At 34.8% G+C, this 235,458-nt stretch overlaps 8 protein-coding genes across 10 annotated transcripts; 7 read left to right on the top strand and 1 right to left on the bottom strand.

Annotated features, from left to right (window-relative positions):
- The first annotated feature begins 10,521 nt into the window (after nucleotides 1-10,521).
- On the top strand, nucleotides 10,522-92,550 carry LOC137393335 (solute carrier family 49 member 4 homolog). Of its 3 annotated transcripts, none has more exons than XM_068079840.1 (11): nucleotides 10,522-10,570; nucleotides 28,460-28,791; nucleotides 31,928-32,015; nucleotides 32,778-32,941; nucleotides 33,962-34,027; nucleotides 77,601-77,648; nucleotides 77,809-77,938; nucleotides 81,748-81,856; nucleotides 86,850-87,054; nucleotides 89,718-89,906; nucleotides 92,401-92,550. In XM_068079840.1, exons 2-11 carry the CDS (start codon nucleotides 28,461-28,463, stop codon nucleotides 92,544-92,546), a joined length of 1,476 nt encoding a protein of 491 aa, XP_067935941.1. In that variant the 5' UTR covers nucleotides 10,522-10,570; nucleotide 28,460; the 3' UTR covers nucleotides 92,547-92,550. The 3 variants fall into 3 exon arrangements, with proteins under 3 accessions (XP_067935941.1, XP_067935942.1, XP_067935943.1); XM_068079841.1 differs by lacking the exon at nucleotides 92,401-92,550 and adding an exon at nucleotides 90,910-91,016; XM_068079842.1 differs by lacking the exons at nucleotides 10,522-10,570; nucleotides 28,460-28,791; nucleotides 31,928-32,015; nucleotides 32,778-32,941; nucleotides 33,962-34,027 and adding exons at nucleotides 75,127-75,216; nucleotides 75,983-76,146; nucleotides 77,167-77,232.
- LOC137394294 (uncharacterized) lies at nucleotides 18,378-19,001 on the top strand. Its single transcript, XM_068081011.1, has one exon. It carries the CDS (start codon nucleotides 18,378-18,380, stop codon nucleotides 18,999-19,001), a length of 624 nt encoding a protein of 207 aa, XP_067937112.1.
- LOC137392995 (solute carrier family 49 member 4-like) lies at nucleotides 34,415-49,540 on the top strand. The gene is made up of 6 exons (XM_068079377.1): nucleotides 34,415-34,475; nucleotides 34,590-34,719; nucleotides 38,556-38,664; nucleotides 43,662-43,866; nucleotides 46,530-46,718; nucleotides 49,213-49,540. Exons 1-6 carry the CDS (start codon nucleotides 34,415-34,417, stop codon nucleotides 49,356-49,358), a joined length of 840 nt encoding a protein of 279 aa, XP_067935478.1. The 3' UTR covers nucleotides 49,359-49,540.
- A 10,427-nt stretch (nucleotides 92,551-102,977) lies between the features above and the next one.
- Nucleotides 102,978-140,157, top strand: LOC137393334 (solute carrier family 49 member 4-like). The gene is made up of 11 exons (XM_068079839.1): nucleotides 102,978-103,001; nucleotides 114,567-114,922; nucleotides 118,266-118,353; nucleotides 119,178-119,341; nucleotides 120,350-120,415; nucleotides 120,772-120,819; nucleotides 120,973-121,102; nucleotides 123,958-124,066; nucleotides 131,053-131,257; nucleotides 136,998-137,186; nucleotides 139,839-140,157. The coding sequence occupies exons 2-11, from the start codon at nucleotides 114,568-114,570 to the stop codon at nucleotides 139,964-139,966; spliced, it is 1,482 nt and encodes a 493-aa protein (XP_067935940.1). The 5' UTR covers nucleotides 102,978-103,001; nucleotide 114,567; the 3' UTR covers nucleotides 139,967-140,157.
- Nucleotides 111,193-111,669, top strand: LOC137394293 (uncharacterized). Its single transcript, XM_068081010.1, has one exon. The coding sequence runs from the start codon at nucleotides 111,193-111,195 to the stop codon at nucleotides 111,667-111,669; it is 477 nt and encodes a 158-aa protein (XP_067937111.1).
- Nucleotides 140,158-152,388: 12,231 nt separating the features above from the next.
- LOC137394292 (uncharacterized) lies at nucleotides 152,389-153,438 on the top strand. Its single transcript, XM_068081008.1, has 2 exons — nucleotides 152,389-152,538; nucleotides 152,860-153,438. Exons 1-2 carry the CDS (start codon nucleotides 152,389-152,391, stop codon nucleotides 153,436-153,438), a joined length of 729 nt encoding a protein of 242 aa, XP_067937109.1.
- Nucleotides 153,439-158,290: 4,852 nt separating this feature from the next.
- Nucleotides 158,291-200,973, top strand: LOC137393340 (solute carrier family 49 member 4-like). The gene is made up of 11 exons (XM_068079845.1): nucleotides 158,291-158,351; nucleotides 171,413-171,744; nucleotides 174,734-174,821; nucleotides 176,280-176,443; nucleotides 186,964-187,029; nucleotides 187,390-187,437; nucleotides 187,591-187,720; nucleotides 189,942-190,050; nucleotides 193,239-193,443; nucleotides 197,169-197,357; nucleotides 200,372-200,973. Exons 2-11 carry the CDS (start codon nucleotides 171,414-171,416, stop codon nucleotides 200,497-200,499), a joined length of 1,458 nt encoding a protein of 485 aa, XP_067935946.1. The 5' UTR covers nucleotides 158,291-158,351; nucleotide 171,413; the 3' UTR covers nucleotides 200,500-200,973.
- Nucleotides 200,974-201,630: 657 nt separating this feature from the next.
- Nucleotides 201,631-231,445, bottom strand: LOC137393332 (solute carrier family 49 member 4-like). Its single transcript, XM_068079837.1, has 11 exons — nucleotides 231,307-231,445; nucleotides 221,369-221,782; nucleotides 220,341-220,428; nucleotides 217,215-217,378; nucleotides 215,638-215,703; nucleotides 215,024-215,071; nucleotides 208,383-208,512; nucleotides 205,587-205,698; nucleotides 203,862-204,063; nucleotides 202,659-202,847; nucleotides 201,631-202,083 (listed from the first exon to the last, which is right to left on the bottom strand). The coding sequence occupies exons 2-11, from the start codon at nucleotides 221,739-221,741 to the stop codon at nucleotides 201,935-201,937; spliced, it is 1,521 nt and encodes a 506-aa protein (XP_067935938.1). The 5' UTR covers nucleotides 221,742-221,782; nucleotides 231,307-231,445; the 3' UTR covers nucleotides 201,631-201,934.
- Between the last annotated feature and the right edge of the window lie 4,013 nt (nucleotides 231,446-235,458).

Genomic DNA, 235,458 nt, shown 5'->3' with positions numbered 1-235,458 from the left:
CTGGTGTTCACTAACACTGGCAATCACTAACACTGGCAGTCACTAACACTGACAGTAACTAATGCTGGCAGTCACTAACACTGGCAGTCACTAACGCTGGCAGTTGCTAACACTGGCAGTCACTAACAGTGGCAGTCACTAACGCTGGCAGTCACTAACGCTGGCAGTCACTAACATTGGCAGCCGCCATCCAACCATTTGAAAAAATGGTAAGATGGCTATATATGTATGTGGGAATGATGCATGGGAACCTAGATGCTGTATGCTTGCAAAAGCTTTTGATGTTTACTCTTGCATAATATTTCTGGTGCATGTGTGATTATACATTTATACACCCATTACATAGAGTGAGGTATGGAAAAATAAGAAGGGGCTCTATTATAGATGTGTGTACTCCTGTATGTATACTATGCTGACATAGCATATATGTGAAAGTTTACCTACTCAAACCGCTAAGCAACTTTTTTCCAAGACGTAACCAAAAAGTCATGCTCCCAGTAAAAATACTTCACAAAGTCATAAAAATGTAACACCCACATCAATACGCATGCTAAACATGCTAAGTTGCAATCTGTTATAATGGCATTTTGCAGCTCTATTGTGTGGAACCCTGATCTGTATCGGCATAACAACGCAGACAATATTTTCTATCTGCACAGAGCTAGCCTGTGAATATGCGTATCCGGTGCATGAGGGTCTCACCTGCACTGTTATATTTATGCTCAACTGGGGAATATCTATCGTCTTGTTGGGACTTTTGCTAGTTTTATAGCTCTTTCTGAAGGTAAGCCCGAGCAGATCTTTTCAATAAGCAACTGAAGGTTTTCTATCTGTTTTTATTTGCTTGAAAATTTAGGTGTTTACCATCACAGAATGGTCTATGGGAGTTTTATGGTTTTATACTGAAAAGTGCTCTGTGTTTTGAACACCAGTTTGTTTAAACTATTATCGATTCACACTCACTACAGAATCATGTAGGTTTAGGGTGTCTAAAAGGTTTCACTGATTGGAAAGAACATATTACTGCTTTATACAAGAAACTAACACTACTTTCAGTGTAAACCACATTTTACCAACTTCAAATTTTTACTATAATAAGAGCCGTGTCTGTCCATCCATCTGTCTGGATAAAGCCCCGCGTAAAGGTTTGGAAAAAAATGCATCAAACGGGAATTGAACTTGCATATCCAGCTCTGCAGCAAAGCATGTTACAATTGCACTGATGAACCACCTCAAAGAATCATAGAATAATTGTGTGCATAATGGTTATACATGATGATCTCTCACGATGCACTGAGCTGCAAGTGTACTAGTAGTGATAAATATTTATGCTTGGATTTATACCTAAAAGTATTTATAGGTTGGCCTTCCTCGATCTGCCTTTGGTGAAATGAGTTGAAAAGTCATCAAACCAAAATTCATTTGTAATTTTTACTTTGTTTCATTCAGTTATTAATACAGTCAAACATGGATAACTCGAACTTCACGGGACTGAGCATAAGTGTTCGAATTATCAGAGCGTTCAAGTTATCAGAGCACTGTCACAAGTCCATGTATTTACCTATTTATTAGTAGATACATGTACATATACAAACTATAATATAAATAAAAAGCACAAATGGCTTGTTTCAAATTAAATGCTTCTAATGTAAAGTTTAAAACGATTTCATGAAAAAGCATAGAGATTTTTCTGTCACTTGAGATTGGTTTGTTGTTTGAGGTGATGTTATTGCCAGGACGCTTTTTTAGATTGACATTGGAAAAACTTGATTGTTGTTGAAATGCTCAAAAGAAAAGACATCTTTTTCTTTTGAGCGTTTTACCCACGATCAATTTTGCCAATTTTTCTTGAAGTTTATGCAACTTCAAGAAAAAGTTACCAAAGAAAAATCCCTTACTTTACCTGGGATTCGTTAAGAGCAACACTCCGAGGCAGTTCAATTAAAAGTTTTACGAGGTTTAACGGTACATTGTATATCACTCACGCTTTTTGAATGGATACTTATTGAATGTACACACGTATTCTGTGTTTAGGTCAAATGATGAATAGTTTTTTTTAGCTAAGACAACGTATACGTTTAATAAAAAGAATTTTTAAGACGTTTTAAACATTCAACATTCCGACGTTGATTCAACACGGAATCAACGTCGGAAAACTATTCGCCACGGGCTAGCCGGATCACGCACTCAAGGATTTTTGCCAAGCACATACAAAACAACATGCTGTTTTTGTTTTGTATGTGCGTGGCAAAAATCCTTGCGCGCGTGACCCGGCAAGCTCGTGCTATTAATCGTATAGCAGAATAAATCAAATTTGACCAAACCTTTAGAAAAGTCGTTGACAAAATTATTTTGCCGATGGTGGTAATAACAACGCTTATGAATTACGAAAAGATGAGGTTTACCTCTATGGCTTTGAATAAAGTGATTTTCTAAAGCGATAACAACCGTTTCGGTAGCCGTTGGGCAAAAAAACTTATTTATTAAATTGGATTATCCGAAGAGTAATTAGATACGACCCGGTATCTGTTTTAAGGACACAGAACCGAACTAAAAAATAACAGGGCCGTTGTCTGGACTACATGATTAGACTCAGTGGCCAACATAATCAATAGCAACAGGTAGTTACGGACCGGGTATAACTTTAAAGGCAGTTGCCCGCAATCCATTACAATATATGGAGTTGTTGCTACCGCAAGAAGCAAGAAGTTTTAACAACCGTGCGCAGGTGCTTTAGTTCTATTTCCTGTCTCGAGTTTGGCAATAGTCAAGTCGAGACGAGACCGATACGAGACGAGACAGGTCAATACTCGAGACGTCTCGTGTCTCGTTCCACCTCTACGTTACATAAAATGAACTTCCCAATGTATGACTAAATTAACCTCAAATTAGCGTAAATTAACCTCCTGGATCTTTTGACTTATTGAAGTTTTGAAACAGCAAATTATTATGTCCCTTTGCTAGCTGCATACTTGTTATAAAGATAAGTACTTTTGGGTTACATTTCAGATACTGCATGGATGACATGGGTGTGCTTGGTTGGCTGCTCCATTTCTCTCTCTCTCTTAATATCTTGCTTAAGGATGACTTCCGTCGACTTGAATTAGACGGCAAACCAAGAGGGCTCAAAGAGTCACTAGCATAAAATAATGAGTAATTTAGGCAAAGAAGAAATAGTAAGCTATTTTAGCTCAGCAACTCCATACATTGTCACACACTAAACATGTTCTACAAGAGATATAGAGATATTTTTGTTGCCAACTAATTTTGGATTTCAATTTTGATTTAATATACTTATGCATTATTTTTAAAACAATATTATTAATTTATGATTTGATATAATATACCAGCATACTGTTATTTTTGGCTAGTATATCCTTGCTGGATTGTATATAGCAACAAGTAGCATTTTTGCTACAAAAATTCATATATGCTGGAAAAATACATGTAAAATATAATTTTTTGCAAAAAAATGGTTGAATGATATTTAATATTTTATACGCATACTGCTTCACTGCATCTATATAATGTGATGCCTGGGTTCTTGATAGAAAACATAAACAAAATTTACAACCTCCCACTGAATAATGATATATAAAGAATGAGATTACAACTCTAATCTAAGTAGCTGCTGGATAATCATTTGTTATGCTAATAATATCTGCAGTTGTTGACAAAACTGCATAGTAGTAGTGTACTAATTACAACACCAGTCAAGTAGAGGTCTTTAAAGATGAAATTGTTTTCTACCACACTTTGTTGTACGTGAGTAATTTATTTTTTTCAAAATTTTATTTATTTATCATTCAGTACAAGATTCTCAGTTCAGGATGTCAAAAATATTTGATGGGATAAAACAAAACTACATTTCCTTCTTATCTAATATGGCAAATGTTTACATCAGTGTTGAAAACCTTAGACACACACAGCTATGAAATTTTCTGACTTTATCTAAGTGACATGTATAGCCGCATGCTACAATAGTGTGCAAGCATCGTTTGTTTATATAATTAGTTGTAATTGTTTACTTTGTATGGCTTTGCTTCTGTAAGTAGGTGGTCTTATGTTCTTGTATTATGTTCGCTCTTGTTAGTTACTAGTGTCTAGTGTGACTCATGTTTCATTTTACCTGCAGTCACTCAATTGTCAAGTGATGTTTAGCCGGGTCATGCAACAATGTACTCTGCTAATTCAACAGGAAGTTTAGTGGAAATCCAAACATATTGTAGTGATTTTACTTTTAAAATATCTAAACAAGCACAAAAATACTGAAAACATGCGAAGCTATTAAAATATAATAATTTTTTTAAGTTGAAGTTCTGCCATGTTTTTCCAATAATAAGGCTATACCATTAATAAGACCTCAAGCAACTTTAAGGATGATTGTAATATGAGCCTCACCCTAAAAATAAGCACTTGTTGAGAGTGATAAAATAACAAAAAAAAGTTGTTTTTATAAATATTATGACTTTATGTTATGAGAACACGTGCGTCATGTAAAAAGTTTCAACTCCAAAAAGTAAAGCTCTTTACGCATTAGCTTTAAAGCACATAAATTACATAATTTTTTATTGTATATTTCAATACATCAGAGTCTTGGCTTTCAAATGAGCTATTGTTTGCTATGGTGAGACAGACATTAGTTGGTGTTTATAGGATTTCCCCAGAGCTCTACCACGAAAAAGTTTACTTCCATAGTCTCAAAAATTGTGACATCACAATTCTCACATTCGTTGTTGTGTGCTCTTACCGCTTATTTATCAACTACGAAAGTGACGCTAGTGGCAGGCGGAGGTAAGACAACTCTAGAGATTGAATGAAGATGACAAAGGAATCAGTGTCATTAGATCTCCATGTACATATTATTTCTATGATAAGTACCTCAGACTCCAAGAACCATACTATATTTTCCCCGATGATACTATGCACTAGCTCTTTATTTTTAATGCGATGTTAAGGGTGACAACTGAGACTAATTAATTTCAAGCATGGCGTGATCTCGCGAAAGTGCGATTGACATTTAGTCCTAGGGCCACGCAACCGCAGGTCATAATTTAATCGATTTGATTTCATTACCTTTATCAACGACAGTACATTTATTGAAGCATAATTAATTAACCCAGAACGTGTGTTTGTATTGATCGGGCATTAGCACGATCGCTGGCATTGTTGATTATCTAGAATCTTAGTTTATTATTAGCGCTCTCTGGGTTTAACAGCACCGAGTGTCAGAGAAAAATGCAGCCTCAATGGCAGTGAAAGGGATCGACGACCTAAGGCTAACTGAGAATTATGACGCCACATTTTGAGTACCTGAACCAAGTGATTTTTTGCAGAACGTACTTTTTGATACCCCGTTTTTCATAGTTCTATTATTCTTTGTGTATTGAATATAGGCTCGTTCGAAGTCCAAGACTCTGATGTATTAAAATATATAATAAAAAAATTATTTAATCTATCTGCTTTAAATAATTTTGTGTCATGATCACAGAAACCATGGTTAAGTCGAGATTATAAGATCTAGAGTTATCTGCATTAACAGAAGGAAAAAATTCTCACAATTATTTTGCAAAAAAAATTTTGATTCTAGCTTAATTACAACAGATTTTATGGTCAATAAACTGAATGCATGTTTACCATCAGTGCGAAAACCTAGTTCCGAGAAAACTGGTATTAAAGTCTGAGAAACGAAAACCGATGCACAGTTTTGTTTGCATTTCAAAACGTCATAGCAGCCAATATTAAGAGTTTGTGATATTTATCTAAGTTTCTGTATTTATATCAAAAAAATTATGCTGAATTTAAAAATCTAAACAGATTTTGGCTGGTTGTCATAGAAATGGCTGTATATCTATAAGAAAATGTATTACCTAATTTTGCAGATATTAAAAACGGCTTGGCAGTGCCGCGATATTGAGCACAACCGTAGTATGATCAACAAAATGTTAAAAAATAATAATAGCAGTAACATTGAAGTAAATTCTACTCGACAAGGATAGACAACTCCCAACTCAAGAGCGAGTTCACACAACTTGATGAGTCAATAAACAGACTTGTGGGTGAGCCGATAAACAGACTCGAGAGTGAGCCGATAAGCAGACTCGAGAGTGAGCCGATAAACAGACTCGAGAGTGAGCCGATAAACAGACTCGATGGTGAGCCGATAAGCAGACTCGAGAGTGAGCCGATAAACAGACTCGCGGGTGAGCCGATAAACAGACTCGCGGGTGAGCCGATAAACAGACTCGATGGTGAGCCGATAAACAGACTCGATGGTGAGCCGATAAACAGACTCGATGGTGAGCCGATAAACAGACTCGATGGTGAGCCGATAAACAGACTCGATGGTGAGCCGATAAACAGACTCGATGGTGAGCCGATAAACAGACTCGATGGTGAGCCGATAAACAGACTCGATGGTGAGCCGATAAACAGACTCGATGGTGAGCCGATAAACAGACTCGATGGTGAGCCGATAAACAAACTCGATGGTGACTTTTCTCAACTATTACACCCTAGCAAGCCAAGCGCAATAATTCTTGATGTTCGGTCAATAGCACTTATAGTGAATGCAGCTATGATACGCTGGCTAATATCACAATGCTAAAGTCAGAAACAGTGACAAGAATGTTATACCTATTTGCTTTTCAACTCAAGCAGAGCTTGTTTGTAAAGAACGCAGTATCTTTATTGGTGTTATATCTCTCAGTACCAAGCAGTAACACACCAACAATGATCAAACCGGCAGGTTATATAGCAATCCCAAGAAAAATCCACAAATTGATTGGCTGCACAGTAATCAGGTCAACCAATTCCACAATAACATATTTCGAATACAAAAACGATAACATTTGTCACTAACTAATCACGCAATACGAGTATTAATAATTTTTTTGTGTTTGTATAGTAACATGCAAATCTTAGAACAATATGGTAATAAATGGCTAACATAAAAAAAAATTGCTAGTATCACACATACATACACTCTACATTGAACAAGTGTTAAGCGTGCGCCTTATAAATGACTATTCAAATTTGTCTGAATTGCGATGAACGTAATATAGATCCGTTGAGTTAGCAATTTGAAGCTGCCGGATTATAGGCTTAGAAAAGACGTCATCAACTCTTGCGCATTCTGACGTCTACAATTACGGGTACACACTGATTGACAGCTCATTCGCTTTTACAAGCATGAAGTGGGGTCCAAGACCATTCGCCCATCGGTAGATCCTATCGGGGACGACAGTGACCCTCTCGGGCTACCAGTCAAAATCGATTTTTGAGTGCCAGTAGTCTCACCAACCACCTCAGCCCTTTTTAGGGCTATCATTTCCGTTTCAAGGGTTTTGTTCTGCGACGACAATGGTGGAAACTCGGTGTCGTAATTGTCGTCCACTTTTTTTATTACAACATATTGCACATCATTGGTCACTCTATACTTTGATCTTGCAAATTCGAATAATTTTTCTTATAATCAAATCTTATAAAATCGAATAATTATTCTTATAATTAAATATTGTAAAAATCTTATATGAATGGTTAAGAATATATCATGGTCATTCCCTTTACTTACACTGCTTTTGGCATCAGTTGGAATACCAAAGTACTCATTATAAGTGTCAAAAATGTCAGAATTATCCCTCAAATCGGCAAAAAAGAGACGATTACGTTTTTCGGACGCCATTTATCAGTACTTCCTGTTTAGCATAGCAACGGTTTTAAGGGGTTTTTCTGAGGTTTTAAGAAATTTATTATCTAAACTGACTTCAGATTCAGAAAGATCACTCTTTGATTAGTCCAGAAGCATGTGTTATCAAAATCCTTACCAAAATTATAAATTCAGTTAGTGGAACTTTAAAGTCGAATAACTCAACTTCGTGATTTGCGACTTAACCATGGTTTCTGTGACCGCGACCCAAATGACTGCCTGATTGGTAGGGAAATTTCTCTTCTGGGAAATTATTTGTTTGAAGAAATCATTGCGTATTTCACCCCAAATAAAGCTGAGTATGATTAAAGTTACTTGATCAAGTTACTTTATGTGAAAAAACATTTCAGATCATAAAATGGTTCACAAATATTGAGGAGTCTAAAATAGATTTAGTAAAATAGTTTCTGATGATAATGACATGATTGTCTATAAATATATTTTTATTATGAGTTTCTGAACGAAACCCTGTCATGCATAACTGAATTTAAATCGTTTGCATTCATTTCTGTATATTTATTAAACTTATAACTTATACTTGGTAAATTTAGCTTTTTGAATAAGGAATTAAGAACTCTCTAGAAAATAATTCGTAAGGTCATAGGTAAATGTTAAATGTTAGACTTCAGGCACAGTCCAGCTGCTGACTATTGTGTAAATAATACCAGAAGAATGTTAGTGGTTGGTAAGAATCATAGACCTGCATAGCCAATCGATAACTTTGCTCTAAATGCATGGTAAATTTCTATCGGGGCCCAACTCAAGCTTTAGATAATTGTTATCAATAGTGTTGTACTATAAAGGCCAATCTTTCGGAAACAAATAGGTGACACAGCAATTACTATCATTGAAGTATCCTGGAGACACCTAAGTATAATGCTCACTTAAGTATAATACACTGCCCTCAATTTTAACTCATAAAACTGGTTTTTGTTTGACATATGTGCACAACTATAACTCTTTCCTAAGTCTTCAGATTTTTCTGTCCAAACAAATTTGGTTGGTTCTCATATGAAAACTATTTTATATCCAACAAAAAATTAAATTTTCTCTATTCAGTATTATTATTTTAATGCTCATATTTTGCTTAGCACACATGTGCTGCAAACACTAATACATGTACAAAATTTCTCTTTCGGTACAAAGTGAAAAGTATAGGTACATAAAAAGTTTGTGCTTTGTCAAAAGAATTTGTTTGGACACTGATATAGACTAGTTCAACAGTGAAGAAAACAACTTTAAGCCAGAAGATAAGGAAGAATTCCAAAAACTAGAAGAAGCTCAGGGGAGTCGAAGTGAAAGCATCAGTCTGATCACGACTGGCAGCTAAAACTAAAAAGCTAACAATGATTATAAATAAATTGTTTTAAATGCTTTTATTTTGGCTTCTGCAAGTATTTTGAACATTTCTAGTGTATATCACTTGTTTCGAAGACATATTTGTAAAATTTGATGGATAATTATCACATAGCTTATAAATCTGCAACTTTCCTACTATAGTACACTGATATATAAACTACAACAAACGTAGTAATAAAATTTAGTACATAATGTGATTTCTTCTTACATTTAAGTGGATCTTGTAAATTTGAATTTCTGACATATGCAAGTATAATCCTGATGATAAAATCTTTGACGAAGAATGGAGCATTTTATTTTGATGACTACACTACAACTAAATGCATACGAAATGCAAGACTGATTCCTAAAGAGATTTTCTATCCAATATAACCTAGACCGTTTTAGCAATCACTTTCTCACCTTTATGAAATGTAGCGACTGCAACACTACAGAGGCCATACTCATGCCTTTTATGGCGTTTTCGGATTCTCTTCAAGTAGGGAATTCATGGTTGAGTAAACCTTGAGGTGTTTCCTTACAAGGTTGGGTATGCTTGAGGCGCCCCCTTCCAAAGTTAGGAGAATAAAGTAGCTTCTTCATTATTGAGGTGCACCAAGATACGGGGTGAACAAGTTGGGTAGAGTCCATTGACAACAAATAAGTGCTTGTGTGATGATGCGTTGCAAAAAGCCGTAGCCTGAGATCTTTATAAATATTTTAGGCTTTTAGGCTATGCTAATCAAACATTTGCCTTATGGCAGAGACAATCTGTGTATGGTAAACATGTTTTGTTGAATTTGATCCTGAATCATTGAGAAGGTAATCACTGAAAGTGGCATGTAGCAGACAACTACGAATTCATGAATACTAACAGCGCTAAATGAATGCTTATCACTTGTCCTATTCTACCATAAAAAGCTTTTTGCAACATTTTGCCAAGAGTATTCATCTAGGACGTATGCAAGGGATTCGAAACACTCCTAGTTGGTCATCTTCTACTGCTTTCATGTATCAAGCATATTTATCCTTCCTTAGCATGCGATGATCTATTGTAACATACAAATGTGCACTGCTTCTCCATTTATCTGCACAGTGAGATCTACTGGCTATGATTATTTGGTTTTAGAGCTCTGATTATTTTGTTTTAGAGCTCAGGAGATCTAAGACTTTTGAACCTTTGCTTCAGAACTTGTCACTACTTTCAAACTTAATATTGAAGATCATTACAGCAGTCTTACTTTGCGACTAAGGCAAAACCCTTTACACAAAATGCTTGTAATAAATCCTAGATATTAGCACAAGCATGCATCTATATTTGTTAGGCTCATCTATGCACATTCAGGTAAAGAGGCAAGCATAGGTTTTGTGATACAAAAACAGGTGTACTGAGGCATTACTCGCTCCGCATAAGTTGAGCAACATGTGCCAACAGTATTAATATCATTCGCTATATTTACTGAAGCCAAGGACGTGAGGCTTGACTGTTTTATCATAGAACAACAGGCAAGCGCAGGCCTTCAGGTGAGTTGGTAATTTTTAATAGATTTGGTTGAAGCATTCTAGTAACTGAGGAGGCACTTACTATGTCCTGCAGTTAGTTATTGAATGACAAGTGCTAAAAGTTCGCAAGTCACATTCTTTCTAAGTTTGAGTTATAAAATATGGAGGCCGGTTTTGACATGACCAAATAAGTCTTTTACATAATTGGTCTTTGCTAATTGTCCTTAATAGATCTCCTTATTACTAGCATAACAATTTTTATGTAAAAAATTATCTAGATCTTGTCACATTTTGGAGTGAAGTGTTTGTGAAACCTGACTGCAATCTAGCGGTGCTTGAAACGATGGAGGAGTTTTATTTAGGATATTCTAGAAAACAACATTTCCAAATGTCTCGAGTGAAATGCTGCTGCCAATTACAGTGAGGCATAGTTATGAAAGAGCTTACAGTAAAGTGACAGAAATCTCTGACTAGAACAAAGAAATTAGTGTATGTATAATAAAAAGAATGCTTACAAAAATGTGTGCGTATGACTTACAGAGATTGCAAGGAATATGTGGGTCATACATGTGGATACTTTCTAAACCTTTTGCTGACGTTAATCTAGTATGACAACAACAGCATCTTCCTATAACAATAATGGAGACCGCTCTACATTATAACTAGACCCAATCGCTGCTCTAGCCTTGACATGAGCTTAAACTTAAAAAGTTTTCAGCTTTACTTTACTATAAGAATTTTTGTTATAATAAGATCCGTGTTCATATACATTTGACTGTTTGATGCCATGGTTGATAGTTAGAAAAAATGATTGCATCGTACAAAACTCAAATTTGCATTTTTCAGCATGGTAGAGCAACTCTCTAACAACTGCATCAATCGACACATCAGGGTATTCCAGAATAGTTGTATGTATAGGTATAACACCTGATAGACTTTCACAGCTCACCAGGCTATCAGAGTACCAATGAAATTTAATTTGGATTATTACCAACCTGCCTATGGCCCGTGTGCCTGCAAGTTAATCCATAATTTACATATATGCTGTTTTGTAGTCATTTTATCCTTTGGTATATGAATGGTAGAGATTTTATGCAAAGTTTAACTTGGTGGAACCAAACCAAGGTTGCTGTAATCATCTTTTCTAGCAAAGCTCGATACATGAGTATATAAACTTGTGGTATTCTCACTACGCAGTCTCAGCCAGTAGTATAGATGAAGGATGCAGTGTGCCAAAAAAAACTATGATTTCTCCAGTCTCGTTAGTTACACATAACATGATTGATGTGAACTCAGGTTTTGCCTCCAAATTAGTCTGTAATCTTCAATCCATGCTTAAAAATAAAAGTTTGAGGTCAACGCACATCATAGCAATAACTTTGGTTGACATTGGTATTTGACAATAACGAAAACCACTTCTGTAATTTCTATGGATCTCCGTGCATTTCAGCTGCTTAGCTATGCCATATTTATGACAAGCAGATGTGCAGAAGTGTTTATAGAGACCTCCATAGAGATAGAATCTCAAAGCTGAAAACTCAATGCCAGCCTGACCTATGAGATTGTAAAAACAAGGACATGTCATTCTATTTATTCCGTCCATATATAGCAAGTGCTTTGGAAAGTTAATTATTTTATTTCTGCCTGTGTATAAGAATTTTTTCGTGATGGCCTTGAATAGATTCTAGAATAAACTAGACCATCACTTAATAATAAGTACTACTTATCGGAAAATTAACCTCTTTCTACTTGACTGCATTCATTTAAGAACATTAAAACGTGACATATCAGCTTTAGTGTCAACTTAGTTGTTCTAAATAAGCACTGGACCACTAAACAATGTTATTTTAATGGTTGGGAAAAAAAATTCCTAGGTAAATGCATAAATACATCTACAGCGCACTTGGCAGAGTTTGGTGCACTGTTTTGCCTTTGCTATAATTTTGATTTATGTTTTAACATCTATCCTATAATAGGGTAAGTCTTATATAGAGGTTAAGTACAGAAATATACCACAAAATTGAGCCTGCACCCTATAATATGATGTACACAACGGCGCAGAAGATATAGTAAAGTAATGCTATTCATCTACTTGAGTTTTGGCTTCAAATCCGTACACCTATAGTAATGCAATATACATTATAAAAAGATTTAAACTAAAGAAGAAGCAGAAAAAAACACCAACTAGCTATGATGACCTTGACTTAATTCCTAGAAGTTTACTGCAACGCATGTGACAACCTCTTTTTACATAGTGATCGATCACTATGTAAAAAGAGGGTGTCACATGATCGAGTCTTTGCTTATCACACATGGAAATACAATATTAAAGGAAGCACAATAAAAACAGGCCTGAAAAGCATGTGAATCTAATCAAGGCCATTTTTTCAATACCACTTTCTTTAAACTTTGTGATGTAAATACAAGCTATAAAGATGAGTTTTTGGATATCCATAAACCACACTGGTTTGATTTTAAACTTTTAGTTTCTAAATGGCTTCATGACAAGAAACTGGTTAGATTTGAAGAGCTATTTCGTTATAGTTTTTTTTCTCTGAACTATTGGAGTGTATGATCAGAAAGTTCCTTTCTGATCATACACTCCAATAGAATGGTAAGTCTGAGATTTCACAATACTCTAACAACTGAGGCACACTGAGAGTAAATTAACAGGTGTTGCCAATCACTAGAATTTGCTTCAGCAAAGTGGAGGCATCGAACATGATCAGAATCATTTGCTTTCAATATATACAGAAGTTTTTTCATGTTGCTTGTAATAAAATTAGCATAGTTTTTCAGCATTCGTTTTTATATTGCTTTAGAATGCCAGCTTTTTATTATGCGTTAAACTGCTTTCATTTGTTGCATTTCTAGTTTTGCTTTAAAGCATACTCCTTGTTGATCAGTATAATCAGCAAATTATCACATATGACTTAACACACAATTACACTAGTACTTGAACGAAGTCATGCCCTTGTGATCTAGAACACCTGACCTGACAACAACAGGTTTAAGTTCCTTTCCAAAATGGTCAACTGGTAGTGACAGGATTTATAGCCAACCTTACAATACTCTCTGCGACTAGGCATGTCTTCAGTCACCAAGGTTTCGTAGTTACTGGATTTGGACATGTCTAGGAAAATCACAGAGCCAATTTTGGTGTAAGAATGAGTAAGGGTGTGTGAAGATGAGTCGGGATGTCTGGTGGTTTATAATAATCTGTAGCGGTGTAAAAAGTGTGTAGAGGTGTAAAAGGCGTGTAAAAATTAGCGGGGATGTCTGGTGGTTTATAAAAATGTGTATCAGTGTGAATAGTATGTAGGAGTGTGTAGAGATTTGCGTAGGGGTGTGCAGAAGTGTTTAGGGGCGCAGGGGTATGTAAGGATATTTAGGGGTGTGCGGAAATGTGCAAGGGTGTGGAGGAGTGTATAGGGATGTGTAAGGGTGTGTAGAAATTGCATCAGTGTATAATGGGAGTGTAATGGTGTGTGTAGGGGTATTTAGGGGTGTTTTAGGTGTGTAGGGGTGTACAGGGCTATTTAGTGGTGTGTAGTAGTATGTAGGAATGTGCAAGGGTGCTTAATGGGTGTACAGGGATGAGTAGGGGCATGTAAAGTGTGCAGGGGTGTATTAGGGATGTGCTGAGGTGTATAGGGGTGCACAGGGATGTGTAAGGGTGTGTAGGAGTGTGGAGAAACGTTAGTTAGGTATTTCCTTGATCTGTGTAAGCAAGACTTGGGAGATCGGTAGTCAGGCCACATGTTTTTGTAAAGGTTATGTAGTATGAGAGCCATAAATGTTAGTCTAGCACTGTAGCATGAAATATATTACATTGCAAAATAAATAGAGTTCTTAGCTGAAGTCTTAGAGTATGCACTTAAACAATTTTGTTTTTAAATTTACCAGTTTTGCAATAACAAATGCTTTCTCGTTGTTTGAGAATAGCTAAGCTCCTTCTAAAGACAAGCTTATGCAATGTTCATAGTCATTGTCACTGCATTCTGATTGAGCTGAAGGATGTTGTGTGGTCTCCCATGGTCGTTTGGCCATTACCTCTGATAACATGCCCTTAATTGTTGACAAGCAGCTGAAGTGATAAAGAAATTTTACTAACTCTATTTAGTTTTGTCAACTAAAATTGCACATTAAATGAATCTCATCAGGTAGACCAATGAAAACAAACTTTTGTATAGCAAAGGCTTTAACAATGAATTACGGCACAAAGTTTAAAATTTGTTACAAAGTATGCCGGCAACTGCAGCAACTAATACTTTTAGAAAAAAACTACAAGCAAAGTAAATTTAAAACATACTAGCCACTGTTAAATTTTAAGTCACTTTTCTGATTGACATGGAAATATTGTCATTATTAATGTTAGGCGTCGTGAGCTGATGTCTTTTTAGCTTGTTTCCTGTTGCAGCAAAGTATCATTATTTGAAATTTGGTCTTTTCAAAAGGATTGCAAGCAAAAATAGCATGCGGTCATCAGTGACCAATGAAAACAAACTCTTTTAGAGAGAAGGCTTTAACAATCAGTTATGGAAAACAGTTTAAAGTTTGTTACAAAGCATGCTTGCAACTGCAGCAACTAATACTTCTGGCGAAACTACGGCAGAAGTAAATTTAAAGCATACTATAGCCACTTTTAAACTTCAAGTAATCTTTCTGATTGATATGAAACTATTGTCATTATAAATATCGTTTTCTATTGGAGAAAAGTATCATTTTTATCATATAATATTTGAAGTTCCATCTTTTAAAAGAGATTACAAGCAAAAGTACATGCAGCCATCAAAAAGTTGCCTCCTTCTGCAAGTTCTATGCAGAATTGATTATTTTTATCAGTCTAAAATATGTGTTAAATATTCCATAATTAAATCAGAATAATTAGCGGTTTATATATTGTCACTAAAAATACAAGTTTAATTTTTTAATAAAATGGACTCAAAGTTTTATCTGATCGAATTAACTTTTTCCGAAAAAAGAAATATGTCACTTTAAATGATTTGTCATTTACTCAGCATTCCTATTAAACATGTCAAGGCCACAGTTTGTGGAGGTTTCAGAAGTTATGTACACAGCATAATCAGTATGTCAGAGGGAAATTTTAATACGCTCGTAGCTTTGCTGCTGATACCACTTCATTCTAGACACACGTATAAAGGAAGTCAGCGCATTTAAAGTGGAGTGCCAAAAGGATCATCAAGCGAAAGTTGAAGCTAGTTTGTCTGATTGAGTATAAGCTAGTCAGTATATGGCTCATCAATGTCTCCATTGACCAGTACAATGTTCACAATTGAACAAGCTGTGGGCGCACTGTACCCAATCCTAGCCATCAATCAGGATCTACTTGTATGAATCGCATAACTGAGTGATGACAAGTCAGGTTGTGATGGGTTTATCAACTTAGCGGTTAACAAAGCTATGATTAGTACTAATTAATATATTTATAGTGTCAGTGTCTTAGATGAGTTATTTTACAAATTCATTAGAAGAACGTATAGCTGTGTAGAAGTCTTACTGAAGAAATATTCTGACAGTTACTATTTCATCTGGGCTGCTCAACAACAAACCAGTTTGAAACCAGTCATTGAGTATAAAAGATTTAAAAAGAAAACATTATAGACCAACCCAAACATCTGAGCACCTTAGATCAATCTCCAGAAAAGAATGGAAAAGTTGTACAACAGTATAACAGTTGTTAACAATGATATAACAATTGTTAACAATGGTATAACAGTTGTTAACAATGGTATAACAGTTGTTAACAACGGTATAACAGTTGTTAACAACGGTATAACAGTTGTTAACAATGGTATAACAGTTTTGTTTGTACAAATGGTCAAAAGATTGGATTTCTAATAACTTGAAGACAAAGTTGCACCAAACTTTAATATATTTTATCAAAAAGAATCAGTATTTTTTATCATTTGCGATTGTTTTTAATATTTAAGGTGATTTGACTGCCAAGATGTTTCAAGATTAAAATAAATAAAACTTGGTCGCTGTTAAAACCCCTCAGATCAAGTGAAAACGTGGTTATGACGTCTATAATAGTAAAGAAAATGACAGAATAAAGAGTAGCAGCGCTGCAATTTCAGCGAGTTAGTTAATATTAATAACAAGAGAGTCCGGCAGTTGAGCAACTAGTGACCTCGTTTCAGCATTAATTTGCTTATAAAACTTCAAACCACAATCAAGTTTTATCAATTTTAACTTTGAAACATCTTGACAGGCAAATCACCTCAAACATCACAAATGATAAAGAAATGCAAATACTTTTTGATGAAATCAAATAAAACTTTGGGTAAGCTATCTTTGAAAATTACAAAAAATTATGTGATTGTCAAAAAACCAAGCTTAAGCATATTAAACCAGAATGCATCAGAATGCATCACCTTTTTAGTAAAATACTCTTGTGATCCGAGTATAATCTATGAGTGGCTGTTGAACCATCTGAACTGTGCCTGTTTAGTGCTGTGGCTAGAGACCTGCTAGTTGTTAGTTGGTAATGCTAGGATTAGCCAGATCTGTCTTCTACAGCCATGTGTTGGAGACAGCTAGCCAGTCACCACAGAGTGATAAATGAGGGTGCTTAGCAAGTAAACCGGAGGTACAAACTTGAAAGCTTACAAATCGAGTCACAGAATGGGTGGTGTTAACTTGTATAGTTTTGTTTTCAAGTGTTAAAACAGAATCATTGCATTCTAGTATAACCTGGTCAATCTGTTTTGAAACAGCTCATCTACAGAAAAAAATTGTGTGTGCGCTAGACCAACTTTTTAAACATGATTTAAGGATTGTGTCATGAAATTGGACCAACATTAAAATATTACTAAAAAAGTAGCGTCTACCAGCTACATGCATCATAAATAACATTTAATCTGTTGCTCTTGATTAGTTTCCGGATATAAGCAAAAAAAACACTTAAACAGAAAAAAACAATTGATCTAAACCATTTTTTAAATATGAAAAAAGTTTTCGAAATTTTTTAAGTAGATAGTGCTATATTTAGAGCACTAGTATAAAAGCAAGTCATTAAACATAGCAAATATATTAACTATATTAAATATATAGAGCAAATAGTATTACCAATTATGGTACGGTTTGAAGTATCTAGCTTATAAGCATTGCTTAAAATAGTGTTTATTTGTGTAGCAAGTTAAATTCTTTACTGATTACTATATATTTTCTTAGTAGATGAGATAGGTCAAACTTTTTTTACTGATGGTAAACACAAAATGGGGTGTTGCTCCACCGTGCTGAAAGTCACGAGTTTAAATTCAAGGCAATAGATGTAATCCTTTTTCTCAACCTTCAACCGTGGCTTTGGATGGACAGACATGATTCTAATTTTATTAAAATTCAAATAAAAAATGTCGGGATGCTTAGAGCCACAGCGCATTTCTTTTCTGCAATTGTTGAACTTTTGCTTATCAGTTTCAGTCTTGACAGTTATGGTTGTTTCTGAAAAGGGTATATAATAGAATAAATAATAATCAGTGAATATTAACATTATCTCTCCTAATCCAGTGACCTTCAACCTATATATGACCTATAATCCTGTTTTTGTAAAGGCAGGCGTACTAAATGGTCACTTACTTTAGCTTCTCAAATATTGTTCTGTACGGCAATGAGTGTTGCGAATTGCAGAAATCCAAAATTCCACTTCAGTCAGTTTAGTATTAAGGATTTGTAGATAAAATGCCAAGTCTGCAGTCACACGTTTTATTTTTGGGGGCTTGTCCTCTTCTACATATTAATCATATTCAACCTGGCTAAATTCAAAGCTAGCTCCAAAACCAAAAAGTACATCATCCATAAATTAATGCATGCAGATGGTGCTGCTCTCTGTGCCGCCTCCCAAGATGACCTCCAGTTATTGCTCAACCATTTCTCAGAAGCGTGCAGTCATTTGGGATTACACATCAGTTTGAAGAAGACTGTGACTTTGTCTCAATCTAATGAAGCCAACATATTTTCAATTGATGAAACTGTCCTTCAAGATGTTGATAAATTCACATATCTTGGATCCTCTCTCACACAGAACACCACTTTAGACCATGAAATTCCAAGAAGACTGGGTTTCTCATCATCGACTTTTGGCAAGCTCACCGGGCTGGTCAAAGCCAAAACTTGTGTGTACGAAGCCTGCGTTTTCAGTGTTCTTCTTTGTGATTCAGAGACATGGGCAACTTACAGACCACAAAAATCCAAGTTCAGTGCATTTCACATCAGAAGCCTCAGGTGTATCCTTGAAAAAACCTGGAAAGATAAACTCACTAATAGTGATCTCTTCAGGCTAACTGGATCCTCTCCTCTTTTTACGAGACTGAAGTTCATCAGACTCTGTAAGGCTGGTCATTTCAATCACTTGCCAGCTGACGGAATCCCTCGTCAGCTTCTTCATAGAGAGCTTCTTACTAGAGCTTCTTACTTAGCTTCTTACTAGATAGCGAGACCCGCCTAATTGGCAGACCACGTCTGCGATTCAAAGACGTACTTAAACGAGATCTCAAGGATTTTAACATTGACCTTAACACCTGGACGTCGGTATCAAAAAACTAAGTGCAATGGAGGACTAAACTTTACTCAGGCAGTGAGGCGGACACACAAAAAGTCTTTAGGAAACTCCTGCTAAAGAAACAGGGTACATGAGAAAACACTACCAAGCATTGTCATCATATGACAGAAGCATGCCACTACTACATATTGATCATTAGCACGATTAAGTGATAACACAATATCACTTAAGGATCACTTATATCTGTTATTAGACATTTGTACAGAAGAAATCAGCAGGACCATGATCAACTAGATGACAGATTCAACTTTTGCAGTGGGAGGTTCCATTGTGAAATTTTTACTATAATAAGAACCGAAGCCATGCTAAGAACTTTAAGAAAATTTTTTGCACTGCCTGGGTATCAAACCTCGATATTCAGCTTTCCAACCAAGCGCACTACCACTTGCACCACTCTACCACTACTGCCATATCGAAGAATAATTGCACACTTATTTATTACACCTGATGATCTGTCACATTATATACTTAGAAAAATGTCAAAGGGAGACTCAGCTGTGTTTCACTTGAATGCCGTAATGCTCAATTAATTTTTAATTTACTGTTCACAAAAACGACTTCCAAGTCACCAGTTTTTAATTACTGCAAGTTGAAGGCTGTTAGCAAAAGAACTTAACCTGACCATCTGAGATCTTAATTTGCTAGCTGTTTATTCTACTTCATATTAATACAAAGTAAGCCATACGTCAATAACAAAGGTCAGATTCCGATTGAACTAAACCTAAAGACACAAATTTCTTGAAATACAAATTTAGATAAGCCTGGTACAGTACGCTCTCTCATCTGAAAATTATTTGTTAAATAGCTTATCTAAATTTCAGAAAAGACTGAGATTATTTTGAAGGATGAATTTAGATAATAATGAGTTTTAAGACATCCATCTCTATCATTCTAAATCAAGCTAAACATTCCCGAACTTCCATTCCTAAAAAGCTAGCGTACGTACATCACATATTTATGGGTAGAGCTTGTTGTGCCGATCATGTTGTTTTTGAGACCGATATTAAAAGGCTGTAAAAAAGCCTTCATTACTTTGAAAGTTAGTGGATCAATCTTTATTTTGAGTACAAAAGTAGAATCAGCAAGTCAGATTTACCTAACAAATGCAAAAAGGTTGTAAGTGGCAGCTATGGTTTAACTGGCTATAAGGTTAATAAAATTAACCTGCGGTAATTCTTTCAGACTTTTTCTATATCAACTTACATGGTTATTAGTACTTCCACAACCTTCACTGTATTTTTGTAATGCATTTATATTATAGATATTAGTATTCCACGCAACATCACAGTCACAAACTTGAATAGAAGTAGAATGTCTGAATTTAGTGCAGCTAGAAGGAGGCCACTGTGAGCCCAGTGTTCTAAGGAATCATTTTATAACATTTTGTTGCTCCTAAAAAGATTACAACAGTGATTCCATTATCATTGTATTTTGCCTATTGTATATATCACTGTAGTGTTTGTATTTTGCTTTGCAACAATGTAAACCTTTGGTCTTAGCTGATAGTTCAGGATCAGTAGAATTCCACTATGAACAACCTAAGAAATGTTGGCATATGATAAATTTTATTTTCATTGAACGTGAGTGGAGTACGTCACAAGTAAGTAATTATTCATGCATTTGTGTTTATAAAAGGAATTTATGGAAATGGAACTTAATGCTAAGCAGGTTTGTCATAATTAATTTTATGGTGGTTTTTCCTGTGAACTTCATAATGCAAGGGAACTCAAATTAAGAGGTACCGGCTTTCGAAAACAAGTTAAAAGATAACTCACATAAAATCTTTAAAGATTTAATTAGAAAAAAAGATATTTTTCTGCCATTTGAGAATTTTTGTTGTTTTAAGTGATCTAACTGTCATGATATTTTAGGAATAATACCAAAAAAAACTTTATCATGATTAAAAGGCTAAAAAAAAGATTTTCAAAAAATGATGTTAGTAGTGTAATCGTGCATATTGGTTATAAGCAATAAATATGCTGAATCAATCCCATCGGCTTTTGCATGTTTAACAGCATTTAGAGGGAAAAAATGGGAAAATTTTAACAAATTATTTTAGACATGGTAAGATCTTTTTTCTACTGAGCATATTAACGGCTGTCAGGTTTTGAGAGGCATTTTATTTTCTACTGAGCATATTAACTGCTGTCAAGTTTTGAGAGGCATGTTATTTTCTACTGAGCATATTAACTGCAATCAAGTTTTGAGAGGCATGTTATTTTCTACTGAGCATATTAACTGCAATCAAGTTTTAAGAGGCATGTTATTATCTACCGAGCATATTAACTGCTGTCAAGTTTTGAGAGGCATGTTATTTTCTACTGAGCATATTAACTGCAATCAAGTTTTGAGAGGCATTTTATTTTCTACTGAGCATATTAACTGCAATCAAGTTTTGGGAGGCATGTTATTTTCTACTGAGCATATTAACTGCAATCAAGTTTTAAGAGGCATGTTATTATCTACTGAGCATATTAACTGCAATCGAGTTTTGAGAGGCATGTTATTTTCTACTGAGCATATTAACTGCTGTCAAGTTTTGAGAGGCATGTTATTTTCTACTGAGCATATTAACTGCAATCAAGTTTTAAGAGGCATGTTATTATCTACTGAGCATATTAACTGCAATCGACTTTTGAGAGGTATATTATTTTCTACTGAGCATATTAACTGCAATCAAGTTTTGAGAGGCATGTTATTTTCTACTGAGCATATTAACTGTAATCAATTTTTGAGAGGCATGTTACTTTCTACTGAGCATATTAACTGCTGTCAAGTTTTAAGAGGCATGTTATTTTCTACTGAGCATATTAACTGCAATCAAGTTTTGAGAGGCATGTTATTTTCTACTGAGCATATTAACTGCAATCAAGTTTTGAGAGGCATGTTATTTTCTACTGAGCATATTAACTGCTGTCAAATTTTAAGAGGCATGTTATTTTCTACTGAGCGTATTAACTGCAATCAAGTTTTGAGAGGCATGTTATTTTCTACTGAGCATATTAACTGCAATCAAGTTTTAAGAGGCATGTTATTATCTACTGAGCATATTAACTGCAATCAAGTTTTGAGAGGCATGTTATTTTCTACTGAGCATATTAACTGCAATCAAGTTTTGAGAGGCATTTTATTTTCTACTGAGCATATTAACTGCAATCAAGTTTTAAGAGGCAAGTTATTATCTACTGAGCATATTAACTGCAATCGAGTTTTGAGAGGCATGTTATTTTCTACTGAGCATATTAACTGCTGTCAAGTTTTGAGAGGCATGTTATTTTCTACTGAGCATATTAACTGCAATCAAGTTTTAAGAGGCATGTTATTATCTACTGAGCATATTAACTGCTGTCAAGTTAGGAGAGGCATGTTATTTTCTACTGAGCATATTAACTGCAATCAAGTTTTGAGAGGCATGTTATTTTCTACTGAGCATATTAACTGCAATCAAGTTTTAAGAGGCATGGTATTTTTTTACTGAGCATATTAACTGCAATCAAGTTAGGAGAAGCATGTTATTTTCCACTGAGCATATTAACTGCAATCAAGTTTTGAGAGGCATGTTATTTTCTACTGAGCATATTAACTGCTGTCAAGTTAGGAGAGGCATGTTATTTCCTACTGAGCATATTAACTGCAATCAAGTTTTGAGAGTCATGTTATTTTCTACTGAGCATATTAACTGCAATCAAGTTTTGAGAGGCATTTTATTTTCTACTTAGCATATTAACTGCTGTCAAGTTTTGAGAGGCATGTGATTTTCTACTGAGCATATTAACTGCAATCAAGTTAGGAGATGCACGCTATTTTCTACTGAGCATATTAACTGCAATCAAGTTTTGAGAGGCATTTTATTTTCTACTGAGCATATTAACTGCAATCAAGTTTTGAGAGGCATGTGATTTTCTACTGAGCATATTATCTGCAATCAAGTTAGGAGATGCACGCTATTTTTTACTGAGCATATCAACTGCAATCAAGTTTTGAGAGGCGTGTTATTTTCTACTGAGCGTATTAACTGCAATCAAGTTTTGAGAGGCATTTTATTTTCTACTGAGCATATTAACTGCAATCAAGTTAGGAGAGGTATTTTATTTTCTACTGAGCATATTAACTGCAATCAAGTTAGGAGAGGCATTTTATTTTCTACTGAGCATATTTACTGCAATCAAGTTAGGAGATGCACGCTATTTTCTACTGAGCATATTAACTGCAATCAAGTTTTGAGAGACATGGTATTTTTTTACTGAGCATATTAACTGCAATCAAGTTAGGAGAAGCATGTTATTTTCTACTGAGCATATTAACTGCAATCAAGTTTTGAGAGGCATGTTATTTTCTACTGAGCATATTAACTGCAATCAAGTTTTGAGAGGCATGTGATTTTCTACTGAGCATATTAACTGCTGTCAAGTTAGGAGAGGCATGTTATTTTCTACTGAGCATATTAACTGCAACCAAGTTTTGAGAGGCATGTTATTTTCTACTGAGCATATTAACTGCAATCAAGTTTTAAGAGGCATGGTATTTTTTTACTGAGCATATTAACTGCAATCAAGTTAGGAGAAGCATGTTATTTTCCACTGAGCATATTAACTGCAATCAAGTTTTGAGAGGCATGTTATTTTCTACTGAGCATATTAACTGCTGTCAAGTTCGGAGAGGCATGTTATTTTCTTCTGAGCATATTAACTGCTGTCAAGTTAGGAGAGGCATGTTATTTCCTACTGAGCATATTAACTGCAATCAAGTTTTGAGAGTCATGTTATTTTCTACTGAGCATATTAACTGCAATCAAGTTTTGAGAGGCATTTTATTTTCTACTTAGCATATTAACTGCTGTCAAGTTTTGAGAGGCATGTGATTTTCTACTGAGCATATTAACTGCAATCAAGTTTTGAGAGGCATTTTATTTTCTACTGAGCATATTAACTGCAATCATGTTTTGGGAGGCATGTTATTTTCTACTGAGCATATTAACTGCAATCAAGTTTTAAGAGGCATGTTATTATCTACTGAGCATATTAACTGCAATCGAGTTTTGAGAGGCATGTTATTTTCTACTGGGCATATTAACTGCTGTCAAGTTTTGAGAGGCATGTTATTTTCTACTGAGCATATTAACTGCAATCAAGTTTTAAGAGGCATGTTATTATCTACTGAGCATATTAACTGCAATCGAGTTTTGAGAGGTATATTATTTTCTACTGAGCATATTAACTGCAATCAAGTTTTGAGAGGCATGTTATTTTCTACTGAGCATATTAACTGTAATCAATTTTTGAGAGGCATGTTACTTTCTACTGAGCATATTAACTGCTGGCAAGTTTTAAGAGGCATGTTATTTTCTACTGAGCATATTAACTGCAATCAAGTTTTGAGAGGCATGTTATTTTCTACTGAGCATATTAACTGCAATCAAGTTTTGAGAGGCATTTTATTTTCTACTTAGCATATTAACTGCTGTCAAGTTTTGAGAGGCATGTGATTTTCTACTGAGCATATTAACTGCAATCAAGTTAGGAGATGCACGCTATTTTCTACTGAGCATATTAACTGCAATCAAGTTTTGAGAGGCATTTTATTTTCTACTGAGCATATTAACTGCAATCAAGTTTTGAGAGGCATGTGATTTTCTACTGAGCATATTATCTGCAATCAAGTTAGGAGATGCACGCTATTTTTTACTGAGCATATCAACTGCAATCAAGTTTTGAGAGGCGTGTTATTTTCTACTGAGCGTATTAACTGCAATCAAGTTTTGAGAGGCATTTTATTTTCTACTGAGCATATTAACTGCAATCAAGTTAGGAGAGGTATTTTATTTTCTACTGAGCATATTAACTGCAATCAAGTTTTGAGAGGCATGTTATTTTCTACTGAGCATATTAACTGCAATCAAGTTTTGAGAGGCATTTTATTTTCTACTGAGCATATTAACTGCAATCAAGTTAGGAGAAGCATGTTATTTTCTACTGAGCATATTAACTGCAATCAAGTTTTGAGAGGCATTTTATTTTCTACTGAGCATATTAACTGCAATCAAGTTAGGAGAGGTATTTTATTTTCTACTGAGCATATTAACTGCAATCAAGTTAGGAGAGGCATTTTATTTTCTACTGAGCATATTTACTGCAATCAAGTTAGGAGATGCACGCTATTTTCTACTGAGCATATTAACTGCAATCAAGTTTTGAGAGACATGGTATTTTTTTACTGAGCATATTAACTGCAATCAAGTTAGGAGAAGCATGTTATTTTCTACTGAGCATATTAACTGCAATCAAGTTTTGAGAGGCATGTTATTTTCTACTGAGCATATTAACTGCAATCAAGTTTTGAGAGGCATGTGATTTTCTACTGAGCATATTAACTGCTGTCAAGTTAGGAGAGGCATGTTATTTTCTACTGAGCATATTAACTGCAATCAAGTTTTGAGAGGCATGTTATTTTCTACTGAGCATATTAACTGCAATCAAGTTTTAAGAGGCATGGTATTTTTTTACTGAGCATATTAACTGCAATCAAGTTAGGAGAAGCATGTTATTTTCCACTGAGCATATTAACTGCAATCAAGTTTTGAGAGGCATGTTATTTTCTACTGAGCATATTAACTGCTGTCAGATTCGGAGAGGCATGTTATTTTCTTCTGAGCATATTAACTGCTGTCAAGTTAGGAGAGGCATGTTATTTCCTACTGAGCATATTAACTGCAATCAAGTTTTGAGAGTCATGTTATTTTCTACTGAGCATATTAACTGCAATCAAGTTTTGAGAGGCATTTTATTTTCTACTTAGCATATTAACTGCTGTCAAGTTTTGAGAGGCATGTGATTTTCCACTGAGCATATTTACTGCAATCAAGTTTTGAGAGGCATTTTATTTTCTACTGAGCATATTAACTGCAATCAAGTTTTGGGAGGCATGTTATTTTCTACTGAGCATATTAACTGCAATCAAGTTTTAAGAGGCATGTTATTATCTACTGAGCATATTAACTGCAATCGAGTTTTGAGAGGCATGTTATTTTCTACTGGGCATATTAACTGCTGTCAAGTTTTGAGAGGCATGTTATTTTCTACTGAGCATATTAACTGCAATCAAGTTTTAAGAGGCATGTTATTATCTACTGAGCATATTAACTGCAATCGAGTTTTGAGAGGTATATTATTTTCTACTGAGCATATTAACTGCAATCAAGTTTTGAGAGGCATGTTATTTTCTACTGAGCATATTAACTGTAATCAATTTTTGAGAGGCATGTTACTTTCTACTGAGCATATTAACTGCTGGCAAGTTTTAAGAGGCATGTTATTTTCTACTGAGCATATTAACTGCAATCAAGTTTTGAGAGGCATGTTATTTTCTACTGAGCATATTAACTGCAATCAAGTTTTGAGAGGCATGTTATTTTCTACTGAGCATATTAACTGCTGTCAAATTTTAAGAGGCATGTTATTTTCTACTGAGCATATTAACTGCAATCAAGTTTTGAGAGGCGTGTTATTTTCTACTGAGCATATTAACTGCAATCAAGTTTTAAGAGGCATGTTATTATCTACTGAGCATATTAACTGCTGTCAAGTTTTGAGAGGCATGTTATTTTCTACTGAGCATATTAACTGCAATCAAGTTTTGAGAGGCATTTTATTTTCTACTGAGCATATTAACTGCAATCAAGTTTTGGGAGGCATGTTATTTTCTACTGAGCATATTAACTGCAATCAAGTTTTGAGAGGCATTTTATTTTCTACTGAGCATATTAACTGCAATCAAGTTAGGAGAGGTATTTTATTTTCTACTGAGCATATTAACTGCAATCAAGTTAGGAGAGGCATTTTATTTTCTACTGAGCATATTTACTGCAATCAAGTTAGGAGATGCACGCTATTTTCTACTGAGCATATTAACTGCAATCAAGTTTTGAGAGACATGGTATTTTTTTACTGAGCATATTAACTGCAATCAAGTTAGGAGAAGCATGTTATTTTCTACTGAGCATATTAACTGCAATCAAGTTTTGAGAGGCATGTTATTTTCTACTGAGCATATTAACTGCAATCAAGTTTTGAGATGCATGTGATTTTCTACTGAGCATATTAACTGCTGTCAAGTTAGGAGAGGCATGTTATTTTCTACTGAGCATATTAACTGCAATCAAGTTTTGAGAGGCATGTTATTTTCTACTGAGCATATTAACTGCAATCAAGTTTTAAGAGGCATGGTATTTTTTTACTGAGCATATTAACTGCAATCAAGTTAGGAGAAGCATGTTATTTTCCACTGAGCATATTAACTGCAATCAAGTTTTGAGAGGCATGTTATTTTCTACTGAGCATATTAACTGCTGTCAAGTTTGGAGAGGCATGTTATTTTCTTCTGAGCATATTAACTGCTGTCAAGTTAGGAGAGGCATGTTATTTCCTACTGAGCATATTAACTGCAATCAAGTTTTGAGAGTCATGTTATTTTCTACTGAGCATATTAACTGCAATCAAGTTTTGAGAGGCATTTTATTTTCTACTTAGCATATTAACTGCTGTCAAGTTTTGAGAGGCATGTGATTTTCTACTGAGCATATTAACTGCAATCAAGTTTTGAGAGGCATTTTATTTTCTACTTAGCACATTAACTGCTGTCAAGTTTTGAGAGGCATGTTATTTTCTACTGAGCATATTAACTGCAATCAAGTTTTGAGAGGCATGTTATTTGGTTAGGTCACCTAAAACAACAAGCAGAGTCTCAAACAATAGAAAACGATAGAAAAATATCTGTAACTCCCTAAAAAATATTTTAAGTTTTGATGTGAGTGACTTTTTAAACACCTGATGACTCAACTTATCTTCATACCCACAATTCTCTTAAAAGGCTGGTTAGTTTACACTTGGTCTTTTTAATTTTAGAGGCTAGTCGTTAAAATATCCTATAAAACCAGAAAAACAGTGAAGAACTGCAGTCTAGAAGACTCATTTTAAACATTAATGACAAATAAGTTAAAACAATTGCAGTTATTACTTGCAGGTAGAAATAACTGAGAAATGTGCATTTGCCAAAAAACCCAGGGAAATCTGTTATGAATCTCTTACACAGTTATTTTAATAAACTTCCAGTTGAGTTCTGACAAATAGTTGGTTTAGCTCCGCAAACAGAAATGTTTTTCATGGCATTGGAATAAAGGTACACTAAAGCTAGGTTTAATCTAAGCATATTGTATGTAACTTTTATAGAATGCTATTTTACTTGCTCATTTTACTAACCATGTATTTGATTTTCTTAAACATTCAAGTTTTTCTATCATAGCCTTAGTAAAATATGCACACCTATTTTAGCATGAGTTTTAATGGTACAGAAAAGACAGCGCTGTTGGACTCTACACAAGACAAGATCAAATTATATGCTAGCGATGAATCTCCTTGTAGAGATGATTCTGCTACCGAAAGGCTACAGCCCCAGGTCTATCCTGTACGATGGTGGACTTTATTTATTTTCTCTTTCTGCATAGCCACTCAGAGCCTTTGTTGGGCAATATGGCCGCCTCTAAGCAATGCTCTTCTCATAGCGCATGGATGGGATGTCTCGGCTATTGGAATGGCCAATGCTGCCACCAGTGTCACGTTTCTAATTCTATCTCTTCCAATCATGTACATCGTAGAAACTAAAGGTTTGTAAGAAATTTGCTAAGAAATGCAATTTCAGATAGTAATATTTGATTATTCGTATAATATTTTGATTTACAATTGATGAAGAAGGTGTGACAGCGGCAACGAGAGCATAATTTTTAAATCCGTTGCGGTACAGCAGTTGCACTTTTATGTAAAAAAGAAAAACTTCAGTTTGGAAAGAAAACGCAAGAGTTATGAGATATGTATATAATCTCAGTTTGTCTGTTTCCTGTCTTTTTTCTGTCCAGTTATAGCGATAAAGAATAAGCAACAAAAATTCACCTTCGTCGAGGATTTGAACTCGCGACATTCAAACCACAATTCAACAAACAAGCGTATAACCACAAGGCTATGCCTTTCTTGTCACACCCAATGCTTTTACCATGGACTGTAGTGCCTTTTTGCGATGGCACACTCTAAATCATTAATTAATACAGTGCGCCCCCATGGGTTATGATGCCCTCTTATAAGATTTTTTTCCTTACTCTATGGAAAACAATATTTTTTCATCCTCGCCATACTAAATAAAAAATTTTTCTGCCACACAATATCAACAACAATTTTTCTCGAAATTAAATATTGGCAGTCAGTTTGATTACAACGAAATAATGGAAACCCTGTTATAGTATTTGCCAAAATCTCTCCCACAATATCTGAACGAGGTGTACGATGTTTGCTTAGTTTAGCGTTATTTGTTCTAAAGTAGTACAAACTAATTCGAAAACAGATAAGTAATAAAATTTTAGCCTATCACAAAAGTTAAAGTTTAGTTTGCTAAAATACACGCTAAAACTTAGCTTTAGGTATGTGTTTAGAAAACAAAATTCATTTAAGTTGAATTCAACAATTATGTTACACGCCTGTTTCAAAGGTAACAACTCGCCACTGTACATACTGTGCATAGTTATTGTAATGTTACATTTTCTTGCAGATCATAACCACTAAATACACTAAAATTACTATAGGTAACTATAGTTACTAGGGTTAACATAATGTTTTGTTACTAATTTTTATTATGTACAGTACATAAAAAGCGTTTTTATGATTTTTACCAAGGGGTGTTTGCATTAGATAATTACTATGGGTTTCTATACCACTCTATACAGAATTTTCACCTTACCATGCCAACACTGAAACGAATTAAAATCATATAATTGTATACCAAATCATTTTTCAGTGTTTTCGTAGCAAACCAAATTTTAATTAGCCATTGATTGCTAATTACTTCACATTTACATACATTTAAATATGTGGTTGCGTCAAAAAGGTCAATTTGATGAAATTCAGACCAATAAAAGGCTAAAACTTCAGGTACAATTTGATGTTGTTTTTGTCTTTGTAGACTAATCCTGTTCAGAGATATAAGCGTTTGAATGAGGCCATCTTTTAAAACTCTCAGATTCGAGCAGGTGTTTCATTCGTGACGTAACGAGTGATACATGTGAAAAGAGTCCACAAGCGATAAATATCTTACAGGATGAAAATATTCAATGGATATAAAAATTCGCGATTTCGCGAACAGTCAATTTCGCTAATTATTAAATTCCGCGAATAATTAGTTCTATTTTTAATCACAAGAGAGAATAACTACTGCCTTCAATTAAAAACTAACCACTAGGCAGAAGTACTAAACGTAGCCGAGTTCCAAAACTTTTTTAAAATCATCGCCGGGGCTCTGAGTTAACCCCATTGCCAATGCATCAAACTTCTTTACAAAATTATTCAAGCTTTTCACAAGTTATTTGGCATAGCGTCGTCATCGCAAAAATCTCTCCTACAGTCTTTTTACATTGAATTCAACTCCTTCAACCTCTAATACCGAAGTTGAGGACGATAATGAATCTGATCTGGACATTATGGTATGTATTTTATTTGCAGTGCAGATACGCTTTTCCATAATTAACTGTGTTAGTTAATTCTTTTGTTTAAAACTGATCGCTTTCATTAAATACTTCAGCTATTGTTTTTGTACATTTACACTTATTTAATTTTTTTTTCTTTCTTGTGTTTACAGCAAATTGAAAATGAAACAGAACCTATTCTGATTATGAAAACTAGAGACAAGTAGTAATATTCACCAAGGCAGTAATATTGGCAGAGAAGCAACCAGTCAACCTAGACCCCCTTCATCAACAACAACTCCTTGATATCGCTGCAGCAAACATGATTATATTATACATTCTATTTTATGTATAGATATAATATAATTTATTACAAACTTGAGTGTACAAATAAAATATTTCAAATACAAATAAAATCTTACAAACGATGAATGGAGTAAATAAAAACAGTTTAGTCCATATGGCGGTTGTCTGGCAATAAAATTATACTGATACTCTTCGTAAGTAAATACTAGCATGTGATGGTGCTTTCTGACTAGTTATTTTGGTAATAGTAGCTCTATATCGCTGTCACTGTATTGGGTAGATGTTAAAAGTGATTCTCTCGCTACTACATGGCTGGTAAGGGAGTTATCATCATAACTCTCCCCGTAGCTTATTATTGCAAAGTTCTGCCGGTTGGCCAAAAATTTGTGCTTGTAAAGGCGTTTTTGTTCCTTTTTTAAAACAGATATATTCTCCTCGTTAGTAGTTGCCGTCACTTCTACCTCAATTTTAAGACTTCCCTGAATGATTGGTGATCTTCTAGGAATGACATCTACCACCCTTGCAGTCATTGTGCTTCCGGGTATAATGAAAAATCTCTCTCTCACACTAAAACAAAGTAGGGATGGAAAATATATATATATTGCGTTTTACCGAAGAACCAAGTAAAAATCAATTATTAATTTAGTAAATGGTTTTGAAAAAAACTCATTTCTTATCACAAGTTGTAGTTTCATCAAAGGCCTCCGAATCGATGATTATTCGTAAAAACATCTGAACGTAGCAAGAAATTTATAGCTTAGCATGATTGACTCGTAGGTGTAAGCTAAATAGAAACCGAAACGCTCGATGTGCGCATGGGAAGGGTTAACTCTATTGCTAGCCGCAATAGATTTAACTATAGCCGACGACGTTGATTAATCCAATGCTTATCACTATTTTCTTTTGTTTATTTTAAGCATAAACACCAAAGTCAGCAATAGCAAGTCAGCATCTGTACAGGTTGTCTTTAGAGTCAGTGTAATTACAGGTATACGAGTGGGAGTTCTGATGGCCTATTCTGCGCTAGTGGTAGCGTGCATCTTGTGGAATATCTCACTCTTTACAGAGATTCTTTGGTGAGTATTAAAAAACACACTGATTTTCCTAAAAATGTGTAATGATAGAGAAAAAAAGGAACAAAATCATAAAAAGGAATAAATAAAACAAAGTGATTACAATGAGAGCTGGTCGGCAAAATATTGAAACTAAAAATTGAATAAGGATTAAAAATTATTTTTACGCTTGTGGGACATGAAAGAATTGCATGAGTTACATTCTGCACTGAAGGCATGCCAAGAAAAAATTCAAAGAGGGAAGAACAATAAAAAATAATTTAAATTTGTTTGGTTTAAAAAAAATTCATATAATTTATTTGATAGAAAAATACAAAAAGCGAAAATGAGTACAAAAATCAAAATGTTGTACATAAATGTTTATAAAATTAACTTACTAAAAAAAAGAACAGGTTTAATAGGATAGAGATGAAACCGGCTGAAAAGAATATAGGCGGATCAAGCTGGAGAATAATAGTGTAAACAAAGAAAGTTGATATATAATAAACAGCAAACAAAGCCAATTGGAGATTAGCGAATATTAGCGAATACTCATTCCCTAACTAAAAATTGATAGAATATAGCTGGCAGATAGTGGTTTTGAGACTAGAGTATATAGTTGAGAACAGATCCGTCACTATACCCAGGTCAAGTTTTTACCATTTTCAGCGCAGCAGAATTGTTGCAAATCGATTAAGGGCAAAAAGCAACATTGCCAAATGGATAGTCAGAAAGGAATATAAGAAACTAGGATTTTGATACCAACAGATATGTTGCTACTTGCAGGGTGTTTGCAGTCGGATCATTCGTAAATGGTATCCCTCCTTGCATTACTATGGTTGTACCATCACTATTCTCTGTAACATGGTTTCCTGTATATCAACGAACCACCGCTACATCAATTTGCATACTCAGCATTTCAGTAGGCTCAGTGGTTGCATACACAGCAGGTAAGTGACTGTTAATGCTTCTACATTGCTAAGTAACTATACAACCAACATTTAACAAATTCATCTTTCCGCATCGTAAGCAAAGCTAAAACACAAACAGGCCAATTATGTCAAGAGTAGTCGTAGTGTTATTGTATTGTGTCTGAATTTTAATCAAATTTAGGTTTAAAAGTATTTTCATGTTGTATTTTAAAACACTAGGATTGTGTAACTAAATAGTGAAATATAAAATATTGATGTAGTTCCATTTATTCAGATTAGTAAGTTTGATAAATTACTGTTAAAAGGTCAGAAAACAATTGCTTTACAGTCTCCAAAGCTTATGGACAGACTTTGTCATGAGTAATAATGTTGTAAGGGAGCATTTTAGTTTTCCAAGAAAGGGGTTCAACTTATTTCACTCGCCATATTATTGACAAAAATTGAGTATTAAAAAGATAAGAACAATAAAATTATAACTTTTTAAAATCATGGAATAAGTTTAAACAGTATTTTTAAAGGAGATTATAAGATATAGAGTGTAATATAATGACAAACTACTAAACATAAAAGAACTAGGATTGTTCAAGAGTCTGCCATTTGAACTATGTATATGTAGCTTATAGTTGTATCTTAGAGATAATTAAACGTTAGCATGACTTTATTTCTGAAGCCTTGATTAACTGATACTTATTGTGAATGACTGTCTTATGAGAGAGAGAGAGTTGTTCTCAATTAGATGTAAATAATAAGGTTACCTTTAATCTCATTATGCAATTTATAACTGAAGTGTTTTCTTAGTTTGTGTGTGCTACAATTGTCAACTTACTTTAAAGTTACTACAATGTTTTACAGTTCATCCTAATTTCTATTAGCCATAGTTCAGTAGCCAATTGTTTACAATTTTTCATATTCTCACACTTTAGAATTTTAGATGACACTAACAATCACAGCTATAATATCACTTACCTTTTAGTATTTTATTTGTTGTGAAGGCGTTGGCACATTTTTATAAAATAGTTGTTTATGTTCTGTTTTCAGGTCCATTAATCATAGGATGTAGGATAACGTCTGAAGCTGTTCTCTTTAGGGATAACTTAACCGATAGTAAGTTCGGCAGCATACATATATTCTAAGTCTCTGATGTGGTGTTGCGATTTTTGAACTAATAGTTTCAATTCAGTCAAAGATTTGTTGAGACTTCAATTATTTTGAAATGTTGGTTGCTTTAGCGCATAACTTTTTAATAGTTCAGTGGTTATTGTAGGTCATAGAGTTTCCTAAAATCAGAAACTCAGAAAACGCAGACACCAGAAAATCTGACCCTTCTCTCTACATTAGTTTTCCTTCTGTTGGTTCACTGCTTTCTTTCGGGTTGAGATTCATTATAACAGTTACAATTTTGGTTTCAAATCATAAAACTACATGGAAATGTATTATATGTGCTTTTTATAAGCTAGAATTATTTTTTAGCTTATGTTGATGAAATAGTGGATGGAATACAAACTGTTGGATATTTCGGTAAGTGCCACTACACTTATAGTTTCTCTTCATTGTTACATTAACCTGCTAGTACTTGCTGAAATATCAAATATTTAATTTGGTTTTATCTTGTCTCAATGAAGTCAATTAACTGCACGGCACCAATCATTCTTTTTACTTGTTTCAGTACTCGGAGCCTCTGTACTTGGTCTCATACTCACCATTGCACACTTTCCTGCTGCTCCTCCGACTCCCCCGAGTATCGCTCAAACCGTGAAGCGTGAAGATTTTATAGTTGGACTGAGGAAGTTGAAAAAGTGGGTGTTATGTTATAACATATAAGAAATGAGTGTTGTGTTATAGTGAACAAGAAGTAAGTGTTATGTTATGACAAACAGAAAGAGGTTCTATGTTATATCATACAGAAAACATCATGTGAAAACATCTATTCAAATCGTGACCACTCACATAATTGCAGCTCGTGTAATAGGACAAATTGATCGCCTGCAGCAAACTCAAACAAAACATATCATGATTTGTGCAGCACACATTCATGTCTTTCTTTTCCGTGTATGGCAGTTTCTACACTGCCAAAACTGTTCCACTGGTGACACAGTGTTGAGCCAGTAAGGACTTATCCGCTTTTACCGACACCGAGTGATTAACGGTATCCAGAAAACCAATCATTTTCGGTGACAGCTAGCTATCCGCGGCCGGTTTGATATGATCGGTATTTATTCGTGAAAGCCTATCGGTAATTGGTTATTTGGAAAAAATTTGTATTTGACAGGCTACACCATTACCAGCGACGTGTTCGCGGGAGAATCTCCTGCACTATGAGCTGCTTATGAAAAAGCTTATTTGACGTCTCGCCCACAATCGCTATGTAACGGAATAAGAAAGAAATGAGAAAAACGAAAAAAAAAACGCTCGTCAATTGATGTTTAAAGATGCAAAAACGCGTCTTTGAGGAACACGCTAATCAAAAAGAGTCGCTCAGCGCACTTGGCAATTACAACTATTTTCTCAGACCTTCTGGAAATACAACGCATGCGAATTATATTATAATAACTCTATTTTCAATGAACATTACCATGCTTACCTATAGGTATCTAGTATTATATTACCCTTACATTGATAAAATGTAATGTATATTTAAAATTTTATATAAACGTATATTACGTTTTATATTTGATAAAACCCCCGTTTGATATTTGATACGCTTGATATATTTATACGTTTTATATTTGATTTATCCCCCACCAGCGTTATATAAAAATGGGCAGTAGGTAAGCTGAAGTTAAACACACACTGAAAACCATTTACCGAACTACAATACCGACAATACCGAACTTTCTTAGTTGGCAAAGGATACTGAAGATGGTAAATATCGAGGACACCGACACCGGAAAAACCGATAATAAAGTGCACGGATATCCTATCCGGCACAAAATTATATACCGGCCAAACACTATGGTGACATTGCATAAACATCCTGTAATTCATAAAAAAATGTAATAAATATATATCATTCATAGATATGTCGTTCTAACGTGTATCTGGTAAAATCTTTCATTTTGGGAGTAAGAAAGATTGAGGAGTGTAAAATTCTAAGATTAACAATTGTTTAACAAAAGTATAAGTACGCCAAGCAAACAATTTGAAGCTTTGTTTCTGGGAGCTAAAGATGAAGATTGATCAATTGATTTTCTTCGCTTTCTACGAGTGAGAAATGAAATCAAATTCTCATCATAAATCTAATTTACCAGCTAAAACTGCCAAAGAAAAATTGAAGCAAATATTATAGCTAGGTGAAAAGATAAAAAAGTTGTGAAACGATGATTGGTGATAGCAAAAATTTATAATTTTATTAATAAGTAAAGGTATTCACGAGTACTCAAATTATTGCCTTTAGTATATTTAACACTTGTTTATCAATCTAAGCCATTATATTGCTAGATGCTATAGATTAATTAAGAAGCTGTCAGTTCAACAATCAACATCATTTAATTTGTAGCAAGAACTCACTGTGCATCCGTATCACACACACGCACACACACACACACGCACGTGTGTGTGCGTGTGTGCGTGTGTGCGTGTGTGCGTGTGTGCGTGTGTGCACGCACACACGCACACACGCACACACGCACACACACACGCACCCAAGCACACACGCGCATGAAGTTACATTATAGTCTCAAATGAGAAAATATAATCTTAATGTAAACACAACAGTATATATATAGGCGACTCAAAGTTGAATATAAATTTACCTTCATTCTCCTATTTTCCTCTGCAGCATAACACTGCTGACACCTGTCAGCTCTAACCATAAGCTGTCTGCCCCAAGCTTTAATCACCTGATGCTCAGAAAAATCTGAGTCACTTTTGCAGGAGCTCGAAGCATTGTTAAGATTATGTTATGTGTCAATAAAACATGCCTGCCGATTTAGTAATTCAGTAAATTAACGATGTCTATGCGCGATCTAGTAATTGAGTGAAATTCCTTACCTCGAGATCACAGACAACACGTTTTACTAGCAAGAGCATTTATTATGACCTATATAAAAATTTTGTGATGATTGGCTAAAGAAGAGATCTTATATTTATTGCTCGTGGACTCTTTTTATATGTATCACTATATACCTCACAAATGAAGCACCCGGCTCGAATCTGAGCATTTTAAAAAATGACCTCATTCAAACGCTTATATCGCTGGACAGGGTTAGTCTACAAAGACAAAAATGACATCAAATTTTAGCTGATGTTTTAGCCTTTTATTAATCTTAATTTTTATTAATTTTTTTGACACAATCACGTATTTAAATGCTAGTTATTAATCAAATGTCAGGTCACAGAGGTTGTTTGTGATAATTAATGTAACCACAAGTTATTAGCCACCAGACACTAACTGGTTACTAGCACTGAAACAACTCTGGTTTTCAGTCAGCCCTTGTGTCTTACGGAATGTCCGCCACTATTTTAATGTGTTCACCATTAACAACTCTGATATAAGAATTTTACATAAAGTTTTAGAGAAAGGAAAGTTTTCGTCTTCTAAAATTTGAAATGTGTGCTAAGAAAGTAGTTATTTTTGTACCAATTGCTGCTTAATCCAGCGTAACAAACAACCTAACCAAGCCTAACCAATTTTGTTATTTATAATTACAGATGCCATAGTTACATGTACATATATCAAACTTCAATGAGCCAACTAATGGCTTCCAAACATGTTGCATAACCCACAAAACTTTTAATTGATTGTTTTCTTTTTACATAAATAAATTCTTGCTATTCACAAATGTTAAATGCTTTCAGGAATTGATGATAATCGAACAAAAACGCTTATTATAATTGGCTATTCAACGGAAAGGTTTATTCTGATTGGCTATCAAACAGAAATCTTTATTCTGATTGGCTATCAGACAGAAATGTTTATTTTGGTTGGCTATCAGACAGAAATGTTCATTCTGGTTCATTTTTGTTCATTCATTCAGACAAAATTTTTTATTCTGGTTGACTATACTGCTCGTAAACACATGTTTGAATAACGTAAGCAATCAGTTTGAATACGTACTTACAAAATTAGTTTCTTCATATAACTGAAATGATGAAATTTAAAATGATTGCAATTTGCTGGTGAGTGAGCTGTATACAAACCTGTTTAAGATTTTTATAAATTTTGTTATGGTATCATGAAATATCATAAAAAGTGAGTTGGGTTTTGTTTTAATGCTGTGTTAATACTAAGCAATCAATCAAAAAGTCAAAAAGGAAATGAGCAAAAATATTTTCAACAAGTTTTATGGAATTGGTTGGCTTCTATGATTGGTTCAAAAAATTTCAACAAAATAAAACATGGGTTTACACAAAAATAGTTGCTAAGATAATATATATTACTTAAGACGTTGATAAAAAAAACCTTGTGTACCACCTTATTCTGATATAGAGGTTAAAGTGGACTGTATAAGTTAGTTATACAGTGATTTACAACATAAACATGCGTGCAAGTAAATTTTTCCATGGTTTGATTTATGCACAAAAACCATACTGAGTACACATATTTTTGCTGGATTTTCTTGAAGAATTTGCATTATTTATGTGAAAGAGTATTAACTGTAATCAGCGTGTAATGATTCTGTCTAACTTGTAGCAACTACCAGTACTGGATCCTGTTTGTTCTCTTCAATCTCAAAGATGCAACAGTCTGTGCTTGGTTTCCTCTTATTGCAGTGCATTTCAGAGGCCTTGGGCTGGATGAGGTAAGACAATTCCAAGATTATGCCTTGTGCTCCGGAGAGTAAATCTATATAGCTATAGTAGTATGCAATATTATGAAAATCTTTGATGGTAAAATGAAACGTTGGCTCTTCATCAGTTTCAATATTGTATATTTAAGAAACATGTGAGGAGCTCCACGGTTTATTAAAAATAAAATTGTAACAATAAAACTTTACTTCTATATTAGGCCTGTTTTATATTATGTTAGATTTTAGTGAAATCACATTAAAAATTACAAATTTTGCAAAAATAAACTGATGTAACATTTGGGTTTAATTTGTTTGTTTGAAAATATATTTTAGAATAAATTTTTAGGAGGTACAACATTGAAGCAACTGTTCTAATTTTATATCAATAAAAGAAGTGGTGATTAATTATTCCCCTAGTTGCTGTGACTAAAAACTAAAATGAAACAATGACTCTAGTTTATAGCAAACACCCAAATGTTTAAAAGGTATGTGTTTTAACTTGATGAATTATTTTGTGGCTTACAAAAATTTATTCCGTCATCGTAAAAAATGTTAATAGTTATATTAAATATGGCAAGGATTATGAACATTTACAAGTAAACAGAACCACACGTTGAGAATTTAAAAGTCAAGAACAGAGAAGGCAAAATATCTGTTCACAAAATGTTGCTCTTTTTGGAATTGACAGCAAAAGGGAATTTGCAGTAGTCACTATGTAACAACAGCATTCTCACACTGCTCTGGGAGCTCCTGTCAGCTAATGTTAGCCAACCTATGACTCGCAGTCTCACCAGTAGATTTTTGGAAATTGCTAAAATAATTTTTAATAAACTATTTATCATTTTGGTGAACAGTTTTGTAAAGATTATTTTTTGAAATGCATATAAAATTTAATAACGCTTTACATCAAATTCACAGCAGCTTTAGGGAGTTATTACTTACACAAGCAGTTTGTTATTAATATTAGAGAAACAAAAAGATTTATAGATTTAAATCCATATTTGACCATAGTGAAGCTCCAGTTACCTGTGAATACCAGAAATATACAATAGACGCTCCTATAACGTATACCTATTATAGCAATGAATTCTAGATAATGTAGAAACTATATGTAAAGTTTTTGATTCCTACTACGTAAAAAAATTCATATAATGTAGTGCCATATTGGGTGAGTTCACATCATCGATTCGAACATTCATTCATTACACTGCAATTGCAAAAGATAAACCGACATGCGTATACCATAATACTTATTATATATGCTACTTTTGCTACTATCTAGTTTGTTGTGATAGACCATCAGATGTGTCGACAAAACAGAGAATAGAGTAGCTGCGCAATTGTTCATAAATATTGTAAGGCAATCGATTGATACAGGTGTTACAGCATCGGTCTATCAATCTGTGTGTCACGAGTTGGTATATCGCTGAAAGTTCTTTTTTATTCTAACCTTGACCCCTGGATGCAGATAAGCGACGAGCAGGTTGTACCGCATTTTTGTAAAATATTTTGTTGTTTTTTTGCTGAAAACATATAAAATATATTTTTAGTAGTTTTACTTTGCAGAGTACATGTTGCTGTTTAGAAAAAATAAGCAAATCGTTGTAAATAAACGTCAAAGATGTGCTCCCTATCAACTTATTGTAGAAATTTTCTCCTTTTTGTAAGCCCAAAGGGAGAATTTAGAAAGATATTGGAATGGATTAGGAAATTTACATGTATTTTGCTGTTCTTATAACGTAAAGTCCCTATAATGTAAACATTCCTGGAACGAATTATTTGCGTGTTAGTAGCGTGCACTGTATATGACATTGCTGATATATATGACATATATATGACAGCAATGTCATCATAATATATAAAATGTATATATATATATATATCTTATATCAATATATAAATATTTTTCAGTGGTGGTGTGTAGGTGTGTCCAGCTACAGCTATTAAAACTCATGAATTAAAATTTTACATTACACTGGATTTGAACTCACGAAGATTGTGATCCCCGTTTTGCAATCCAATTCTCTAATCACGAGACCACAAAAGCTCATGCGATACATGGCCCATACTACATAACGTTTACATCTTCTGTCATTTTCACACTCACAATGAAGTAGTACTTGAAACTATATGAACTCTATTAGCTCTATGAAACACAATACTTTTCTTGCATTTTTGTGAATTTCTATGTTCGGTTTTTTAAAGGTTCAATTGCTAAATCGTAGTGTCGGTCAATACTTTTTACGCGGACAATTGTATTTTCTTACGTAAGAATGGCCTCCACATTCTCTCATTGTTCGGTCAGACAAAAACAGCTCGATAACCCATTTTTACATTTGTAACAGTGTTGAGAGGTACCAGTATTGTCGTATTCAAAGTTTTGATGGATAACTTATGCTGGAACATTAACCTTTTTGTATACACACACACACACGCACACACGCATGCACGCACACACACACACACACACTTCTATGCACGAATTGTTATTACTTCAACATATTCAGAATTTTTATTTTGCTTTCTCAGTTTGTATTAATTGCATCATTACCAAATCGGCTTTTATGGTAATTGTAGCAAAACAGACTTAATTTACCTATTACTTGCTAAGTATTTCACATTTACATTGAAACTCTTTTATAGTTGTTATATTGATTTTTTAATTTGTTTAATTTGCTTAAAACATTTTCCTCATGATATGAAGTTTAAAAGTTACAGCCATTTGACAAAGTTTGAAAACCTTGACAGTTGTTGGTATTTTATCTCTTAATTTATTTCAACTTCACCAAACACTTTTTTTATGATATGTAGTTTGAAAGTTAGAATGGCAAATGTTGTCATATGCCAAATACAAACCAATTTCCTATTCAAAGACTTTTTTTACTACCCAGCATTGCCGGGTAGTAAAAAAAGTCTATGAAAAAGTATACGACTAGCTGTACTACCCGGCAATGCCGGGTAGTACAGCTAGTTGTATATAAATCTCAAAGTTTGTGTGCCTGTTATTCTGTACTTCGGTGTGTACAGCTATAGCTATTAAAATCTTGGAATGAAAAACTTGCGTCAAGCTGGATTTGAACTCATGAAGATTGAACCCACCAAGATTGAACCCACTTGTTATCTAGCCACGAGTCTACGAAGGCTCTTACAGCTCTATTCTTCTTACTGCATGTAATGTAGCTACTGTATAACCGTTTGCTAATTTCAAATGCTAAATGACGTATTAATTGATGCATTGCACCTGCGGGTTACGATGCCCCTGTTACAAAATATTTTTCACTCAACTCTATAAAAAAATGCTTTTTCATCTTTACCATACTAGGGCAAATTTGCTTTCTCGCCATCTGATATTAACCAAATTTCTCTCAAAATTATAATTTGGCAATTTGTGAGCTGATTATATACGTTATTAAAAATATACGTTGCTCGCCATGGCGAGTTCAGCGTTATCCATTATGGTGAAAACAGATTCGCAAACAGATGAGTGATAAAATTTTACTTAAAATTTTGAAGTTTACTAAAATACATACTAGAACTTTTTTTAAATATGTGTTTAGTAAGCTAAATTTATTTAAGTTAGATTCAGCATTTATGTTACCTGTCTGCCTCAAAGGTAAGAACTCTCCACATCTTGCGTGTAGTACAATATGATGTTACATTTTCTTGCAGATCATAACCACAAAATGCACTAAAGTTATTGTAGGTACTTATAGTTATCAAGGTTATCATATTGCTTTGTTACTATATTTTAAGAATGATGATTTTTTGATTATTTTTTACCAGGTGTTTGCATTAGACAATTACTCAGGGTTTCTATACCTCTCTATAGAATATTTTTGCCTTATGATGCCACCACTGAAACAAACTAAAATCATATTCATGTAAGTGTATACCAAATAGCTTTTTGTTGTAATCGTAGCAAAACAAACTATATTTATTCATTACTTGCTAATGATTTTACATTTAAACACCTTCACAGTTTTACTTTTCCTCCTCATTTATTTCAACAAAACACTTCTTTCATGATATGAAATATAAAAGTTACAGTCATTTTAACAATTTTTTAACAATTTTGAAAAGCTTTACAGTTGTTTTATTTTTTATCTTCATTTGAACTACGAAAACACTTTTCTCATGATGTGAAGTTTAAAAATTAGAATGGTAAATTTTGTTATATGTTAAATAAAAATAAAGTTTCTGTGCAAAGACTTTTTTCAGTAATATATATATATAATTATATATATATATATGGCCGTCATATATGATATGACATATACATACATGCTCGACATATATGATAAGCTATTAATCGTAGCTCTAACAGACATTGCTGTGTTATACACTTATTTTATTCAAAGACAAGGTTTTAACCGCTAGTATACACTAAAATTAATTGCCTGAAAATCTGTCATGTCTGTGTCGTCTCACGCAGTATAATTTATTAAAACTAGCCAAGCCAAATTTGTGATACTGTATATATACAATTTTATAAATGGCCCAGTTTCTACCCATTACAATAGCTTAGTATACATGTACATGTACATGACAATGTAAAAACTGGTGTTTGCTTGTATAACTCAATTTTTTAAAGAATGCGCTTTTATCGCCAGACTCGCCAACCTAATCGTGTTTTAATTAGTTTGTTTCAACTTAATTTGGCCAAAAAAGCCTATTCAAAAACTTAAATGTTTTTTATAAAAACATTCCTGATAAATTTTAAAAATTGTTTTATCCTAATTACTGTCTTATGACTGAAGCATTATTTTTAGCAACTTTGAGCTATTGATTGAAATGTATCAGGACTGTAGCCTTTTTTCAAAATTCATGAAAGGAACTTGGTTGAAATTCAATTTACTATAATATATGATACTAGCTCAGAAGTTGGACACTTTGAGCTAAAAATTTGTAAGCGCAGAAAAACTTTTTCTTAGCAAAACTAATAACTAATGCTTAAATATTAATCTTATTCGACAACTCTTTATGCTATTGTCTGGTTTCCAATTTTGCAGACTACAGCATCGTGGATATGCACAGTGGCTACGATAGCTGCTGCCATCGGTGTATTCATTGTAGCCGTACTAGCTGATCATCATTATTTTAAAAGGAAGACAAAGCTCATACTGAAATGGTTCACAGTTGTATCAATAGCTCTGTTCCTTATCCTGGCCCTCATTCAAGAGAAGTACATTCTTCTATCAGAAGGAGCCCTGGTTCGTAAGTGGCTAACAAATAACAGTCATTCTATGGGATGGTCAAGAGAAAGACAAATGGCAAATATATAACTGTTGTTAAAAGGTGCCCATATAGCAAGAAATGCTTCAATACGTTCCACTTGAATCTAAACTAAGAATCTGTTTTAAACTGAGGGTGGCCTCTGCCTTCAATAAATTATCTGATAAAACAAAGAAAATAAAAGTAAAACATTTATTTGAACGCCACCTCTATTTGAACGCCCCCTCTATTTGAACATCACCCTGAGAAAAGGCTAAAAATTTGAGAACTACTTTCTAAGTAAACGGCACCTATATTGCTTGCCACTTGGACAATATTTGATCTTTACAAACTCATCATATTATTTGTTCATTAAAAAATTCCACAAAATCGTATTACTAATAAATCATTTACATCAATAACAATTAATTTTTTCGTCGTCCAACTACAAAACTTATTTTATTTTTTGTTAAAACTTTGAAAGCAACACCATGAAAATAATTGATAGCTGTTTCAGGCTAGTATGTAGTAGTTCCTTGTTTAACGCAGTCTTGATACTCCGAAGTACATGTACAATGTATATAAAAAAACGGTTTACATTTACAATGGTACTAAGGTTACATTTAGTGAGCAAAACTTTTACGTTTTGCATTTCTGCTAAATGCAACGTTTGAAAGTATCACGCTGCCAAAAATCTGTTTGGTTGTATTATCAACTAGTTCAGTGGTGCAGAAAAAGAGTTGAGGTCAGAAGACATTGTGGAAGCTATTGGGCAACCAAAGGATGTTTATTCCATCGCAAGCAACAATCAGAACGGAGCTGTTCAAGTAGACGATGCAAAGTGTCTTGTTTTAAAAACGTTAATTTTGTTTCTGCATGTTATGGTTCATTTATGTCACTCGTTCATGAATATATATATTTGTAGCATTTGATAGATTGTCATTTTATAACTTATAAGTTTGCACATTTTTAGCATATTATTTAATCGTATATTCACAGTTGCCTTAACATGGCTTACAATGGATCAACGCTCATAACTCATCTTCTATTGCACATAGAAAGCCAGTTCTGGCTGCAAACTATAGCAAACATATTAATGAGTGATATGAACTTTTATTCAACATTGTTAAATACAAATGTAAAAGAGAAATATCTTCAAATTTAGAAAGAAATAAATATTGAAAGCTTCAGCAAATAGCAAAGCAGTACACATGCTATAATATCATTGCATGCTAATTGTAAGCAATAGATATCAACTGGTAGAGATATTTTTCGGTTTCTCAATGCATATTTATTAAGAGATTTTTGACAAATTGGAGTTATGCTAGCAGATTTATTGCGTCTAAAATGTTTAAATCGCTCCATCAGAAAAAGAAAGCAAAATATGGGCAACATTAGCTTCACCCGTAAAAGGGCTAAACTTATTTTCTCGAAATTCTGACGAGCCATTTGAAAAATTTAACTCCAGCCTTTATTTAAAAGCTACCTCCAATTGACCGCACTATAGAGAAAGGGTTGAAAAATAGAGCGCCATTTCATTCAGCTAGAGGTTTCATGGTACATATCATTTAGTTAAACTAATAAAAGTGCCATAATCTTAAGGTTGAAACTTTAGAGCTTTCAGCCATTCATCTTCAACTTTGAATTAATGGCATTTGAATTCAAACCGGCTATGCATATGAATTATGCCAGGCCGTTTTCCCTTCACAGCACAAATCAAAGTTAACAAGAGATGCTTTTAAATTACCAAAAATAATAATATAAATTCCTAAAATATCAAAAAGTCTATTATTACCTGGGTATGCAGCAAGTATCCGTTTAGTTCTAGACAAATCCATAAACTTAGAGTTATCCTCTAAATGGCAGTGATTTATGACTGATACAGTAATTACTTTATTGATGGCCAGTGAATGAATCCAATAATATATTTTTAATGTATCCCTAATGTGTCTGATACAAAAAATTGCTTGGTTGTTGCACCTCAAAAACTTTGCCACTTACAAAGATTTCTGGGTCCAACCTTAACTAATGCATCAACAAGCATTTTTACTGTCAGTGAAAATTACTTAGCTCAATTATATTTTGCTAAAATTAAAGAAAGCTATCATAGTTTTGCTGCAATTGTATAGAGTACATAAGTTAAATTTGAACTTAGCAAAGGCAGCCAATCACTAACCACTACAGTTCTAATAAATTTAATATTCTCATGAAACCGACACTGTACGTGATTTTCAGAGCCATTACTGCACAAAAAATGACTCCGCGATCTTAGCTGGCCATGTTCGAGTCCAGTGGCAAGGTATTTCAAAAATTGAAAACACGACTGGCTGCAGAAAGCAAATTAAGTTTGGGTGTCATTATTTCCACCAACGATGGCCTTTTGTGAGAATTGAACTTTAGTAGACTCGTCGGTTGACTCGTCGGTTGACTCGTCGGTTGAATCGTCAGTTGACTTGTTGTTTGCAAGTGAGGCACTCTAAACCCCTAGACCGCTGCTGCTCTCTAATTTAACATATACAATATAATTCAACTCACAAAATTTATCAGACAGGTTTTTTGTGGTGTTCTTTTAACACTTAGTTCTCACATTTGAGTATTATATTTCTACTTTATCATCATTCAAGTTTGCAACAGAGAGTTAATAAATTTCTTTTTTGTTCTTCCAGCTGTGCTATATATTCTGCTTATTGGAATTGATGTGTCAACACAGTCAATATTTCCCATCTGTGCGGAGCTAGCCTGTGAGTACGCATATCCTGTGTACGAGGGGCTGACGTGCACCATCCTACTTATTGGCAACTACATGATAGGAATCGTCTTCTACTGCCTTTTGTTGGTGCCAAGCTTGGCTGATGGTGAGTTTTAGATATTATATTAATGTTTCATATTAATATATTATATAAATATTAATGTAATAAGTTTATAAGATATTATGATTCAAAAATGCCAGAAATATTTTTAGTGCTATCTTTAACCCTTTGGCTGGGTTAAAACCCGGCAAAAACACCCGAAAGTAGTGTAATTTATTTTTCAAAATTCAATAAAATTGGCTTTTTATGAACACGCATAACTCAAATCTTAAATTTATTTTTATGAACAAAATCTCTTGTACATAAACATGCATTTATATATCTTCTACTACAACAAAAATACAACCATGTGCAATTGTCCCTGTATGAAATGCTCGAAAGCATTTCTTTCGGTAGAGTCAAACGCTATAACGTAGCCGTGCGAGCTACCATAACGATCGTTTTTCTTTGTATATTCCAAGTATATTAAAAGTCAAAAAGGTTTACATCACTTCTATCATCTAAATCATTTTTATTCCAATCAGACAAGAAATCACTAACGATCACAGGATCAAATAATCTTTTATTTTACCATTTTGAAAGTCGAGCCAATGTTGACTGGTTTTTCCAACTTTTATTCTTTTCTAAGGAGGCGCGACTTCTTTAGCTTTTAGCACAAAGCATCGCCTCTCAGATAATCGTTTTATGTTGTAAATAATTGACAAATATCTTGTTGATGATATCTTAAACTTACTATGTTCATATCCTTTGTTTAACGTTACTAGGCAACAGCTTTATAAACGTCTACCGAAAGCGATATAAATGTTGTTTCCCCACGCAACCGATAAACGACATTTTGGTTGTTTCCCCAGCCAAAGTGTTAATTGGCAAGTCATCTCGCTTGTTTTGGCAAGTTGCTTTGTTTGCATTAGCAAGTTCTCCTGCATGCATTGCCGAGTTGTCTTCCTTGCATTTTTTATGTGACACAATATTTTGAACTCGGTGGTACAATTCGAAAAATCACTCATTGCCAAAAATAGAAAATTTACTTTACACTAAATACTTGTAGCATCGCCACATTGTGCTCAAATGGTTATGAAGCAGAAAATGTTATTTTAACTGCAAGCGTTTTACTTGTGAAGCAGATGTTTGTAGTTTGGTATGCTTGCTCATCGTTAGTAAACCAGGTTGATTGTAAGTTGAAAGTTGTGTCATTCTCATATACTTAGTTTACTAAAAAAACCTAATGCTTTCGGCAAAGCATTACTGTGTGTCATGTTCGTTCGTCTAAAGATTTTTGCATAGGAGCGTCTAATAGATCATTGTGACAAGAAATTTTACCGCCATGATAATTATGGGCATGTGGTTATAGCCCTTAAGCTTATGTATATAAATATCTAATAATTATGGGCATGTGGTTATAGTCCTTAAGCACATGGATAGAGATATCTAATAATTATGGGCATGTGGTTATAGCCCTTAAGCTTATGTATATAAATATCTAATAATTATGGGCATGTGGTTATAGCCCTTAAGCACATGGATAGAGATATCTAATAATTATGGGCATGTGGTTATAGCCCTTAAGCTTATGTATATAAATATCTAATGATTATGGTCATGTGGTTATAGCCCTAAAGCTTATGGATATAAGTATCTAATAATTATGGTCATGTGGTTATAGCCCTTAAGCACATGGATAGAGATATCTAATAATTATGGGCATGTGGTTATAGCCCTTAAGCTTATGAATATATTTAATGAATTAAAGGCTTTTGCTTGCTGCTGTCTTTTAACATTAACAAAATTTTATTGCTTATGCAATAATATATAATAGTGCACAATTCAACACAATTCAGTATTATTTGCAAATACTCTGTTGCTTGAAGGCAGAAAGAAATAAATCTAAAATTAATTTTAGAACTCAATCAACTTTGTGAAAACTTTGTAAGTTCTCAAGTGAAATCTTATGGTATTCCGATGTAAAATGCATAGTGATCTCAGCATTACTTACTTGTAGTTTTGCATTTTAGTGTGACGCCTAATCTACTTTCATGTTATGCATTAGTAGATATTAGCGGATAGTCTCTTTAGAATATGGTTTTTGTGACAGCTGGTGAAAAATAGGAAATAGAATATTGTTTGACGGCAGGTTTTGCTTTTTCACAGAGCGCAAGGTGTCCTGAAATGGTTTTTTCTGCTTTAGTGCTCAACCAGTGTGTATGGAATTAGAGTCAAAGTCTCAATGGAACCTTGGAAAACAAGCATAAGAGCTCAACACTGAGTTATTGTTGACTCAGAAATAGGGTACTACAAATTTGACAAAACCAAAGAAACCAACAGCTTCCTAAAATGTGATAAAGCAGAGAGAGAAAGGGTTTTGAAAGTTGAATGATTAGTAGAAGTAGTAGCAGTCTGAGCTGGTAGGCTAAATTTTGCAAGTTCAAACTATGTATGTTGCAATCTCTTTTCCAATATCTCTCCGTGGCTTCAGGCTGAAGGATAGAGCTTATACTACAGCAAAAATTAAAATATGTACCAATGAGTTCAACTTTTTCAGACACCGGATGGATGACGTGGCAATGCCTCTTTGGAAGTATCATTGCAATGCCTCTGCTTTTTCTCCTCAAAGACGACTTCCGTCGGCTCAACTTGGACGACAGACCTGATACTCTAAGCAAGTCGTTAAGTGTAGCTGGACATTAAAAGTTAAAAGCTTCAATTCTCTGTAGTAGCCAGTTTGAGTAATGGCTAAAGCCAAAGATTTTTTACATTCATTACACTTGATAAGCCATTTATTATAAAGCCTCCATATTATTTGTATATGTGTTTAACCTTTGACCTTCACCTCAACCAATTGATGTTTAGCACTTCTCTGGTTACAAGTAATGACTGATGGAAACACAATAAATGTTTTGCTATCTCAATTCGTAATTCTTTATCTCTTCAAAATTCTAAATGCAGCTGAGCTAGTTACTCTCTTGTATATAATTTGCATCATAAAAAGTGATGTTTGCTCAATAATTGACAATAGATTGTATTTGTATGCATATAGCAACAAACATACAGAATACATAGAACCAAGTACAAAACTAAATTCAAAACTTACTTTAGATGAATGTAACTAGATATGTAGATTTGACAGTGCTTAGGTTTGATGGTAGAGTCATAAAAATATACACACAATGTATTAAAGCTAGAACAAATGTACCTTAAACCAACTTCCTGGAAAGAGGATGCAAGTTTTATAAGCTCCTGTTTTTTCTGCACTAATGCTCGCAGTTACTAGTGCTGGCAATCCCTAACACTGGTGTTCACCAACACTGGCAATCACTAACGGTGGCAGTCGATAACACTGGCAGTCGCTAGCATTGGCAGTCACTAATACTGGTAGCCACTAACGCTGGCGGTCACTAACGCTGGCAGGCGCTAACACTGGCAGTCACTAACACTGGCAGTCACTAACACTGGCAGTCACTAACGCTGGCAGTCGCTAACACTGGTGTTCCCTAACACTGGCAGTCACTAACACTGGCAGTCACTAACACTGGCAGTCACTAACACTGGCAGTCACTAACACTGACAGTAACTAATGCTGGCAGTCACTAACACTGGCAGTCACTAACAGTGGCAGTCACTAACGCTGGCAGTCACTAACGCTGGCAGTCACTAACATTGGCAGTCGCCATCCAACCATTTGAAAAAATGGTAAGATGGCTATATATGTATGTGGGAATGATGCATGGAAACCTAGATGCTGTATTCTTGCAAAAGCTTTTGAAGTTTACTCTTGCATAATATTTCTGGGGCATGTGTGATTATACATTTATACACACATTACATAGAGTGAGGTATGGAAAAATAAGAAGGGGCTCTATTATAGATGTGTGTACTCCTGTATGTATACTATGCTGACATAGCATGTATGTGAAAGTTTACCTACTCAAACCGCTAAGCAACTTTTTTCCAAGATGTAACCAAAAAGTCATGCTCCCAGTAAAGATACTTCACAAAGTCATAAAAATGTAACACCCACATCAATACACATGCTAAACATGCTAAGTTGCAATCTGTTATAATGGCATTTTGCAGCTCTATTGTGTAGAACCCTGATCTGTATCGGCATAACAACGCAGTCAATATTTCCTATCTGCACAGAGCTAGCCTGTGAATATGCGTATCCGGTGCATGAGGGTCTCACCTGCACTGTCGTATTTATGCTCAACTGGGGAATATCTATCCGCTTGTTTAAGACCTTTGCTAGATCCAGCTCTTTCTGACGGTAAGCCCGAGCAGATCTTTTCAATCAGCAACTGAAGGTTTTCTATCTGTTTTTATTTGCTCGAAAATTTATGTGTTTACCATCACAGAATGGTCTATGTGAGTTTTATGGTTTTATACTGAAAAGTGCTCTGTGTTTTGAACACCAGGTTGTTTAAACTATTATCGATTCACACTCACTACAGAATCATGTAGGTTTAGGGTGTCTAAAAAGTTTCACTGATTGGAAAGAACATATTACTGCTTCATACAAGAAACTAACACTACTTTCAGTGTAAACCACATTTTACCAACTTCAAATTTGTACTATAATAAGAGCCGTGTTTGTCCATCCATCTGTCTGTATAAAGCCCCGCGTAAAGGTTTGGAAAAAAATGCATCATACGGGAATTGAACTTGCATATCCAGCTCTGCAGCAAAGCATGTTACAATTGCACTGATGAACCACCTCGAAGAATCATGGAATAATTGTGTGCATAATGGTTATACATGATGATCTCTCACGATGCACTGAGCTGCAAGTGTACTAGTAGTGATAAATATTTATGCTTGGATTTATACCTAAAAGTATTTATAGGTTGGCCTTCCTCGATCTGCCTTTGGGGAAATGAGTTGAAAAGTCATCAAACCAAAATTCATTTGTAATTTTTACTTTGTTTCATTCAGTTATTAATACAGTCAAACATGGATAGCTCGAACTTCACGGGACCGAGCAAAAGTGTTCGAATTATCAGAGCGTTCAAGTTATCAGAGCACTGTCACAAGTCCATGTATTTACTTATTTATTAGTAGATACATGTACATATGCAAACTATAATATAAATCAAAAGCACAAATGGCTTGTTTCAAATTAAATGCTTCTAATGTAAAGTTTAAAACGTTTTTATGAAAAAGTATAGAGATTTTTCTATCACTTGTGATTGGTTTGTTGTTTGAGGTGATGTTATTGCCAGGACGTTTTTTTAGATTGACATTGGAAAAACTTGATCGTTGTTGAAATGCTCAAAAGAAAAGACATCTTTTTCTTTTGAGCGTTTTACCCACAATCAATTTTGCCAATTTTTCTTGAAGTTTATGCAACTTCAAGAAAAGTTAACAAAGAAAAATCCCTTACTTTACCTGGGATTCGTTAAGAGCAACACTCCGAGGCAGTTCAATTAAAAGTTTTACGAGGTTTAACGGTACATTGTATATCACTCACGCTTTTTGAATGGATACTTATTGAATGTACACACGTATTCTGTGTTTAGGTCAAACGATGAATAGTTTTTTTAGCTAAGACAACGTATACGTTTAATAAAAACAATTTTTAAGACGTTTTAAACATTCAACATTCCGACGTTGATTCAACACGGAATCAACGTCGGAAAACTATTCGTCACGGGCTAGCCGGGTCACGCACTCAAGGATTTTCGCCAAGCACATACAAAACAACATGCTGTTTTTGTTTTGTATGTTCGTGGCAAAAATCCTTGCGCGCGTGACCCGGCAAGCCCGTGCTATTAATCGTATAGCAGTATAAATCAAATTTGAACAAACCTTTAGAAAAGTCGTTGACAAAATTATTTTGCCGATGGTGGTAATAACAATGCTTATGAATTACGAAAAGATGAGGTTTACCTCTATGGCTTTGAATAAAGTGATTTTCTAAAGCGATAACAACCGTTTCGGTAGCCGTTGGGCAAAAAACAGTTCGAATTAACAGTGTTGAGTTCGAGTTATCTATAGCAATTTATCATTACGTGGGAACGGACCAAAGAAACCGTTCGAATTAACCATGTGTTTGAGCTATCTGTGGATGAGTTATCCATGTTTGACTGTATTAATAAGTAAAAACCTGTTAACAATATGTTGTTAAGCAAAATACTTTATGTCAAGTCACCAAGTTTCAGATCATTTGAGGCATTACCAAACGACTGACGGAACTGATAGCTGAGTTTCTCAGTTACTCTATAGATTAAAGTCAACTCACTATGGTTGACTTGAATATGAGGTAAAACCTAAGATTTTTCCAATGAAGAGAAAGTTTCTCCATGTATATAACCAACATCGTAACTCACTGAGCAGATAACCAAAGAATACACAAAATTTTCAGTACAACGGAACATGTTTTTTAGCAAACTCTCTAAAGTTTTAAACTGATAATAGTTATTAATGTTAGTAATTATATAAACAGAATCTACTACTTAAAAACACAATCAGTACTGCTGTACTTGTTAGTATAGTTCTGTAACCTTTTTTGCTGTCAAATTATTCCAACATTACAAACGAGTAAAGCAAATTACGCTCTTTAGGCCGACTAACTCTGTAAAGCTTCTGTAAAATAATATCTTTGCAAATATTTACAGTGAAACTCGGATGACTCAAACCTCAAAGGACCAAGAAAAAGTGTTCGAGTTATTAGAGCGTTCAAGTTATCAGGACAGTCATAAGTGCACGTATTTATCAGTAGATACATGTACATGTACAAACTATATATAAATCAAAAGCATAGATTGCTTGTTGCAAGTTAAAGGGTCTCCCGTGTGAAGTTTCAAATAATTTTAATCAGAAAGTATAGATATTTTTCTATAACTTGAGATTTATTTGTTGTTTTAGGTGGTGTGACTGCCAGGACGTTCTCAGATTAAAATTGGCAGAACTTGATCGCGGTTGAAACGCTCAGAAAAAATACATACGTATTTTCTATCGATCGTTTTAACCAAGATCAATTTTGCAGTGAGTCAGTTATTACAAAACTGCTTTACTATTAAAAACCCACTATCAATTTTGCCGATTTTACTTTAAATTTATCTGAATTTTACCTCGCTTTTCTTGCTTTCGTAGGGTTATCGCTACGTGGATGTTTGGTAAAATTTGATTTTTGCAAACCTTTAGAAAAGTCGTTAATGAAAATATTTTGCCGATGTTGGTAATAACGAGGCCTAAGAACTACTAAAAGTCGATGTTTATCTCTATGGCTTGGAATAAAGGGATATTCTAAAGCGATAGTAACAACCATCTTGGTAGCCGTTTGGCAAAAAACTGTTCGAGTTAGCGGAGTTCCGGTCAAGTTATCTAAAGCCATTTATCATTGCGTGGGAATGGACCAAACAAATACGTTGAGTTAACCGTGTTTTCAAGTTATCCGAGGGCGAGTTTTTCGAGTTTCACTGTATTTTGAAAATTGGCTACAACTTCCTCCTTTTGCTGTACTCCAAACTATTGTCAAAAGGCAATTACAGAGAATTTGGAAATGTTACCACTGCCGTTATCGAAGGAAAATGTTGTAACACATGTTACATAAAATGAACTTCCCAATGTATGACTAAACGTAAGTTTATATCCTGGATCTTTTGACTTATTGAAGTTTTGAAACAGCAAATTATTATGTCCGTTTGCTAGCTGCATACTTGTTATAAAGATAAGTATTTTTGGGTTATGTTTCAGATACTGCATGGATGACATGGGTGTGCTCGGTTGGCTGCTCCATTTCTCTCTCTCTCTCTTAATATCTTGCTTAAGGATGACTTCCGTCGACTTGAATTAGACAGCAAACCAAGAGGGCTCAAAGAGTCACTAGCATAAAATAATGAGTAATTTAGGCAAAGAAGAAATAGTAAGCTATTTTAGCTCAGCAACTCCATACATTGTCACACACTAAACATGTTCTACAAGAGATATAGAGATATTTTTGTTGCCAACTAATTTTGGATTTCAATTTTGATTTAATATACTTATGCATTATTTTTAAAACAATATTATTAATTTATAATTTGATATAATATATCAGCATACTGTTATTTTTGGCTAGTATATCCTTGCTGGGTTGTATATAGCAACAAGTAACATTTTTGCTACAAACATTCATATATGCTGGAAAAAATACATGTAAAATATAATTTTTTGCAAAAGAATGGTTGAATGATATTTAATATTTTATACGCGTACTGCTTCACTGCATCTATATAATGTGATGCCTGGGTTCTTGATACAAAACATAAACGAAATTCACAACCTCCCACTGAATAATGATATATAAAGAATGAGATTACAACTCTAATCTAAGTAGCTGCTAGATAATCATTTGTTAATAATTACATAATTTTTTATTGTATATTTCAATACATCAGAGTCTTGGCTTTCAAATGAGCTATTGTTTGCCATGGTGAGACAGCCATTGGTTGGTGTTTATAGGATTTCCCCAGAGCTCTACCACAAAAAAGTTTACTGGCATGGTCTCAAAAATTGTGACATCACAATTTTCACATTCGTTGTTGTGTGCTCTTACCGCTTATTTATCAACTACGAAAGTGACGCTAGTGGCAGGCGAAGGTAGGACAACTCCAGAGATTGAATGAAGATGACAAAGAAATCAGTGTCATTAGATCTCCATGTACATATTATTTCTATGATAAGTACCTCAGACTCCAAGAACCATACTATATTTTCCCGATGATACTATGCACTAGCTCTTTATTTTTAATGCGATGTTAAGGGTGACAACTGAGACTAATTAATTTCAAGCATTGCGTGATCTCGCAAAAGTGCGATTGACATTTAGTCCTAGGGCCACGCAACCGCAGGTCATAATTTAATCGATGTGATTTCATTACCTTTATCAACGTCAGTACATTTATTGAAGCATAATTAATTAACCCAGAACATGTGTTTGTATTGGTCGGCGTTAGCACGATCGCTGGCATTGTTGATTATCTAGAATCTTAGTTTATTATTAGCGCTCTCTGGGTTTAACAGCACCGAGTGTCACAGAAAAACGCAGCCTCAATGGCAGCAAAAGGGATCGACAACCTAAGGCTAACTGAAAATTATGACGCCACATTTTGAGTACCTGAACTAAGTGTTTTTTTTGCAGAACGTACTTTTGACACCCCGTTTTTCATAGTTCTATTATTCTTTGTTTATTGAATATATGCTCGTTCGAAAGCCAAGACTCTGATGTATTGAAATATATAATAAAAAAATTATGTAATCTATGTGCTTTAAATAAAATGACTGCCTGATTGGTAGGGAAATTTCTCTTCTGGGAAATTATTTGTTTGAAGAAATCATTGCGTATTTCATTCCAAATAAAGCTGAGTATGATTAAAGTTACTTGATCAAGTTACTTTATGTGAAAAAAACATTTCAGATCATAAAATGGTTCACAAATATTGAAGAGTCTAAAATAGATTTAGTAAAATAGTTTCTGATGATAATGACATGATTGTCTATGAATATATTTTTATTATGAGTTTCTGAACGAAACACTGTCATGCATAACTGAATTTAAATTGCTTCTATTCATTTCTGTATATTTATTAAACTTATAACTTATACTTGGTAAATTTAGCTTTTCGTATAAGAAATTAAGAACTCTCTAGAAAATAATTCGTAAGGTCACAATTTAATAAAAAATAATATAAGCCCTGCCTTACTGTCAGGGAAACTCGGTATGTATGCAACCCTTCAAGAAAACTAAAACAAAAAATATTTTCGTGAGCTTGATATAAGAGTTGTTTAGTTTATTTAACAGTGATTTCTTGTGATTGTTTATAAGTATATTCACTTTTGTACATTTAGTAAGTTCAGGCCTCTACTCTACTTCAACACTGTTTAGTCTATTGAGCTGCTGTTCCAACATATAGCATTTTGGTATACAGCAGAGAACACTAGTGTTTACATTTTAAAGACTAAATAGTTATGGATACTGATGTTTCTATCAGAAGGTTCATGTTTACTTACTGTTTTGATATTGCATTTGATATTAAAGCCTGGTTTCCATATGACAGCGCAATGATCGCGCGAGGCCCAGTGATCGTGCGCAATGCATTTCTTGGGCCGCGAGGCAGTGTTTCCATATCGCGCGTAAGCTCTATGCTTGCTTTAGACAGGGTGGATATTTTTCTTACTTTTTCGTAGAAGAGACATATTTCTTCGGAAAAACAGACCTCCATTGCGAAAATACGCTGTCATATAAAAAACAGGCTTACTCTTTCGTACGGGAGACCAATTTCTTTGGAACAAAGCCCTTCGCTAGAACTGTGGGATAGGTTGAAAAGGTCTGGCGGTGTATTGTGGGATACATAATCGCACGCACCCATCGCAAGGATCCATTCTGTTGGATACTTGCGATCAGCGTACGCACGTCGCGCGACCGCCGTGCGTCGACGTTTCCATATCACAACTGGCCTACGCACGACGTCGTGCGCCTTGTTGCGCGCCTTGCGCTGTCATATGGAAACCAGGCTTTAGATACATTTGATATTGCATTGTCATTTTGGATATACATGGTATATACATTTTGGATATATATGTAATATACATTTCAGATATATATGGCATATACAGTTCGGATATATATGGTATATACATTTCGGATATATATGGTATATACATTTTAGATATATATGGTATATACATTTCGGATATATATGGTATATACATTTTGGATATATATGGTATATACATTTGGAATATATATGGTATATACATTTCGGATATATATGGTATATACATTTCGGATATATATGGTATATACATTTCGGATATATATGTTATATACATTTTGAATGTATATGGTATATACATTTTGGATATATATGGTATATAGCTACACTAATGTTTTTGTTATTGTCACGCAATTTTTGCAAAAAGGTTATCAGAAACAAAAAGTGTGTTATTTTTTCTCTAACAGTCTTAGCCAATGAGATGCTAATGTTGTAAACAGACTTCAGGCATAGTTCAGCTGCTGACTATTGTGAAAATAACATCAGAAGAATTTTAGTGGTTGGTTAGAACCATAGACCTGCATAGTCAATCATTAACTTTGCCCTAAATGCATGGTAAATTTCTATCGGGGCTCAACTCAAGCTTCAGATAATTTTTATCAATAATGTCGCTACTATAAAGGCCACTCTTTCTGAAACGAATAGGTGACACAGCAATTACTATCATTGAAGTATCCTGGAGACACCTAAGTATAATGCTCACTTACATGTAAGTATTATATACTGCCCTCAATTTTAATCATTGAACTGGTTTTTGTTTGACATATGTGCACAACTATAACTCTTTCCTAAGTCTTCAGATTTTTCTGTCCAAACAAATTTGTTGGTTATGTGAAAATTATTTTATATTCATTAAAAAAATTATGTTTTCTTTATTCAGTATTATTATTTTAATGCTTATATTTTGCTTAGCACACATGTGCTGCAAACACTAATACAAAATTTCTCTTTCGGTACAAAGTGAAAAGTATGGGTACATATAAAAGTTTGTGTTTTATCAAAAGAATTTGTTTGGACATTGATATAGACTAGTTCAACAGTGAAGAAAACAACTTTAAGCCAGAAGATAAGGAATAATTCAAAAAACTAGAAGAAGCTCAGGTGAGTCAAAGTGAAAGCATCAGTCTGATTCCAACTGACAGCTGAAACTACAAAGCTAACAATGGTTATAAATAAATTGTTTTACATGCTCTTATTTTGGCTTCTGCAAGTATTTTGAACATTTCTAGTGTATATCAATTGCTTCGAAGACATATTTGTAAAATTTGATGGATAATTATCACATAGCTTATAAATCTGCAACTTTCCTACTATAGTACACCAATGATATACAGCCCAAAAAGGATAGCCGACGGCTATCATATGGGCGAGGTTTAATGATGGAGCTCTATTAGGATTGTGCTAGCCTGGGTTTCAAAGCAAACACAACTCTTGCGGGGCGGTCGCGTTGCTTGTTAGGTTTTAGAAAACACGAATCGCTGTTATCGTTTCATTAGCTTATTCAGCCAGTAGACCCCGCGGGTCACAATAGCAAACATTGAATTTCTGCAATGTAGGGGTAATACCTAACCAAAATAATGTATCTATTCAAAATAAAACATTTCAAATTACCTACTTTTAGTAATTTTAAAATTAGTAAAGGTCGTAGTATATGCCTAAAGTTGAATATAATTACCCGAACAACGGCATTTTTTTTCTAGTTTTTGATTAATATTTTGCCACCCCTAATATAAAATGACAAAGTCTTTCATCGGTTTCACATTGTTTTACCTTGCCAATAAGATGGGACAGCAGGCAAAGGTGTGCAGTGTAGTTTTCATACTCAAAATCTAAATGCAAAACCGAATTTGAGCTATTTTACGATTGTGACTATTAATATCACGAATGCTTGTGAATGGCAACTGACTGATCATAACGGTGACAATATTGGGATACTATATTTATTTGACAACGAAATGAATTCAACAGATAAGTAAAATAACCATTATAGTTCATAATATTCGTAAATTTACAAGGTGCTTTATTCAGCATATTTGTTTGTTCGGGTGCCGTGTTCGGGTTCATCCCAACAGAGCTTCATCATTAAACCCCGCCCATATGAGCGCCGTCGGCTATCCTTTGGGGCTGTATATCATTGAGTACACTGATATATAAACTACAACAAACGTAATAATAAAATTTAGTACATAATGTGATTTCTTCTTACACTTAAGTGGATCTTGTAAATTTGAATTTCTCACATACGCAAGTATAATCCTGATGATAAAATTTTTGACGAAGAATGGAGCATTTTGTTTTGATGACTACACTACAACTAAATGCATACGAAATGCAAGACTGATTCCTAGAGAGATTTTCTATCCGATATAACCTAGACCACTTTAGCAATCACTTTCTCACCTTTATGAAACGTAGCGACTGCAACACTACAGAGGCCATACTCATGCTTTGTATGGCATTTTCGGATTCTCTTCAAGTAGGGAATTCATGGTTGAGTAAACCTTGAGGTGTTTCCTTACAAGGTTGGGTATGCTTGAGGCGCCCCCTTCCAAAGTTAGGAGAATAAAGTAGCTTCTTCGTTATTGAGGTGCACCAAGATACGGGGTGAACAAGTTGGGTAGAGTCCATTGACAACAAATAAGTGCTTGTGTGATGATGCGTTGCAAAAAGCCGTAGCCTGAGATCTTTATAAATATTTTAGGCTTTTAGGCTATGCTAATCAAACATTTGCCTTATGGCAGAGACAATCTGTGTATGGTAAACATGTTTTGTTGAATTTGATCCTGAATCATTGAGAAGGTAATCACTGAAAGTGGCATGTAGCAGACAACTACGAATTCATGAATACTAACAGCGCTAAATGAATGCTTATCACTTGTCCTATTCTACCATAAAAAGCTTTTTGCAACATTTTGCCAAGAGTATTCATCTAGGACGTATGCAAGGGATTCGAAACACTCCTAGTTGGTCATCTTCTACTGCTTTCATGTATCAAGCATATTTATCCTTCCTTAGCATGCGATGATCTATTGTAACATTCAAATGTGCACTGCTTCTCCATTTATCTGCACAGTGAGATCTACTGGCTATGATTATTTGGTTTTAGAGCTCTGATTATTTTGTTTTAGAGCTCAGGAGATCTAAGACTTCTGAACCTTTTCTTCAGAACTTGTCACTACTTTCAAACTTAATATTGAAGATCATTACAGCAGTCTTACTTTGCGACTAAGGCAAAACCCTTTACACAAAATGCTTGTAATAAATCCTAGATATTAGCACAAGCATGCATCTATATTTGTTAGACTCATCTATGCACATTCAGGTAAAGAGGCAAGCATAGGTTTTGTGATACAAAAACAGGTGTACTGAGGCATTACTCGCTCCGCATAAGTTGAGCAACATGTGCCAACAGTATTAATATCATTCGCTATATTTACTGGAGCCAATGATGTGAGGCTTGACTGTTTTATCATAGAACAACAGGCAAGCGCAGGCCTTCAGGTGAGTTGGTAATTTTTAATAGATTTGGTTGAAGCATTCTAGTAACTGAGGAGGCACTTACTATGTCCTGCAGTTAGTTATTGAATGACAAGTGCTAAAAGTTCGCAAGTCACATTCTTTCTAAATTTGAGTTATAAAATATGGAGGCCGGTTTTGACATGACCAAATAAGTCTTTTACATAATTGGTCTTTGCTAATTGTCCTTAATAGATCTCCTTATTACTAGCATAACAATTTTTATGTAAAAATTTATCTAGATCTTGTCACATTTTGGAGTGAAGTGTTTGTAAAACCTGACTGCAATCTAGCGGTGCTTGAAATGATGGAGGAGTTTTATTTAGGATATTCTAGAAAACAACATTTCCAAATGTCTCGAGTGAAATGCTGCTGCCAATTACAGTGAGGCATAGTTATGAAAGAGCTTACAGTAAAGTGACAGAAATCTCTGACTAGAACAAAGAAATTAGTGTATGTATAATAAAAAGAATGCTTACAAAAATGTGTGCGTATGACTTACAGAGATTGCAAGGAATATGTGGGTCATACATGTGGATACTTTCTAAACCTTTTGCTGACGTTAATCTAGTATGACAACAACAGCATCTTCCTATAACAATAATGGAGACCGCTCTACATTATAACTAGACCCAATCGCTGCTCTAGCCTTGACATGAGCTTAAACTTAAAAAGTTTTCAGCTTTACTTTACTATAAGAATTTTTGTTATAATAAGATCCGTGTTCATATACATTTGACTGTTTGATGCCATGGTTGATAGTTAGAAAAAATGATTGCATCGTACAAAACTCAAATTTGCATTTTTCAGCATGGTAGAGCAACTCTCTAACAACTGCATCAATCGACACATCAGGGTATTCCAGAATAGTTGTATGTATAGGTATAACACCTGATAGACTTTCACAGCTCACCAGGCTATCAGAGTACCAATGAAATTTAATTTGGATTATTACCAACCTGTCTATGGCATGTGTGCCTGCAAGTTAATCCATAATTTACATATATACTGTTTTGTAGTCATTTTATCCTTTGATATATGAATGGTAAAGATTTTATGCAAAGTTTAACTTGGTGGAACCAAACCGAGGTTGCTGTAATCATCTTGTCTAGCAAAGCTCGTTACATGAGTCTATAAACTTGTGGTATTCTCACTACACAGTCTCAGCCAGTAGTATAGATGAAGGATGCAGTGTGCAAAAAAAACTATGATTTCTCCAGTCTCGTTAGTTACACATAACTTGATTGACGTGAACTCAGGTTTTGCCTCCAAATTAGTCTGTAATCTTCAATCCATGCTTAAAAGCAGGGTTTGAGGTCAATGCACATCATAGCAGTAACTTTGGTTGGCATTGGTATTTGACAATAATAAAAACCACTTTTGTGATTTCTATGGATCTTCCAGCATTTCAGCTGCTTAGCTATGCCATATTTATGCCAAGCAGATGTACAGAAGTGTTTATAGAGACCTCCATAAGGATAGAATCTCAAAGATGAAAACTCAATGTCAGCCTGACCTATGAGGTGGTGAAAAACAAGGTCATGTCATTCTATCTATTCCGTCAATATATAGCAAGGGCTTTGGAAAGTTAATTATTTTATTTCTGCCTGTGTATAAGAATTTTTTCATGATGGCCTTGAATAGATTCTAGAATAAACTAGACCATCACTTAATAATAAGTACTACTTATGGGAAAATTAACCTCTTTCCACTTGACTGCATTCGTTTAAGAACATTAAAATGTGATATATCAGCTCTCGTGTAAACTTAGTTGTTCCAAATAAGCACTGGACTACTAAACAATGTTATTTTAATGGTTGGGAAAAATAAAATTCACAGGTAAATGCATAAGTACATCTACAGCGCACTTGGCAGAGTTTGGTGCACTGTTTTGCCTTTGCTATAATTTTGATTTATATTTTAATATTTATCCTATAATAAGGTAAGTCTTATATAGTGGTTAAGTACCGAAATATACCACAAAATTGAGCCTGCACCCTATAATATGATGTGCACAACGGAGCAGAAGATATAGTAAAGTACAGTATGTTACACAATTTACTTTGGATCAATGATTGTCTTTTTTAGATGCTATTCATCTACTTGAGGTTTGGCTTCAAATCCAAATCTATAGTAATTCAATATACATTATAAAAAGATTTTAACTAAAGAAGAAGCAGAAAAAAACACCAACTAGCTGTGATGACCTTGACTTAATTCCTAGAAGTTTACTGCAACGCATGTGACAACCTCTTTTTACGTAATGAATCTTAGCTTATCACACATGGAAATACAATATTAAAGAAAACATACAATAAGAACAGGCCTGAAAATCATGTGAATCTAATCAGTGCCATTTTTTCAATACCACCTTTAGGTACACTTTGTGGTGTAAATAAAAGGTAAAGATGAGTATTTTCGATATTCATAAACCACACTGGTTTAATTTTAAACTTATAGTTTCTAAATGGTTTCATGACAAGAAACTTGTTAGATTTGAAGAGCTATTTCATTATAGTTTTTTTTTCTCCGACCACACACTCCAATAGAATGGTAAGTCTGAGATTTCACAATATTCTAAAGACTGAGGCACATTGAGAGTAAATTAACAGGTGTTGCCAATCACTAGAATTTGCTTCAGCAAAATGGAGGCATTGAACATGACCAGAATCATTTGCTTCCAATATATACCGAAATTTTTTCATGTTGCTTGTAATAAAATTAGCATATTTTTTCAGCATTCATTTTTATATCGCTTTAAAATGCCAACTGTTTCTTATGAGTCAAACTGATTTCATTTGTTGCATTTCTAGTTATGCTTTAAAGCATACTCCTTGTTGATCAGTATAATCAGCAAAATATCGCATATGACTTAACGCACAATTACACTAGTATTTGAAAGAAGTCATGGCTTTGTGATCTAGAACACCTGACCTGACAATAACAGGTTTAAGTTCCTTTCCAAAAAGGTCCACTGGTAGTGGCAGGATTTATAGCCAACCTTAAAATACTCTCTGCGACTAGGCATGTCTGCAGTCACCAAAGTTTCGTAGTAACTCGATTTGGACGTGTCCAGCAAAATCACAGAGCCAATGTAGGTGCAAGAATGAGTAAGGGTGTGTAAAGATGAGTAGGGATGTCTGTTGGTTTGTAATAATTTGTAGTAGTGTGAAGAGTATGTGTGTAGAGATTTGTGTAGGGGTGTGCAGAAGTGTTTAGGAGCGCAGGGGTATGTAAGAGTGTGTAAGGGTGTGTGAAAATGTGCAAGGGTGTGGAGGAGTGTATAGGGATGTGTAAGGGTGTGTAGAAATTGCAGGGGTATAATGGGGTGTAATGGTGTGTATGGGTGTTTAGGGGTGTTTTTAGGTGTGTAGGGGTGTACAGGGCTATTTAGCTGTGTGTAAGAGTATGTAGGAATGTGCATGGGTGCTTAATGTGTGTACAGGGTTGAGTAGAGATATGTAAGGTGTGCAGGGGTGTATTAGGGCGTGCAGGAGTTAGGGTGTATTAGGGCGTGTTATGCAACTGTTTTTCATATAAATGGTATAAACTAAATAGACTGTTATGACAGCTTTTATTAAACGCTTTTGCTTATGTGATAGCAAAACATGAGGGTTTCTTGGGCCACGATTAAGCGTATAGGCTACCACTTGGTTGATCTATGTGCATGAGTCACTTGGCCCGAGTTGAAACAATTGCAAACGAATGGATGTAACCATGTTCTCCTAAGCTGTCGGCTATTCATTTTAACCAAATCAATAATGACTGAGAATAACAGTTTTCTTTATCTGAAAACTTGAAATGAGATTCTGTCGATGGTTCATTTTGATGATCATCTATTCATCAGGAAAATAATTTAGTCAAGTTGTCTATAATCAAATGGCCAAGATACTTGAAAGCAATTTAGGTTTTATCTTTGTGCTGTTGACACCATCTATTGTTATTTTAAATGAGTCTTCAAAAGATTTACCCAAGCCTTATAATTTTAGAGTTTTGCTATACATGTACTTGTAACAGTGCCTATTGACAGAATACATAGCAAAAGCTGAGTGTATCATCTGATGTTGCTAGGAAAAATGGTGCACGGGAATAATGCATGGTGTTGAAAAGCTGATCGACCAATGAAAACAAACTTTTGTATAGCGAAGGCCTTAACAATGAATTACGGCACAAAGTTTAAAATTTGTTACAAAGTATGTCGGCAACTGCAGCAACTAATACTTCTGGAAAAAACTACAAACAAAGTAAATTTAAAACATACTAGCCGCTATTAAACTTTAAGTCATTTTTCTGATTGACATGGAAATATTGTCATTATTAATGTTAGGCGTCGTGAGTTGATGTCTTTTTAGCTTGTTTCCTGTTGTAGCAAAGTATCATTATTTGAAGTTTGGTTTTTTTAACGGGATTGCGAGCAAAAATAGCATGTGGTCATTAGTGACCAATGAAAACAAACTCCTTTAGAGAGAAGGCTTTAACAATCAGTTATGGAAAACAGTTTAACGTTTGTTACAAAGCATGCTTGCAACTGCAGCAACTAATCCTTCTGGCAAAACTATGAAAAAAGTAAACTTAAAGCATACTATAGCCACTTTTAAATTTCAAGTAATCTTCCTGATTGATATGAAACTATTGTCATTATAAATATCGTTTTCTGTTGGAGAAAAGTATCATTTTTATCATATAATATTTGAAGTTCCATCTTTTAAAAGAGATTACAAGCAAAAGTACATGCAGCCATCAAAAAGTTGCCTCCTTCTGCAAGTTCTATGCAGAATTGATTATTTTTATCAGTCTAAAATATGTGTTAAATATTCCATAATTAAATCAGAATAATTAGCGGTTTATATATGGTCACTAAAAATACAAGTGTAATTTTTTAATAAAATGGACTCAAAGTTTTATCTGATCGAATTAACTTTTTCCGAAAAAAGAAATATGTCACTTTAAATGATTTGTCATTTACTCAGCATTCCTATTAAACATGTCAAGGCCACAGTTTTTGGAGGTTTCAGAAGTTATGTACACAGCATAATCAGTATGTCAGAGGTAAATTTTAATACGGTCGTAGCTTTGCTGCCAATACCACTTCATTCTAGACATAAAGGAAGCCAGTGCATTTAAAGTGGAGTGCCAAAAGGATCATCAAGCGAAAGTTGAAGCTAGTTTGTCTGATTGACTATAAGCTAGTCAGTATATGGCTCACCAATGTCTCCGTTGACCAGTCCAATGTTCACACTTGAACAAGCTGTGGGCGCACTGTACCCAATCCTAACCATTAATCAGGATCTACTAGTATGAATCGCATAACTGAGTGATGACAGGTCAGGTTGTGATAGGTTTATCAACTCACAGGTTAACAAAGCTATGATTAATACTAATTAATATATTTATAGTGTCAGTGTCTTAGATGAGTTATTTTACAAATTCATTAGAAGAAAGTATAGCTGTGTAGAAGTCTTACTGAAGAAATATCCTGACAGTTACCATTTCATCTGGGCTGCTCAACAACAAACCAGTTTGAGACCAGTCACTGAGTATAAAAGATTTAAAAAGAAAACATTATAGACCAACCCAAACATCTGGGCACCTTAGATCAACCTCCATAAGAGAATGGAAAAGTTGTTGGTCTTTGCTTTTAAGCTTATAAAACAGTGTTGTTAACAACGGTATAACAGTTGTTAACAATAATATAACAGTTGTTAACAATGGTATAACAGTTGTTAACAATGGTATAACAGTTGTTAACAATAGTATAACAGTTTTGTTTGTACAGTTTTGTTGATACCACTTCATTCTAGACATGTGTATAAAGGAAGACAAGCGCATTTAAAGTGGAGTGCCAAAAGGATCATCAAGCAAAAGTTGAAGCTAGTTTGTCTGATTGACTATAAGCTAGTCAGTATATGGCTCACCAATGTCTCTGTTGACCAGTGCAATGTTCACACTTGAACAAGCCGTGGGCGCACTGTATCCAATCCTAGCCATCAATCAGGATTTACTAGTATGAATCGCATAACTGAGTGATGACAGGTCAGGTTGTGATGGGTTTATCAACTCACAGGTTAACAAAGCTATGATTAATACTAATTAATATATTTATAGTGTCAGTGTCTTAAATAAGTTATTTTACAAATTCATTAGAAGAAAGTATAGCTGTGTAGAAGTCTCACTGAAGAAATATCCTGACAGTTACCATTTCATCTGGGCTGCTCAACAACAAACCAGTTTGAGACCAGTCACTGAGTATAAAATATTTAAAAAGAAAACATTATAGACCAACCCAAACATCTGGGCACCTTAGATCAACCTCTATAAGAGAATGGAAAAGTTGTTGGTCTTTGCTTTTAAGCTTATAAAACGGTGTTGTTAACAACGGTATAACAGTTGTTAACAATAATATAACAGTTGTTAACAGCGGTATAACAGTTGTTAACAATAATATAACAGTTGTTAACAATGATATAACAATTGTTAACAATAATATAACAGTTGTTAACAACGATATAACAATTGTTAACAATGGTATAACAGTTGTTAACAATGGTATAACAGTTGTTAACAATAGTATAACAGTTTTGTTTGCACAGATGGTAAAAAGATTGGATTTCTAATAACTTGAAGACAAAGTTACACCAAATTATAATAGATTTTATCAAAAGGAATCAGTATTTTTTATCATTTGCGTTTTTAATATTTGAGGTGATTTAACTGCCAAAATGTTTCAAGATAAAAATAGATAATAGTTGGTCGCTGTTAAAACCCCTCAGATCAAGTGAAAGTGTGGTTATGACGTCTATAATAGTAAAGAAAATGACAGAATAAAGAGTAGCAGCGCTGCAATTTCAGCGAATTAGTCAATATTAATAACAAAAGAGTTCGGCAGCTGAGTAACTAGTGACCTCGTTTCAGCATTAATTTGCTTATAAAACTTCAAACCACAATCAAGTTTTATCAATTTTAACTTTGAAACATCTTGACAGGCAAATCACCTCAAACATCACAAATGATAAAGAAATGCAAATACTTTTTGATGAAATCAAATAAAACTTTGGGTAAGCTATCTTTGAAAATTACAAAAAATTATGTGATTGTCAAAAAACCAAGCTTAAGCATATTAAACCAGAATGCATCAGAATGCATCACCTTTTTAGTAAAATACTCTTGTGATCCGAGTATAATCTATGAGTGGCTGTTGAACCATCTGAACTGTGCCTGTTTAGTGCTGTGACGATAGACCTGCTAGTTGTTAGCTGGTAAATGATCATTACTAAGATTGGTTATCTGTCTACTACAGCCATATTTTGGAGATAGCTAGCCAGTCGTACAGAGTGATAAATGAGGGTGTTTAGCAAGTAAACCGGAGGTACAAACTTAAAAGCTTACAAAATGAATCACAGAATGGGTGGTGTTAACTTGTATAGTTTTGTTTTCAAGTGTTAAAACAGAATCATTGCATTCTAGTATAACCTGGTCAATCTGTTTTGAAACAGCTCATCTACAGAAAAAAATTGTGTGTGCGCTAGACCATTTTTTTAAACATGATTTAAGGATTGTGTCATAAAATTGGACCAACATTAAAATATTACAAAAATGTAGCGTCTACCAGCTACATGCATCATAAATAACATCTAATCTGTTGCTCTTGATTAGTTTTTAGATATAAGCCAAGAAAATAACAATTAAACCAAAAAAAAACAATTGATCTAAACCATTTTTTAAATATGAAAAAGGTTTTCACAATTTTTTAAGTAGATAGTGCTATATATAGAGCACTAGTATAAAAGCAAGTCATTAAACATAGTGAATATATTAACTATATTAAATACATAGAGCAAATAGTATTACCAATTATGGTACGGTTTGAAGTATCTAGCATATAAGCATTGCTTGAAATAGTGTTTATTTGTGTAGCATGTTAAATTCTTTATTGATTACTATATATTTTCTTAGTAGCTGAGATAGGTCAAACTTTGTTTACTGATGGTAAACACAAGATGGGGTGTTGCTCCACCGTGCCGAAAGTCATGAGTTTGAATTCAAGGCAATGGATGTAATCATTTTTCTCGGCCTTCAACTGTGGCTTTGGATGGACAGACATGATTCTAATTTTATTAAAAATCAAATAAAAAATGTCGGGATGCTTAGAGCCACAGCGCATTTCTTTTCTGCAATTGTTGAACTTTTGCTTATCAGTTTCAGTATTGACAGTTATGGTTGTTTCTGAAAAGAGTATATAATAAAATAAATAATAATCAGTGAAGATTAACATTATCTCTCCTAATCCAGTGACCTTCAACCTATATGACCTATAATCCTGTTTTGTAAAGGCAGGCGTATTGAATGGTCACTTACTTTTGCTTCTCAACAAAATATTCTCAGTTGACGAAACAGTCCTTCAAGATGTTGATAAATTTACATATCTTAGATCCTCTCTCACACAGAATACCACATTAGACCAGGAAGTTTCAAAAAGACTGGGTCTAGCATCATTGACTTTTGGTAGGCTCATCGGGCGGCGTGTTTGGAAAAACAAGCACCTCAGTGTCAAAACGAAAGCTTGTGTGTATGAAGCCTGCGTTCTCAGTGTTCTTCTTTATGGTGCAGAGACATGGGCAGCTTACAGACCACAAAAATCCAAGCTCAGTGCATTTCACATCAGAAGCCTCAGGTTTATCCTTGGAAAAACCTGGAAAGATAAACTCACTAGTAGTGACCTCTTTAAGCTGACTGAATCCGCTCTTCTTTCTACCAGACTGAAGTTCATCAGACTCTGTTGAACTGGTCATTTCAATTGTATGCCAGCTGATGGAATCTCTCCTCAGCTTCTTCATAGTGTACTAGAGAGTGGTCCCGCCTAATTGGTAGACCACGTCTGCTATTCAAAGACGTACTTAAACGAGATCTCAAAGATTTAACCTTGATCCTAACACTAGGACGTTTGTATTTAAAACGGCATGCAATAGAGGACTAAACTTTACTCAAGAAGTAAGGCTGACACGCAGAAAGTCTTTAGGAAACTCCTGATAAGGGAACAGGGAACATGAGAAAACACTACCAAGCATTGTCATCATATGACAGAAGCATGCCACTACTACATATTAATCATTAGCACAATTAAGTGATAACACAATATCACTTAAGGATCACTTATATCTGTTATTAGACATTTGTACAAAACAAATCAGCAGGACCATGTTCAACTAGATGACAGATTCAACTTTTGTAGTAGGAGGTTCCATTGTGAAATTTTTACTATAATAAGAACCGAAGCCATGCTAAGAACTGTAAGAAAAACTTTTGCACTGCCTGGGTATCAAACCTCGATATTCAGCTTTCCAACCAAACGCACTACCACTTGCACCACTTTACCACTACTGCCATATGGAAGAATAATTGCGCACTTATTTATTCCACCTGATGATCTGTCACATTATATACTTAGAAAAATGTCAAAGGGACACTCAGCTGTGTTTCACTTGAATGCCGTTATGCTCGATTAATTTTTAATTTACTGTTCACAAAAACGACTTCCAAGTCACCAGTTTTCAATTACTGCAAGTTGAAGGCTGTTAGCAAAAGAACTCAAACTGACCATCTGAGATCTTAATTTGCTAGCTGTTTATTCTACTTCATATTAATACAAAGCAAGCCATACGTCAATAACAAAGGTCAGATTCCGATTGAACTAAACCTAAAGACACAAATTCCTTTAAATACAAATTTATATAAGCCTGGTACAGTGCGCTCTCTCATCTGAAAATTATTTGTTAAATAGCTTATCTACATTTCAGAAAAGACTGAGATTATTTTGAAGGCTGAATTTAGATAATAATGGGTTTTAAGACATCCATCTATATCATTTTAAATCGGGCTAAACATCCCGAACTTTCATTCCTAAAAAGCTAGCGTACGTACATCACATATTTATGGGTAGAGCTTGTTGTGCCGATCTGGTTGTTTTTGAGACCGATATTAAAAGGCTGTAAAAAAACCTTCATTACTTTGAAATTTAGTAGATCAATCTTTATTTTGAGTACAAAATCAGAATCGGCAAGTCGGATTTACCTAACAAATGCAAAAAGGTTGTACGTGGCAGCTATGGTTTAACTGGCTATAAGGTTAATAAAATTAACCTGTGGTAATTCTTTCAGACTTTTTCTATAACAACTTACATGGTTATTAGTACTTCCACAACCTTCACTGTATTTTTTTAATGCATTTATATTATAGATATTAGTATTTCACACAAGATCACAGTCACAAACTTGAATAGAAGTAGAATGCCTGAATTTAGTGCAGCTAGCATGAGGCCACTGTAAGCACAGTATTCTAAGGATTCATTTTATAACATTTTGTCGCTCTTAAAAAGATTACAACAGTGATTCCATTATCATTGTATTTTGCCTAATGTATATATCCCTGTAGTGTTTGTATTTTGCTTTGCAACAATGTAAACTTTTGGTCTTAGCTGATAGTTCAGGATCAGTAGAATTGAACTATGAACAACCTAAGAAATGTTGGCATATGATAAATTTTGTTTTCCTTGAACATGAATGAAGTATGTCACAAGTAAGTAATTAATCATGCATTTGTGTTTATAAAAGGAATTTATGGAAATGGAGCCTAATGCTAAGCAGGGGTGTCATAATAAATTTTATGGTGGCTTTTCCTATGAACTTAATTCACAATGCAAGTGAACTCATTTTAAGAAGTACCGGCTTTTGAGAACAAGTTCAAAGTTAACTCGCATAAAACCTTTTAAGATTTAATTAGAAAAAAGATATTTTCCTGTCATTTGAGATTTTTTTGTCGTTTAAAGTAATCTGACTGTCATGATATTTTTGGAACAATATCGAAAAACACTTATCGTGATTAAAATGCTAAAGATATTTTTTTCAAAGAATGATGTTAGTCGTGTAATCATGCATAATGGTTATAAATAATAAATGAGCTGAATCATTCCCATCGGCTCTTGTATGTTTAACAGCATTTAGAGGGAAACAATAGGAAAATTTTAACAAAATTATTTTTAACTTGGTAAGGTCATTTTCTACTGAGCATGTTAACTGCAATCAAGTTTTGAGAGGCATGTTATTTTCTACTGAGCATATTAATTGCAATCAAGTTTTGATAGGCATGTTATTTTCTACTGAGCATATTAACTGCAATCAAGTTAGGAGAAGCATGTTATTTTCTACTGAGCATATTAACTGCAATCAAGTTTTGAGAGGCATGTTATTTTTTACTGAGCATATTAACTGCAAGTTAGGAGAAGCATGTTATTTTCTACTGAGCATATTAACTGCAATCAAGTTTTAAGAGGCATGTTATTTTCTACTGAGCATATTAACTGCAATCAAGTTTTAAGAGGCATGTTATTTTCTACTGAGCGTATTAACTGCAATCAAGTTTTGAGAGGCGTGTTATTTTCTACTGAGCATATTAACTGCAATCAAGTTTTGAGAGGCATGTTATTTTCTACTGAGCATATTAATTGCAATCAAGTTTTGAGAGGCATGTTATTTTCTACTGAGCATATTAACTGCAATCAAGTTTTGAGAGGCATGTTATTTTCTACTGAGCATATAACTGCTGTCAAGTTTTGAGAGGCATGTTATTTTTTACTGAGCATATTAACTGCAATCAAGTTTTGAGAGGCATGTTATTTTCTACTGAGCATATTAACTGCAATCAAGTTTTGAGAGGCATGTTATTTTCTACTGAGCATATTAACTGCAATCAAGTTTTGAGAGGCATGTTATTTTGTCAGGTCACCTAAAACAACAAGCAAAATCTCAAACAATAGAAAAATATCTGTAACTTCTGAAAAACTATTTTAAGTTTTGATGTGAGTGACTTTTTAAACACCTGATGACTCAACTTATGTGCATACCCATAATTCTCTTAAAAGGCTGGTTAGTTTACACATGGTTTTTTTATTTTAGAGGCTAATTGCTAAAATATCCTACAAAACCAGAAAGACAGCGAAGAACTGCAGTCTAGAAGACTCATTTTAATATTAATGACAAATAAGGTCAAACAATTGCAGGTATTACTTGCAGGTAGAAATAACTGAGAAATGTGCATTTGCCAAAAAACCAGGGAAATCTGTTACACATCTCATACACAGTTATTTTAATAAACTTCCAGTTGAGTTCTGACAAATAGTTGGTTTAGCTCTGTAAACAGAAAAGTTTTTCATTGCATTGGAATAAAGGTACACTAAAGATAGGTTTAATCTAACCATATTGTATGTAACTTTTATAGCATGCCATTTTACTTGCTCGTTTTGCTAACCATGCATGTATTTGATTTTCTTAAACAGTCAAGTTTTTCTATCATAGCCTTAGTAAAATATGCACACCTATTTTAGCATGAGTTTTAATGATACAGAAAAGGAAGCGCTGCTAGACTCTGCACAAGACAAGCTCAAACTATATTCCAGCGATGAATCCCCTTGTAGTGATGATTCTCCTATCGAAAGGCTACAGCCCCAGGTCTATCCTGTACGATGGTGGACTTTATTTATTTTTTCTTTCTGCATAGCCACTCAGAGCCTTTGTTGGGCAATATGGCCGCCTCTAAGCAACGCTCTTCTCATAGCGCATGGATGGGATGTCTCGGCTATTGGAATGGCCAATGCTGCCACCAGTGTCACGTTTCTAATTCTATCTCTTCCAGTCATGTACATTGTGAAAACTAAAGGTTCGTAAGAAATGTGGTAAGAAATGCAATTTCAGATAGTAATATTTGATTATTCGTATAATATTTTGATTTACAACTGATGAAGAAGGTGTGACAGCAGCAAAGAGAACATAATTTTTAAATCCGTTGCGGTACAGCAGTTGCAATTTTATGTAAAAAAGAAACACTTTAGTTTGGAAAGAAAACGCATGAGTTATGAGATTAGCCGAGTTCCAAAACTTTTGTAAAATCATCGCCGGGGCTCCGAGTTAACCCCGTTGCCAATGCATCAAACTTCCTTACAAAATTATTCAAGGTTTTCACAAATTATTTGGCATAGCGTCGTCATCGCAAAAATCTCTCCCACAGTCTTTTTACATTGAATTCAACTCCTTCAACCTCTAATACCGAAGTTGAGGACGATAATGAATCTAATCTGGACAATATGGTATGTATTTTATTTGCAATGCAGATACATTTTTCCATAATTAACTGCGTTAGTTAATTTTTTTGTTTAAAACTGATCGCTTTCATTAAATACTTCAGCTATTGTTGTTGTACTTCCTTTACACTTATTAATATTTTTTTCTTTTTGTGTTTACTGCAGATTGAGAATGAAACAGAGCCTATTCTGATTACGAAAACTAGAGACAAGTAGTAATATTCACCAAGGCAGGAATATTGGCGGAGAAGCAACCAGTCAACCTAGACCCCTTCATCAACAGCAGTTACTCCTTGATATCGCTGCAGCAAACATGATTATATTATACATTCTATTTTATGTATAGATATATTATAATTTATTACAAACTTGAGTGTACAAATAAAATATTTCAAATACAATTAAAATTTCACAAATGATGAATGGAGTAAATGAAAACAGTCTAGTCCATTTGGCGGTTGCCTGGCAATAAAATTAAACTGATACACTTGATAAGTAAATACTAGCGTGTAATGGTGCTTTCTGACTAGTTATTTTGGTGATAGCAGCTCTATATCGCTGTCACTGTATTGGATAGATGTTAAAAGCGATTCTCTCGCTACTACATGGCTGGTAAGGGAGTTGTCATCAGAATTCTCCTCGTGACTCATGATTGCAAAGTTCTGCCAGTTGACAAAAAAATTTGTACTCGTAAAAGCGTCTTTGTTCCTTTTTTAAAACAGATATATTGTCCTCGTTAGCAGCTGCGGTCACTTCTACCTCAATTTCAAGACCTCCCTGAATGATTGGTGATCTTCTAGGAATGACATCTACCACCCTTGCAGTCATTGTGCCTCCGTGTATGATGAAAAATCTCTCTCACACTAAAACAAAGTAGTGATGGAAAAAATATATATTGCGTTTTACCGAAGAACCAAGTAAAAATCAATTATTAACTTAGTAAATGGTTTTGTAAAAAACTCATTACTTATCACAAGTTGTTGTTTCATCAAAGGCCTCCAAATCGATGATTATTTGTGAATACATCTGAACGCAGCAAGAAATTTATAGCTTAGCATGATCGACTCGTAGGTGTAAGCTAAATAGAAACCGAAACGCGCGATGTGCGCATGGGAAGGGTTGAATCTATTGCTAGCCGCACTAGATTTAACTATAGCCGACGATGTTGATTAATCCAATACTTACCACTATTATTGTTGTTTATTTTAAGCATAAACACCAAAGTCAGCAATAGCAAGTCAGCATCTGTACAGATTGTTTTTAGAGTCAGTGTAATTACAGGTATACGAGTGGGAGTTCTGATGGCCTATTCTGCGCTAGTGGTAGCGTGCATCTTGTGGAATATCTCACTCTTTACAGAGATTCTTTGGTGAGTATTAAAAAACGCACTGATTTTCTTACAAATGTGTAATGATAGAGAAAAAAAAGAAACAAAATCATAAAAAGGAATAAATAAAACAAGGTGATTACAATGAGAGCTGGTCGGCAAAATATTGAAACTAAAAATTGAATAATGATTAAAAATTATTTTTACGCTTGTGGGACATGAAAGAATTGCATGAGTTACATTCTGCACTGAAGGCATGCCAAGAAAAAATTCAAAGAGGGAAGAACAATAAAAAAATAATTTAAATTTGTTTGGTTTAAAAAAAAATTTCATATAATTTATTTGATAGAAAAATACAAAAAGCGAAAAGGAATACAAAAATCAAAATCATGTAAATACATGTTTATAAAATTAACTTACTACAAAAAAGAGCAGGTTTATTAGGATAGAGATGAAACCAGCTGAAAAGAATATAGGCAGAGCAAGCTGGAGAATAATAGTGTAAACAATGAGAGTTGATAAATAATAAACAGCAAACAAAGCCAATTGGAGATTAGCGAATATTAGCGAATACTCGTTCCCTAACTAAAAATGGATAGAGTATAGCTGGCAGATAGCGGCTTTGAGACTTGAGTATATAGTTGAGAACATATCCGTCACTATACCCAGGTCAAGTTTTTACCATTTTCAGCGCAGCAGAATTGTTGCAAATCGAATAAGGGCAAAAAGCAGCATTGCCGAATGGATAGTCAGAAAGGAATATAAGAAACTAGGATTTTGATACCAACAGATATGTTGCTACTTGCAGGGTGTTTGCAGTCGGATCATTCATAAATGGTATCCCTCCTTGCATTACTATGGTTGTACCATCACTATTCTCTGTAACATGGTTTCCTGTATATCAACGAACCACTGCTACATCAATTTGCATCCTCAGCATTTCAGTAGGCTCAGTGGTTGCATACACAGCAGGTAAGTGACTGTTAATGCTTCTACATTGCTAAGTAACTATACAACCAACATTTAACAAATTCATCTTTCCGCATCGTAAGCAAAGCTAAAACACAAACAGGCCAATTATGTCAAGAGTAGTCGTAGTGTTATTGTATTGTGTCTGAATTTTAATCAAATTTAGGTTTAAAAGTATTTTCATGTTGTATTTTAAAACACTAGGATTGTGTAACTAAATAGTGAAATATAAAATATTGATGTAGTTCCATTTATTCAGGTTAGTAAGTTTGATAAATTACTGTTAAAAGGTCAGAAAACAATTGCTTTACAGTCTCCAAAGCTTATGGACAGACTTTGTTATGAGTAATAATGTTGTAAGGGAGCATTTTAGTTTTCCAACGAAGGCGTCCAATTCATTTTACTCGCTATTGCATGGACAAAAAAGGAGTATTAAAAAGATAAGAGCAATATGCTTATAACCTTTTAACATCATGGAATAAGTTTAAACAGTATTTTTAAAAGAGATTATAAGATACAGAGTGTAATATAATGACAAATTGCTAGACATAAAAGAGCTAGGATTGTTCAAGAATCTGCCAATTGTACTATGTATATGTAGCTTATAATTGTCTCTTAGAGATAATTAAACGTTAGCATGACTTTATTTCTGAAGCCTCAATCAACTGTTACCTACATAAAATGACTGTCTTATGAGAGAGAGAGTCGTTCTCTCTTTGATGTAAATAATAAGGTTGACTTTAATCTCATTATGCAATTTATAATTGAAGTGTTTTCTTACTTTGTGTGCGCGCTACAATTGTCAACGTACCTTAAAGTTACTACAATGTTTTACAGATCATCCTAACTTCTATTAGCCATAGTTCGGTAGCCAATTGTTTACAATTTTTCATATTCTCACACTTTAGAATTCTAGATGACACTAACAATCACAGCTATAATATCACTTACCTTTTAGTATTTTATTTGTTGTGAAGGCGTTGGCACATTTTCATAAAATAGTTGTTTATGTTCTGTTTGCAGGTCCATTAATCATAGGATGTAGGATAACATCTGAAGCTGTCCTCTTTAGGGATAACTTAACCGATAGTAAGTTCAGCAGCATACATATATATTCTAACTCTCTGATGTGGTGTTGCAATTTTTGAACTAATAGTTTCACTTCAATCAAAGATTTGTTGAAACTTCAATTATTTTGAAATGTTGGTTGCTTTAGCGCATAACTTTTTAATAGTTCAGTGGTTATTGTAGGCCATAGAGTTTCCTAAAATCAGAAACTCAGAAAACGCAGACACCAGAAAATCTGACCCTTCTCTCTACATTAGTTTTCCTTCTGTTGGTTCACTGCTTTCTTTCGGGTTGAGATTCATTATAACAGTTACAATTTTGGTTTCAAATCATAAAACTACATGGAAATGTATTATATGCGCTTTTTATAAACTAGAATTATTTTTTAGCTTATATCGATGAAATAGTGGATGGAATACAAAATGTTGGATATTTCGGTAAGTGCCACTACACTTACAGTTTCTCTTCATTGTTACATTAACCTGCTAGTACTTGCTGAAATATCAAATATTTAATTTGGTTTTATCTTGTCTCAATGAAGTCAATTAACTGCTTAGTGGATGGTTAGGCACCAATCATTCTTTTTACTTGTTTCAGTACTCGGAGCCTCTGTACTTGGTCTCATACTCACCATCGCACACTTTCCTGCTGCTCCTCCGACTCCCCCGAGTATCGCTCAAACCGTGAAGCGTGAAGATTTTATAGTTGGACTGAGGAAGCTGAAAAAGTGGGTGTTATGTTATAACATATAAGAAATGAGTGTTGTGTTATAGTGTACAAGAAGTAAGTGTTATGTTATGACAAACAGAAAGAGGTTCCATGTTATATCATACAGAAAATATCATGTAAAAACATCTATCCAAATCGTGACCACTCACATAATTTCAGCTCGTGTAGTAGGACAAATTAATCGACTGCAGCAAACTCAAACAAAACATATCATGATTTGTGCAGCACACATTCATGTCTTTCTTTTCCGTGTATGGCAGTTTCCACACTGCCAAAACTGTTCCACTGGTGACATAGTGTTGAGCCGATAAGGAGTTATCCGCTTTTACCGACACCGAGTGATTATTGGTATCCGGAAAACCAATCATTTTCGGTGACAGCTAGCTATCCACGGCCGGTTTGATATGATCGGTATTTATCCGTGAAAGCCTATCGGTAATTGGTTATTTAGAAAAAATTCGTATTTGACAGGCCACACCATTACCAGCGACGTGTTCGCGGGAGAATCTCCTGCACCATGAGCTGCTTATGAAAAGCTCATTTGACGTCTCGCCCACAATCGCTATGTAACGGAATAAGAAAGAAATGAGAAAAATGAAAAAGAAAAGCCGCTCGTCAATTGATGTTTAAAGATGCAAAAACGCGTCTTTGAGGAACACGCTAATCAAAAAGAGTTGCTCAGCGCACTTGGCAATCACAACTATTTTCTCAGACCTTTTGAAAATACAGCGCATACGAATTATATTATAATAACTCTTTTTTCAATGAACATTACTACGCTTACCTATAAGTATCTAGTATTATATTACACCTTACATTGATAAAATGTAATATACATTTTATATTTTATCAAATATAAAACGTATAAACGTATATTGCGTTTTATATTTGATAAAACCCCCGTTTGATATTTGATACGCTTGATATATTTATACGTTTTATATTTGATTTATACCCCACCAGCGTTATATAAAAATGGGCAGTAGGTAAGCTGAAGTTACACACACACTGAAAACCATTTATCGAACTACAATACCGACAATACCGAACTTTCTTAGTTGGCAAAGGATACCGAAGATGGTAAATATCGAGGATACCGACACCGGAAAAACCGATAATAAAGTGCACGAATATCCTATCCGGCACAAAATTATATACCGGCCAAACACTATGGTGACATTGCATAAACATCCTGTAATTCATAAAAAAATGTAATAAATATATATCATTCATAAATGTGTCGTTCTAACGTGTATCTGGTAAAATCTTTCATTTTGGGAGTAAAAAAGATTGAGGAGCGTAAAATTCTAAGATTAACAATTGTTTAACAAAAGTATAAGTACGCCAAGCAAACAATTTGAAGCTTTGTTTCTGGGAGCTAAAGATGAAGATTGATCAATTGATTTTCTTCGCTTTCTACGAGTGAGAAATGAACATAAATTCTCATCATAAATCTAATTTACCAGCTAAAACTGCCAAAGAAAAATTGAAGCAAATATTATAACTAGGTGAAAAGATAAAAAAGTTGTGAAACGATGATTGGTGATAGCAAAAATTTATAATTTTATTAATAAGTAAATGTATTCACGAGTACTCAAATTATTGCCTTTAGTATATTTAACACTTGTGTATCAATCTAAGCCATTATATTGCTAGATGCTATAGATAAATTAAGAAGCTGTCAGTTTAACAATCAACATCATTTAATTTGTAGCAAGAACTCACTGTGCATCTGTATCACACACACGCACACACGCACGCACACACGCACACACGCGCACACTCGCACCCACGCACACACGCGCACACACGCACCCATGCACACACGCACATGAAGTTACATTATAGTCTCAAATGAGAAAATATAATCTTAATGTAAACACAACAGTATATATATAGGCGACTCAAAGTTGAATATAAATTTACCTTCATTCTCCTGTTTTCCTCTGCAGCATAACACTGCTGACACCTGTCAGCTCTAACCATAAGCTGTCTGCCCCAAGCTTTAATCACCTGATGCTCAGAAAAATCTGAGTCACTTTTGCAGGAGCTCGAAGCATTGTTAAGATTATGTTATGTGTCAATAAAACATGCCTGCCGATTTAGTAATTCAGTAAATTAACGATGTCTATGCGCGATCTAGTAATTGAGTGAAATTCCTTACCTCGAGATCACAGACAACACGTTTTACTAGCAAGAGCATTTATTATGACCTATATAAAAATTTTGTGATGATTGGCTAAAGAAGAGATCTTATATTTATTGCTCGTGGACTCTTTTTATATGTATCACTATATACCTCACAAATGAAGCACCCGGCTCGAATCTGAGCATTTTAAAAAATGACCTCATTCAAACGCTTATATCGCTGGACAGGGTTAGTCTACAAAGACAAAAATGACATCAAATTTTAGCTGATGTTTTAGCCTTTTATTAATCTTAATTTTTATTAATTTTTTTGACACAATAACGTATTTAAATGCTAGTTATTAATTAAATGTCAGGTCACAGAGGTTGTTTGTGATAATTAATGTAACCACAAGTTATTAGCCACCAGACACTAACTGGTTACTAGCACGGAAACAACTCTGGTTTTCAGTCAGCCCTTGTGTCTTATGGAATGTCCGCCACTATTTTAATGTGTTCACCATTAACAACTCTGATATAAGAATTTTACATGAAGTTTTAGAGAAAGGAAAGTTTTCGTCTTCTAAAATTTGAAATGTGTGCTAAGAAAGTAGTTATTTTTGTACCAATTGCTGCTTAATCCAGCGTAACAAACAACCTAACCAAGCCTAACCAATTTTGTTATTTATAATTACAGATGCCATAGTTACATGTACATATATCAAACTTCAATGAGCCAACTAATGGCTTCCAAACATGTTGCATAACCCACAAAACTTTTAATTGATTGTTTTCTTTTTACATAAATAAATTCTTGCTATTCACAAATGTTAAATGCTTTCAGGAATTGATGATAATCGAACAAAAACGCTTATTATAATTGGCTATTCAACGGAAAGGTTTATTCTGATTGGCTATCAAACAGAAATCTTTATTCTGATTGGCTATCAGACAGAAATGTTTATTTTGGTTGGCTATCAGACAGAAATGTTCATTCTGGTTCATTTTTGTTCATTCATTCAGACAAAATTTTTTATTCTGGTTGACTATACTGCTCGTAAACACATGTTTGAATAACGTAAGCAATCAGTTTGAATACGTACTTACAAAATTAGTTTCTTCATATAACTGAAATGATGAAATTTAAAATGATTGCAATTTGCTGGTGAGTGAGCTGTATACAAACCTGTTTAAGATTTTTATAAATTTTGTTATGGTATCATGAAATATCATAAAAAGTGAGTTGGGTTTTGTTTTAATGCTGTGTTAATACTAAGCAATCAATCAAAAAGTCAAAAAGGAAATGAGCAAAAATATTTTCAACAAGTTTTATGGAATTGGTTGGCTTCTATGGTTGGTTCAAAAAATTTCACCAAAATAAAACATGGGTTTACACAAAAATAGTTGCTAAGATAATATATATTACTTAAGACGTTGATAAAAAAAACCTTGTGTACCACCTTATTCTGATATAGAGGTTAAAGTGGACTGTATAAGTTAGTTATACAGTGATTTACAACATAAACATGCGTGCAAGTAAATTTTTTCATGGTTTGATTTATGCACAAAAACCATACTGAGTACACAGATTTTTGCTGGATTTTCTTGAAGAATTTGGATTATTTATGTGAAAGAGCTTTAGCTGTGAATCAGAGTCTAATGATTCTGTCTAACTTGTAGCAACTACCAGTACTGGATCCTGCTGGTTCTCTTCAATCTCAAAGATGCAACAGTCTGTGCTTGGTTTCCTCTTATTGCAGTGCATTTCAGAGGCCTTGGGCTGGATGAGGTAAGACAATTCCAAGATTATGCCTTGTGCTCCGGAGAGTAAATCTATATAGCTATTAATAGTAGTATGCAATATTATGAAAATCTTTGATGGTAAAATGAAATGTTGGCTCTTCATCAGTTTCAATATTGTATATTTAAGAAACATGTGAGGAGCTCCACGGTTTATTAAAAATAAAATTGTAACAATAAAACTTTACTTCTATATTAGGCCTGTTTTATATTACCCTAGATTTTAGTGAAATCACATTAAAAATTAAAAATTTTGCAAAAATAAACTGATGTAACATTTGGGTTTAATTTGTTTGTTTGAAAATATATTTTAGAATAAATTTTTAGGAGGTACAACATTGAAGCAACTGCTCTAAGTTTATATCAATAAAAGAAGTGGTGATTAATTATTCTCCTAGTTGCTGTGACTAAAAACTAAAATGAAACAATGACTCTAGTTTATAGCAAACACCCAAATGTTTGAAAGGTATGTGTTTTAACTTGATGAATTATTTTGTGGCTTACAAAAATTTATTCCGTCATCGTAAAAAATGTTAATAGTTATATTAAATATGGCAAGGATTATGAACATTTACAAGTAAACAGAACCACACGTTGAGAATTTAAAAGTCAAGAACAGAGAAGGCAAAATATCTGTTCACAAAATGTTGCTCTTTTTGGAATTGACAGCAAAAGGGAATTTGCAGTAGTCACTATGTAACAACAGCATTCTCACACTGCTCTGGGAGCTCCTGTCAGCTAATGTTAGCCAACCTATGACTCGCAGTCTCACCAGTAGATTTTTGGAAATTGCTAAAATAATTTTTAATAAACTATTTATCATTTTGGTGAACAGTTTTGTAAAGATTATTTTTTGAAATGCATATAAAATTTAATAACGCTTTACATCAAATTCACAGCAGCTTTAGGGAGTTATTACTTACACAAGCAGTTTGTTATTAATATTAGAGAAACAAAAAGATTTATAGATTTAAATCCATATTTGACCATAGTGAAGCTCCAGTTACCTGTGAATACCAGAAATATACAATAGACGCTCCTATAACGTATACCTATTATAGCAATGAATTCTAGATAATGTAGAAACTATATGTAAAGTTTTTGATTCCTACTACGTAAAAAAATTCATATAATGTAGTGCCATATTGGGTGAGTTCACATCATCGATTCGAACATTCATTCATTACACTGCAATTGCAAAAGATAAACCGACATGCGTATACCATAATACTTATTATATATGCTACTTTTGCTACTATCTAGTTTGTTGTGATAGACCATCAGATGTGTCGACAAAACAGAGAATAGAGTAGCTGCGCAATTGTTCATAAATATTGTAAGGCAATCGATTGATACAGGTGTTACAGCATCGGTCTATCAATCTGTGTGTCACGAGTTGGTATATCGCTGAAAGTTCTTTTTTATTCTAACCTTGACCCCTGGATGCAGATAAGCGACGAGCAGGTTGTACCGCATTTTTGTAAAATATTTTGTTGTTTTTTTGCTGAAAACATATAAAATATATTTTTAGTAGTTTTACTTTGCAGAGTACATGTTGCTGTTTAGAAAAAATAAGCAAATCGTTGTAAATAAACGTCAAAGATGTGCTCCCTATCAACTTATTGTAGAAATTTTCTCCTTTTTGTAAGCCCAAAGGGAGAATTTAGAAAGATATTGGAATGGATTAGGAAATTTACATGTATTTTGCTGTTCTTATAACGTAAAGTCCCTATAATGTAAACATTCCTGGAACGAATTATTTGCGTGTTAGTAGCGTGCACTGTATATGACATTGCTGATATATATGACATATATATGACAGCAATGTCATCATAATATATAAAATGTATATATATATATATCTTATATCAATATATAAATATTTTTCAGTGGTGGTGTGTAGGTGTGTCCAGCTACAGCTATTAAAACTCATGAATTAAAATTTTACATTACACTGGATTTGAACTCACGAAGATTGTGATCCCCGTTTTGCAATCCAATTCTCTAATCACGAGACCACAAAAGCTCATGCGATACATGGCCCATACTACATAACGTTTACATCTTCTGTCATTTTCACACTCACAATGAAGTAGTACTTGAAACTATATGAACTCTATTAGCTCTATGAAACACAATACTTTTCTTGCATTTTTGTGAATTTCTATGTTCGGTTTTTTAAAGGTTCAATTGCTAAATCGTAGTGTCGGTCAATACTTTTTACGCGGACAATTGTATTTTCTTACGTAAGAATGGCCTCCACATTCTCTCATTGTTCGGTCAGACAAAAACAGCTCGATAACCCATTTTTACATTTGTAACAGTGTTGAGAGGTACCAGTATTGTCGTATTCAAAGTTTTGATGGATAACTTATGCTGGAACATTAACCTTTTTGTATACACACACACACGCACACACGCATGCACGCACACACACACACACTTCTATGCACGAATTGTTATTACTTCAACATATTCAGAATTTTTATTTTGCTTTCTCAGTTTGTATTAATTGCATCATTACCAAATCGGCTTTTATGGTAATTGTAGCAAAACAGACTTAATTTACCTATTACTTGCTAAGTATTTCACATTTACATTGAAACTCTTTTATAGTTGTTATATTGATTTTTTAATTTGTTTAATTTGCTTAAAACATTTTCCTCATGATATGAAGTTTAAAAGTTACAGCCATTTGACAAAGTTTGAAAACCTTGACAGTTGTTGGTATTTTATCTCTTAATTTATTTCAACTTCACCAAACACTTTTTTTATGATATGTAGTTTGAAAGTTAGAATGGCAAATGTTGTCATATGCCAAATACAAACCAATTTCCTATTCAAAGACTTTTTTTACTACCCAGCATTGCCGGGTAGTAAAAAAAGTCTATGAAAAAGTATACGACTAGCTGTACTACCCGGCAATGCCGGGTAGTACAGCTAGTTGTATATAAATCTCAAAGTTTGTGTGCCTGTTATTCTGTACTTCGGTGTGTACAGCTATAGCTATTAAAATCTTGGAATGAAAAACTTGCGTCAAGCTGGATTTGAACTCATGAAGATTGAACCCACCAAGATTGAACCCACTTGTTATCTAGCCACGAGTCTACGAAGGCTCTTACAGCTCTATTCTTCTTACTGCATGTAATGTAGCTACTGTATAACCGTTTGCTAATTTCAAATGCTAAATGACGTATTAATTGATGCATTGCACCTGCGGGTTACGATGCCCCTGTTACAAAATATTTTTCACTCAACTCTATAAAAAAATGCTTTTTCATCTTTACCATACTAGGGCAAATTTGCTTTCTCGCCATCTGATATTAACCAAATTTCTCTCAAAATTATAATTTGGCAATTTGTGAGCTGATTATATACGTTATTAAAAATATACGTTGCTCGCCATGGCGAGTTCAGCGTTATCCATTATGGTGAAAACAGATTCGCAAACAGATGAGTGATAAAATTTTACTTAAAATTTTGAAGTTTACTAAAATACATACTAGAACTTTTTTTAAATATGTGTTTAGTAAGCTAAATTTATTTAAGTTAGATTCAGCATTTATGTTACCTGTCTGCCTCAAAGGTAAGAACTCTCCACATCTTGCGTGTAGTACAATATGATGTTACATTTTCTTGCAGATCATAACCACAAAATGCACTAAAGTTATTGTAGGTACTTATAGTTATCAAGGTTATCATATTGCTTTGTTACTATTTTTTAAGAATGATGATTTTTTGATTATTTTTTACCAGGTGTTTGCATTAGACAATTACTCAGGGTTTCTATACCTCTCTATAGAATATTTTTGCCTTATGATGCCACCACTGAAACAAACTAAAATCATATTTATGTAAGTGTATACCAAATAGCTTTTTGTTGTAATCGTAGCAAAACAAACTATATTTATTCATTACTTGCTAATGATTTTACATTTAAACACCTTTACAGTTTTACTTTTCCTCCTCATTTATTTCAACAAAACACTTCTTTCATGATATGAAATATAAAAGTTACAGTCGTTTTAACAATTTTTTAACAATTTTGAAAAGCTTTACAGTTGTTTTATTTTTTATCTTCATTTGAACTACGAAAACACTTTTCTCATGATGTGAAGTTTAAAAATTAGAATGGTAAATTTTGTTATATGTTAAATAAAAATAAAGTTTCTGTGCAAAGACTTTTTTCAGTAATATATATATATAATTATATATATATATATGGCCGTCATATATGATATGACATATACATACATGCTCGACATATATGATAAGCTATTAATCGTAGCTCTAACAGACATTGCTGTGTTATACACTTATTTTATTCAAAGACAAGGTTTTAACCGCTAGTATACACTAAAATTAATTGCCTGAAAATCTGTCATGTCTGTGTCGTCTCACGCAGTATAATTTATTAAAACTAGCCAAGCCAAATTTGTGATACTGTATATATACAATTTTATAAATGGCCCAGTTTCTACCCATTACAATAGCTTAGTATACATGTACATGTACATGACAATGTAAAAACTGGTGTTTGCTTGTATAACTCAATTTTTTAAAGAATGCGCTTTTATCGCCAGACTCGCCAACCTAATCGTGTTTTAATTAGTTTGTTTCAACTTAATTTGGCCAAAAAAGCCTATTCAAAAACTTAAATGTTTTTTATAAAAACATTCCTGATAAATTTTAAAAATTGTTTTATCCTAATTACTGTCTTATGACTGAAGCATTATTTTTAGCAACTTTGAGCTATTGATTGAAATGTATCAGGACTGTAGCCTTTTTTCAAAATTCATGAAAGGAACTTGGTTGAAATTCAATTTACTATAATATATGATACTAGCTCAGAAGTTGGACACTTTGAGCTAAAAATTTGTAAGCGCAGAAAAACTTTTTCTTAGCAAAACTAATAACTAATGCTTAAATATTAATCTTATTCGACAACTCTTTATGCTATTGTCTGGTTTCCAATTTTGCAGACTACAGCATCATGGATATGCACAGTGGCTACGATAGCTGCTGCCATCGGTGTATTCATTGTAGCCGTACTAGCTGATCATCATTATTTTAAAAGGAAGACAAAGCTCATACTGAAATGGTTCACAGTTGTATCAATAGCTCTGTTCCTTATCCTGGCCCTCATTCAAGAGAAGTACATTCTTCTATCAGAAGGAGCCCTGGTTCGTAAGTGGCTAACAAATAACAGTCATTCTATGGGATGGTCAAGAGAAAGACAAATGGCAAATATATAACTGTTGTTAAAAGGTGCCCATATAGCAAGAAATGCTTCAATACGTTCCACTTGAATCTAAACTAAGAATCTGTTTTAAACTGAGGGTGGCCTCTGCCTTCAATAAATTATCTGATAAAACAAAGAAAATAAAAGTAAAACATTTATTTGAACGCCACCTCTATTTGAACGCCCCCTCTATTTGAACATCACCCTGAGAAAAGGCTAAAAATTTGAGAACTACTTTCTAAGTAAACGGCACCTATATTGCTTGCCACTTGGACAATATTTGATCTTTACAAACTCATCATATTATTTGTTCATTAAAAAATTCCACAAAATCGTATTACTAATAAATCATTTACATCAATAACAATTAATTTTTTCGTCGTCCAACTACAAAACTTATTTTATTTTTTGTTAAAACTTTGAAAGCAACACCATGAAAATAATTGATAGCTGTTTCAGGCTAGTATGTAGTAGTTCCTTGTTTAACGCAGTCTTGATACTCCGAAGTACATGTACAATGTATATAAAAAAACGGTTTACATTTACAATGGTACTAAGGTTACATTTAGTGAGCAAAACTTTTACGTTTTGCATTTCTGCTAAATGCAACGTTTGAAAGTATCACGCTGCCAAAAATCTGTTTGGTTGTATTATCAACTAGTTCAGTGGTGCAGAAAAAGAGTTGAGGTCAGAAGACATTGTGGAAGCTATTGGGCAACCAAAGGATGTTTATTCCATCGCAAGCAACAATCAGAACGGAGCTGTTCAAGTAGACGATGCAAAGTGTCTTGTTTTAAAAACGTTAATTTTGTTTCTGCATGTTATGGTTCATTTATGTCACTCGTTCATGAATATATATATTTGTAGCATTTGATAGATTGTCATTTTATAACTTATAAGTTTGCACATTTTTAGCATATTATTTAATCGTATATTCACAGTTGCCTTAACATGGCTTACAATGGATCAACGCTCATAACTCATCTTCTATTGCACATAGAAAGCCAGTTCTGGCTGCAAACTATAGCAAACATATTAATGAGTGATATGAACTTTTATTCAACATTGTTAAATACAAATGTAAAAGAGAAATATCTTCAAATTTAGAAAGAAATAAATATTGAAAGCTTCAGCAAATAGCAAAGCAGTACACATGCTATAATATCATTGCATGCTAATTGTAAGCAATAGATATCAACTGGTAGAGATATTTTTCGGTTTCTCAATGCATATTTATTAAGAGATTTTTGACAAATTGGAGTTATGCTAGCAGATTTATTGCGTCTAAAATGTTTAAATCGCTCCATCAGAAAAAGAAAGCAAAATATGGGCAACATTAGCTTCACCCGTAAAAGGGCTAAACTTATTTTCTCGAAATTCTGACGAGCCATTTGAAAAATTTAACTCCAGCCTTTATTTAAAAGCTACCTCCAATTGACCGCACTATAGAGAAAGGGTTGAAAAATAGAGCGCCATTTCATTCAGCTAGAGGTTTCATGGTACATATCATTTAGTTAAACTAATAAAAGTGCCATAATCTTAAGGTTGAAACTTTAGAGCTTTCAGCCATTCATCTTCAACTTTGAATTAATGGCATTTGAATTCAAACCGGCTATGCATATGAATTATGCCAGGCCGTTTTCCCTTCACAGCACAAATCAAAGTTAACAAGAGATGCTTTTAAATTACCAAAAATAATAATATAAATTCCTAAAATATCAAAAAGTCTATTATTACCTGGGTATGCAGCAAGTATCCGTTTAGTTCTAGACAAATCCATAAACTTAGAGTTATCCTCTAAATGGCAGTGATTTATGACTGATACAGTAATTACTTTATTGATGGCCAGTGAATGAATCCAATAATATATTTTTAATGTATCCCTAATGTGTCTGATACAAAAAATTGCTTGGTTGTTGCACCTCAAAAACTTTGCCACTTACAAAGATTTCTGGGTCCAACCTTAACTAATGCATCAACAAGCATTTTTACTGTCAGTGAAAATTACTTAGCTCAATTATATTTTGCTAAAATTAAAGAAAGCTATCATAGTTTTGCTGCAATTGTATAGAGTACATAAGTTAAATTTGAACTTAGCAAAGGCAGCCAATCACTAACCACTACAGTTCTAATAAATTTAATATTCTCATGAAACCGACACTGTACGTGATTTTCAGAGCCATTACTGCACAAAAAATGACTCCGCGATCTTAGCTGGCCATGTTCGAGTCCAGTGGCAAGGTATTTCAAAAATTGAAAACACGACTGGCTGCAGAAAGCAAATTAAGTTTGGGTGTCATTATTTCCACCAACGATGGCCTTTTGTGAGAATTGAACTTTAGTAGACTCGTCGGTTGACTCGTCGGTTGACTCGTCGGTTGAATCGTCAGTTGACTTGTTGTTTGCAAGTGAGGCACTCTAAACCCCTAGACCGCTGCTGCTCTCTAATTTAACATATACAATATAATTCAACTCACAAAATTTATCAGACAGGTTTTTTGTGGTGTTCTTTTAACACTTAGTTCTCACATTTGAGTATTATATTTCTACTTTATCATCATTCAAGTTTGCAACAGAGAGTTAATAAATTTCTTTTTTGTTCTTCCAGCTGTGCTATATATTCTGCTTATTGGAATTGATGTGTCAACACAGTCAATATTTCCCATCTGTGCGGAGCTAGCCTGTGAGTACGCATATCCTGTGTACGAGGGGCTGACGTGCACCATCCTACTTATTGGCAACTACATGATAGGAATCGTCTTCTACTGCCTTTTGTTGGTGCCAAGCTTGGCTGATGGTGAGTTTTAGACATTATATTAATGTTTCATATTAATATATTATATAAATATTAATGTAATAAGTTTATAAGATATTATGATTCAAAAATGCCAGAAATATTTTTAGTGCTATCTTTAACCCTTTGGCTGGGTTAAAACCCGGCAAAAACACCCGAAAGTAGTGTAATTTATTTTTCAAAATTCAATAAAATTGGCTTTTTATGAACACGCATAACTCAAATCTTAAATTTATTTTTATGAACAAAATCTCTTGTACATAAACATGCATTTATATATCTTCTACTACAACAAAAATACAACCATGTGCAATTGTCCCTGTATGAAATGCTCGAAAGCATTTCTTTCGGTAGAGTCAAACGCTATAACGTAGCCGTGCGAGCTACCATAACGATCGTTTTTCTTTGTATATTCCAAGTATATTAAAAGTCAAAAAGGTTTACATCACTTCTATCATCTAAATCATTTTTATTCCAATCAGACAAGAAATCACTAACGATCACAGGATCAAATAATCTTTTATTTTACCATTTTGAAAGTCGAGCCAATGTTGACTGGTTTTTCCAACTTTTATTCTTTTCTAAGGAGGCGCGACTTCTTTAGCTTTTAGCACAAAGCATTGCCTCTCAGATAATCGTTTTATGTTGTAAATAATTGACAAATATCTTGTTGATGATATCTTAAACTTACTATGTTCATATCCTTTGTTTAACGTTACTAGGCAACAGCTTTATAAACGTCTACCGAAAGCGATATAAATGTTGTTTCCCCACGCAACCGATAAACGACATTTTGGTTGTTTCCCCAGCCAAAGTGTTAATTGGCAAGTCATCTCGCTTGTTTTGGCAAGTTGCTTTGTTTGCATTAGCAAGTTCTCCTGCATGCATTGCCGAGTTGTCTTCCTTGCATTTTTTATGTGACACAATATTTTGAACTCGGTGGTACAATTCGAAAAATCACTCATTGCCAAAAATAGAAAATTTACTTTACACTAAATACTTGTAGCATCGCCACATTGTGCTCAAATGGTTATGAAGCAGAAAATGTTATTTTAACTGCAAGCGTTTTACTTGTGAAGCAGATGTTTGTAGTTTGGTATGCTTGCTCATCGTTAGTAAACCAGGTTGATTGTAAGTTGAAAGTTGTGTCATTCTCATATACTTAGTTTACTAAAAAAACCTAATGCTTTCGGCAAAGCATTACTGTGTGTCATGTTCGTTCGTCTAAAGATTTTTGCATAGGAGCGTCTAATAGATCATTGTGACAAGAAATTTTACCGCCATGATAATTATGGGCATGTGGTTATAGCCCTTAAGCTTATGTATATAAATATCTAATAATTATGGGCATGTGGTTATAGCCCTTAAGCACATGGATAGAGATATCTAATAATTATGGGCATGTGGTTATAGCCCTTAAGCTTATGTATATAAATATCTAATAATTATGGGCATGTGGTTATAGCCCTTAAGCACATGGATAGAGATATCTAATAATTATGGGCATGTGGTTATAGCCCTTAAGCTTATGTATATAAATATCTAATGATTATGGTCATGTGGTTATAGCCCTAAAGCTTATGGATATAAGTATCTAATAATTATGGTCATGTGGTTATAGCCCTTAAGCACATGGATAGAGATATCTAATAATTATGGGCATGTGGTTATAGCCCTTAAGCTTATGAATATATTTAATGAATTAAAGGCTTTTGCTTGCTGCTGTCTTTTAACATTAACAAAATTTTATTGCTTATGCAATAATATATAATAGTGCACAATTCAACACAATTCAGTATTATTTGCAAATACTCTGTTGCTTGAAGGCAGAAAGAAATAAATCTAAAATTAATTTTAGAACTCAATCAACTTTGTGAAAACTTTGTAAGTTCTCAAGTGAAATCTTATGGTATTCCGATGTAAAATGCATAGTGATCTCAGCATTACTTACTTGTAGTTTTGCATTTTAGTGTGACGCCTAATCTACTTTCATGTTATGCATTAGTAGATATTAGCGGATAGTCTCTTTAGAATATGGTTTTTGTGACAGCTGGTGAAAAATAGGAAATAGAATATTGTTTGACGACAGGTTTTGCTTTTTCACAGAGCGCAAGGTGTCCTGAAATGGTTTTTTCTGCTTTAGTGCTCAACCAGTGTGTATGGAATTAGAGTCAAAGTCTCAATGGAACCTTGGAAAACAAGCATAAGAGCTCAACACTGAGTTATTGTTGACTCAGAAATAGGGTACTACAAATTTGACAAAACCAAAGAAACCAACAGCTTCCTAAAATGTGATAAAGCAGAGAGAGAAAGGGTTTTGAAAGTTGAATGATTAGTAGAAGTAGTAGCAGTCTGAGCTGGTAGGCTAAATTTTGCAAGTTCAAACTATGTATGTTGCAATCTCTTTTCCAATATCTCTCCGTGGCTTCAGGCTGAAGGATAGAGCTTATACTACAGCAAAAATTAAAATATGTACCAATGAGTTCAACTTTTTCAGACACCGGATGGATGACGTGGCAATGCCTCTTTGGAAGTATCATTGCAATGCCTCTGCTTTTTCTCCTCAAAGACGACTTCCGTCGGCTCAACTTGGACGACAGACCTGATACTCTAAGCAAGTCGTTAAGTGTAGCTGGACATTAAAAGTTAAAAGCTTCAATTCTCTGTAGTAGCCAGTTTGAGTAATGGCTAAAGCCAAAGATTTTTTACATTCATTACACTTGATAAGCCATTTATTATAAAGCCTCCATATTATTTGTATATGTGTTTAACCTTTGACCTTCACCTCAACCAATTGATGTTTAGCACTTCTCTGGTTACAAGTAATGACTGATGGAAACACAATAAATGTTTTGCTATCTCAATTCGTAATTCTTTATCTCTTCAAAATTCTAAATGCAGCTGAGCTAGTTACTCTCTTGTATATAATTTGCATCATAAAAAGTGATGTTTGCTCAATAATTGACAATAGATTGTATTTGTATGCATATAGCAACAAACATACAGAATACATAGAACCAAGTACAAAACTAAATTTAAAACTTACTTTAGATGAATGTAACTAGATATGTAGATTTGACAGTGCTTAGGTTTGATGGTAGAGTCATAAAAATATACACACAATGTATTAAAGCTAGAACAAATGTACCTTAAACCAACTTCCTGGAAAGAGGATGCAAGTTTTATAAGCTCCTGTTTTTTCTGCACTAATGCTCGCAGTTACTAGTGCTGGCAATCCCTAACACTGGTGTTCACCAACACTGGCAATCACTAACGGTGGCAGTCGATAACGCTGGCAGTCGCTAGCATTGGCAGTCACTAATACTGGTAGCCACTAACGCTGGCGGTCACTAACGCTGGCAGGCGCTAACACTGGCAGTCACTAACACTGGCAGTCGCTAACACTGGCAGTCACTAACGCTGGCAGTCGCTAACACTGGTGTTCCCTAACACTGGCAGTCACTAACACTGGCAGTCACTAACACTGGCAGTCACTAACACTGGCAGTCACTAACACTGACAGTAACTAATGCTGGCAGTCACTAACACTGGCAGTCACTAACAGTGGCAGTCACTAACGCTGGCAGTCACTAACGCTGGCAGTCACTAACATTGGCAGTCGCCATCCAACCATTTGAAAAAATGGTAAGATGGCTATATATGTATGTGGGAATGATGCATGGGAACCTAGATGCTGTATGCTTGCAAAAGCTTTTGAAGTTTACTCTTGCATAATATTTCTGGGGCATGTGTGATTATACATTTATACACACATTACATAGAGTGAGGTATGGAAAAATAAGAAGGGGCTCTATTATAGATGTGTGTACTCCTGTATGTATACTATGCTGACATTGCATATATGTGAAAGTTTACCTACTCAAACCGCTAAGCAACTTTTTTCCAAGACGTAACCAAAAAGTCATGCTCCCAGTAAAGATACTTCACAAAGTCATAAAAATGTAACACCCACATCAATACGCATGCTAAACATGCTAAGTTGCAATCTGTTATAATGGCATTTGCAGCTCTATTGTGTAGAACCCTGATCTGTATCGGCATAACAACGCAGTCAATATTTCCTATCTGCACAGAGCTAGCCTGTGAATATGCGTATCCGGTGCATGAGGGTCTCACCTGCACTGTTATATTTATGCTCAACTGGGGAATATCTATCGTCTTGTTGGGACTTTTGCTAGTTTTATAGCTCTTTCTGAAGGTAAGCCCGAGCAGATCTTTTCAATAAGCAACTGAAGGTTTTCTATCTGTTTTTATTTGCTCGAAAATTTATGTGTTTACCATCACAGAATGGTCTATGTGAGTTTTATGGTTTTATACTGAAAAGTGCTCTGTGTTTTGAACACCAGGTTGTTTAAACTATTATCGATTCACACTCACTACAGAATCATGTAGGTTTAGGGTGTCTAAAAAGTTTCACTGATTGGAAAGAACATATTACTGCTTCATACAAGAAACTAACACTACTTTCAGTGTAAACCACATTTTACCAACTTCAAATTTTTACTATAATAAGAGCCGTGTTTGTCCATCCATCTGTCTGTATAAAGCCCCGCATAAAGGTTTGGAAAAAAATGCATCATACGGGAATTGAACTTGCATATCCAGCTCTGCAGCAAAGCATGTTACAATTGCACTGATGAACCACCTCGAAGAATCATGGAATAATTGTGTGAATAATGGTTATACATGATGATCTCTCACGATGCACTGAGCTGCAAGTGTACTAGTAGTGATAAATATTTATGCTTGGATTTATACCTAAAAGTATTTATAGGTTGGCCTTCCTCGATCTGCCTTTGGGGAAATGAGTTGAAAAGTCATCAAACCAAAATTCATTTGTAATTTTTACTTTGTTTCATTCAGTTATTAATACAGTCAAACATGGATAACTCGAACTTCACGGGACCGAGCAAAAGTGTTCGAATTATCAGAGCGCTCAAGTTATCAGAGCACTGTCACAAGTCCATGTATTTACTTATTTATTAGTAGATACATGTACATATACAAACTATAATATAAATCAAAAGCACAAATGGCTTGTTTCAAATTAAATGCTTCTAATGTAAAGTTTAAAACGTTTTTATCAAAAAGTATAGAGATTTTTCTATCACTTGAGATTGGTTTGTTGTTTGAGGTGATGTTATTGCCAGGACGTTTTTTTAGATTGATATTGGAAAAACTTGATCGTTGTTGAAATGCTCAAAAGAAAAGACATCTTTTTCTTTTGAGCGTTTTACCCACGATCAATTTTGCCAATTTTTCTTGAAGTTTATGCAACTTCAAGAAAAAGTTACCAAAGAAAAATCCCTTACTTTACCTGGGATTCGTTAAGAGCAACACTCCGAGGCAGTTCAATTAAAAGTTTTACGAGCTTTAACGGTACATTGTATATCACTCACGCTTTTTGAATGGATACTTATTGAATGTACACACGTATTCTGTGTTTAGGTCAAACGATGAATAGTTTTTTTAGCTAAGACAACGTATACGTTTAATAAAAACAATTTTTAAGACGTTTTAAACATTCAACATTCCGACGTTGATTCAACACGGAATCAACGTCGGAAAACTATTCGTCACGGGCTAGCCGGGTCACGCACTCAAGGATTTTCGCCAAGCACATACAAAACAACATGCTGTTTTTGTTTTGTATGTGCGTGGCGAAAATCCTTGCGCGCGTGACCCGGCAAGCCCGTGCTATTAATCGTATAGCAGTATAAATCAAATTTGACCAAACCTTTAGAAAAGTCATTGACAAAATTATTTTGCCGATGGTGGTAATAACAACGCTTATGAATTACGAAAAGATGAGGTTTACCTCTATGGCTTTGAATAAAGTGATTTTCTAAAGCGATAACAACCGTTTCGGTAGCCGTTGGGCAAAAAAACAGTTCGAATTAACAGTGTTGAGTTCGAGTTATCTATAGCAATTTATCATTACGTGGGAACGGACCAAAGAAACCGTTCGAATTAACCATGTGTTCGAGCTATCTGTGGATGAGTTATCCATGTTTGACTGTATTAATAAGTAAAAACCTGTTAACAATATGTTGTTAAGCAAAATACTTTATGTCAAGTCACCAAGTTTCAGATCATTTGAGGCATTACCAAACGACTGACGGAACTGATAGCTGAGTTTCTCAGTTACTCTATAGATTAAAGTCAACTCACTATGGTTGACTTGAATATGAGGTAAAACCTAAGATTTTTCCAATGAAGAGAAAGTTTCTCCATGTATATAACCAACATCGTAACTCACTGAGCAGATAACCAAAGAATACACAAAATTTTCAGTACAACGGAACATGTTTTTTAGCAAACTCTTTAAAGTTTTAAACTGATAATAGTTATTAATGTTAGTAATTATATAAACACAATCTACTACTTAAAAACACAATCAGTACTGCTGTACTTGTTAGTATAGTTTTGTAACCTTTTTTGCTGTCAAATTATTCCAACATTACAAACGAGTAAAGCAAATTACGCTCTTTAGGCCGACTAACTCTGTAAAGCTTCTGTAAAATAATATCTTTGCAAATATTTACAGTGAAACTCGGATGACTCAAACCTCAAAGGACCAAGCAAAAGTGTTCGAGTTATTAGAGCGTTCAAGTTATCAGGACAGTCATAAGTGCACGTATTTATCAATAGATACATGTACATGTACAAACTATATATAAATCAAAAGCATAGATTGCTTGTTGCAAGTTAAAGGGTCTCTCGTGTGAAGTTTCAAATAATTTTAATCAGAAAGTATAGATATTTTTCTATAACTTGAAATTTATTTGTTGTTTTAGGTGGTGTGACTGCCAGGACGTTCTCAGATTAAAATTGGCAGAACTTGATCGCGGTTGAAACGCTCAGAAAAAATACATACGTATTTTCTATCGATCGTTTTAACCAAGATCAATTTTGCAGTGAGTCAGCTATTACAAAACTGCTTTACTATTAAAAACCCACTATCAATTTTGCCGATTTTACTTTAAATTTATTCGAATTTTACCTCGCTTTTCTTGCTTTCGTAGGGTTATCGCTACGCGGATGTTTGGTAAAATTTGATTTTTGCAAACCTTTAGAAAAGTCGTTAATGAAATTATTTTGCCGATGTTGGTAATAACGAGGCCTAAGAACTACTAAAAGTCGATGTTTATCTCTATGGCTTGGAATAAAGGGATATTCTAAAGCGATAGTAACAACCATCTTGGTAGCCGTTTGGCAAAAAACTGTTCGAGTTAGCGGAGTTCCGGTCAAGTTATCTAAAGCCATTTATCATTGCGTGGGAATGGACCAAACAAATACGTTGAGTTAATCGTGTTTTCAAGTTATCCGAGGGCGAGTTTTTCGAGTTTCACTGTATTTTGAAAATTGGCTACAACTTCCTCCTTTTGCTGTACTCAAATTTATTGTCAAAAGGCTATTACAGAGAATTTTGTAATGTTAACACTGCCGTTATCGAAAGAAAATGTTGGAACAAATGTTACATAAAATGAACTTCCCAATGTATGACTAAACGTAAATTTACCTCCTGGATCTTTTGACTTATTGAAGTTTTGAAACAGCAAATTATTATGTCCCTTTGCTAGCTGCATACTTGTTATAAAGATAAGTATTTTTGGGTTATATTTCAGATACTGCATGGATGACATGGGTGTGCTCGGTTGGCTGCTCCATTTCTCTCTCTCTCTTAATATCTTGCTTAAGGATGACTTCCGTCGACTTGAATTAGACAGCAAACCAAGAGGGCTCAAAGAGTCACTAGCATAAAATAATGAGTAATTTAGGCAAAGAAGAAATAGTAAGCTATTTTAGCTCAGCAACTCCATACATTGTCACACACTAAACATGTTCTACAAGAGATATAGAGATATTTTTGTTGCCAACTAATTTTGGATTTCAATTTTGATTTAATATACTTATGCATTATTTTTAAAACAATATTATTAATTTATAATTTGATATAATATATCAGCATACTGTTATTTTTGGCTAGTATATCCTTGCTGGGTTGTATATAGCAACAAGTAACATTTTTGCTACAAACATTCATATATGCTGGAAAAAATACATGTAAAATATAATTTTTTGCAAAAGAATGGTTGAATGATATTTAATATTTTATACGCATACTGCTTCACTGCATCTATATAATGTGATGCCTGGGTTCTTGATACAAAACATAAACGAAATTCACAACCTCCCACTAAATAATGATATATAAAGAATGAGATTATAACTCTAATCTAAGTAGCTGCTGGATAATCATTTGTTAATAATTACATAATTTTTTATTGTATATTTCAATACATCAGAGTCTTGGCTTTCAAATGAGCTATTGTTTGCCATGGTGAGACAGCCATTGGTTGGTGTTTATAGGATTTCCCCAGAGCTCTACCACAAAAAAGTTTACTGGCATGGTCTCAAAAATTGTGACATCACAATTTTCACATTCGTTGTTGTGTGCTCTTACCGCTTATTTATCAACTACGAAAATGACGCTAGTGGCAGGCGAAGGTAGGACAACTCCAGAGATTGAATGAAGATGACAAAGGAATCAGTGTCATTAGATCTCCATGTACATATTATTTCTATGATAAGTACTTCAGACTCCAAGAACCATACTATATTTTCCCGATGATACTATGCACTAGCTCTTTATTTTTAATGCGATGTTTAGGGTGACAACTGAGACTAATTAATTTCAAGCATTGCGTGATCTCGCAAAAGTGCGATTGACATTTAGTCCTAGGTCCACGCAACCGCAGGTCATAATTTAATCGATGTGATTTCATTACCTTTATCAACGTCAGTACATTTATTGAAGCATAATTAATTAACCCAGAACATGTGTTTGTATTGGTCGGCGTTAGCATGATCGCTGGCATTGTTGATTATCTAGAATCTTAGTTTATTATTAGCGCTCTCTGGGTTTAACAGCACCGAGTGTCACAGAAAAACGCAGCCTCAATGGCAGCAAAAGGGATCGACAACCTAAGGCTAACTGAAAATTATGACGCCACATTTTGAGTACCTGAACTAAGTGTTTTTTTTGCAGAACGTACTTTTGACACCCCGTTTTTCATAGTTCTATTATTCTTTGTGTATTGAATATATGCTCGTTCGAAAGCCAAGACTCTGATGTATTGAAATATATAATAAAAAAATTATGTAATCTATGTGCTTTAAATAAAATGACTGCCTGATTGGTAGGGAAATTTCTCTTCTGGGAAATTATTTGTTTGAAGAAATCATTGCGTATTTCATTCCAAATAAAGCTGAGTATGATTAAAGTTACTTGATCAAGTTACTTTATGTGAAAAAAACATTTCAGATCATAAAATGGTTCACAAATATTGAAGAGTCTAAAATAGATTTAGTAAAATAGTTTCTGATGATAATGACATGTTTGTCTATGAATATATTTTTATTATGAGTTTCTGAACAAAACCCTGTCATGCATAACTGAATTTAAATCGCTTCTATTCATTTCTGTATATTTATTAAACTTATAACTTATACTTGGTAAATTTAGCTTTTCGTATAAGAAATTAAGAACTCTCTAGAAAATAATTCGTAAAGTCACAATTTAATAAAAAATAATATAAGCCCTGCCTTACTGTCAGGGAAACTCGGTATGTATGCAACCCTTCAAGAAAACTAAAACAAAAAATATTTTCGTGAGCTTGATATAAGAGTTGTTTAGTTTATTTAACAGTGATTTCTTGTGATTGTTTATAAGTATATTCACTTTTGTACATTTAGTAAGTTCAGGCCTCTACTCTACTTCAACACTGTTTAGTCTATTGAGCTGCTGTTCCAACATATAGCATTTTGGTATACAGCAGAGAACACTAGTGTTTACATTTTAAAGACTAAATAGTTATGGATACTGATGTTTCTATCAGAAGGTTCATGTTTACTTACTGTTTTGATATTGCATTTGATATTAAAGCCTGGTTTCCATATGACAGCGCAATGATCGCACGAGGCCCAGTGATCGTGCGCAATGCATTTCTTGGGCCGCGAGGCAGTGTTTCCATATCGCGCGTAAGCTCTATGCTTGCTTTAGACAGGGTGGATATTTTTCTTACTTTTTTGTAGAAGAGACATATTTCTTTGGAAAAGCAGACCTCCGTTGCGAAAATACGCTGTCATATAAAAATCAGGCTTACTCTTTCGTACGGGAGACCAATTTCTTCGGAACAAAGCCCTTCGCTAGAACTGTGGGATAGGTTGAAAAGGTCTGGCGGTGTATTGTGGGATACATAATCGCACGCACCCATCGCAAGGATCCATTCTGTTGGATACTTGCGATCAGCGTACGCACGTTGCGCGACCGCCGTGCGTCGACGTTTCCATATCACAACTGGCCTACGCACGACGTCGTGCGCCTTGTTGCGCGCCTTGCGCTGTCATATGGAAACCAGGCTTTAGATACATTTGATATTGCATTGTCATTTTGGATATACATGGTATATACATTTTGGATATATATGTAATATACATTTCAAATATATATGGTATATACAGTTCGGATATATATGGTATATACATTTCGGATATATATGGTATATACATTTTATATATATATGGTATATAAATTTCGGATATATATGGTATATACATTTCGGATATATATGGTGTATACATTTCGGATATATATGGTATATACATTTTGAATGTATATGGTATATACATTTTGGATATATATGGTATATAGCTACACTAATGTTTCTGTTATTGTCACGCAATTTTTGCAAAAAGGTTATCAGAAACAAAAAGTGTGTTATTTTTTCTCTAACAATCTTAGCCAATGAGATGCTAATGTTGTAAACAGACTTCAGGCATAGTTCAGCCGCTGACTATTGTGAAAATAACATCAGAAGAATGTTAGTGGTTGGTAAGAATCATAGACCTGCATAGTCAATCGGTAACTTTGCTCTAAATGCATGGTAAATGTCTATCGGGGCTCAACTCAAGCTTCAGATAATTGTTATCAATAATGTCGCTACTATAAAGGCCACTCTTTCTGAAACGAATAGGTGACACAGCAATTACTATCTTTGAAGTATCCTGGAGACACCTAAGTATAATGCTCACTTAAGTATAATACACTGCCCTCAATTTTAACTCATTGAACTGGTTTTGTTTGACATACATGTATGTGCACAACTATAACTCTTTCCTAAGTCTTCAGATTTTTCTGTCCAAAAAAATTTGTTGGTTATGTGAAAATTATTTTATATTCAATAAAAAAATTATGTTTTCTTTATTCAGTATTATTATTTTAATGCTTATATTTTGCTTAGCACACATGTGCTGCAAACACTAATACAAAATTTCTCTTTCGGTACAAAGTGAAAAGTATGGGTACATATAAAAGTTTGTGTTTTATCAAAAGAATTTGTTTGGACATTGATATAGACTATTTCAACAGTGAAGAAAACAACTTTAAGCCAGAAGATAAGGAAGAATTCAAAAAACTAGAAAAAACTCAGGTGAGTCAAAGTGAAAGCATCAGTCTGATTCCAACTGACAGCTGAAACTACAAAGCTAACAATGGTTATAAATAAATTGTTTTACATGCTCTTATTTTGGCTTCTGCAAGTATTTTGAACATTTCTAGTGTATATCAATTGCTTCGAAGACATATTTGTAAAATTTGATGGATAATTATCACATAGCTTATAAATCTGCAACTTTCCTACTATAGTACACTGATATAAATTATAAACTACAACAAACGTAATAATAAAATTTATTACCTTATGTGACTTCTTCTTACACTTAAGTGGATCTTGTAAATTTGAATTTCTCACATACGCAAGTATAATCCTGATGATAAAATTTTTGACGAAGAGTGGAGCATTTTGTTTTGATGACTACAACAACTAAATGCATATGAAATGCAAGACTGATTCCTAGAGAGAAATTTTTTATCCAATATAACCTAGACCGTTTTAGCAATCACTTTCTCACCTTTATGAAATGTAGCGACTGCAACACTACAGAGGCCATACTCATGCTTTGTATGGCATTTTCGGATTCTCTTCAAGTAGGGAATTCATGGTTGAGTAAACCTTAAGGTGTTTCCTTACACGGTTGGGTATGCTTGAGGTGCCCCCCTTCCAAAGTTAAGAGAATAAAGTAGCTTTTTCGTTATTGAGGTGCACCAAGATACGGGGTGAACAAGTTGGGTAGAGTTCATTGACAACAAATAAGTGCATGTGTGATGATGCGTTGCAAAAAGCCGTAGCCTGAGATCTTTATAAATATTTTAGGCTTTTAGGTTATGCTAATCAAACATTTGCCTTATGGCAGAGACAATCTGTGTATGGTAAACATGTGTTGTTGAATTTGATCTTGGATCATAGAGAAGGTAATCACTGAAAGTGGCATGTAGCAGACAACTACGAATTCATGAATACTAACAGCGCTAAATGAATGCTTATCACTTGTCCTATTCTACCATAAAAAGCTTTTTGCAACATTTTGCCAAGAGTATTCATCTAGGACCGTATGCAAGGGATTCGAAACACTCCTCGTTGGTCATCTTCTACTGCTTTCATGTATCAAGCATATTTATCCTTCCCTAGCATGCGATGATCTATTGTAACATATAAATGTGCACTGCTTCTCCATTTATCTGCACAGTGAGATCTACTGGCTATGATTATTTTATTTTAGAGCTCTGATTATTTTGTTTTAGAGCTCAGGAGATCTAAGACTTCTGAACCTTTTCTTCAGAACTTGTCACTACCTTCAAATTTAATATTGAAGATCATTACAGCAGTCCTACTTTGCGACTAAGGCAAAACCCTTTACATAAAATGCTTGTAATCAATCCTAGATATTAGCACAAGCGTGCATCCATTTGTTAGGCTCATTTATGCACATTCAGGTAAAGAGGCAAGCATAGGTTTTGTGATACAAAAACAGGTGTACTGAGGCATTACTCGCTCTGCATAAGTTGAGCAACATGTGACAACAGTATTAATATCATTCGCTATATTTACTAGAGCCAATGATGTGAGGCTTGACTGTTTTATCATAGAACAACAGGCAAGCGCAGGCCTTCAGGTGAGTTGGTAATTTTTAATGGATTTGCTTGAAGCATTCTAGTAACTGAGGAGTCACTTACAACATCTTGCAGTTAGTTATTGAATGCCAAGTGCTAAATGTTTGCAAGTCACATTCTTACTAAAGTTGAGTTATAAAATATGGAGGCTGGTTTTGACATGACCAAATAAATATTTTACATAATTGGTCTTTGCTAATTGTCCTTAATAGATATCCTTATTACTAGCATAACAATTTTATGTAAAAATTTATCTAGATCTTGTCACATTTTGGAGTGAAGTGTTTGTGAAACCTGACTACAATCTAGTGGTGCTTGAAAGGATGGAGGAGTTTTATTTAGGATATTCTAGAGAACAACATTTCCAAATGTCTCGAGTGAAATGTTGCTGCAAATTAAAGTGCGGCATAGTTGTAGAAGAGCTGACGGTAAAGTGACAGAAATCTCTGACTAGGACAAAGAAATTATTGTATGTATAATAAAAAGAATGCTTACAAAAATGTGTGTGTATGTCGTACAGAGATTGCAAGGAATATGTGTGTCATACATGCGGTTACTTTCTAAACATTTTGCTGCCGTTAAGCTAGTATGACAACAGCAGCATCTTCCTATAACAATAATGTAGACCGCTCTACATTATAATTAGACCCAATTGCTGCTCTAGCTTTGACATGAGCTTAAACATAAAAAGTTTTCAGCTTTACTTTACTGTAATAGTTTTTACTGTAATAAGATCCGGGTTCGTATACATTTGACTGTTTGAAGCCACGGTTGATAGTTAGAAAAAATAATTGCATCATACAGAACTCAAATTTGCATTTTTCAGCATGGTAGAGAAACTCTCTAACGACTGCATCAATCAACACATCAGGGTATTCCATAATGATTGTATGTATAGTTATAACACCTGATAGTCTTTCACAGCTCACCAGATTATCAGAGTACCAATGAAATTTAATTTGTATTATTACCAACCTGTCTATGGCATGTGTGCCTGCAAGTCATTTTATAACTTACATATATATTGTTTTGTAGTCATTTCATCCTTTGGTATATGAATGGTAAAGATTTTATGCAAAGTTTAACTTGGTGGAACCAAACCAAGGTTGCTGTAATCATCTTCTCTAGCAAAACTTGATGCATGAGTATATAAACTTGTGATATTCTCACTACAGTCCCAGCCAGTAGTATAGATGAAGGATGCAGTGTGCCTAAAAAACTATGATTTCTCCAGTCTCGTTAGTTACACATAACATGATTGATGTGAACTTTAGTTCTGCCTCCAAATTAGTCTGTAATCTTCAATCCATGCTTAAAAATAAAAGTTGGAGGTCAACGCACATCATAGCGATAACTTTGGTTGGCATTGGTATTTGACAATAACGAAAACCACTTCTGTAATTTTTATGGATCTCCGTGTATTTCAGCTGCTTAGCTATGCCATATTTATGCCAAGCAGATGTACAGAAGTGTTTATAGAGACCTCCATGGCGATAGAATCTCAAAGATGAAAACTCAATGTCAGCCTGACCTATGAGGTGGTGAAAAACAAGGTCATGTCATTCTATCTATTTCATTAATATATAGCAAGGGCTTTGGAAAGTTAATTATTTATTTCTGCCTGTGTATAAGAATTTTTTCATGATGGCCTTGAATAGATTCTAGAATAAACTAGACCATCACTTAATAATAAGTACTACTTATGGGAAAATTAACCTCTTTCCACTTGACTGCATTCGTTTAAGAACATTAAAACGTGACATATTAGCTCTCGTGTCAACTTAGTTGTTCCAAATAAGCACTGGACCACTAAACAATGTTATTTTAATGGTTGGAAAAAATAAAATTTACAGGTAAATGCATAAGTACTAAAGCGCACTTGGCAGAGTTTGATGCGCTGTTTTGTCGTTTCTGTGTTTTTGATTTATGTTTTAAAATCTGTCCTACAGTAGGGTACACCTTCTATATTGGTTAAGTACAGAAATAGACCACAGAATTGAGTCATCGCCCTATAATATGGTGTGCCCAACGGTTCAGAAGATATAGTAAAGTACAGTATGTTACACAATTTACTTTGGATCAATGATAGTCTACTTTAGATGCTATTCATCTACTTGAGTTTTGGCTTCAAATCCATATCTATAGTAATTCATTATACATTATAAAAAGATTTAAATTGATTAGGTAGCAGAATAAAACATCAACCAGCCGTGATGACCTTGACTTAATTCCTAGAAGTTTACTGCAACGCATGTGACACCCTCTTTTTACGTAGTGAGTCTTAGCTTATCACACATGGAAATACAATATTGAAGGAAAGAAAAGCATGTGAATCTAATCAGTGCCATTTTTTCAATACCACCTTTCTTTACACTTTGTGATGTAAATACAAGCTAAAGATGAGTATTTCGATATTTATAAACCACACTGGTTTAATTTTAAACTTATAGTTTCTAAATGGTTTCATGACAAGAAACTTGTTAGATTTGAAGAGCTATTTCATTATACCGGTAGTTTTTTTTTCTCTGATCATACGCTCCAATAGAATGGTAAGTCTGAGATTTCACAATATTCTAAAGACTGAGGCACACTGAGAGTGAATTAAGAGATGTTGCCAATCACTAGTATTTGCTTCAGCACATGGGAGGCATCAAACACGATCACAATCATTTGCTTTTGATATATATATATATATATATATATATAGAATTATTTCATGCTACTTGTAATAAAATTAGCATATTTTTTCAGCATTCATTTTTATATCGCTTTAGAATGCCAACTGTTTCTTATGAGTCAAACTGCCTTCATTTGTTGGATTTCTAGTTATGCTTTAAAGCATACTCCTTGTTGATCAGCATAATCAGCAAAATATCGCATATGACTTGACACACAATTACACTAGTATTTGAAAGAAGTCATGGCCTTGTGATCTAGAACACTTGACCTACAAACAACAGGTTGATGTTCCTCTCCAAAAAAGTCCACTGGTAGTGACAGGATTTATAGCCAACCTTAAAATACTCTCTGCGACTAGGCATGTCTCTAGTCACCAAGGTTTCGTAGTTACTGGATTTGGACATGTCCAGCAAATTCACAGAGCCAATTTTGGTGTAAGAATGAGTAGGGGTGTGTGAAGATGAGCCAGGATGTCTGGTGGTTTATAATAATCTGTAGCGGTGTAAAAAGTGTGTAGAGGTGTATAAGGCGTGTAAAAATTAGCGGGGATGTCTGGTGGTTTATAAAAATGTGTAGTAGTGTGAATAGTATGCAGGAGTGTGTAGAGATTTGCGTAGGGGTGTGCAGAAGTGTTTAGGGGTACAGGGGTATGTAAGGATATTTAGGGGTGTGCGAAAATGTGCAAGGATGTGGAGGAGTGTATAGGGATGTGTAAAGGTGTGTAGAAATTGCAGGGGTGTATAATGGGGTGTAATGGTGTGTGTAGGGGTGTTTAGAGGTGTTTTAGGTGTGTAGGGGTGTACAGGGCTATTTAGTGGTGTGTAGTAGTATGTAGGAATGTGCAAGGGTACTTAATGGGTGTACAGGGATGAGTAGAGCTATGTAAGTTATGCAAAAGTGTATAAGGGGTGTGCAGAGATGTTGATTATGTATTTCCTCAGTTGGTGTAACCAAGACTTGAGAGATCGGTAGTCAGGCCACATGTTTTTGTAAAGCTTATGTAGTATGAGAGCCATAAATGTTAGTCTAGCACTGTAGCCAAAAATATCTCACATTGCAAAATAAATAGAGTTGTAGCTGAAGTCTTAAACTGTGCTCCTAAACAATTGTGTTTCAAAAGTTACCAGTTTTGCAATAATAAATGCTTTCTCATTGCTTGAGAACAGCTAAGCTCCTATTAAAGACAAGCTTATGTAATGTTCATAGCCATTGTCACTGCATTCTGATAGGACTGAAAGATGTTGTGTGGTCTCCCATGGTCGTTTGGCCATTACCTCTGATAACATTACGTTAATTGTTGATAAGCGAGTTGAAGTGATGAAGAAATTTTACTAACTCTATTAGTTTCGTCAGCTAAAATTACACATTAAATGGATCTCATCAGGTAAATCTTTTTGTTTGCAAAATTCTTTATATTATAAAAAATCTAGAAACAACTTGTAAAAGGATTATATATTATTTTATGCAACCGTTTTTTATATACATGTAAATGGTATAAACTAAATACATTGTTATAACGGCTTTTATTAAATGCTTTTGCTTATGTGATAGCAATATGTGAGGGTTTCTTGGCCCACGAATAAGCGTATAGGCTACCACTTAGTTGATCAATGCGCATGAGTCACTCGGCCTGAGTTGAAACAATTGCAAACGATTGGATGTAACCATGTTCTCCTAGGCTGTCGGCTATTGATTTTAACCAAATCAATAATGACTGAGAACAACAGCTTTCTTTATCTGAAAACTTAAAATGAGATTATGTCGATGGTTCATTTTGATGATCATCTATTCATCAGGAAAATAATTTAGTCAAGTTGCCTATAATCAAATGGCCAAGATACTTGAAAGCAATTTAGGTTTTATCTTTGTGCTGTTGACACCATCTATTGTTATTTTAAATGAGTCTTCAAAAGATTTACCCAAGCCTTATAATTTTAGAGTTTTGCTATACATGTACTTGTAACAGTGCCTAATGACAGAATACATAGCAAAAGCTGAGTGTATCATCTGATGTTGCTAGGAAAAATGGTGCACGGGAATAATGCATGGTGTTGAAAAGCTGATCGACCAATGAAAACAAACTTTTGTATAGCAAAGGCTTTAACAATGAATTACGGCACAAAGTTTAAAATTTGTTACAAAGTATGTCGGCAACTGCAGCAACTAATACTTCTGGAAAAAACTACAAGCAAAGTAAATTTAAAACATACTAGCCGCTATTAAACTTTAAGCCAAATTTCTGATTGACATGGAAATATTGTCATTATTAATGTTAGGCGTCGTGAGCTGATGCCTTTTTAGCTTGTTTCCTGTTGCAGCAAAGTATCATTATTTGAAATTTTGTCTTTTAAAAGAGATTACAAGCAAAAGTACATGCAGCCATCAAAAAGTTGCCTCCTTCTGCAAGTTCTATGCAGAATTGATTATTTTTATCAGTCTAAAATATGTGTTAAATATTCCATAATTAAATCAGAATGATTAGCGGTTTATATATGGTCACTAAAAAATACAAGTTTAATCTTTTAATAAAATGGACTCAAAGTTTTATCTGATCGAATTAACTTTTTCCGAAAAAAGAAAGATGTCACTTTAAATGATTTGTCATTTACTCAGCATTCCTATTAAAAATGTCAAGGCAACAGTTTGTGGAGGTTTCAGAAGTTATGTACACAGCATAATCAGTATGTCAGAGGTAAATTTTAATATGCTCGTAGCTTTGCTGCTGATACCACTTCATTCTAGACATGTGTATAAAGGAAGACAAGCGCATTTAAAGTGGAGTGCCAAAAGGATCATCAAGCAAAAGTTGAAGCTAGTTTGTCTGATTGACTATAAGCTAGTCAGTATATGGCTCACCAATGTCTCTGTTGACCAGTGCAATGTTCACACTTGAACAAGCCGTGGGCGCACTGTATCCAATCCTAGCCATCAATCAGGATTTACTAGTATGAATCGCATAACTGAGTGATGACAGGTCAGGTTGTGATGGGTTTATCAACTCACAGGTTAACAAAGCTATGATTAATACTTATTAATATATTTATAGTGTCAGTGTCTTAAATAAGTTATTTTACAAATTCATTAGAAGAAAGTATAGCTGTGTAGAAGTCTCACTGAAGATATATCCTGACAGTTACCATTTCATCTGGGCTGCTCAACAACAAGCCAGTTTGAGACCAGTCACTGAGTATAAAATATTTAAACAGAAAACATTATAGACCAACCCAAACATCTGAGCACCTTAGATCAACCTCCATAAGAGAATGGAAAAGTTGTTGGTCTTTGCTTTTAAGCTTATAAAATGGTGTTGTTAACAATGGTATAACAGTTGTTAACAATGGTATAACAGTTGTTAACAATGGTATAACAGTTGTTAACAATGGTATAACAGTTGTTAACAATGGTATAACAGTTGTTAACAATGGTATAACAGTTGTTAACAATGGTATAACAGTTGTTAACAATGGTATAACAGTTGTTAACAACGGTATAACAGTTGTTAACAACGGTATAACAGTTTTGTTTGTACAGATGGTCAAAAGATTGGATTTCTAATAACTTGAAGACAAAGTTACACCAAATTATAATAGAGTTTATCAAAAAGAATCAGTATTTTTTATCATTTGCGTTTTTAATATTTGAGGTGATCTGACTGCCAGGATGTTTCAAGATAAAATAGATAATAGTTGGTCGCTGTTAAAACATTCAGATCAAGTGTAAGTGTGGTTATGATGTTTATAATAGTAAAGAGAATGACAGAAAAGAGAGTCGCAGCGCTGCAATTTCAGCGAATTAGTCAATATTAATAACAAAAAAGACAGACAGTTGAGCAACTAGTGACCTCGTTTCAGCATTAATTTGCTTATAAAACTTCAAACCACAATCAAGTTTTATCAATTTTAATCTTGAAACATCTTGACAAGCAAATCACCTCAAACATCACAAATGATAAAAAACTGCAAGTACTTTTTGATGAAACTAAATAAAACTTTGGGTAAGCTCTTCTTTGAAAATTAAAAAAATTGATGTCATTGTCAAAAAACCAAGCTTAAGCATATTAAACCAGAATGCATCACCTTTTTAGTAAACTACTCTTGTGATTTGAGTATAATCTATGAGTGGCTGCTGAACCATCTGAAATGTGCCTGTTTAGTGCTGTGACGATAGACCTGCTAGTTGTTAGCTGGTAAATGATCATTACTAAGATTAATCAGATCTGTATACTACAGCCATATTTTGGAGATAGCTAGCCAGTCGTACAGAGTGATAAATGAGGGTGTTTAGCAAGTAAACCGGAGGTACAAACTTAAAAGCTTACAAAATGAATCACAGAATGGATGGTGTTAACTTGTATAGTTTGTATTCAAAAGTATTAAAACAGAATCATTGCATTCTAGTATAACCAGGTCAATCTGTTTTGAAACAGCTCATTTACAGAAATAGAGTGTGCACGCTAGACCAACTTTTTAAACATAAATTAGGGATTGTGTCATGAAATTGGACCAACATTAAAATATTACAAAAATGTAGCGTCTACCAGCTACATGCATCATAAATAACATTTAATCTGTTGCTCTTGATTAGTTTCCAGATATAAGCAAAAAAAAAACACTTAAACAGAAAAAAACAATTGATCTAAACCATTTTTCAAGTATGAAAAAGTTTTTCACATTTTTTTAAGTAGATAGTGCTATATATAGAGCACTAGTATAGAAGCAAGTCGTTAAATATAGTAAATATATAAACTATATTAAATATATAGAGTAAATAGTATTACCAATTATGGTACTATTTGAAGTATCTAGCTTATAAGCATTGCTTGAAATAGTGTTTATTTGTGTAGCATGTTAAATTTTTTACTGATTACTATTTATTTTCTTAGTAGCTGATATAGGCCAAACTTTGTTTACTGATAGTAAACACAAGATGGGGTGTTGCTCCACCGTGCTGAAAGTCACGAGTTTGAATTCAAGGCAATGGATGTAATCATTTTTCTCAACCTTCAACCGTGGCTTTGGATGGACAGACATGATTCTAATTTTATTAAAAATCAAATAAAAAATGCCGTGATGATTAGAGCCACAGCCCATTTCTTTTTTGCAATAGTTGAAATTTTGCTTGTCAGTTTCAGTCTTGACAGTTATGGTTGTTTCTGAAAAGAGTATATAATAGAATAAATAATAATCAGTGAATATTAACATTATATCTCCTAATCCAGTGACCTTCAACCTATATATGACCTATAATCCTGTTTTTGTAAAGGCAGGCGTACTAAATGGTCACTTACTTTAGCTTCTCAAATATTGTTCTGTACGGCAATGAGAGTTGCGAATTGCAGAAATCCAAAATTCCACTTCAGTCAGTTTAGTATTAAGGATTTGTAGATAAAATGCCAAGTCTGCAGTCACACGTTTTACTTTTGGGGCTTGTCCTCTTCTACATATTGATCATATTCAACCTGGCTAAATTCAAAGCTAGCTCCAAGACCAAAAAAAGTACATCATCCATAAATTAATGCATGCAGATGATGCTGCTCTCTGTGCCGCCTCCCAAGATGACCTCCAGTTATTGCTCAACCATTTCTCAGAAGCGTGCAGTCATTTGGGATTACACATCAGTTTGAAGAAGACTGTGACTTTGTCTCAATCTAATGAAGCCAACATATTTTCAATTGATGAAACTGTCCTTCAAGATGTTGATAAATTTACATATCTTGAATCCTCTCTCACACAGAATACCACTTTAGACCATGAAATTCCAAGAAGACTGGGTTTCTCATCATCGACTTTTGGCAAGCTCACCGGGCTGGTCAAAGCCAAAACTTGTGTGTACGAAGCCTGCTTTTCAGTGTTCTTCGTTGTGATTCAGAGACATGGGCAACTTACAGACCACAAAAATCCAAGTTCAGTGCATTTCACATCAGAAGCCTCAGGTGTATCCTTGGAAAAACCTGGAAAGATAAACTCACTAATAGTGATCTCTTCAGGCTGACTGGATCCGCTCCTCTTTTTACGAGACTGAAGTTCATCAGACTTTGTTAGGCTGGTCATTTCAATCACATGCCAGCTGACAGAATCCCTCGTCAGCTTCTTCATAGAGAGCTTCTTACTAGAGCTTCTTATTTAGCTTCTTACTAGCTAGCGAGACCCGCCTAATTGGCAGACCACGTCTGCCAATTAGTCTTTAGGAAACTCCTGCTAAAGAAACAGGGTACATGAGAAAACACTACCAAGCATTGTCATCATATGACAGAAGCATGCCACTACTACATATTGATCATTAGCACAATTAAGTGATAACACAGTATCACTTAAGGATCACTTATATCTGTTATTAGACATTTGGACAGAACAAATCAGCAGGACCATGCTCGACTAGATGACAGATTCAACTTTCGTAGTGGGAGGTTCCATTGTGAAATATATCCTATAATAAGAACTGAAGCCATGCTAAGAACTGTGAGAAAACTTTTGCACTGCCTGAGTGTCAAACCTCGATACTCAGCTTTCTAACCAAGCGCACTACCACTTGCACCACTTTACCACTACTGCCATATCTAAGAATAATTGCACACTTATTTATTACACCTGATGATCTGTCACATTATATACTTAGAAAAATGTCAAAGGGAGACTCAGCTGTGTTTCACTTGAATGTCATTACGCTGGATAAATTCTAAATTTACTGTTCACAAAAAAGACTTCAAATCACCAGTTTTCAATTACTGCAAGTTGAAGGCTGTTAGCAAAAGAACTTAACCTGACCATCTGAGAGCTTAATTTTCTAGCTGTTTATTCTACTTCATATTAATACAAAGTAAGCCATACGTCAATAACAAAGGTCAGATTCCGATTGAACTAAACCTAAAGACACAAATTCCTTGAAATACAAATTTAGATAAGCCTGGTACAGTGCGCTCGCTCATCTGAAAATTATTTGTTAAATAGTTTATCTGCGTTTCAGAAAAGACTGAGATTATTTTGAAGGCTGAATTTAGATAATAATGGATTTTAAGACATTCATCTCTATCATTCTAAATCGGGCTAAACATCCCGAACTTCCATTCCTAAAAAGCTAGCGTACATACATCACATATTTATGGGTAGAGCTTGTTGTGCCGATCATGTTGTTTTCGAGACCGATATTAAAAGGCTGTAAAAAAGCCTTCATTACTTTGAAATTTAGTAGATCAATCTTTATTTTGAGTACAAAATCGGAATCAGCATGTCGGATTTACCTAACAAATGCGAAAAGGTTGTACGTGGCAGCTATGGTTTAACTGGCTATAAGGTTAATAAAATTAACCTGCGGTAATTCTTTCAGACTTTTTCTATAACAACTTACATGGTTATTAGTACTTCCACAACCTTCGCTGTATTTTTGTAATGCATTCATATTATAGATTTTAGTATTCCATGCAAGATCACAGGCACAAACTTGAATAGAAGTATAGAATGTCTGAATTTAGTGCAGCTAGCTTGAAGCCACTGTAAGCACAGTATTCTAAGGAATCATTTTATATCATTTTGTTGCTCTTAAAAAGATTACAACAGTGATTCCATTATCATTGTATTTTGCCTATTGTATATATCACAGTAATGTTTGTATTTTGCTTTGCAAATATGTAAACTTTTGGTCTTAGCTGATAGTTCAGGATCAGTAGAATTGCACTATGAACAACCTAAGAAATGTTGACATATGATAAATTTTGTTTTCCTTGAACGTGAGTGGAGTACGTCACAAGTAAGTAATTAATCATGCATTTGTGTTCATAAAAGGAATTCATGGAATTGAAACCTAATGCCAAGCAGGTTTGTCATAAATAATTTTATGATGGCTTTTCCTGTGAACTTCACAATGCAATTGAACTCAAATTAAAACGTAAGAAGTACCGGCTTTCGAGAACAAGTTAAAAGATGACTCGCATAAAATATTTTAAGATTTAATTAGAAAAAAGATATTTTTCTGTCAATTGAGATTTTTTTGTGGTTTTAAGTAATCTGACTGTCATGATATTTTAGGAATAATATCGAAAAAAAAACTTATAATGATTGAAATGCTAAAAAAAATTTTTTTCAAAGGATGATGTTAGTAGAGTAATCGTGCATATTGGTTATAAGTAATAAATATGCTGAATCAATCCCATCGGCTCTTGTATGTTTAACAGCATTTAGAAGGAAACAATGGGAAAATTTTAACAAAATTATCTTTAACTTGGTAACGTCATTTTCTACTGAGCATATTAACTGCAATCAAGTTTTGAAAGTCATGTTATTTGGTCACCCAAAACAGCAAGCGAAGTCTCAAACGATAGAAAGTATCTGCAACTTCTGAAAAAATATTTTAAGTTTCGATGTGAGTGACCTTTTAAACACCTGATGTCTCAACTTATCTGCATACCTATAATTCTCTTAAAAGGCTGGTTAGTTTACACATGGTCTTTTTAATTTTAGAGGCTAGTCGTTAAAATATCCTATAAAACCAGAAAGACAGTAAAGAACTGCAGTCTGAATGACTTATTTTAAAAAACAATGCTGAGGGAATTGAAATAACTGCAGGTATAACTCACAGGTGTAAATAAATGAGAAATGTGCATTTATCAAAAAGCCAGTGAAATCTGTTATGTCTCTTAAAAAGTTATTTTAATAAACTTTCAGTAGTGTTCTAACAAATATTTGGTTTAACTCTGTTACCAGAAAAGCTTTTCATTGCATGAGAAAAAAAAATACACTAAAGATCATTTTAATCTAAACGTATTGTATATGTAATTTTTATAGCATGCCATTTTACTTGCTCATTTTACTATGTAGGCCAACATGTATTTGGTTTTTTTGAACAGTCAAGTTTTTTCTATCATAGCCTTAGTAAAATATACATATCTATTTTAGCATGAGTTCTAATAATACAGAAAAAGTAGCGCTGTTGGATTCTACACAGGACAAGATCAAACTACATGCATATGCCAGGGATGAATCTTCTGATTGCGATGAATTCCCTGGTAGCGATGATTCTCCTATCGAAAGGTTACAGCCCCAGGTCTATCCTGTGCGATGGTGGACTTTATTTATTTTTTCTCTCTGCATAGCTACTCAAAGCCTTTGTTGGGTAATATGGCCACCGCTAAGCAACGCTCTTCTCATAGCGCATGGATGGAATGTCTCGGCTATTGGAATGGCCAACGCGGCCACCAGTGTCACGTTTCTAGTTTTCGCTCTTCCAGTCATGTACATCGTGGAAACTAAAGGTTTGTAAGAAATGTGGTAAGAATCTTCATTTCAGATAGTCATATTCTATTATTTACATACTATTTTGATTTACAATTGATTAAGAAAGTATGACAGCAGCAAAGAGAACATAAATTTTTAACCGCATTGAGGTACAGCAGTTGCAATTTTATGTAAAAAAGAAACACTTTAGTTTGAAAAGAAAACACATGAGTTAGCTAATCTATGTATATAATCCCAAAGTTTGTCTGTTTCCTGTCTTTTGTTTGTCCAGTTAGAGCGATAAAGAATAAGCAACAAAAAATCACCCTCGTTTTGGATTTGGACTTGTGACATTCAAACCGCAATTCAACAGACAAGCGCATAACCACAAGGCTATGGTTTTCATGTCACACCTAATGCTTTTACCATGGACTGTAGATCCTTTTCGCAATTGCACACGGTAAATTATTAGTTAATACTATGCTAATACTATAATTAATTAATTATAAGATTTGTTGGCCTTACTCTATGGAAAATAATGTTTGTTTCATCCTTGCCTTACTAGGTTGAATTTTTTTCTGCCATACAATACTAACAACAATTTTTCTCGAAATTGAAATTTGACAGTCAGCGTGATTACAACGAAATAATGAAAACGCTGATGTGCTACTTGCCGAAATCTCTCTCGCAATGTCGGAATGGGGTATATGATGTTTGCTCAGTTCAGCGTTATTTGTTCTAAGTTATAGTACAAACTAATTTGAAAACAGATAAGTGATAAATTTTTAGCCTATGACAAAGTTGAAGTTTACTGTACTAAAATACATACTAAAACTTAGCTTTAAGTATGTGTTTAGTAAACTAAAATTCATACAAGTTTAATTCAACAATAATGTTAAACGTCTGATTAAAAGGTAACAACTCCCCACTGTACATGCTGTGCATACATGTAGTTATTGTATTGTTACATTTTTTTGCAGATCATAACCACTCAAGTTACTATAGGTAACTATAGTTACCAAGGTTAACACAATGTTTTGCTACTAATTTTTAATATGTTCAGTACATATAAAGCGTTTTTATGATTTTACCAGGGGGTGTTTGCATTAGATAATTACTATGGGTTTCTATACCACTCTATACAAAATTTTCACCTTATGATGCCAATACTGAAATGAATTAAAATCATATAATTGCATACCAAATCATTTTTCATTGTAGTCGTATTAAAACCAAATTTTATTTAGCCAATAATTGGTAATTATTTCACATTTACATTTAAAGTTGTGATTGCATCAAAAAGTTGATCAAATGAACTTAAGACCAATAAAAAACTAAAACATCAGCTACAATTTCATGTCATTTTTGTTTTTGTAGACTAACCCTGTCTAGAAATATGAGCGTTTTAATGAAGCCATATTTTAAAACGCTCAGATTCGAGCGAGTGTTTCATTTGTGATGTAACGAGTGTTATACGTAAAAAGATTCCACAAGCAATAAATATAAGATCTCTTCTTTAACCAATCATCAGCACAAAATTTTATATAGATCAGATTAAATCTTATCACTCCTGAAATGGGTTGTCTGTGATTTTGAAGATTTTTATTGTCAGGGATTTTATTCTATTACTAGTTAGTTACGTGCATCGATTAGTAGTAGATTCTTGTAGCTATGTGCATCGACATCGATATTTAATTTACTGAATTAATTGACATTGTTAATTTACTGAAATACTGCACTGAAACGTTTTATTGACGATGTACAGAATTGTAACAATGCTCATTCAGCGAAGGTGAGTCAAATTTTTCTGAGCACCAGGTGATTAAAGATTGGGGCAGAGAGGTTATGGTTAGAGCTGACAGGTGTCAGCAGTGTTATGCTGCAGAAGAAGATAGGATAATGGAGTTGACTTTATCTTTAACTTTGAGTATCCTATCCATATATTCTAAACTAACGGCAATAATTTTAGTACTCATGAATACATCTACTAATAAGTAAAATTATAACTTGTGCTATCACGAATCATCATTTCATAACTTTTTAATCGTTTCACAACTTTTAATCGTTTCACCTAGCTATAAAATTTGCTTAAAACTTTCTTGGCAGCTTTTGCTAGTAAATTAGATTTATGATTAGAATTTAAGATCATTTCTCACTAGCAGAAAGTGAGAAAGTCTATTGATCAATGCTCATTTTTAACTCTCAAAAACAAAGCTTCAAGTTGTTGGCTTGGCATACTTATGCTTTTGTTAAACTTTTATTCAATTGTAAAATTACTTTCGCAATTTATCTAACTCTCAAATTGAAAGCATCCAGTAGATACACGTTAGAGCGACATGTATATGAAAGACATTTATTACATTTGTTTTACTGTTACAGGATGCTTTTGTGGTTCGCAATCGAAGCAGTCGTGTCGGTTTGAAAACTGCTATAAATGGGAAAGAGAGACCCAAATGTGTACTGCACAAACCATAAAATGTTTTGTTTAAGTTTGTTGCAAGAGATCAGTTTTTCCTATTATATGAACTGAAATTATGTGAATGCCCACAGCTTAGATGGATTTTTTTAATAAAACACTTTATGCTTTGAAGAACAATTTTTGGTTTGTAAAAATTATATAATAAAATAATATTGTTGAAAACAATGCATTTTTAGTAATGTTTCTTTAGATGGATTTAAAATTTTATTCTAGTCAACATGAGCAGATACAAACTAAAAACACGTATGACTAGACTTTTATCTCAATAGCCGATGTGAATACAAGAGATAGAAACAGGTTGACTCACTAGTTTCATCATTTCAGGCAAGTCTGGGCATGTCTTTTTTTCTGAGTGTTTTTACCGCGATGAATTTCTGTCGATTTTAATCTTCAAATATTCTGACAATGAGATTGCCTAACACAACAAACCACATTTCAACGGATAGACAAAAACACTGCTTTTTTTTAAAATCAACCAAGATTGATGCAATCACATCTATGAACCCTTTCACAGTTGTTTAATTTATTCTCTTAATTGATTTTAAGAAACACTTGTTTATGATATGAAGTTTGGAAGTTACTGTTGTTTGAAAAAAATTTTAAAATCTTTACAATTGTTTTATTTTTTCACTTGACCTATATAAACTGCACACAACACTTTTCTCATGATATGAACGTTGAATAATTGAAAATGAATGGTAACTGTTGTTAGATGTTAAATAAAAATAAACTTTATGTTCAAAGACTTATTTCTTCCCCGGGCAATGCTGGGCATTCAACTCACATAATTATAATCCAATGCTTATCATTATTATTCTTGTCTATTTCAAGCATAAACACCAAAGTCAGCAATAAAAAGTCAGCATCTGAACAGATTGTCTTCAGAGTCAGTGTAATTACAGGTATAAGAGTGGGAGTTCTGATGGCCTATTCTGCGCTAGTGGTAGCATGCATCTTTTGGAATATCTCACTCTTTACAGAGCTTCTTTGGTTAGTATTAACAACACCTTGATTTTCCTACAAATGTGTGCGTGCGTGAGTGCGTGTGTGTGTAATGAAGGAGAACCAAAAAAGAACAAAGTAATAAAAAGTAATAAATAAAACAGAGTGATTACAATGAGAGCTGGTCGGCAAAATATTGAAAGTAAAAATTTAATAATGATTAAAAATTAATTTTACGCTTTTGGGACATGAGAAAATTTCATGATTTACATTCTGTACTTAAGGCAAGCCAAAAAAAAACCTCCAAAAGAAAGAACAATGAAAAATAATTTAAGTTTGAGTTTTAAGATTTTGATTTAAGTTTTTAAAATTTTTAAATTTGACTTTTTGGAAAAATTTCATATAATTTATTTAATAGGAACATACAAAAGGCAAAAATGAATACAAAAATCGAAATAATGTAAATACATATTTATAAATTTAACTTACTATAAAAAAGAGAGCAGGTTTAATAGAATAGAGATAAAACCAGCTGAAAAAAATATAGGCAGAGCAAGCTGGAGAATAATAGCGTAAACGAAAAAAATTGATAAATAATAAACAGCAAAGCCAATTGGAGGATTAGCGAATATTAGCGAATACCCGTTCTCCAGCTAAATGTTGATAGAATATAGTTGACAGATAGCGGATTTGAGACTAGATTATAGTTGAGAACAGATCCGTCACTATACCCAGAATAAGTTTTTACCATTTTCAGCGCAGCAGAATTGTTGCGAATCAAATAAGGGTAAATATCAATATTGAGGAATGAAAAATCAAGAAAGAATATAAGAAATTGGTTTTGATACCAACAGATATGTTGCTACTTGCAGGGTTTTTGCAGTTGGATCATTCATAAATGGTATCGCCCCTTGCATTACTGTGGTTGTACCATCACTATTCTCTGTAACATGGTTTCCTGTATATCAACGAACTACTGCTACATCAATTTGCATCCTCAGCATTTCAGTAGGCTCAGTGGTTGCATTCACAGCAGGTAAGTAACTGCTAAGTAATTGCAACCAACATCTAATAAATTCATCTTTCTGCAACATGAGCAAAGCTAAAACACAAACAGGCCAATTATGTCAAGAGTAGCTGTAGTATTACTGTATTGTGTCAACATTTTAATCACGTGTAGGTTTAAAAGTCTTTTCATGCTGCATTTAAAACACTAGGATTGTGTAGTTAATAATGCAGTACAAAAATATCTGTAAACTTACATCTATTCAAGTTAGTAGGTTTGATAAGTTACTGTTAAAAGGTAAGAAAACAGTTGCTTTGACAGTCTCCAAAGTTTTTTAAAGCAAATGAACTGACTTCGCTTTGAGTAACAATGTTGTAAATAAGAATTTTAGTTTTCCAACAAAAGGGTTCAACTTATTTCACTCATCATGGAAAAAAAAAGTATTAAAAAAGGTACAAGCAAATAATTATAGCTTTTTAAAATCATGGAATAGGTTTAACCACTATTTTTAAAAGATAGTATAAGAAATAGTGTGTAATATAATGACAAGTGACTAGACATAAAAAAACTAGTATTGTTCAAGAATCTACCATTTGTACTATGTATATATGTAGCTTATAAGTCTCTTAGAGATAATTAAACGTTAGCATGACTTTATTTCAGAAGCCTTGATCAACTGATACTTATAATTGTGAATAACTGTCTTATGAGAGTCGTTCTCTATTTGATGTAAATAATAAGGTTACTTTTAATCTCATTATGCAATTTATAACTGAATTGTTTTCTTAATTTGTGTGTGTGCTACAATTGTCAACTTACCTTAAATTTAACACAATGTTTTTTATAATATATTTCATATTAACTTCTACTTATAGCCATAGTTTGGTAGCCAATTGTTTACAATTTTTCATACTCTCATACTTTAAAATTATAGGTTAGACTAATAATCACAGCTATAATATCACTGACCTAGTATTTTGAATGTTGTGAAGGCGTTGGCACATTTTCATGAAGTAGTTGTTTATGTTCTGTTTGCAGGTCCATTAATCATAGGATGTAGGATAACATCTGAAGCTGTTCTCTTTAGGGATAACTTAACCGATAGTAAGTTCAGCAGTAAACATATATTCTAACTCTCAGATGTGGTGTTGCAATTTTTGAACTAATAGTTTCACTTTAGCCAAAGATTTGGTGAGACTTAGATTTGTTGGTTGCTTTAGCGCATCACTTTTTGTAGTTCAGTGGTTATTGTAGGTTATAGAGTTTCTTAAAATCAGAAACTCAGAAAAATCAGACATCAAAAAATCCGACTGTATCCTCCACATTCGTCTTCCTTCTGTTGTTCAAGTGTTTTCTTTTGGGTTGAGATTCATTATGACAGTAAAAAATTTTGTTTCAAAGCGTAAAATTACATAAAAATGTGTTATCTGTGCTTATTATATGCTAGATTTTTTTTTTAGCTCATATCGATGAAATAGTGAATGGAATACAAAACGTCGGATTTTTCTGTAAGTGCCACTACACTTACAGGTTTCCTCTGTTTCTACATGAACCTGTTAGCACTTGTTGAAATATGTAATGTGATTATAACCTGTCTCAATAAAGTCAATTAGCTGTTTCATAAATAGTTAAGCGCTGATCATCCTTTTTACTTGTTTCAGTACTTGGAGCCTCGGTACTTGGTCTCATACTCACCATCGCACACTTTCCTGCTGCTCCTCCAACTCCCCCGAGTATCGCTCAAACCGTGAAGCGTGAAGATTTTATAGTTGGACTGAAGAAGTTGAAGAAGTGAGTCTTATGTTATAATATACAAGAAATGAGTTTTGTGTTGTAGTGAACCAGAAGTAAGTGTTATGTTAGGACAAACAGGAAGAGGTTCTATGTTATATCATTCAGGAATGTTATTGCATTTTGACAAGTAGGAAGTGAGCGCTACCTCGGAGCAAACAGAAAGTAGGCAGCAGTACTTGGTTATAGCAGACAGAAGCTTTTTCTGACTATACATTGAATAATATTATGACGTTTTGTGATTTTTATCTTTTAACTGAGTAAGTGCGATTGATTTTGACCAATAATTTTAGAACTATTTTAATGCATTCCTCCCTAAATTTTTCATTCAAGTTCCACAAGTTTCTAACCAGAAATCATCATAAAATTTTATAAAAGTCATAGCAGCAGTAAAAAAACTGGCATGAAATCGGAATGAGCTCTTACCATTTACACAAATTTACACCATTAAAGGCGTGGATGTTCTTTTGTGAACTCACCAACTTTACTCAATTTAGTTGTAACCAAATTCTAAGTGATGTTTTGATCAATTTTTTGCCAAGATACTGCCTCCAGGGTTGATACTCTGAAAGAAATACCCACCTGGCTTAGCCCAGACTCGGATATTGTACTCTAAATCACCACATTGGTTAATTTGAAATTCAACCCCTAAACACTGGAATTTTAGGGAGTATTAGCACCTAAAAATCACCATTGAACAGTGTGAAGAAAGCTATAAAAAACATGGGCCCTTTTACTGGCTTGGCTGTAGAAACCCCCCCCTCCCCTCTCTCCTAAAGTAGCAAATTCGCTGACAGTGCCCCATGGTCTGACAACCCCCTTAAAATGTGATTTTGGGTCGAGCCTAATGGGCCTTTTGGGGAGTATCAATCCTGGAATACTGCCTATGCAGCAACTATCTTCTTTTTGTCTGTCATTATCTTTTTCTTGTTTATGGTTATCCATTCATGTTTCTTTCACTTCAATTTTGCTCTAACAGTTTCAATTATTTGCTACATCATCCCTCATTTTTTCTTACCTTGTCTGATTATCTGTCTTTTTGTTTCTATCATCCCTTCTACAGATCACAGCTCATTGTCTCCCATCTCTCTCTTAGTACATATAATCATGACACTAGCACTTGAGTGGATTATTTCATTTAGAGCCTCTAGATCCTACGTTTTCAAGGTTTTATTTAATTCATCCAGTCCTACTGAGAGTATTAGCAAATTATCTGATAGAGTTACAGTTCATGCACTGTTTACTTCTATCTTGTTCTTACTATTTAGCTTGTAAATGGCTAGCAACTTGAAATCTCTTGTGTCTTTCTTTGTTAAAGTTTCCTTCATCTTATTCATCACGACATCGGTTGCTTGTCATGTTTTCCATAGTATCATCTTATTCATAGTAGTTCCATTATCATTTTCAGTCATAATATTCATTTCATTATCAGCTAGCTATATTTCTTTTTCTTTTGTCTTAAGTCTTTTCATTATTGTTATTCGCCAAGTTTGACAGAAATATCAAACTTCTAACATATGTGTGTAATTCTGAGACTAAAATATTAACAGAACCTAAAGAGCTTGTCATGTGTAGCGACTATCTCGCTTGCAACAAACAAGGACACCAGTCATGCGTTAAATGCTAGTTATTAATCAAATGTCAGGTCACAGATGTTGTTAGTGATAATTACTGTAACCACAAGTTATTAGCTACCAGACACTAACTGGTTACTAGCCCTGAAACAACTCTGGTTCTCAGTCAGCCTTGTGTCTTACGGAATGTCTGCCACTATTTTAATGTGTTCACCGCTAACGACTCTGATATAAAAATTCTACATCAAGTTTTAGAGAAAGGAGAGTTTTTGTCTTCCAAAATTTTTAATAGGCCTAAGTGCTAAGAAAGTAGTTATTTTGTGTACCACTTGTTGCTAAACCCAGTGTAACAAACAACCTAACCAAGCCAAACCAATTTTGCTATTTATAGTTACAGATGCCATATTTACATCAAACTTCAATGAGCCAACTAATGGCTTCTCAACTTGTTGCATAACCCACAAAACTTTCAATTGATTGTTTTCTTTTTATATAAATAAATTCTTGCTATTCACAAATGCTAAACGCTTTCAGAAATTGATGATATCCGAACAAAAATGTTTATTGTAATCAGTTATTGAATGGAAATTTTATTCTAATTAGCTATCAAACAGAAATATATATTCTGGTTGGCTATCGTGCTTGTAAACATAGCCTCGCAACACCATAATCAACTTGAATACATACTTATAAAATTAGTTTTTCATGTAATTAATGAGATAAAGTTTAAAATGATTGCAATTTACTTGTGAGCTATATCGAAAACATGTTTAATTTTTATAAATTTTGCTATGGTATCATGAAATATCATAAAAAGTTAGTTGTTTTGTTTTTAATGCTGTGTTTATACTAAGCAATCAGAAATCAAAAAGTAGATGAGCAAAATTTTCAACAAATTTTGTGAATTGGTTGGCTTCTAAAGTTGGTTCAGAAAATTTTACTAGGCAAAGAAAACATGAGTTCACACAAAAATAGTTGATAAGATAATATTACATAAGATAATATAGATTGTAATATAATATAGATTACATAAGCCATTGATAAAAAAATTGCGGAACCACCTGACTCTGAAATAGAAGTGAAAGTGGACTGTATAAGTTAATTATACAGTGATTTACAACATAAACATATGCGCGAGTAAATTTTTCTATGGTTTGATTTATGCACAAAAACCACACTGAGTACACAGATTTTTGCTGGAGTTTCATAAAGAATTTGCATTATTTATGTGAAAGAGCTTTAGCTGTGAATCAGAGTCTAATGATTCTGTATTACTTGTAGCAACTACCAGTACTGGATCCTGTTGGTTCTCTTTAACCTCAAAGATTCAACAGTCTTTGCTTGGTTCCCTCTTATTGCAGTGCATTTCAGAGGCGTTGGGCTGGATGAGGTAAGATAATTCCAAAATCATGTCTAGTGCTCTGGAGAGTGATTCTATGTACATGTACATGTATGTATAGTACATGTAATATGCGATATTATGAAATTTTTTGAAGCGAAATAACAGTTGGCTCCTCATCAGTTTCAATATGGGCCTTCATCTAGTATTGTATATTTAAGAAACATGTGAGAAGCTCCATGGTTTATTGAAAAAAATTGTTTACTTCTATATTTGGCCTGTTTTTATATTAACTTAGATTTTAGTAATGTTACATTAAAAGTTATAAAGTTTGCAAAATTAAACTGATGTAACATTTGAGTTTAATTTGTTTGTTTGAGAATGAATTTTAAAGTGATATTTCAGGGGGTAAATCATTGGAGCAACTGCTTTATTTTCATAGCAATAAAATATGAGTGGCGATTAATTGTTTCCCTAGTTGGTATAGCTGAAAACTAACATGAAACAATGATTCTAGTCTAGTTTATAACAAAAACTCAGATTTTTGAAAGGTATGGTTGTTTCAACTAAATGAGTTATTTTTTGGCTGTCAATAATTTATTCTGTCATTGTAAAAAATATTAATCATTATAATAGATATGGCAAGGATTAGAAACATTTGCAAGTAAACTGAACCGGACGTTGAGAATTTAAGAGTCAAGAACAAAAGAGACAAAACATCTGTTGACAAAATGTTGTTCTTTTGGAATTGACAGCAAAAGTGAATTTGTAGTAGTCACAACGCAACAACAGCGTTCTCACATTGCTCTGGGAGCTCCCGTCAACTAATGTCAGCCAAAAAATGACTCACAGTCTTTCCTGTCGATTTGTGGAAATTTGTAAAATAATTGGTAATAAATTAGCAATTTTGTAAACAGTTTTGCAAAAACTATTTTTTGAAATGCACATAAAACCTAATAACACTTTACATAAAATTCACAGCAGTTTTGGGGAGTTATCACGTACACAAGCAGTTTTTTTATTAATCTCAGGGGAACAAAAACAAATTTTTTCATAGATTTAGATAAATATTTATCATAGTGAATCTCCAGTTAACGATGAATGCTTGAGATATATGTACACTAGACACTCCTATAACGTATACCTCCTATAACGTGAATTACAGATAGCGTAAAAAATATATGTGAACCATATTCCACATAACGTAGTGCAATGTCGGTCTAGTTCTAAAATTTTGTATGAATGTCAATTTATTTTACCGCACTTGCCAAAGAAAAACCGACATGCATATAACGGTATACTTATTATATATACAACTTTGGCAACAATCTAGTTTGTCGTGATAAATTGCCAGATGGGTCGAAAAAAAAGATAATAAAGTAGCTGCGCATTGTTCATAAATACAAAGGCGGTCGATTGGTACAGATCAGCATCGGTCCACCAATCCGAATGTCACGAGTTGGAATATTTTTGCAAGCTCTCTTTTATCCTAACGTTGACTCCTGGATGCAGATAAATGACAAACAGATTGTACCATTTTTTTGTAAAACATTTTGTTGTTTTACTTTGGGCAGATGTATAAAGTATTTTTATTAGCTTTACTTTGCAGAATACACTTTGCTGTTTAGAAAAAATATGCAAATTGTTGAAAATGAATGTCGAAGATGTGCGCTTCCCATAAACTTATTGTAGAATTACCGCAATCATAGTTTATAAAACCAGTGAGATTGATCATAAAAATGATAAAAGTTGTGGATGCAAACTAATAATGCTGCAGTTACGATACAGCCCACAAATTACAAAAGTTAAAGTCAAGTTGTCTCTTATTTGTATGCCCAAAGGTAGAGTTTAGAAAGGTGTTGGAGCAAATTAGGCAATTTACAAATATTTAAATATTTTAGAACGTAAAATCCCCATAACCTAAACATTCCTCTGAAAATAATTGTTTACATTGTAGGAGTGCCTACTGTATATGGCATTGCTGTGATATATATATATATATATATATATATATACACATGTATATCCTAGCTGCATTACCCGTGTTCGGGAACAGATTTACGTAAAGCAATAGTTTTATTGAGAGTTGTCTTTCATACTGTAAAACAACTCCAAATATGCAATCAACTGAAATTTTTGTGCTGATCTGACTGCATACACATATGCAGTTGTACATGTCAATAATGTTGGAGAGGCCTAAGGAAATATGCAATGTGTTTTACAGCTAGTCTACAATGCATCAGTCTCGAACCACTCAAATCGTAGTTGTCCTAATTTTGTAGACAGAACTGATAATGAAATTGATATTGATAGGCAAACTAAAATTCTTCACTCTAATTTAAAAAAATTTCTAGCAAATATTTTGCTATTGCACTGCTAAGCTATCGCCATCATTTATTGAAATGAGACTTCTACATGCTTAAAACACTAATCATGACTCACTAGTTCTTCGTCTATAGCCTGTGTTTTGACATGGTATATACAAACTGTGCAGCAGTAATGTGGTCGTGTTAATAAAATTTATATTTTATTTTTATACAAACTACATATATGGCCTCTCGCCTTTTCTACGTAAGGCATTACATCTGGAGCATTTTTGGACATTCGTCCCATAGAAAAATTCGACCCTATACTGTGTTGCAGAACTGTAGTCAAATGTGAAGTTTTCTGCCCATACACAGGTAGCAGCTGCTGTAGTTAGTGCATCTTGCTGTTGCTGCCGTTTAATCTGCTCTGAAATTCAGCTCGCCGAGCAGCTGTTGTAGCTAGTGCATCGTGTTCTTGTCACCGCTGCATCTGCTCGGAGGTTTCTGCACGTCTGGCCGATGTAGTGGCTGCTCTGAGCCGTTTGAGTCGCTGCTGGGTCGGCTCAGCAGTCTTTGCACTTCTAGCAGCTGCAGCATCTATTCTGGCCTGCTATCAATGTACTTTTGTCTGTTCAGTCGTTTTTGCTCTTTTAGCAACTGCTATTCTGTTTTGTTGTAGGCGTAGCTGTGTTTGCTCTGCAGTTTCTGCACTTCTAGCAGATGCAGTGGCTATTCTGTTTCGTTGTAGGTGTAGCAGTGTTTGCTTTGCCGTTTCTGCACTTCTAGCAGCTGCAGTAGCAGTTCTGTTTCATTGTGGACGCAGCTGTGTTTGCTCTGCAGTTTTTGCTCGTCTAGCTGCTGTTTTGCAAATTTGGTATTTTTCTCTACGGGAATCAATTTGTTCTTGCATTTGGGCAGTAGGCTTTTTGGGAGGCATTGTACTGCTTCAAGCATTTATAAAAGTGAATGAGATGATGTGATTTTTTGTAATATACGCTGCTCGCTTTCTTCTCACCGTTGCCTATCGCAACGCTCGGAGTGCCAGTGCAAGTTCTGTGGTAGCTGTAGTTCTGTAGTACTCGTAGCTGAAAAAAAAAGTAAGTCAGCTGCGGAAGGAAATGAACATACTTACTATCACAAACAGTTGCAAATCCAACGTTTTAAGTAGTGGAGGTGTGGAAATTCATAGACAATAGAACATTGAATAAAGAGTACTAACCTTTACGATGTAGAAATTTAGTAGGTAAAACGCAGTAGCAATACCCGTGCAAGTTATGTAGTAGCTGTAGTTCTGTAGTACTCTTAGCTGGAAAAAGTAAAAGTAACTCAGCTGCGGATGGAAATGAACATGTTTACTGTCACAAACAGTGGCAAATTCAACGTTTTCAACCCTTTCACTGAAGTAAACTCATTTATGCATTTTCTATGGTCGATCGCCGTAGACACATTTTGGCGACTCTCCCTGCAATTGCTAGTAACTGAATTTTATTATTCATTGATAACATAACCAACGATCTTTAAGACTTATAGTAGTGACAGTGTTTTCCAAATATCTCTCTATAAAATTAGCCTAAAATTTAATTTTAGATCTTAGTTTGAGAATTTCTAACTTGAAAACAACCATTTTTTTGTGTAAGTTTTGAAAATGCCACCGAGTTAGAAAGCAATAACTTATGTTGATGACATTATAGCTGGTTCAGAGTTTTGTGATCACACAGATAATTAAAATGCAAAAAGTATAGATATAATGAATTCTTTGCATAGCAGTGCTTGTTAGCATGTTGGCAAAATGAAATATATAACCAAACAAACGTTCTAGATGGAGTTGGAAATTGAAAAAAATATTGTATACATATGAAGCAATATCGGCAAAATGGCTGGCAGTAGGCCGATAGCTAAATTTGTACATGGACGCAAGTGAAAGGGTTATGCATTGAAAGTGAGGTAATTCATAGACAATACAACATTGAATAAGAAGTACTTACCTTTTTGATGTGGAAATTTAGTAGGTGAGAACTGAATTTTTTCCAGCGACCGCAAGAAACAAACGTTTACGTGACCTTCTATGTACACGTTGGCAGTAAATATTAATGGCATGTAAATTACTACTCATTAATTTATTTTATTTAATGAGTGGTGCAATTGTATAGCTGTATAGGAACCTTTGTATAGGCTGCAGAACTCAGGACGGTGCTTTTTAATACAGAAGCAACTTTTCTGTTTAAAACGGAGCAGGGCCGTTGGGCACTGTAAAGAGGCTCACTAACCAGAAATCATGTGATTTTTGTGTAAAAACCGATGAATCGGTTATGTAAAAAGGCACCTCAACTGGATATTTCTCTTAATTCGCCCTAGCGGTGAAATAAAAACCAGAGATTAGCCGCACCCTTATATAAGCTGCATGGTTCAAACCATCAGAAAAAATTAGCGGCTGATATTCTGAAAAGTACGATACTCTATAAGCCGGTCACACAGACAACGATTGCCGTTTATATAGTAGATATATATATATAGTATATATATAGTATATGAATAGTATATATATATATATTACAGCAACAGCCATTACAGGCTGTTGTAAAGTATATATCTAAATAAATATAGTTTACTTACATATCTATATAGATACATATACTTCTCAAAGACTGTGTATTCATGTATTCATCATTGGGATTATCTAGCTATAGCTATTAAAATCTTGGAATAAAGTGTCTGTATTGAAGAAGATTTGATCTCAGAACCTCCCGTTCACCAGTCAGACATTTTACTGATTAAACCACGCGAGCTTGATAGATTCATTAGGCAATTTTGGAGCAAATACGCTAACACTTTTCGTCACGACACAAAGTGACGGCGTAACGTCATGAGAAGCGGCTGCTTTTATTAGTGAGCTTACTCAAATTATCCATTGGTAATGTGCCAGGCTAATAGCAAGCGTCAAGCAGCTCTCATTACCCCTTATTGTTTATATGCTGATTTGTTATACCCGAGCAACGTAAGGCATTTAGCTAGTACATATATATGTAAACACATGTAGATATATATATATACATGCTTGACGGCTATATATACCTACATATATATATATATATATATATATATATGTATATAATATATATATGTATATATATCTATATATCGACCATATACATACGTATATACATATACTGTACATACATGATGTGACCGACATACATTATAAACTATTAATAGTAACTCTACCCAACATTACTGTGTTATACACTTATTTCATTCAAGGATGAGATTGTCAACGCTGATATTCGTTAAAAGTTATTGCCTGAAAACCTGTCATGTCTGGGTCGCCTCTCACAGTATAATTTGTTAAAAGTAACAAAGTCAAATTTGTTATATTGTTTATATACAATTTTATAAATAACCTAGTTTCTGCTCATTGGAACTGCTTAATATACGCGTACATGATGGTGCATAAACTCGTGTTTGCTTGTATGACTCAATTTGTTAAAGGTTGATTTGCAACAAAGTTCACTTTACAGTTATTTGATATCAAAAGATTCACCATGTCTTACTCCGCTGTGTTGTAGGTGCAAATATGTAGAAATGTGATTACAAGCTCTTAAAAGCTCAAAAAACGGACAGTTAATCACAGCCATCACAAAACCGCCCTAGATTAGAACCTCTTTTCAAACGGCTCAAATGGGACATAGTTGTATCATATGGTTTCTGTTTACACTTTCATGCAACCTCATTTGTCAAGATATTTTTCACAAATATATTTCACGCATTTAATAAAACCATCTCTATTGTTCTTACGCCTCTTTTTTATCGTCATTGTAATGCTGTCATTTTCAGCACTGATATCTTATAACCTACCATGAGAATTCATTTAATTTTTTAACTTCAGCTCAAAGGAGTACATATCCTTGTCTGATTAACATGACGAGCCTGTTGGTCACCTGTAACAATCGAAAAATGCTAAAGTAGCGAGCGTCTATATTTGATACGGGTCTTCGGTAAAACACGAAGTGTTTGTCATAAACTAGTGTCACGAGAAGTTTTATATTGAGCCTTTTATTGGCCTTTCAATTTGCGTGAGAACATCATGTGACAAAACAATAACCAAATCTAATGACTATGTCAGAGAAATAAACTGATTTCATTCTATGGCGGTTTCGTGATGGCGGCGATTAATCGTTCGTTTTTGAGTTTTAAGAGCTTGTAATCACGTTTCAACATATTTTTCAACTACAACACAGCAGAGTGAGACATGGTGACTCTTTTGATATCCAACAACTGTAAAGTGAATTTTGTTGCAAGTCAACCTTTAAAGAATGCACTTTTATCGCCAGACTTGCCAATTTAAATCGTGTTTTAATTAGTTTGTTTCAACCTAAATTTGCCAAAATAGTCTATACAAAATCTTTAATATTTATTTATGAAAAATTTGTTAATAAATTTTACAAATTGTTTCATCCTAATTACTTTGCTATGACTGAAGCATTATTTTTTAGCATCTTTGAGCTATTGATTGAAATGCATCAGGACTGTAGCCTTTTTGCAAAATTCATGCATGGAACTTGGTTGAAATACAATGCACGATATATGATACTAGCTCCAGAGTTGGACACTTTTAGCTAATAATTTATGAGTACAGAACAACATTTTCTAAGCAAAACTAATAACTAGTCCATGCCTAAATATTAATCTTATTCAACAAATCTTAATGCTATTATCTGGTTTCCAACTTTTCAGACTACAGCATCGCAGATATGTACAGTGGCCACAATAGCTGCAGCCGCTGGTGTATTCATTATAGCCATACTAGCTGATCATCACTATTTCAAAAGGAAGACGAAGCTCATACTGAAATGGTTCACAGTTGTATCAATAGTCCTGCTCCTTATTCTGGTCCTCATTCAAGAGAAGTACATTACTGTACCAGAAGGAGTCCTGGTCCGTAAGTGGTTAACAAATAACAGTCATTCTGTAGGTGGTCACGGGGAAGACACCTAACAAATACATACATGTAAATGTTTTCAAAAAGTGCTCTAAGAGCAAAAAAGTTTCAATACATTCTCACATTAACCTAAGCTAAAAATCAATTTTAAACTGAGGCAGCAACAGCTTTAAAAAAATTTTGCTTTGGTTTTCAATAGATTCTCTAATAAAACAAAAGATAAAAGATTTTCGTTGCTAACTACATTAAAACTTCTAATAGAATGCTGCCTTTATTTGAACAGCACCTCTATTTGACCGCCACCCTGAGATAAAATTTAAAAATACAGCGCCGCTATCTAATAGAGCGCCACCTCCATTTTATCGCCACTTTGACAATCTTTGATCTTTTTGAAACCCTAATATCAATTGATCAGTAAAAAAGTGACCACAAAATAGTATTAATAACAAATCGTTTACATCAATAACCATTAATTCTCTCATTGTCCAACTCCAAAGCTTTTTCGTTTTTTTCATTAAAACTTTGAAAGCAACGCCATAGAAATAATTAATAAGTGTATCAGGCTAACAGTAGTTCCTTGTTTAACACGGTTTTGATACTTCGAATCACATTTATATCAAAACGGTTTACATTTACGATGGTACAAAGGTCACGTTTAGCAAGCAAAATTTTTATGCGTTGCATATGTGCTAAATACATTGCATAAAAGAATTACTCTGAGAAATAATTGTTTGGATGCTAATATCGACTAGTTCAGCAGTGCAGAAAAATAGTTGAAGTCAGTAGACAATGTGGAAGGTATTGGACAACCACAAGATGCTTGTTCTTTTGAAAGCAACATTCAGGACGAAGCTGTCCAAGAAACAATGCAAATATTTTTTTGTTTTAAATACACTAACCTTTGTTTCTTCAAGTAATATAAGTATGGTTCATTGATGTCACTTGTTTATAAATATATATATTAATGGCATTTAATCAATTGTCATCATATACTGTAACTTATAATTGTGCAGATTTATAGCATATATATTATTTAATAGAATCCTTGCCATTGTCTTAACACGATTTACAATGGATCGTTGCTCATAACTCCTCTCCTATTGCACATAAAAATCCAGTTTTGGCTGCAAACTGTAGCAAACATATCAATAAGTAAAGTAAGTTTTTATTCAACATAGTTAAACATAGATGTAAAGTAAAAACATGTCTTCAAACTTGGAAAGAAATAAAAATGAAAGCTCCAACATTTTGCAAAGCAGGACACAGGCTTAAGTATCATTGCAGGTTAATTGCAAGCAATAGATATCAAATGGTAGATATATTTTTCGGTTTCCCAATGCATATTTATTGCGAAATTTTTTACAAGTTAGAGTTTGTTAGCAGGTTTATTGCATCCAAAAGGTTTAATATCGCTTCATTGAAAAGAGAAGGCAAAATATTGACGACATTTGCTTCGCCCGTAAATGGGCTAGATTTATTTTCTCAAAGTTTTGATAAACCATTTGAAAAATATAATGCCAGTCTTTATTTAAGTGCAGCTTCCAGTTGACCGCCACTATAGAGGAAGGGTTAAAAAGTAAAGCGCCCGTTGTTCAGTTAGAGGTTTTACAATATATATCATGTAGTAAAGCTAATAAAAGTGCCCTAATCTGAAGGATGTGATTGCTTGAAATTTTAGTTGATTTAAAGATAAAGTATTGATTTTTTTCTGTCAGTTGCTATGTTGTTTTTGTTTTAAGCAATCTTATTGTCAAGACATTTGAAGATTAAAACAGAAAAAAGATGATCGCGGTAAAACGCTCAGAAAAAAAGATGTGCCTAGACTTGCCTAAAATGATGTATATATTATAGTGAAACAGCCTGTCTTTATCTCTCACATTCACATTGGCTATTGCGATGACAGTCTAGTTTTACGCGGCTCTATTGGCATATATTTTATTTTGTATTTGCCCATTTTTGGTCGGATAAAATTTTTAATTTAGCTACAGATACATTATTATAAATTTCTCAAATGCCTTGAAATGTGGAAATTAAAAATTTGCTATATTAGTGTTCTCTAAATGTTGGGTGAACATTTGAGTACCGACTATGATTCTGCCAGTCTACGATAATTAGGACATCAAGTTGACTTATTTCATCAAGTCTTTTGTGTCAGCGAAGTTCTCAGTTGTCGCCCACACCGGAAACTAGTTACTAAATAAAATGTGCAAACAACATCTTTGAAAATAATTTGTTCAAATATATAGCAAAACCAGCTGCATCCCTAAAAAAGTCATGTATAGTCAATGTTATTTAGTCATTATTAGTATCAATTTGTAGAAAAAATACTACTGGTCACATTTGATTATTTGATTCAAGTACAAAACAATAGGTTTTTTGAGTTGACCAAAATATTGAACACAAAACGTCAATTTCTTTGAACTCAATTAACCCACCTGGTTGGCGGTTTGTAGACTCACCTGTTTTCACTGAGCAGCGCGGAGCATAACATTTTTTTAGCTCCTAATATTTGGTCCATTAGAATTGAGTCGAGCTATGCAAAAGTACCTGTCACTACAGCTCTGATTACACTTCATAAATCCATCCATCAGACAAGATTTCAGCACAGCTGGCAACGGGCTATTATGTATTCAATATGTTCTGCAGATCATGTTTTGCATTAAATTCAACAATATGAATTTATCACATAATTTTCCAAGCCAAAAAATATTGATTTCGGCATAGTTTTTATTAAAAACATCCATCCAAGTCGGAGCCACTCACATAGTTTCAGCTCATATAATAAAACAAATTAATCTACTGCAGCAAACTCAAACAAAACATACATGTATCATGGTTTGTGCAGCACACATTCGTGTCTCTTTTTCCTATTTAATTTATGGCAGTTTCCAGACTGACACAACTGCTCCGTTGGTGGCACCCCATAAACATCCTGTAATCAATAAAACAAATGTAATAAATATATGTCATTTATAGATATCTACAGCATATCTACTGAGCGCTTTCAATTTGGCAGTTAGATAGATTGCGAGTGTAATTTTCAAAATGAATAAATGTTTAACAAAAGAATACTATAGGCCTATGCCAAAACAACAATTCGAAGCTTTGTTTCTGGGAGTTAAAGATGAGCATTGATCAATCGATTTTCCTCATTTTTGACAAATGAGAAGTGAACATAAACTTTAATCATAAACCTAATTTATTTTGTAGCAAGAACTTATACTGTGCATCCGTATCATGCAGGGAATTAATTATAGTCTCAAACAGGGAAATATAATTTGAATGTAAGCACAACAGTATATATACATGTATATATATATATATATTGGAGACTCAATGTTAAAGATAAATTTACCTCCATTCTTCTATCTTCCTTTGAAGCATAATGCTGCTGACACCTGTCAGCTCAAACCGTAAGCTGTCTGCCCCAATCTCTAACTATCTGTTGCTCAAAAAACTCTGAGTCACCTTTGCTGGAACCGGAAGCATTGTTACAGTTCTGTTGTTCGTCAATAAAACGTGTCAATGGAGTAATTGAGTAAATTAACGATATCAAATAATTCAGTGAGTAATCATGTCGAAGCGCGATCTTGTAATTGAGCAAAATCCCTAACGACTAAAATCTTTGTGATCATAGACAAGGTGTTTTACGCGCGATAATATTTATTTTGATTTATATAAAAATTTCATGTTGATGATTGGCTAAAGAAGAAATCGTGTAATTACTGCTCGTGGACTCTTTTAGCATGTATCTCTATATATGTCACAAATAAAGCACCCAATTGGATCTGAGCTTTTTAAAAAGTTTACTTATTCAAACGCTTATATCTCTAGACAGGGTTAGTCTACAAAGACAAAAATGACATCAAATTGTAACTGATGTTTCAGCTTTTTATTGGTCCTAATTTCATTTGATTGACTGTTTTGACACAATTACATCTATGAGGTTGAATCGTTAGAGCTTTCAGCCGTTCATCTTCAATTTTGTATCAATGGATTTTGAATTCAAAAAGACTATGTATACGAGTTATGTTATGAAGTCTTCCTTTCACAGCTAAAAACGAAATTAACAAAACGTGCGTTTAAATTACTAAAAATGATAATATCAATTTCTAACATATCAAAAAATCTATCATGGCCTGGGTCTGCGGCATGCACCCGTTTAGTTCTAGAGAAATTCATATACTTGGAGTCACCTTCTACATTTCAGTAATATGAGACTGATACAGCAATTATCGTATTTTTCGGAGTATTAGCCGCTCCTTTTTTCAGATGTTATGAGCTATGCGGCTTATTTAGAGACTGCGGCTACTCTGGTTTTTTTTTTCATCGCTAGAGTGTATTAATCTGAATCTCCGGCTGCTTATCTAGCAGTTAAAAAAGCAGAACAGTGACTAACGGTACTGTTCCGTTTGGCACTGTTCCGTTCGGCACTGGGTTAAAAAGTGACTGCTAAAACGGAACAATGCATAACGGCGTTGTTCCGTTTTAACCAGCAAAGCTGCTGCCGTGTTAAAAAGAACCGTTATGCCTTTTGCGGCTCATACAAAAGGTGTGGCCCATGTATTTTATAATATCAGTTTTTTAAAATAGATGCGGCTTATATAAGAGAGTGGCTAATAGTCGGGAAAATACGCTAGTTTGTAGATGGCCAGTGAATGAATCCAGTAATATATTTTTTATGTATCCCTAGTGTGTCTTATAAAAAGAAATTGTTTGGTTGCTGCACCTAAAAATCTTTAGCATTTACAAAGATCTCTGGGTCCAGCCTTTTCTAATGCATCACCAAGTAATTTCACTGTCAGTGAAAATTACTTAGCTCAATTATATCAGGCTAAAATTAATGAAAGCTATTATAGTTTTGCTGCAATTGTATAGAGTACATAATTCGAATTTCCATATTTCCATTTGAATAACCACTACAGTCCCAATAAGTTTAATTGTCTCTTGAAACCGACGCTGTGCATGTTTTTAAGAGAGCCATTGATGCACAAACAATGGCTCCATGATCATAGCTGAACATTTCTGAGTCCAGTGTAAAGGTAACCTCAGGGAATACAAAAATGCCCAGTCGAAAAAAAAAATTTGAGTTTGGATGTCATTCTTGCCACCGCCAGTGGTCTTTTATGAGAATTAAACTTTGTTTGACTTGTCAGTCGATTTGTCAGTCGACTCATTAGTCGACTTGTCAGTGTCGACTTGTCAATTTCAACTGACAAGTTTATAACATTCTTGTTATAGACATTTTTTATTCAATGAAAAGTTTGTCAACGTTGACATTCATTAAAATTAGTCGCCTGAAAACCTGTCGTGTCTGCTTCGTCTCTCACAGTATAGTTTGTTAAAAATAAACAAGTCAAATTTGTTATATTGTTTATATACAATTTTCTAAATTACCTAATTTCAGTCAACTTGTCGATCGATTCACTGGTCGAAGTGTCGGTCAATTCTTCAATTGACTTGTTGATTCGTCTGTTGAGTTGTCAGTTGATTCGTCGGCTGATTTGTCAGTCGACTTGTCAGTTGACCCGATGTTTGCAATTTAGGTGTTCTAGACCAGTAGGCTACAACTGCTCTCTAAGTTAACATACAACTGAGTTCAACTCATGAAATCCAGCAGACAGGTTTTCTGTGGTGAACTTTTAAAACTTTAGTTCCCACATTTGAGTATTATATTTTTACCTTATTATCATTCAAGTTTGCTACAAATAGGTAAAAAATTCTTTTTTTGTTCTTCCAGCTGTGCTATATATTCTGCTTGTTGGAATTGATGTGTCAACACAGTCTATATTTCCCATATGTTCAGAGCTAGCCTGTGAGTACGCATATCCTGTGTACGAGGGGCTGTCATGCACCATCCTACTTATTGGCAGCAACACGTTACAAGTTGTCATCTACTGCCTTTTGCTTGTGCCAAGCCTGGATGATGGTGAGTTTTAGGCATTATATTAATGTTTTATATTAGCATATTATATTATTTATATTAAGGCAATAATTTTGTAGGATATTATGGTTTAGTAGTGCCAGAAATATTTTCAGTACTATCTTTAATTGGCAAGTTGCTTTGCTTGCAATGACAAGTTTTCTTGCAAACTTTGGCGAGTTCTCTTCCTTGCATTTCTTATGTGACATGATATTTTGGACTAAGTGCTACACTTAAAAAAAATATTGCGCTTCCAAAAAATAAAAAATTTACTGTACAAAAGATACCTGTAGCGTTGCCATATTATGCTGAAAAGGTTATTAAACAGAAAATGTTATTTCAACTGCAAGCATTGTCCTTGTGAAGCAGTAGGTTGTAGTTTGGTATGATTGCTCACGGTTAGTAATGCAGGGTGGTTTTAAGTTGAAAGTACTGTCATTCTCATCTACTTGGTTTACTAAAGAAAACCTAATGTTATATTCAAAGCATTATTGCATGTCATGCTTGTTCATGTAAAGATTTTTGTTTAGCAGTGTCTAATAATTATTGTGACAAGAAACTTTACTGCAGCAATAATTATGGGCATGTGGTTATAGCCTTTCAGCTTATGAGCATAATATCTAATGAATTAAAGGGTTAAACATATTATGACAACATACTGCCAAAAAGAAATTGGCAGATTGACTTACTGTATATTTTTCAGTGTACAGATCTTCAGTTATTTTTGCTTGCTGCTCTCTTTTAACATAAACAAAATTGTATAGCTTATGCAATAATATATAATAGTGCGCGATTCAGCACAGTTGAATATTATTTGTAAATACTCTGTTGCTTAAAGGCAGAAAAATATGAATCTAAAATTAATTTTGGAACCTAATCAAAATTCTGAAAACTTCATAAGTTTTAATGTCACATCTTTATGTATTCCGATGTTAGATGCATAGAAATCTCAGCATTACTTACATGTAGTTTTACATGTTAGTGTGACACCTGATCTACATTCATGTTATGCATCAGTGAATATTGCCTGAGTCTCTTTTGAATATAATTTTTTGTGACAGCTGGTGAAAAATAGGTAACAGTATATCGTTTGAAGGCAGTTTTTGCTTTTTGAGAGAGCACAAAGTGACTTTAAATGGTTCCCTTCTGCTTTAGTGCTTGACTACTGTGTATGGTATGTGATTAAAGTTGTAGAGTTTTTTGGAAACTCTAGCTATTGAATTCACTCAGGATTTTAAGAGAGACGATTTCACTGGTTAAGTGTGTAGTTCACAATCTTTATTTTTACCGTGAAACCAGAAATAACATTTCAGTACCATTTTTATACCAACTTGCAAAGCACAATAATTATGAATGCAATAAAATATGAAAAGTGACAGTATGATAGCAAGTAAAAGTACTGAACATCAATTGAAATGTGACAAGCAACAACATAACATGTTATAATAAAATAAAAATAGCATATGCAACTAACCTGTAATCTTTAATAAATAATCCTTTAGCAATTGACAACTTAATAATTAAGAGTAATTATTCAAATCTGACTGCCTTCTACAGAAGTTAAAAAACGTCACGCTATGAGTTGAGCAAAACCTTAGCTTATGACTCAACGCCGGCAACTACATACCATTGGTCATCATGTATTAGGCCAATTTGACTCGGCCTCAACTCCAGGAATGCTAAACTAATAAAATTTTCCTACAAAAATCTCAATGAAACTTTGAAAAACAAGCATAAGAGCTCACATTTTTAAGCGTGTTAAAATGTCTAAGTTGTTTGTAACTCAGAAATAGAGCAGTACAAACTTGAGGAAACCAAAGAGACTAATAGTTTCCTAAAATATTGCGCTGATGAAGCAGAGAGAGTATCTTGGAAGTTGAATGATTAGTAGAAGTAGTAGCAGTCTGAGCTGGTGAGCTAGATGTCCCAAGTTCGACCGGTGTATGTTGCAATATTTTTCCCAATCCCTCTCTGCATATTATTACGCATTTTGTAAAATGTTATACTTAGATTCTGTTATTTAGAATACTTCACTTGCTACCCTATAGATTAAAGTCAAATCACCATTATTCACTTGAATATGAGGTAAAACTTTAGATTTTTCAAGTGAAGATAAAGTTATAGCCTACATTGTTACCATGTGATCCGATGCCTAAAGAAGACACAAAGTTTTCAGTACAACGGAATATGTTGTTTTAACAAACTCTTTGAACTGATACCAATGCTAGTAATTATATAACACAATCTACTACTTGAAAACACAATCAGCACTGCTGTACTTGTTGGTATAGTTTTGTACCCTTTTTTGCGGTCAAATTGTCACAACATTACAAACGAGTAGAGCAGATTAGGCTCTTTAGACCGACTAGCTCTGTAAAGCTTTTGTAGAATAATATCTTTGTAAATATGTATTTTGAAAATTGGCTACAACTTCCTCCTTTTGCTGTACTCAAATTTGTTGTCAAAAGGCTATTACAGAGAATTTTGTAATGTTAACATTGCCGTTATCGAAGGAAAATGCTGGAACAAATGTTACATAAAATGAACTTCCCAATGTATTATCAAACGTAAGTTTATATCCTGTATCTTCAGGTGTAAGGATACAGCTCGTACTGTAATAAAAATTAAAATATATACCAATGAGTTCAACTTTTTCAGACACCGGATGGATGACATGGCAATGCCTCTTTGGAAGTATCATTGCTATGCCTCTGCTTTTTCTCCTCAAAGACAACTTCCGTCGGCTCAACTTGGACGACAAACCTGACACTCTAAAAAAGTCGTGAAGTGTAGCTGGACATGAAAAGTTAAAAACGTTCAAACAAATTACCATTCCATTCCATTTTTATACACTCAGCAATCTTTTCATATCCTCGTAATGGTTAGTTTAGGTAGCGCAATAAGTATTTTGCGATCTCATTTCGTAATAATTTATCTCTCCAGAATTCTAATTGCAGCTGAGCTAGTTACTCTCTTGTATATAATTTGTATTATAAAAAGTGATGTGTTTGTTTAATAATTGAAAATTGATTGTAATTGTATGCAAATAGCCACAAACATACACAATACATTCAAGCATACTTGCCAAGTAGTTGAGAAAAAAAGAGTGAGATTGACGGTAAATGTAGTAGTTGAATCTGAAGCCTAGATTTCTTTGTCGAGTTGTTTTTCTACATTGGTACCTACATAGGAGGCCCTTGCACGATTTTATTCAGTGTTCAGGTACTCTACCATCAATGTGAGGTCATGGTCGTTTGCCAACGATATGTCACAGCTCCATGTATAATCTTTGTTTATTGATGAAAAACTGTAGAGCAAATCGTTAGACATCAATATTGCTAAATCTAAATAGCCCAGGTTTTATGGCAAGCATACGGTTTAATATGGGGTCTGTTTCATTGTTGCTAACTTTGTATGATGATGAGGACTCGCAACTAGTAAACAAAGGGAAAACGACAAGTAAAAAAATTAAACCACTACTTTTATCGAAAAAGCTGGAGAAAAACGGAAGATTTTGTGCAAAAGAGAGACTGACTTAAAAAACTGGAAAGTCTCGGCCAAACCGGGAGATTTGGCATACACGAAAGTACAAAACTAAATGTAAAACTTACTTTAGATGATTGCAACTAGATATGTTGATTTGACAGTGCTTAGGTTTGGTAGTAGAATAATAAAAAATCAACACCTTGTAATAAAGCTAGAACAAATGTACTTTAAACCATCTTCTACCAAGTTTTATAAGCTAATGTTTTTGTTCTGCACTAACGCTGGCAGTCACTAACACTGACAATTCTTTTAAATAACTAAATTTAATGCAATAGCTTTTTGAAAAAAATAAAGAAGACATTCATTTAGTTTTTAGTTATGTATTATTAACCACAAATTGCATTGTTATAACTTTTTCCATCATGATTAGCGCATTGTAAAGCTGTGATGAACTGTGTTTTATAAACTATAAAATGCACATCAAGTCGCTATACTCGTACCACACAAAAACATCTATGAGGTGCTTTATATTCCGTGCACTTTATGTACAAACAGAATATTTTTACAGTGAGTTCGCTGACAAATATTTTGAAATGTTTTATTACGGGTTAGATAAGCGGTGAATATGCTATCCTCTAGCGGGTCATCAATATCTGGGCTATGTGATCAATTTCAAATACTATCCAAGCTTTCGTTTAAGCTGGAATCATTAATGAACACCTAAGCAACCACAATGAAACTGAATGGGATGATGAGAAATAGGATCCAGGCTGCTGCTATCAACCAAGTACTAAATTCCAACATTGAAAACATAGAATTTGATGTGCAGTAGAGGAATTATTGACAACTCAGCAGAACTTTTGTACAATCTTAGGTTTTCGTTAGTGATTTGAATAAAGTCTAACCTGTTATATTACAGTAGACACTCCTATTTTTATTCTGAGTACGTTTCTGCTATAGGGGTTTCACATGTACATTGCACGAAGAGAAAACTACATGTAACTAGCCTAATCTATTCCAAGATCTTGCCAAGCTCACCGTTTAGGCATCCACAAACAAATAAAACTAAACTTGACTTCATAATTTAATGAGGACGGTAACTGTGGTAACTGCGGTATTGTTGGTTTGTATGAACAACGCTTTTCTTTTTTTCTTCTTACTTGCACATTGTTTAGAGTCCATGATTACCATAATTTTACGTTAAGAAGATCACACACTTTCAGTTCAATATTTTTTCTTCTCCACAGCAAGGTCTATGCTACAAAAAAAACTGTATGTGTCTAAAATAGTGTAAAAATATATATATTATAATAAACACTTCAGATACCGCTATGCGTCATTATCTCTTCTAAGTGTGGCAAAAGAGAGAAATGATTATCTTAAGGCAAACTTTAGGACTCTCATCATTCAAACGAAGTTGAGAACTTCCATCGAAATGAGGCATTATATATATGTTGTATGAATTTTTTACATAGTAAGATCCAAAACCTGTGCAGAAACTATTTACATTCAGTAGAAATTACATAGAAGGAGGTTAATGTTATAGGAGCAATTACTTCATCTGGTTTTTTATGCACTATATAATTCAGTTTCCTATGCAGTCAAACATGGATAACTCGCCCTTGGATAGCTCGAACACATGGTTAACTCGAATGGTTTTGTTTGATCCGTTCCCATGTAATGATAAATTGCTATAGATAACTCGGCTTTAATTTTGTTAACTCGAACAGTTTTTTGCCCAACGGCTATCGAAATAGTTGTTATCGCTTTAGAAAATCACTTTATTCCAAGCCATAGAGACAAACCTCAACTTTTAGTAGTTCATAGGCGTCGTTATTAGCATCATCGGCAAACCATTTTTGTCAACAAAGTTTCTAAAGGTTTGGTGAAATTTGATTTTTACCAAACATCCGCTTAGCGATGGCCCTTCAGAAGCAAGGAAAAGTGAAGTAACCTTCGCATAAACTTCAAGAAAAATCGGCAAAATTGATCTTGGTTAAAATGCTCAAAAATAGATGTCTTTTTTCTGAGCATTTCAACAGCAATCAAGTTTTGCCAATTGTAATCTAAAAAACGTCCTGGCAATCACATCACCTCAAACAACAAACCAATCTCAAGTGATAAAAAAATCTATACTTTTTGATAAAAAAATTTTAAACTTTACATTAGAAGCATTTAATTTGAAACAAGCCATTTATGTTTTTGATTGATATTATAGTTTGTATATGTACATGTATCTACTAATAAATACATAGACTTGTAACAGTGCTCTGATAACTTGAACGCTCTGATAACTCAAACACTTTCGCTCAGTCCCGTGAAGCTTGAGTTATCCATGTTTGACTGTATATGAAAATAGACTTGTTCACTGAGGCTGTATCTTATAGTCGGGTACGTGTTATTGTACAAAAAATACTAGAGAATACGTATAGACTGTCGGTATGAAAAGTGTTAGTTTTCAAGCAGAATCTATTTTTTTGCTATATTTTTGTGCTTCATCTGTACCATTACCGTCTGGAATTTCTATAGAGCCAATTTACTAAGTCTGGTTGCATAGAAGAACTTGAACCTTGGAATAGTTTATGAGCATTTAAGGAGAGGCTGGCTGCTGGTTGTAAGAACAGCTACCAAACTGCTGCCAAGTTTAATCTTACCAATTTTATTTTATCAACTTTCTAGAAATCTGATAAGCTCTTTCTGATGGCACAGATAACAATAATGGAAGCTTTTCTAATTCAATATTTCAAGATCTAAAATAAATAATTTTTTTATAAATCTTTCCGTCTGCAACTACATGGTACAGTAGAGTTTTACAATATGCTTGAGCTGGTAAAATTTCCTCTACAAAGTTGACCAAAAATCTGAAAGGTAAAAAGTCAAACCATTTTTTAAAATCTTTGCAGTTACATGGTATTGCCAAGCTTTCTCCAAGATAAAAGCACTATTTGTAGCTATTAAACAGTACTAGATAAACCTTCAAAATTTCTGAACCAGGATTTCTAGACAAGTTATATAAAACCTTTTGGCAGATAGATAGAAGTATCATACACCATTTATGGATGCCCTTTTAAGTTTGCTAACGTTAAACAGGGTTAAGCATAACTCTAAAGATAGAGAAATGTAATGTCTAACTATAGCTGATATGCAAATTATAAAATAGCAGCACTTAACTGGAGTAAAAATACACAATTTTGGTGCAAGTAGCAAAAATATTGTTCAAGTCTCAGATTGGTTTCTCTCTCCAGATTGTCTATCACTTTCTTCTATTTCAAGATTCAACTTAGTGTAGCTTTTTTTGACAAAGAATAGCAAGGGGAAGCTGATGCTGCAGGCAGCAAAACATGCCCATGTCATCCAAGCCCCGCCTATAATACCACAAAACAATCTTTTCAGTTTTTCCTAATCAGCTAATAATAATAACAGTTCCACAGTTCGAATTGTCTCTGAACGTCAGCAAATAGTAGAACTTAATACCACTTGTATCTAGCTAGTACTATATAATAATATAATATATGCAGACTAAAGGTTTCTGTATAAACCCTCCCCCTAAGGAGGCACTTAGCATTTAGACTTAGTTTTTGATGATAATTATAGCTACAAAAATTATAAAACAGTGACAGCTCTAATTGTAGTTATTCCAACATAAAAATTGTTTCAACATACCATGTTAAATTTAAGCATAAATTTGACTCGTTGCCTACAGCATTCTCCGACATACACCGCTTGAAACTTCTCAAACCAGTACGGCTTTGTACAATAAACTATAGTGGAATTTAAAAATAAAATTGCAAAATCTCATTACACTGCCTTACATTAGTTTACACCAATCTACACCAGACTCAAACACGGTACACCATGGTAATCTATATTATATTAAATCATACCGAATTACGGTATATCACATATTATATTACATACTAAGATTATGTACTTACTGTGGGCAAGAGAAGGAATAAGAAACAAGGCGTAGAACGTAGAACGCGAGTCCAACGAGGTCATTGATGGCAGTGATAAAGGTACCGCACAATCCCTCATATACAGGGAAGGCCAGCTCACAGCCAAGTTCATAGTATAAAGGTATTCCTCCTATCATGCATACCGCTATGGCCATCGATAGAATGTATACCGTGGCTGCAAACATCATGGAACATTGTGGGCAGTGTTAGCACATAGTTGCTTGGTTTTGTGAGAAAAGATAAATCTGAATAATCAAGCTATAAATAGACTTTAGAAAGAAGTAAGTATACAAAATGACAATATTGAGTGTGAGTGTCATTAATCATTATGATAAACAACTCGTGTATAAATATTGTAACCATCTTTAAGTTATTTACAAACCAGTCCATTTTATTGGACTCTTCTGAGACATCTTCTTGCATTTCTGTTCTACAATGTTTGCAACAAAATTAATCTTTAAAAATAATTCAAATTTTAGTTTTGTAATCTTGGTTGAAAATGCATTGTTTCTGAGAAATCCTTGTTTTGATACAAAATCTCCTGATGAGCTCAGTTAAATGAAATGAAAAGTTGTAGCTTTTATTTAGCAAACAGTTTTTATCATATTCTCAATATACTTTAGTTTTATTGTGTAGACTGTTATACTTAGATTCTGTTATTTAGAATAATTAATTTGCTACTGCAGTTACTATATAGTGTGAATTCAAGTCAAATCACCATTATTCACTTGAATATGAGGTGAAACCTCAGATTTTTCAAGCGAAGATAAAGTTATAACCAACATCGTTACCCGGTGATCAGGTGACCAAAGAAGACAATTGAGTTTTATTTTCTTCTAGCCTGTTTTTAAGCCTATCTAGCTTAAGTTCTTGCTATAGAAACAAAACAAAAACACAATTTTTTTGAGATCTCAGCCATCTACAAGTATCTCAGCCATCTGTAAGTGAAGTAAATTAAGTTGAAATCGATATTCATATTTTGTCTGCTAAATTTTTACAGATTAACCAAGCCTAGTAATAAATAAAGACTTTGTATATGCGAGTAGCTGCTTACCTATTTCTTCAGAAAAATAACAGCAAATAATTCAATTTTAGAAAGCGAGAACTTTTGTGGACTCATGTGGCATTTCTACGGCGTCAATATGAGTAATTTATGCAAAGAAGAAATAGTAAGCTATTTCAGTTCAGAAACTTCATACATTGTCACAAACTAAACATGTTCTACAAAAGACATTAAGAGATTTTTGGCGCCAACTAAATCCTGATTTCAATTTTAATTCATTATACTTATGCATTACTTCTGAAACAATACAATTATTTTATGATTTGATATAATATATCAGCTTTATGTTATTGTTGGCTAAGATGCTTGCTGGGTTGGATATAGCAACAAGTAGTATTTTTACTACAAACACTCATATATGCTGGAAAAAATGGATAATACATGTAAAATATAAATTTTTGCTAGAATGGTTGAATGAAACTTAATATTTTATAAACGTACTGCTCAAGTACATCTATATAACATGATGTCTGAGTTTTTGCTAAAAAATAAACGAAATTCACAACCTCCCACTGAAGAATGGTCAACCAATTATATAAAACAATGGATTATATAAAGATGGATAATCATTTGTTATCCTAATAATGTTTTTATGACAAAATAAATCCTAATGTCATAATTTAAAATAAATTAATATAAGCCCGGCCTTGCTGTCAGAAAAACTCGGCATGTATGCGATCCTCTAAAAAAAAACTGAAACAAAAAATATTTTTGTAATATATTAAAGTGTAAAATATTACACTTGATACAAGATTTGTTTAGTTCGTTCAACTAGCTCAGTTATTTAGTCTGATTGTTTATAAGTGTATCCTTAGAGATTTAAGGTATGGCCTCACGTAGCAAATTATTCATTAATCTAACCATTTTCACAAAATTAACAGAATTGTCTGAGCTGTGAATGTACACTGAATTTGTCGGCGAAATGCTTCTAATTGGCTAAATGAGTTATTGGCGAGCACGATTCTAGCAGATTTTGCAATTAGTATAGTCCAACACACGCCTGACGACACACAATAAAAGCACATGTGCAATTCAACACAGTACATACAATGAAACTGCTTAGATTGCGCTATTGTTGGTTTTTATCGTTCGGACACTTTGGCTACAAATAGTTTCTTTTCTAATAATAACAATTTTCTTTTTAGCAGCAAAAGTTCCGTGGTAGAAAGAGTTACCATCTTTAGCGTAATCAAGTCAGTTGCATCGTATTTACTATAGCGAATTGCCGAAATATTTTTTTTGCGTGTTGGTTTATGTGCTTCAACTACATAAATTTTAAAAGCTGTTTGAGTCGTGCTCGCAACCCAACAATAGTGCGCCTAAAGCAGTTTCATCTTGTCTATCATGTTGAATTGTACTTGTAATTTTATTGTGTGCTGTGGTATGTGTCGTGGACTACATCAATTGCAAAAACTGCTAGAGTTGTGCTCGCTAAAATAAAAATGGTTTAGCCAATTAAAAGCGTTTCGTCAACGAATTCGGTGCGCATGCACAGCTCAAATAATTCTGTGATATTTGGCCAAATAAATCTGTGAATTTTGTGAATTTGGTCAGATTAACAAATAATGCATTACTTGTGGCCGTACTGTTGGATAACTCTATCTGAATGATTGTCTAAAGGTCAAGATTACAGTTTAGGTTATGTCAAGGCCAAGACCGGTTTTATGCCAACTGTAAATGCTAATGATGTTCTACAAGAATCTCGAAAAATAACTAACGGACTAAATACAGTTAGACAGTGCCGGCACTTCTTGTTCTGAATCTGATGCGGTAAATCACATTTCAACATGGCGCAGTCGGCAGGATAAAAGAAGTTAATTTTAATCTGTTAACATCCTTTACACATAACTTGCAAACGACCCACTTTTATTTTCCACAGACTTTAAAATTATTTTGCATTCAATATATTGAAGGATTTACCGTTTCTTCTGATAGTTTCTTGGTGTTTCGTGCGTCAATCCCTCCCACGTGGGGCTGGCGGTGATGTGTGTTAGTGTTTAATGTGTAGTGGTGGTGTTTTATAGTGGTGGTGCTTCTTTGTGGTAATCGTGGTGTAGCCACAGTGTTCGTGTCAAATTTGTGTCGGTGGTTACCTCTGTGTTGTGTTAGTGTATTTTTTATGAACCTTCGTGTCAGTGCCGTGCTTGTGTATTTCATGTACTTTCATGTAATTCTCATACTTTGTGATATTGTGTTGTTTTTCTTGTGCATATTGTTAGTGGTGTCACTTGTGATTGTTTATAGTGCCGTGTTAGTGTTGTGATATTGTGCCAATCCTTTCGTTATTGTTTGAAACTAATCGGAATTTTTTCGCTATGAGTAATAGGATAGATCTATTGTCTTTTCCTAAGCTAGTGTTTCCTACCTCTGATATGACTCAATCGTTCAAGTCATGGCTATCGCAATTTAAAATTGCCGTCGATTTAGCTACTTGGTCTTTAGGTAGAAAAAACTGTGTCCAGCGAACAAGTTCCTAGGTTTTGTGGTAAACCTAAGTTGGTCGCGTTATTGAGTGCTATAGGCAGCGAGGGTATTGAGCTGTTGCAAATCCTAGAATTTTATATTGACTCTGATGGTGAAAACGCTTTTGGAGATGCTTTAAAATTGTTACAGGAGCATTTCAAACGTGAAGAAAGTAATTATGTTAGAACAATGAGATTTGTTACTGTAGCACAAGCGGTCAGTGAAATTGCTATAGATTCTTTTCTAAGAGTTGAGAAATTGAGCAGAACTATGGGTCTCGGAGAAAGTGAGGAATTGCGTGAGCGTTTTTCAGTAGCTTTGGCCATCAATGGTCTTAGTGATTCGTCGACCCGTATGCAGCTGTTGCAAGAAAGTGATTTGTCCTGGAAAAATCTTGCTTCCAAATTAAAAGCTAGGCATTTAGCTAGAGAGTCAGAGAGCGTGTTAACTGAAGTAAAAGCTGGCCGTTTTAATGCTACTAGTAGTGTCTCAAAAGTAGATGCTGATAACTGTGCTTACGCCTCTGGCCATGGTACGAGTAATGACAGCAATGCTGGTGCTTATTCTGTCTCGGTAAGGCCACGTAAAGGGTCGTCTGGTTATGGGTCGCACCAACAGAGCTGTGACAGATACCATAAGTATGATTACCGTGCTGGTTATAGGTCTAGAGATTCTAGCAAGTCTAGCATTGAAAGTAACGGTTCTGAGGTGAATAGAGGTCAGCATCATGACAGATATGGTGGGGACAAATGTTCCAGTTTTTCTAAATATCATTCCCGTGACTCGAGTGCTTCTAGAAATGGCAGTAGAGGTAGTAATGACAGTCGCAGGTCACCTAGCCCAAGGTGTTGCATGCGTAGCAACTCTCCTGCTCAACATGGCAGAACTCGCTACCATTTTAAGTGCGAAGGGCATCAAGTAAGGGATTGTTCCGATGCTCACTGTTTTACATGTAACGCACAAGGACACACTTCAAAGGACTGTCCTGATAGGCGGAGATCTAGCCTACAGAGGCAGGGTTTTCATAGTGGTCGGAATAGGAGCCTCGATAGACGGCATCACAGTCCACATAGATATGGTTATAGAGGTTCAAGGGAAGACAGTAAAAGTCCCCGTAAAGTGAGGTTCACTAAGGATAATAGGTGACTATTTGGCAGCAGCAATAGTATAGTACGCACTATGAAAGTTAATGGCATGAGTATAGATTTCACTTTTGATACTGGTGCCAAAGTCTCTGCTTTGACAGAAAATTCTAGCAAATTGTTAAAGTTAAAACTAGAGAAACCCAAAAAGTGTTTAGTTGGGGCAGATGGCAATAAGCTTAATATCCTAGGAATGTCTAATGTGAACGTTCAAAGTAGTTATAGATCTATAGAAACTCGAGTATATATTGTCAGATGTTCTAGAATGAACTTACTGAGCCTACCACAGATACGTAGCCTTAACTTGTTGGCTGTTTTTAATGATTCAAGTTCAGAAGGGTTTGATCCAATTGCAGATTTCCCTTTGGTTCTTACTGGTTTGGGAACAATACCTGGGATTCTTAAGATAAAATTGAAGCCTGGTGCTGAAGGAGAAAGCAATGTCTGAGATAGACTCTATGTTGGCTAATGATATCATAGAGCCTGTTGAGGATCCAACTGGGTGGTGTTCAGGTCTTACTATTGCTCCTAAACCAGTTGGTAGAATCAGAATGTGTGTTGATTTGACAAATCTGAATAAAAGTTTAGAACGTTAAGTCTATCTGTTACCACGGGTTTCTGAAATGCTTAGTCAATTGTCAGAGGTTAGAGTATTTTTAAAACTCAATGCAAATTCTGGTTTCTGGCAAGTACAATTAGATCCAAAATGCAAACTGCTGACAACTTTTGTCTCACCTTCGGGCAGATTTTGCTCTAAAAAATTGCCATTTGGGATTTCTTCAGCTCCAGGGTTCTTTCAGAGGGCTATGGAAAATATACTGTTAGGGTTAAAAGGTTTCATTTGTCTTATGGATGATATATTGGTTTATGGGAAAAGTCCTGGCAAACACTGGGAACGTTTGAGGAAAGTTTTGAATAGAATAAAGGAATCGGGCTTGACCCTGAAAAAGGAAAAATTTGAATTTGGCTGTGATGAAATTAAGTTCTTAGTTCATGTAATCAGTGCTGCCGGTGTCAAGCCAGACCCTGATAAAATAAAAGCTATTATTGAAATGGCTCCACCTACCAATAGAACGGAGGCGAGACGCCTAACTGGCATGGTAAATTACCTCGGCAAGTCTAGTTCTAAGATAGCTGGAATTTGTGCTCCAATTTATGCTATATCAGATACGAAATCTGAATGGTATTGGGGATAAGCGCAAAAGAGAGATTTTGTTGAGATCCAACAAGAGCTGTCTAAAGCTCCAGTTTTGTGTATCTTTGACCTGAACAAAAAGCATAGGGTTTCTGTAGATGCTAGCAAAAATGCTATAGGAGCTGTCCTCCTACAATTAGACAATAATGGTGTGGGACAGCCAGTTGAGTATGCCTCAAGAAAAATGATGGAGACAGAGGAAAGGTATGCAATAATTGAAAAAGAGGCATTAGCTATCAGTTGGGCTTGTAAGAAATTTGGTTTTTATTTGGTTGGTCGTAACTTTGAAATCGAGACAGACGACAAGCCATTGGTGTCTGTCTTAGGTAAAAAAGATATAGCCAATTTGCCAGCAATAGTTCAACACTTTAGGCTACAGTTGATGAGATATGACTACAATATATTTCATGCACCAGGCGCAAAAATGTACTTAGCAGACTTGTTGAGTCGTCCTAACGGTATTTATGACCCTGTAGACCTCAACAAAAGTAGGGAAACGGAAGCATATGTTGGGGCTATTGTAGCAGCTTCTATAGATACAGAAGGTCGTGAAGGTGAGATTAAAGATGCTATGCGAACTGATAATGTTAGTAAAGAGCTCCTTAGTCATATTAATAATGATTGGGAAACTCCTTTGCAATTGCTCAGTGATGAGATGTCAAAGTTTTATAAGTGTAGACATAGGTTGACCTTATGCAATGGGTTAATAATGTATGCCTCACATAATTTTTATCCCGGAATTCTTGCGGGAATTGTATCTAGTAAAGTGCCATGAAGGTCACCAGGGTATCTCGAAATGTAGACGCTGTGCGCAGGCCTACATTTGGTGGTCTGGTGTCGGTAACGACATTGAGAATTCTGTAAAAGGCTTCAATACTTGCATCCGTCATAGTGATATTAGACACCAACTAATGGTAGAAAGCGAATTGTCTTTCTGCCCTTAGGAGGAGATAGGCTCTGTCATATTTGTCTTTGAAAGCAAATTGTATATAGTGATCATTGATTACTACTCTAGGTGAATTGAGGCGTTACCTGTTCATGCTCAGACATCTGGTGCAGTAATATCTGTTACGAAAAACGTATTTTCTCATTTTGGTGTACCTAAAATTGTACGGTCGGACAATGGCAGGTGCTATGATAGTGATGAATTTAGAAACTTTGCCGCTAGCTATGGTTTTCAGTTGGTTATGAGTAGCCCTCGCTATCCTCAGTCTAATGGATTAGCCAAAGGTGCCGTCAAAATAGTCAAAAAGTTGTGGTTGAAGAATGAGGATAAGATCGAAGCCTTGTCGGTCTATAGAACTACTCCGCTGTCAACTGGGTATTCACTAAGTGAACTCATGTTTGGCAGGGCAGTAAGGTTTATGTTTGGACTGCCTAGGTCTCGTCAGGTGGATTACAAGGAATTTGAACAAAAAGACGAAAACAGGAAAACAGAGATTAAGCGTAACTTTGATAAAAAGTATAGAGTTCAGAAATGCCTGAATTGAACGTCAATGGTAAAGTTAGGGTCAAGTCACTACCTGATGCCGGGGCTGGGGGTATTGTGGTCTGCAAGGATCCTTTATCAGACAGTTACTGGGTGAGGATAGGAGACAGAAAGCTCCGGAGAAACAGAAAACATCTGTTTTTGCAACACGAAAACGAGTTTGATAGGTTTTTTTTTTAAATGATCTGGGTAGCTGTCTAGTAGACACTAAGTGTCCAATAGTATTTGTCTTTCTGCTTAAAGAAAACAGTGAAAAGGCCCCAGCCACTGTGCTGGAGGCCGCATCTGCGGCTGAGCCGGATGAAACGCCTGTTACCACTACAAGAAGTGGCAGGCTTGTTCGGCCTCACAGATATTCTGATATGGTTTACTCATAACTGCTTCTGTTATAGATTATAGAACATACAAACTCTCATGACCGAGCCTAACAGATCAGCAAAGGGTGATGGCCCAAGTAGTAGGACGAGCTTCGCTGACAGAAGAAGTGATGAGACCAAGGCCGCTAAAGTTTTCGGTAAAAGTGGTAAACTGTACTGTATGATCTGCAGGTACAACCGCGATCATGTAGCTAGCGAATGTTTTCGGCCATTTTGTCAGGGACTGTAATGTGCCAAATTGTGGCTTTTGTCACAAATTGGATGATGAGGTCGCTGAATGTGATAAAGGGGGGGCACATGGTCTGGTGGCAAAAAAAAGATTAAAGTTCTCAGTAGTAATGAGCCTGATGCTAAGGTTAAAGGTTATGCAGCAGCCGTAGTTGGTACTAGTAGGCCTACACAGCCTAATGTGTCTCTAATGGGTGCAGTTAATGATTTTCTGTCAAATGTTACTAGTAAGGGACCACCTGGTGAGAAGGTCTATCAGGAGAAAATGTTGAAGTTTTAGAGACGAAAAGAAGAAACTAAGCTTCGGTATGAGACAGAAATACAGGCTATTAAGAAGGAAGAGCAGAATTATGAATATGGGTTTCAGTTGTCACAAGCTATTCAGAAATCTGTTAACAAGTTGCTTAACGTGAGGGCCCAATTTCGGAAATCACGTACGCCTGCAGATTCGTCTGCGGAAGGTTCCAGCGGTCCCAGGGAGGGTGCGCACAGCGCAACCCCTATTTCGCCTCGGAACAGTTCATTGTCAACTGTTATGTCAAAAGTTACTGTAGCTGAGGCTTTGGCCAATGCTGTTTCTGGTGCTGAGGCTTCGGCTAAGGCAAGTGATGCCAAGGCTCTGGCTGAGGCAAGTGATGCCGAGGTTCCGGCTGAGGCAAGTGATGTCGAGGCTTCAGCCAAGGCAAGCGGTGCTGAGGCTTTGGCTGAAGCAAACGATAGCGAGGCTTCAGCTAGGTTAAAGAGAGAAGGTGAGGGAGAGAGTGAGCCACACGAGGCTACTGCCTCCGACAATGATGAAGAGTTACATGATAGGCTCCTTGGGAATGATGTCGAAATGAAGGGCGAGACTGACTACTAAACTGTTACCAGTAGTTAACTGTGATAGTATGGGAGTTCTGAAGTCAGCTACATGTATAAATGCAACCGCAACATTTTCGTGAATATTGTAGCTGGTTAATAGGTATGTATGCCTGTGCTAATATTAATATCAGTTTCAATTGCTCCTTGATGCCAAGCTTGTCATAATTTCATCTAATGCTAGCTTCGCTGATTTCTCTTGAAACACTTTTGACTTGGTAACATTGTTTTAGTTTCCCTCCTTGCTTGTGTGTTAATGCTACACTGGTAATAACTGCTTCTGCAATAATTGCTTCCGGTAACCCACAACTTGCAAACTGTTTCCTCTTTCCTCTAAGGGAGGGGGCATGTTGGATAACTCTTTCTGAATGATTGTCTAAAGGTCAAGATTACAGTTTAGGTTATGTCAAGACCAAGACCGGTTTTATGCCAACCATAAATGCTAACGATGTTCCACAAGAATCCCAAAAAATAACTAATGGACCATATACAGTTAGACAGTGCCAGCACTTCTTGTTCTGAATCTGACGTGGTAAGTCACATTTCAACACGTACCTTCAGTAAGTTCTAGTCTCTACTCTACTTCAACACTGTATAGTCAATGGAGCTTATGTTCCAACGCCTATCATGTTGGTAGGAGTAACCGGGGCACCTCGGGCCCAAACTCACAAGATTTCATGCCAACACAAAAGTTTTGTGTATGTCCAGACTACTCCGGGGTACCCTGGACACACGCATCAAACTACTGCCACGGAAACGCTTTAGACCATTTATTGAAATTATTTGGTAAAGCTTACAATATGTATTATACAAAACCATATTTAAACATATATTTTGAAAAACTTCTGCAATGGATTGTTCATCATCTAAAAAATAGTTCTGACACTGTCTGGCGAAAAAAAATTGCTTATTAAAGCAGAGGGGATAAGTCAATATTGAAGCAAAAGTCCTTGCACGTTCTTTGGGTGCTACCAATAATAGAGGGTTTAGAATCAACATCACAACGTCGTTGATGTCAACTGTTACAATGTCTTTTTTTTCCGGGGTTATAAAGTTGGACCTGCGCTGTATGAAGAATGATACAGGGATGGTGTCATCAGTGTTACACACGTCAAGTATCACTGCCACAAAGTGCTTCACAGTTCTCTTTCCTCTAATTACTACTAGAACATGATTGGAGACTTTAAGGTCCCAATAACTATAGGCCTATTAGCTGTGGTGGGTAGGTCTTCAGGTTTGCTGGTTGGCTCCTCGCTATCCGACAATGCAACTGCTAGCTCTGCCTCCTCTTCGCTGCTGCACTCTATAGGTGCGGTAACCTGTATAAAAATAGCTGCTATTGTAAATAGATTTGTAGTACAATACAATTTTTTACTTCGTTGTGATCGGAGTGTGTTATTCAGAAAACCAACAAAAAACTAACCTTGCGTTTACCAGGTTTTTTCTTTCGATTCTCTTTCTTCCTCCTTTTTTAACTGAAGCTTAACAGGTGTGTCTGTTAGCACGACTGTTGACTTTTTGTGGCATTCATTTTCTGAAAGCTAACGTTCTCAATGCCATGGTTTCTAGCAACCTCTGGATAACGCTTTAGAGTGGCTCGGGGAATGTTTAGGTGTCGCGACACTTTCCTAGCAGATATGCCATCTTCTATCACACTTTTGACTGCAGTTCGCATTAACGTTGCATCAGTTTTAGGGGAAGCTTTTGAGATGGGGTTACAAACCCCATCTCAAAACTTCTTTTGAAACTCCACTCTTCATATTAAAATACTATTAAAACTTAAAAATACTAACTCAAAAGCAACATGAGTTTTTCTGGGGCACCGTGGACCATGGTCCGCAGTGCCCCGGGCCAGGTGGTCCATGGTGCCCCGGTACATGAAGCAAAAGTTATTTATAAAAAATTTTTTAAAGTTTTAACAGTGAAGACTTTAAATTACACCATACCAAAGAACAAGGTTAGTTGTATTATGTGTTGCAATAACAACAAAAAATATGTATAAGTTTTCGGTCAGCGGTTGGGTTTTCAGCGGAAGTGGTCCGCCGTACCCCTGGGCCCAAGGTGCCTTGGTTACCCCTATACAACGGAGAACACTAATGTTTACATTTTAAAGATTATAAATAGTTATGGATACTGATGTTTCTGTCGAAAGATTAATGTGTACTTCCTTTTTTGATATTGCATGTGATATTGCCTTGCCATTGTTATATATATGGTATATAACTACACTAATGCTTATGTCATTGTCATGCAATTTTTGCAAAAGTTTATCAGATGGTATAGTTGTAAACAGACTTCAGGCATAGTCCAGCACACTGACTATTGTGTAAATAATATCAGAAAAATGTTAGTGGTTGGTAAGAATCATAGACTTGCATAGCCATTTGGTAACTTTGCCCTAAATGCATGGTAAATTTCTATCAGGGCTCCATTGTTCAACAGCCCAAAAACGTCAACTACAAGCTTCATAGAAATGTAATCAATAATGTTGCTATTATTGGGGCAACGCTTTCTGAACCGAGTAGGTGACACAGCAATATTACTCTGATTGCAGTATCCTGTCAACACTCAAATGAAATGCTTACTTAAATATAATACTACCCTCAAATTTAACTCGTAAAACTGGTCCTGTTTAACATACCAAACTATAACACTTTTCTTCAAGTTCAGATTTTTTTCTCAAAAATTTGGTTGATTATCGTATGAAAAATTTTTTATATCCAACAAAAATACTACGTTTTCTCCATTCAGTACTATTATTTTAATGTTTATGTTGTTGCTTAGCACACATGTGCTTCAAACATTAGTACAGAGTTTCTCTTTCATTCAGTGAGAAGTATGGCTACATATAAAAATTCCTGTTGTGCTAAAATAATTTTTTAGGATACTGATATTGGTGGATTCAGCGGTGAAGAAAAACGTTTCAGACCAAAAAAGGAAGAAGTAGAAAAACTAGAAAAAGCTGAAGTGAGTCAAAGTGAAAGCATCAGCCTGATCACAACTGGCAGATGAAACTATAAAAGCTTTCAATGATAAAATAAATTGTTTTAAATGCTTTTAATTTGGTTTCTGCAAGCATTATGAACATATATTGGGTATATTACTTGTTTTTGAATAAACATTTGAAACATTTGATGAAACATTATTACATAGCTTATAAATCTGCAACTTACTCATTGTAGTACACTGATATAATTATAAACTACAACAAACATACCAATAAAAATTATTACATAATGTGATTTCCCCTTACATTGAAGTTGATTTTGCAAATTTGGATTTATCACATACGCAACTATAATTCTGATGATAAAATTTTCGACGGAGATTGGAGCACTGTACTTGAGTGACTACGGCAACCAAATTCATAGAAAAACTTCATGAAAATCATTATGGCAGTGTCGACAAAGTTACTTTTTAATTTTTTATTTGTACAAAGTTGAACATGTGTCTTATTTCCAATTTTTTCCTGTATTTATAAATTTTTCCTTACTTATTCTACAGCGCTGTGGTTTGAGGAGACCATGAAGTGTGAGGTGAGAAACTTTTTTCTGCCTAATAGGTTAAATCTTGATACACCATAGTAAGCTGGGATATAATTATAAATATAAAAATAATACAAAAATGACACCTGAAGTTCATAACTGCTCTATATTCATGTTTTTATGCATTTAACATATAAGTCAAAAACATCTGCGTTTATCTCTAAATGATCCTCATAGACAACGGCTTATCACAAACGTAATCTCAGACAAAAGTCCGCTTTTTAGAGGGAGGTTTTCTATCCAATGTAATTTAGATCATTTTAGCAATCAGTTTCTCACCTTTACGAAACGTAGCAAAAGCAACAGTACAGATGCTATCTTCATGTCTTCTGCGATGCTTTCAGATTCTCCCGAAGTAGGGAGTTCACGACTGGGTAAACCTAAAGGTATTTTCTTCCAAGGTCGAGTGCGCTTGAGGCCCCCCTTACAAAATTAAGATAATAAAGTAGCTTTTAGGTTATCAAGGTGCACCAGAGTACGGGGTGAACTAGTCGGGTAGAGTCCATTGACAACAAATAAGTGCATGTGTGATGATGCTTGCAAAGGCTTGCAGAGGCTGAGATTTTTATAAATATTTTAATCTTTTAGGCTATGATAATCAAACACTTGACTTATGACAGGCACAATCTGTGTATGCTAAACATGTGTTGGTGGATATGATCGTTGATCATTGATAAGGTAATCACTGAACGTGTCATGTAGCAGACAACTACGAATTTATAAATACTAACAGTGCTAAATGAATGCTTATCACTTATCCTATTCTACCATAAATAGCTTTTTGCGACATTTAGCCAAGAGTATTCATCTAAGACGTATGCAAGGGATTTGAAACGCTCCTAGTTGGTCATCTTCTACTGCTTCCATCTATCAAGCATATTTATCCTTCCTTCCCATGAGATCATTTATTGTAACATACAAACGTGCATTGCTTCCCCATTTATCTGAGAGTTACTCGTTCTGATTATCTTCTTTTGATAGTTCAGAAGATCTAGAATTTCTGAACCTTCTCTTCAGAACTTGTAACTACCTTCAAATTTATTAATGAAGATCATTACAGCAGTCCTACTTTGTGACTAAGGCAAAACCCTTTACACAAAATACTTGTAATCAACCCTAAATATTTGCACAAGCGTTCATCTGTTTGTTAGGTTTATCTATGCACATTCAGACAAATTATAGCATCAATAGAATGCATAGAAATGACAATAGGCCAGAAAAGGTTTCGGGATACAAAAACAGGTGTACTGAGGCATAACTAGAGCAACATGTGACAACTTGATCAATATCATTCACTATTTAGACTGGAGCCGAGTTGGCGAGGCTTGACTGTCTTATCACAGGAAAACAGGCAAGTGAAGGCCTTCAGGTGAGTTACTAATATTTAATAGAATTGGCTGAAGCATTCTAGTAACTGAGGGGTCACTGACTACATCTTGCAGTTAGTTATTGAAGTGTCTAGTGCTAAAAGGGCTAAAACACGGAGGCCAGTTTTGACATGAAATAAATATTTTACATAACTGTTGTTTGCTAATTGTCCTTAATGGATGTTACTATTACTAGCATAAAAATTGCATGTAGACAATTATCTAGATCCTGTCACATTTCCGAACTAACTTTTTGTACAACCTGACAGCAATCTAGCCATGCTTGAAATGCTGGAGGCGTTTCATTCTGGACATTTTAGGAAAATAGCATTTCAAAATGTCTCGAGTAAAATGCTGCAGCCAATATGAGTGAGACATACTGTAGTTATAAAATAATGAAAGCACTGTAAAGTGACAGCAATTGTCAATTAGGACAAAGAAACTAGTGCATATATGATGAACAGAATGCTTACAACAAGTGGATGTGTTTGTCCTACAGAGATTGCAAGGAATAAGTGTGTCATATAGCTACTTTGTAAACATTCTGTTGCTGTAAATCACAGGTTTCAAACTCACGACCCGCTGGTCACATCCGGCCAGCCTTGCAATCTTATCTGGCCCGCAAAGTCGTTCTAACACCATCACTATTCATGGCCCATTAATAAATAGCGCTGATGACATAATACTGCACAGAACTGCAGATTCCATCATGCAACGCTTCACCTGCCTTGCCTGAGTAATGAATTAAGTCTAGCTATTATAAGATATTACCTTGTAGCCTTGTTAGCCTGATGAGCCCCTGTGGTCTATCTTGAGAATCTCCACAACACAGAACATTACACTCAACGTAAACGAATTTGTTGCTTCGGTCAGACCATATAACCAGACTAAGGTCATAAGAACAAAGAAAACTGATCGATTCAAATTGTTATTGCTGAGCAGCACACATTTCATGTATATTTCCAGTTTTTTAGCACGTTAATATTTTTATCTTGTTTAATTTTGATAGAAGATATTTTCAAGGAAAGCAAAATCTTTTTGGGATATTTAAGTTTATTTTTGCATCTGTTGACATAGAAGCAAAGAAATTTAAATTTTATTTTTAACAAGGTATTTTAACGAAGAGCAAAAAATTAAATATAAGTAATTTAAAGGTGGAGTTGTAACAAAATTCACATTACAGTTATTTGACATCAAAACTGACAGTAGAGTGACAGCAGTTGCCAATTAGTACAAAGAAACTAGTGCATATTGGATGAACAGAATACTTACAACAAATGTGTGTGTTTGTCTTACAGAGATTTCAAGGAATATGTGTGTCATATGGCAACCTTGTAAGCGTTCTGTTATTGTAAATCTAGCATAACAGTGGCAGAGTTTTCCTATAACAATACTGGATACTTCCCTATGTTATAACTAGGCTCGATTACAGCTTTTGTCTGGCTTAAACTTTAAGGGTTAAACTAACTTAACCTTCTCGCAGGCAACGTTTTTAGGCTATTTGAGACTCCTCGAGCAAATTAATTTTTCACAAATCGATTTAAAAAAATCATTTATACACTTTTATCTATGATATTGTACACGTTTATTACGTTTTTATGTCTTTATGGTACAGGTAAATACAAATAAACATAGTTCAAGTCAGTTCTTCATATTACTGTTTCTCTAGCTATGGTACTTTCGGAAGCATTTGCCCTTGCAGAGTCCTATATCGCAGTCTTGACATCATGTGCTTTTTATTGTTCCTCTTTGCCTTTGCCAATAGCTTTTGGAGGACACCATGACAGTAAAAGAAGTTGTAGTACTCTGGGAAAACATTAGTAAAAGCAGAAACAAGCTACAAACAAAATTTCCAATTTCATTTAAATACATTTTTATTTCAGATTTTTTGTTCGTTTAGTATTGCTAATGAGATACAACCCCCATGGGGGCTGTATCTCATTGGGGGCTGTATATCATTGGGGGGCTGTATATCATTGGTAATGCAAAAAAATGATCGTTTTTTTCTCAAAATGGTAAATTTTTTTGTTGTTAACAAAGACAAATCTATTGTAGTTTACTATTTGTAAAATAAAATTAAACAAACAAAGCAATAATTTTACTGGAAATCAATTTATAAAAACCATTTGTGCGGCGACATAGTAGTCGCTCTGTCCATCAGCATTAGTATCGCTAAACGACAATAATGTCGCTATACCTGCAAAAGGGTGAAACTTTAAAGGTTTCAATCTTTACTTTACCATAATAATCCTTTTTATAATAAGATCTGTGTGCGTACATCTAATTGTTTAAAGTCACGGTTGACGGTTGGAAAAAATAATTGTATTGCACAAGATTCACAATTCTCAACACAATTGAGCAACTCTCTAACGACTGCACCAATTGACACATCGCGATATTCTACAATAGTCGTATATGTATAGTTGTTACATCTGACAGAATCTCACAGCTTTCACAACTCACCAGACTATCAGAGTACCAATGAAATGTAATTTGGATTATTACCAACCTGCCTATGGCCCGTGTGCCTGCAAGTTAATTTATAACTTACATATATACTGTTTTGTAGTCATTTTATCCTTTGGTATATGAATGGTAGAGATTTGATGCAAAGTTTCACTCTGTGGAACCAAATCAAGGTTGCTGTAATCATCTTGTTTAGCAGAACTCGATACATGAGTATATAAATTTGTGGTATTATCACTACACAGTCCCAGCCAGTAGTATAGATGAAGGATGCAGTTCCCAAAAAAAACTGTAATTTCTCCGATCTCGTTAGTTACACATAACTTGATTGACGTGAACTCAGGTTCTGCCTCCAAATTAGTCTGTAATCTTCAATCCATGCTTAAAAGTAGGGTTTGGGGTCACTGCACATCATAGCAACATAGCACATCATATAACTTTGGTTGGATTTGGTATTTGGCAATAACGAAAACCACTTTTGTAATTTCTATGGATCTTCCAGCATTTCAGCTGCTTACCTATGCCATATTTATTGCAAGCAGATGTACAGAGGTGTTTATAGAGACCTCCATAGCGATAGAATCTCAAAGCTGAAAACTCAATGCCAGCCTGACCTATGAGGTGGTGAAAAACGAGGTCATGTCATTCTATTTATTCCGTCAATATATAGCAAGTGCTTTGGAAAGTTACTAATTATATTTCTGCCTGTGTATAAGAATGTTTTTATGACTGCCTTGAATAGATTCTAGAATAAACTAGATCATTCCGTAATTCGATCCGATCGTGATTCGTAATCCTAATCTGATCATTCATTTACTTATGAGAAAATTAGACCTCATTCTTCTTGACTGCGTTCATTTAAAGGTTGACTTGCAACAAAATTCACCTTACAGTTATATGATATCAAAAGATTCACCACGTCTTACTTTGTTGTGTTGTAAGTGCAAAATATGTGGGAATGTGATTACAAGCTCCTAAAGCTAAAAAACGAACGGTTAATCGCAGCCACACGAGACCGCCGTAGCTTTGATTCTTTTTCCAAAATGGCTCAAATGTGACGTAGTTGTGGTGGATGGTTTCTGTTTACACTTTCATGCAACCTTATTCGTCGAAATATTTTTACAAATATACTTCACGCATTCAATAAAACCGTGTCTATTGTTTTTACGCGTCCGTTTTATCGTCATTGTAATGCTGTCACTTTTAGCAGTGATATCTTATAACTTACCGTAAAAATTCATTTAATTTTTTAACCTTAGTTCGAAGGAGTACATATCATTGTCTGATAATCATGACAAGCATCTTTGTCACCAGTGATAATCGACAAGTGCTGCAGAAATTATTTGCGAGTTTTTGGGTCACATGATCAGATTACGGCTTGCCGATTAGTCCAAGCCGAAACAATACTGTAAAGTAGCGAGCATCTATATTTGATACAGGGTCTTCTGTAAAACCCAAAGTGATTGTCATAAACTAGTGCTACGATAAGTTTCATAGTGAGCTTTTTATTGGCCTTTTAATTCACGTGAGAACATCATGTGACAAGGCAATAGCCAAACTGTAATGGCTACATCAGAGAATTAAACAGATTCCAATTTTAAGCTTTTAAGAGCTTGTAATCACATTTCCACATATTAGGCACCTACAACACAACAGAGTAAAACATGGTGAATCTTTTGATATCAAATAACTGTAATGTGAATTTTGTTGCAAGTCAACCTTTAAGATCATTAAAACGTGACATATCAGCTCTCGTGTCAACTTAGTTGTTCGATATAAGCACTGGACCACTAATCGATGTTAGTTTAATGGGCTGTATAATAGTGGTATGTAGGAGTAAGTAGGAAGGTGTAAGTAGGTAGATGTGTAGAGATGTGTGTAGGATGGGAGGGTGTGTAGGATTGTATAGGAATGTGTAAGGGTGTGTAGAAATTGCAGGGGTGTACAATGGGCTGTAATGATGGGTAGGGGTAATTGTAGCTGTTTAGGGGGTGCAGAGCTGTATTATAGTGGTGTGTAGGAGTGGGTAGAAATGTGCAAAGGTAATTAGGGATGAGTACGGGTATGTAGAGGTGTGCAGGGTTGGGTAAGTTGGTGCGGGAGTGATTATGTATTTCCTTCATCTGGGTAAATACGAATTGAGTGATCATTAGTCAGGCGACATGCTTTTGTAAAGGTTATGTAGTATGAGAGCCATAAATGTTAGCCTAGCACTGTATCTGAAATATCTCACATTGCAAAATAAATAATTTCTTTGCTAAAGTCTTGGACTGTGCACCTAAACAATTGAGTTTTGAAAATTACCAGTTTTGTAATAATAAATGCTTTCTCGTTGCTCGAGAACAGCTAAGCTCCTTTTAAAGACAAGCTTATGTAATGTTCATAGTCATTGTCACTGCATTCTGATAGCGCTGAAGGATGTTGTGTGGACTCCCATGGTCGTTTGGCCACTACTTCTGATAAAATTACGTTAATTGTTGACAAGCGAGCTGGATTGATGAAGAAATCTTACTAACTCTATTAGTTTCGTCAGCTAAAATTACACATTAGAGGAATCTCATCAGGTTAATCTTTTGTTTTCAAAATTTTTCAAATTATAAAATCTAGAAAAAACTTGTAAAAGGATTATATATTATTTTGTGCAACTGTTCTGTGCAAACGTATTCCCTGGAGTGGCTGGGCGACTGAGCCGCCCCAACTTTTTAGTGATTTTCGGCGGCTGAATGCTAAGAATTGCAGTCTAAGCTCATTCACTTGGAACTTTCAAATACTAACTATTCGCGCTTTAGCGATGAGGTGAAGAGGCTCACTAGTCTAGTATTGGTTTTGCCTACCACTAATGCAGCGAGTGAGAGATCTTTTCTGCATTGAAGCAAATCAAAACATCGATTAGGTGCATTATGGGGCAGCCTTGTCTAAATAATCTTCTAATATTACACACATATGAAGATGTTGAAATAGATACAGAATCAGTTGTGAAAAACTTCTGCCATGGACAAATTGATGAAACAAGAGCTATTGCAATAAAAGAGTAATAGCTCTTTTTCTGTCAATGTCCCTTGCATAAATCTGTAGTGTCATTAGTTTTATATAGTTCGTTGAATGAAGAAAATGTTTTGCCTACCATGAACAGTAAGCAATATACTTATGTAGATTTTGATGCTTACAATTGATTGCATTTATGCATACTTTGAGGGTTGTTGATGCTTAAAATGTCCAGAGCTTCAAGAGGCTTCCCCGAACTTTGTTGGGGGGCTTATACTGCCCTCAAACCTTCAAGTGTTTATAACTAATCGCCTAAAATTTGCAGCCTCAACTTGCAACCAGGGAATACAGGCCTGGTTTCTCATATAAATGATATGAAACCATTTAAACTAAAGATATTCTTATATCAGGTTTTATTAAACGCTTTGGCCTTGCATGATAATAAAATGTGAAGGCTACGAATAAGCTTATACCACTTGGTTGATCCATGTGTATGAATTACTCAGCCTGAGATCAAACAATGGCAAACTAATGAATGTAACCATGCTCTCATAAGCTATCAGTATAGCATGTCTCGGGCTATTGATTTTAAGCAATTATGACTGCATGTAACAATCACTAGCGTTACATGCTACAAAGTTTTGACATATTTATTATCTTTGTATCATATAAATGGTTCAAAATGTCAAATCTTTAAATCTTTGAAGCTATTCAAACCTGCGTCTCAAGAGGAGGGGATCTTTTTGAAAACATCGTAGTTACAACGAGGTACTACGTAACATGTAAACAACGATAATTGTAATATTATGCAAATCTTTGTGATCGGAGGGTGGTTAGATTTTCATCGTTTTCATTAGTGACGCTCTTACAGCATCTCTGTTTTTAATGCATGTGCTTTAAAATATTATCTTCGAAATAAAAAATATTAACTGCGAAATTTAAAGAAAAATTTCTTACAAGCTTTGACATTGTCGTTTGACCTTAGACGCATTTTAGGAGTGCCAGACACGATATAAATTATTCGCCTCATGGTAAATATAAGCGCAACAGACTAATATAGAAAACGCGTAGTTGTACGACGGTTTTTTCGTAGCACATAAACTCATCAGCTACGAATAATTGCGAGTGGTGCGATCACTCCTGTGTATCATGTAAATTTGTCCTACTCATTTCTACGATCAAAACCACCAACTTCGAAGCTCAAAGCTTCGTAGCGTGTAACACTAGTGTATGTTTATTATCTAAAAACTTGAGATAAAGCGTTGTCGATTTTTCATTTTGGTGATCACCTATTAATAAGGAAAATAATTGAGTCAAGTTGTCTATAATGGAATGGGCGGGGATACTTGAAAGCAATTTAGGTTTTATCTTTGTGTGGTCGACACCATCTATGGTTATTTTAAATGAGTCTTCAAAAGATTTACCCAAACTTTATAGTTTTAGAGTTCTGCTACCTACTTGTAACAGTGCCTAATGGCAGAATGCATAGCCAAAGCGAGGTGCATCATTTGATGTTGCTAGAAAAAAGGGTGCAAGGAAATAATGGATGGTGTTGAAAAAACTGATTGACCTACAAAAAAAAAACTCTTGTAGAGTAAAGGCCTTAACAATCAGTTATGGCAAATGGTTTAAAATTTGTTACAAAGCATGCTCGCAACTGTAGCAGCTAATACTTCTACATACACACTAGCCACTATTAAATTTTACGCCATCTTTTTGATTGACATGAAAATGTTGTCATTAGTAGTCTTAGATGTTGCGTGCTGATGCCTTTTAGCTTGTTTTTTTTTGCGAAAAAAGTATAATTTTTATCATGTTTGAACCTTCGTTTTTTGAAAGTGGTTACAAACCAAACTAGCATGCGATCATCAGGAAGTTGCCTCCTTCTGCAAGTTTCATGCAGAATTATTTTTATCAGTCCAAAATATGTGTTAAATTGTCCATCATAAAATCAGAATAATTAGTGACTTCTATATTGCCACTAGACAAATGCAAGTTTAAATTTTGCTGCTCAAGAGTGAATCTCTACCAAAATCGATTTAAGGAAAAATAAATAAAGTGAACTCAAGGTGTTATCTGATCAAATTAATTTTTTGACTCGTCAAATCCCATTCACTACTTTTCTGAAGAAAAAAATGTCACCTTAAACATGATTGGTCATTTACTCAGCACTTCTATTAAAAAGGTCAAGGTTTGTGGAGGTTTTAAAAGTTATGTACACAACATAATCAGTATGTCAGAAGTAACTTTTGATACACTTGTAGCCTTGCAGCCGATACCACTTCATTGTAGACACATGTATAAAGGAAGACAAGAACATTATTTTAGAGTGGAGTGTCAAAAGGTTCATCAAGCAAACGTTGAAACTATTTTATCCATAGATATATAAACCTAGATTGGCCAATAATAGCTATTCCTACCCGTTGCCTTGTCATACTTAAATAGCACGACGTAACGTCATTGTATTGTACCTCACGCTTGACTGCACTGCTGGTAACAATGAAGCTTATGAGGAGAATTTGACAAAATTACATTTATTTTCACATAAAAACCTTCTTGGATACATAATCCAATAAACTAAAGCAACTATGTGATAATATCTGATAACCACCTTAGATTAAAACTATAAAAGGTATGAATTGTTGCACACAAATCATGAGCCATCAGGGCTTTATTTGCCACCCTATCCTATCCCCATTCTCTCTTTTCCCCTTCTCCGAAAAAGAAGTGAGAAGGGGAAAAGAGAGAAGGGAGAAAGGAAATGGGGGCAAATAGCCCACCCACTCTAAGAGCCAGACCCTGGCTAGGTAAATAGACTAATATCATGCTGAACTAAATATGACCAGATATGAAGAGTATGCAAGTATGTCTTAAGTCAAAAATGAGAAAAAATGATTATTTTACAGCTGGCTATGTAGCTGGCTAGGTCACCAAAGCTGAAAAGTAATGATTGTATCACTAGCATCGTAGATGTTACCAACTATGATGTCAACCAAGCAACAAATTCCCTAATCACAGTTAAGAATCGTGGTGGCTTGACTTTGTCTTCGCCTGTGGTGATTGAGGTTTGCAACCACAGTGAGAAAGCGACGAGAGTGTTGCTTAGTAGTGCTGGATTGATGAAAAACTTTCCCAGGCTAGCACTAAGTGCTACTATGGAGAAGTTGCTGAGGTCCAACATCATGCTATTGTTTAAAGGTTGACTTGCAATAAAATTCACATTAAAGTTATTTGGTATCAAATGATTCACCATGTCTTACTCTGTTGTTTTGTAGGTGTCAAAGATGTGGAAATGTGATTACAATCTCGTAAAAGTTAAAAAACGAACAGTTAATCGCCGCCACACGAGATCGCCGTAGTTTGGATTCGCCTTCCCAAACGGCTCAAATAGGACGTAGTTGTTACAAGATGGTTTCTGTTTACATTTTTATGCAACCTCATTCGTCAAAATATTTTTATAAATATACTTCACGCATTCAATAAAACCATGTCTATTGTTCTTACGCGTCTGTTTTATCGTCATTGTAATGCTGTCACTTTTAGCACTGATATCTTATAACCTATCGTAAAAAAATCATTAAACTTTTTAACCTTAGCTCTTAGGAGTACATATCATTGTCTGATAATCATGACCAGCCTGTTGGTCACCTGTGATAATCAAAAAATACTGCAAAAATTATTTTCGAAATATTGGGTCACGCGATCAGAGAACGACTAGACGATTTGACCAAGCCGAAACAAAACTTTAAAGTAGCGAGCATCTATATTTGATACGGGGTCTTTGGTAAAACCCGAAGTGTTTGTCATAAACTAGTGCTACGATAAGTTTTATATTGAGCCTTTTATTGGCTTTTCAACTCACATGAGAACATCACGTGACAAGACGATAACCAAACTGTAATGACTACGTCATCGAAATAAAGAGATTCCAATCTACGGCGGCTTTTCGTTTTTGAGCTTTTAAAGGCTTGTAATCGTCTTTCCACGTATTTGGCAACTACAACACAACAGAGTAAAACATGGTGAATAATTTGATACCAAATAACTGTAATGTGAATTTTGTTGCAAGTCAACCTTTAAGCTACAAAGAACGATTCACCTCAATACTATTGAGGCACTTACAACGAGGGCATCCTGAGGAATTTAAAAGCGCGTCTAAGAATCTTCAATCCAGCAAATTTATTTTATTTTTAGCTTATTTCACTAATACCAGAAGTTTTAGGGAAGTGATGGATTTTTCTTTTCCACTATGCTGGGTTATCTATTTCTATATTTGTAAAGTATTTTTTAACTAATCTCTTGTTGATTATAATTGCAGTTGAAAATAAAATTTGTAATAAAAACACTAGCCAAATCATGCCATTAATCTATCACCCATTGAATTGCATTGATCCACCAATGGCTAGCCATAAATTGTAGATTGCATCTATAAACCAAGCCACAAAATATAATTATTGGTGTGATAAGGGTTTCTTCTATCTCAGTTTATTGATGTAACGACATTAGGCTGTAATAGAACTATCTCTTAACCTTAAATGAATAAAAAATCGTGCTGACCCGGTCCGACCCGATCTTGGCCCTCATAGCTGACCCCGAGTCTGGTCCGACCCTGCATTCCTTGTTCTTGTTCCAGCTCTAGCTAAAAAAGCCGTTGGTTCCATTTCCCTGATCAGACCAAAACTTCACAGGCTCATCATATTTTGTCATGTTTAGTTCAACATGATATTAGTCTATTCACCTAGCCAGGGTCTGGATCATTGAGTGGGTGAGCTATTTGCCCCCCCCCTCTTTTCTCCCTTCTCTCTTTTCCCCTTCTCATTTCTTCTTTGGAGAAGGGGAAAAGAGAGAATGGGGATAGGAGAGGGGGGCAAATAAAGCCCTGATGGCTCATGATTTGTGTGCAACAATTCATACCTTTTATAGTTTTAATCTAAGGTGGTTATCAGATATTATCACATAGTTGCTTTAGTTTACTGGATTATGTATCAAAGAAGGTTTTTATGTGAAAACAAATGTAATTTTGTCAAATTCTCCTCATAAGCTTCATTGTTACCAGCAGTGCAGTCAAGCGTGAGGCACAATACAATGACGTTAAGTCATGCTATTTAAGTCTGACAGGCTTTTTCCCTATTGGCAAATCTAGGTATATATATCTATGATTTTATCTGATTGACTATAAGCTAGTCAGTATATGGCTCACCAATGTCTCCGTTGACCAAGGCAATGTTCAAACCTGAACAAGCTGGGGGTGCACTGCACCCAGTCCTAGCCATCAATCAGGATTTACTAGTATGAACCACGTAACATGACATGTTGGGATTGTCATGTGCTGGTTAACTCACCGGTTCACAAAGCTATGATTAAAGCTTTTTACCACATTTATAGTGTCCGTGTCTTAGATGAGATCCTTTTACAAGTCCATCAGAGTGAAGTATAGCTGTGTTGAAGTCCATCTGTAAAAATACCCTAAGATTTACTATTTCATCTGGGCTGGTCAAGGAAAAACCATTGTGATATTAGCCACTGAGTATAAAAGATTTTTTAAAAAACATTGAGTTTTTTTTAAAAACATTATGGAGCAACCCAAACATCTGGGCACCTTAGATCAGGCTCCATGTGTGAATAAAAAAGTTGTCTATTAGCCTTGGCTTTTCAGTTTCTAAAACAACATTGTTAACAATGGTATAACAATTCTGTTTGTAAGAATAGTCAAAAGTTTGGATTTCCAATAAATTAAAGTCAAACCTACGCAGAATTGTAGTAGCTTTAATCAGAAATAATTTGAACTTTTTATCATTTGTGATTGAGGTTATCTGACTGCCAATACATTTCAAGATTAAAATCAACAAAACTTGATAGCAGTTAAAACATTCAGATCAAATGAAAGTGCACTTATGACGTCTATTATAGTTGCAAAAAAACCAACAGAGTAGAGATTCACAACTCTGCAACTTCAGTGCCATAGCCAATATTAATAACAAGAGAGGCAGGCAGCCGTGGCAGACTAATCACATTCTGACAGACAAATCACTAATAAAAAATCAAACGTCAATAAAAAAAATTCAAATGTTAGAAAAATGCAAATACTTTTTGATAAAATCAAATCAAATTTTGTGTAAGCTCATATTTAAAAATTAGAACAAATATGTCATTGTCAAAAACCAAGCTTACTCATGTTGAACCAAATGCATCCGGTTTTTAGAATTCATGTTTAGTCAGTGTAGCTAGCTGTGATAATTCTTTCAGACTATCTCTATAACAACTTACATGATTTTTAGTATTTCTACAACATTCACTGTATTTGTATGATGCATTTATATTAAAGATATTACTACTGCTCATACAAGATCACTGGCACAAATTCAAATAGAGGTGAAATGTCTGAGTTTGGGGGAAGCTAGCTTGAGTTCTCTGTAAGTGCAGTTTTCTAGAGAGTTATCTTCTAAGATTATTTTGCTCCTAAAAAGCTTAATTCAGTGATTCCACTATCATTGTATGTTGCCTGATGTATAAATCACTGTGGTGTTTGTATTTTGCTTTGCAACAATGTAAGCTTTTTATCTTAGCTGATTAGTTCAGGATCAGTAGAATTGCATTATGAACAGCCTAAGAAATTTTGGCATATGATAAACTTTGTTTTCCTTGAACGTGAGTAGAGTACGTCACAAGTAAGTAACTAACCATGCATTTGCTTTGTAAAAATAGTTCATGGGATTGAAACCTAATGTAAAGTAGGTTTGTTATAATTAATTTTTTAATGATTTTTCCTGTGAAATTCATAATGCAAGTGAACTCATTTTAAGAAGTACCGGCTTTCGAGAACAAGTTAAAAGATAACTCGTGTAAAATTTCTTAAAGTTTAATCACGAGAAAAGATAATTATCTGCCATTTCAGAATTTTTTGTCGATTTAGGTAATCAGGCTGTCATAATATTTGAGGAATAATATCGAAAAAAATTGGTCACAAATAAAATGCTGAAAAAAAGGGTCTTTGTCTATTGAGCATATTAACTGCAATCAAATTTTGAGAGGCATGTTATTTGATCAGATCACCTAAAACAGCAAGCAACATTTCAAACAATAAAAAAATATCTGTAACTTCTGAAAAAATATTTTAAATTTTGATGTGAGTGGCTATTTAAACACCTGATGATGCAACTTATGTGCATACCCATAATTCTCTAAAAAAGGCTGGTTAATTTACACTTGGTCCTATTTTAGAAGCTAGTAAAGAACTGCAGTCTAGAAGACCCATTTTAAAAATTAATGACAAGGAAGTGAAAATAACTGCAGTTATAACTCACAGGTAGAAATAACTGAGAAATGTGCAATTGCCAAAAAGTCAAGAAGTTTGTTAGATGTCTCTTAAAAATATATTTTGATCAACTCTCAGTAGAGTTTTGACAAATATTTGGTTCAGTTTTGTAAACATAGTAGTTTTTCATTGCTTAGGGAAAAAGATAAACTGAAGATCATTTTAATGTAAACATATTGTATGTAACTTTTAGAGCATGCCATTTTACTTGCTCAATTTACTAACGGTGCATTTGGTTTTCTTAAATAGTCAAGTTTTGTCTTTCATAGCCTTAGTGAAATATGTAATCTGATTTAGCATGAGTTCTAAAGGTACAGAAAAGGAAGCGCTGTTGGACTCTACACAAAACAAGATCAAACTATATTCCAGCGATGAATCTCCTGGTAGCGATGATTCTTCTATCGGAAGGCTACAGCCCCAGGTCTATCCTGTACGATGGTGGACTTTATTTATTTTCTCTCTCTGTATAGCCACTCAGAGCCTTTGTTGGGTAATATGGCCGCCGCTAAGCAACGCTCTTCTCATAGCACATGGATGGGATGTCTCGGCTATTGGAATGGCCAACGCTGCCACCAGTGTCACGTTTCTAGTTTTCGCTCTTCCAGTCATGTACATCGTGGAAACTAAAGGTGCGTAAAGAATGTGATAAGACTCGTCACTTTAGATTGTAATCCTTGATTATTTGTGTAATACTTTGGTTTACAGTTGATAAAGAAGGTATGACAGCAGCAAAGAGAACATAATTTTAAACGCCATTGCGGTACAGCAGTTGCACTTTTATGTAAAACAGAAGCACTTTAGTTTGAAAAGAAAACGCATGAGTCAGCTAATCTATGTATATACATCTTAAAGTTTGTTTGTCTTCTGTATTTTGTTTGTTCAGATAGACCGATAAAGTATTAGCAACGAAAATCACCTTCATCGTGAATTTGAACCGCAATTCAACAAATGAGCGTATAACCACAAGACTATGGCTTTCTTGTCACACCCAATGTTTTTACCATGGACTGTAGATCCTTTTTGCGATGGCACACTCTAAATCATTAATTAATACTGTGCACCCATTGGTTACGAGGCCATGTTATAAGATTTGTTTGCCTTACTCTATGGAAAACAATGTTTTTTCATTCTCACCGAACCAGAGAGAATTTTTTTCCATCATACAATACCAACTCCAATTTTTCTCGAAATTAAAGTTTGTTAGTCAGTATGATTACAAAGAAATAATGAAACCACTGATATGCTATTTGCCGAAGTCTCTCCTGCAATGCCTGAATGAGGTATACAATGTTTGCTCAGTTCAGCGTTATTTGTTCTAAGTTATAGTAAAAAATAACATAAAAACAAATAAGTGAAAAATTCTTAGCCTATGACGAAATTAAAGTTTAGTTTACAAAAATACATACTAAAACTTAGCTTTAAGTATGTATGTAGAAAACTAAATTCATTTAAGTTTAATTCAGCAATAATGTTAAACATCTTTTTTAAGGTAAAAATTTCCTACTGTACATGCTGCGCATAGTTACTGTAATGTTACATTTTCTTGCAAATCATAACCACTAAATACCCTAAAGTTGTTATAGGTAACCATAGTTACTAAGGTTAACATAATGTTTTGTTACTAATTTTTAATATGTACAGTACATATATAAAACATTTTTAAGAGTTTCACTAGTAGGTGTTTGCATTAGATAGTGACTATGGATTTCTATAACAATCTGTACAAATTTTCAACTTATGATGCCAAAACTGAAACGAATTAAAATCATATCACTGTAAACAAAAAAAATTTTCATTGTGTTCATAGCAAACCAGATTTTATTTAGCCATTATTCCTAATATTTCACTTTACATTTAAAGATGTGATTGTGTCAAAAAATTCCATCAAATGAAATAAATACCAATAAAAGGCTAAAACATTAGCTACAATTTGATGTCATTTTTGTTTTTGTAGACTAACCCTGTCTAGAGATAAAAGTGTTTGAATGAGGACATAAATGGGAAAGAGAGACATGAATTTGTGCTGCACAAACCATAATATTTTTCGTTTGAGTTTGCTGCAGTAGATTAATTTATCCTATTATATGAGATGAAACTATGTTAATGGTCACGACTTGGATGGATGTTTTTAATAAAAACTTAATGCTGCGATGAAACTTTTTTGCTTGTAAAAATTATAAAATGAAATAATATTGTTGAAAACAATGTAAAACATTATTTGGAAAACATACACCATAGCCCTGTTGTCATTTGTGCTGAAATCTGCTCTGATAGATGGGTTTATGAAGTGTAATCAGAGCTATATTGACAGGTTCTTTTGCATAGCTCGACTTAATTCTAACAGACCAAGTATTAAATTCAAAGATTTTATGCTTCCCCTTACAAAGTAAAAACAGGTGAGTCTATAAACTGCCAGCCAGGTGCTAGAATGGCTTTATCAACAGTTTGCCAGAAAAGGTGGGTTAATTGATTTCAAAGAAACTGACATTTTCCGTTCACTATTTCGGTCAACTCAAAAGACCATTTGTTTTGCACTTGAACTAACTAATCGAATGTGACCAGCAATTTTTTTCTACAAATTGGTACTAATAATGACTAGATAATGCTGACTATATGTGACTTTTTGAGATGCAGTTAGTTTCGCCATATATTCGAACATATTTTTTTCAAAGATGGCGGTGTGCTTATTGTATTTCGTAGCTTGTTTCTGGTGTGAATAGGAACGGAAAACTTAGCTGATACAAAGGCCACGATGAAATAAGTTAACTCGACGACCTAATTACCATAGACCGGCAGAATCATAGCCCGTGCTCAAATGTTTACACAGCATGGAGAGGAAACTGATATGACGAGTTTTTAATTTTCCATATTTGAAGAATTGAGACATTTATAATAATGTATCTGTAGCTGGATTTAAAATTGTATTCTAATCAACATGAGCAAATACACAATAAAATATATGCCTATAGAGTCCGTAGGACTAGACTTTTATTGCAATAGCCGATGTGAATAGAAGATATAAAAAAGGTTGTATCACTAGTTACATCATTATAGGCAAGTCTCTTTTTCCTGAGTGTTTTTCATGCGATGAATTTTTGTCAATTTCAATCTTCAAATATCTTGACAATGAGATCGCCTAACACAAAAAACAACATATCAACTGATAGACAAAAGAAACGCTTTCTTTGAAATCAACTAAAATTGATGCAATCACATCTTTAAGCACTTACAGTTTGTTTGATTTTTTCTTAATTTCTTTTAATAAATACTTTTTTATGACATAAAATTGAAAAGTTACAGTTATTTGAAAAAGTTTGAAAATATTTACAGTTGTTTTATTTTTGCTCTTAATTTATATAAACTGCACAAAACACTTTTTTCATGATATGAATGGTGAATCGTTGAAAATGAATGGTAACTGTTGTTAGATGTTAAATAAAAACAAATTATATGCTCAAAGACTTATTTATTACTTGGGCAACACTGGGCATTCAACTCATATAATTATAATCCAATGCTTATCATTATTATATTTGTTCATCTTAAGCATAAACACCAAAGTCAGCAATAAAAAGTCAGCATCTTCACAGATTGTCTTTAGAGTCAGTGTAATTACAGGTATACGAGTGGGAGTTCTGATGGCCTATTCTGCGCTAGTGGTAGCGTGCATCTTGTGGAATATCTCACTCTTTACAGAGCTTCTTTGGTTAGTATTAACAACACATTGATTTTCCTACAAATGTGTGTGCATGCGTGTGTGCATGCGTGTGTGTGCGTGTGCGCGTGCGTGTGCGTGCGTGTGCGTGTGCGCGTGTGTGTGCGTGTGTGCGTGCGTGCGTGTGTGCGTGCGTGCGTGCGTGTGTGTGTGTGTGTGCATGCGTGGGTGCGATTTCATCAACAGTGGAAATATAACATTAAGCAAAAATGAAGATATAGTTATAATATTGATTAAGGTAAACAAAATAAATGAAAGCTTAGATCCTACTCGTTGTGGCATGATGAGGCCTAAATGCGCAGTAGCACTGCAGCTAGTTGAGATGCTGGACCTCCAGGAATTGAAAAATCCAAACAATAGGTGTGAATTGATCTAGGCTTTACAATTTGCTTTTAACATCAACTCTAAAACTAGTAAATGCAGCGGTTTTGTGTAAGTCTATTGGAAGACCGTTCTGTTGTGGTGGTACTCTGTATTCGATTGTTTTGTGACATGAAGCAGTATAAAGTAATGGTAAAGGTAAACTGGGTTCTAAAAATCTTGTCTTACACTGTATTGCGTGTGTCTTTTTTGGTTTTGTCACCAGTTGAATAGATTTTTGCATGAGCTATCAACAAAGTTTTATACCGATAAAGTTTATCAACAGGCAACACAGGCAGCTGAACAAACAGGGACTGAGATGAAGTTAGTAGTTGTTTATTAAATATTACGCACATAATACGACTTATGAAATGAGCAATGATGAAGAACAAAACAAGAACAAAATCATAAAAAGGAATAAATAAAACTGAGTGATTACAATGAGAGCTGGTCAGCAAGATATTGAAAGTAAAAATTAAATAATGACTAAAAATTATTTTTACTCTTTTAGGACATGAGAGAACTTTATGAGTTGCATTCTGTACTGACGGCAAGGGAAGTAAAAAAACTCAACGAGACAAAAACAATAAAAAATAATTTAAATTAGTTTAGTTTTAAACAAGAAATGTCATTTAATTTATTTGATAGAAAAATACAAAAAGCGAAAATGAATACAAAAATCAAAATATTGTAGATACATGTTTATAAAATTAACTTACTATAAAAAAGAGAGCAGGTTTAATAGAATAGAGATGAAACCGGCTGAAAAGAATATAGGCAGAGCCAGCTGGAGAATAATAGTGTAAACGAAGAAAGTTGATAAATAATAAACAGCAAAGCCAATTGGAGGATTAGCGAATATCCCTAGCTTAGCATTGATAGAATATAGCTGGCAGATGATGGATTTTATAATGGAGTATAGTTGAGAACAGATCCGTCACAATACCCAGGTCAAATCTTTACCATTTTCAGTACAGTGGAATAGTTGCTAATCGAATAAAGCCAAAAGCCAACATTGCCGAATGGAAAGTCAATAAGTAATATAAGAAATTGGGGTTTCGATACCAACAGATATGTTGCTACTTGCAGGGTGTTTGCTGTCGGATCATTCATAAATGGTATTGCCCCTTGCATTACTGTGGTTGTACCATCACTATTCTCTGTAACATGGTTTCCTGTAAATCAACGAACTACTGCTACATCAATTTGCATCCTCAGCATTTCAGTAGGCTCAGTGGTTGCATTCACCGCAGGTAAGTGACTGTTAAGTAACTACAACCAACATCTAATAAATTCATCTTTCTGCAACATGAGCAAAGCTAAAACACAAACAGGCCACTTATGTCAAGAGTAGCCATAATATTATTGTATTGTGTCAACATTTTAATCATGTGTAGGTTTAAAAGTCTTTTCATGCTGCATTTTAAACACTAGAATCGTGTAGTTAATAATGCAATATAAAAATATCTGTAAACTTACATTTATTCAAGTTAGTAGGTTTGATAAGTTACTGTTGAAAGGTAAGAAAACAGTTGCTTTGACAGTCTTTAAAGCTTTTTAGAGCTTATGGACTGACTTCGCTATGAGTATAACCATGCTGTAAATGAGAAGTTTAGTTTTTCAACAAAGAAGTCCAATTTCTTTTACTCGTCATTGTACGGAAAAAAGAGTATCAAAAAAGATATGACCAAATAATTATAACTTTTTAAAATCATGGAAAAGGTTTAACCGCTATTTTTAAAATATAGTATATGATAAAGTGTGGAAAATAATGACAAACTACTAGAAATTAAAGAACTAGTATATTCAATAATCTGTCATTTTTATTACATTATGTATATATGTAGCTTATAAGTCTTTTAGAGATAATTAAATGTTAATATTGTGGAGGACGGGACTATACTAAACCATATGTTTGTGCTTGAGACTACATTAGGCCTAGTCACTTGTGTATATTTCTTAACCGGTTATATAATACCCTGGTAAAACTATTATATCATACTACATTTTTGGGCCTGCTTCACAGGCCTGCTAGCACACCATTATGCCTATTGTCTGGGCCTGCTCACAGGCCTGATGTGAAACAATGAATGTTATATAATTGTGGGTGGAGCAAATAGTATAAAAGGAGAAGGCATAAGCCAACTCTTTGGGATTCTGCTAACGGATTTTATACTGTGAAGACGAAGTTATGCATGTACTGATATACACTAAATACACTATACTTATTCTTATAAACTGCCTACATTTGATGCCTGCCTGGTTGGCATAAGGAGGATCCTTCCGCCAGAACTTCTCTGGCTTCGAAACACGAACTGCTAGGGGGAGACACCTAAGGAAGGCTAGGGGTGGGCTACGTTACGATCGGACCTGATCAAAAATGCGATAGCATTGGAGATCAGGTCCTCCAGTAAGTAGTCGGGACCTAAACTAGCCAAGATAGAGTCTCAGAGAGCAGGCCGTGCTAGCCTTCCAAGTGAGCCTGAACTGCGGATACCCAGTCGCGGCCTGACCCGACCACTAGGTGTGTCAGGGAGGCCGACGAGGGGAAGGCCCAGTGTTCAGACTGCACTGCCTTGCTAGGAAAAGTAAAGCTGGCTCAGCTACCGGGGCCAGACCTTTACACTGGTGGCAGCGGTGGGATTAAATCAATCCACAAAAGATAACTAGCAAGGCACGATCATGGAAAGACGCACTCGTAGCGCGGAACGACGGGGAGTCCCCCAAAGGGAAGGACTAGAGGGCCTAGAGCGATTAACGAATGTGCTAGAGAGGATGCTTGTGAACTAAGAGGCACAAAGGAATCCGAAGCCACCGGTACCCAGAGAGACATTCAAGGCTCCTGAGTACGATGGGAACGGTGATGTAGAAGCCTTCATAAGGCAGTTCAATGATGTGGCTGTCGCAAATGACTGGGGAGCCAGATCCGCCCTACTAAACATTCGAGGAAGGCTGAAAGAGCAGGCCAAGGAATGTGGGCATGGACATACACTACAGGCAGTGTTCAACACTCTCCGGGCGAGATTCGGCATGACCCCCAAGGAGGCAAGGTCGGAACTGCAGGGCCTGAGGAAGGGAACCCACACTACGTTGTTCAAGCATGCGACCCGTATAGAAAGGCTTACGAGCATTGCGTTCGAGGAATTGTCCGATCGAATGAGGGAGGAGATGGCGGTGGATACCTTCTGCGGGACCTTGGGTAACATTTACCTACAAAGACACCTTTTGGCAGTACCCACCTCCACCCTGGAGGCTGCCGTGAGAGCAGGGAATGAGTACCTACAGATACGGCCCGAGATGACCATCCGGCAGAACCACCCAGCAAGATCCGGGGTTAGGGCAGTCTAGCCAGAAGGACTCGAGCAGACCATGGAGAAGCAGACAGAGGTAGAGCAGGCCACAGTTGTCCGTGCTGCCCCTGACTCACTGGGTTTGCTCTTGGCCACGATGGAAGATCTAAAAAGAGAAATGGCAGATCTGAGGAGACAAGTCGGTCAACCACAAAGTCCCCCACAGCAAGTGACTTGAGAGAAAGGAGTAAGGAGATGCTGGGGGTGTGATCAGGCGGGTCACTGGAGAAGGAACTGCCCCAAGAACCAACCCAGTAGCCGCACCACCCAGGGACAGAACCAGGAAAACGCCTACCGCCCGCAGCAGTAGGGCAACCTGCTGACTGCAATAGGTCGCCAAGAACCAATAATCACAAAAATGTGAGAGGGGCAGGCCGAAGGAAGGCGGAGGTGGACCCGGAAGGCTGGTTACACCCCGCGAATTCAGTAGCTCTCACGCAGGGGCCTCCGGAAGGGAAAGTTCCCACCTACAACCACTACCAGAGCTTAGAAGGCCTAGACGAAGAGGACATGGAGATGGATCCTCGAGTATCGCCGCAGAAGGCCCGACAGGCCCGGAGGCGGTATGTCCGTCAAACCCAAAGGCAAGCTAGACAAAAAGCGACATCAGGAAATGTCGGTAGTCTAGAGGAAGGTACAATCGGGAAAAACTACTCCAAGAGATCTGGACCGCGAGGGTCGGGACCGAGAGCCGATCCAGCACCAGCTGGAGCTCTCGAGAGACCTAAACGCAGATCGGGAAAGAAGGAGAAGTTAATCTCGAGCGAACGCTTCCAGGAACTAGGACGACCTAGGTCGGGGGAAAAAAGCCCAGCCAGTGCTGATCCTTCCCAGAGATTTGGACAGGGTAGATTGGGAGCGAGAGCCAGTTCATCCGGAGCTGAGCTTCTCCAGAGATCTATACCCTCCAGATCGGGAGTGGAAGAGGAACCAGCTATGGTGGAGCAATTCCAGAGACCAGGGGGTTGCAGATCCAGGAACGGGTGGGGCTGGGATCGAGCCTACTGCCCCCATGATCAGGAGTAGAGGAAGGACGGGAGTCGAATCAAGTCGACCCGTTCCGGGGTGGAGACCCAGGCCAACGCTTGAGTCCGGTGTCGGGTCCGACAGGCCGGTACGGGGAGAGCACAAGGTCAGCTGCTCCCGAGGAAAGCCTGGCGGACCAGCTCGATGAGAGCCACCACCGGACAGGCTTCGGCGTCTGCCACGAAAAAGATATTCCAAAGGGGCGCCTAACGACACCTGCGAAAGGAATGAGTTGCCAAGAATCGGAGCCTTGGAAAAGCCTTACAAATCTAGCTACTTCTTGCCCGGGAAAATGGAGAGACAGGACCTGCTCTTTCTCATAGATACCGGCTGCAATACGAACCTGTTGTCAAAGAAGGTGTTCGACCAAATGCCAGCCCGGATTAGAGATCAACTGGAGGAAAATGACCGATACGGTCTGATGGCAGACGGGAGTAAGCTCCAATTCTACGGACTAATCCGACTAACCGGGAGAGTCCGCGATGTACCGATCGAGGAGAACTTCATTGTGAGCCAAATCAGCAAGGACGCCATCCTGGGGATGCCCTTCTTGATCTCACACCAATGTCACATGGACTTCGACCAACCCGTCATCTCCATCGGGGACAGAAGACTCTCCTGTACCAATAAATACGGCAGACTGATGGTGTCGAAGGTACACACCTGGAAGAAGGTCACCATTCCACCATTGTCTGAAGTAACGGTGGTGGGAAGGATATCAGCCCGAAATTATGTACCCGTAGGCATAATAGAGGGAGCCGACCTGCACCTTCCGGTGGCATGTAGCCTGAATCAGCCCGGAGACCAGGGCGACGTGGCCGTGCAATGCCTAAACCCGGGTAACCACCCCATCGAATTGGCGGCTGGACAAGTGATAGGCTTGTACACTGCCATCGGGGCAGAGGATGTGCAGGCCGAACCCTGGACAGAACCAAAAGACTTTAACACCGAAGTAACTGGAGTAGGGTGTACAGCTGTATACGCTGGGAAAGCAGTGCTCGAACATCTGGTCGAGCTCTACGATCAGGCCGTCCGTGGTTGCTCGCACGACCAGGAAAGGAGAGAGTTGGCCGCCCTGCTGACTAAATACCAGAATGTCTTCAGTAAGTACGAGGGCGATGTGGGGCGGACCGATCTAGTAAAACACAGTATACCACTGATAGAAGGAGCCAGGCCCATTATACAACCTCCCCATAGGTTGGGGCCCCTCAAGGAGGCAGAGGCGGACAGACAGGTGACCGACCTATTGGAAAAGGGCCTGATCGAACCTGCAAATGGGGCCTGGAGCTCACCAGTGGTGATGGTTCGGAAGAAGGACGGCGGGTGGCGGTTCTGCGTGGACTACCGGCAATTAAATGCCATCACACAACAGGACGCCTATCCAATCCTAAGAATCAATGAGAGTCTGGACGCCCTGGCGGGAAGTCGATACTTTAGCACCTTAGACCTGACCAGTGGATACTGGCAAGTGCCAATGGACCAGGAAGCCCAGGAAAGATCTGCTTTCACCACCCGAAGTGGGCTATGGAAGTGGAAAGTGCTGCCGTTCGGACTAACATCGGCTCCCGCCACCTTTCAGAGGTTGATGGAATCTGTGTTGCAAGGACTCCACTGGAAGACTCTCTTGCTCTACCTGAACGACATTATCGTCATCGCCCCCGACTTTGAAACACACCTGGCCCGCCTAGAAGAAGTCTTCCGGAGGCTGGCAACGGCCAGGTTGAAGCTAAAGCCCTCGAAGTGTGAACTCCTCCAGGAGAAGGTGAAATATCTCGGACATGTGGTAAGCCCGCAAGGAGGCAGAGTGACCCGGAGAAGATTAAGGCGGTGGCAGAATGGCGAGTCCCACAGAATGTGAAACAGTTACAAGCATTTTTAGGGACGACTGGATACTATCGGCAGTATCTGAAGGACTATGCCACTACCGCCAAGCCACTCACTGTTCTGACAGGGAAAGGGAAAGCCTGGCAGTGGGGCAACGAGGAGCAAGCGGCATTTGAGGCTCTCCGACGGGGGTTGGTCACGGCACCGGTCTTGGGTTATCCCAACCCCGGGAACCAGTATATATTGGATACCGATGCTAGTAACGTGGGAGTGGGGGCGGTGTTGTCTCAGAACCAAAATGGTAGGGAGACAGTAGTAGCATGCTACAGTAAAACACTCAGCCCTGCAGAACAGAATAACTGTGTCACCCGTAAGGAACTATTAGCGGTGGTAAAGGCCGTAAAACACTTTCGACCTTATTTATATGGACAGAGCTTCCTACTCCGAACAGACCATGCCTCTTTGAGATGGTTGTGCCGACGAAGGGAACCGTCGGCTCAGGTGGCCCGGTGGTTGGAGATCCTGTCGGAGTTCACCTATTAACTGGAACACCGACCCGGGGCCAAACACGGGAACGCCGACGGTTTGAGCCGGAAAGCCTGCCCGGAGGACTGCCGGCAATGCACCCGCATAGAAGAGAGAGACGGGGGTCCAAGTAAGCAGGCTATGATGAAGGAAGACCCTAACAAGGTGGCCGCCATCAAATTTCCCGGAGAGCGGAACTTCTATCAATTGGTTCCAAGCCAGATGGAAGAGAACCAGGCCGTGGCCCGAATGTACTGGGCTGTAAAAAATGACCAGGAATTGATGGAGGAAGAACTGACATTGGGGAACAATGAGCTCCGAATCTTACACAGATGGCGAGAAGCCATGCGGCTATCAACCAAAGGTGTCCTGGAGATCCGGCTAATAACGAACAGCCACTCTCGATGGTGCACCCTATGCCCCCGAGCAGACCGAAACCGGGTCATCTGGGAAACTCATCGGCTGGCCCATGCAGGGGCGCACAAGACAACGAAGAGAGTCCTACTAAATTGGTACTGGCCGGGCCTAAGTGCAGACATACGTCGCCTGATCAAGACGTGCGAGGTCTGCCAGGTAGCCAAGACCGGGGGGAACCACGCCACCAAGAGCCGGCACCGACTCTACGCCGGGCGACCTTGGCAGAAGTTGGCAGTGGATCTGGTGGGACCAATGCCAGAGACTGAGAAGGGGAACAGGTGGATTCTCGTGATTAGTGATCACTTCTCAAGATGGCAGGACGCCATAGCCATTCCGGATGCAACTGCCCCGGTAGTGGCCACAACCCTGGATGAGAGGGTATTCTGCTACTTCGGTCTGCCGGAGGAGTTGCATTCGGACCAAGGAGCCCAGTTTGAATCTAAACTCATGAGCGAGTTGTGCAGGTTATGGAATGTAACCAAGACACGGACTACCCCATACCACCCTCAAGGAAATGGAATCGTAGAGCAAAACAACCTTAGCCTGGGAGACTCATTGAGGGCCCCACTCCTCCGCCGAGGACCAACAGAATGGGACCTGTTGTTACCCCAAATCATGAGGGCGTTTCGGGGCACACCTCACTCCGCCACCGCGGAAACTGCGAACTTCATGATGATGGGTAGGGAGCTGCGTCTGCCCGACCAGCTATCCGAAACAGTAGCCACAGACAAGCAAGCCATCCAGCCCTACGTGTTGGAGTTGGCCGGTCGGCTAGAAGAAACTCACGAGATTCTCTTGGAGCGCCAGATGAAAGTAAGGGTAGAGGATGAGGAAGAGCCGCCCCTGTTTGAAGTGGGAGATCTGGTGTTGTTGGTGAATAAGCGGCGAAGGAGGGGTGAAAACCCCAAACTCCAACCCAAATACTTGGGGCCGTACACGGTCACCAAGCGTCACTCTAATAATACCTATCAAGTAGAACGGCAGGGTCAGGTATCCGTTCAGAACGAGGAACGCCTGAAGCTCTATGTTGCATGCCCAGAAGCAGATGGTAGGGCCCCGGCCACCAGGGAGCCGGCTCGACGCCCCAACATGAAAGGAGCTACCGGCAATAGGAGGAGAAGTAGAGAGGAACCGATCGAGTTGTTGCCTACCCTGGAGTTCCACGCGAGGGAACCCGCTTTCCAACCACCCCTGCGGCCTAGGGACAGGGACCCTCTTCCCGCACCCAGTAAGGGAGAAACGTTCCGGAGGCAACTACTGGAAGCCCTGACGGAGGAGGAGCATCCCCTTCCCGTGGATAGCAGTATTGAGGAAGAGCCCCTCAATGCGCCAGGACGCACAGACCCCTCGGAATTAGGACAAAATGACCTGGGAGCCGAGCCCAATCCCATTGCCCCCCTCGATCTTCACAGGTCGGGTAGACAGGAAGAGGAAACGACTATAGAACCACAGGCCCATGCAGAGACTGAACAGGCAGAACCGACCCCCACCATGAACTCTAGACCGGTTCCGACCGGGGGAGAGACGCAGGTGGAGGCGGAGCCCACTGGAACCAACAGACCCGTGGAGTTGAGAAGAGATGGGAGGCCCCGAAGAACCACAGGACCACCCATCCGGTATGGGCAGGCGGTGTGTCACCAGGTCGAACCCGAGAAGAAAGATGAAGAACAGTGCCGATACTCGGAAAAGATTAGAAATACACAGGAAAACAGAAAAAGGTACGAGATACTGTGAGCAAGGGTGGAAGACATCGAAAAGCTTCTCGAAGGGGGGAGTGTTAGCCTCGACGAAGAAGGGGAATTACAGTACCAAGCGTTGAGGGACTTCATGGAAGAGTTAGAGGCAACATTGACCACCAATAGCCAGAACACGGGAACAGGAGAAAGGGAACAGATGGAAAACTTCCAACGCTCAGAAAAGGTGAAGAGTAGCCCAGCAGCCAGAGAGAGATACGAGTTGTTAAGGAGCCGTTTGGAGGACATAGATGAGCTGCTCAAAGAAGGAAGCATTGTCCTCGACGAGGAAGGAGAGTTACAATATCGAACGTTGAACGACTCTATGGAGGAGTTGGAGAGGGCGATGACCGCAGAGATCCAAACTACCAGAACAAGGGAGAAAGGACAAACGATCTGGAACGAAGGGGCGAAGATCGCAGAGGCCGGAGAAATCTCCGAGAGAGAGAGATTTTCCGGCCAGGGACGATCTGGATCGGTGACTACTGGCGACACAGTTGACCCAGGTCAAGGACGAGGCTCCACTAGAAACTGGTCGCCATTGCGCTCAGTCCACCACAACGCTGCTCCTAGCCAATTCGCATACACGTCATTTCACGACTGCTCTCTGCTTCAGACAGTTTGCAACTACGTTAGCCACATGGACCCGAGAAGTACCCAGTATGAAGATAAAGAATTGCAGCAACTACTCACGGAGCTTGATGGAATACTTGAGGAGACGGAGACAACAGCCACACAGACAGGCATAGATCCAGAGCGCCGTGTCAGCGTATCTTCAACAAATCCAAAGGTCACACCAATGGCATATAAAGGGACCAAACCAAATCAGGACGATGAGATAAATGTGCGAGTGATCCAGCTAGGAACGACATCAGCCAAGGAAAAGCCGACACGGAGCCAGAACCCGGCCAAACGAAAGGACCTTCTCAAGAATGTTTGGTATACCCCCGAATCCTATAAAAAGATGGAGGCCGTAGAGGACAAAGAAAAGGGAGAGTGTCGATTATGTGGATTCCAGAATAGAGAAAGCCGGGTGGTGCGACGCCACATCAGACAACACTTCTGGCGATTTTGGTGCAAATGCCAGAAGAATTCTTCTTCATTTTTCTCTATCTATAAGCACCAAAGGACGGAGGGAGACATCGAGAATCACCCGCGCGTGGTGTTTCAAGTGGACGAAGAGTCTTTTCAGGAATTTTGCGAATACATCGGGTGGGAGAACCGCCCTCCTTTCGGCACCTGCCTGCCAGTCAAAGATGGGAAAGGATGGACGGCAAAGAGAAAAATAGAAACCACAAAACCAACGATTGCCATAGACCCAGGGACAGATATTCCAAACCTGACGGTCCGAGTACAAAATCGCCAGGATACCAAAGGTAGGGAGGAACCAAGTCGATCCTTCTTCTCGGGATACACTATTCCAAAAAAGATGAGACGGGGAGATACTCAACAAGAAGAGCCAATGTTGGAAATCCATGCCAGCACGGCGGATAAGGAGGAAATAGTGGAAGAACCAATCGCAAAGGTACACAGGCCAACCAGCGGAGAGAAAAAATCTCACCACTCCAACAAGAGGGAAAGCTATCTCCGCCGGGCCGACCGTGAGGAAACGGAGTATCGGCGATATCAAAGCTTAGCCCGAGCTAGCTACCAAGAGGTACAGCGCTTACGTAGCTGTGCAAACCAATATCACTAGGCATCTATGACTCCACCTCGGGTAAATTGTTGACCCCAGGCTAAACAATTGGGGGGGAGTGTGTGAAGGACGGGACTATACTAAACCATATGTTTGTGCTTGAAATCACATTAGGCCTAGTCACTTGTGTATATTTCTTAACCGGTTATATAATACCCTGGTAAAACTATTATATCATACTACATTTTTGGGCCTGCTTCACAGGCCTGCTAGCACACCATTATGCCTATTGTCTGGGCCTGCTCACAGGCCTGATGTGAAACAATGAATGTTATATAATTGTGGGCGGAGCAAATAGTATAAAAGGAGAAGGCATAAGCCAACTCATTGGGATTCTGCTAACGGATTTTATACTGTGAAGACGAAGTTATACATGTACTGATATACACTAAATACACTATACTTATTCTTATAAATTGCCTACATTTGATGCCTGCCTGGTTGGCATAAGGAGGATCCTTTCGCCAGAACTGCTCTGGCTTTGAAACACGAACTGCTAGGGGGAGACACCTAAAGAAGGCTAGGGGTGGGCTACGTTACGATCGGACCTAATCAGAAATGCGATAGCATTGGAGATCAGGCCCTCCAGTAAGTAGTCGGGACCTAAACTAGCCAAGATAGAGTCTCAGAGAGCAGGCCGTGCTAGCCTTCCAAGTGAGCCTGAACTGCGGATACCCAGTCGCGGCCTGACCCGACCACTACGTGTGTCAGGGAGGCCAACGAGGGGAAGGCCCAGTGTTCAGACTGCACTGCCTTGCTAGGAAAAGTAAAGCTGGCTCAGCTACCGGGGCCAGACCTTTACAAAATGACTTTATTTATGAAGCCTTGATCAACTGATACCTACTTAGAATGACTGTCTTATGAAAGAGATAAAGAGTCGTTCTCTATTAGATGTAAATAATAAGGTTACCTTTAATCTTATTATACAGTTTATAACTCAAGTTTTTTTCTTAGTTTGTTTGTGCAGTACAATTGTCAACCTACATTAATTAAAGTTACTACAATGTTGTACAGTTTATCCTAACTTCTACTAGCCATAGTTCAGTTACTCTGTAGCCAACTGAAACTTTGGAACACTTTGGAATTCTAGGTTAGACTAACAATCACAGTTATAATATCATATTACTTATCTTTTAGTATTTTAGATGTTGTTAAAAGGTTGGCACATTTTCATAAAATAGTTGTTTATGTTCTGTTTGCAGGTCCATTAATCATAGGATGTAGGATAACATCTGAAGCTGTTCTCTTTAGGGATAACTTAACCGATAGTAAGTTCAGCAGCAAACATATATATTCTAACTCTCTGATGTGGTGTTGCAATTTTTGAACTAATAGTTTCACTTTAGCCAAAGATTTGGTGAGACTTAGATTTGTTGGTTGCTTTAGCGCATCACTTTTTGTAGTTCAGTGGTTATTGTAGGTTATAGAGTTTCTTAAAATCAGAAACTCAGAAAAATCAGACACCAGAAAGTCTGACCGTTCACTCTACATTAGTTTTCCTTCTGTTGGTTCGGTGCTTTCTTTCGGGTTGAGATTCATTGTAAGAGTTAAAAATTTTGATTTCAAAGTGTCAAATTACATGAACATGTATTATCTGTGCATTTTTATAAGCTAGAATTATTTTTTAGCTTACATCGATGAAATAGTGGATGGAATACAAAATGTTGGATATTTCGGTAAGTGCCACTACACTTACAGGTTCCATCTGTTTTTACATGAACCTGTTAGCACTTGTTGAAATATGTAATGTGGTTTTAACTTGTCTCAATAAAGTCAATTAGCTGTTCAATGGATGGTTAGGCACTAATCATCTTTTTTACTTGTTTCAGTACTTGGAACATCTGTACTTGGTCTCATACTCACCATCGCACACTTTCCTGCGGCTCCTCCGACACCTCCGAGTATCGCTCAAACAGTGAAGCGTGAAGATTTTATTGTTGGTTTAAAGAAGTTGAAGAAGTAAGTGTTATGTTATAACATATAAGAAATGAGTGTTGTGTTATACTTTAGTAAACAAGAAGTAAGTGTTATGTTGGAACAAACAGGAAGAGGTTCTATGTTATATCATACAAGAATGATATTACATTTTGACAAATATTTGACATTTTGACGAATTGAGCGCTACCTCAGAGCAAACAGAAAGTAGGTAGCGGTACTTGGTTATAGCAGACAGAAGCTTTTTCTGACTATACATTGAATAATATTATGGCTGTTGTCATTTTTGTATTTTTGTAAGTGTGATTGATTTTGACAAATAATTTTAGAACCATCTTAATGGTTATTTCCACATTTAAGGTGTGGAAGTTCTTTTGTGAACTCACTAATTTTCCTCAATCTAGTTATAACAAAATTTAGGTGATGTTCTGCTTAGATTCTCTTCTAAGATACTGCCTATGCAGTGACTATTGTCTTTTTGTCTGTCTTTATCTTTTTTTTTGTCTATGGTCTAAAGTCTATGGTTACCATTCATGTCTCTTTCACTTCAATTTTGCTCTAATATTTTCAATTGATGGCTACATCATCTCTCATTCTTTCTTAACTTTTCTGATTATCTGTCTCTTTGTTTCTATCATCCCCTCTACAGATCACAGCTCTTTGTCTCCGCATCTCTCTCTTAATACATATACAATTCCGACACTTTAGCACTTGAGTGAATTATTTCATTTAGAGCCTCCATGTCCTACACTCTCAAGTCTGTTTTTAATTCATCCTGTCCTACTGAGAGTATAAGTAAATTATCTGATAGAGTTACAGTTCATGCACTGCTTACTTCTATTTTGTTCTTACTATTTAACTTGTAAATGACTAGGAACTTAAAGTCGCTTGTGTCTTTCTTTGTTAAAGTTTCCTTCATCTTATTCATCACCACATCGGTTGCTTTTGATGTTTTCCATAGTATCATCGTATACATAGTAGTTCCATTACCATTTTCATTTATAATATTCATTTCATTACCTGCTAGCTTTATCTTCACGCCTTTTCTTTTGTCTCACACTTTTCGTTATTTTTATTCTCCAAGTTTGACAGAAATATCAAACTTCCAACATATCTGTGTTATGCTGAGACTAAAATATTAATATAACCCAAAGAGCTTGTCATGCGGTAGCGACTATCTAGCTTGCAACAAACAAAGACACCAGTCATGCGTTAAATGCTAGCTAATAATCAGATGTTTTTTGGTCACAGAGGTTGTTTGTGATAATTAATGTAAGCACAAGGTATTAGCTACCAGTCAATAACTAGTTACTAGTTACTAGTTCTGAAACAACTCACATTCTCAGTCGACCTTGTGCCTTTTGGAATTTCCGCCACTATGTTAATGTGTTCATCGCTAACAACTTTGATATAAGAAATTTACATTGAGCTTTAGAGAAAGGAGAGTTTTTGTCTTCCAAAAATTTAATTACGTGCTTAGAAAGTAGTTACTTTCTGTACCACTTGTTACTCAACCCAGTCTAACATACAACTTAACCAAGCCAATCCAATTTTGTTATTTATAATTACAGAGGCCATAGTTACATCAAACTTCAATGAGCCAACTAATGGCTTCCCAACATGTTGCGTAACCCACAAAACTCTTAATTGATTGTTTTATTTTTATATAAACAAATTCTTGCTATTCACAAATTTTAAATGCTTTCAGGAATTGATGGTGCTAAAAAGAAAGTTTATGATAATTGGCTATTGAACGAAAAGGTTTATTCTGGTTGGCTATTGTGCTCGTAATCATAGCCATGCAACACAATAATCAGCTCGAATACATACTTATAAAATTAGTTTCAACAAATTTTGTTGAGTTGGTTAGCTTCTATGGTTGGTTCAGGACATTTTACTAAGCAAAGAAAACATGAGTTCACACAAAAATAGTCGCTAAGATATTATTACATAAGATAACATAGATTACATAAGATAATATATATTACATAAGCATCGATAAAAAAACTTGCGTAGCTACCTGATTCTGATATAGAGGTGAAAGTGGACTGTATAACTTGTTTATACAGTAATTTGCAACATAATCCTGTGCGCGAGTAAATTTTTCCATGGTTTTCCATGGTTTATGCACGAAAACTATACTGAGCACACAGATTTTTGCTAGATTTTCATGAAGAATTTGGATTATTTATGTGAAAGAGCTTTAGCTGTGAATCAGAGTCTAATGATTCTGTACTACTTGTAGCAACTACCAGTACTGGATCCTGTTGGTTCTCTTCAATCTCAAAGATTCAACAGTCTTTGCTTGGTTCCCTCTTATTGCAGTGCATTTCAGAGGCCTCGGGCTTGATGAGGTATGACAATTCTAAAGTCACGCCTAGTGCTCTAAAGAGTGAATCCATATGTAGTATTGACTATGCGATACTATGAAAATCTTTGATGAAAAGATGAAAGGTTGGCTCTTGATCAGTTTCAGTATTGTATATTTAAGAAACGTTTGAAATTTTTATTTCACATTGTTTATTGAATGAAACTGTTTATGAATAAACCTCCACGGTTTATTGAAAATAAAATTTGTTACTTCTATGTTTGGCCTATTTTACTTCTATGTTTGGCCTATTTTACTTCTATGTTTGGCCTATTTTACTTCTATGTTTGGCCTATTTTACTTCTATGTTTGGCCTATTTTATATTAACGTAGATTTTAGTGAAGTCACATTAAAAGTTATAAAGTTTGCAAAATTAAACAGATGTAACATTTGAGTTTAATTTGTTTGTTTGAGAATGAATTTTAGAGTGAATTTTCAGGAGGTAAATCATTGGAGCAACTGCTTTATTTTCATAGCAATAAAATATGAGTGGTGATTAATTGTTTCCCTCGTTGGTATAGCTGTAAAACTAACACGAAACAATAATTCTAGCCTAGTTTATAACAAAAACTCAGATGTTTGAAAGGTATGGGTGTTTCAACTTAATGAATTATTTTTAGCTGTCAATAGTTTATCGTCACTGTAAAAAATATTTATCATTAAAATAAATATGGCAAGGATTACAAACATTTGTAAATAAACTGAACCAGATGTTGAGAATTTATGAGTCAAAAACAGAAGAAGCAAAACATCTGTTGACAAAATATTGTTCTTTTTGGAATGGAAAGCAAAAGTGAATTTTGGTAGTCATTATTTAGCATTTTTGTAAACAGTTTTGTAAAAATTATTTTGTAAAATATATATAAAATCTAATAACACTATACATAAAACTCCCAGCAGCTTTGGGGAGTTATTACGTATACAAGCAGATTGTTATTAATCTCAGGGAAACAAAAAAAATTGTTTTATAGATTTAGATAAATATTTATCATAGTGAAGCTCCAGTTAATGGTGAATGAATAAGCTATACACTAGACACTCCTATAAATTATACCTCTTATAACATAAATTCTAGGTAATTTAAAAAATATATGTGATGTTTTTGCTTCCTACTATCTAAAAAATTTATATAACGTAGTGCCACGCAGGCTAGTTCTAAAATTTAGTATGAACGGTAATTTATTTTACAGCACTTGCAAAAGATAAACCGAAGCGCGTATAGCAGTATATTTTATTATATATACAACTTTGGCAACAATCTAGGTTGTCATGATAGATTGCCAGATGGGTCGACAAAACAGCGAAAAGAGTAGCTGGGCATTGTTCATAAATACAAAGGCGATCAATTGGTACAGTTCAGCGTCGGTATACCAGTCTTAATGTCACGAGTTGAAGTATCGTCAAAAGTTCTCTTTTATCCTAACCTTGACTCCTAGATGCAAACAGACGACGAACAGGTTGTACCGCTTTTTTGTAAAAATTTTGTTGTTTTATTTTGTTGTAGACATATGAAATATTTTTATTAGTTCTACTTTGCAGAGTAGACTTTGCTGTTTAGAAAAATGAGCAAACTGTTGTCAATGAACGTCAAAAATGTGCGTTTCCTATCAACTTATTGTAGAATTACAGCAATCATGGTCTATAAAGAAGTGAGACCGATCACAAAAAGTAGGAAGGTTGTGGTTGCAAACTAATAATGCTGCAGTTATGGTACAGCCCACAAATTTAAAAAAGTCAAGTTTTCTCTTATTTGTATGCCCAAAAGGGAGAGTTTGGAAAAACGTTGGAGCAGATTAGGCAACTTACATGCATTTACATAGTCATGTCATTTACATACAAAGTTCATGTCCACTAGAAAAGAGTGCTCAATATTAAAATAGATCATTCATATGAAATATATTAAGAACTGAAAACTTTTAAAACTGTTTACTACTTAAAGTTTCATGGTTGCTACCATTCATCAGGTAAAACTAAAATCTTTATATATATATATTTATATATATATATATATATATATATATAAAACAAAGGGCAGCAAAGGGGCTGCCAAGTCCATGTCATTTACATATCATGTCATTATATATATATATACTGTATATATATTTATATATATATATATACAGTATATATATAATGACATGATATGTAAATGACATGGACTTGGCAGCCCCTTTGTTTCCAGATGATGATCATGATTTTATGGACATCATTGACCATGAAAACAATATTGCTCTTCCCAATGCTGCCCCCCCCCCCTTCATCACATTCCTCATTTTCAATCTTTTGATTGTCCTGATTTTCAAGAACTGCATAAAAACTTTCTAGGCAGACTGGACAACAACATATCACAGCTCACGTGTACTGGATGTAATGAGAAACATTTCATTACATACAATGCTCAAATACAACTATGTCATACGTGCCAACAAGTTCCCCTGTCAAATTCCTAGATTAATAGAATTTCCTTTTTGAAGTCGAACTCCCTCAAAGTTATTTTATATCATCTTGAACAACTCTCATTTACACTATACTCTGTCAATTCCTGCAGGTAAATACTTTTTCAACAACCAACAGTACCCTTTCTTTTTTCCATTATCACTTATTCCATTATCAGGTCGTGGGCTGTATGACAGGGGAATTTCTAGTATATACATACAATTTTATAATTAGCCCAGTGCCTCCATGTTCCATGTTAGAATTGCTTAATATACACGTACATGACGATCTATAAACCAGTGTTTGCTGGTGTAACTCAATTTGTTATAAAATGCATTTTTATCGCTGGACTCGCCAATTTAAATCGTGACTTAATTAGTTTGTTTCAACTTAAATTTGCCAAAAAGGTCTCTACAAAAACTTGAATATTTATTTGTGAAAACTTTCCTAGTAGTTTTTACAAACTGCTTTACAAATTACTTTGTTTCGACTGAAGCATTATTTTTAGCAACTTTGAGCTATGGATTGAAATGCATCAGGACTGTAGCCTTTTTACAAAATTCATGCATAGAACTCAGTTGAAATGCAATGTACGATATATGATACTAGCTCCAGAGTCGGACACTGTTAGCTGTTAGGAAAAACCTTTTCTAAGTAAAACTAGTAGCTAATTGATGCCTAAATATTCATCTTAGTCGAAAAGTCTTAATGCTATTATCTGGTTTCTAATTTTGCAGACTACAGCATCATGGATATGCACAGTGGCTACAATGGCTGCTGCCGCCGGTGTATTCATTATAGCAATTTTAGCTGATCATCACTATTTCAAAAGGAAGACGAAGCTCATACTGAAATGCTTCACAGTTGTATCAATAGTCCTGCTCCTTATCCTGGTCCTCATTCAAGAGAAGTACATTCCTGTATCAGAAAGATTCCTGGTCCGTAAGTGGCTAACAAATAACAGTCATTCTATGGGTGGCCAAGAGGAAGACACCTGGCAACTACATACATGTAAAGGTTTTCAAAAAATTGCTCATTTAGCAAAAAGGTTTCAATACGTTCTCACACTAACCTGAGCTTAAAATCAATTTTAAACTGAGGTAGTAACAGTTATAACAAAATTTGGCCTTTGGTTTCATTAAATTCTCTAATAAAACAAAAAACAATGAAATTCAAAATTTTCTTTGTAATTACCGTAAAACCTCTAATACAATGCCGCCTCTATTTGAACACCACCTCTATTTGACCACCACCCTGAGATAAAGGTTGAAAGATAGAATGCCACTTTCTAATTGAATGTCACCTCCATTCCACTTTGACAATATTTGATCTTTACGAATCCACAATATCAATGGATCAGTTGAAAAGTGTCCTCAAAATCATATTAATAATGAATCGTTTACATCAATAACAATTATCTCATTGTCTAACTCCAAAGCTTTTCATTTTTTTCCCATAATAGTGATCAGTAGAAAAGTGTCCACAAAATCATATTAACAATAAATCGTTTACATCAATAACAATTAATTCTCTCATTTGCCAACTTCAAAGCTTTTCGTTTTTTTGCGTAAAAAGTTTGAAAGCAACACCATAAAAATAATTAATAACTGTATCAGGCTAACAGTAGTTCCTTGTTTAACGCGGTCATGATACTTCGAATTATATGCATATCAAAAAAACGGTTTACATTTACGATGGTGTATAAAGGTTACGCTTAGCAAGCAAAACTTTGACGCGTTGCATTTATGCTAAATGCAACGCATAAAAGTATTGTTCTGCCAAAAAGTTGTTTGGATGCTAATATCGACTATATTAGCAGTGCAGAAAAAGATTTGAGGTCAGTAGACAGTGTTGAAGGTATTGGACAACCAGAAGATGCTTGTTCTTTCGAAATCAACATTCAGAACGCAGCTGTCCAAGAAGCGATGCAAATATTCTTGTTTGATAAATGCTAATCTTTGTTTCTTCAAGTAATATAAGTATGGTCTATTGGTGCTACTTGTTCATGAATATATATATTTGTAGCATTTGATTAAAGATTATTATGTAAATTATAAATTTGCACATTTATAGCATATTATTTAATAGCACCTTTGCGGTTGTCTTAACACAATTTACGATGGATCGACGCTCATAACTCCTTCCCTATTGCACGTAAAAAACCAGTTCTAGCTGCAAACTGTAGCAAACATGTCAATGAGTAAAACAAGTTTTCATTCAACATTGTCAAATATAAATGTAAATTAAAAATATGTCTTCAAATTTGGAAAAAAATAAAAATTGAAAACTCCAACAAATTGCAAAGAAGGACACAGGCTATAATACCGTCGCAGGTCAATCGCAAGCAACAGATATCAAATGGTTGAGATATTTTGTGGTTCCCCAATGCATATTTATCGAGAGATATTTGACCAGTTAGAGTTTTTTAGCAGATTTATTTCATCCAAAAAGTTTAATACTGCGCCACCAAAAAAAGAAGGGAAAATATAGGCGACATTAACTTAACCCGTAAATGGGCTAAATTTATTTTCCCAAAATTTTGATGGACCATTTGAAAACTATAACGCCAGCCTTTATTTGAACGCCACCTCCAATTTACCATCACTATACAGGAAGGGTTAAAAAATAAAGCACTTTGTTTTTCATTTAGAGATTTTACGATATATATAATTTAGTTAAGCTAATAAAAGTACCTTGATCGTGAAGATGTGATTTGCGTAAAATTTTAGTTGATTTCAGCAGAAAGTATTGTTTTTTGTCAGTTGATATGCTGTTTTCTGTTTTAACTGATTTTATTGTCAAGATATTCAAAGAATAAAATCAACAAAAATTGATCGCGTTAAAGTGATCAAAAAAAAATATCTGCTCAAACTTTTCCAAAATGATGTATATGATAAAAACGCCTGTCTCTATCTTTAGTATTCACATCAACTATTGCGGTAAAAGTCTAGTCCTACATGGCTCTATTGGCATATATTTTATTTTGTACTTACCCAGGTTTGCTAGGATCAAATTTTAACTCTAGCTACAGATACATTATTATAACTGTCTCAAATGCCTCAAATGAGGGAAATGAAAAATTTGTCATATTTGTTTTCTCTAAATGTTGTGTAAACGTTTGAGTACCGAGTACTATTCCGCCAGTGTATGGTAATTAGGTAATTTTCATCAAGGTTTTTGTATCAACAAAGTTCTAAATTGCTACCCACACCAGAAACTAGTCAATAAACAGAATATGCAAGCCGCAGCTTTAAAAAGAACATGTTCGAATATATGGCAAAACCAACTGCATCCCTAAAAAAGTCATGTATAGTCAGCGTTATCTAGTCATTATTAGTATCAATTTTAAAAAAATATTACTGGTCACATTTCTTTAGTTGATTCAAGTACAAAACAATTGGTTTTATGAGTTGACCGAAATAGTGAATGCAAAATGTCAATTTCTTTGAAATTGATTAACCCACCAATTCTGGCAAAAGGTTAATGAAGCCATTTTTACCCCTGGTTGGCGGCCTGTGCACTCACCTGTTTTTACTTAGCTGTTTTGCTGGTTAAAATGAAACAGTGCCTAACAGCACTGTTCCGTTTTAACCAGCAAAGTTGCTGTCGTGTTAAAAAGCACTGTTATGCCTTCTGCGGGCTATATGTATTGTTTTATTATCGTTTTTTTCAAAAGTCACAGATGCGGCTTATATAAGGAAGTGGCTAATAGTTGGGAAAATACGGTAGTTTGTTAATTACTAACCGCTACAATCTTAACAAGTTTATATAGTCCCTTGAAGCCGACGCTGTGGGTGTTTTTCAAGAGCCATTGTTGCACATGTTAGCTAAACATATCTGAGCCCAATGACAAGGGAACATCAGAGACATGCCCAGTTGCAGAAAGAAATTTAAGTTTAGATGTCATTCTTGCCACCACCAGAGGCCTTTCGTGAGAATTGAACTTTAGCTGACTCATCAGTTGATTTGTCAGTCGACTTGTCAGTGTCGACTGAAAAGTGTATACCATTCTTGTTGTACACTTATTTTATTCAAGGAAGAGTTTGTCAACGCTGACATTCATTAAAATTAATCGCCTGAAAACCTGTCATGTTTGCGTTGCCTCTCATAGTATAATTGGTTAAAAATATCTAAGTCAAATCTTTTATGTTGTATATATACATTTTTATAAGTGACCTAGTTTCAGTCAACTTGTCGGTTGACTCGTCGATCGATTCGTCGATGACTCGTTGATTCGTTGGTTGAGTTGTCAGTTGATTTGTCGGTTGACTTGTCGACTTGTTGGTTGACTTGTCGACTTGTTGGTTGACTTGTTTGTTGACTTTTTGGTTGACTTGTCGGTTGATTTGTTGACTTTTTGGTTAACTTGTCGGTTGATTTGTTGACGTTTTGGTTGACTCGTCGGTTGATTTGTGGACCTGTTGGTTGCCTCGTCGGCTGATTTGTTAATAGACTCGATGTTTGCAAGTCAGGCGTTTCAGACCAGTAGGCTACAGCTGCTCTTTAATTTAACATACAAGTGAGTTTCAACTCATGCATTCTAGCAGACAGATTTTTTGCGGTGGACTTTTAAAACTTAGTTCCCACATTTGAGTATTATATTTCTACCTTATCATCATTCAAGTTTGCTAGAAATAGTTGAAAAATGCATTTTTTTGTTCTTTCAGCTGTGCTATATATTCTGCTTATTGGAATTGATGTGTCAACACAGTCTATATTTCCCATCTGTTCGGAGCTAGCCTGTGAGTACGCATATCCTGTGTACGAGGGGCTGTCATGCACCATCCTACTTATTGGCAGCAACATGTTACAAGTCATCATCTACTGCCTTTTGCTTGTGCCAAGCCTGGCTGATGGTGAGTTTTAGGCATTATATTAATGTTTTATATTAATATATTATATCATTTATTATAATGCAATTAATTTGTAGGATATTATGATTTAGAAGTGCCAGAAATATTTTCAGTACTATATTTAATTGGTGCGTCATCTTGCTTGTCTTGGCAAGTTGCTTTGCTTGCAATGGCAAGTTGCTTTGCTTGCAATGGCAAGTTGCTTTGCTTGCAATGGCAAGTTGTCCTGCAAGCATTGGCGAGTTCTCTTCCTAGCATTTTTTATGTGACACGATATTTTGGACTCGGGGCTACACTTTTAAAAAATTTCTCGCTCCCAAAAATAAACAATTTACTGTATAAAAAATACTTGTAGCATCTCCACATTATGCTGAAATGGTTATGAAACAGAAAATTTTATTTCAACTGCAAGCATTTTCCATGTGAAGCAGAAGGTTTTAGTTTAGTATGCTTGCTCATGGTTAGTAATACAGGTTGATTGTAAGCTGATAGTAATGTCATTCTCATCTACTTGGTTTACTAAAGACAAACTTGATGCTATATTCAAAGCATTACTGGATGTCCTGCTTGTTCATATAAAGACTTTTTTTAGCAGTGTCTAATAATCATTGTGATCAAAAACTTTAATGCAGCAATAATTATGGGCATGTGGTTATAGCCTTTCAGCTTATGAACATAATATATAATGAGTTAAAGGGTTAAACATATTATTACAAGATACTGCGTAAAAAATTGGCAGATTGACCAGATGTAGAGTTTTCCATGTACATATTTTTTGTAGGCAAACTTCTTCAGCAATTTTTGCCACATTTTTTATCAACACTAACATCACAAAAATGATTTTTAAATTTTTTTTATATTTTTAAATTTTCTGTTTTTTCTGTAATCTAAACTATTGTGCTATTAGCCTAGCCTATAGTTTTAGAAATATTATCAAATCGGCTATGGTCAAACAGCTTATCTTGATTGAATGGATATATTAAAACTATTTGTAAATTTCTCAAGCCTAATTTTTAGATTGTTTTTTAACTTGTGTTATTATTTTTTTCTGATTTTTGATTGAGTTATTTTTAAAACTACTTCATACCCTAGTGCAATTTTTTAAACATATTGGGTAAAAATTTGTACTTTTTTTTAAATTAAACATTATGACGAGATACTGCGTAACAAATTGGCGGATTGACCCGCTGTAGATTTTTCCATGTACAGATTTTTTGTAGGCAAATTTCTTCAGTTATGTTTGCCTTTCAGTTATTTTTGCTTGATGCTGTCTTTTATGCAACATAAACAAAAATGTTTTGCTTACACAATAATATATAATAGTGCACAAAAAGCCCAATTTAATATTATTTGTAAATGCTTTGATGCTTAAAGGCAGAAAGAAATGAACCTAAAATTAAGTTTGGAACCCAATTAAAATTTTGAAATCTCTGTAAGTTCTCATGTCACATCTTTAGATATTTAAATGCTAGATGCATAGTAATCTCAGCATTACTTCCATGTAGTTTTACTTGTTAGTGTGACGCCTGATCTACATTCATGTTATGCATCAGTAAAGATTAGCGGATAGTTCCTTAAAAGGTTGACTTGCAACAAAATTCACATTACCATTATTTGATATGAAAAGATCTACCATGTCTTACTCTGTTGTGTTGTAGGTGCAAAATATGTGGAAAAGTGATTACAAGCTCTTAAAAGCTCAAAAACGAACAGAAAATCGCAGCCACACAAGACTGCCGTAGTTTGGATTCCCTTTCCAAAACGGCTCAAATGTGATGTAGTTGTGAGAGATGGTTTCTGTTTAAACTTTCATGCAACCGTATTCGTCGAAATATTTTCACAAATATACTTCACGCATTCAATAAAACCATGTCTATTGTTCTTACGCGTCTGTTTTATCGTCATTGTAATGCTGTCACTTTTAGCAGTGATATCTTATAACTTACCATAAAAATTCATTTAACTTTTTACCCTTACCTCGAAGGAGTAAATATCATTGTCTGATAATCATGACGAGCCTGTTGGTCACTTGTGATAATCGAAAAGTGCTGCAGAAATTATTTGCGAAGTATTGGGTCACATGATCAGATTACGACTTGACGATTGAATAATGCCGAAACAAAACTGTAAAGTAGAGAGCATTTATATTTGATACGGGGTCTTCGGTAAAACCCGAAGTGTTTGTCATAAACTAGTACTACGATAAGTTTTATATTGAGCTTTGTATTGGCCTTTCAATTCACGTGAGAACAACGTGACAAGGCGATAACCAAATTTCGTGGCTACGTCATCGAAATAAAGAGATTACAATCCACGACGGCTTTTCGTTTTTGAGCTTTTAAAAGCTTGTAATCACATTTCCACATACTCGGTACTTACAACATCACAGAGTAAGACATGGTGAATCTTTTGATACCAAATAACTGTAATGTGAATTTTGTTGCAATTCAACCTTTAAGAATATACTTTTTTGTGACAGCTGGTGAAAAATAGGTGATAGAATATTGTTTGAAGGCACTTTTCGCTTTTTGAGAGAGCACAAGGTGTCTTGAAATGGTTCCTTTCTGCTTTAGTGGTCGACTACTGTGTATTGTATGTAATAAAAGTCTCAATGAAATTTTGGAAAACAAGCATACGAGCTCCAATTTTCAAGCATGTTAAAATATTTGAGTTGTTTGTGACTCAGAAATAGGGCAGTGCAAAGTTGAGGAAACCAAATAAACTAACAATTTTCTAAAATATTGTGCTGATGAAGTGCAGAGAGTAAGTATGCGCACAACTATTCTTAGCTCTTGAAAATTGAAGGATTAGTAGAAGTAGTAGGGATCTGAGCTGGTAAGCTAAAGGTCACAAGTTCGAACTATGTATGTTGCAATCTTTTTTCCAATCTTTGTCCGTGGCTTCAGGTGTAAGGATACAGCTCATACTATAGTAAAAATTAAACTATATAAAACTATTATATTATATTAAACTATAATAAAAATTAAAATGTATTCCAATGAGTTTAACTTTTTCAGACACCGGATGGATGACGTGGCAATGCCTCTTTGGAAGTATCATTGCTATGCCTCTGCTCTTTCTCCTCAAGGATGACTTCCGTCGGCTCAACTTGGATGACAAACCTGACACTTTAAACAAGTCGTAAAGTATAGCTGGACATGAAAAGTTAAAAATTTATAAAAAAAACTACCATTCCATTTTATGCACTCAGCAATTTCTTGTCAATGATGAATCTTTTCATAGCATCTTAATGGTTAGTGTGAGTTATATAAAAGATTAGATCAACTAGGAAAATGCAAAATTGCAATAATACGTAATATTTCTGTGTACAGTGAACCAAAATTAAAGTTCAGAGTAGCCAGTTCAGTCAGTTTGAGTACTGGCTAAAGCAGAAGATTTTTTAAATTATCGATCTGCTATCCGTTATAAAACCTCCATATTATTTGTATATATGTTTGACCTTGGACTTTCCCTTCAAAGGGTTAGTTTTTTGCATTGATCTGGTTACATGTAATGACTGATGGAAGCACAATAGATATTTTGCTTAAGTCACTAACGCTGGCAATCACTAACGCTGGCAGTCGCTAACACTGGCAGTCACTAATGCTGGCAGTCACCAACGCTGACAGTTCTTTTAAATAATTATTTCCTAATGCAATATCTTTTGAAAAAGATAAATAAAGACATTTAGTTTTTAGTTATGTATTATTAACCATAAATTGCATTGTCATAACTTTTTGCACCATGATTAGCGCATTGTAAAGCTGTGGTCAACTGTATTTTATAAACTATAAAATGCACAATAATTCGCTATACTTGTACCACACAAAAACATCACTGAGGTGCTTTATATTCCGGTACACTTTATGTACAAACAGTAAATGTTTACAGTGAGTTCGCTGACAAATATTTTAAAATGTTTGATTACGAGTTTGATAAGCAGTGACGATGCTATTCTCTAGCCACATCCAGCAGGTCATCAATATATGGTATCAATATAAAGATATAATTTTTCTATAAATTTGTTTGTATACATCTCTACATGCTACAGTAGAGTTCGACAATATTGCAAAAAAATGTTAATTGTGTGTAATAAACAATACTGTTGGTATAGAAGAGAGTAAAGATATTTCCATCAAATATAAATAATATTGCTCGAAACTAAAAACTATAAAAATACTTGAGCTGGTAAAATTTCCTCTACAAAGTAGACCAAAAATCTGAAAGATAAAAAAGGTCAAACAATTTTCTAAATCTTTGCAGTTACGTGATAGTGCCAAGTTTTTGTTTACATAAAATCACCATTTGTAGCTGTTAAACAGTACTAGCTGAACCTTCACAATTACTGAACCAGGATTTCTAGACAAGTTATATAAAACCTTTTGGCAGAGAGATAAGATGTATCATACACCAGTTATGGATGATCTTTTAAGTTTGCTAACGTTAAACAGGGTTAAGCATAACTCTAAAGATAGAGAAATGTAATGTCTAACTATAGCTGAGATGCAAATTATAAAATAGCAGCACTTAACTGGAATAAAAATACACATTTTATTTGGTGCCAGTAGATAGAATATTGTTCAAGTCTCAGATTGGTTTCTCTCTCCAGATTGTCTATCACTTTCTTCTATTTCAAGATTCAACCTAGTGTAGCTTTCTTTGACAAAGAATAGCAAAGGGAAGCTGATGCTGCAGGCAGCAAGACATGCCCATGTCATCCAAGCCCCGCCTATAACACCACAAAACAATCTTTTCAGTTTTTCCTAATCAGCTAATAATAATAATAACAGTTCAACAGTTTTAATTCTCTCTGAATGGCAGCAAATGGTAGAATTTAATACTGCTTGTATCTAGCGAGTAATATATGCAGACTCAAAGTTTCTGTATAAACCTTCACCCCTAGGGAGGCACTTAGTATTTAGACTTAGTTCTTGATGAAACTTATAGCTATAAAAACTATAAACAGTGACACCTCTAACTATAGTTATCCCAACATAAAAATTGTTTCAGCGTATCAGGTTAAATTTAAGCATAACTTTGACTCGTTGCCTACAGCATTCTCCAACATACACCGCTTGAAGCTTCTCAAACCAGTATGGCTTTGTACAATAAACTATTATAGTTATTATATATTATAATAGTAAAATTTAAAAATAAAATTGAGAAATCTCCTTATGCCGCCTTACGTTAGTTTACACCAGACTACAACACGGTACACCATGGTAATCTATATTATATTAAATTATACTGAATTACAATATACTAGATCACATATTATATTACATAGTAAGATTATGTACTTACTGTGGGCAAGAGAAGGAATAAGAAACAAAGCGTAGAACGCGAGTCCAATGAGGTCATTGATGACGGTAATAAAGGTACCGCACAATCCCTCATATACAGGGAAGGCCAGCTCACAGCCAAGTTCATAGTATAAAGGTATTCCTCCTATCATGCATACCGCTATGGCCATCGATAGAATGTATACCGTGGCTGCAAACATCATGGAACATTGTGGGCAGTGTTAGCACATAGTTGCTTGGTTTTGTGTGGAAAGATAAATCTGAATAATCAAGCTATAAATAGATTTTAGAAAGAAGTAAGTATACAAAATGATAATATTGAGTGTGAGTGTCATTAATCATTGTGATAAACAACTCGTGTATAAATATTGTAACCATCTTTAAGTTATTTAAAAACCAGTCCATTTAGCATAACTTTAAATGAACCTACATTGCAGATATTTTCAGGCAAATGTTTTTCAGAATTTGTCAGTATGACTTGTTTTTGTATCCTGATTTGTTCCTTGAAACCTTTTAGTGCATAAGATTGTGTGAGACATTAGTTTTGCAGCTCAATCTGAAGAGACAGACAAATAAAAGTGATTTTCTGGTTTGACATTTTAAAATTTGGTGACAATGACATCATTTACAGTCACTACTATTCAAATGATGATGATGAGGAATATAAGAACTCTGCCCAAATCACGCATTGTAATTGCAACTCAAACCTAGTCTATTAAAAACCGATCAAACTAAAAGTAAATCACATAGGGATGTTAACTAATATGTAGTAAATCAAATCATAAATCACTAAATAATGATTAGGTCATGTTTGACATATCGGTAAGTGCAGAATCACCTGAGAAACAAGCAAGTGTTTAACAAGATCACCAATAAAATGTTCATACTCCTAACTGATTTAATTTACCTATGAAATCCAAAGGCTGAATCACTTTATTTGTTTTTTAAATCAAACTACAAATTAATCTTGTATCTGTCTAAGTTAAATCAAATAACATGTACTGAAACTGCAAACCAGACTAGTTTGAAATAGTGAGCTAGTCAATGATTTGGATGCAGCTTTCATCATTATCTTAAAATGAGGCTATGGTGCTACACGTATGTGTAAGACTTGCTGTAGTTACATGAAAAATTTTGAATTTTAATTTAGATTTCTAAACTTTATGACCTGAAGAATACAAACTAAAGTATTCTGTATTTTTACCCGTTTCTGCTGTACAGCCCTTAATAACGATATAGCCTTCTTGTATACAGCTGAGCACGGTAAAGAGGGCGATGGCAGTAAAGCACATTATCTGAAGTACCAGTTTTGTGTGTCGTGGATGCCGATCTACAAAGGCAGCAACTCCTATAGAGCCGAAACAGCCGGCACATATAGAGGCAAATCCTGCCATTGCAGCGGTTATCTAAAAACATGGTAATAAATACTATTGTATCAACGCTTATATTGTTATGAATTCACAGTTTAGATAGTAGCAATTTGATGGGTACATTAATGTCATCATACGAGTGTCTAAGTCTAACAGGTAGTTCACCTGAATATTGAGTAAGGCAAACGCTGGTTGCATTGTTTCACCATTAGTATAATTGGAAGGCTTTTGTTTTAAATAGACATTTATTTGGAGTTGGAGCTGATTACAATTAGAAGTGAACAAGATTCGTCAACCTCAAACTTTATTGCGGTTGATTGGACAACTCCTTAGCGGTAAATGTAGCATGAATTTTATGTTGTCACCTCTAGTTGATTCAGTCATAATTCGAAAGGCTACAAATATGTAATAGCTAAAAATAGCTGATCTCGTTACCAATTTGAGTTGGTTACAAGCATTATTTTGACATTAATGCGGCTACTTCTTCAGATATCAAGGATTAAAGTAATAGCTAAAAATTCATAGAATTATTTTAATTTTTAAATGATGCAAAATTAAAATAACATTTAATCGAAGTGTATGCAAGTTTGTAGGCTCAAAATATATGTTGGCATATATGAACATAGTAAACAACTTAAAATAATACCCTTATTTAAAAACTTGCCAATATATTGTAGCCAATGGCATTGCATTTACGCTTGAGAACAAGCCAATCAGTAAAAACATTGAACCAAAGCTAAAAAAAGTAGTTTGTAGTTTTTCAACGCAAACTGCTACAGAGCTTTCGCTACAACAACTCATGCGCCCGGTCATTGAGAGCAGCCGTCCTTAATGAATGCGAAAGTGCATTTTTGAGTTTTTAATCAGATGTATGTTGAAGAAGCTGGTTCTGAGGAAGTAGATAGAGTTGTGAGAGCATACATTTTAATGACCTGGCAGCAGGCACGGAGCAAATGCGTGTGAAGTTCAGACAAAACAAAACCAGCAAACACGTTTGGAAGTGCATAACCTTTATGCACACACACAATGGCAAAGTGAAATTTAATAGCGATACGAGCATTTTAGAATGTGAAAGTTTGAAAGCTACACCACCTGGCATCACTAAACTCATAATAGCTCATCTGAATGAAATATGATAATACCACTTCAACAAAAATTGAGAAATGATCATCGATCGCATAAGAAACCACTGAACACTTTTATTTTCCCATTAAAACTATAATGCAAACTCATAAACGTGATTGGAAAATGATTGGAGGCAGATAACTCATATTTTAATTACCATTCCCACTAAATAATTGAACTAAACATATAAACCTTGAAATATTGAATGTGAATTTAAGATTCCCCAGTTTGGATGAAGAAATTAGGGATTTCTATTGTCATTAGGTCTATTGAAATTAGGGAAGGTCTATTTCAAGCGCAATTAAAATATTTTCAATTGCATGGAAGCATCATTAAAGTTGTGTTAAATGTTGCCAGTAACACTTACAAGACCCTCCCTGTTATCTACCTATGCACGTCAGGACATCTGCTGACAAGGTTCCCTTTCAGCTTACCTGATCCATTTGTAGGGAAGCAGCAAAGTTGACAGAAATAAGGGGGATGTAAGCATTGTACGTTCCACTGGCTATATTAAATGCAAGAGTCAGTATCCACAAGTAATAATTCCTACAACCATAGAATATCACCTCGTAAGAATCAGATGCGTCGTTGTGAGTCTATAACTGTCAAAGTGAAATATACTAGGATCGAAGAAGGAGGCTCTTTGGATCACAAAGAGTTTTTTATTTTATAAATGATAAAAAGTTCACGGTTTTACGGTCATTATGGGCAATACAAACCCTTTTGTGAATGAATTTATATATCAGGCTGCTTGCTTACATTTGCATGGAATATTGTATTGACCACTGGTGCAATGTGCAGATTACTAATCATAGAAAACTGACAATAGCTATATGCTAATCGTTATAAAAGTAGTTTATAGATTTTAGATTAATTCATTGACTATTAAATAGCAAAGGCTACAGTCCATAGGTTATAAACTATAGATTATAAATTATCTATCTATTTAGAATGTTTTCATGTAATATTAATGTAATAGATGATGCTTTTTAATGCAAAACATAAACAAAATAAAAGATAAGTAAGATTTTAAAAAACCTTTTTAACAGCTCAAGCTTTCTGAAAGCTAATCATTTTTCTTACGTGAAAATTCATTAGATTACATATAAAATAAAAAGTACTTAACCCATTTTTGATTGGTGGCTATCATCGCCACGGTATAACTAGAGTCAATACGGCTTATGCAGTCAATTCTATCTTGGAAGATGACAGCTGAAGTAACTGACTAATCAGAAGTTTTTAAAAGAGAGATTTTAAACCGTTAGCTTATATGAGTCCTCAGAACTCACTGAATACAATAAGATGACTATTGAGAATTTACATTAAATGAAAACGTAATTTTGAGTAAGTTGCAATTAACATTTAATTTTATTTAGTACTAGCTGTGCTACCCGGGGTTGTCCGTGTAATAAAAAAAGTCTTTGAACAGCAAATTGATTTGTATTTGACATATAACAACATTTGCCTTTCTAACTTTCAAACTACATATCATGAGAGAAGTGTTTGGTGTAGTTGAAATAAATTTGTCAAACAACTGTAACTTTCAAACTTCATATCATAAGGAAAAGGTTTTGTGCAGGACAACTAAATTAAAAATAAATAAAACAACTGTAACAGTTTTCAAACCACTGTAAATTTAAAATTTCATAATTTTCAGCGACGTACATTTTTTAATAACCTACAGTGGAACCTTGGCTCTTGGGCATAATTTGTTTCAGAAGGTTGTTCGAGATCCAGAACAATTTTCCTTATTAGAATAAATGAATGTAAATTTTAACCCATTCCAAGGCGAAAAAACAACTTCGGTAAAGTATTTTTTCAACATTTTACACCATAAACTGTACCGTATAATGCGTGCTATAAATAAAAACGGGTAGATATAGATCGCATTTAATTTTAATAAAAGGTTTTTCTGTTTATTATGATAGAAAATTTATTTATGATGACTGTATGTTTTGCCCTTAAAACATCAAAAACATTAAAGATGAAGACACAATACCGAAAAGTGCAGAAATTGATAATGAAACAGCAAACACATGCAACAGATCAGTTACATCAAAAATCATAAGAAAATGAAAATATAAACAGCAATGGCACGTTCACTTCACATCTTTGAAGAAGAACGCTCTTCCAAAATAATTTAGGGTAACTCAATTGGATGGGTTATCTCCCTAGCAAATCTCTTTGGTAGAGGAGACGTCATCCCAGATGGTTCCTCCCTTTTTGTAAAGAATTTATGAAGCCTAAATTGCTTCTCCGTTTGTTAGCAAATTCTCCACGCTCCAATTTGGTCGAGATACAAATTTATGTTTGAGATCCGAAATGAACCAATCTCAAAATCTTTGGTCAAAAACCGAGTTGGTTGAGAACCGAAGCGTTAGAGAGCCGAGGTTCCACTGTATATAATCAGTACACAAATCGCTAAAGTTTAAGTTTGAGACAAATCATTGCCGATATCGTAGGGCGGAATAAATTAGCCCTAACAAAACAAATGAAAAAGCATCGTGCTTCATAAACTTAGGTCCCAAAATATTTCTTAACAGAGGCATTGTAACTCGTGGCCGCAATGCTAAAATCATTAGCATGCATGTGCATGAGGTATGCAGTATATGAAAACATCTTTAATCGATTTGCTGTTCTAGCTTGGTAGTAGAGCATCCAGATAAGTATATTTGTTGATGCATTCGCCGTGAGTTCAAATCCATCAAATAGTAGAATTTTAATATCAAGATTTTAATAGCTATAGCCAGAATGACAGACAGACGGATCTTGAGAAATATATATATATATATAGACTGAGCATTTAAAAAAAGAGCTGAATTAAGAAATAAAACAATTTTGCAATGTACCATCGCATCAGTAAAGGAATTATTCTTACAATAAAAAAAATTGTTAATTTGAAGAACTCTCACAAAATCTTCAGTTGTAGTAAAGTTTTACGGTAAGGCTATACACAGATTTATTGGGCAACAACATTCAAATATAGAACTTTAGTCTGGAGTGAAGCAAAAGATGGCTTGCCAATATGTATTTGAGATTATCATTTTAAATTATTACATTCACCATTCAATAATCATTTATCTATAGTAAATTCTAATAGTGCAACCTCGCTCTACGAATAGCTTCATCATCGACCTTGTAGTATTCAAACTACTTCTGGGTATCGAAACATAAGAACTTGCTTGAGCTTTCAAATTTTCAGCTAACCCTTGGCTAATTTGTTCACTTACTTGAGCAATAACTTTATGCCACCCCAATAATCTATACGCTCTATTGTTTGGGCAGCACTTGGTGGTGTCGGTGGTTTGTTTGGAAAGTATGCCAGCACCAGGATAAAGCACAGAGCTGCCAAGGCTGTTTCTACAATTACAAAATAATATGAGGAAGAACTTACTACTTCAGCTTAAAGCTTGCGAGTTTACACAGTTGCATGTTTGATTCCATGCTGAGCATTAGGTTAAAGTTTTTATTTCAAACAACCCTTCTTTTTTATTGACTACAGAAAGTCGGCGCTACTTCGCAGTTTAGCTTTCGCTGTTTTAGAAAAACAGTAAAGTTATCAGTAAAAGATTAAAAATTAATAAAAATAAAAAACTAAAATATATTAAATACGTAAATCTTTCTCATTCTCTTGCCTAGTGAAATTCCTCCGCTAACATCATTGTGATAGCAGTCGTCACATTACGTTGTGCGAAGTGTAACAGCGCACAGTACTTGTGATGCCATTCATCATGCTTCTCACCTGCCCCAACCCTTAAAATTATCTATTAGACTTGAATAAATAAAAAAAAATGCTTAAAATCGATTAAAACTTCACTTTATTAGATAAAAGTTTAATAATTTTTTATTTTTGAATAATATTTTTGATTATGAGGATCATTATTTCGGAATTATTTCGGAACCTCCTATTAAGGTTTGACTGAAAATATACTGCAATGGGCAATTTAACCACAAGTTCTTTATTTTCATATTTTCCACATTTTTTCTATTATAAACTGTACATTAAAAATAATATCAACTAAGAGATGAAATTAAAATTAATGTTTTGTTGGTCATTGAGGTCGCGATAGTAGTGCATCCAGAAGTATCATTCAGTTTTATTCTTGTTGTTCTCTTTATAAAGATAAAATATAAATTCCAAAATGTTCTCAAATTAAACTGAAATAACTTTTGGTACAGTTTAGATATAATTCCTAAGTATTTTAATTTCTAAGCACCAATTTTACTGTTATTAACACCTGCAATACAGCGTCAAGCTGGTCACTAAAATTCGCCGCCATAGTAATAGGTTCAATTGTAAAATTATTACAATTACCTCACTATTTCATCAGACAAACTGTTAATTCAATAAAAAGTTGTTAATTCTAGCAATTTTCTACAATAATAATTGATCTTAAAACACTGACAAATTTTTTTTATTGTGATTATGACACTCTAATCCAACTATGAATATGACACTCTAATCCAACTATGATTATGACACTCTAATCCAACTATGATTATGACACTCTAATCCAACTATGATTATGACACTCTAATCCAACTATGATTATGACACTCTAATCCAACTATGAATATGACACTCTAATCCAACTATGATTATGACACTCTAATCCAACTATGATTATGACACTCTAATCCAACTATGATTATGACACTCTAATCCAACTATGATTATGACACTCTAATCCAACTATGAATATGACACTCTAATCCAACTATGATTATGACACTCTAATCCAACTATGAATATGACACTCTAATCCAACTATGATTATGACACTCTAATCCAACTATGATTATGACACTCTAATCCAACTATGATTATGACACTCTAATCCAACTATGATTATGACACTCTAATCCAACTATGATTATGACACTCTAATCCAACTATGATTATGACACTCTAATCCAACTATGATTATGACACTCTAATCCAACTATGAATATGACACTCTAATCCAACTATGATTATGACACTCTAATCCAACTATGATTATGACACTCTAATCCAACTATGATTATGACACTCTAATCCAACTATGATTATGACACTCTAATCCAACTATGATTATGACACTCTAATCCAACTATGATTATGACACTCTAATCCAACTATGAATATGACACTCTAATCCAACTATGATTATGACACTCTAATCCAACCATGATTATGACACTCTAATCCAACTATGATTATGACACTCTAATCCAACTATGAATATGACACTCTAATCCAACTATGATTATGACACTCTAATCCAACTATGATTATGACACTCTAATCCAACTATGATTATGACACTCTAATCCAACTATGATTATGACACTCTAATCCAACTATGATTATGACACTCTAATCCAACTATGATTATCATGCCATCAACTCTAATTTAAACTTATCACGGTCTCCATCTTCAACAACGAAAAAAATACATACATGTATACTTTATTTGAAAAATAGAATATACACAAAATTGTAGAAGAGAACTTTGTGAATTACTACCTAGTGGTTTCCCTAATAAAGACTGGTTTTACTCCTTTTTCAATATCGTAATACTGATTAGGGTATGTATGAGCAGGGATGATCATCAAAGTGACTACTTTGTAGTGTACATAATAATTACATTCCCGTTAGCAATTTCCGATGTTAACAAATACCTTGACTGGTATTTACCAGTCAAGGTATTGACTGGTAAATACCAGTCAATACCTTGACTGGTATTGATAATGTAAGGTAAATTGACTCTTGACCTTACATTATCATTTAGAATAAAGCTTTTATGCCATATTCTATGAATTATGTGCTTTTCTTACATTTATTATTAAGTTAATGTGCTTTCGAAATATTCTTGCCACTTGTTATTTTCTTGCCAAACGATAATAGGTAGTAATAGAGGGATTGTAAATAATGACAAAGCAAACACTGTAAAACATTAATTAACTTTGTTTTTAATAATATGGTTATAATTATTATATCATTTCTAAATTATGTTTTTATCTTTACATAAAAGTGAATCATATTTTTTAAATATATCTAACAAAATTTCACATTTAATATATGGTGTATTACAATATATTCATTGTTTATTTGATTTTAAACTACCTTTATCTAAACTTCTTACCATTTTCTATCTATTTACTATCTAAATATTAATTATTGTATTAGTTATATATGAAATAATATTATTAATACTAGTTATATTATTATTAATTAATATAAATAGAACAACTCCACATTAAAATATCACCTAAGCTCAGATTACAACTGCTGTTAGTAGATATTTATTGTTCATATTCTAAAAATATTTATTATTAGTGTTCAAATGTCAGTTATGTAAAATTTAATTAACCACAAAGAGTTACTAATCTTTAGCTATTTGATTTGGTAAAAAATAAATTTTAAATGTCATTCATTAAATATACATGTAGATATTGATTGTGTATTGATTATTGATATTGATTGATATTGTGTTATTGATTGCAGCATATGTAGATTGATGAAATTTTATTCGAATTAAATCTCTTTTAATTTAATAATGGATATGGTGTTAATTTCTACACATCAACTAAACAATATTTTACTGAGATCGGGTTCGGAATTAAGTACTATAATAGCTATGCAGGCCACCTGGAATAATGTGCTACGGGTGCAACTAACATGTGCTATTGCAAATAGGCCTTAAAGAAAAATGCTTCCTAAATTGAAAGATTGTAAAAGTTACCAAAAGAGCAAAAAGATTAAGCTGAAAACAACGGTCAGTGGTGTCGTAATTATTACTACAATATGACCGAGGAGAAAAGAAACGTTATGAGGGATGAAGGATGCAAAACACCAAAACACTGTACTATATTCTTGCAAATCAGTTAACATAGAGTGTCACATCATGCCGTGCTATTGAGTTCATTATTGTCTTATGACTATCAGGTTGTCATTTTGTCGCATGCATTTGCATCCCAATGAGACATCGCAACATTGTCAATATTTCATGGATCACTTGGTTGATTTAAAGAAATTTTAAGGTTTCAGATAGATAAGATGTTGCATTATGAAATACTAAAATTTGAGACTACTTAACAAGCTTTAAAAAATTCACGAAAAATTCTCATAATAAACTCTTACCCATTATGCAGATTTAATTTTTTCATAGAGGGGTCATTAACCTCAAATATATATATACATATATATACATATATATGTATGTATATATATACATATACAGTTAAACATGGATAACTCGCCCTCAGATAGCTCGAACACATGGTTAACTCGAACGATTTCTTTGGTCCATTTCCACGTAATGATAAATTGCTATAGATAACTCGGCCTCAACTATGTTAACTTGAACAGTTTTTTGCCCAACGGTTACCGGAACGGTTGTTATCGCTTTAGAAAATCACTTTATTCCAAGCCATAGAGGTAAACCTCATCTTTTCGTAATTCATAAGCGTCGTTATTACCACTATCGGCAAAATATTTTTGTCAACGACTTTTCTAAAGGTTTGGTTAAATTTGATTTATACCAAACATGTGCTTAGCTATCGCCCTTCGGAAGCAAGGAAAGTGGTATTCGTTAAGAGCAACGAATCACTTTTTTTCGAGCCATAGAGGTAAAACTCAACTTTTCATAATTCATAAGCGTCGTTATTGCCACCATCGGCAAAATATTTTTGTCAACGGCATTTCTAAAGGTTTGGCGAAATTTGATTTTTACCAAACATCCGCCTAGCGATGTCCCTTTGGAAGCAAAAAAAAGTGAGGTAACCTTCGCATAAACTTCAAGAAAAAATCGGCAAAATTGATCTTGGTTAAAGCGCTCAAAAGAAAAAAATGTCTTTTCTTCTGAGCATTTCAACAACGATCAAGTTTTGCCAATTTTAATCTAAAAACCGTCCTGGCAATAACATCACCTCAAACAACAAACCAATCTCAAGTGATAGAAAAATCTCTATACTTTTTGAACTTTTAACCGTTTTAAACTTTACATTAGAAGCATTTAATTTGAAACAAGCCATTTTTGCTTTTGATTTATATTATGGTTTGTATATGTACATGTATCTACTAATAAATAAATAAATACATGGACTTGTGACAATGCTCTGATAACTTGAACGCTCTGATAACTCGAACACTTTCGCTCGGTCCCATGAAGTTCGAGTTATCTATGTTTGACTGTATATACTAGCTGCGCTACTCGGCATTATCCGGGTAACAAAAAAGTCCTTGAAGAGAAAATTCATTTGTATGTAACATATAATAACATTTGCCATTCTAACTACGTATCATGAGAGGAATGTTTTGTGTAGTTGAGATAAATTAAAAGAGAAAATAAAAAAACTGTAAAGGTTTTCAAACTTTGTCAAACAACTGTAACTTTCAAACTTCCTATCATGAAGAAAAGGTTTTGTGCAGGACAACTACATTAAAAATAAAGATAACAACTGTAAAGGTTTACAAACAACTGTAAGTTTAAAACTTGATAACTTGAAAGAAGTGCTTCATTAAAATAAATTAGAAGAAAAATAAAACTACAAAAGTGTTCAAATGTGAATTTGAACTCATTAGAGAATAATGGCTAAATATATTATATTTCGCTACGATTAAAATCACAAATTATTTGGTATACAATTATATGATTTCAGTTCGTTTTGGTGTTGGCATGCAAAAATTGGCATGCGAAAAAAATATCGTAAGCTATAGACGTACATAGAGTGGTACAAAAACCCATAGTCATTATCTGATGCAATCACCTCCTGGTAAAACATCATCATCATTAAAAATAGTACCAAAATACTATGTTAACTTTGGTAACTATAGTTACCTACAATGACTTTAGTGCATTTTGTGGTTACGATTTGCAAGATTAAACATTACAATGTACAATGGAAAGCTCTTACCTTCGAGACAGATGTGCAACCTAAACGCTGAACTTAACTTAAATGAATTTAATTTATCAAACACATGCTTGAAGAAAGTTTCAGCATGTATTTTATAAACTTTGTAAACTATAAATCAATTTTATCATTTACGTGAGCGAATCGTGTTTATTATAGCGGCTACCAGATATACTGGATGACGGATAATTCATCGTGGCAAGTTCAGTGACGTGTATCTTTTAATAACCGTTGTATATATAATCAGTACAAAATTAGCCAAATTTCCAGTTTGGGATAAATTATTGTTGATTTCGTTGGCCGAACTAATTTGCCCTAACGAAAAAATGATGAAGAAGCATATGTATATACTTGGGTCCCAAAATATTTCTGAACAGGAAGATCGTAAAGCGTGGGTGCAGGGCTTAAAAAAATTAGCATACGCATAGGGTATATAGCGTATAGAAATGTAGCAATGTCTATGCTACATGTCTATGTAGCATAGATGTATGTATGCTACATGTCTATGCTACTGGCTCAGTGGGAAAGATGTATGCTACATGTCTTTGCTACTGGCTCAGTGGTAAGGCGTTCAAGAAAAAACTTGTTGATGCATTCGTCGTGAGTTCAATTCCATCAGAATGTAAAATTTTAATATCAAAATTTTAATAGTTAGCTGGACAATCAAAACGACGAATACACACACCAACTTTGAGAAATATATATCTCTAGATATATATACATATGTATATATATATATATATATATCACTCCATAGACACAATAATACTTAGCTATGTATATCACACTATCGACACAATACCACTTACCTATATATATATATATATCACTTTACAGACACAATAACACTTACCTATATATATATATATATATCACTTTATAGACACAATAACGCTTACCTATGTATATCACTCTATAGACACAATAACACTTACCTATGTATATATCACTCTATAGACACAATGACACTTACCTATGTATATTACTCTGTAAACTCCATCGCTCAAGTTTTCGATCGTTTCTATAAAATAAATTTTTCTAACACTTAAATATTATAGTTTTTGTTATAATTATGCAAACATTTAATAATTTACAATGCACATTATTAACTGGTTACAAACTCAAACTTTGTTGCGCCAAAAAACTAAAACTTCAATAAAAATCTTTTTTCAGACTAGCAAGCGATTATAAATTTAAAGCTTGTTTAAGAAATCTTAAGAATAAATTTTGTCAAAGGTTTGAGGCATGTAGTGCCGTTAGTCTTATCATAATAAAAACTCAATTTTCATAGGAAAATTCTAGCAGTATTAGACAACAACCTGCATATTATTAAAAGATACTCAACTATAATAAAAAACTACGCTGAGATAGTGAATTAATATATATTAAGGTCATCATTTCAAACTATTTTATCTCATATTGTTTAATTGTGTTAACAGTGTATAATAAGATATCAACTAAAATCATTTGTCTGTAGGTCATGCTTGAGTTCCAAATAAGTAAACTTATATGTGAGCAGAGAGTACACTTTTGAATTTGAAAGTTGCACTTGCTTTTCAATAATGGATATGTACCAGTAGATTATACCAAGTGTTATGTTGTCTCTGTTTCGCACATCACTTTCCATCACAGAACCTGAGCTAACCAGAGGACCTGAAACATAAACAAGTTTTGTTTTTCATTTTGGTAACAAAATAGTGCAATTGTTTCGCAAAAACACAGCATCACTTGAATTATTATCCCTTTTACTGGCAAGGCGGCGTTTTTGTCGCTTTGCGATACTACCGCAAATGGGCAGAGCAAAGTTTTTGTCGCCACATTAACATATTTTTTATTGCGGTTTGTGGTTAGCTGAATGCCGTTTTTGTTTACCTTTCTGACCAATAGCAAACTACGATATATTGGTTTCGGTTAGCCTCTAAAATGAACTTTCCACTTGCACAAAACAATTATTTTAAGCAATGATAAATAAATAAAATTTGAAAAAAGATTAGAAAATTGTTCTAAATAATTTTTTAACTTTTTTCTTCTTGGTTCTGCTTTAACCTTTATTTACTGACAGCTTCAAGAGTTTGAATTTAGTTTATCGCCATGGTGACTTCTAAGAGAACTCCACGAGATTATTCTAATACAGAAAGTACTAGTACTAGCGTTACAAAGAGAATCACAGTTGACAGTGACTTTTTAGATTTAGTAGCCAGAGATGATAGTGAGGAAAAGGCTAGTAGCAGTAATGATATACAAAAAGACAAGAATAAGCACATGGTGCAAAGACTGTGATGTAGGCCTTTGTAAAGGAGAATGCTTTCGGAGATATCATACTTAAATAGATGGTTATAAAAAGCATTAGCTTGTGCTATGTTTACATGTGCTTACCTGAATCATACAAATATGAATGTGCTTATTTGACTGTACACTTGTACCATAAAAAGCTATATAATATATATATTTATCTTGGTAGATCCACAAATAAAAATATTTTTGTTATACATTTTTATTCATTTATAATATATTGATATATGTATGGACATATACATGTATAAATATGCACGTATATACATAGATATATGCACATAATAACATACAAAGGAGTATATAAATCTTTTAAAAGAAATAGATTTTCCAGTAAATTAATTTGCCCAGGTTGGTTTGATATAGTCCTGAAAATTTGCCTGCGAAAGGGTTATTAATGAAATCCAGCAGTTTTGTTCAAAACTATGAAAGATATCTGTGTTCGTCATAATTACAAAGTGTAAGGTGGTAAGTTGAGCAAAGTGAAAACATCAAAAATCATTTTTGATGTGTAGTAAGAAGGCAGGCTTTATAACAACGTTAATAGTTTGTATTGCTGAGGGGAGATATTTAGGATGACAGAACTGGCTTCTCATGCAATACCTATGCAGTCCACCGTTAATAGAAAATAGCTGGCTATTGGTAAATAGCAACATACATAGTTGTTAATGGATAAAGCTTGACATACTGGGCAGTAGATAAACCAAAACATATTGGATGGTCGATAAACTAAAGCGTAGTAACCAGTGAATAAACCAAAACTTATGGAGCATTGGATAATCCAAGATATATTGGGCAATGGATAAACCAAGACATGCTGGAAGGTGAGTAAATCAAGGCATAGATTTCAGTAAAGATACATCACCACTAACCACACACAAAGCTGAAACCAACTCCCATGTAGGTACTGATGGTAGCTAGAGCTGTTGCAGTTGTCCTCTCATTAACTGGAAACCACAGGACAGATAGCAGAGGAGCCCCAGCAAGGAAGATGCAATTAGGAAGTCCAGTACAGATACTTGACAGCATTATCATCCTGGATACCAGAAAACAGTATTAGTTATTCCTAATGCAAATTTCCTAATCGAAACTTACTAGCGGTCATACCCTTTGTTTAACGTTACTAGACGACAGCTTTATAAACATCTACCAGCAATGACGTAAATGTCGTTTCCCCACGAGTCCGATAAACAAAATTTTTGACATTTCCTGAGCCAAAGGGTTAACAAGAGTTACATTAACTGTTTAAACTCTATATCTGCTCTCAATTACATTGCTGATCTTTCTCAGTAAAACACCTTGTCACAGACTACACTTGACAGGTACTTGAGATGTAGCCAGGATCAGATGTGAAGCATGCTTTGTTGTATTGATATTAACTCGCAACAAATAATATATGTTTTTTGTATATTTATATAGTTTGTTATATACACATGTATCTTCCGGTAAATCTATGCACTTGAATGGTCTCAAACATTTGCGCTCGGTCCCTTGAAGTTGGAATTATTCATGTTTAACCATCCATTTATGTGTATATTTGCTGTTTTTGTGCTAAAATCCTCAATAAATACTTGCTCTTCAAATCAATGCCTAGAACTCTGATAAAGTGACCTTTGCATAAGACCAAAGCTTGAACAGAGTTTATATTTTCATAATGTATAAAGTGAGGCTGGATTTATGACTTTATATGCTTATTTTTTAATTTTTAATTTAAAATAGACTTTTAGAACTAGGAGTGAAAAAACTAATTTAGATTTGTGATGACTAGCAAAGAAAACTTTGTGACAGCTGTTAGCGCTTGATTTTACTCTTTTTCTTCCAGTGACACCTTTTAGCATCATAAAAATAAAAACATTGAAAATGTTGTCTTCAGAAGTAATTTAGTAACAATGCATCTTAGGTCGGCACAACGCGCATACGACGCATGCACAACGGACATACAAGGCACTCGCAACGCACAAACATTGCGGATACAACGCTCATACGCTATCATCACAACGCACATACAACGGTCAATAGAAGATAAATAGATGACATTGTGTAATGTTTAGACCTGTTTTATTGACAGACTAGAAAATAAATAGAATATTGAATAATAATAATATAATATTATTACTACTATTATTAATATTATTATTAACACATTTTGTTAACACATTAATATTATTAATAATATTAATGTGTTAACAGTGTCACGTTGTAGCCCATGCGTTGCTAATTCCTTGTGTCGACGTTGTATCCACAATGTTTGTTCGTTGCAAGTGCCTTGTATGCCCGTTGCGCATGCGTTGTATGCACGTTGTACCGACCTAAGATGCACCGTTAACAATAATTTGATTATTATTTCTAATAGTATGTGGTGCATTTTAGTGCCATAAAATACCAAAACGCCTATTTTTCAGAAATAATTTCAGAATACTATTTCTTTTAACTTTTATGCTATTTAGTGATTTTATTATGTCCTGTTAGTTTTCACATACTATCTGTCATGATAACTGTGATTAGAGATTATTTATACGTATGCATGAAGGACTGCAGATCTCCTTAGTAGGAATTTTACGTGTAATGATGGTTTAGATCAACACTAACTAAATCTGTCATATTCCGTATTGCAGTCTAGTGTTTAGTTAAGAATGGGATCTTTTTAACATTGTATAAAAGGTGGTGCATATCTAATACTTTTTTGTGCCTATTTTAAAAATTATTGTTTCAGTTAATTATTGCCGATAATTATAAATATAAATATAAAGTCGATAAATATAAGTCGACTATAAAACAAAATTTTTTCACCAATATAAGGTGTCTGGCTTACACGCGCATAACTCAGATTGAAAGCAAACAAAATGACGTTATGCTGACTTAACTTCAACAAATACAACTCAAACCTTTATTAACTCAACTTTATTCCTAAAAATAGAACATAATAATAATGATTACCACTACCATTAATTTTTTTGTCATTAAATAAATTTCAATGGACACATTTAAATTTTCAGTAAAACCAAAGACCGGTATTTAATATTTGAAACAAAGAAGAAACAGCTGAAAAATGTGCTTTTGCGGAGCCAAACAAATGTCAAAAGTTTTTCATTGGGTCAACGCAAACAGATGACTGTTTCCAGTTGATTATGCAGAGATACAATGTGTGATAAGCTAATTATACAACTACTCACCAACCATAACACTTTGTATTAAGCTGCAAACGCCGCTCTATTTTGGAAACCTTTTGCTCTGGTAGATACGTAAAGCGTGTTAAGATTTATAGACATGACTTGTATGCGAATTCTTATAAATTCTTTGATTTCAGTGCTGTTTCCTAGAGTTGGCGTATATGAAGAGATAGGCCTATATATAGGAACATAGGGGAAAGGCTCCGCTTTGTCCAGCTAAACTCATTCTATTAGTAAAGCAGAGCAGTTTATTTTAAAACAAGTTTTAAAAACTCGAATAGAAAAACATAATGAATTTATAACTTGTTATGAAAAACTGAACTTTTTGTATTTTAAAAATTAAGTTGCCACCAAAAAAACTTGGTTAAAGATTTCTTAATTTTTTAAGCAAACATAGACGCAAAACCAAACCCTTCAGAATGTGTTTGTGGCCCTTCAAAACTATTTTACCCAAAAAGTATGATTGAGGTAGCGACTCCCATGCATGCCAAGCCTGACTATCAAGTACCTTGTCAGTATTTTAGCTTTAATGTTTGCACTTGTGATAAACAATCCTTCGTTTTTTCGTGTCGCCATTCTATTGTTGTCTGCCATCTTTATGGACAACTTTTATTGTTAAAAACACGAAGCTTCTGCATTTAATTATTGCAAACAATGCTTTTGTTTTCAAAGTTTTTATTTTAGTATCAAAACAACAACGAAAAATACTATTAATCAAGAGAATGGCATTATTTTCTACAAAGATGGCGTCTTTTTCATGAATGAGCGCATGTGCAAACAGGGTGATGGCATAAAAAAAAATGATGGGTAAGCACTAGCCTTACATACCAATTCATATCAGTGGGAAGGGAGATATTCCAAAGTGCTGTGCCTAGTGCAAGTACCGAGGCAGCAACCACCACAACAAATCGCAAACCTGCCAAGTAGTAAAAAGGTTACAATTATGCAGAGCTATAACTTGAGTTTGCACCTAACGTATCTCTGCAGTTAGGTAAATAACTGTTAGTCTTTGCACAAGCCGCATTTAGCTGTCGAATCTTTGGCCAAACCAAAATCTTTCAGAAAGTCGTGTAAGGGACAAACAGCTAATCTGATTGTAAGTAATAAGTATCCATGGTAAAAATATCTCGGTTTGTTTTCTGTCATAAAAACGATGTATCTGCCAGCTGTCCGACCAAAAACTGCTTTAGAAAGTAAAAGGCAGCGAAGAGCATCCCTTTTTTACTATGAGGTTTTATTCCAGTACCATGCCAGTTCAAGGGGAAAGCCCAATGACAGCTGTATCCAGTAGCGTTTCAGCCAAAAGCTCCCTAAATAATTGGTTTTTGTAGGCTTTCATGAGCCAAATAAAAACGATATTCCAAATTTGCATCTCCTATATTTGCATCTCAAAATTTTCAAAATCAAGAGGGCGTGTCACCACCTAACATACAACGATGCTGTAATGTTTAACATAATAGTGTTAATTTGTTTGTTCAATTTCTTTACAAACTACAAGGGCACCAAATCCTTGTTGATGTGAACATTGAAATCATATTAATTTTTTAGTATCAGCGAAATATTTTAAATTGGCAAACATAAGTGAAACATCAACAAGAACTACTCTTAAAACCACAAGGTGAACAATCACTTGGTGTAAGTTACTTAACAATACCTAAAATCTTATCGTCTTCCAACTCAAAGTACTTCTGAGGAAAAGTAGTTGCAGATACGCAATAATAATCAATCAAGGTAAAACAACTAAAGCCTGGTTCACACTATACAGTGATATAAAATGAACCAGCCTTATAGTGATGAAAATAGATCAAACATTCGTCTAGTTATAAACTAGTCAAATATTCTATAGTTCTACTCACCTTTTGTCTCTGCGAAATACATGAAAGGAAATGCAAATAAAGTTATGCTTATGTTGGAAACCGCTAGAGAAAGAGCTAGAAAGGAAGGTTCCCATCCAAACACTATATCCATTGTGCCACTAAGTGGTGACCATGTATTCCAGAGAAGTCCTTGTGAGAAGGCTAGCAAACAGAACACGACAAGCATGTACCATCTTCTTTTGTAAACTCTAAAGTGTGTGTAGTGTATTGCGTGAGGCTCTTTTTGGCCTGGCAGCAACGGTGAGGTCTCTGTAGAGGCAGCTTTTTCTGCCAGCAGAGGAGGATTTGCTGTGATGAAGTTATCTGAGAGTTGAGGAGCTGTTCCTCTAGATGGATCTTTAGCAGCAGCCATGTTTCTTGCTGATGAGTATTGCAGTTTGACTCTTTAGAATTCTGAAACACATAATTTGACACTTAATAAATGAGTGTCGCACTAGACTTGTCGGTTTAGACAATGTAAAGTTTTGTTTTGAGAGTATAATAATGTATAGTTAGGTTTATCTATACACTTAAAAATGGATAAGTTTAGCTAAATTGGTAGTTAGAAGAATCTAAATGAAGCTTAGTTTCCACCAAATAATGAACAAGCTACTGTAGATATCCAATCTGTAACTTAATGCCTGCTTTACTTACTGCCAGGTGCACGTACTTATTGCAAGTGACCCGTTAGCATAACTTACAATATTAACTATTTTCAAATATCCAAAGTTTTAAAGTGCATTGAAAGGTCACTATGAAATATGAATAAGGGGTCTACTTATACTAATTTGTATATATTTCAATCAAGGCAAAAACTATAGCATTCTCTTCCAATTTGAGAAAACTGTGAGTGGAATCTGAACTCAATAATGCATACCTCATAAGCGCACTCCACATGTGCAACACATTTGAGTACTTGCATATGTAAAAGTTTAAAATTCCTGATAATTAGCTAGCAGGCTTGATTACTTTTACAGTTGACTAACATATAGTAGCCTACAAATACTGTGAGCAGCCTGATAAAATCACTGCATGCTTGACAAATTTATTTGGTATGTTCAATGTACTTGTTCAATTAATAATGTGATCGTTCTAACAATATATTATAAGATATAAAATAAATAATACATATGATAATAATAAAAATTAGGAGTTTCACCATTAAAGTGCTCTAAATTCTAAATGTTGTTGCAGCGGAGAGCCTAAGAGAAATTTAAATGTCACCCTATCAATGATTGCACCATAGTCAGCTTTTGACTTGTCAAATCTCATTGTACAGGGTAAGTACCCTACTTTTATCTAATGTAGCCTGATAATTGTGACACATTTGTGGGACACTTTTGGCAATTTTGCAAGTACAAGCAAACCTGAACATATGAGTGCCCACCATGCGAGAGAAACGAGATATGAGCAAAATTTCGATCAAGCTACTGCTTTGAGCCACAAAAAGTCTTTGAGATAAGAGCCGGTTTTCTATGGCCATTTAAATGGTTAAGTATGCAAAAGGCTGCTTTCAAGAACATCATCAAATGGTCTTTCTTGTAGTATTAATTTGAAATATAAAATTATAAATATAAAATATATATATAGTGAAAGCGAGACAAAAATCGCCAAGCGGGAAACAGATAATAAAAAATTAAGACGATGGCAAAATTAAAGGTAAGTGTAGAAAAAGGTTAAAACATAGCTTTATTCGTGTGTTTAGTGAGCTAAATTCATTCAAGTTAAATTCAGGTTTATGTTATGTTGCAAAGCTTCACAAAAAGTCTAGCGTACCAAACATGTTGCTGTACAGTCTCTCTCACACCACCGTTAGCCGCTAGATCTGTCGTAAAGGTAAGAACTCTATTGTATACAGTAATGTTACATACTAATGTAGATCATAAGCAATAAATAGGTAATTGTTCCACTTTGTGAGCGTAGGTAGTCAATTACAACAATTAATAACATGGTTTTCCATCGTAGCAACCTGTTTTTAGGCAGGGATTACGTGTTTGTCACAATTTCCATTTCCATAACATTTCCATAATTCATTTTCATATTATTTCCATTTCCATAACATTTCCATAATCTATTTCCATATTATTTCCATTTCCATAACATTTCCATAATTCATTTCCATATGATTTCCATTTCCATAACATTTCCATAATTTATTTCCATATTATTTCCATTTCCATAACATTTCCATAATTTATTTCCATATTATTTCCATTTCCATAACATTTCCATAATTCATTTCCATATTATTTCCATTTCCATAACATTTCCATAATTCATTTCCATATTATTTCCATTTCCATAACATTTCCATAATTTATTTCCATATTATTTCTATTTCCATAATATTTCCATAATTCCTTTCCATATTATTTCTATTTCCATAACATTTCCATAAATCATTTCCATATTTTTTCCATTTCCATAACATTTCCATAATTCATTTCCATATTTTTTCCATTTCCATAACATTTCCATATTTCTAAAATAAAATTTCCATATCGATTTCCATAAAAATTATGGAAATATTTATGTTTATGGAAATGGAAAAGTAAACATTTCCATAATATGTTTAGCGATCCCTGGTGTGTACGTATGTGTGCGCGCTTGCGTGTCAAATGAGCGTGTGTGTGTGTGTGCAATCGTCAACTCTTCCCGAATATGTGATTAATTTATACATAATATGAATATTTTTGCTTGCTAATATACTTTATTTAGGGTCCAGGCAACATCAAAACTGTATGCTACCATTGCCTATAACTAAGCCAGAGACGATTTGAGATGTTTTGAGAGTTTCTTTCAGACTCCCTTAATAGTTTCTGTAATACCACTGATGTTAGCTGGGTTTGTGTGTTACCATTGTCCGTACATGTAGCCAAGTCCAGAGACAATTTGAGTTAATTTCTTCCAGACCACTTTAATAGTTTCTGTAATACCACGGATGTTAGCTGGGTTTGTGTGTTACCATTGTCTATACATGTAGCCGAGCAAGAGACAATTTGAGTTAGTTTCTTCCAGACCCCTTTAATAGTTTCTGTAATACCACTGATGTTAGCTGTTTGTGTATTACCATTGTCTATTCATGTAGCCTAGTCTATACGATATAACTCCCCTCTGTTTATATCTTGGATTACGTGTATGTTACAATTTCCATAATTCAATTCTATGTTATTTCCATTTCCATAAAATTTCCATAATTCATTTCCATAATTTCCATATTATTTCCATTTCCATACCCTTTCCATAATTTATTTCCATATTATTTCCATTTCCATAATATTTCCATAATTTATTTCCATATTATTTCCATTTCCATAATTCATTTCCATATTTTTTTCCATTTCCATAACATTTCCATAATTTATTTCCATATTATTTCCATTTCCATAACATTTCCATAATTCATTTCCATATTTTTTCCATTTCCATAACATTTCCATAATTCATTTCCATATTATTTCCATTTCCATAACATTTCCATATTTCTAAAATAAAATTTCCATATCCATTTCCATAAAATTATGGAAATATTTATGTTTATGGAAATGGATATGGAAAAGTAAACATTTCCATAATATGTTTAGCGATCCCTGTTTTTAGGTTGCTTTGTTATAGTAGGGAATGATTAATTTACAGTTAGTTATTTTACATGTATATATAAAATACTGTATTAATATACGAGCACATTGACACACGAACTCAGTCCGAGAAAGCATTAAGCACGTATGTCGAGGTATGACTGTATCGTATTTTGACCTCTGACATGTTTGATGTATAAACGTCTTCAAATCGTAGACCTCAATTTTCATTGCACTCTGGATTTTTTAAATACATGTAGTAGCTTAACAAAACTGTGCCAACAATATAGCAATAATTGTATTATGGGCCATCGATCATCCCACTTCGATCTTACGATAAGTCCCACATTTTTACCTCCATAATGTAACAGTAGTGTACTGGCACGGCTAGATTTTTGGCATTCTAACTGATTTGCATGTATTGTTATGTACACTAAGTAGTAGTTATGATGTGAAACTATGAAAAGTACAAAGCGTTATAACGTAATGAAATCTACATGCGACTACAGCATAAAATGACAAACACGCAGTTATAGCAAAATGAAAACAGGCCAAAATACCACAGAACCACAGCAAAAATGTAAAATATTTGACTGATGGTATTAAAAAAAGAAATCCAAATGATAAGTGTATTGTTGTACTAGCTACTAGAATGTAGTAGCAATATTCGTTGAATAAATGTACACATACGTACCCGCATAGTTCGTGCGAAGGCGGCATAGCCTCATTGCTTGTCGGCCATAGCGCTGCATGGCCGACAAGCAATTAAAAAGCAGACGAGACTAGCAAGAGCGCAAACGAGATGCTTTCTTAGCACGAGTTCCTACTAACGTTCTATAGGTTTAAATGGACTAATACAAAAGCGTATTTAAAGATGTGACTATTATGATTGGTATTAGTCAAACCAACAAAAAGAAGTGAAACCACCAGATTAGTGCGTCTATAAAGGAAACTACTTATGTTAATCAATCAAATCGCTGTCAGCTGACCAAGGTAGACTAGTACTGCTAAAGGCTTGTGGTCAAATGAATAACTAATTGAATTTATGATATTTTTCTTTCTTGAACGCTGACTGAATTAACTAGTGATTCATTTTAAGCAAAACTTCTTACTTTCTCCTAGCAATTACATGTAGACCCTACAGTATTTTGAATTTGTGAGAAGTCAATAGATATAATGGTTTAAAGTCATTGTCAACTTTTGATGGAAGCATGACAGCAGCAGCCAAGGCTATGGAGTTTGTGGCAACAGTTACAGGGCTGACCATAAACGTTATTGAAAAGGTAGACTTCTAACATGTCAATATGGAAGCAAGCTCATTTGTAGATTAATGTCTGTGTTTACGAAGTTTGTATAAATTCCGTTATATTTACTTCAGATAGTTGATTGGATAAGATCTACTCCAATTTGTATTGCTACTTTTAAAACAAAGCTTGTTCAAGGTCCCCATAAAGGGTAAGTGGCCAAGATCAGAGTAAGTTGTCCTAACCAAGACTCTTTTAGTATGGGCAAAAAGTGTGCAGCTTCTGGCCACAAAAACAGTAAATCTGAATTACTGGCGGGTCGCAAATTTCATTGGTAGTAAGTAGTCTAGAGGCAACTCCTTAAAAATGAAAAATACAGAAGTTGTGTGTGCTTCTAATTTTTGGAGTTGTGCTGATTTAGTGACAATATCATATCCTTATAATCCACAAAAATTGCTAAGCCCATCCCTCTTTATAAATGGAGTCCGTAATTTGCTATAATGCAATAAAAGTCTATGGCCAAAGACTGGAGCCATTACACTATACACGCTGACACAATCTGTAACACAATTATATAGTGATCTACAATATTGTCAGTGTTCTACCTTTTCTATTAACCCTATCAGGAGGTAGCTTAATTTTAAGAAACTGTAATCTCCTATGTCGATATAGCAACAATTCTATGTATTATTTTAGGTAAAGCTGCTGTATTTATTATAGAATTTGATTTCAATTTTATCACTCTAATTTGATGATCAACATTCACAAGGGAATGTGAAAGCTATTGATAGTCTGACTTTCTGTTGACAATCTCAATAGATCGGTCATGAACTTGTAGGCCTGCTCAGAAACATTGATTTTTATCTTAAAGTCAGTATAAATGTTCAAGTCTTCTGCCTCTTTATATAAGATATGTTGAGCTATAGCTAGCTAATCTCAGTTCTAAAGGCGGCAGATAATGCCAACTTATCAGCACAACAAATGCCACAATCTAGTGTTAAGGTGATTGCTGCAGAATTATTCAAATAAATGTTGCTCATTTTCATTGCTTAATTATTCGGCTCAGCAGTGCGTAAGCACAAACACACAGCTCATCAGTTTTAAATGTGTGAGTCTGTGATAAACAATAATAAATTATAACCATTATGTTCACTAGCTAAACTTTATTGAGGTTTTGTTTATACCTTTGAAATAGATTCTTCTGTCTGCTGAATAATGCTTCATTTTGCCTAAACGCAAGCACATTAGAGGTTCTTTGAAGTGTTTGACAAAGACTCCTCTTTACTTTCAAGGCGGTAGCACAAGACAGCCAAATTTAAAGCACATATATGCTTTTTCAATTGCTAGCCTTTCAGTAAATATTTCAGGAAGCACACAGGAGGCAACATACACACAAAACTTCTCTTTCAAGTTTTTACGTACAAAGGAGTAGGTCAGAATTTCAAAGACAAAGCTTGTGATAAAGTTGTAATATGCAATTTTTTACATTTGTTATTTAAAAATGTGATAAATTATTGTTAATAAACCATTGGGCTACAGACTTAGCATATGCTACAACTAAAACATTAACAAGATACCACAATTTCAAATATGATTTTACTAAAATCACTCTGTCTGTGAGTAGCGAATATGCATCAGCTTTACACACTGTTGAGAGGTTTAGCCATATTTGATAGCCATAATATCTCTTCAGGTTTTTCATTTGGATTTGTTGAATGTTTACTTACAAAGTTGCTAATTTTAGTTAACTACTGAAGACATCAGATCATTCTATGTTATCAGCTTATCATTAGTCTAAAATCTATCACCTTAGCAAAAGATTAGCTGTTAACATGAAGCTTTTCACTTACTACTTGCCAATGATTTTTAGTATCTGCACTCACTAATGATTCCCACATTCAACAAGGGGATCCATTGCATTAAACAGTTTAATTGTTGATACGCACATTTAATAAAGCGTCCACTCATCCAGTGGTTATAAAACAGCTTACAAGCGCTTATGTAAGTCAAAAAAGAGGATTTTTTAGTTGAGTGGGCAGTATATCACTGAGCGAGTGGCTACAACTACTTAATCACGTGCATCACTACTTTAAGACAGCTCAGTAGCTTGGTTTAGTAGGTACATATGATTCTTCAGGCGATTATAACTCTAACCTAAAGGCGGGTTCACACTATATCGCCGTTTGTCAGTGTTTCCCTTTCGGCGTTCATCGTCGATTATGTGAACCGTAAACCGATGATATCGGCGAAGCAACGCAGACATGTCAGGAAAGTTTACTGCGGTCAAACCTTCTCGAAATTTCGCCGAGCACCGACGACCGCCTTCTAAGTGTGAACCATTTTGGCGATAGTAATTCGTGGTCCGAGGATAGCACAATTTATTTATTTCTGTTTATGATAGTCGGTTCGAGATTAGTATTTAATTCCAGCAAGCGAAAACGGAAAGGTTTTTTCGCAAAAACTTAAAAAGGAAATGATACCACTACGTCATGGAGTATTTCTTGATGTAAACTTGGATGGGTTTGTGATAGTATGAACATCGTTATCATCGACGATCACCGAAGTATTGTGGCATCAACGCCGAGATACACCGATATAATGTGAATCAGCCTTAAGAGCAAGTTGGACAGTATTGCATTACACTTTAACGGCAATTTTCAGAAATTCAACCTATGATATACTTTTCAGTGCTACTGCTGAAGTCTGCTCATTACAACAAATCAATTTTTTAATTTTATTCGCTATATAACTAACAAAATAAAATTAAAAAATAAAAACACACAAACCTGCAGTATAGTTATTTTTATGCAATGTCCATTAGCTGAATACGCATGATTACTAATAACTTAGGCTAATTCTACGGACTTTGCATAGAAGTATATTAACTGTGTACAACTACTTGATAGACAGAACAAGTATAAAGATTTCATAAAATACCATTTTTGGACATCAAGTTACGCGAAGTTCAAAAAACACATTACATAAAGTGAAGTAGTTTGTATGTCAATTACACAGCATAACTACAGGATAGCTGCACGACTACATGACAACTATGATGCCAAAACAAATGATGCCATGACTTGCATAACGAACTAAGATGTTGAAGAATCTAGTAGTAACTTACTATTGATGACCACAAATACAAATTTTTTATCGTTTCGATGGACAGCAGTGGTTCCAAATACAGATAACAGGTATAAGAACTGAAATACAGTTTTTATAATGATCTAAATGTGTTTAAAAATTTAAAACGCTTAAAAGGTATAAACTTTTGCTGGTAACCTTTGTAATCTTTTTAAAGCTGCTATGTTTTAGAATAGTTGCAGAGTTGCCTAGCAACAAGTCCTTTTCCAAAAGTTATGCATTACTTGATAAATTTTCTAATAGTCCTTATATCAATCAGTTTGTCCGGTCGTTGCATTTATTAACCCTATCACATGACTTTGGTTGACTCAGCGTTATGGCACAATGCGGGTTAAGAGCCAGAAAACAGTACAACAACACCTTGGCACTTCAAATTAGTGGTATCAGCTGCATTCTTCATAGCTAGCTACCGCCAGCCAAGTTATAATAAACATATAATAACAAGCCAAAATAGTTAGTTTTATGGTGATTGATTTACTGGTGTTACTAATTATTTACCGGTCATGGTTTATCAGCTATTCTTGCCTAATTCTGTAAATAAGCAAAAAAGTTAAGTTTTTAATTAAGTCTGAATAAGCAAAACTTTTATGCTAGGCATGAAAGAAGCTTCCTTCATTCACGCAGTAATTTACGTAGAACTTTTCATCATTGTGGCAAGATTATAGAAGAATTTTATTGAATAATATATTTGCTTTCAGCACTCATTTAATCATTACTATCTTTTCGCTCTAATAACAGTTCCATCTCTCTGAAGCCATGGTTGAAAGTTGGGAAAAAAAATTGCATAATATGGGATTTGAACATGCGATAATCGGTGTCAACTCCCAGTGCGCCACCACCTGTGCAGCATTTCACCTCCAAGAATCTTATTGTGCACATACTTATTATCTCCGTTTTATTGACACGCATAATGATCTCTCATGGCACTCGAGACTGCCAGGGTACTAGTAGATATAATATGCCTACTAAATCAGTGGAAACCATTCTGTAGACCAAACTTGAACGTTAGCTTAAAAAGACTGTTTTCAAAGCTGCTCTATCAGCGCATTACTTCAGCATTAACATTATACTCAACACTAAAATGACTTTTATACTGCTGAATGTGATTCCTCAAACTTTAGTCCAAGTGTAAAGCTTCCCTCAAGCAAACACAAGGAATGTCGTTAAGAGATTTTTTAAAACTGCTAATGTTTCTTTAGGCACTGTCAATGTTTGCAAATGAGTAAAGATACTTTTAATTGGTAGCCATACACCAACTGCATATCATAATCTTGGTTGGGAAAAACAACCTGAGTAACTATATTGTAAAAGTTTGCAACTGAATGGTTTTAATAAGGCTCCATTTCAGTCAGTCAGGTGCAGCTCAAGCTCGCATATGATTGGACATTTTATTAGCGACTCCACTATTTATTTCAAATTTTCTCAAAAGATAATTTCAACCTTGATTTTTAGGCTGAGTTGATATGTTTCAGCATATTTTCTTTTACAATAATGTAGTAATATTTTTTACTATATATAATTATATATACTAATATAATTTTTTTGGTTTTTGACAGCATTGTTTGAACTTTCAATCACAATTACCAGTGAAAAGAGCAGCAATGTCTAATTAAACTGCCTCCTAAAGCAAAGAGAAACACTCTGCACCATTTTTTATGAGAAAGGTCCAAACAATTGGTATGCTCATTCTATGAAACACCATACAGCAGGAGCATTCATTTAAGACTTCCAGAACATCTTTTTTCAAATGGCACCCTCATTGGCTTTAGCCCTGAGCCAGTCATGTAACAATCGTACAACAGAAAAATGAAACCTTGTGACCAATGACTGCTACTGATGATACAAATAGTAAAGCTACTAGTTTAAAACAAAAATGTAGTTCACGAGTTACATAATTCTCGGGCAGACCATATACTGCCACTTCTCTAAAAACATCTTCCAGAAACACACTGCTCTTGTCAAAGTTACTTACTTGTTTACAGTTTCACGTAGCACCTGCTTGTAGTGTCATGTGCTTACACCAAGCGTGTGACTCACCAATTCCTTCACCAAGCTAGCCCTTAATAATGTTGCTAGCCTTCTGTTTAACACAGTCATGCATGCTCTCCGCTGTACGAAAGATGGTCTTATGACACTTGAGATGTATTTGAAGTAGAGGCGAGCCATAGCTAGTCATGCGGAATATCTCCGCCCTTCTATGTTTGACTGATGGTTCAATTACATTCAACAAGGATTATCAGTGTTTATCTGCTCCTGTTAAAGATAGTCATATTCCTAAGTGCAGTGAGATAAGACCTTGTTTTGTTTACATGACAAACGCTGCTATGCATTCGCTATGCCTTTGTGGAAATTTCCTTACATTTGACAGTAAATCATTCGGATAAAAAAACTAGCTAGCGTATCAATGGGGATAAATATTTTTAGCTATGATGGTACCTTTCTATATAATATAGTCATACACTAGTAGAATTATACTTGTATAAAGTCATACTGTGATGTGGAGCAGCCTGTATGAAACTAACAGCCAATATATAAAATTCAATTATAACGTTGTGTTGAAAAGGCACACGGAGTAGAAGTGACCTTACATGTGGTTCATGTTAGGGTCAGTGTTCATTTGGGAGATTTAATTACAGCCTGTCAGGGTTCAAAACAATTCTTTCAGATGAAGTAAGAAATAAAACTGGAAAAAAATCAAGAGAAGATCAATGCAAAAAAACAAAAGTGGAGTTGGCTGGGCATTACTGGCCTGAGCTCTCGATCTGGGTCTGAGAAAAAGCATCTTGAGAGAGGGCATCAGCCTAGTTGCTACATGAGAAATTTGCGATCGACTCAAGTATTTAAATAGCAGCCCTACTCTCATGTATGACAAAGAAAGAGAACAAATTTAGGTTGGACGTCATCACTAACAACCTTTCAAAAATTGATTTTCAACTTGTGTTTGCAGGTCATCCACTTTAGATCTCTAGGTTGCAGTTGTGCTAATCAGAACAGCCAGGAGTATGTGTGTTGCAAATGACTGCAGTTCACGGCCTTCAAGGATGTTCAATAGAGTGAGTATTTTTGCTTGCACCACAGTTGCTACCACTTGCTGCATTAATGTTCTATAATCAATAAAAGATTACAGACTCGTTTAGTTTTTGATAATTTCATACATAAACCAGTATATAATAATAATCTCTATTTCATTTTTAAAGAATAAACTTAAAATAACAAATTTGGTTGCTTGGTAATGACAAAAACACCTAACATTGGCCCACTATTGAGAGAAATCTCTCTCTTTAACCCATATTTCCTTGTACATACTTGTTTTCTGCATCAGATATTAGGAGTGCTATGAGCACGAGACTTGTTTTAGTGTTACTTAATGTCTGTAAACATAATGTAAATACTTCTATGCTCTGTAAGTTAGAGGCCAAGCAGTTTGGCTTGCACTATTCAAGGCCAAACTAGAATGTGGTGAGCTTATTTGAAAAATGTACGCATTTTCAAATTTTGAATGTAGATACTGAATTATGCAATTAAAAACACGGTAGACTGGTAAAAACTGGTAAAAACCAAGCTAGACTGGTACCGCTAAAGACTTGTGGTTAAATTACATGCATGCCAGCACAGAAAGTCAAATCGAAAAGTTTTATGGATTGTATTGGCATGTTTTCCATTGGGTTGGCGGAAGTGCTGATGTAATCACTTGATCACATGCCTAATGCAGTCATGGGATGAAGGATAATGCATAATAAACTGATATTGTGGCAAAAACAAGTGGGAAAAGTTGGTGATATTATGTAGGCAACTTTCACACCAGCTTGATTTGGTTTAAACTAGCTAAAGATGCAGATGATCCTTTCCGCATATTTTTTGTACGGAATATAGCTAAAAAGCATAAAAAATAAATAATTGTTTAATGAGTCGCGATAAGTGCATATAGCCAGAGATAATTAACAATTAGCATATTACCAACTTTAACCTTCTTTTAGTGGTCAATTACTTTTACTCACTTTATTCTCCTAACACGTTGATTATGACAAACGTCCACTGTTACTGTAATGTATAAGCTATCGTGAAACCTCTTTGAATGCCTAATTGAACCTTGAACCTGGTTGAATTTTTGAACCTAATATAGAACGCCATGTCACTCCATCTTTCAACCTTTTTATAGTGGCGGTCAATTGGAGGCAGCGTTCAAATAGAGGCTGCCGTTGTATTTTTCAGATGGCTTGTCAAAATTTCAAAAATATATATTTATCAAGCGTAGCGAATGTTGTCTGTATTTTGTCTACTTTTTTCAATGGAGCAATATTAAACCTTTTGGATGCTATAAATCTACTAACTTACCTCAATTTTGTCAGGAATCTTTTAATAAATATGCATTTAGAAACAAGAAATTCCTCTATCAGGTCGAAACTTATTGAAAGAAAAGTTTATTAGTTTAGAATTCCTAGAGTTGATGCCAAGTCAAATTGGCCTAATCCGTGCTGACCAATGATAGTTGTCGGCGTTGAGTCACAAGCTAAGGTTGTGCTTAACTCATAGCGTGACGTTTCTCTAGCTTCTGTAGAAGGCAGCCAGATTTGAATTACTACTGTCAATTACTATGGGATTATTTACTAGAGATTACTGGTTAGTTGCATATGCTGTTTTATTTTATTATACTATGTTATAATGTTCCTTGTCACATTTCAGTTGATGTTCAGTACTTTTACTTGCTATCATACTGTAATTTTTCATATTTCAATGGATTAATAATTATTGCGCTTAACAAGTTAGTATGAAAATGGTACAGAAATGTTATTTTGAGTTTCACGGTACTCAATTAAGATTGTGGCCTGCATAATAACCTGTGAAATTACCTCATGTATAATCCTATGATGAAGTTAAGAGTTTCCATCAAGACGCTACATCTATAATGTATTGCTATTAACCTGCGTTGATATTATAGCCTGTGTCTTTCTTTGCAATTTGTTGGCACTTTCAACTTCTAGTTCATTCTAAATTTGAAAACATAGTTTTATTTTATACTTATATTTACTAATGTTGCATAAATGCTCATTGCACTCACTGATATGTTTGCTGCGGTTTGCAACCAAAAATGGCTTTTTATGTGCATTAGAAGAGTTACGAGTGCCGATCAATTGCAAGATCAGATCACCGCAATGGTGCTATCAAATAATATACTATAAATATGCAAATTTATTAGTTATATAATAATAATTTATAATATGCTACAAATATATATTCATGAACAAGTGACATAAACGAACCATACTTAAATTATGTGCAGAAACAAAAATAAAAGTTTTTAAAACAAAAGTATTTGCATTGTTTGCTCGCATAGCTGTGTTCTTGTTGCTTCTTTCAATGGACTATCTTCTAGTTGTCCAATACCTTCCATGTCTTCCATGTCTTCTGACTTCAACTTTTCTTCTGCACTGCATAACTAGTCGATATTAGTGTTCAAACAATTTTTGGCAGAGCAAAACTTTTACTCGTTGCATTTAGCACAAATGCCACATGTAAAAGTTTTGCTCGCTAAACTTGACCTTTGTACCACCGCAAATGTAAAAAGTTTTTATATTTAATATAAAAACTGTTTACGCTTTTGTGACAGCTGATATTAACTGTTCATTTTGAGCTTTTAAGAGTTTGTTATCACAATTCCACATATTTTGCACCTACAACACAGCGGAGTAAGACACGGTAAATCTTTTGATACCAAATAACTGTAGTGTGAATTTTGTTGCAAGTAAACCTTTAACATTGACTCATTATTCGGAGGGATCTCTCCTACCTGTATTTCCTTGTACCAGTAGTTCCTTGTATGCCTTATGCCTGGACTTTCTAGATTTCTACGCCAGGTCGAAGGGATGCTACCACTATAGGCCGTGTTTGTAGTAATTAACTCAATATACTGGTGATGTGATCGAGGCAGTGCAATCATCTCAGATCCTAAGCTATTTGTTACCTAGTAGATTTTCCTGTTTCCTGAGCTGCTTCAAATTGATATTAAGTTTCATCTACCATCCTTACATAATCTGAAATTTTTTTATTTTACCTAAATTAACAAAAAACAGTAAAAACCAAGCAATAAAGCTAAGCCCTATATAAAAAGTATATTTACACAATT

Source organism: Watersipora subatra, chromosome 4, assembly GCF_963576615.1.
Source record: "Watersipora subatra chromosome 4, tzWatSuba1.1, whole genome shotgun sequence".
Lineage (NCBI taxonomy): Eukaryota > Metazoa > Bryozoa > Gymnolaemata > Cheilostomatida > Watersiporidae > Watersipora > Watersipora subatra.
This window is presented reverse-complemented; position numbering and strand designations above follow the sequence as displayed.

What these genes read in the sequence shown, in the direction of transcription:
- LOC137393335 (XM_068079840.1), top strand. Translation starts at nt 28,461, where the DNA reads ATGAGTTTTAATGGTACAGAAAAGACAGCGCTGTTGGACTCTACACAA. An exon ending in GGACTGAGGAAGCTGAAAAA is followed by an intron (nt 77,939 to 81,747) that starts GTGGGTGTTATG and finishes TCTAACTTGTAG; the next exon opens with CAACTACCAGTACTGGATCC. An exon ending in GGTGCCAAGCTTGGCTGATG is followed by an intron (nt 89,907 to 92,400) that starts GTGAGTTTTAGA and finishes CAACTTTTTCAG; the next exon opens with ACACCGGATGGATGACGTGG.
- LOC137394293 (XM_068081010.1), top strand. Translation starts at nt 111,193, where the DNA reads ATGCATGCAGATGATGCTGCTCTCTGTGCCGCCTCCCAAGATGACCTC.
- LOC137394292 (XM_068081008.1), top strand. Translation starts at nt 152,389, where the DNA reads ATGACCGAGCCTAACAGATCAGCAAAGGGTGATGGCCCAAGTAGTAGG. An exon ending in GCAGGTACAACCGCGATCAT is followed by an intron (nt 152,539 to 152,859) that starts GTAGCTAGCGAA and finishes TTGAAGTTTTAG; the next exon opens with AGACGAAAAGAAGAAACTAA.
- LOC137393340 (XM_068079845.1), top strand. Translation starts at nt 171,414, where the DNA reads ATGAGTTCTAAAGGTACAGAAAAGGAAGCGCTGTTGGACTCTACACAA. An exon ending in GTACATCGTGGAAACTAAAG is followed by an intron (nt 171,745 to 174,733) that starts GTGCGTAAAGAA and finishes GTGTAATTACAG; the next exon opens with GTATACGAGTGGGAGTTCTG. An exon ending in ACAAAATGTTGGATATTTCG is followed by an intron (nt 187,438 to 187,590) that starts GTAAGTGCCACT and finishes TACTTGTTTCAG; the next exon opens with TACTTGGAACATCTGTACTT.
- LOC137393332 (XM_068079837.1), bottom strand. Translation starts at nt 221,741, where the DNA reads ATGGCTGCTGCTAAAGATCCATCTAGAGGAACAGCTCCTCAACTCTCA. An exon ending in CAGAGACAACATAACACTTG is followed by an intron (nt 215,072 to 215,637) that starts GTATAATCTACT and finishes TTTATTTTATAG; the next exon opens with AAACGATCGAAAACTTGAGC. An exon ending in GGCATAAAGTTATTGCTCAA is followed by an intron (nt 205,699 to 208,382) that starts GTAAGTGAACAA and finishes CTATGGTTGTAG; the next exon opens with GAATTATTACTTGTGGATAC.
- LOC137393334 (XM_068079839.1), top strand. Translation starts at nt 114,568, where the DNA reads ATGAGTTCTAATAATACAGAAAAAGTAGCGCTGTTGGATTCTACACAG. An exon ending in ACAAAACGTCGGATTTTTCT is followed by an intron (nt 120,820 to 120,972) that starts GTAAGTGCCACT and finishes TACTTGTTTCAG; the next exon opens with TACTTGGAGCCTCGGTACTT. An exon ending in GAGGCGTTGGGCTGGATGAG is followed by an intron (nt 124,067 to 131,052) that starts GTAAGATAATTC and finishes CCAACTTTTCAG; the next exon opens with ACTACAGCATCGCAGATATG.
- LOC137394294 (XM_068081011.1), top strand. Translation starts at nt 18,378, where the DNA reads ATGCATGCAGATGGTGCTGCTCTCTGTGCCGCCTCCCAAGATGACCTC.
- LOC137392995 (XM_068079377.1), top strand. Translation starts at nt 34,415, where the DNA reads ATGGAATACAAACTGTTGGATATTTCGGTAAGTGCCACTACACTTATA. An exon ending in GGACTGAGGAAGTTGAAAAA is followed by an intron (nt 34,720 to 38,555) that starts GTGGGTGTTATG and finishes TCTAACTTGTAG; the next exon opens with CAACTACCAGTACTGGATCC. An exon ending in ATCAGAAGGAGCCCTGGTTC is followed by an intron (nt 43,867 to 46,529) that starts GTAAGTGGCTAA and finishes TTGTTCTTCCAG; the next exon opens with CTGTGCTATATATTCTGCTT.